The sequence below is a fragment of the Myiozetetes cayanensis genome, unplaced genomic scaffold (genome assembly GCF_022539395.1).
Source record: "Myiozetetes cayanensis isolate MyiCay16 unplaced genomic scaffold, myiCay2020 scf20-37, whole genome shotgun sequence".
Lineage (NCBI taxonomy): Eukaryota > Metazoa > Chordata > Aves > Passeriformes > Tyrannidae > Myiozetetes > Myiozetetes cayanensis.
In genome coordinates, this window is record NW_026087412.1 from 14934915 (window position 1) to 15183928 (window position 249014).

The 249014-nt window shown below is 53.8% G+C and overlaps 7 protein-coding genes across 21 annotated transcripts; 5 read left to right on the forward strand and 2 right to left on the reverse strand.

Annotated features, from left to right (window-relative positions):
* Positions 1 to 3439: 3439 nt before the first annotated feature.
* Positions 3440 to 41366, forward strand: SEC14L5 (SEC14 like lipid binding 5). Of its 4 annotated transcripts, none has more exons than XM_050317656.1 (17): positions 3440 to 3602; positions 7313 to 8138; positions 9274 to 9349; positions 23047 to 23196; positions 23324 to 23455; positions 25550 to 25678; positions 26313 to 26508; positions 27928 to 28040; positions 31758 to 31947; positions 32280 to 32368; positions 32771 to 32841; positions 33497 to 33668; positions 34336 to 34470; positions 34837 to 34974; positions 35711 to 35953; positions 36642 to 36820; positions 37880 to 41366. In XM_050317656.1, the coding sequence occupies exons 3-17, from the start codon at positions 9287 to 9289 to the stop codon at positions 37983 to 37985; spliced, it is 2106 nt and encodes a 701-aa protein (XP_050173613.1). In that variant the 5' UTR covers positions 3440 to 3602; positions 7313 to 8138; positions 9274 to 9286; the 3' UTR covers positions 37986 to 41366. The 4 variants fall into 4 exon arrangements, with proteins under 4 accessions (XP_050173613.1, XP_050173614.1, XP_050173617.1 ...); XM_050317657.1 differs by having other exon boundaries at positions 7313 to 7418; positions 7520 to 9349; XM_050317660.1 differs by having other exon boundaries at positions 7313 to 7418; positions 7999 to 9349.
* A 45-nt stretch (positions 41367 to 41411) lies between these two features.
* Positions 41412 to 53855, reverse strand: NAGPA (N-acetylglucosamine-1-phosphodiester alpha-N-acetylglucosaminidase). The gene is made up of 12 exons (XM_050317827.1): positions 53842 to 53855; positions 51834 to 52019; positions 51133 to 51624; positions 48410 to 48549; positions 47764 to 47872; positions 47396 to 47524; positions 46407 to 46615; positions 45584 to 45631; positions 45298 to 45426; positions 44255 to 44380; positions 44036 to 44096; positions 41412 to 43503 (listed from the first exon to the last, which is right to left on the reverse strand). Exons 1-12 carry the CDS (start codon positions 53853 to 53855, stop codon positions 43299 to 43301), a joined length of 1848 nt encoding a protein of 615 aa, XP_050173784.1. The 3' UTR covers positions 41412 to 43298.
* Positions 53856 to 56588: 2733 nt separating this feature from the next.
* Positions 56589 to 66042, forward strand: ALG1 (ALG1 chitobiosyldiphosphodolichol beta-mannosyltransferase). Its single transcript, XM_050317700.1, has 13 exons — positions 56589 to 56667; positions 56783 to 56860; positions 58084 to 58187; positions 58660 to 58808; positions 59394 to 59483; positions 60089 to 60199; positions 61077 to 61198; positions 62051 to 62089; positions 62648 to 62707; positions 63707 to 63817; positions 64601 to 64715; positions 65418 to 65493; positions 65822 to 66042. Exons 1-13 carry the CDS (start codon positions 56604 to 56606, stop codon positions 65954 to 65956), a joined length of 1254 nt encoding a protein of 417 aa, XP_050173657.1. The 5' UTR covers positions 56589 to 56603; the 3' UTR covers positions 65957 to 66042.
* A 1937-nt stretch (positions 66043 to 67979) lies between these two features.
* Positions 67980 to 73023, reverse strand: EEF2KMT (eukaryotic elongation factor 2 lysine methyltransferase). The gene is made up of 8 exons (XM_050317722.1): positions 72899 to 73023; positions 72758 to 72820; positions 72087 to 72167; positions 71817 to 71918; positions 71497 to 71630; positions 70230 to 70525; positions 69135 to 69284; positions 67980 to 68476 (listed from the first exon to the last, which is right to left on the reverse strand). The coding sequence occupies exons 1-8, from the start codon at positions 72980 to 72982 to the stop codon at positions 68376 to 68378; spliced, it is 1011 nt and encodes a 336-aa protein (XP_050173679.1). The 5' UTR covers positions 72983 to 73023; the 3' UTR covers positions 67980 to 68375.
* Positions 73024 to 73818: 795 nt separating this feature from the next.
* Positions 73819 to 76680, forward strand: NDUFB6 (NADH:ubiquinone oxidoreductase subunit B6). Of its 2 annotated transcripts, XM_050317769.1 has the most exons (5): positions 73819 to 73834; positions 73918 to 74110; positions 74185 to 74277; positions 75376 to 75420; positions 76530 to 76680. In XM_050317769.1, the coding sequence occupies exons 2-5, from the start codon at positions 73931 to 73933 to the stop codon at positions 76596 to 76598; spliced, it is 387 nt and encodes a 128-aa protein (XP_050173726.1). In that variant the 5' UTR covers positions 73819 to 73834; positions 73918 to 73930; the 3' UTR covers positions 76599 to 76680. The 2 variants fall into 2 exon arrangements, with proteins under 2 accessions (XP_050173726.1, XP_050173725.1); XM_050317768.1 differs by lacking the exon at positions 73819 to 73834 and having other exon boundaries at positions 73864 to 74110.
* Positions 76681 to 82306: 5626 nt separating this feature from the next.
* CAPN15 (calpain 15) lies at positions 82307 to 141261 on the forward strand. 10 transcript variants are annotated; one of them, XM_050317615.1, is made up of 17 exons: positions 82307 to 82347; positions 87675 to 88081; positions 88173 to 88352; positions 91059 to 91099; positions 92722 to 92867; positions 98470 to 98779; positions 126877 to 128365; positions 131783 to 131991; positions 132217 to 132400; positions 135249 to 135472; positions 136311 to 136436; positions 136971 to 137123; positions 137294 to 137455; positions 138100 to 138326; positions 138511 to 138671; positions 138920 to 139098; positions 139414 to 141261. In XM_050317615.1, the coding sequence occupies exons 6-17, from the start codon at positions 98604 to 98606 to the stop codon at positions 139589 to 139591; spliced, it is 3468 nt and encodes a 1155-aa protein (XP_050173572.1). In that variant the 5' UTR covers positions 82307 to 82347; positions 87675 to 88081; positions 88173 to 88352; positions 91059 to 91099; positions 92722 to 92867; positions 98470 to 98603; the 3' UTR covers positions 139592 to 141261. The 10 variants fall into 10 exon arrangements, with proteins under 10 accessions (XP_050173572.1, XP_050173570.1, XP_050173577.1 ...); XM_050317613.1 differs by lacking the exon at positions 82307 to 82347 and adding an exon at positions 91655 to 91707; XM_050317620.1 differs by lacking the exon at positions 82307 to 82347 and adding an exon at positions 93046 to 93762.
* Positions 141262 to 207021: 65760 nt separating this feature from the next.
* PIGQ (phosphatidylinositol glycan anchor biosynthesis class Q) lies at positions 207022 to 246923 on the forward strand. Of its 2 annotated transcripts, none has more exons than XM_050317673.1 (11): positions 207022 to 207039; positions 211262 to 211953; positions 217223 to 217354; positions 218879 to 218999; positions 225419 to 225545; positions 226649 to 226802; positions 229394 to 229505; positions 231294 to 231374; positions 232330 to 232444; positions 236714 to 236775; positions 241284 to 246923. In XM_050317673.1, the coding sequence occupies exons 2-11, from the start codon at positions 211289 to 211291 to the stop codon at positions 241434 to 241436; spliced, it is 1722 nt and encodes a 573-aa protein (XP_050173630.1). In that variant the 5' UTR covers positions 207022 to 207039; positions 211262 to 211288; the 3' UTR covers positions 241437 to 246923. The 2 variants fall into 2 exon arrangements, with proteins under 2 accessions (XP_050173630.1, XP_050173629.1); XM_050317672.1 differs by lacking the exon at positions 207022 to 207039 and adding an exon at positions 207380 to 208189.
* Positions 246924 to 249014: the final 2091 nt, after the last annotated feature.

Genomic DNA, 249014 nt, shown 5'->3' on the forward strand with positions numbered 1-249014 from the left:
TGACCTTGGGCAGCTCACTTCAGACCTGTTTTGCTCCAGAAAATAAATGGGACTGAGAGTATCAGGGGAAGACAAAGCCCCGGGGACCCATAGGATGTGAGGGGACAAGAGGCACAAGAGGATCTGTGAGTGGTGTGGGATCAGGTACTGCTGATCTGTGTTTTCGGAGAAGAACGTGAAGAAAGCCTCGATATTTCAACTTTTGCTGGCTCTCAAAACAACAGATCCAACTTGTGCTTGGCTTTGGCGAAACAGAGCAAGGTTAAAAGCGCTAAAGGTTCCTCTACAGAGGTGTGAAGGTGAAATCCATCCCTGAGCACTGCGGTGGAGTGGGCTGGGTGTGTACTCCCCACGCTGGAGCTCCAGAGTCTCCTCTTTCTCCCAGCTCCCCTCAGTGACACCTGGACTGCAGCCCAGGTTTAGAGAGTGGGAATCCACATCCACGCTGCTTTAAATATGGCTCTAAAAAGCAGGTGAACTTTGCTGCTGAATTTTTAAGGAGGCTCTTTAATGATTTAGTGGTGCTGATTTTCTCAGGGTTGTGGAAGGGGGCTGGGCAGCACCTCCTCAGGGTGATGATGCAGGAAGGGCCGGGCTGGTGGGGTGATACTGCCTTTCCTTCTCTGCTTTTCCTCAGGGGTTGGGGGGCTCTTTCTCCTGCTCAGGGCTGAGTCTGCCCCAGCACCTCCATGACAGGCCACACAGTTTTCTGGCCTCACTGACTGCAGTGTCACCACAAACCTCCATTGCAGCTTCTTCTGGGGTTTTCATAATAATGTAAATAAGAAATACGACGCCATGAACAATCCCTACAAGCTGTCTCTGCATGTGTTGCACCAACTCGCCTGAATTTCTGGGGAATTTTTTAAATTTATGCCAACACATGAGGTATAAATGCTAAGACAAAGAGAGTTTGCAGTGAAAAGTTCTTGGTAATGGGGGAAGTGGAGGCTGAATGGTATCTCCAGACCAGATGTCCTTCCTGGAAGACCTTCTCTTTTCTAACTGCAGGACTGGCAGCAGTTCCTGGGCTGGACTGCTGTGGGGTGAGAACTTCTTTCTGAGCAACTCCCATGAGAAATACTGAGGGTCAGTGCCAGCCCTTGAGGCAAGAACCCACTCCTGGCAGGGGGAAGGACAGCCAGAGACTTCAAGGCCCTTGGGAATGCTGTGGAAAGTTGGCTTTGCATCAGGGAAAAAGTTGACTGACACTGGAATATGCCAAGGTGACTGTTTGGCAGCGGGAGAAAATAAATGTTGGAAAATGGGAATTACAGGCAGGGCTGCCCAGCAGAGAAGAGGACAGAATGGGACTCACCAAAATCTCATCCAGTTTTTATGACTAGAACAAAAGGAAAACTACCACAAAGTGGTTATGGATTGGTGTAAGTTTTGGAGCAAGAGGATGGAAATAATGGGGAGGTTCCTCCTGTTTTTGCTGATAAAATTTACAGTGAATAAGGAACAGGAGAGAAATGTAATATCATTGGGAAAAAAAGCTCCATTCTGAATGGGAAATTAAAAATATTTATTTATCAATAAATATATTTATATATTCATAATATTTATGTATAAAGTAAATGTAGATGTTGCAGGTCTGGGGTAACTTTGTGGTTTTTAATGCGCAGCTGTTGTGCAAAGGCCTGTGGGAAAAGTGCTCTGACTTCACAGGCTGCAGCTTTGGGAGCTTTGACATTCGATGGTCTGTGAGTTCGTTGTTTTGAGAGCAGTGTCAGAGCCAGGCTCCTCAGTCTGAGATAGCAGAACATTTCAGGAAATACTGCTGATCAGAAATAGGACCACAGCTTCCTGAAATGCCCCCAGATAAGGGGATGCTCTACAGCTGGAAGTGATAAGGAGGCAGGAAAAGACAAAGCAGCAGTAAATGTCATTTACTGCAATAACATCAGGCAAAGTAGCATTTGGTTCCTGGGGAGATCCTGAAAGGAGGCTTTGAAGGTGCAAAACACACCCAAGCTGGTCTCCCTCTCCTTCACCACTCTTGGTGCCACATGCCCCTCCTGTGCCTGCCCAGCAGCTCTCTCTGCCACCCCAAACTTCTCCAACCTGGGCATCGTTTCCTCCAGAGAGCCACGTCCTCAAGGGCCATCCCTGGGTGGTGACAACTCTCTGACACAGCCTCTTTCCCCAGCACATGCCTTGACAAACAGGGCTCACTCACCGTGTGCCCCCAGGCACAGGGCAGGGACAGTGTCCCCAAGGCTCATGAGCCGATGTGCAGATTTGCAGAGGTGGTGGGAGAGGAGGAGGTTGAGAGGTGAGAATGCACCCCAGTGTCCTTCTCAGCATCCCTCCCTGTTGATCCTCGTTGGAGATTTCAGTTATGGGAATATTTGCTCGAAGTGTGAGTTTATAGTCACGTAATAAATCAAATAATACAATGCACTGATGGAATTAAAGGCTGAGGTGAGCAGCACCTCTGTTAATGATTGTGATGAGCGGGATTAGGTTGTGTTTGGGAGCTGTGGTTCTGCCTCCTCCAGCCCTGACCTGATCAGGTTCCTCCTCAAGGGCAGGTGCCAGTTTGGGAAGAACCACAGAATCATGGAATATGAGGAGTTGGAAGGGACTCACAAGGATCGTCGAGTCCAACGCCTGGGCCTGCCCAGGACACTCCAACAATCCCACCCTGTCCCTGAGAGCGTTGTCCAAACACTCCTTGAGCTCTGGCAGCCTTGGGGCCGTGACCGCTCTGCAGGATGGGGTGAACTCATCACACACCCCCCTTCGTTATTCTTCTCTGCCCTCACAAGATCCCACTTGGAGACATGTCCAGGTTGGAAGTTCTCATCATAGGAAGGACCTAGAGCTGCTGGAGAGAGTCCAGAGGAGACCACGGGGATGCTCCAAGGCTGGAGCCCCTCTGCTCTGGAGCCAGGCTGGGAGAGCTGGAGGGCTTCAGCTGGAGAAGAGAAGGCTCCAGGGAGACCTGAGAGCCCCTTGCAGGGCCTAAAGGGGCTCCAGGAGAGCTGGAGAGGCACTTTGGACAAGGGCCTGGAGGGACAGGCCAAGGGGGAATGGCTTCCCACTGCCAGAGGGCAGGGTCAGATGGGATATTGGGAAGGAATTCTGCCCCGGCACAGAATCCCCGCTCCCCCCTCACAGCGGGACCCGCCCGCGCCTCACGGCCACGGCGGGGTGGGGAGGGCGCGCACGTGCGCGGGCGGGGCTTCCCGCGCCCCCGCAGCACACTGGACAGCGCCCGGCGGGGGCGGGCTGGGGGCGGGCCTGCGGGGCGGGGGCGGGGCGGGCGGGGCCGAGGGAGCCGCGGGAGCGGGACCGGAGCGGCCGGGCTGGGGCGGCACCGCTCTGAGGGACCGGCACCGGCACCGCTGTGAGGGACCGGCACCGGCACCGGGATCGGACCGGCACCGCTGTGAGGGACCGGCACCGCTGTGAGGGACCGGCACCGCCGTGAGGGACCGGCACCGGCACCGGCACCGCCGTGAGGGACCGGCACCGGCACCGCCGTGAGGGACCGGCACCGCCGTGAGGCACCGGCACCGGCACCGGGATCGGGACTGCACCGGCCGGGCTGGGGCGGCACCGCCGGGAGGGAGCGGGACCGGGCGAGGAGGAGGGTATGGCATATGGGGCATGGATATGGGGTATGGTAGATGGGAATGGCTATGGGATATGAGGTGTGGGAAATGGAATATGAGATGTGGGGCATGGGTATGGGGTGTGGGATATGGGATATAGGGTGTGGGGTATTTGATATAGGGTGTTGGGTGTGGGATATGGGGTGTTGGGTGTGGGATATGGGATATGGGGTGTGGGGTATTGGATATAGGGTGTTGGGTGTGGGGTGTGGGATATAGGGTGTGGGATATGAAATATGAGATGTGGGGTACGGGTATGGGGTGTGGGATATAGGGTGTGAGGTATTGGATATGGGATATGGGGTGTGGGATATGGGGTGTTGGGTGTGGGGTATGGGGTGTGGGGTGTGGGAGGTGGCCCCGGTGGGCAGTGTCCTGTGGGGGTCCCCCGTGTCCGCCGTGTGGGGCCGGGCAGAGGGAGGGGTGGAGGGGGCTGAGCTCGTCCCACCCTGAGTGCCCGGGCCCCTCTGGGGCGCTGGGTGGGTGGGTGGGTGAGGGGGTGCCAGGAGCCGCTGTCCCTCAGATACGACAAACCGACAGGGACATTTTAGCCGTAATCCTTTGGGATCAGGGAGGGAGCCGGTGAAGAGCCGGGCGGTGGGCTCGGGCTGGTGGGAGATCTCTTTGGGTCTGCTGAAAAGATACCCCACTTTGAAAGTTGTCAGATTTGTGTCCTGCGTGGAGGGGGTTGGATGGGCGCTGGCTCAGGGTGGGCTGAGCCAGGGAGGGGCTGTGAGTGGGACCCGGCATCAGCTCTGGAGAGCCGGGAACGGCACCTGCTGAGCTCCCCACAGGGCTTGGGGCTTAAAAAACCTACCCAGAAACTAGCCCTGCAATATTTGTGAACTCGAAGGGTGACTCTGGTAAATGCCTTTAAATGCAGTGACAGATTTAACAGGTTGCCCAGAGAAGCTGTGGCTGCCCCTGGATCCCTGGAAGTGTCCAAGGCCAGGTTGGAGGGGGCTTGGAGCAACCTGGGCTGGTGGAAGGTGTCCCTGCCCATGGCAAGAAGTGGAACAAGATGAACTTTAAAGTCCCTTCCAAACTAGTCTGTGATTGTATGTTTTTAGCTCAGCTTCCAGGTAAACCAAATTGTTCCCTGGGTCATTTGGCTTAATTCCTCCAAGTAGTAAAATCGGCTTGTAGATTGTGAGAAGGGGTTTGCGTTGATGGCACCACTGATCAGGTTGGGATAATGAGAGCCTGTGTTCAGAGAAAGTACAACTGCGAACTTCACTCAAGGCAGGCTGAAACAATTTGATGCTGGTGCTTTGCTGCACTGTCAAGTGACCTCCTACCTGGATCTACTCCTGTTTTATGTGTTAAACAGAAGCACAGAGGGGGATCCTCAGCACAAGAAGGATGTGTTCCTGCTGGAGCGAGTCCAGAGGAGCCCATGGAGATGCTCCAAGGGCTGGAGCCCCTCTGCTCTGGAGCCAGGCTGGGAGAGCTGGGGGGGTTCACCTGGAGAAGAGAAGGCTCCAGGGATGCTTTCAGTGCCTAAAGGGGTTGGAGAGGGGCTTTGGACAAGGGATGGAGAGGCAGGACACAGGGAATGGCTTTCCACTGTGCAAGAGCAGGGTTAAATTGGATATTGGGAAGGAATTGTTGGCTGTGAGGGTGGGCAGGCCCTGGCACAGGTTGCCCAGAGAAGCTGTGGCTGCCCCAGGATCCCTGGAAGTGCCCAAGACCAGGTTGGGTGGTGCTTGGAGCAACCTGGGCTATTGTTGGGACTGGATGAGCTTTAATCTCCCTCCAACCCAACCCAGTGTGTGATTCTTTGTCTCCATTCTGAATTTGTATTTGAGTATTGAACTGTTTCCTACAGTGTGGATGGATAAAATGGTGTGGTGTGACTTCCTACAGAACAGTGAGGTGAGGAACAAGCGGCTCTCCTTCAGGAATTCTTATCTCCTGCTGAGGGCTGGCACATGTCAGGGATTTGGTGTGTTGCTGTGCATAAAAGTTGTGTGGTGATTCTTTGGTGAGAAAATTAACTTAGGAGATGAAGGTGAGGCAGTGTTAGGCGTGGAGCTTGTTTTGATACATCCATGGAAGAGAAACAGCTCTCCCAGGCTCTGAGGGCAGAGTGCTGGACACTGTTCTGGTTTCTTCTTCCCCTCAGCCAAAAAGACCTGATTGTGTGGTAAAGACTTGTGTGGATGTTGCTGTTTGAATGTTTGTGTTGCTGGCTGTTGATCATGACCCACAGCAGGACTCCAGGCACCTCTGCCAGGTGTACAGGGCAGTGCCCAGGCTTTACTGCTTCACCCCTGCACCACAGGTGTTTCTCAGGGGGCGAGATCAAGTCCTGCTTGAACAGATGTCTGCTTCTAAAAGATGGTAAAGGCTTATTCTGGCGCCCTTCCACCTTGAGGCTTCCTTGTGTCAAGCTTCAAACGACTCGTTCTTAAGTTCTGAGGTGAAAAAGCTCTAATAAATATCCTACCGCTTGGTACCATCTTATTATTATGAGTATAAAGCATTAATTTCTGACTCATCAGTCACTCAGTGAAAGGCATTTCAGGCAGAGGAAATGTCACACACCTTTCTCTCTCCCTTTCTCCAGAAGGGGGGGAGGAAGGACTAGAACCCTGTGGAGTGTCTCTTTTCTAAGTGGAAATATCAGCTTAGCTGGGTGCCACAGCTGGCTTTCACGTGTTTCTTTGAGGAAGTCTGGAATTCTGCTATTTTCAGCGGTTCTTTGTCAAAAGCAAAACAAAAAAACCCCTGCAAGAACGTGCTCAGTTGTTCTCCTGCAGCTGAAAAGCAGCCACCACAGGTGGGAGAAGTTGCTGAAGTCACTTGCTGCCCAGCTCCCCCGTCCAACAGGCAGCTCCACCGTGGAGTGAGCCCACCAAGTTCTGTGCCTGGATGAGAAGCAGGGGTGGAGGGCTTTGATTTGGGGCTTTATGTGTGTTTAATCTATAATATCTTGGTTGGTAGGGGGGTTACTGTGTGGGCTGTAGCAAAGGGGGCCGTGGGGAGCCGAGGCTGTTGGGTCTCTGCCGTTGGCACCGCTGTCAGCGTGGCACTGCTGTGTGACATGCAGGGCTGCTGTTTTCTGGGTTCAGGTGTGCAAGGATGGAAATGTTCTCGGTATCTGTTGGGATGGTTAAGGTTGTCATTGCTGGAATGGTTGTTATTAGCTAGATCTGTTGCTTCAATGTATCGACAACTCCAACCTCTCTGAATTTTTACCAACTGCTCCAGGCTGGGCCAGCTGGAATCCAGCTCTTCCCTGGTGTTACCCTATGGATGCTCCAGCTGTGGGTTGGGGTTTCTGAGTGCTCATGCTGCAGTTTAGTGGGTCACTGCTCATCACTTGAGCTGTGTTTCCTAATATTGTTTTTTAGCCAGCTGCAAATAGGAAGTCAAGCAGGAAGCCTGGGCCACTGCAGAGCTGGAGTTGGATGGATATTTAAGGAACAGACACACTCTGTGGTTGTGTCATTTCTTTCTGGTTTTCTTTACAAGACAGTTGAACATATCTGTTTATAATTGGAGTGGATGACTTTAGAAACACGTCTCTTTGGTGCAAAAGCCCTGGGAGGGTGCAAGTCTGGAGCTGCCCAGTGGTGACACCTGCGAGTCTTTGTCCTTATCAGTGCTGATCATCACCTGTAGCTTGGTGTGCAGAGTACCCACCTTTCACTTCCTCTTCTGATGGTTTTTTCCTTTTTTTCCAGGAATTATGGCAGGAGTCCCCTGTGCCTTGAGAAGCAGAATGACTGTCTTGCATCTCTGTTTTGAGGAGAGGGCATAGAAGCTCTGCTGCCACTGCACTCTCCCGAGGTACGAAAGGTTTCTAGGGCAGGTGAGAGTTCTCAGCTGTCTTGTTTCCACAGCTCCCTGTGGATATAATAGTCACTGGCTCCTTCTCAACCTTCCCTCAGCTGGAGAAGTAGAGGGCAATAAACCTGTGGCAGTCGGGTCCAGCTGCTGCTGAGGGAGCAGGGGTTCTGTCCAAGCAGCTCCATGAAGGCTGCTGAGCTACAGCTTGTGCCATCCTGTCGTTCTGTGACTTCGTTTCTGGGCTGTGGGTGATTCCACACCGACTGCTCTGTCCCCAGACTTCCTGCTGTGGAGGTCCCTGCCCCTCTCCTGCAGAGGTGCAGGAACTCCTGGCGGAACAGCGAGGTCAGAACAGGGAGCACGATCCCAGCTAAATACGTTCGTTCCCCAGCTCCTCGTGCTCTGCTCGCACTCGCTGGGAAGGTTCCTGCTGCCCTAATCATGTTACGGTGTTGCCCTCCAAGGTGCCCGGTGCCCCCTGGCTCGGGTGTCCGATACCTGATCACAGCCTGGGGTGTGCTGGGCCCTGCTTGGGGCTGGATGCTCTGCTCATGAGTTCTCTCTGCATTGACTGGCTCAGCACCACTGGACTGGCTTTTAGTACCAGCCAGGCTCAGAGATCCAGCGAGTCCTGGACTTTGCTCCTTGGATAGCGTGATCCTGTGCAGAGGAACTGTCTGATTGTGCCACCCTATTTCTACAGACATTCCCGCCTCTCAGGTACTCAAACTTTTTCAAGTCCTTTTCCCCCTCTCCCTTGCTTAGATTTCAGTGTGTAATGGCGTTTTGCAGCAGTCTTTGAGGGAGTATCTACTGCTGTTTGCATTTTTAATTCACGTTTCAGTTCAGGTTTTGGGCTTAAAATGTCAGGGCTAAGTTGTCTTGCTGCTGTGACTGTTGAGTTCAGGGCTACACTGCGTCATGTTGCCCAGGGCTGTGTCTGCTTAGCCGTGGAATTTGAGTGGGGTGGAATCAGCACAGTCTCCATCAGCCGACCAGCCTTTTGTGCTCCCGATGTTCACAGATGGTGTTAGAGGGAGCAGTACAAAGGAATTCCTAAAGGAATAGCAGAAAGCATCCTAATAACCTTTTTTTTTTTAATGGTTTATATGTGCTTCCTTGAGATGCTGGTTACTGATGCACATTTGAGGGTTAAAACCCTGGCAGGAGAGTGTGAGGGAGGAATCCTGATGAGAACAGTGAGAGGTGGCTGGGAGCAGCGAAATGCTGAGGACTGAATTGTTCCCCTTGCCTGCAGCTCTTGCCTCAGTTCAGCTGGAACAGTGGGCATCCAGGCAGTGGGATGTGATTGCCAGCTTAGCATCAGGCATGTTCTTTCAGCAGGCTGTTTCCTTTTCCTGCCTTTCAGTGGGCTAAAACAACTCAAGGCTACTTTGTGCACAGAAGCATTTTAACACTGAGATTTGGGAAGCTGTGGAAGCTTTTAACAGGGAGGACTTTGCCTAATGATTACAAATATAATGTGGGAAGGGGGGGTATGGGGAAGAATCACCATGTAAGCTTCCTAAGGCTCCTAAGTCAGGCTTCTTCTCCAGAAGTATGATTGATTCTGGCTTTACATCTCTGTTTTGTGCTTTAATTATTGCGAGTTGTTGGAGCTCTAAGTTGTTGGGAAGCTGCCCAGGGTGCTGCTGTGTGCTGGACACAGCCCTGGACTGGGACTGCAGAGACTTGTCTCTTCTGTCTCTGCCACCTACTAAACAAGATATTCTATCTAATATATCTCCTCTCCATTTGTAAAAAGAGTTAAGGCTTCCAGTAAGGTCTGTAAAAAATTGCTTAGAGTGTATTGCGCTGTTTGGATCTAAAATTTTCCAATTTCTGTCTGTTCCAGGTGCGTGGTGAAAATGGTGCAGAAATACCAGTCCCCAGTTCGAGTCTACAAATACCCCTTTGAGCTCGTCATGGCAGTGAGTAACACCCAGCATTTCTGCTGCTCCAGCTGCTCAGGGTGCAGCCTGGGGCCAGGGGGAGGTGGGGTGGCTTTGGCTGGATCTGTGTGACAGCCCTGGGGGTGCAGTGCAGGAGCAGAGGCTCAGCTCTCCTCCCATCTTCCATGAAAAATGAGAATTGATACGCCGGGATTTTAAGAGGGGCAGCTTAGTCGTTAGGAGGGGAAAAAATCCAACAAAACTTTCTGTAATTATTATTTGACAAGGAGGGAAAGAAAATTGTGACATTCAGTTGGTCAGGGTCAGTTTGTGGCCAGACACTGTGTCTGCCTTCTCACCGAATGCCCCTTGGTTCAGGATCTCTCCAGATGTGATCCCAATCAGCACTGTAGAATGGATATATCTAGAACTGGATTCTCAATGATAGTGAGCTTTTGGATTTGGTTAAAAGCTGGAAATCTTTTGAAAAAATTCTTCTTTATTTTACCTCCCTATCCACTCCATGACTGAACTGCTGGGAGATGTCTCTCTGAGTTTTGTGATTTCCCCAAGGGGCTTGAGAGCTGTCATTGAAGCTCATCCAGTGGTGATGCAGAAAGCTGTTGTGACCATGGCAGATGCCTTAAGTGATTTTCTGGACTTGGTCACAACCAGGTGTGAATCCAATACCCTTCTGAAAGGTTTGCTGTTTGCATTTCAAGGGCAGCCCTCAGCGTTTGGGCATTGCCCAGAGATGCTTATGGAGTCTTGCAAGGCTTTGTCCTGTAATCTGTTGGGCATTTCAGTCCCTGAGATTTGGTTTCTTTAGCCTATTAGAAGCCAAGAATGAAGATGGAAAACTACAGCCATTGCAGGCAGCTGAAATTCCCATGAATGGAAGGGAGAGCCTACATTGTGTTCCTCTTGACAATGTTTCCTCTTCCAGTTTCCTGGGAAATACAGGAATGTGTGAGAATAAGACACAGTCCTTGTGATGAAGGTACTTTAGAAGGTACATGATGCCTTAGCTCCATGCACACCTCTCCACATTCCTGTTGCCTCTATTAGCAGATAAACCTACCACCAGATGCTCCTCAGTTGATTGGCTGCTAATATAGGAGGGCTGCCTCGAGACAAATCCCCTGTAAGCTTGTTAGCACATGCCTGAAGGGCTTTAGGGGCTCGTGGGTTTAGTTTTCAAGTGGGTTAGTTTTACTTGCTTTCAGGTTTTCAACACAACAGGGTAAAATTCCCTGGGATTTCAGGGCTGGCTTTGTGAATGTCATCCTTCAGTCGTTCAGCAAAGCTTAGCTAAGTCGTTACTCCTCTTTCTCATGAAGAAGTTCCGTGTCCAGGCTCACCCAGAGGACTGTGCAGCGGAGTAGGGAGCTGAATGCAGACCCCTTAGTGCCACCCTGATGTCCTGTGGAAATCAAGTGTTCCCAGCAGGCTCTGGTGTTGGGAAGCAGCATCTCAGTGTAGTGGTGGTGTGTGCAGGCTGAGCTGGGTGCAGACTCTGCTCCCACAGTCGGCGTGTTCAGATGGAGCTCCCGCGCGTGTGGAGGCAGCGAGGATCTCGCGGAGCTGTCAGGTACCAGCTGTCAGTTGCTGGAAGTTTTGCAGGGAGAGTGGGCGTGTAGTGAAGCTGTTTTGCTCCTCAGCACGTGGCATTGCTGTTAACCTGCTTCCCCGTAAATCTGACAGCAGCTTCCTCAGCGCTGGGAACCTGCTATTCAGCTGCTTTCATCTTTCCCCCTCAACTGCTTTGTGGGAACCTTTGAAGTGCCGAGGTCTCAGGCTGTGGTGCTGAGGTCTCAGGCTGTGGTGGGAAAGCAGAGGTCACAAGGTGACCTCGAGACACCCCTAAGTTTTACAGATCTCTAGGAACCCTTCAGCCTGACACATTTGTGCTTAATTCCTCCTCTGTATAACGGGGAGGGTCACGCCTCGTGCCAGCCTGAACAGCCCACAGGAAGTGAGTTGGGAAAAGTATTTTTCCCTCAGAACTTCAAATGTTTGGACCATACCATAGAAAACAAGTGGGTGTGCTTTGCTCACATAGGAGTCTAAGAAATAGAGTTGTCCCAGACAAATGGGGCAAACAATTCCCTGCTCCCTGGCCTGGCTCACACACACAGGGTGTTTCTCGTGCCATTTGTTGCTCTGGAGTCAGGAACATGGTTTATCCTCCCTGGACTTGTGCAGAGGGGGGTGTGTGAGCTCATCCTCTGCACGCTCGGGGCTGTGCTGCACAGATGAGCCCCTGCCTTTAGCTTTGTTAGTGTGTGTCAGGGTAATTGTCTCTGGATTTACACTCTGCTCTTCACTAATGCTCCTGCAGCTTTGTTTGGGTGTTTGCAGGCAGGAGATCTGAGGTGAAATCCAAGTCCTTGAAAGGACATTCCCCTTCTTGCTGTCTTTGCCAGTCCTGTACATCTGAGGCAGTAAAGAGGAATCAGCTTAGCAGGTTTTTTCTGGTCACTTGGGAGTTCTGAATTTTTTTCTTTTTTCTTGTCCTCCCTTCCAAAAAGGATTTAAATAAAGAGTGGTTTTCCCACACCTGTCCAAGTTCACAGTAGTCCCTTTCACCTGCTTTGTTCCTAACTTGGATTCACATTAAAGGATCAAAAATACTATGCTCTTCAAATTATAACCAGTGCCTGACACCTTTATCCTTTGTACATGAAAAGAAACTTGACTTCTGTTATGTTTTGTTATCCTGTCATGTTCTTCCTTTCCATTTTATCTCCTTTTTTGTGTGTGTCTCCTTTTAAATGGAGCTGTTCCTTCCAGTGGATTGTCCATGCCTCTCTGGGCCTGCTCTTGTCATCCCTTCAGTTAGATCAGCAAGTTTGACATTGCACGTCTTCTGATTTTATCTTAGAGCCAAGAAAATCCCCAAGTACAAACTTACTTATAATTTTCTTTGTGTAGCAGCTGTAGTTAGAAACCTGAAAGGGTTTTTTATACTAAAACATTACAGTGAGGGGGAAAAATCCAGAAGTAGAGGTGGTACTGCCAGATAACTCATGAGTGAAAACTTCCTGTGATGTAAATGTTTGTGAGCCTTCTCTGATGTGTGGGGATGAGAATTTGGTTTGGGTGAGCGAGTCCTACATGCACAGTTGTGTAGGAAACAGAGCTGAGAGAGAGGTTGCATATTTAACGTTACTTACAGTGAATTATTAGGTTAGATGAGAGAGCTTTAGCTGGAGGGTTTTAGCTTTGAAAATATCAGGGAGTTGTGTTCCCGATATTTTTAGGAGTGCCTCAGCCCTTCAAGCTTACAGTTGACGTCTGCCATTTTCACACACTTTATAGGATTCACTGGAATTGCTTAGGGTGGTCACTGAAGCCACAGGTCTGGAATAACCCCCCAGGGACCTTACAGGGTCTTGTGTACATGGTGGGTAATTTGAATTGCTGCGCTGGTGGTGTCAATGAGAACTCCCTCGCAGCTTGGCAATGGTTTGCTCCTCTTGCCACGTTTACACTTCTGTGTTCAGCTCTAACCGCTGCCAGGAGCAGTTCATGGCTTGTGCTGCAAGAGAAGGGCCTTTCTGCACTGTTACCTAAAAGCATGCCGTGGTTTTGAGAAGCCCGAGCGCAGAGGAGGTGATGGGGAGTTTGCAGGAGCCGCAGCCCCCGCTGTGTGTGCAGTTGTGTGCGAGCTGCTGTGGAGCCCCCCGTGTGCCTGCTGTGAGTCAGTGCTGCTTTCTGCTTGACCTCCTTTCTTGGCTGCCCAGGGCGTGTGCTGACACAGATCTGAGCACTGGGAGCTGGCTCTCCTGAGCACACACATGGGCAGTGCTGGGGAGTGTTTCCTGTGCTGGGGGAGTGGTGCCCCTCAGGCCGGGGGGGTCCTGCTGCTGCAGCGTTGGTTGGGGTGGGGGTGGCTGTTCTGGGGGCTCTCAGACTCTCATACATCTGTGGCAGCCCACGATTTCCCTGCCTGGGTCTGCAAGTGAAAGTTTGGTCATCTGAGGTCCTGTCCTGCTGCCTGCACTTCCAAGCAGCTACATGACTCTTTTTTTCTGGTTTTAGTGGCAATTCAGTGTTCATAGAATCCCAGAATAGTCTGGGTTGGAAGGGACATTGGATACTATCCAGTCCCACCCCCTGCCATGGGCAGGAACACCTTCCACCAGCCCAGGTTGCTCCAAGCCCTGTCCAGCCTGGCCTTGGACACCTGCATGGATCCAGGGGCAGCCACAGCTTCTCTGGGCAACCTGTGCCAGGGCCTCCCCACCCTCACAGGCAGGAATTCCTTCCCAGTATCCCATCTAACCCTGCCCTCTGGCAGTGGGAAGCCATTCCCCCTTTGTCCTGTCCCTCCATCCCTTGTCCCAAGTCCCTCTCCAGCTCTCCTGTAAGCCTCCAGTGTTCTTTACATTTAGTTGATCTGGAGTTCTTTATTTCACAGGTAAGACAAAGCAGGAAATTAATGGTGTCTCCATGTGTTTTGGCTGAGTACAATTTGAGTGTTGGGGGTTCTAACAAGCTGAATGGCAAATTTAATTCAGGCCACAAACATTGTGGGTTTATTTAGAATCAGAAATTATTTCTCATGGAGAAAGCAGCAGAAATATTCCCTCTCCATCATCTTTACTCTCTCATCCTGCACACAGGCCCATAGCCCCTCCAAAAGCAAACATCCCTGGTCCTGATGTGAGATGTCTTTCTCTCGTGCCTGACCCTGCTGGAAGCAGTGCTGATGATTGGCACTGGAGCTGGCAGTGGACAAACTGGCTTTTGACTCCTGCCCCTGAATAATCAGCCTGGACTTCCCTGGCTGTTTGCACACTGGCAAAGCTGCTCTGCAGACACTGGAGTTTTGCTCCCTTCCAGCAGCTGAGGATCTGGCCCAGGGTTACCCACAGGAGTCAACCATCCAGTACAGATAAAATCAAAATGCATCCCTTATTTCTCAATCATCCCAACATGTCACCAGTGTTAGGAGGCTTGTAGATGCAGGCTAATTGAAAACAGCTCCTTGCTGCTTTAGCTGCAGGAGAAGAAACTCTGGATGCTGGAGTTCAGGTCCTGACAGCCAGAATTGCTTTCCACGGACTTTTTTTTTCAAAGATATTTTTATATTTGTGCCATTTCAGCATCAACATGCCTTGTGTTAAAGAGGTTAGATTTGAAGTAGCTTTGTTTAATGACTTCTTGCTGTTGCCTTTAGCAGATAGAGTGTATAAAGAGACTGCTTAAATCCTGATAAGTTGGACGTGCCCTCCTCTAACGCTGTGGTGTCTTACAGAGCTTGATGTTTCACTGGCTGATGTGGTGATGCTTTTGCAGCAGAACCAGTGAGCCCCCTTTGCTGTGTAACACCCCCCTGTGCCCAAAAAGCTCGCAGTACACACTGGTAACAGATAAGTGGGGTGTGAGAGCAGTGCAAGGTACAAACACACCCGTGTCTAGCAAGGATCAGTCAGCTCCGTGGGTTTGTTTGGAGTGGCAGTTCAATGTGTGTGTTCACAGCCCAGCCAGCTCTCCGAGGCTGCTCTGTCTGCATAAATTGTGTGTCTGGGTCAGCTGCAGTGCCCACAGCACAGATGCACCACTGGGATAACTGGGAGCTTCCCGAGTTGTAATTCCAGACTGGAATATCCCCATCTGGAGCTCCACGTTGTTGCCACTGTTCTGGTATCATCACAGGCTGGGTTTTAAGTAAAGCAAAGCAGAATGTTAGCTTCAAATATTTGATGCTGGCTCACAGCCTGTGCTGCCAAGTGTGAGCTCTGGAACCAGGAGAGCACTTGCTGCAGGGGAGTGGATGAGTTGCTGGCAGCTGGAATCCCTCCGAAGCAGCAGTGATGGCACAGAGGGCTGTGTGGAGCAGCCAAGGAGCTTGGAGTGGAGCTGTCAGTGCAGCAGCTGCAGGAGTGCCAGGGGAGGTGTTCCTGCAGTGTTCTCTGTGTCCCTGGGTAGCTGCAGGTGACACAGGGTGGTAGAGCTCTGCAGTGTGTATCCAGCGTGCCCAGTGCTTGGAAGCTCCTCTGGAGCTGCTGTGATGTGGACAATGGCTTTTAGATACTGTCTGCAGTGGTATTGCTGGGTGGCAGTGCCCTGGAGATTGGGAGAGAACCAATGTGCGGGGGGGGGAAATGCTTCAAAACAGCTATTCTTGGTGTTCTGTCTATGTCATGGATTAACCTGGCACATGGCAGTGCTGGGTTAACAGCACTCAGTGATTCTAGAGGTCTTTTCCAACCTTAAGGATTCTGCAGGACATGGAATGTCCTGACAACAATCTAAGCAGTAGTTCAGAAATAGATACTTCCCTGCCAAACAGGATCTGCTCTCTCTGTTACCAGTTGTTACAGATTTTAGATGTACAGGTTACAGATTTTGTTGTTGATGTTATGGACTGTCAGGTCTGTAGAACTTGCCTCCTGACGAGTCCTCTGTGGATGTGGATGGTCTGTCTGCAGCCATGGGCTGTGCCAGGCATTTTAAAGAAGGCAGCTTCCCTCTCCCTTCTTTTTGCCATGCTTGGAAGGTGAGTTTGCTGTGACTGTCAGAAGCTATTGGGTTAACATTTTATGCACTTGGAGAGAATCAAGTGTTGACTCAAGACACGATGCTCCAGCGTGACTTGATGGCTTGAAACCTCGCTGTCAAGATGCACTATAAATATCCCATCATCTCGCTGCTGAGAAGCCTCTGGCACCACAGCTCTTGAGAGGGCTGCTCTGTGTGTCAGCTGGGCTGGCTCTGCACAGCTGCTCTGTGTGTGCAGCCCTGGGCCTGCCACCACCTCCCCCTGGCACCCAGCACGTCCAGGGGGAGCCAGAGTCAGGCTGGGCAGAGCTGACAGCACCCCTGAGATTTTGGGGTGGGAAGTGTTTGGTGGGTGCTGTTGGTCACAGCTGCTGGGTGGTGTAAGAACTGCTGTCTGGAAGAAGCTGATGGAGGAACTGCTTATTCATTTGGAATTCTGGAGGACTGCTGGCAGCATCTGCACATCTGGCCTGTCTGTGGGGATCACACAAGGCTTTGTTTTGACACTGCTGAGACCCCATTTTCTGGGCAAGAGTGGTTTAGGAGAGGATGGTGCTGGCACCATGTGTGGATTGGAGGAGATTTACACTAATTCAAAGAGCCTGTGCAGGATAGTCCCTTCTCCAGCTAAAACCAGGCTTATTTCCATGAAGGGTGAGTTGTGTCTCAAGCTTAATCTGATCAGTAAAGGGATGGATGAGCTCTGACATGAACTCCAGTTCAGTGGCACAGCAGCCCAGCACGAGGAGACACAACACAGCTGGAGGTGTCACTATTATTTTGCCTTCCAACAGTGATTAAAAGACTCTTCTCTTGTCCACTGAATGTGTAGGTGCAGAAGACAAATAATAAACTCTTCAGCAGGGACTAAAAGCGGTGATAAAATTTAGAATCATCACCAGTTGTTACATCTCAGCCAGGATGGATTTGTTTTAACTACTAAGCCCGAGTCTGACCCTGAATCATGCCAGTGTGTATAAATTCTCGCAGCAGCTTCTGGCAATGACAGATTGTCCTTCCGAGGAGCCATTTGTCAGCTTTGTGAGCCCCTTTGTGATTCTGGAGTCACTTAGAGCAGTCAGTGTGTGCTGGGCACTTGGCTTGCTGTGTTTTGCTCTTTCAGGTGTTCCCCGAGGTGTGTGATTCCCTCCCTGCCTTCCCGTTTTGGTTCTTTCTCCACACTGGGCTGTGGCAAACGTGTCCACTCAGGAGCAGTGCTTCCAGGAGGTGTCACTTCCACAGCTTTTTGTGAAGGCTTTTTTGTTGTTCCTGCTCAGACAGGAGGGCAGGCACAGGGCTGGTTTCCTGGGCTAGCTTTGTGCAGCTGCAGGGCTGCTGTCAGGAGGCTTCTGTGGCCCTGACATGTGCCTGTGTTGTGATAGGCACTGCTGCTCCCTGAATTGTTTCTTTCACCAAAAGCTGAGAAAATGAGGCAAATCCTTGGCTGTAGTCCAGGCAGAGATAACAGTGGGTCAATGTTTGCAGCCTGGGTGCTGTTGTCCAGTGGACTTCTCGCTGGAAAATCATTTTCCTCTTGCCAGCAAAAGTTTCTTTTATTTTTTTCCCTCAGGCCCCAAGGAGTTTTACTGTGGATGCTCTGCAGCTCCTTAAAATGGAGTTCCCTTTTCCCTGACTCCAGGGCAGTTTCTGTACCCCAAGTATTGATTTGATCCCTCCCACACCGTTCCCTTTGTATTTTATTTTGCACTACTCTGGTCAGTGAGAATTTGGTCTCTGTTCTGTTCAAAGCACTGAATTGTTGTGTCTGGTGAATGTGGGTGCAGACTGGTTCCCTTCAGCACCAAGCAGTGGGAGGAACTGCAAGGTGAAATTACTTTTTCCTGGAAGGCCATCATCTGAAAACACCTCGATCTGCAGAGGAATATTTATGTGTCGTCAGAGCTGCTCAAAAGCTGATCCACATGCATCCACTTCCTCCTTAAAAGTGATGAGGGGCCTTTATCTTGCTTCTCATAACCCGTTTTCAAAGGAATGGGCAAAATGGTCCGGCCATCTTTAGCTCAAAACCTGATATCGGATCTCCTCCTTATTTCCCATTCCTCTGAGCTCAGAACTTCCTTTTTCCTGGCAATCTGCACATGGCTGTAACATGACCTCGAGGAATCTTGTTAAGTCACACAGATTTAAACTGTGGTTGACCATGCAAGTTTGAAGTGTTTTAACCACAAGGATGAAGCACTTATCCTTGTAACATATTCATGTAATACTGACTGCAAGTTTCTGTCTACGTCAGGTGCATCACAGTTTAGTTCCTTTGTGCTCTACACAATAGAATTTTCCCCCATTTGCACTCTTGAATGTCCCTCAAAGGTTGGTCTCACCATCAGTCCATAGTTTTCCCCTGTAGGATATTAAGGTATGAAATGAAATCCTCCAACAAAAGCTGCCCCTCGAAGCACGTGGAAACCACTCCAGGCCCAGCAGAGCCTGGGCTGGAAGAGGCTGCCCCGAGGTGTGCAGGGGTTTGGCTGGTGAGGTGTTTTGTTTCAGGCAGTTATTCAGTGGTTTCACACCCCTGTTGTTTTGGATTCCTGAGGCCTCTGTTGTGGAATTGCTCTCGAGGTCACTTGTGAGAACAGGACGGTGAAACCCATGGAGGAGAAACAGGAGGAGCTGTTGGAAAGGATCTGCCCACTGCTGTGTGCTGTGGGTCCTGTGGGAAGAGCAGGGACACAGCTGGTAAACAGGAGGGGCAGGAACACACTTGCACTGTCACCTTGGAACTGCAGGACTGGACAGGACCCTCTGCTCTGCAGGGGAAGGGGTTAGGCAGGTGAAGCAGGGGGTTGTAGAGGAGGCCAATTCCCCCTTTCTCTGTGGCTGTGAGGCTTTAGAGTGTTTCATTTTTTCATTTTGACCGTGTTTTTGTCTAATTTGCTCTGTTTGGTACCTGGCTGATCCTCAGGGCCATCTCCTCCCACAGCTGTGGGGTTGCTGTGTGTTTGGCCAGCACTTGGGGACACTTTCAAGCGTGGCTTCTTCTGTTGTTCTCCAACTCTCCTCTCCCAGCCTGATGTTCATCTCTCGGTGTTGGTCCCACAGTCTGCTCAGCACAGGTACAACCACTGGGACACATTTCCCAGGAGATCAGGGGGCAAAACCTTGGTCAGAGCACTCTACTGGTTTCACAGTCAGCCATCTCACTATTAATTAATTGTTGCTTGGTGTGACTAATCATTTGTCAGCCTCAGTGGCACTGAGGGGTCTTTGCTGGGATGCAGAGATCAATGTAAGTTGGAAATATTCTTGTCCTAGTTTGGGTTCCCTTCAGTGTGAAAGGAAGATCTGACACCACTGAGAGCTTGAGATCTTCAACTTCCCTTGTAATGTTTTTTTCATTTAATTTCTTCATAGTTGAATTTTTTTCCTTCCAACAGGCTGCCAGCTGCACTGAAATTATTGTTTTTTCTTTACATTTGGAGGCACCCAAAAATAAGTGGTTATAGTTCTAAACAAACTATCTTGAAGAATGCAAACAGATCCCAAATCCCTCTGAGTTCACTCAGCCCTCTTGTGAAATTTAATGTGTAACTTCAGTTTCAGGACTGCAAAGATTTAAATGACACTTTGGACTGGTGGTCGAGACAAAAGATTTTGATTTTTGCAACAATTCTTTTGTTTTTGAAATCTAGGGGGAACCAGGTTGATGTAGGGAAGGACACGAGTGGGGTCTGGGCCACCACCTCTTGTGAAATGGTTGGTTTGGGTATGAAGAGAGCACGTTAATCTGAACCTTTAAGAAAATAGTTGTTGTAAAGTGCACGAGTGTGAGCTGGGTCTGCCAGTCCATGTTAATCCTGGTGGGTTTAGAGGAAGAGAGGGAGTGGCTTCATGGAGCCATCCATTATATATATATATATATATATATTTGATCCTGTTGAAACTTTCAATCATCAAGGTGGTTGTCTGACCCACAGTATTGTTTAACACACAAGTAGTGGCACAATAACTGCTGTTATTCCTGCTGGGATGAGGGCAGAGAAGGCAGAGACAAATCATAGTTCCCATATGTTAGCCAGTTCCTATATATCAGCAGAGTTCCTGCAGCAGGGAGCTGAAAGAGCAAGTGCAGGCAGCCCAGGCATTAAAACAAGCTAACAGTAAACACTCTGTGGTTCACCTTGTGCTCTGCAGAATCACAGGCGAGGAGAAATCCCAGCTAGGCTGGCAAGGGTTGGCTAAAAAATGAAATATTTCTCTGGCTTTATAAGTTCCCTCAGTGTTGGAGCAGGAACAGGCTGTTGCATGTGGATGCTGATTTTGATAAGAGGCTGCAAAGAGGGGCTGCCCTCCCGCTCAGCTGTGCCTGCAGGGGTGGAAGGTCTGGGTGCTCAGGGAGCAGCTTTGTTGTGCCTGCAGCGTGGGGCCTCAGCTGTCCTTCATGTGAGCTCAGGCATCTTCCCTGCTGTATTTTTAGAGCTGTTGTGTGAAGAAGATTAGCAAAGGACTTAATATCGGTGTGGATATGGATTCTTTCTCAAATATGGCAGTGTTCCCCCTCGTTAGGTGATGGGTTTGGGTGCTGTCACAGCTGTATCACCGGGGCTGTGCACTGACGTGTGTCTCTCCCTGGCCTGTCCTGGTTCTCCAGGTGTGGTTCAGCTGTCTGAAATAGTGGCTGCACCCCCTTAGTCCTGGTCTTGGTTTTGCTGGATTTAATGACAGTTTGTTAGGGAGCCTGTCTGCAGCTGGGTCAAAGTGGGGAAAGAGGGAGTGGTGTGTTGAGATCCCGGGGCTTTATCTTCAGGTGGGAGCCAGAAGCAGCTGGATCCAGTGGTGGTGGAGGTGTTCACACTGGTCATTGTGTCCTTGCAGTGGTGAGAGGGCACTTAGAGCTCAGTGCTCCTGGTGAAGCTGTTCACTGAGGCCTTTGGAGGATCCTGGTCCCAGCAGAGCAGCTCTTGTTCCTCTGCAAACTCCCTCAAATGTTTCTGGCACAGCTGCACCCCTGAAAGAGTAGAATCACAGACTGGTTTGGGTTTGGAAGGGACATTAAAGCTCATCAAGTTCCACCCCCTGCCATGGGCAGGGACACCTTCCAATATCCCAGGATTGCTCCAAGCCCCGTCCAACCTGGCCTTGGACACTTCCAGGGATGGGGCAGCCACAGCTTCTCTGGGCAACCTGTGCCAGGGCCTGCCCACCCTCACAGGGAAGAATTTTTTCCCAATATCCCATTTAAATCTGTCTTCTTTTAAAGACCATTCCCCTCTGTCCTATCAAACTGTTCACCCTTGCTGAGGTGACGACTGGGGCAGCCTTCTCTCAGGGTAAGGTTTTCAGTGACACTTTTTGCAAGTGTGTTAAGGGCACAGGGAAGGAGTGACACGGGGCAAACAGCTGAAAAATGCTTGCTAAATGTTTTGTTATCCCAGTGGCCTACAAAGGTGCTCTCAGCTTTCACTGTCTGACTGCTGGGACTCCAGTAACTAAGAGTGGGTGGCCTGGAGGCACTTGCTGGCATGTACTAGAACAGGGAAGAGCAGCAAGGCAAAGGCTTTGGCCTCGGGATAGCACTGGATGGTAGTTGGAGTCTGGAGGGGTGCACCCCTGCAAGTGTCCTGTGACAATGCCTGATATCTGTGCATGAATTCCCATCACAACAAATTAGGCTTCTTAAAGCAGTGCATGTGCCTTTGCTGGCTGGTTTAGTTTTCCCTGTGATGAGAGTGAAAAGCATAGGTAGAAGTTCTCCCAGCAATGTGGCAGAGCAGGCAGGACACTGCTCATTGCCTTTGATTTAAAGTCCTGTGTGCTCTGTTATGGCCAGAATTCCAGCTGGCACTGCCTGCACTTCCCTCCTGATACTGAGCAACACGATAATCTGAAATAACTCCTTTCCCGTCCAGAGCTCCAGGAGCAGGAGACATGGAATGTGTCCTTAAGTGCCTGGGCTATTTTAGGAGCAGGGGCCACGAATCCATGCAGGGACAACCAGCCTTTGCACTGCTGTGGGAGCAGGGAATGTGGCTGCTGTGGGTGCACTGACAGCGCTGCTGAGCTCGGGAATTATCACATCAACCTTTCCTTGGCGGTGGACACTTCTCTCCTGAGGAGCTGTGTTTTTATGCACTAAACAAAATGATTGGGTCTTATGGAAGATGGGAAGAGGTTAGGGTTGGCCTTGGAATGGGGGCAGAAAAATCTTAAAGCCAAAATGTGGAGCTCCGAGAGTGCAATGGAAGGAGAGCTCAGATTCTCCTGGAACAGCTCTGGTGGAACTCTGGGCAGCTTGTGCAGCAGTCACATATCTACAACAGAATCACAACATGCAAGACACTTGTCAGAAATCCAAGGAACACATTCTGTCCTGCAAACATCTCAGAATATAGTAAGAGATGGAGAAGTGCATATAATAAGAGATGCTCTTCTTAGGGAAAGAGGAGCAACAGTAGGTTTATACAAGTTAACTTGCTACAAGTGCCATGGAAAACTGGATTTCTGTTGGAACTGATAAAGGGCTTTTCAGAGGGATGTGCTAATTAAAACAAGGAAGATTTCAGAACCAGGACAGAACTGTTTCAGAAATGGATAAAGCAAGGGAAAGCGAGTAGCCAGTAATTTATGGTCTTACCCTTGACAGTTTAGGGCCACTAGAACTGTTGGACACATCACATTTTAAGGTACAGAGGTGTTAAACATTTTTAGTAGCTTCTTCATACAGACAGTATTGACTTGACCCAGGGATAATGAAATTCAAGTCTTTAGCCAGCAGAAATCAGCAGAGCTGTGCTTGCTTTTACCATGAGATTCCTGATTATGAGTCCCTTCCTAGTACTCCTTAACAACAGGATTTTGTTTCTGCTTCATGTGTGAAAGAAAAATTATGTTAAGACATGTTTGGCTGATGACTGACTTGGTCCTGGCTCTGCTTGTAACTATTTAGCTTTAACTTCACCTCTGAGAGAAGTGGAGCCAACACAGGGGTTGAGGGGCCTCTGTTTTGTTGGAGTTTTACTGCAAGGGAGTTAATTGATCCAGAAAGAATCATAGAATCATAGAATTAACTGGGTTGGAAGAGACCTCCGAGATCATCAAGTCCAACCCTTGATCCAACCCCACTGTGATGACCAGGTCATGGCACTCAGTGCCACATCCAGCCTCATCTTAAAACCCTCCAGGGACGGTGAATCCACCACCTCTCTGGGCAGGAGAGTTAAAGCTGATCTTCCCAGAAGCTGAACTTGCTTTGTTTTCACTTCCAGGCGTACGAGAAGCGCTTCCCTACGTGCCCAGAGATCCCAGTGTTCCTGGGGAGTGAAATCCTGCACGAATCCAGGAGCGAGGATGGGGCTGTACACGTCATTGAGCGGAGCTGCAAACTGAACGTGGACGCTCCCAGGCTGCTGAAGAAGGCAGGTGGAACCCGGGGCACAGAGAGACCCGGGCTTTGTTGGCTCCTGGTAGAGGCTCCTGAAGTAACTCTTTCTTTCTCTGTCTTTCTTCCCCCCTCCCCTCCTTTTGGTTCTTCCCCCCCCTCAGATTGCAGGGGTGGAGCATGTCTTCTTCATCCAGAGGAACACTGTGAACTGGAGGGAGCGAACCCTCCGCATCGAGGCCCACAACGAGACCTTCGCCAACCGCGTCGTGGTGCGCGAGACCTGCAGCTACTCGGTGAGTGCTCTGCTTCCTGGGGCTGCCCAGGAAGCGATGGGAATGGGGCACTAATGGCAGGGTGGAGGTGCTGTGGAGGGATTTGGGCACTCCTGCAGCACTGGACAGCAGCGTTCTGTGATCAGATACAGTTCCTTTGCTTTGGAAAAGGGACTTTGGACAAGGGCCTGGAGGGCACAGGGAATGGCTTCCCACTGTCAGAGGGCAGGGTTAGGTGGGGTATTGGGAAGGAATTGTTCCCTGTGAGGGTGGGGAGGCCCTGGCACAGGTTGTGCCATCCCTGGAAGTGTCCAAGGCCAGGCTGGACGGGGCTTGGAGCACCCTGGTCTAGTGGAAGGTGTCCCTGCCCATGGCAGGGGTGGGTAGAATTAAACAGTCTTCAAGGTTCCTTCCAACCCAAACCATTCCATGATTCAACCCAAACTTCTTTGGGTTGATTGGGATTCTCTGATTAGAGTGAGAATAAAAAACAGAGATGGTGCTCCAGAGCTGCTGCTATTCCCTGAGTTTCTTTTTGGTTGAAATTCAAGTTAATAAAAGCATCTGGATCTTGAGAATGTATCTGGATGTTTAGAGTGGAACCCTTAATACTTGTTACAAAGAGAGCCTGAGGGAAGTCTGGCAATTAAGTTTGCCCACAACTAAGTCAAAGTTTTAGCACCATGTCATGATCTTTGTGCTCTAAAGATTTGGAGAAAGGTCTTGAGCCTTATTTGTGGCCTGGGCTGTCTCAGTTTGTGCTGCATCTTCAGCACAGGGTGCCACTTCACTGTAATTGTGCTCATAGGGCTCGGTCACCGGTAAATAGCTTCAGCTGTTTCTGGAAGCAATCAGATACTGCTTTTTGTCCCTCAAACAAAAGTCCAGATCCTGTTACTTACCTGCCCTTTTGGCAGCTGGACAACAGCTCAGCTTCTTGGGAGCCAGCAAGCTGTGAGCAGCTCCAAGCAAGCGGAGGAGCTGAAAAGCTGTCAACGTTTTGGATGGTTGAGGGGGTTCCTGAGCCAGAGATCACTTGGTGGCTCCATGGGGTTTCCTAAAAACCGCAGTAAATCAAACTTCCATCATTGTCAAAGGCGCTGATGGGTCTGAAACGCTCCCAGGTCACCTCTGGGATCTCTTCAGACATTGTTACACTTGCTGATTTTGGCCGTGTCCCGTGTCCTTCGGAAGGAAACGTCAGCTTCGAGGGGAACAGGGTGGGAGCTCCTGGCTGCATCCTCAAGATGGTTCCCTGCTCTATTTTTACCAGTTCCCTTTTCCCTGCCAGAGTGCACCGGAAGCAGGTTTATTCTCATCTTTCCTTTCCTGCAGGGTTCTCTGAGGCAACTTGGAGAAATGTGATCCTGCTGCTGCAGTTATTAACTGTGCCCCCGAGGAATCTGTCCTTTATCTGTCGCTGTGTGGGGGCTGGAACTGTTGTCCCTTCTTGTCAGTTTGTGAACAGCAGCACCTGCAGAGAGAAGGCAGAGCCTCCTCAGGAAAGGGTTAAGTTTAAAAGAGGAAAAGATTATATAGTTTTTACCATATATAGAGTTCACTGAGGGGAAATGACTAGAAAGGAAAGGTGTGTTTTGAACTGAGTAGGAAAATTCCCTGCTCTGCCACGTCTCCAGTGTTTTGGGGGGAAAGGCTGACATTAGTGGCTGAGTTCCCATCTAAAACTAGAAAAAAACACCCTGTTCTTCAGTTTTCTTCATTGCAGATGTAGAAATTTTAATTACACAGCCCACAAGGCCATCCCTTGTCCTTCCATAAGGAGCTCTTGACATCGTGGTTTCAAGTGGGCAGTTTCACTCCTATTTTAATGCAAGTTTTGCTACTATTGTTACCTCTCAGGTCTGCTGGGGCAGAGGTGCGGTTGAACCTTTGACTTCCCCGTGCATGTGAAGAATGTTGGGTTAAAAAGCATCCATATGCCCAGTTTGTGATGAGTTTCTGTTACTCTGGGAGAATTAACCTGTTAGGTACAGTCGGTGCTTCCTCTGCCCCCCTCACTCTGTAAGTCTGGAGATCAGCCAGCGTGGTGCCAGGGACGAGGGCCCTGCCATTCCACGAGGATGTGCCAAGCCCACGTGTCCTTTGGGGGGGTAGGTTCACCCTGAGAACGAGGAGTGGACGTGCTTCGAGCAGTCGGCGTCTCTCGACATCAAGTCCTTCTTTGGCTTCGAGAGCACAGTGGAGAAAATTGCCATGAAGCAGTACACCTCCAACATCAAACGGGTAAGAGGGGGGCCACAAGCCCAAATTCCACACCTGCTCTGCGTGCCTCCCTTTCTGGGTGTCGTTCTGTCCCCTTTGTTACGGCTCTGAAATCCCTCCGTTGGGCAAGGGGAGGGAGAAGCCGGTGTGCAATGAGCAGAGAACAATCTGCTGGCTGGAATGTGGCTGTTCAGGGATGGAGCAGGCCGTGCCAGAGGAGGGCTGCAGTGGATGCTGGGGGTGCCAGGCTCCTCGGACAGTGGGGACACTGTTCTCGTGCGGGAAGGGAAAGTTGGGGGTGAAAATCAGCACCCTGTCTCTCTTGGGCAGAGGCACTGCCTTTCAGTGGCCTGTTGGCCTGGGCTGCAGAGGAACAGGGCAGCTGACTGATGGTTTGGGGGCAGGAGAAGGAGAAAAGTGTTTTAAGGGCAGCTGCATCCGTAGCACTGGGAATTTGCCTGGGCAGTGTTAATTGTAATTCACCCTCGATACGGGCCTTTCCTACAGAAGGGTTCTCAACAGGGGGGTGCAGATGGAAGGAGACAACATCTCCCTTCTGTTTATCTCTGGCAGTGTCAGTGTTCTGCCCTGAGGAAAACCCTCCACCCTGCTGGGTCTGGAGGGTGCTTTTCCTAACGGGAGTTTCCCCCTGCAGGGCAAGGAGGTGATTGAGCACTACCTGAAGGAGCTGATCTCCCAGGGGATCACATTCATCCCGCGCTGGAGCCCTCCGGCCGGGAGCGGGCAGGATGAGCCAAGCCCGGCTCTGGAACATGAGGCTGGTGACATCCCACTGGATTCTGGGGCTCCTGGATCCCCCTGCCCTTCTGCAGAGGCTGCCAGCCCTGATGGTACGTAGTGCCCAGGCAGCAGCAGCAGCTGCTGACGAGGCTTGAGTAGCACTAAGGAGTTTATTTTTATTTCTTTTGGCTTCAGGTTTTTCTTCCGGATTGTGGGTGAGGAGGAAGGAAAGTTGTTTTCTCTTTTTTTTTTACCAAGAAAAACAAACAATGGGCTTTTTTTTTCTTTTTCCCCTCCCTAAAACTGAAAAGCTAAGAAAAGCTGCACAAGCAGTATGTTTTTGAGCTTAGAAAAGAAAATGATCTGCCCTTTAAGGTATTTTCTGCTTTAAAATGGAGAAGCTTAAAGGTGTCTTGAATATGCTAGAGTTGAATTTTAATGAAGTATTTTATCTGTTTCAAAATTCATATTCTTGAGGACCAGTTTGGTTGGCTTTTGCCCCTTTATCAGGCCAAGACAAACTTGCAAAATGTTGCCTCATGCATTTCTCCCAGAAAATACCTGAATGAGACCTTATCATGCCTTGTGTTGGTCTGATATCTTGTAGACTAAATAAAACACTTCTCTGACAAAAAAGAAACAGGAGGGACCTTTGAATTTAGAGTTGTGGTATTAGAAACAGTTGTTGTCATTCCTCAGAAGGAAAGATAGTGCTTGTTTTGCCGAGTGTAACCAGGGAAAAAGCTTGGAATTTGGAAATGTCTGTTCTCACCTGACCTTTTTTTCTGCCTGTATTCCCCAGCTCACGTGTAGCACTTCCAAATGTGTTTTCTGTGTTATCCTGCTTATCCTGTGGGTGTCCAGCCCTTGTCTGTAGGTCATGGCATCAGGTGCAACCCCTTGTGCCTGACGAAGAGCAGCTCTGAGGTTGTCCCCCAGCCCTGCCCCTCGTGTGCCCCGGCACAGCTGCTGCCCCGGTGCCCTGTTCCCCTCACTGGCACTGCACACCCCAGCCCTGGGTGGCACATCTGGCCCTCAGTGCTGGCAGTCACCAACCCCTTGTCCTTTGTCTCTGAGCTGCTGGTGTGCACAGGACTTCTCCCCCTGCTGAACCTCCCCCCTCCCTCTCCTTGCTGTCAGAAATGTGGTTTTATTCTCCCTTTCCCTCTGCTGTCCCTGAGCAGGGTAACAATCTGGTTTCCCAGTGAGTTGCTTTTTTAGCTTCTTGTTATTGGAATTGTGCATGAGGCTTGAGGACAACCTGGGGATTGAAGTGCCCAGGTCTTGGAGTGGTTAGTGAGCAGCTAGAGCTCGTGATTTATCTTTTAAAGCTCCTGCTGGAGCAGTTCAGGCTGAACAGAATATCAGTGTTCTAAGAGACAAGTGGAGTGATCAAGTTTGGACCCAGTCTGTGCTGTCTGTGGCCTCACACCCCCAACCACTGTGACACAAACCCTTCCCTCCCTCAGGCAGGGTGCAGCCAGGCCAGTTCTCCTCTGAACTGTTCCCTCATTTTTCTCCCTCCAAAGCTGACAAACTGGACGCCGATTACATCGAGCGCTACCTGGGCCAGCTGACGCCGCTGCAGGAGAGCTGCCTGATCCGCCTGCGCCAGTGGCTGCAGGAGACACACAAGGGCAAGGTGGGTAGGGGAAACCCTTGGTTCTGCACCTGGGCTGGGGCAACACACCCTGGGGAATGAGGGGCTGGAGAGCAGCACTGTGGAAAGGGATCTGGGGGTCCTGGTCGATGGCAAGTTGAACGTGAGTCAACAGTGCCCTGGCGGCCCAATGGGCCGCCAGGGCACTGTTGACTCACGTTCAACTTGAGTGAAAATAGGTCAAGAGTGTCCTGGGATAGGTGTCTGTGCTGTTTGTGGCTGAGAAAAGAAAAGATCTGGGGCAGCTTGAGTGCCTCGAGAGTGATCTGAGCCCAGATTTCCTGATGGAGAGAGACTGGAAAGGGAAGAGCGAAGGATGGCGACAGGGAGAGTGATTGGGTGGGATGAGTAGACAAATGGTGCTTAGGAAGAGGAGGAAACAGGAGGAAGATGGTTGGAACATCCCCCTGGAAAGCAGAGTCCATCTAGAGGCGTTTTACCAGTCCTTTGTGTGCGATGTGTTGTGTCTCTCTCAGAGCTGAGACTCTCTGTGTCTCATCTGAGTACAGGGAGTTTGAACATCATTTATAAAGCCCTGTTTCTTCTTGGAAGAATTAACATATATCACCCATGTAGAACTAAAGTGTAACAAAGACTTAGCTCCACAGTTCTGTTGCTGTTTAACTCATGAAGAAGTTCCCTTCTGTGAGAGTGTGCATGGAATGGTGGATGGAGAAACATCCACCTGAAAACCTCAGGGTGGAGAGAACTGCTGGGGCAGTGTGGGAGTCCCCCAGTGGCTGATAAGCTCCAGCCATCAACAACACTGTTGAATCTGTAAAAGCTGATAAATTCACAACAGAAAACATCTTCCAAAGCTCTCCAAGACCACTGGTGTCCAGGAACTTGTTGGATAACAGGGACCATGCCCAGGAGCATGACTACATACACATAGATATGTGTGTCTATAAATACACACACACCTGAGGGAGCAGAGGACCCCTTGAGGGGCTGTAACTCCTCCCTGCAGGCTGCTGTCATGTTAGTGTGATGCTCTGCCTGGGAGTAAACACAGTAACAGCTTAACTAATAAAAGGGCCTCTGCTAAATATTGGTTGTGATCTGTGCCCCCCGATTCAGCCTCTTGACAGATAAAAGGTGCTTGGCAAGTGGACACGAAACAAGGGGCAGGCAGGGATCAGTCCCTGGGTATAACTGTGCTCTGAAATACAGGACATGAGGCTTTTCAGGTCCATGGAGACCTGTCCAGTAAAACAGTGTGGGCTCTGGTGTGGTAGGAGATTATCTCACCTACTGGGAATCCACTGAAAACGAGCCCTAGGTGGGAGCAAGACAGGGAGGCTTTATCCATCCCTGTGATCTGCAAGGATCCTGCTTTCAGCTGGAACAGGCACCATCCAAACATTTGCCTGTTTTGTTCTCTGGGTTGTTTTTTTTCCCCTGTGTGTCAAAGGCTGGGGAATGGAAGCTGGAGCAGCAAAAAGTGAGGGCACGTGAGGCAAAAGGGGAAGAGCTGCCCCTGGGGGTGCTCGGAGCTCGGTGGGATGTGCTGGGCCAGGTAGAGCTGATTGCTGAGCTCTCCTACCCTTGGGTGGGCTCTGGGAGCTCAGTCCCCAGGGGAGCTTGAACACTGCAGGAAGGAAGGTGCTGGCTATTGGAAATTCATCCTGAACCCCCTCACACTGTTCCCATGTTTGCTTCCCCTGATTCCCTGTCAGAACAGTACAAAACCAGGAGCTGGGTTTCCAAGCCTTGGGGTTTTCCCTGGAGAGGCTGTTACCTTGCTGTGACAATCTGTTCCTTTCATTCTGAGCAGGGATGTCCTTATTCCTCTGTCAGAAAATATCAAAAAATAGATCTCCTGTTTCTTGGAAAATGGCCCTTCTTATTTTCGTCCTTTCTGTCCTATTTCACTATCCCTTCCCTGTCTCTTCCAAAGCAGGCATTGCCTTTAGAATCAGATTTATTGTTGCTTTCAAAATCTGAGGAGCTGAAGGAACAAACTGGAACGGTGTTAAAATTGCAACTACTTAAAGCTCCCAATCATGGCTTTGCACTGTGTAGAAGAGTGCACACAGCTTCACACCAGGCTGAAATTAAAACTTCATTTTCTTGCATGTGGGAGTTACTGCTTTGGTTGGACAAGGATAAAAGACTAATTCCACTGTGGAATAAGTCCCCTCGGAGCTTCCTGCCTTTGGTCCAAACAGAAGCCCTGGATTTGCCTCCTGCCTGAAGCTGTGAATGAGCAGAGGAGGTTTGAAACACGAAAAGTGATGAACCTTCCCCCAGCCATCCCCTCTCCTGGGTCCTGCAGGAGGTGCAGGGGCTGCTGTGGGTGTTGGGGCTGATGTCTGCTGAGTAACAGCTGCCTCTGAGCAGCAGGAGCACAGAGGTAAATCATCTGATGAAAACTCTGCTGTCTCTAATCTTGCTGTGATGCAGAGAAAATGTTGGGGGCATTCCTCTAAATACTCCTGAGGTCCTGTTTGGGAAGGCTGCCCTTCCCTTCCCATGCCAAACAGATGCAGTGTTGGAACCTGCTGAACAGTGTTCATCTCCTGCCTGCTCCTCAGGTGCTTTGGGTTTAGTTTGGGCTGCCTGAACTCTGCCCCATTCTTTAGGTGAGTCAGTTCTTAGCTTGTGAAACCGAGATTGCTCCTGCCTGATTCTTTCTGTCCTGATTTCTGTTTTCCTGAGTTTGGCAGTGGAGAAACAAAGGAGCTTTGACTCCTGAACACGCTGTTTTGTGTTACAGCAGGGCTTGGAGTGCTTGTGTTAAGCAGTGGGGATGCTCTGGAAGAGACAATCCCTGCTCCACAGAGCTTGAATTTTTAATGGAAGCTTTTAGGGGAGCTGGGTGAATGAATCCAGCAGCACGTGGAGCTCTAATCCAGTTGGGTTTGCAGCTGCCAGGCTGTTGGTGAGATCTGGTGCTGCTGTGGAATCTGTCAGAGTCACTGTATTTCCTGCTGCTTGGCTTTGCTGGCAAGTTTTCCTTGTGTTTTTTTTTTTTTCAGCTGAAGGGAACCTGGGAGATCTGGGAGGAGGCTGGAATAAGCCATTCTACAGGCTTGCTTTGGGAAAGCAATTTTGTGCCTGTGATGCCACAATTACTGATAGTGTTGGGATGAGGGATAAAGAGAGGGGGGTGTTGTAGCTTGGTTGATTTGGAGCAAGAGTTAGTGTGGTGGGGGGTGGGGCAGGGAAGCCTTTGGAAGCATTCAGCAGCTTTCCAGTTCAAACACCAGCAGCAGGAACTGCACAGGAACTGGAATTGGTGCTGGTGGGATCATTCAGACTGCACAGTCTGATCCCACTCCAAACAGCCCATGCTCCAAACACCTGGTTAAGGTGTTAGCTGGGACTGGTTTCCATCCTGTGCTGGTTTGCCCTGGGCAGGTAAACTTGCAGCTCCCTGACTTCCACGTGGTGTTGTGGTTGTCCTTGTGGATAAGCAGCCGAGGGAAACATCAGCCAGCCTGGGGTTTGCTGGGGCTTCTGGGACCTGGATCAGGGAAAGGCTTCCCCCAGGCAGGGAGCCGGGCCCTTCTGTTTGCTGCTGGCACCCTCTGCTGCTGCCGGCTGGGTTAGCTCAGGAGGGAGGAGGAATGGGGTGTCGTGTTTGGTTTAGTGCCTTGGTTTTAGGAGATTGAAAAGTGGTGTGCACTCTGCAGCCTCCTCTGCAGGGCACCTGGCACGTGCCAGGCCTGACCCCGGGCCTCTCTCCTCCCCCAGATCCCCAAGGACGAGCACATCCTGCGGTTCCTGCGCGCTCGTGACTTCAACATCGACAAGGCCCGCGAGATGCTGTGCCAGTCGCTGGCGTGGCGCAAGCAGTACCAGGTGGATTATATCCTGCAGTCCTGGAGGCCCCCTGCCCTCCTGCAGGAGTACTACACGGGGGGGTGGCACTACCAGGACAAAGGTGAGGAGCTGACGCTGATACTGCAGCCCAGTCTGGTGATGGGACCTCACCTGTGACCTGGGAGTTGGGAGGAAGTTGTATTGACACTTTCATAGTTACCAGAGCAGCTCGATGCCTGCAAACAGCCACTCTGGTTTGCTGTAATTTTATTCTCTCTGCTCAGTTCAGGCAGACTGGTCAGTGCAAAGCAGCATCTCTTTGATAAGGCTGCCTTGAACCTGATTTTTGTCCTTCTAAAACATTCAAAGGGGCTTTTGTAAAAGGTTCTAGGGTGATAGGTAGCCTGGAGACTGGGGTGCTTCCCTCTTGAAAGCCTCCTGTTTGTTTTGAAGATGGACGGCCCCTCTACATCCTCCGCCTCGGCCAGATGGACACCAAGGGTTTGGTGAAAGCTCTGGGAGAGGAGTCCCTGCTGCGACACGTGAGTTGTGCCTTCACATCTCACCTGAGGAGCTCTCTGTCCCTCGGGGTGTTTAGAGGGCCTGTCATAGCAGGAATGGTTTGGGTTGGAAGGGACATCAAAGCTCATCTCACTCCCACCCCCTGCCATGGGCAGGGACACCTCCCACCAGCCCAGGGTGCTCTCTCCGTCCAACCTGGCCTTGGACACTTCCAGGGATCCAGGGGCAGCCACAGCTTCTCTGGGCAACCTGTGCCAGGGCCTGCCCACCCTCACAGGGAGGAATTTCCTCCCAAATATCCCATCTAACCCTGCCCTCTGCTGTACTTCTGGGTTCTGTGTTTTTTAAAATAAGATCTCCGGGCTATCTTGGTTCCTCAGCCATCCTCAGGCTAATCCTGTCTGTGCTGTCCTTGATTCCAGGTTCTGTCCATTAACGAGGAAGGACAGAAGAGATGTGAGGAAAATACCAACATCTTTGGCCGCCCCATCACGTCAGTATTGATGGTTTTCCTGAACCCCTTACAGAGATTCACTGGCATGGTGAAGAATGTTGCTGTGGAGGTTTGGGATGACTGGGATGGTGTCCTTAGGGCTGAAGTGCAGACACACACAGTCAGTGTGTCTGTCACAGTCTGTTTGGGGAACAATATGTGTATATATATATGTATATATGACTGAAATGCAGACAAATTCTACAGTTTCATATGAAAGCAAGTATTAGTCCTTCCTTATATCTTTTTATATCCCATTTCAGATGAATTTAATCTTCCTGTCTTGGTGATTTTAATCCATATCTTTGTAATTACAGTGGTTTTTCTTTATAGGAACCTGCCTGCCATATTTCACATTCATTTAAAATGCATTTTTAAATTATTTTTAGCAATAAGCCTGCACACTTTCACCCCTTCTAGTGTGACATTATATTCTTGCACTTAAGTCTGGGTGTCTGTTGTACCTGAAGCTCACCTGGATTCGGGTGTCTCCTGCCTGAGTGGAGATCTGCTTTTAATTGGAACTCCTGCTCTCCCTTGTTGGCTCCCCTGGATGCTGCATGGGCTGTGGTGTTACTGGTGTGCTGTGGATCCTAAACTGGGCAGCCCCTGTTCACTGCAGTGCTGACAGGCCTTTCTCTGGGGGTTATTTTAGATCCTGGACGTGCCTGGTGGACTTGGAAGGGCTCAACATGCGTCACCTCTGGCGGCCTGGGGTGAAGGCCCTGCTCCGGATCATCGAGGTGGTGGAGGACAATTACCCCGAAACCCTGGGCAGGCTCCTCATCGTGAGAGCACCCCGGGTGTTCCCTGTGCTCTGGACCCTGGTGGGTGACAGCTGGGCTGCAGATCACAAACAGCTCTGTGCATGTACAAATAGCTAAACCAGCCAGAGTCAGGGAGGGAAAAGCTCCCAGGTAACTCCAGGCTGAACTCCTGAAGAGGCCACAGAGTTGCTGCAGAGCCCAGGCACGGTGTGCCTGGAGCTCACTTGATCCCAGTGATTGTCATCTGTCAGGACAGGGTGTCAGACCTAAATTGCAGCTCTTCATGCAGTAGGAGCTCAAACTCAGTGGGTTTTCATGTGGATGGGAAGATGGATGTTTTTTAACCTCATGCTGGAGGACACTGAGGAGTAATATGTAATAAATAATAAATATGGTTCTGCCTGGTGCCTGCTGTAATGTGAGAACATGGTCATTAAATTCCTTGTGAGGTTTGTGTGTGAGGCAGTGACAGCAAACTTCTTTTACATGGAGTAGAATATGCTGTGAGATGACAGCATACCCCAACATGCCGTGGTTAGAGTTCACTTTCCATTTGTGACCCCTTTCTTTGGGGAAGTACTGCAGCATTTCAAAGCTACTGCTGGACTGCATTCCCACTGCTGAGACCTTCCAGTCTAGAGCCTAAAGCATCCTTGTGAGGTGGTGCAAACGTTCTCTCTAACTTCCCTCAGTGACAGCGATGTCTTCTGTCCCCTTTTTCCTTCAGGTCAGTCCCTTTATCAATGAGAACACACGGCAGAAGTTCCTCATTTACAGTGGGAATAACTACCAGGGCTCAGGAGGGCTGGTGGACTATGTGGATAAAGAGGTGATCCCAGACTTCCTGGGAGGAGACTGCATGGTGAGTGTTCTTTGCTGTTGTGCAGGTGAAATCTGGAGTTGATTCCCTCTTCCTCACTGCCCTCTGGAAGGGTTAAACCTCTGTGCTGACTGGGACACCCCTGCTCTGGGCATGGGACAGGTAGTTTGGGCACAGGAGACCCCCTGAAGTGGTGGTGCTGCCCTGGAGAAGGGGATTAGAGGTCAACTCGAAATGGAGCTCAGATAAACCTTGATAGTTCCAGTAACCTCAGTCCCACTGTGCAGTCCTAGCCCAGCTGAGGGTGTTACTCTGTGTCTGACACACACCAAGTGTTCCTGGGACAGCTGACTTGTACTTCCCGGCTGGAATACCATGAACCCTCATGTCTGTGTGTCCTCTGCCCAGTGCACTGTCCCAGAAGGTGGCCTGGTCCCCAAGTCACTGTACCAAACCGAGGACGAGCCAGAGAACGCTGATCACATCCGGCTGTGGACAGAAACCATCTACCACTCTGCAAGTGTCCTCAGAGGAGCTCCACACGAGGTACAGACCCCTCCTCCCCGGGCTCAGGAGGGGCTGAGCTGGGACACTGGGGTGTTCCTCTTGTTTGGCTGAGTAGAGCAGCAAAGGGCTCCCCAGGGTGAGCAGGAGATGGCTGGGCAGCAGTGCTGCTCCTGGCAGGACGGTGTTAGGGGTGTTGGCTGGAAGTGTGGGAGTTAAGAACAGCACTTAGAGAAGCAGTGTCACTTGTCTCTGCTATGGCCTGATCTTCTGTAAGATACACTCTCTTCCTCCTTCTCCTGGGGGAATTAAAGGTTTCCCCTCTGGCAGTTCAGCTCTCAGCTGAAGTGATTGTTCAGTTCAGGCTGGGATGGCAGTGGGGGTGATGTAAGAAGGTGTGTGCTGGGAAGAGCCTGAGGAGAGTCAGCAGGAAACAGAATGTCCCAAAGAGGAGCACCTGAGTATCCAATCAGGCCTCTGTTCTCACTGATGGGGAGTGACTCTGATTTGGCTCTTGGCTGTGTCCTCTACCTCTTTTCCACAGAGGTTTTCCCAGAACTAGTGACTGATTTACAAGGAACTCTAATATGGGAGGAGACAGGGTGAAAACGCTTGAGCAGATGTCCTGTGGCAGGAGATGGAATGGGAATGGTCTCTATCCTCCTCAGGAATCAAGGCCATGAGCCAGCTGAAGGACTGGGTGTGCTCCACGGGGTGGGGAGGAGCACACTGGCTGCCACCTGACCCTGCAGTGGGCTTGTTCTGCTCCCTGCTTTAGATAGTCGTGGAGATTCTGGAGGGGGAATCCGTCATCACCTGGGACTTCGACATCCTGAAGGGGGACGTGGTGTTCAGCCTCTTCCACTCCAAACGAGCTCCCGAGCTGAGTCACAAGGAATCCACGCTACCAGGTCCCTGTGCTGGGGACAACGTGCAGCTCATCGACAGGACCTGGGTGCTGGGCGTGGATTTCAGCCGTGTGGAATCCCCGCTGGTCTGCCGGGAAGGGGAGAGCATCCAGGTCAGAGGGGTCTGGGGGAGCATCCAGCTCAGAGGGGTTGGCAGGAATCTCACAGTCCTGCAAACTCCAAAATGAGCTACTGGTGGGGAAGGAATTGATGACCTTAGAGCCACTTCCAGTGCCTAAAGGGGCTCCAGGAGAGCTGGAGAGGGACTTTGGACAAGGACCTGGAGGGACAGGACAAGGGGCAATGGCTTCCCACTGCCAGAGGGCAGGGTTAGATGGGATACTGGGAAGGAATTCTTGGCTGTGAAGCCCTGGCACAGGTTGCCCAGAGAAGCTGTGGCTGCCCCTGGATCCCTGGAAGTGTCCAAGGCCAGGTTGGATGGGGCTTGGAGCAACCTGGGCTGGTGGAAGGGGTCTCTGCCCATGGCAGGGGGTGGGACTGAATGAGCTTTAAGGTCCCTTCCAACCCAAACCATTCCATGATTCTGTGATCATTCTCTGGGTTCCCTGTGAAAGTGGCTGCTGTCCCAGTCCTGAGCCATTGGCAAGAGACTCCACGGTAAAAACCCGGTGGAAAAGAACCTTTTTTACTGGCACTGCAGGGGAGTGTCTCAGGCAGGTGAAAGAGGTGATACCTGTGCCCAGAGCCATCAGCTCCCTCGGGTTTTTTTTTGACTTCCCTGGGTCGTTCAGCCGTTTCCCAGGACTCCCAGTGGTCACTGGTGTCCCTCCCTGTCCCCAGGGGTCGCACGTGACGCGCTGGCCGGGGTTTTACATCCTGCAGTGGAAGATGCACGGCCCGCCCCCCTGCTCCGGCTCCAGCCTGCCCCGCGTGGACGATGTCCTGGCCTCCCTGCAGGGCTCCGGCCACAAGTGCAAGCTCATCTACTTCTACGAGGTGTTGGCCTCCAAGGACTTCAGGTGGGACGTTTAGGGGGGATTCACTACGTGATTTTGCCTTAGAGAAGCCAAATGAGAGGGCTGAGTGTGAGTTAAACGTTTGGGTACCAGCGACCCCCACTGGGTGTGTGTTTCACTGGTGATGTTTGGCACAAACTCAGTGTCATTTTGCACAAACAATCTCCTTTAGTGCTGGAGGTATTGAGGGCCCCCTTGGCTGGGTGTCCACCTGAGGAATTTGGGTTTCAGGTCTTGCTTGCAGCTACCAGAAGAGCAGGAGGTTTTTGACTCAGGAGATTTATCTTAGTGGGGATGATTTTGAGAAGTTACTTTTGGAATAACCCAAATATCAGCTGGGCTATTTCCCAGATGTTCTGTCTGGCAGACAAGGATGTCTGCAGTGACTTGGAGAGCACTTCTGAGCAGGTGAACAGTCAGCCTTTGGGAGGGTGTGCCTGGCCTCCTCCTTTAGTGCTGAAAGCACTTCCCAATCACCATTAAATCTGAATTCTTTGAGAGTCCTTGACCTTTCCCTAGAGATGAAGGAAGTGTTAGGCAGAACAGACTTGCAGGTGGTGACCTTGGGAGGTGACCTGGCCAGATCCTGCAGAGTCAGAGCAGCAGCAAACACCTCCCTCCAGTTGTGCAACGGTGTTCCTTGGTGCTCTTCCTGCTTTTAAGTGAGCCCAGCCTGCTTTTGGCAGCAGCTGGAGACGATGCCTGGGCACTCTGAAGTTGGGACTCTGTGCCAGTCCTTGGGCTCACAGTGCCTGCTGCATTTGGGATGCACTGGAGTTTTCCTTTCTGCTCAGGGGGCAGCAAAAACAGCCCTGCAGAGGCTCCAGCTCTTTCCCCTTCCCCAGAACAACAGCCAGAGATGAGGAATAATATCTGTAACTGGGGAAAAACATCTCTAATGAATTTTTCATGATGGCACAGAGATTCTTAGAGAGCAAGTGGGAAATGATGGGACAAAAAGCACTTGTGCAAGCACTACAGAGGGTAAGCTGATCTGTCAGGGGAATAGCTCTCCATTAATTGCTGCCTTCCTAACAGCACATCTGCTTTGTCCCATCCCAGGGGATCCATGTCCAGCCTGGAATCCTGCAACAGCGGCTTCTCCCAGCTGAGTGGAGTCACCACATCCTCCAGCCAGTCCCAGAGCAGCTCCCACCTTTCCAGATAGCAGAGCCAAGGCTGCAGGGAGAGACCACCTGGGGCTTCCCGGCCCCGGAGCTGCTCCGAGCCCCAACCAAAGAGCTCCAGGGCTGAGCCTGGGGCAGTTGTGTCGCAGCCATTGGGACACAGAGAGGCCTCTGGGAGCTGCTCAAACCACGAGACCTGAAATTCCATTGGCACATTTGGAGTCCTGCAGCAGCTGCCTGCTCCTCAAGAGTCCCTTTCACCACCTGTGGATTTTGGATGGGTGTCAGTTTGCAGGAATCTCTCCAAAGGGCTTTTCCCATCGGTCCTTTTCCCGTGTGAGGCAGAGGAGGATGATGTTGCCTTACCTGTTGGACCTTCAGATTATTCCTGGGTAGCAAAACTAATGGATTAAAAACCCAAAAACCCTGGGTGCCCCCAGGGTTCCACTGGACAGTCAAGTTGGGCATTCCAGGGGCAGGGCCTTGGAAGGACACCTTGGTACAGGTAGGACAGTTCAGAAATCACTTCCAGGTCAAACCAAAAACCTCTCCTGGTCTGGCAGGATGTTACTGGGAAACGTGGTGGATTTTTGTCACCCTGCTGAGACAAAGTCAAAACAGTTTTCTGCAAAAGTCCAGGCAGAGAATCTGCCTCCAGCAAGTGGCATCTTCCTAAAGGTAAACTACTGTTCCTTTCTCCTCAGGTTTACAGCAATAATGAGTAGGTCTGTCCCGTCCCTGAGTGGATGGGAACTGAATCTGATTCTAAAGGGCTAAGCAAAGCAATATTTAATTTCCTGAAGGCACAAGATTTTCTGGCAGTAACTTGCTTACAGTTCTTACAGAACTTGCTTCGTTAAACCATGAGCTCACTTGAAACCTTTCAAGAGGCCTGTGTGTATGTAAGCACTTACTGAAGCCTATTTATTCAATGCTAGCTTCTTTTAAATTAATTTTTAACTTATTTATAATGTCAGAAATGACTATTTATTAAATCCAGCCGCCTTTTTTAATGGGATGAACTTTGTTTTTTAGAAAGGAATAAGTGATTGTCTTCAATCCCAAGAAGTCTTTCTACTTAAATCCCAATCTTTGTGACCGCTGGATGTTCTTGCAAAAGGGCTGCACCGTACAGAGCATTGGGGTAAGGGCTGTGTCACCTTCCCTGCAAGGGAAAGGGAGAGTCCAGTGCTTTTTGGACTGTTTCTTAGGATTAAGAAGCCAGGATTGAGTTCAGGAGTTGTCATGAAGATTCACTGTCTTCCTGCACACCAAAAATCCCGTGTTTGTCCCTCACCTCCACTGGCAGATTGGGTGGTTGGGGAGTGACGTTATCGCTGTTCTTGTCCGCATGGCACCAGAATGAGAACGGGTGTCAGATACTCCCCAGGTTTTTATTCAGGCTGATGGAATCTGGGGAGTCATTCCTTCCCACCCTGCTCTTTTAATTCCTGGTTTGGAAGCACCAGGTGCTGCCAAAGGAGCCCAACTATTCCGAACAACGGGAGATGACAACTTGATGTGGTTTTGAGTTGTTTGGTGATTTATTTTTTTTTAAAGGATTGGAGTCAAGGGAATCACTCTCCCACCTTGTAGGGCTCAGGGAAGTTCTGATTTCCAAGGATTCTCTACTTGTTCCATGGACTTTTAGCATTTGTCCCAGACAAGTGAAACTTCTGCCTCGGGCATTTCAGCATCAATGGAGTCAGAGTGTGGGACAAGGATCGCCTTCCCTCTGGAAAATCAGGAGTTCTGACAGTAAAAGTGCATGTGTGTATCCTTCCTGGAAAACCCTTTATCCATAATTCATTCTGATGCTGGAATTAGAGTTTCAACCAATTCCCAAAGCCCCCAGGAGCAAACCCAGCCCGTCCTCCCTTGTGCTGGTTCAGGGTTTCATCTTTTTTGGGGCTCAGTTTTTAACGTGGTTGTTCACGTCCCACACTGGCATCGTTCCTGTTTCCTGTGGTTCCCCTGGTTTCCAAGGGTTAAGGATCTCGTCCTTTGCACTGGGATACTTTTAAAGTTTATTTTGAAATGTGGGATGTGCTGTTTTCTGCCCACACGAAAAGTTTTGGGTGTTTTAACTCTTGTCAGTGAGTGGAACTTGGCACCCCTGGCAGGTCTCCGAAGGAGCCAGGGAGGCCTGAAGGGCTGGTCCCACGGAGTGTTCCCGGCTCCAGGGACATCCCAATCCTAGTTTTATCCTCGTGTTCCTTGTCAGTGCTGCTTCTCTGCCCATGAGATCACGGCACAGGTGTGTTTGGGAAGCAGCCTGTGACCTCTCCCTTGGCAGAGCTGCCTGGGTTATCCCACCTACTCCTTTACTTTGAAACCAATTTGAATAATCCAGGATTTTTTCCCTATTTTTCCAGAAGGTTAACAGGAGAAAGGGAGCAACAGCCTGGATGTTGTGGCTGGTGCTGTGCTTTTTAAACCTGACCTTGTGAACTGCAGATACCAGAGACAGAATCCTTCTACATCACCTCTCTCCCCTCAAATGACATCAGTGTGCTTTAGGAAACAAAACCACGGTTTTGTTCAGAGCAGCACAGTGAGTCGAGGCTGGGAGGAGTCCTGGACCCTCTGGATCCTCTCCTAAGGCAAAACCTTGGGAAATGGCCTGTTCTGGGTGCTGACTGGTGATGCAGCAAGGCCCTCCCCAGCAGCGAAGCCAGTGAGCTTGGGCTGTGTTCAGGTGGTTAAAAATCAGCTCCCGGTAAATTGGGGCTTTCCTGTTGCAGCTGTTCCATATGCAAACACAACACCTACCTCAGAGCTGTCCTGCAGGGGGCTGGGCCGTAGTTTACAGTTAATTATGGCCAGAGGTGAAACCTTTTTACTCTCGGTGATTCCTCCAGGTTTGCCCCATTCCCTGGGGTCTGTCCCAGCAGGACTGGGAAAGGCAAACATGGAGCACGAGGATGGATGGTGGATCGTTCAGTCCTGGGCCCTTCTGGCTGAACATTCGCTGCCTCTCAGGTGTGAAAAGGGCTTTTTGCTGCTGCTGCAGCAGAGGAGGAGCCCCGGGAGCTCCAGCCCCGCTGCCGCAGCTGCCCGGGGCCAGGGGCCGGCTGTGCCCCGGCACTGAGCGCTCCCGCTCAGCACGGAGGCACCGCAGCACCTCTCAGCAGCTCCTCAGCTCCTGGACTCACTCACTTCTCCTTTGGGAAAGAGAATTCCCAGCTGTGCCCAGGTGAGGGAGCCCGGAGTGAGCGCTGGGAGCGTTTGCTGTCACCCAGTTGGGGTCTGTCGGATCCCTTTCAGGAACAGGGCAAAACCAACTTGGAATAAGAATTTCTAATCCCAGTTTGGTTTGAAAAAGCCATAATCCACTCGTCCCAAATCTGGACCGCTTCCTGAGCTCGGAATTCCTGGTGGGAAGTGCTGAGCCCAGCTGTCCACCCTGCTGGGGTGGGAAGTGCTGAGGGCCAGGCCAGCCGTGCTCCAGGCAGGGAATCCCTCCTTTCCAAAGGCACACACTGCTGTAATATCCCACATGTTTATACTGTGAGCAATTAATGCAAAGAGCAGCTATTAGACCATTAACTGACAGCAGTTCTCAAAGATTCCTGCATGGATTCAGCTTTTAATATTTCTCCAACACGCTTGTCACGATCCTCACACCTGATTATTTCTCTCTTGGAAGGCAAAATTGGAGTTGTGTCACATGCACAGGCTTTTAGTGACACCAACACCCACCTCCAGGTTCTTAGTTACATGCATCAGTTAAATGGGCATTAATTATTTTACTTACTCTCTCTCCCTCGCAGCTGGCTTTGGTTTTATTTACTGAAATTCTCATTTTTTCTCAGCCAAATCTCCTTTAAGAGCCCTCTGCAAACTGCAAGGCCCTGTAACGTGTTCCCTGACAACAAATGTACTTCAGTGCTTGTCTGTGGGTACCTTTGGGTATGTTGGAAATAAAACAGCATCTCTAAGAATATGTGGAATTGTTTGATGCAATTGTTCAGATCGTGGGAAGTTGGGAATTTCAGCCTGTGTGCTGCTCTTTCCCCTGGAAGCAGAGGTAAGGCTGGCTTGTGTTCACTTATTCCTGCTTTTGAATTAAAATGGCCATTTTTTTCCCTGCAGAACCAGCATTTTTGTTTATTTTCCTAGCACAGAGCAGGCTGGGACAGCACATCCTGCAGCGTGGCTGTTATTTCAAATAAAAGGGCCCCTGGGTTCCCATGGGGGGCTGAGGTGAACTGGGAGAGGATCACGGCTCCTTCTGCAGCTGGACAGCAGGACTCTTGAGTTTCAGGCAGGTAGCACTAATAGACTTTATTCAAGTTTCAAATAATCTTCTGTAAATCATAGAAAAATAGAGTCTTCTGGTTACAGGCTGACCTGATGGCACAGAAATTACACATCCTTTCCATGGGGAGGGAAGAAGGGAGTGAGTGAGTGCATAAACCTGTGAGTGCTGGGGCTCAGACAGGCTCCAACCCCTCTGCAGCATCCAAGGGGCAGGGTAAAGGCTGCCTTTCCCTCACTGGAAGCAAACTCAAACACTGGTTTACTTTAATTGTGCAAGGAGGGGGTTCTGAATTTCCAGACGAGGTGTTTGGGAGCTGGGAGGGTTTGAAGAACTTGCTGGTTGTGCTCTCTCTGAGGAGTCCAGCTGGGGCAGGGCAGCCCAGGCTGTGCCCTGCCAGCCATGCCAGGCTGTCCCTGTCTGTCCCCTTCCCTGGCTGGTGACAGTCCCTGAGCCTCCAGAGCCTACAGAGATGCACCAATGGAACTTGAGACCTGACAAGGCTTTTCCTGTCGCTGAGCTGCAAGAGCCTCCCCAAAATGCAGCGCTCATGACACGCTTGGGGGCTGAGGACTGGCTCAGGAAACACTGGGGGTGCCTGAAAGCCCCAACCCTGTGACCCCAGTCAGGAGGAGGGCTCTGGTTTCACTGGGGGCTGCACCTGCTGCAACATTTTAAAACGTTTTGTCACTTTTCTGATTAAAATCTGAGCTCCCCAGGGAAGGGCAGACATGGACTCTAACACCCTTAGGCACCAGCTCTGTGCTGGAGGCAGTTTACCTTGAGCCTCAAAACCACTCAGCACTGCCCAGGTGGGCAGGGACCCTCCTGAGGTGCCTGTGGCTGGCACTGCTCACCTGGTTCCCTCCAGATTCCGAAGGAACCAGCCCCTTTCCTTCCCTGCTGCCGCTGTGGAAGTCCCTTTCCCAGTGCCCTGCATCCCATCACGGGGCTGGAGCAGCAGCGAGGGAGCCAGGGCTGAGCGAGGGAGTTGCTGGGCTGAGGTACCTCAGGCACAGTGACTGTCCCGGCCAGCGCTGAGGGGCTGTGCAGGGGGCACAGTGAAAAACCTCCTCTCTTCCCATCGGGGACTCTAGAGTGAGTCCTGATTGTCCTCGGGCTCCCAGGCAGCGGCGCTGGGGGTGTGGGTGGCAGTGCCGTTGATGTCCCTCAGGGGGTGGTACCGATAGTCCCCGCCCTGCCGCTCCGACCGCGCCCTCAGCACCAGCCCCACGTTCCCCAGGGCACTGAGCACCAGCAGCAGGGCCAGCCCGCAGCTCAGGGACAGCCACGAGCTCCTGGGGGACAAGAAGAATCCACGTAAGCAACAGCTCGGCCTGTGTCGGGCGTTCCGGGGTGCAAATGATTTGTCAAGGGTTGTCCTCCTTTCTCTGCCTTCCCAAGTTTGTGGTCCTGCTCTCAGGCAGGAGGGAATCAGGGAATTCTTTAGGCTGGAAAAGCCCTCTAAGACAATCAAGTCCCCTGGTGCTGCCAAGGCCACCGCTAACTGATGTTCCCAAGTGTCACATCCACAGGCTTTTAAATCCCCCCAGGGTTGCTGACTGCCCTGGGAGCTGTGCCAGGGCCTGACCACCTTTTCCATGAAGAAATTTCCCCAATATCCAAACCTCCCCTGGCACAACTTGAGGCCCTTTCCTCTCGTCCTGTCCCTTGTTCCCTGGGAGCAGAGCCCAACCTCCCCAGCTCCCTCCTCCTGTAAGGGGGTTACAGAGTGAGAAGGTCCCCCCTGAGCCTCCTTTCCTCCAGGCTGAGCCCCACCCCATGCCCTGTGCCAGCCTCTGAGGTACGCAGTGTGTACCACCCACTTACTCTGACAGAGAGAATCTTCCTGTGCTCCTCTCCTTATTCTGGGAAGCCAAACACTGTCCAGCTGGAAAACAACGAGGGAAGAAAGGCAGTGTTGGGCAGGAGGGTGTAAAATTCCACCAAAAAAAGAGCAAGCTTAAGCAGAGCTGGTGACTAAACCACTGTTCTGCACTAAGGCTGCTCTTTCAATGGTTTTTTACAGCCCCCAGGCCCTGTAGGTACCTCTGTGCAGCTGCTCCTGCAGGTCGTGGGTGGTGTTGCAGCTGCCGCTCTGGCGGTCGCAGGGACACGAGTGCTCACACTCACACTGGCTCTGGCAGTTGGGCCCAAACCAGCCCAGGGGACACTCTGGGGAGTTGAGACAAAGAGGTTGGTCATTGCCAAAGCTCCACCCACGCTGGAACCACCCAGGCTGCAGCTCCCCCAGCTCAGCTGAGCCTGCAGCAGGCTGGGAGCACCACCCTGGGAGTTCTCTGCTGCTGTTTTGTGTGTCGGGGAAGTTTCAGGGATCACAGAATCCCAGCATGGTTTGGGCTGGAAGGGACCTTAAAGCTCATCCAGTCCCACCCCATGCCATGGGCAGGGACACCTTCCACCAGCCCAGGCTGCTCCAAGCCCTGTCCAGCCTGGCCTTGGACACTTCCATGGATGGGGCAGCCACAGCTTCTCTGGGCAACTCCTCTGGGCTGGAGCTGTCTGAGCATTCCCAGGCTGGAACACCATCACTAATGGAACCAGGCACACGTGGAATTTACACCCTGCTGTATTAACTTGTTCACTGGGATCCACAGGGCCCCAGGTGCCTCAGAGAAGCTGGAGTGGTGACACAGGGGAGAACAGCGCCAGCCCCATATGCACTGGCACAAGGACAGCCGGACTGGGAAGGTGGGATGGCACCACAGCCTCTGGAGCGCTCCACAGGCACCGACCTGGATCACCTGAAGCCCGGGCTACAGGCAGGGTCTGGTGCAACACCCTGGAAGAGTGGATGATCCTGTTCTACACTCAGGAGCTTTGGGGCTGAGACTAAACAGAAATTCACCATTTTCTGTTGATGAAGAAAACTCCTCCCTCCTCTCTGCTCCTTGCTGTCCTTTTTAGGACAGGAAGAGCCGAGGAGCCAGCAGGTGACACCCCAGCTGTGACATTCACGCCTGAGCCCACCTGGCAAAACCTTCCTCTTGCTTTGCCTACAAGAGGTGGCTCAGAGGTGACACAAAACCCTGACCCTCCCAGCCCAGGTGGCCCTTCAGAGCAGCCCTTACCGTGCTCACAGCTGGTGCCATAGAAGCCAGGGGGGCAGGCACAGGTTCCGTTCACGGGGTCACAGGAGCCACCATGCTGGCACTGGCATTTCTGGCTGCAAGATTCCCCATAGAGACCAGGAGCACAAGCTGCAGAGACAAGCAGGGAGGTCATCAGGGCCCTCACTGCACGGTGACACACCCCAGCACAGCCACAGCTGGGGGTGTTTGGCCTCTCCCTCTTGGGAAGTGGTGCCTGGTCCCCTCTCCCTGGCTGTGAGAAGCAGAGTGCAGTAGCAGTATTTACCTTCTGTGCAGTTGCTGCCAGTCCAGCCGGCATCACACAGGCACCCAGCTGTGCAAACACATGGAACAGCCATTAATGACAACAAAAAAACCGCTTGGAAACAGCAGGGATGCAAAATTAGGAGCCACTGCCTCTTGAGGTGCCCCCTCGCCCCTGCCAGGAACCCCCCGGAGGAGGAACCCTGCACTCACACACAGGGTGGGTTCCCCCACTGCAGCTGCCAAAGGCAGCAGAATCCCTGCTGAGGGGATTCCCTGGGATCAGCTCTGGGCCAGCTGCTGCACCCCTACACCCCCCACGCTCTGCTCAGTCACTGCACTGTGCACACCTGAATGAGAGGGGAACCAGAGCAAGGCAGGGAGAACAGGACTGAGCAGCACAGAGGGGCAGACGCTGGGGGTGGACATTCCAGCAGTCCCTGGCTTTGAAATGAGTTTATGAAGATGTGGCAATGGCACAGTCATAAAAATCCTGAAGTAGGAGAGGCAAGTAAAGCAGGAACAGTAAAGGGATGGGGCAGAACCAGCTGCTGCCACACACCGTAATACACTGCCCTGCCTCAAAAAAACCTGAAACAACCCTGGGGCAGGAAGCGAAACTGAGACCCAGAGCTTGACATCAAGGCTGATTCCAGGCCCAGTTCCCAGGCCTGAGCCCAGCTCTGCCCTGCTGGCTCCTGAAGTGTTCTGCTCATCCCCACTGCTGCTCCAGCTGCTGCAGGGCAGGGGCAGTGGGAGGGCAGCCCCAGCAGCCAGCCAGGCACAGGACATTCCCAGGGCCGCAGCGCCCGGGGCAGCACCCCCAGCCCCTCTCCCGGACTCACAGGCGGTGCAGAGGCCGTGCAGGCTGCAGTTGGCAGGGCCACAGTCCAGGCTGTCACAGGCAGGGCCTGTCCAGAAGGGCCCGGAGCAGCGGCAGAGGCCGGCCTGGCACAGCCCGTGCCCGCTGCAGTCGGGGGGGTCGCAGCCCGGCTCGTGCACGCACACCACGGTGGAGACGCGCCGGGGGCAGCGCCACGTGCTGTCAAAGGAGCTGGGGGGACACAGGAGGGGACACTTGAGCTGTGCAGGCACTGAGCTGCCCCAGCCCCACCCAGAACCATCCTCGTTCACACTGGCCAACAGCAATGTTAATAGTAGGAAAATATACACGGAAAGCAAGATTTGAGCCAGTGTTTTAACTAACCATTAAATCCCCACTGGATAGGAGGGATTTCAAACGTGGAATTACAGAAGCAATGCACAAAGTCTCCCTTTAAGCACTCTCAGCTTCCCCAGTTTTGGTATCCAACGTGCTTTTCCCTGAATGTTATTTGCTTTGATATAAATTATATTTTTGCAGTTAGGGGGACTGAGTGTTAAATCCCTCCATGTTTACAGTCAGATATGACTAAGAAGCTGAATTTAAAGTAAAATGTCCTTTAGGTTCCCCCCTGAGGCAGGGCAGGGTCTCCAAGGTAGTGGTTGTCTTCCATAAGCTGCTGCCAGATCTCTGCTAATTCCCATGAAAAGTGCAGCTCTGCATCTCCCAGTCTAAGAGCTGCTGCCTTATCCGATTCCCACATCAGGCCACTCAGTCACAGCTTTGCTGCCTGTCTGAAACCAGCTCAGCTTTAATCCTGGCTGACTGAGTGGAAAAAATATGGAGTCACTCAATTGCTTAAAACTTTAGAGCCTCTCTCTCTCCCCCAGATCCTGTCACCTGCCTCTGCTGTGCCCTCCTGGCTGAGCTGGGGGCAGGACTGGGCTCTGCATCCCAACAGGAGCTGCAGGGCCACCTGTGCGGCCCTGGGCACGAGCCACCAGCACCTACCAGTGCTCAGAGGGGTAGTTGGCAAGGGTCCCGTTTAAGACCAGCGTGGCAGAGCCTCCACCATCCAGGTTGATGGCATTGACGACTCCCTGCTGCTTCAGGAATTCTGCCATTTCCCACAGGTTGACCCTGCAAAGCAAGGGTGATTTGCTGATTTGACTTCAGTGAAGCTGCTGTGGTAGAAGTCTGTCACCCTCCTCGGTGGGAGGAGCAGCTCTCCCATCCCGGCCACCCTGACTCGCTGTCTGGGGGCTGCGGGAGCCTTCCCTGGCTCCCCTGAGCTCTGCGAGTCTCTACCTTAAAACACAGCCCTGGCAGCTGCAGGGTCGCTCCAGCTGAGGGATTTCAGGCCTTCCCCAAGCCCTTACCCCCTGGATTCCGTCTGTCCATCCACGTGGACCAGGACCAGCCGGCCCTGGCGATCGTGTCCCACCGCAGTCCTGGCCGAGATCACATCGATGAACTTGTCGAAGGTCCCTGTGCAGGAGAGGGAACAATTCACACCCCAGCTGGGCCAAGATGGGCTGTTCACACCCCTCTGTCTGCAAACCAGCTCCCAGCAAGGGCTCCCCTGAACTGAGCCAGTGAGAGCACAGCCTGGGCTCCTCCTGCTCGTCCAAGCCCCACAGAAGTGCTCCTGATTAAGTTTTTGTCTGGCAGAGACAAAGCAAGGGATCCACCAGCCCACAGTTCTAAACTCCTGTAAGAGGCAACTGCTCTGAGTTTCTCTTCACAGGTTAGATGGGATAGCAGGGAAAAACTGTTCCCTGTGAGGGGGTTGGGCAGGCCCTGGCACAGGTTGCCCAGAGAAGCTATGGCTGCCCCATCCCTGGAAGTGTCCAAGGCCAGGTTGGATGGGCCTTGGAGAATCCTGGGATATTGGAAGGGAGGTTGAAACAAGGTGGTCTCTAAGGTCTCTTCCAACCCAAACCATTCCATGATTCCATGGAAGTGCCCCTCCTTCCAAGATCCCCGTGGGAAGGACACTCCATGGCCAGGCTCCCCAGGGTTTACCTGTGGTTTGAGTGTCCCCACACTCGGCCATCCGGCTCTCATTGACGTAAACTTCTCCATCTCTGAGGAGCCAAACCACCCCACTCACAAGCTGCACAAAAGGGTTTGTTTGATCCAAGACATCCTCCTCAGACAGGTAACTAGGAGAGAGAGAGCAGGAGGGGTTACCCACGGTCACAGCAGTGTCAGGTAAGAGCCTCTCCTGCTGCCAGCAGGCTCCAGAAACAGGGAGAGGGGGATAGGTGTTGGAATAAAGGGGTCACATCCAAAAGCAGAGGCCAAGCAGTGTGAAACATCACTTCAGCAGCCAGAGTGGCCCCTGTGCTCTGCTCTTCTGCACAAACCCAATGTGGCCAGTGGACCTGAGCCAGGACAGCAGGGGCAGAAAGCATCTGGCAGAACACAAGGTAAGAGCCACTGCCAAAGGCTCAGGGATCTGTGGCAGCAGCTGTAACATCCTGCTGCCTGTCAGCTTCCACCCTCCACAGCTGTGACACCAACCAGCTTTGGAGAGGACTTGGAGCTGCAGCATCCAGCCCCCTGCAGCTGCACGGAGGGGGAGACTCTGCTGGATGCTCCATCTGGGAAGAGCTTCCTCTGCTCCCCCAGGCAGCAAACCCTGCCACTAAACAGCCAGGCAGTAAAAGCACTGTCCAGCTGCCACTTCCACGCTCGGGTGTTGTTTGTCACCACAGGGGGCTTCCCAAGGGACAGCCCTCCCTCAAGGATCAGGGTGATGAGCAACACCTGCCTCACCAGAGCCTGGTGCTGGGTGATGTTTGTAACAGGAGAGGCAGGAGCAGGGGCTGCAGCTGGACAGCTGAGCTCTGGCTGAGCTCTGCCTGTGCTTTTGGGTTTAAAACTGTCTCTTGTGGTATGCTGTGGGAACTGGATACTCAACTTTTAGTTGTTTAGTATCCATGACTGTGGGCAAACAAAGCCTTTTGCTTTGTAAGAAGGTGTAATTGCAAATACCTGAACGAAAAACATGGGAAAAGAAGTCCCTTTCCCCAAGGGAAGGGAACACAAAGACAACACGAACACGGCTGAGAATGGATCAAACCACACAACAGCTTGGGCATTTTAAAGCCTGAAATCCCCCGTTATCAGCCCAGAAAGGGGCAACAGCTCTGCAGGGTGGGGGTAACAGTGTGCCCTGTGCTCCATCCTGCTGGTCACGATGCAGTGAAAGACTGAAAGGTGAATTACTTTCCTCACTGCCCTGACAGCCCAAATTATTTACACCCAAACTATTTCTAGGTCATGGTTTGGAAGCCACAAAGCCACCGAGCACCCCTGACAGGGACACTCTGCCAGAGCAGGAGAGAGCAGGGCAGAGCTGAGATTAAGGACCTTGCAGTTGCTGTTGGTCCCCTCAAGAGAAGCCCCCTCACTAAAGACATGTCAGCACCTCAGGCAGTCCCTGTGCCACAGAAGTGAAGGCCTTGGTGCTCAGGGCTGTCAGAGAACACCTGCAGGATGAAGCCCTGGCTTGGCACAGCCAGTTTGGCTTTGCAGGGACCCTTGCTGAGGCCTGGGAGGGAGCTACCAGAAGGGTGGGGAATGCAGCCAGCAGCTGCAGCAGCTTCCAGGCTGCTGCTCCATCTTCTGAAACCATCAGAAGGACCCTGGGAGCCCTTCTGAGCCCTTTGGGGTTGCTGCAGCTCCTGAGGCCTTTCATTCCAGGGAGCACCACAGTCCCTCTGCCCAGCTATTCCTCACCTGAGGGTTCTGTCTGCAGCTGCCTGGGAGTGTCACACACCAAGGGGGACAATAAGGCCAGTGGACCAGCCAGTGTGGCTGGAGCAGCAGGCCCAGGGCAGTGCCCACCCCTGTGCTGGCACTGCTGGGGCACCTCCAGCCCTGGGGGCAGTTCTGGGCCCCTCGACAAGAGAGACACTGAGGGGCTGGAGCGTGTGCAGGGAAGGGAACAGAGATGGGAAGGGGCTGGAGCAGCAGGAGCAGCTGAGGGAGCTGGGGGGGCTCAGCCTGGAGAAAAGGAGGCTCAGGGGGGACCTTCTGGCTCTGCAACTCCCTGACAGGAGGAGGGAGCCAGGGGTGGGTCAGGCTCTGCTCCCAGGGAACAAGGGATGGTAAAGGGGAAATGGCCTAAAGTTGTGCCAGGTGAGGTTTAGATGGATATTGGGAAAACTTCCTCATGGAAAGGGTGGTCAGGCCCTGGCACAGCTGCCCGGGGCAGTGGTGGAGTCCCCATCCCTGAAGTGTTCAGAAAACAGGTTTGCCCAGAGAGAGTGTGGAGTCTCCATCCTCAGAGATGTTCAAAACCCAGCTGGACATGGCCTGAACAGCCTGCTCCAGCCAACCTGTGCTGGATGAGGCTCCTCCTGAGGTTCTTTCCAAGCCCAGCCTTTCTGTGCTGCAGCCAGAGCAGACTCAGAGTCCACTCTGTCTCTTCTCTTGGGGAGGTCAGAGCCCTCCCACCCTTCAACCACCATCAAGTGTCCCTGCTGCATGTTGGGAGAGGAGACACTGGAACCTAACCAGTTAGAGATCATCACAATAACTTATCCAGCTTCCTTTCATCCTAGGAGAGGTAGCTGCATGGGGTACAGGTAGAACATCCCTAACTTCAGCATTCAACGTGTGCTTCTCCTGCAGCTGGGAGAGGCCGAGGAGGCAGTGCCCGGGATGAGCTTCCTGCCCCAGTGATGCCCAAAAGCCTTCAGCGTGGAGAGTGCTCTCCACACGGCCCCAGCTCTTACCCGAACACCATGGTGCCATCCTTCCGGATGCCAAACTGAGCGTTCTGAATCCCTCCAGAGTTCAACACCAGCTTCCCATCGCTCACCACGTTGCCCAGGCACTCTCCGGTGTCCATGTTGAAGTACCCGCCGTTCTGGGCCACCAGACAGCTCCCGAGCCGGGCTGTCTCCTGCACGGTGGCTCTGCGGTGCTCCCGGCAGCCGCCGGCGCCGCCCGGCTCCAGCACCGACAGGGTCCGCAGGGGGTTCCTCACGAACGTGAAGTGCCCGTAGAGCACCTTGCGGTCGCTGCCCTCGGGGGGGAAGTACGAGACGAACGTCCTGGTGGCGGCCACCGGGCCGGCCGTGCTGGCGTCGCCGGGCCAGGTCTCGTGTGTGACATTGCCGTACCTGCGGGGCTGGCAGTCCCGGACGTGCCGGTGGCCGTGCCGGGGGCCGTGCGGGCCCGGCGAGTAGGGCTGGAGCGCGGGGCCGCCTGCAACGGGGGGGCTCCTGCAACGAGAACGCGCGGCTGCCAGGGCTGCGAGTGCGGGGACGGGAGCGGCTCGAGGCAGGGGGCACGGCCCCGCTGACACCCCGGCCCCGCTGCCCCCGTGTCCCCGGGGCTCGGGGGGTCTGCCCCGCTCAGCACAGAACCACCAGCCGGGCCTCGGGAGCCGGGGAAAGACCCGCCCCGGGGCAGGCGGTGCCCGGACACTCACCCGGCGCCGCGGGCCACCTGCAGCCAGCCGAGCACCGCCAGCGCCAGGACCGCACCGACCCCCGCCCGGCCCGGGCCTGGGCCAGCCCTGGCCCCCGCCGCTCGCCCGGGCCCCCGCCCGCGGCCCCCGCCGCCCCACACGGCGCCATCTTGGCGGGCGCTCGGCGGGCGGCACCGGCAGCGCCCCCTGGCGGGCGGCGGGAACGGGCGGGGGTCGGTGCGGAGTCAGGACAGAGACCCCTGAGGGACAGGGACAGGATAGATCCCTGAGGGACACGGAGCGGGACAGAGATCCCTGAGGGACACGGGCGGGACAGAGATCCCTGAGGGACACGGGCAGAGATCCCTGAGGGACACGGAGCGGGACAGAGATCCCTGAGGGGATGCTGCCATTTTGTGTGTCAAGGGGAAGTTTCAGAGAATCCCAGCATGGTTTGGGCTGGGAGAGACCTTAAAGCTCCTCTTGTCATGTCTTGCCATGGGCAGGAACACCTTCCACCAGCCCAGGTTGCTCCAAGCCCCGTCCAACCTGGCCTTGGACACTTCAGGGATGAGGAAGCCACAGCTTCTCTGGGCAACCTGTGCCAGGGCCTGCCCACCCTCACAGGAAAGAATTTTTTCCCAGTATTCCATCTAACCCTGCCCTCTGGCAGTGGGAAGCCATTCCCTGTTGTCCTGTCACCTCATCAAAATTCCCTCTCCAGCTCTCTTCAGGCATTTGATTCTGTAAATGTTGTGCTCCAAAGGCAGGTGCCCCTGTGCCTGGGGGAGCAGGGCAGTGGAGCCACAAGCCCAAGGCCATATTGCAGGTGGAAAAGCCGGTGTTTCCATGGTCAGTGCCAAGAGGTGGATAACGCCCAGCTCTCCCAGGGTAACTGCACCTGGTACAGGTAAGCTTGCTGCGGTCTCAGGTACCTTGTAGGTGGAAAAACGTACTTTTATTTCACAAATTAACCACAAAACTCCCACAGCACAAGCCACTGAATTGATTATCTTAGCAAATGGGTTACTGTGCCTCCACTTTCATTCAGCTGTGGAGAGCTGCAGGTGTCCTGCTTGTGCTTCCAGCTGCAAACAAGCTGCACCATGGAACTTCAGGGTGACTGCATGTGGTTTCCATGGTCTAAACTCAGCTCTGTGAAAAGCATGAGTAGAGGTCTGCAGGAGCTCACTCAGGATCGTGCTTGGTCTTTTGCTCAAACACCTTCCACTTTTCACAGGGAACTAAGGGTTCCAGCAGGAGGATTCCACCCCATTCCCAAGCTCACCCTGTCTTTTGTGCAGCTTTCAGGAGAGGCCAGGATCACAACTTGGGTTGTAGAATCCACGGACCGAAAGCTGCCTTTGGAATCCACAGGGAACGGAAACCTCTTGCAAAGTGGAGTGAAAACAAAGCAGTATTTGAAAACTCAATAGTCTTTCAACATAGTGAGTTTACTTTGCAGTTAATTTCCTCTCTAAAGCAGCCCCTTCCAGCTCACTAATATTGAATGTAAGTGGAATACAAATGACTTGTTTTTGCAGAGCTTTTCAAAGAGGGAAGGGTGGCATTGCCAGAATTTCAGTGTTTGTTTCAGGTGACACATAATTTCATCACTAATGGAAATAACTATCTGTTGTTAAAAATAACAAGTCTCCATTTCAAGCATGGCACAAACACATTCACCTCCCCAAAAAACAGAGTCTAAAGTCCAAGTATGTGCAGGTGCTGGGCAAACACCTTGTGACCACACTGGGCTGAAAGAATCTCAACAGCTGAGCTGTCCTGGGCTTTGGTATGAAAACACAGCCCTAAACCTGAGGTAGGTCATAGTCTAAGTCAGGCTTTAAAGCCATAATCTAATACTAATTCCACCTCTGTCTTGCACATGAATTTCAACCCAGCTCTAAAAATTAGGGAATGAACACAATTAACAAGTATTTGACCCTTTTCCTGTAATTTAAAAAATTTTAGTTGTGAAAAAATGTGTCTAATAATTCACTAATTTGAATTTGCCTGCAGAACTTACTGGGAATCAGCCATATACACTGGCTCTACTCTTTCTGAATAACTTATTTCCCTTCTTCCTCTTCTATGCCCTGAGTGGAAATAAAAAATGTGTTTCTGTAACCTACACCCGTATCTGATAAAAAGATGTCTAAGCCAATACAAACCAGTCAGGAGAAACTGGTTTGGGGAAGTTGTGTAAAAATTTCCTAGGGCACTTCTTTTACCTTCACCCTTTACTTAGGGATTTTTTTTGGGGTGGGAAGAAAATAAATAAAGCAAACAAAAAGCAGCTGGTGAGGTTAAAAAGAACATGATGATATAGCACAGCTTCTGTGCTCTGAACCCTGGTTGTGTTGGTGAGCACTGTGAGTCCATACTCTCACAGTGCAGGTGTGATTGGTGCAAATACTTATTACTGAGATATTCCATGTTAATCTTTTCAGTGCAAATTCAAAAAATGCAATTTTTAAAAAGGTTTGTACTACATATATTATGTGTCAATAGAAGTAGCAAAGGAGCATGGGGTTTTGTGAGGTTTGCTCAAGATATTTGAGTTGGAGATTCCTGGAATGAGTGAAGTTCCACCAGTCAGAGGGATTTTGGCTGCTCTGTCTCTGTTTATTGCAACTCACAGCAGTCCATCAAGTGGAGGAGGACTGGGAATGGAGCTTAAACAGACTATTTCTAGGGTAGACTGCAAAACTTTCTGAAATGTTACAGGGAAAAAAGACAGGAAAATTCTTTTGAAAAACACAACTGCTATTCAATAAATAGGAAACATTTTACAGGCAGAAATCATTTCTCTCTCAAAATGTCTTTCTCATAAGCGCATTCCTGTTTTCAGAGCCTCAGCCAGAAGAGATGACTGCACTCAAAATATTTATCTTTCTCCAGCTAAGTGCTCTGAAGATTAGGTAGGTCAAAAGGACTTTTATTGCACTCTACCTTCATAAACTCAAGTCACTGTATCCAGAAAGCTCATACATTTGTGATTTTAAGTAGTTTGATAACCTGACAGAAAACAGGGCTGTGTGGAATTGGGGCCTGACAGCCTGCAGGAATCCAGTCCCTCATTCCATCGCAGGACAGGATCTTTGCACTTTATTCAAGGAAGTAAAGGGAAAAGCAATTTGCATTTTGCATTAAAATGGTATTAAAATGTGAGACAGTGTGGGACAGTGAGGCTTTTTCACAGCCCCAAACCTGCCAGAGCTCAAGGAGCATTTGGACAATGCTCTCAGGGACGGGGTGGGATTGTTGGGGTGGGATTGTTGGGGTGTCTGTGCAGGGCCAGGAGTTGGACTGGATGATCCCTGTGGGTCCCTTCCATCTCAGGAGAGTCTATGATCCTATGCTTTCTCAGTTAGAAAAAGATGGATCCTCAAGCATATATTCCAGTCTTTATTATCTTGTGGAACCCGTCTGCCCAGCCTTGTGATTAGTTCTTGCTTTAAGAACAGTGGTTTCATTGTTACCACGTACTTGCTGGTCGGCAGTAAGGGGGAGTTACAGTGGAATGTAGCATCCATCAGCTGGTTTTGTCACAGGGGTCAAAGAGGCATGACTGGAGTAGCAGGAAACCTTTCAGATGGGTGGCCGTGAGGGAAGGCAGAGAGAGTCATAGAATCACAGAATATCTTGAGCTGGAAGGGACCCACAGGGATCATCAAATCCAACTCCTGGCCCTGCACAGACACCCCAACAATCCCACTCTGGCCTTCAGAGCGTTGTCCAAACCCTCCTGGAGCTCTGGCAGCCTTGGGGCTGTGCCCACTGCCCTGGGGAGCCTGTTCAGTGCCAACCACCCTCTGGGGGAAGAACCTTGTCCTGAGATCCAACCTGAGCCTGCCCTGGCACAGCTCCAGCCATTCCCTGGCTGCTGTCCCTGCTCACCAGCATCCTTCATTTGTGTCTTTAACCTTATTTGTAATGAAGAAATACCATTTGTCCTCTGCCTTGTCTGACACGTTGTATTGGATCCCTGGCCAGTCCAACTAATTTAGTTTTAAACTTATGCACAACTTAACAATTTTTCACCGTGGGGTTCAGTCACTTCTATGGGGCCTTGGCAAGATAACAGAGCAAATGTTTCTGTTGGGAGGCTTCTGTTCACTCTTGGCATCTGTATTTCCACCAGAAAACAGGGATCAGCAAACTGAAAACAGATGGAAAATACTTATTACCTACATGTATGAAAACCCCGTGGGATGCAGGGATTTAGTACTTGGTAGGTACTGGCACTACTTTACTGGTAGGATCAGGGCTTGAGACAACAAACTGAAGGAAGTAATTCAGATCCAGTGAAGATCTCTTTAGGATTTAGCTGAATTTGAGCTAAAAGAACCCAAACACATTGAATAGTAATGGAGCCGTGCTGGAATCACCCCTGGCTGCGGGATGATCTAAAATTTGCTGGGAACCCCCACATCGTGGAGGACTGTCCGGCAGTGCTGTAATTAATTACACTCGCCGTAACGAATTAACCCTGTCTCTAATTGATTGCCCCTCTCCGTAATTACCCTCCCCCGTGGTTCCCGCCGCCCCAGCGGGGTCCCCTCAGAGCGCGGCGCCTCCGCGCCGCCAGGGGGCGCCCTCCGCGCGGGTGGCGGTGCCCAAGATGGCGGCGCTGGGCCCGTGGCCGTGGCCGTGGGTGGCGGGCGCGGCGGTGGCGGCTCTGCTGCTGCTGCTGCCGCTGCTGCCGCTGCTGTGGCGGCGGCGGCGGCGGGCGGCGCGGGCCGGGTGTGCGTGGCGGTGCTGGGGGACGTGGGCCGCAGCCCGCGGATGCAGTACCACGCGCTGGCGCTGGCCCGGCACGGGCGCGAGGTCGCGCTGCTGGGCTACCTCCGTGAGTGGGGGGCGGCGGGGCCGGGCGGGCCTGGGGGGGCCGCGCCGCTGACCGCGCTGTCCCCCGCAGAGAGCCGGCCGGGGGTCGCGCCGCTGACCGCGCTGTCCCCCCGCAGAGAGCCGGCCGCACCGGGACGTGCTGCGGAGCGCCCACATCCGCCTGGTGCCCGTGGCCGAGCTGCGCGGGCTGCGAGGTGCGTGAGGGGCCGGGGGCGCGGGGGTAGCGAGGAATGAGCTTTGGGCGGAACAATAAACCCCCCGGAGCGGCCCGAGCGTGTGCGTGTCCAGCCCCTCTGCGATCAGAGCTGCGCACCCTGATCTCCCTCCTCTCCATCTACCTGCTTGGTAGCGGGGCACTTGCTGCCGTTCGGATGCAGAGCGAAACGTGGAACTGTTTTTTGTTTGCCCCTTTCCACTCCCAACTTGTGTGTTTGTCACTGTTGCCCAGAGAAGCTGTGGCTGTCCCATCCCTGGAAGTGTCCAAGGCCGGGTTGGATGGGGCTTGGACCAACCTGGGCTAGTGGAAGTTGTCCTTGTCCATGGCAAGGGGTAGCACTGGATGGGCTTTAAGGTCCCTCCGACCAAACCATGCTGGGATTCTATGACTTCTTTCTATACAAAATACAAATGGGAATTTATAGGGACCATGAGGTATTTACTTAGCTTTGTAATGATCATAGAACAGAATCAAAGAACCCTTTAGGTTGGAAAAACCCTCTAAGATCATCGAGTCCAACTGTTCCACCAGCACTCCCAAGCCACCACTAACTCATGTCCCCAGGTGCCACATCTACATGGCTTTTAAATCCCTCCAGGGCCAATGACTCTACCCCTGTCCTGGGCAGCTGGGCCAGGGCCTGACCACCCTTTCTGAGAAGAAATTTTATCAATATCTGATATAAATCTCCCCTGGCACAACTTGAGGCTGTTCCCTCTCCTCCTGTCCCTTGTTCCCTGGGAGCAGAGCCCAATCCCCCCCGGCTCCCCCCTCCTGTCAGGGAGTTGCAGAGCCAGAAGGTCCCCCCTGAGCCTCCTTTTCTCCAGGCTGAGCCCCCCCAGCTCCCTCAGCTGCTCCTGCTGCTCCAGCCCCTTCCCAGCTCCGTTCCCTTCCTTGCACACGCTCCAGCCCCTCAGTGTCTTTCCTCTCATGGTCCATCCTGCCCAGATCCCTCAGCAGAGCCTTCCAACCCTCAAGCAGATGAACACTCCCACTCAACTCGGTGCCATCTCCAAACTTGCTGAGGCTGTGCTCAGTCACTTATGCAGTTCGTGGATAAAGATATTAAACATGTTTCCATTTTTACAGGATACCTTTATTTTAACGCTCTCTCTGCAGAGCTGGCTGGCTCTGTGATGATGTGCACATTTCTGGGGGGAGAACTGTAATATTCTCACCAGTTTTCCTGTCATTTTGCAGTGGGTCCAAAGCTTTTCCAGTACGTGGTAAAGGTCCTTGTGCAGTCAGTGCAGTTGCTGTACACACTGCTGAGGATAGATCAGCCCTCCTATATTCTTCTTCAGGTATGTTTTGTGGGGGACTCATTTTAATAAAAACAAATACTGCTACTTCACAAGGCATTTTCAGAAGTCTTCAGACACTGTTCTAGTTATTTGAGAGCTGAACTGGCTTCATCAATGGTGTAAACCTGTATCAAAAGTATTTTTTTGCCTCCAAACTTTGGTTTTTCTGTTAGCAACTCAGGTTTGCTCTTCCTGTTGATTGTTGGGCTTTTAAACTTCATTGGCATGGGCAGTAGTAAAGAATAACTCTCACTAGAAATGCTGTTGTGTTTATTGGAGGGGGATTTTGATCCTGATCCGAGGTGAAATTTGAAGTGCCTACCAGTCTTCATAGGTGAATACAAATCGTCTCTGGTCATTAAGCTCCTTTAAAGCGATGTAATTTCAATAATTGGATGTTTTTTGCTGGTAGTTGCTTTGTGTTTGTCACTTGACCACACTCTTACGCTGTTTCTGGTTTATTTTGGAGCAGAATCCCCCAGGCTTACCCAGTATAGCTGTTGCCTGGGTGGCAGGTCTGTTCTGGAGGAGCAAACTGATCATTGATTGGCACAACTATGGATACACCATAATGAGTCTGAGTCACGGGAGGAACCACCCGCTAGTGCGGATTGCAAAATGGTTTGTACAGTCACTTCTGCTCCTCTAAATTACATAGCTGGGGAGGATTCAGAATGGAAGCCAGTGGGGAGAGTGTAATTGGCAAAGGGCTGTTTGTGAGAGGGATTTCTGGGGTTTGCTGTGCTTGGACTGGTTTCTCTTTCAGAAAACATGTTTTGAAATTGCCTTTGTTGGACACGTAGGGGGGTGGTTTGAAGTAGGCTGATTGCTTTTATGTGCATATGCAGACTTTGATCTTGGTATTAGAATTTCTCTATATGTACTGAGGTTTTTTATCCTCTAATGCTCCTTTACACTCCAGCTCTCCCTTAAAAAGCTGCTTCTTTGCTGAATCTAATTGGTTGTGTGCAGTTAAAGGCTTTCTAGCGTAGGTGTTGGAGTCCTGCTGTAGCCCCTCTCATAAACTGATATTGCTTCAGCACAAGGAGTCCATCAATAACTGGGAATAATTGGTAATTAAATCTCAGTTTGGGAGGCAGTTGGGTTTCTTTTGATTTTGTTTGGCTTTCACTTGTCATGGGCACTGGGGGCAGTTAAAACAATTGCCTGCCTGTGATTTCTAACTGACATTTAAATTTTTGTCAGGTATGAAAAGCTTTTTGGGCGCTTGTCTGACTATAACTTGTGTGTCACCGATGCAATGAAAGAAGATCTCTGGGTGAATTGCAACATAAAGTAAGTCTGTAAATTACTCTGTGTGTGCAAAGTAAAATGAAAGAACAGATCTCTGAGGATTCAGGATTCAGATCCTACAAAAGCAACACCACTGAAACTTATTAGCTCTGTTTTGTAATGAGCTCAGTGGAGTGTGGGCAATCGGGAGTCTTCATTACCCTTCCTAATTAACACCCAGTTGACTGGGAGGTGGCAGTTCAGGTGTCAGGGAGGTTTGCTGCTTGGCTGCCAGTAGAATGGGAATACTCACTGGGATTTTTAACAATTAGTCTGCCCTGACAGCTTTTCTTTTGCAGATCAAGGTTGCTCAGGGACAGTTAGAGTAAGTTTACAAATCAAGACAGTGATGTCTGCAGTTTGGACAGGTGCATTTCACCCCTAGAATGGGCACCATGAAAGGCCTCTTTGTTACAGGATTATTGTGTCCACCTTGGTGTATTCCAGCAAACTTCAGGCATACAGACAGATATAAGAGTCAAAGAACTAATTACTTTGCAGCATTGATTTACTTAATTACTTTCTGTATTAGAGTTCAGCCTGTCACTGACCAGGTGCATGTTGTTACATCTGTATCCTGTTTGAGCTAATCCCCTGTTTCCTCCCAGGGCAGTAACTCTGTATGACAAACCAGCTGCTTACTTCAAGGAAACACCCTTAGAGCTTCGGCACCGCCTGTACATGAAACTCGCCCGGGACTACGAGCCCTTCCGAGCAGGGTGGGTGTGAGTGCAGCACTGCCAGTCCCTCACGGAGCTCCACGGAGCTGTGGTTGCCACAGGTGCTCGTGTGGGGGCCCAGGCTCCGAGCCCCACAGGCACAGTGGGCCCAGTGCTTGGGGCAGCCGATGCTGTGCAAGTTGGCTCAACATCACGAGGAGAGGCCAGAAGTGAAATCACCCAACTGTGGTGGCGCAAGACTCGCTGTGTGAAGCAGAAGTGTTTTTGTTTTTAAAGAAGTTGGCACAGGCACTGAGGCAGTCTGTGACAGAGGATCTCTAGGGTGGAACTCAGCAGTTGTCTGGTTCCCATGGACCTAAATGTCAGTGCTTGGATGCTTCCTTAATAGCACCTCTTCCTTACTTACTGTGAGAGCCTTCGGGGTCTCGGTTTGAGTGTTGCATGTTCCCCTCTGTGTGCAGGATGTCACTTGTAGCAGATTGACTGGGGAGTTACTTTACCAAACTAATGCTTGAAAAAGTAGTGCAATCCATAGCATGGAGTGGATTTTTTTGAAGTGCCCACCCGAGAATGTGTAGGGTCTGAGTTTAATGCAATAAATGTGCTGTTGGCCTCCATGTTCTGTGCTGTGAGGCAGAGCTGGAAAGGGAGGCTGGCCGATTGCTCAGCTTGTTAAGGAAAACGCTCTGCTGGAAGATGGAATCGTGTCTGTAGCAGTAGCAGTAGGAAGCAGGAAAAATGGCCTGTCCTAGTCTGGTGTTTCTCCAGAGCTCTCTACTGGGATGCCTCTGTTTCTAGAGAAGTTGAGCAGCAAATGTGAAAACAAAATGTTTGGAAGTTCCTGCCTCTTAAGCAGTGTTTGCTGCTGTTGCTGGCTGTGTGTGCAGCCCATCCTCAGGAAGTTGTGTCTCTGTAGTGCAGAGCCTGTGGATTCCAGTGCTGAGAGATCTGCCTTCACAGAGAGGGATGGCAGGGATGGACCTGTGGTGCAGTCCAGGGGCCGGCCAGCTCTTCTCATCAGCAGCACCAGCTGGACAGGTGGGCAAACACTGCATTTTTCATCAAAAACTACAGCTGTTTGTCCTTCCTCGCACCTGAAGTTATGTTTTTCTGTCATTTGCCTGGGAAATATGGAAGACAAGGTGTATTATGGTACAACTAAATGTGGCATAACATATAGAATGCTAAAAATTAATGATTTTTTAAAGTTATATTTTAATTATAGAGCTACAGTCTAGAGGCTCAGCTTTAAGGATGGTTAAAAGAGACTTCCTACTTCTTTTTTCGCTTTCATTCTAGACATACTGTCTTGCATGGTGGTGTAAAATTGTTAAAGAATTTAAAATATTTACTCCTTATTGAGCAGCCTGGTCTAATGGAAGGTGTCCCTGCCCGTGGCTTGGGACAAGGTGAGATTTAAGATCCCTTCCAACCCAAAACAGCCTGTGATTCCATGATTTCTGATAATGTATCTTACATAATTATGTCCCTTTTTTCCCCTCTGTGTGAAGAAGAGAACAGAAAATGGAAACAAATCCATTGATAGTAACCATGAGCAGAATTCTCTTTATCTTTGAATTGTCAGGGCAGTTTTTACACTCAGTTCTTTAGTTTTAGAAACTAGAAAATTTGAACCTGATAGCTTTGAAGATGTGCAGCGTTTGTGAGTGGTTTGTCTGCTGTATTGCCAGCCAGGGAAGCAAATAAACTCTGTCTGTGGTTATAGACTTTTATTTATGAAAGCAAATTAGCAGATTTTAATTGGAAAAGCGTGGCCTCTACTAAATCATGTTGGTGAGGTGAGGAGGGTCTGATTGTTGTTATTTAAAGACAGTAATCCACCATAAATGATACCAATGTGGATGTCACTAATAAAGCCTTCTCTTTCAGAGGATGAAGACTTCTCTGTCCTTTTAAAAGCTTTAGAAGGTGGGTATGAAGGATTAATCTCATTTTTCCAAGGGTTGTTTTCTGGATACTTAAAAAGGGGTTTGCTAAACCTCATTCAGGTGAAAATGCAGCTGTATTTGATTAATTAGCTCTGGTTTAAGAGTAGTAATTGAAGTACAGAAGTGCAACATCTGGATTCAATTAGGGGAGTTGTCAGAATTCCATCTCTAACTAGCTTCTGAATTGCAGTTTTATTTTCTCAGCTATTACACATACTCTCCGTAGGCATCTGCTAATAGGGAGGAAGGGAATACTTGGTCTTACTGTGTAGGCTTTGCAGCTGCAGTTGTAAATTGATCTGTTGAAGCAGCTGATTATGGGGCAGTTGAGCAAATGCTTTCTGCATAAACAGAGCATGATTTATTTCTTTACAAGTTTGTAAATTTTACCATTGCTGAATTTACTACTGTTTTACTACGTACATACCTGTACAGAAATTACTTGCAGTAGGAAGCTAAATAATTAATACACTGTGACCACTGTTAAACCAACCATCTGTGTATTTGTGGCCTCCAAGCAGTGTTTTATCTTCTGCAGATTATGAGAGGTTCATTGAGGAGGGAGCCAAGCTTCCAGCTCTGGTGTGTGTGATCACAGGTAAGGGGCTGTTTGTGTTACAGTTCTTTCAGTGCTGATACAGACCATTCATTCTCACTTTTGTTCTGTGCTGACTCTTCTGATGGTGAGAAGAGACTGTTGTCTTTGTGTCAGGTTATAAGAATAGTAGTTTATAGTTGAACTCACACTATGTAATGATGGCACATTTTTAGAGGAGAAGCTCTTGACCTCCCTCTCTACTCCCTGTTCCCTCTACAGTTCTGCACTACTCCATGTTCAAAACAATTTAAACTCAACATTAAGATGATGCAGCAAAAAAAAATGTAAAATCTGATGTTTAGAGCGTTAAACAGGAAGATTTTTATTTAGTGCTGGAAAAGAGGCCCATCAAATGAGGCTTTGCCAAAAAGTTGTGTAGGCAGAATGAAGGAGCTGGGGGGGCTCAACCTGGAGAAAAGGAGGCTCAGGGGGGACCTTCTGGCTCTGCAACTCCCTGACAGGAGGAGGGAGCTGGGGAATGTCGGGCTCTGCTCCCAGGGAACAAGGGACAGGACGAGGGGAAATGGCCTCAAGTTGTGCCAGGGGAGGTTTAGGTTAGGTATTGGGGAAAATTTCTTCACAGAAAGGGTGGTCAGGCCCTGGCACACCAGGCCCAGGGCAGTGGTGGAGCCCCCATCCCTGGAGGGATTTAAAACCATGTGGATGTGGCACTTGGGGATGTGGATTATTGGTGGCCTTGGCAGTGCTGGGGATGGTTTGACTCGATGATCTTAAAGGGCTTTTCCAACCTTTACTATTCCATGATTCTGTATTGATGGCAAATTCTTTTAAGTACTGGATGAGACAAGTCCAGGTACACATCACTTTCCAGGGGACTTGGATTTTTATGAGTCTTTTGGAGGATCATGTGTGGTGTCCTTTTGGATGTACCTGATACAACAGCAGCTCGTCAGCTGCACAGTAAGATTCACAGACCACACTGTTTTCAGTCATCATGATGAAAGACTAATATATATTATTCTTTTCTGTTTTAAACAGGTAAAGGACCTCTAAAAGACTACTACAATGGACTGATACAGAAACTGCACTTGAAACATATCCAGATCTGTACACCATGGCTGGAAGCTGAGGATTACCCTCTTCTGCTTGGTAAATAGTGGGTGATGGAATAGGCTTGAGAATGTGTGCAAAACACCTTGGCATAGGGGCAGAGAGCTGATACAGACTGTGCACAGAACCTGGTAGAATATAGTAATGAGCAAAAATGTTGAATTTCTCTGGGTATTTGCTTCTCCCAAAAAGTTGGCTTAGTACCTGTTGCTGTTTTAGCCTATTCCTTGCACTCTTTGTTACTTCTGCCTGTGCTGAAACACAGCTGCCTGTGCACGTTCCAGCTTATTTTCAGGGTCTCTCCTGTAAATGAAATAAAAAGCTTTTCACTAAGCAACTGAAAGTAGCTGAAATTTTTAATTAACTTGTCATTGGAATGTTGTGCCCTCAGCATGTTCATTGTAACAGCATAAAGTGGGAGTAATAAAGTAGTAAAACACATGTTCAACTTGATCTCCATTCTGCAGGATATATGGCTGTAAAACACTGTGCTTATTTGGTCCTTCTCAAATAATGAACATAATGTCTATAAAACCACGCTATAAGTTCTCTATTTTGAGGTGACTTGAACTGAGAGAGGTCACCAGTGAGCCAAGCAGTGTATCCTGTCTGGTTTGTGATGGAGTTTTCCTTCACTCATCCATTCTTAGCAGATTAAGAGGCAGAAAGGCTGTTTTAAGATACATGAAACTTTAAAATCCCCTTTAATTTAATATGCACTCACCTATGATGTTTCTAAAACCTGCCTCCTTTTAGTCACACAATATATTGTGACAGAAGAGCTGCTCTCAGAGAATTCAGGCTGTTTTGTTTGCTTCTCAGGCTCAGCAGACCTGGGGGTGTGTCTCCATAAATCCTCCAGTGGGTTGGATTTACCCATGAAGGTGGTGGATATGTTTGGCTGCTGTTTACCTGTGTGTGCAATACATTTTGAATGGTAAGACCTTTTTCTGTTACAGATCAAGTGATTCATATAAAAAGTACTCCTACAAAGTTCAGCAGCTACTGCAGGAGTCTAGTGAGATTCCTGTATTAGGCCATTTTTGAAATTCAGTAAGTTAGAAATCAGGGTTTTTTAAATTTTTAAAAACGACACTGGTTTCTACAAAGTTCAGAGCGTTTCATGCAACCACTTACCTAAAAAAAAATCCCTGTTATCCTTTGTTTCTCCATATATATTTAATTTTAAAAAAGCCTCCTTCCCTTCAGTGAAGGAGTGAGTGTATGCATAGGCAGTCTTGGAATTCATGGTCCTTTGGGAAAACAGTAGCTTTATAAAGGAAGATAAACTCTCTGTGAGGGTTTCACGGTGGATCATGGAAAAATTCTCCTTGTGGGTTAGTTTTAAAGTAGATTATTGCCCCGATTTTTCATGTGTGTCCAGTTGAGTGGCACAGAGTGAGGGCCCTTTGGTACAGTTGTGGTAGATTAAGTCTGACAGAGAAAGGAGAAACAGTCTTGAAATGAGAAGATTTTCAGCTGCCTTCCCCATCCCCTGATGTCACGTGTGGGCTCCTATCAGTGATAATGTTACAGCTATCCAGGCATGGCCCCTTTGGGTGTCACTGAACAACATCTGAAATGTCCCACTTGCTGCTTTTTGTCTCATTTTCTCCCCTCTTACCTTCTTCTCTCACAGTTTACATGAGCTTGTGAAGCACAACGAAAATGGTCTGATATTCAGGGACTCGGGTGAACTCGCCCAGCAGCTGAAGGTAAAGGCTTTGACTCCTTTCTGCCCCCGCAGGTGTAACCCCAGAGGTGCCCCCACATGAGCAGCCCTTTCACAGCTCAGCATCTGTGCATTTTGCTTTCTCAGAAGGCACTGCTTGGCCTGGTGAACGTTATTGGCCTCACTTGTGTTTCAGTGTGAATGTGAAGCTGGCAAAAGCATTGAAAACATTGTCATTGCTCTGTTTCTGGGGCCAGACCCAGGAACGGTCTCACCGCAGCGTTGTAGTTGAGGGTTATTGCTGGGGAGGCTGCAATGAGCCTGAAGAGGAACGTGATGGGATTTTTGGGGGTTTGCTTTTTGTATTACAGATGCTTTTCTGGGAATTTCCTACCCTGGAAGGCAAACTGCACCGCTTCAGGCAGAACCTCAGGGCGTCCAAGGAGCCGCGCTGGGACGAGAGCTGGGACCAGACCGTGCTGCCCTTGCTGGGGCACAAGGAGTGACTGTGGGGAAGGAGGGTGGCAAAGCTGACACATTCCTGGACTGCAGACATTTGATAACAGTGAATAAACACTTTGTGTTGTCTACAGTTGTAGTTTTTAACTACTTCATCTTGGAAGATGTGTTTGCACACTCCTCTTCCTTTCCAATTCGAGCTTCCTGTGTAAGAGTAGAGCTGAAGGTGCAGTTGGAGCTCTTTGCTGCCTGTCCACCTGTGCTGCTCAAAGGTCACTTTTTGGTGAAGATACTTGAATACAGATAGAAACTATTACCACTTCTATCTACTGTACACTCAGCACCTTAGTAGGTGATTTGGGTATGTTTTTTTGGCAAGTGGGAAATGCCTTTTATTTGAATTGTTTTATATGTACTGGTCAAAGGTTGGACTTGATGATCTTGGTATTTTCCAATCAAAATGATTCTGAAATTTAACTGAGGATACGGTGGGGGTTTTGATTATTCAACCAGTTAATGTTGCCTAGAGACACACTGAGTATCCTCTTGTATGATTTTATTGAGACAGAACCATTTTGTCTCAAGGTTGTTTTCCTTTTTACAGTTGTGTGCAGGAATGTGGAAGTGCAGCTGCTGGGGTGTGACAGCTTTACTGGGTACTTGGAGGAAAACAGACCTTGCAGTGAGTGCTCCCCTTGCAGTCTGAAGTGAAATGTGCCCATTTAACCTTGAGAAAGAGCATAAAATTTATCTCTTTTTGAGCAGATGAATAGAACAGGGAAAAATAAACCCAAAATATACGTGTAACGTAATCAAAGGCACTTTGTGAGTGCTCACTCAGGTGCACCCTTCAACTTTTTATTGTTAAGGTCAGTATTTGCAGACCTAATGCTTCCAAATTTTTATCACCTTTTTGGTTATAAAATACATGTCAGTCATTTAAGGAATAGAAGTGCTTGGTTTTATCATGTGGTTATGCTCCTCAAAGCTCAGGGGTGGGAGGTGGTGACAGTGGGTTCTGCATCAGCATTTTTAAACCCTCTGACTGAGTAATCACTGAAAATCTGCTTTTTCCAGAAGGAAGAAGGTGAAAATAGAAGAGTCAGGTTGCTTTACTCCAGGAGTTTGGCAAAACCTTCAGCTTTTTGACTTGAGAATGGTTCATAAAGATTTATTTGCCAATATTTTAGTGAATCTTTCCTACTGTTTTCAGTCAAAATCCTGTCTGGGGGTTTCACCATTCCCCTTTAGCCATTCCTGTGGACATGGAGATAAAGTGGGCACTTCTCTAATTAAACAGTAATGCCAAAAGCTTCAGAGAGCTTTCATCTTCCTGTAATAAAAATTTCAGATATAAAATGAGCCATCTATACAGAACCCTTGAGTGACTTGAATTTTTGTGTAAGGGAGCTCCTGTCTGGGCTGAAATAACACCTTTGAGTTCTTCCTCTTTGGGGACAGGGAGTGAAAACCTGGGCTGGGGTGACTTCTGCTTAATCCCAGCAGTTGTGGCCTCTCTCAGCTTGAAGAACAAAGATGATCCTTCAGGTTTCAAGTTACCTGCCACCCATTTTCTCTCCACTGCTACGGAAGGAGGGGGCTGAAGTATTTGTTCATTTTCCTGTAAGTAACTTCTAAAACAATACAGAGAAAAAAGTCTGAAGAGGAGAATGAGCAGCATTTGATCTTCTGCTTCAGGACCAAGAGGAGAATGATGAATGGGCAGTTTCCGAGCAGGTGAGCTCAGTCCTTCCTCCTTGCAGGATCCCTGCAGCGTTACTGTGGTACTGTGTGATTCCTTTTTTATTTCCTGGCCAGCCTGACAGGAAGGTCCCAGCAGCCAGAAGTGAAAGTGGCAGCTCTTAAGTGAGAGGAATGTACCTCAGCTGTGATTTTTGTCATCAGTGCAGGGTCAAGATGCCCCTGATTTCCACCTGCTCCTACAGCCTGGGACAGCCCACAGCTCTGTAGGTATTAATCACTGCTCATTTAGTGGTTCATTTTTAAGATTGACCAGACTGCCAGTATATACAGACAAGTATAAAAAAACCCAGAATAGACAATTACAGCTGGTTTTAATATGTAAAAATATTTATTGCTCTGGACCATCGTTTTGCTCCCTTGTCCGTGGGAGATCCTCGTCCTGCCATCCTGCAGGTTTGCCTCCAGCATTAACAAGTCAAAACACACTTAAAAAAAGACTCTTGAAAATTCTGTTGTCTTCTACAGAATTAAAGTGCAGTGTGATTAGGGCTTCATTTTTTTTTTAATTGTTTGAAGTTTACTCATTTTTCAGGGGCAGCAGCTTGACAAGCTGGAAATTACAGAAGGAAACAACTCCCATTGACAACAGCCCCTGTGTACAGTCCAGCACCTCTGGTGTGTGCTTCCAGAATTCAGGATAATCTTGCTGCAAGGGTGACATAGCTCCTGTTGGCCTCAAAATTCTGATTCTATTTGCCAAGCCTATATAAATAGCTGGAGAATAGTTACATTTGGCTGCACATCATCGAGAAAATTACTGTTGCTGTGGGCTGGAATAATCTGCCACCTGATCCCGACTTTATCTGTGAAGAGAAACACTGGGAATCATATTTAGGCTTCATAAAATGAAGAGCACAAGTTGCACGACAAGTTCTGTAAGAAGAGATCCTTTACCACGCTGTGAAAGAAAAAGCTACAGGCAAATGCTCTGAGTGTTTTTTAAAAGATACCAGTAATGCCTCTCTCAGCATCAGTTTGTGAATTAATCAGTTGCTGAGCAGCTGACACACTGCAAAATACAGGCTTTAGAGGAGTATATGAAGAAAAAAAATCCCATTTTATTTAAGCCCTAGTTGGCTTTTAACCCTCAAAGAACAGGAAAGATAAGATGAAGGGTTTAGGCTGCATCTCTGTTATTTATCCCTGTGACAGAGCAGCACAGATGCTTTCCCTCCTTTAAGCTTAACCCTTTTTAGTTTCCTCCCTTTTTTTGAGTCCACCACACTTGGATTCATCCCTTCGAGATGGGAGTTGTGATGGCCAGGAGGTACCTAAAGGTAAGTTCCAATCTCCTGATCAAATCCACGAGGAAAAGCTCCTGCTCTTAAACCCAGCTCTGGGATAATGATCTGACAACTGAACAGTGCCCCTCGCCAACAAACACTGCTGTTCATCTCTACCCCAGGAAAAGGGATGGGGAAAGAGGCAGAACTGTTGAACAGTTGATGAAAGAGGCCCTACCCAGCTCAGCCTGGAACAGCTGATACGTGTCTGGGTTACGGATTGCGAAGGCAATGAAGACCTCGGGAGCTTTTCTGTCTGCTCTGGAGGAGGAGAGTTTCTGTAGCATCCCAATGAGGGCTAAAATGATCTCTGGATCATACACCACATCTGCAAAAAAAGAAGGGGGGGGGGAATACAATATTTATTGAGGATTGAGCAAAAAGCAGAATGAGAACTGCAAAACAGAAATATAAAATATTCACAGTGCAGGAGAATATGGTTTGTTTTTATTTTATTCAGGGGTTAAAAATTCCCAAGGAGAGAGCTTCAGAAATGCCTCTTGTTTTCTGTGCTATGCCCTCATCTCTACTACCACTCCAAAATCACTAAAAATCTGTGCTCCTTTTTTGTAAATGGATTGCCAGGTATTTTATTTAGGCCCATCCTAGCAGGGAGACTGGAACAGTGTTGGTGCTGTTACCAGTGCCCTTGGCAAAACAAACCTGCCTTGTGAAAAATGGGTGTTTGAGAGACTGATGGCCAAGGACTTGCAGCAGTTTGAATCCTGAGTCGTTTCCTGGAGAGCAGAAACAGTGATGGGAGGTGAGAGTGAGCACCAAGGGGTACAAAATACCGATGCTCAGAGGTGGTTGGTTTGTGCATGGAAGTGTTGAGGTGTCAGATGTAAATCTCCTTTAGTTTTTGTCTTCAGAGTCCAGCATGGGCTGGTTTGGGCACTGAACAGTGTTGGCACTGGGCACCATACAGTGGCTTCATCTTACAGAATTCACATCTTGTGATACCTTGGATGACAAAGTCATTTTCTCACCTGGATTCTCAGGTAATTTTGGTTTGCAAAGCTCCAAATCAGGGAGTAAAACCCTGTAGCTGCAGCTGAGACACTTCACTATCACTAGAATTTTCCACGATTAGATTTCCTGTAATCTCCCCTCAGATTTATATATGGGCAAGTCCAAAACAGGGCTGCAGTTGTGTTGTTTGTTTTTTTTTTTATGATGTCATCCCTCAGGAGCCTGCCAGGACTCCTGAATTCTGCCCCCGTCTCTCCAACCTGCTGTGTCCTGCAGGGTCCCACCGGCGAGGTGACGTTACCTGCTGCGATGACGACGTCAGCTTGGACGCCCCCCAGCTGTTCTTCTGTCACTGAGCCCCAGTCAAGTTCTGCAACAATCACTCTTGGGTTTTGGCAGTTCTTTGCTTCCACCTCCTGCCCTTGGGGCTCTGTTTGGATGCACCAGGTCGGTTCGAAGCCGTTGAGACGGATGTTCTGTCCCAGCTGGCTGAGAACACGAGGGTGGCAGTCACTAAATATGTATGTCTTGGGTTGGCAGGTCTTGCAGATGGCAATTCCAGTGAAGCCAACCCCACTTCCTAATTCCAAGACTGTCCTGAAGGGTAACAGAGTAAAGGAAGTACTATTAGGGCTCTACATTAAGTTGGAAATCAAAAATACTGCAAGTAAAATTAAAGGTAAAATGAGGTCCAGATAATGTCAATAATTTTTGAGTAAACCATTCACAACCTAACCTTTATTTCGAACAACTGGAGAGCTGGGAAATGCTGAGGGTGAGCATAAATTAATTACCTGAAATGCTGTTTTGCATATGGTACAAAGCATTCCCAGCGTGGGGATGAGAGGCATTCCCAGCTGGTTGTAGCCATCTGCATCTGCCTCCCCCTGAACTGGTTCTTTCCATAGTCAGGGCAGAGAAGCAGACTCTGAGCAGCACAGTTCCTTTGGGACTCAGTATTTGAAATTATCTTTTCCTCAAAAGTGCTTGTTCCTCTCAGCTGTTGATTTATAAAGTCCAGATGATGGGATCAGACCTGCCCGTGGCTCCTGTAACGCTGGTGAGATGGATCCCAGTAAGGAGTGAATTGGTTAAATTACTGCAAACTGAACAGCTGAATTTCAAAGCAAGTCAGGTGCACAGTGCCAGGGTTTTGATCTTAACCCCTGTGCTGACAGAACTACAAGGTCCTGTCCTGAGTCACAGCTTGACTTGCAGAACAGACAAGAGCAGCAGTTCCCCAGCACCCAAAGGGTGTGAGTTCACTTATTCTGGGTGTATATATTGCCTATTATTAAATATTACTATTATTGTCTGTTGTTAAACTACAGTTTTGTAGCTCACAGTAACAGAGGGCTGGGGTTGCCCAGAGAAGCTGTGGCTGCCCCTGGATCCCTGGAAGTGTCCAAGGCTGGGTTGGATGGGGCTTGGAGCAGCCTGGGCTGGTGGGAGGTGTCCCTGCCCGTGGCAGAAGAACTGAAGGAGATGATCTTTAAGCTCCTTCCCCCCCAAACCATGCCATGATTCTGTATGGATTTTCCCCCTTCCCACCCCTGCTGTGCCATTACCTGGCCCGGAACAGCTCGGGGTTCCCCCCTGCCCACCCAGCGAGGTGCAGAGCAGCGTCCCACGTGACGAGCCCTGTGGTCCCCCCAGAGATCAGGGCTGTGCTCTCAGAAAGGGTCACCCAGGCTCCTGTGGGCTGGAGGACACACGAGAAGGCAAAGATGGGTCAGCACAGACAACAGGGTTGCACTTCACAGTCAATATTGGCACCTGGGAAAAGGCAGGAAGCACTCCAGGCTTCTGGGGGGTTATTTTTAAAGCCAGTTATTGCTTAGTTCAGATTATTAAATGTGATTTACAACAGTGCAGTGTCAATGCTTACCAGTAAGTAGTTTTTGTAACATTGAGTAGATTCTTCTTCTTTTAAAACATCTGCCAGTGTGTCATACAGTTCATCCAGGGGTTCAGCTGCTGTGGATTCGTGCTGTGGGAAGAACAGGGCAGCTCTGGGGGTCACATTGTCATGAAAACAGAAAACATTTGCACATTAAGTCCTACTTAATACAATGTTGGCCCCAATATTTACACTGAGTGTTGTGTGTTGTTACAGGGGATATTTTCAAAGGAAAAAAGAGTGAAAAGCAAGCAGTACCTTTTTGATGAGCTCAGTCAGAAAGCACCTCCTGTACTTGGTTGAGGGGGGATATTTCACACACAGAGGGTGGAGAATGGTCTGAAAGAGGAACAGCCGTGGAAAACAGTTACCAGGGAGGGTTTAGGAAAGGCACTGAGGGACACAGGACCATTAATTGGCTCTGAGTGCCATGAAATGCATCAGGATTTAGTCTGTACAGGTGATGCTGAGCAAGAAATTGAAATGTGAAGATTTTTTTTTTTACAGATCTGTGACAGCAGATTTCACAGCTTTTGTGGCAGCAAAAATCTCCCTTTTCAAAGAGTAAAAGTGAGTGGGAATAGTCCAGTTTGCTCTCCTCCTTCTTTTGCTTTTTCTCTTCCCTCTTTCCCTTTCGGCTTGCTGCCTGATTTGCTCTTTTCCCCATCCCCAGGGACAGTTTAGGCACCAGCATTCCCTGTATCCCGCAGGATCCAGGACCAGCTGGGCAGACCCGCCTGTGCCATTCACCGCATCAGTGCTCGGGCAGGCGGGTCTCCATTTCGATCCACGAACAGCCAAATGAGAGGCGGGGAAGGAAAGCCGCAGTTCTGCAGGGCCCACCGGCGCGCTGCGACCCCGGACCGCTGCATCTGCGAGCGACTCCGCTGGCTCTGGGCACACGCGGGGGCAGCCGGGGGTGTCCCCACCTGGTGCAGGATGTCCTGGAGCAGGGACGAGTCCGGCGCAGCCCGCAGGTTTTGTTCCAGCTCCTAAAGCGGGATAAATAAATAAACAACCCAACAAAGCGGCGGGGCCGCGTCCCCCCCGCCCGCTCCTCCCCCCGGTACCGGCCAGGGCAGCGAGAGGAGCGGCCGCGCCGCCAGGAACCGCCGCTGGAAGCGGAGCAGCAACCCCGGCTCGGGCCCGGCCATGGCCGCGGCCCCGGCCGCGCAGAGCCGGGACAGGCCGCGCATCCCCGGGCTGGCGTGGAGGGAGCGCCCGGGGGAGGAGCCGCCGGAGGGAGGAGCGGAACGGCCCGAGAGGGGCCTCGAACCCGCGACCCTCCGGGCACAGCCCGGGCCGGCCCCGCTGAGCGGCCCCGGCCAGCAGGGGGCGCCACGGCCCCGCCGCCCCCGCACCGGGACCGACCCGGACAGGGGGACATTGTGGGGGATCGGGGGGGCAGTGGGATCAATGGGATTGATCAGTGGGATTGATCAGTGGGATCAGTGGGATCAGGGGATGGGTTGGACTGGAAAGACCTTAAAGACCATCTCCTTCCACCCCCTGCCATGGGCAGGGACACCTTCCCCTAGCCCAGGTTGCCCCAAGCCCCGTCCAACCTGGCCTTGGACACTTCCAGGGATCCAGGGGCAGCCACAGCTTCTCTGGGCAGCCCGTGTCAGGGCCTCCCCACCCTCGCAGGGAAGAATTTCTTCCTAATATCCAATCTAAGCCTATTCTCTTTCATTTTGGCCCCATTCCCCCTAGTCCTGTCACTACGTGCTCTTGCGCACAGTCCTGCCCCATCTTTCCCTCTCCCCTCCAGCAGGGAGGCGGCCCGTAGGTCACCCCAGAGCTCCTCTTTTCCAGCCTGCACAATCGCAGCTCTCCCATCCCTGGCCCACAGGAGCCCCCCCTCATCAATCCCGCCGATCCGCCCGGTGCCTCCCCCGGGCTCGTCATCGTTCCTGCGCCCGCCTCGTCACTGCGAGCGCCGAGCCCAAGGACGGGGCGCCCGCGGCCGGGCGGGAGCGAGCGAGGCCGGGGCTGAGCCGAGCCGGGCCGAGCGGGGCAGGGACGAGCGGGGCCGGGGCTGAGCCGAGCCGAGCGGGGCAGGGAGCGAGCGGGGCCGGGGCTGAGCCGAGCCGGGCCGGGCCATGAGCAGCCCCGCGGACGATGAGAAGCTGCGGCTGCAGCAGCTCCGCGCCCTGCGGCGCCGGTGGCTGCGGGACCAGGAGCTGAGCGAGCGGGAGCCCGTCCTGCCCCCGCGCAAGCTCGGCCCGGTGGCCGCGTTCTGGGAGGGCTTCCTGCGGCCCGGGGGGCTGTGGCGGCAGCAGGTGAGGGGGACGGGGGGTCCGCGGGGCCCGCCCGGGGCCCGCCGGCCCCGCCTGACCCGCCCCTGTCCCCGCAGGTGTACAAGGCCTACCAGACCAGCGGCTTCATCCTGGTGCGGGTGCTGATCCCCGCCTGGATCGTCACCTACTACGTGAAGTACCACCTCATGGTGCGCGGGGCAGCCCCGGTGAAACCCTGCGGGGGGTTGGTGTGAGGGCTGGTCCCACACGGGGGTGTGGACGGGCTGGTTGTGTTGGGCTGCAGGTTAAGGTGACCTCCCCTGGCCTGTCCCCCTCTCGCCTTTCCTTTCTTAGGTGGCACAAATATATATATTTTTTGTGATATTTTATCATAAAATAATTGCTCTGGTGAGACCCCCACCTGCAGTGCTGCCTGCAGGGCTGGGGTTCCTGGTACACAAAGGACGTGGAGCTGTTGGAGAGAGTCCAGAGGAGGTCACAGAGATGCTCCCAGGGCTGGAGCCCCTCTGCTCTGGAGCCAGGCTGGGAGAGCTGGAGGGTTCACCTGGAGAAGAGAAGGCTCCAGGGAGACCTGAGAGCCCCTGCCAGGGCCTAAAGAGGCTCCAGGAGAGCTGGAGAGAGACTGGGGACAAGGGATGGAGGGACAGGACAGTGGAGAATGGCTTCCCACTGCCAGAGGGCAGGGTTAGGTGGATATTAGGAAGGAATTCTTGTCTGTGAGGGTGGGGAGGCCCTGGCACAGGTTGCCCAGAGAAGCTGTGGCTGCCCCTGGATCTCTGGAAGCGTCCAAGGCCAGGCTGGACAGGGCTTGGAGCAACCTGGGCTGGTGGAAGGTGTCCCTGCCCATGGCAGGGGGTGGAAGGAGATGGGCTTTGAGGTCCCTTCCAACCCAAACCATTCCATGATTCTGTGATTTATGGCAGTGCCCAGCTTTGCCTGTGCTGCCTCCTGTGAGCTGGAAAGCTGTGTCGGAGTTGCTGCTTTCCTGGAGGAATGGTGACCATGGGAATAACCAGGGCAGCTGCTGGTGTGGGGAATGGGAAGGGCCAAGGCAGGGATGGGGGAACAGACCTTCCACGTCCACAGCCTTCCCTGGCAGGTGTTCCTGTATTAGCCTCATGTATTTCTTTCACTGGTGAACAGGACCTGGCTAGAGGAGCCTTGTGCTCAGCAGAGCTTGTGTTCTGGAAGGGTCTTGTTCCCCATTTTGGAAAACCTTTGTGCTCCCTCCGAGTAACACTCTTTTCTTTCCCCTTCCCCTCTCTCCCCCCTCCCCTCAATTCCAGAAAACGCCACAAGCAGTGGTCATGGCAAATCCACGGATATTCCCAGTAAGTCAGTTAACACTTGTTTTGTCTTCCAGCTTTGTCAGACGGATGGGAAGAAGTTTGTGCAGCAGCTGAGAAATTCCTAGTAGAGACTCTGGAGGGATGTGGTGGTTCTGGGGGCAGCCTGTCCTGGAGCAGCACAGGAACAGTGTTTTTGGGCAGTTCTCATCCTGTCCTCGGAGCAGACAGTCCCTGTTTCAGTGGGACCTCCTCTGTAGCTGCAGACTTTGGAGTACCTGGCTGACAGTACCTGGCTGACGTGGCCCATGGGGTGGAAAACACAAACATTCCCTTTGGGAATGGGTGTTTAAAGCCTCTGTGGTTATTAACACATGGAATGACAGCATTGTCAGCACTGGGATTGTTGGTTCTGGCTTGGTCCCAGGTGTCCCTGCAGCTCCCCCATGCTCAGGGGTCCCCACAGAGTTGTGTCACCTCAGTTTGGGGCGAGTTTTGTGAGGCAGAGAGGGTCACAATGCTTGGTCTGTTTTCAGGCTGCTCTGAGCTGTTCCTCACTGATCGGTGTAACAAGTCAGACAGCAAACACTCTCCTAGAAAATCTGCCCTGCCCTTTCTGACAGCTGCACACTTTTGGCAGTTCTAACAGGTTCCATCCCTAACAACCACGTAGCAACATTCTGAAGGTCAGGCCCTTGTCCTCTGTCTTCAGCCCAGTTTTTCAGTCAGCTTAGGTCAGCTCAGTGGGCCAGGACAGTGCCTGGAGCTGGGAGAGGCAGCACTGGGGCAGCAGGTTGGTTTGTGAGGGATTATGTGTCTGTCCGTGGTCTCCAGGCCCTGGGTTTGGGTTCCTGAACCCTGTGCTGTGCTGAAGGGGGTTATGCAGTGCTGTAAGTCCAATGTACATTTTTAAAACAAGACAGTCTCGAAGCTGTTTGGCTGCTGTTCCATGGTAAAGCAGGTGCAGGTTCAGGTGGTTTGGCTGGGATGTTATTCCTGTATCCTGGGAATGTTGGGTGAGTGAGAGTGTTCCCAGTGAGTTGCAGTAAGATTTTTGGCTGGGAGTGGGGAAGCTGCAGGTTCCCTGAAGGACTGGGCTGTGCAGGGAGGGGCTGGGTGCAGGAGGGAATGCTCACCACGCTCTCATCCCTCAGGGGGACAAGATTTTAGAGACCGGAGAAGTGATGCCACCCCTGAAAGAAGATCCCCACGAGCACCACTGATGGCTGGGAGCTGATTTCCTCCTTCAGCAAACACGGCAGGAGCTGCACCTGCTTTCTCTGTTCTATAAAAGTCTTTATTCTGCATCGCCTCAGCCTCTCTCATTTACTGTCTCCCCAGCCCACGTCAGGTGCTCCTCCTGTGGGAGTTCCTTTGGCCTTTGGTGAGTGTCACTGCTGGGTCCTGGTGATCTCCAGCCCCCTTCCCCACCTTTAGTCTGACGTGACAGACCTGCCAGCAGGACAGTGTGGCCTTGGAGGGACAGGAGAGGTGCTGTGGGTCCCAGGGATTTTGGAGCAGGCTGCCTTGAGGAGGGGTGTCACTGTGAGCTCCTCTCACACACACAGTTCTGCTCTCCCACCCTACCAGACTCTTTTCTACCAACCAGTTCTGACAGGTTTCTAGTGAAAATTAAGTTTTCATCTATGTCATCCCACTTCTCTGCCTAGGGAGGGTGGCAGAAGAGACACTGCCAAAATTCCTTTTTACCCCTCATTTCTCTGCCTTCAGCCCCTTTGGAGGGGGAATCTTCCAGCCCCCACTGGCCCCACGCACCTGGGGCACTTCATACTGGGAAGAGTGTCCTGTTGGGAGCAGGGAGCTGGGGTCAGTGATCCCTATGGATCCCTTCCACCCTAAGATATTCTGTGATTCAAAGTGTTTTAGCAGCTGCTTTGGGGATAGAAATGGTTAAACCAGCCCTGAGGTACGAAAGGGGAGGGTCTGGGACAGAACCCGTCCTGAGCCAGGTGAGAGCCGTACAGCCCGTGTTTGTGAGCTGGGGGGACAGGCCAGAGCCCCCCTGCTGTGTCTGGGGACAGCCAGACCCCTCAGAACTGCTCTGGGAGGGACTTGACCAACATGGCAAACACAGGGGGAAACTGTCCTCAGCCAGAGCAGATCAGGGAGGCACAAACCCCACGTCAGGCTCCTGGCCCAGCCCCCAGGCCCTGGCCAAACCCACAGCCATCCCTTTCCTCGGGTGCACATCAGCTCAGGGGAGACAGCGAGTGCAGAATGAAGTGGCAGGGCAGTCATGGGCTGTGAGGAACCAGCAGCATCCTGTGGGTCATCACTGGGAGGCCCTGGAGGGGCTACTGGGGCAGGCGGGGGTCACTGGGGGAGCTGGAGAGTCAGCAGGGCTTGGGGGATCACTGGGAAGGTAAAGAGTGAAGGGACTGGAGTTGATGGGGGCCCTTTAGGGTTATCAGTAGCAATGGGGGGCAGTAGGGTTGGTGGAGGGGGCTGAGACCTGTCCTTCCTTCCCATGGCCTTGGGGTCCTGGCCCTGTGACTGGGGGGTCCCTGTCACACCCCACCCAGAAGGCCCCAAAGTGCCATGGGCTGAAGTGCCCCTTCTGCACCAACTGCTGCTGCTCAGCCTGGCTGACCCTGCTGGCCCCGTGGACAGGGAGGTGGCCTCTGGCCCCCAGTGACACACCCAAGGATATCAGTGAGCCCACCCCCCCAGGTGAGTGACCCTGAGGGTGCCTCCCCTCCCTGGGGTGCCCTGACACCCCCACCCCACTGAGGACAGACTGGCTGGGCTGCCTCACAACTCCAAGGTCCCACAGGGATGTCTGATCCTCCCAGGGCTCCCAGATTCCCCCAAGGAAACCCTGATACTCTGAGAGCTCCAGATTCCTCCCAGGGAGCCCTGAGAACTCTCCTGCTCTAGTGAGAATTCCCTCAGAACTCCAGGGAATTCCTAGTACCCCCAGAGGCCCATGGACATCCCCACAGCTCCAGCACCCCAGAGCCACCCTGATCCCCCACTTCTCTGCAGGGTGGGGCCCAAGGGACCGTTCTAGGCCACAGACTCAGTCCCAAGGATCACTTTGGTGTTTTGGATCAGATAATCCTCCCTGAGGAGAGGGGATTGATGCCTCTCCCTTCAACAGGGAGGGGTTTGAGTGTCACAACCCCTCCATAAAGGAAACAGAGGACATGGAACATGTCCTGGCACCGTTACAGAATCATTCATGTCCATCACCTGACTGTCCCACTGAAGGTGACAGCCCCTGTCAGTCAGTGAGCAGGACCACCTGCCTGCTGTGAGACCCCACACTGCTGACAGCTGCTGGACCCCATGCAGTGCAAAACTATTGCTCTCAAATTCTGTGAGTCTTACTTTCCTTCTGCTAAATGTGGGTGATTCACTATCTTGACAGTGAGAGCAAAACTCCTCTGGGTTTGTGCAGTACTGTTCCCTCCAATGTCCTCTGTGTTGCACACAGGTACATGCAGTACATCTTCTGCTTAACTGCCTTTTGAGGTCCCTTCTGGCTAAAAAACATCACTGCTCAGTGCTGGATACACACATAGATAATTCCAGAGTCACAGACTGGTTTGGGTTGGAAGGGACCTAAAGCCCGTCCCATTCCACCCCCTGCCATGGTCAGGGACACCTTCCACCAGCCCAGGTTGCTCCAAGCCCCGTCCAGCCTGGCCTTGGACACTTCCAGGGATGGGGCAGCCACAGCTTCTCTGGGCACCCTGTGCCAGGGCCTGCCCACTCTTATGTAATACACATATACTATATATTTAGTCAATAGTTACCTTTCTTTGCACCTGCCTTGCTGCAAAAAGCCTTCCATTGCAACAGCTCAAGGACCCATGGAGGGAGCTTTCCTCCCAGATAAGTGATAGATAATATGACTTTCTGTGCTGCCCTTTGAGAGCCATCAGGACCTCCTCGTTCCTCAGGCTGAAAACAGGAGGGTTGAGGGCAGGGACCAGGAAGGAGGCACTTGCCAGTCCCGAGCCAGGGTGGAGGTGGAGCAGAGATGAGGATGAAGGGAAGCATTCATTCAAGTTTGATGACTTGGGAAATGAGGACTGGAAGGCCTTTGGGATGTGGAACACACCAACCTTTCCTCCCTCTCACCTGAGGTGCCTCAGGAGGAGCTGCTGGCTCCAGCACTGGCTGCCAGAACACAATGGGAAGTGTCCTTGTGCATCCTGCAGTCCCTGCCGACCCTGGGTGTGTGTCACTGTGCTTGGCCAGTGGGACCTGCTCCAGGTCACCTCCCAGCCCCTCCCACCCCACAGGGTGTCCCCATGGCACAGAGCTCACAGTCAGTGCCAGGCAAGCTCACGTATGGAGAGACACAGAGCTGAGTCTGCACTGCCATACAGTGCAATCCACGAGGATTTACATCCACAATCCATGAGGATCCACATGGCCTTACTTGCTGGGTCTTGGCTGTGCAAGCCTGAGGCACTGGAGAAGTGGCTGATGCTCTTCTCTACGGTGGAAAGTCGTGGTGGGTGGAGAATCTTCACAGCTGGAGGAACACAAAGTTTGGATCATCAAAAAAGGCTCAGGATGGCCCAGGCAGCCACAGGCCAGCTAGCTCCAGGAAAAAACATGGAAGGAGGCATGGCAGGGGGAGGAGGAACAGGGAAACACTCAGTGTGGAGTTACAGTGACTGAAAATGATTGTTTTCTGTGATGAGGTTTGCTCAGGCAGAGTAGGGAGCAGGGGATGACATTCCCCTCACCTTCAGCCAGGCTCTCCATTCTCCTACAGCACTCAGTCATTCCCAGGAATGGAATGACAGGCTGGGAGAGCTGGGGGGTTCAGTCTGGAGAAGAGAAGGCCCCAGGGAGACCTGAGAGCCCCTGCCAGGGCCTAAAGGAGCAGGAGAGCTGGAGAGGGACTGGAGACAAGGGCCTGGAGGGACAGGACACAGGGGAAGGGCTTCCCACTGCCAGAGGGCAGGGTTAGATGGGATATTGGGAAAAAAGTCTTTCCTGTGAGGGTGGAGAGGCCCTGGCACAGGTTGCTCAGAGATGCTGTGGCTTCCTCATCCCTGGAAGTGTCCAAGGCCAGGTTGGACAGGGCTTGGAGCAACCTGGGCTGGTGGAAGGTGTCCCTGCCCATGGCATGACAGGCTTTAAGGTCCCTTCCAACCCAAACCATTCCATGACTGTGATTCCTAACAGAACACACTGACATCATCCACTGTGTCAAATCACTCCCTAACTGGGCATAGTTAACTTTTTTGCATTTATTCTCCAGATATGGAGGGCCACGCTGGGGATGTAATTCCAGCCAGGAGCTCCCCCATCCTGCCAGCAGAGCTGGGTGTCAGCAGCTGTTTGTGTCATGCCCTGTAGATGTGATGTCAAAGCCCACACAAGCTGCAGTGACTCCCCTCCTCCTCCTCCTCCTTTCCCTTAGGGCTGTGCAGTCCCACTGCTCACACTCATCAGTAATCCTGTGCATGACAGAAGGGGCTGAACTCACTGCCCACACACGGGTGTGCAGAGGCGTTTCGGGTGCTCTGAGGATCCAGGTGCTGCTCAGTGAGGCTGAAGAGCTCAGGGATGAAGACACCCAGCAGGTCTCGTGTGGCTGAGCTGTGTGGCCACCCTGGGGTACCTCAGTGGCACCAGAGTGCAGGGACACTGCGGTGTCCAGAGGTGTCACCGAGTGCCCACACTAACGCTCCACGGTTTGGCTGCTGACAGGTCCTACTCAAACACCCACCGTGGTGGAGCCAGCAGATCCTGTTAAGCCCAACTTCCCCCTTTTTCCCAGGGGATCCCAACAGATTTTACACCATGATGGGCAGAGGAGCCCCATGGTGGGATGGTTGGGGTGTCCTGTGCAGGAGTCGGACTTCTGGTCCTTGTGAGTCCCTTCCAGCTCGGGATACTCCATGATTCTGGGGTGCTGACCTGCCCGTGCAGGGCTGGGATACCTGTCCTGTGCTTCCCTCAGGCACAGGCTGGGCACTGGGGGAGCATCAAGCCCCCAGCTGCCCCAGTGCAGGAATCCCCCCTGTGAGCAAGGGTAGTGTGGGGCTGGGCTGGGATGCCTGTGAGGGATGGATGTAGCTCAGCGATGTGCATGGGAGTAGCCCGAGAGCTGCGGCTCACGGTGGGGAAGATTTTGGGAGTGCCGGGATGCTCCGAGCCGCTCCCAGCCCCGCTGTCGGCTCCCGCCGTCCCTCGCCGAGCCTCGGCCGCCCATGGCCCGCAGCGCCGGCAGCTCCCGCCGGCTCCCGGCTCGCTTGATGTGCCGCCAGGTCATTAGCGCTGTAATTACCGGGCGGGCGCGGCGGCTCCTGCCGGGTTCGCTCAGCCCCGGGCTCCGCTCTCCGCATCCCGGGATCCTCCCTCCCCTCACGGCGGCGCCTCCCGGGACAGCGCTCGGGGACCCTGCGGGGCGCTCGGACCCTCAGTGTGCGCAGGGTCGGGGCCTTCCCGATCCGAGGGACACCCCGGGACCCCCCCGAACCTCCCGGGCCCCCTGAACACCCCGTGCCCCCGGCCCGTCCCACCGCCCCTCAGGGCAGCGCCGCCTGCGCTGCGACCCCCGCGCCGGGGGGCGGCGCTCTCCCCCCGCGCCCGCGGAGCACTCTGGGAGTTGTAGTCCTCGCCCGCTCCCCGGCTCCCGCCGCCCTCCTGCCCCCTCTCTCCGCCGTCCCCGCCCGCCCGGGACCCCTCCGGGCCGCCCTGGCCTCCCCCGGGCCGCCCCTGCCCCGACCCGCCGCTCCCGGGGCCCTCTGGGCACCCGCCTTCCGCTTCCTGCGCGCGGCGCCCTCGGGGCTCGTAGTCCCGCCGCGCTATTCACGGCGGTCCCTGCGCTGTGTCCGCGCCGCTCGCCCGCGGCCGGGCCGGGGCGCTGCGCCACGGCGGCGGCGTAGGGAGGGAGGGCGGGCGGGGGCCGGGCCAGGCCGTGCGGCTGCTCCGCCTGGGAACGCGCGGGGCCGGGGCGCGGAGCGGCCCCTCCATCCCCAGGTGAGCGGCGGTGCGGGGGAGCGGGGCCGGGCCGCCCGCCCGGGGCCTCCCGGCGCAGCCCCGCGGGCCGCGGCTCTGCCCGCGCCGGGGGCCCCCGGGGCTCACCCGGCCGGGGGTCGGCAGGGCCCGGCCGCCCCGCCACACCTGTTGCCGGTGGGCCCGAGCCGGGGCTGGAGGCCGGGGCGGCCCGGGGAGGGAGGGCGCGGTCGGGGTCCCTTCGGCGAGGGTTTGGGGTGACCTGGGGGCTGCGGGGCCCCCCTCGCGCCCCAGCGCGGCCGCACACCCGGAGGGGCATTGCGGGGCTTGAGGGTCCCGCAGCGGCCGCGGGGGCACGGGGGAGGCTTCGTGATTCCCCGCGTTAGGCTGCGATGCCCGACCTGCCCTCGCCCTGCGCTCGGGGCAGGGAGAGCTGAGCTCCCGGTTCTACCCTGGGGCAGGGGAGCCCGGCCTGGGGCTCTGCTGGGCAGGGAGCCCGGCCTGGGGCTCTGCTGGGCAGGGGAGCCCGGCCTGGGGCTCTGCTGGGCAGGGGAGCCCGGCCTGGGGCTCTGCTGGGCACGGGAGCTGGCTTGAGGCTCTGCTGGGCAGGGGAGCCCGGCCTGGGGCTCTGCTGGGCAGGGGAGCTGGCAGGGCACTGCTGAGTGCCTGCTCCGGGCAGGACCACAGCAGAGCCCCCGGTACCCAGGGCTGCCTGTCCTTCGGGTCTGCACTCTCACCTCTCCGGTTAGACCTCCCTGCTGGGGGCTGACCAGGGTTTTGTGCAGTTTCTTTTGCGAGTTTGCCCTTTAGAATCAGTTGGCTGCTCTTATACTTGGGTCTTGAACATCCTGAGGCTGTTGGGGTCCTGGTGCCTCATCCAGACCCCTGGATTTTGGTGCACATCAGCTCAGCTGCAGGTGAAGCATGTCAGCCTCCAGGTCCTGAGTGTAGAAGTCTTACAGGGGATGGAAAAGGCTCTGTGCTGACCCACCTCCCCATTTGCCAAGCTTCTCTCTTCCCTCCTTGCTCCTGCATCTTGGGGTGCATCCCCCCCCAGGCATCAGGAAACAGCTGAGGTGGTCATCTGGTGAGGGGGGATAGAATAATGTGTGTGTTGTGTTTGAAATGTCATCCTGTTTCCTCCAAGCTTGTCTTCAGATGGGAATCTCAGTGCTCGCCGCTCCACAGGCCCGGGATACGGCTGGGTGGGTTCTCACGGTCGGATAGAAGGTTATCTGGGAAGTGCTCACTGCCTGTGGCCTGGGGTGAGGGGTGGGATGTACTGCACTGCCCTGGGTGGGTCAGGAGCTGGTGGAGACCAGGAATGCGTTTGGAAGGAGCTGAGGTGCGGAGGAAGGGGTGCACATCCCAGACTGTGACCCCCGTGCCTCTCAACACAGAGATCTCGCCACACTTTGCACGTTGTCACCCAGGACTCACAGGGACTTTGCTTCAGGGCTGTGCTCCTCCCTGAACTGGAGCAGACCCACGGTGATATCTCAGCCTCCTGTGACACCCTGAGCCTCCTGGTGGCTTTTGTGTGGCTATTTTTTGAGACCCACTGCCTAACAGCCTGGCTTGTGCCCCTGGCTGGGCCAGAGCAGGACTGAGCTCTGCCTGAGAACGTGTCAGAGGCAGGATTCAAATTACCCCAATTTGATGTACATGGGGACATTAACTTGCTTAGAGTTGCATCAGCTTCTGTTTGTGTCCAGGGCTTTAACAATTCAAGGCAGAATGCAAGACCCAACAGTGTTCCCTTCCTCGGGAGGGGCTGGAGGGCTGCAGAGGTGTTTGAAGGTTGGATGTGGCTTTGCTAAGCCCTGTTGCTTTGGTAGGAGGGAGAGCAGCCTCCTGCAGCCTGGAGACTTGGCGTGTGAGGGAACTCAAGGTGTGAGCCAGGCAGTGTCTCCTGAATTGGAATAAATCCTGAAAAACAAACCAAAACTGCTAAAGTTGTACATAAAAAGGGTCGGGTGTCACGCCCAGGCTTGGAGCTGCCTCGGAGGAGCGGAAGGGCTGGGTGACCCCGTGGAGGAGCCTGGATGCCCCCAGGAGGCTGATTGCCCTCTGCTCCCCTGGGCTGTCCACGGGACACCCTTATCTCTGCTCGGAATACTGCTGGCTTTGCAGAGGGAAGTGGCCAAAGCTGAGTGCTGTTGGCTTTATCTCATGGAAAACATGCTCTCCTCTGTCCCAGAGGTTTTGTGGGAGCTTTCCAAATTTGCAGTGGTTGCACGTGAGATGTAGAGAGAGACCCAACCTCTGCCCTCCCTGCGTGCAGCTGTGCTTGTGCTGATCTCCTCTGGTGGGAACATCATCTGCTCCCAGGTGAGATGCAAGTGGGAGAAATGCTTTTTAACTCTTCCCACCTCACCTAAATCCAGGCTTGTTTGTTTCTGGCTTTGTTCTGACCCTTCCTGTGAGCAGAGGGGTCTGGGAAGGACCAGACCCGGTGGCATTTCTCTGAGTGAGGGTCTTTATGAAGCAGGGGGAGGCTGGAGTGAGGGGCAGTGGCTGCCTGTGGTCAGAGCTGTGGGCAGGGGGAGAGGAGATGGATTTGTGAAGTGTGTGCCAGCCCAGTGTCCTGCTGCAGTGGCTCTCTCCAAGTGCCCAGAGCTGGAAGGAACCTTGTGAGCAGCCCATTTGGAATGTGGGGGCTCTGAGCAAGGTCAGGCACAGTGCAGCCCTCCTTGGGAAAGCTGCTTACGAGGGTGGGACAGGTGAGTCAGTGGCTTCCTCCTCATATTCCGTCATAATCCCACTCCTGGGAGCGAGGTGGGCTGCCTGCCTGCTCCCTGGGAGCCTCCTGGATCTGCCTGCGTTTGCCTCAACCATGGAGGTTGCTGTTGGACCCTTCCTGAGTGCACAGCCCTCTCCAGGCTGCTGTCCCCGAGCTGGGCAGGGAGGAACCGGCTACTCCGAATTTCTGTCACATGTGCTGCTTGGAGTGCTGACACATTTAGCCATGGCAGCTGAGGAAGCCAAGAGAGGCAGAAGGGCTGCTCGCTGCCTGCTCAGGAGAAACATTTAACCCTTGCCCTCACAGCTCGCTTCCCTGTGTCAGGATGGCTGATAGGAAGTGCCCGTGGTGTTCCCAAAATCTGCTCACTTCAAAGATGAGGAGGATTTTTTGTGTGCCGTTTCCTCCTGCTCTGGAAAAAAAAATACTGCTGCCCTGGTGCTTGGGCAGGAGGGGGAAGGGGGAGCCCTGGCAAGGAAATAAGATCCAGAGAAACGTGTCACCAGCAGAAAGAGCAATTGTTTTCCTGCATTTCCATGGCAGAGCGTTGTCCTGTTCAGGCAGCCCATGTTTGACAGCCAAGATAATACATTTATATTGATGTAATTAGCGGGACGTGGAGTTTGCTGAATGGCTCGGGGGCAGCCTGCTTTTCACTCTAACTCCAGCAAATAGATCAGGGAGGGTTGGAAAGCTGCCGTGGGTTGCTGGAATTGGCCCGTTGGGTTTCTGGAGGTTGAATACATAACTGCTGATATTTCCTATTGTGCTGTACCCTGCCTGTTTGAAAAGAAAATAACTCGAGGGAACATGGGGCTATTTTTGCCAGCTTGAGATGATCAAGTTTGATTTCTAAAAACTGAAGCCGAGTCTTTAGGCTTGCACATTAAAACTGGTGTTGGAACCACATCTCTGTTCCCCCACAAAGTCGTGCCTCCGTGCTCTGCCAACGGTGGGAGCTCGAATGCGTGCTCATAAAAAAAGAAAGAGCCTCTCTGTTCCTGCAGTGCAGCCCCATTTGTAGCACGGAGGGTGCTGAGGAAACGCTGTGGGGGCTGAGCAGCCTCGGCACCAGGGGAGGGTGACAGTGGCACCATGTCGGGGTACCAAGCTGGTGCCCTGCCCCAGCCCTGGCATTGACAGCCCTTGCCAAAGCTGCAGGGTTATCAATGCACACCCACTCTGGTAAAATAGAGACTGAGACCTTACAGCTGTTGTCCCCTCTGTGATGCCACCCAGCTGCATTTCTAACGTGGTGCTTCCTATGGCACCAGAGTTTCCTCTTCAGCATCTTGTTCCCCGTCGCAGCCCAGGTGATTTTGGTTTACTGAGGATATCATGGGCAGCTTCCCAGCTTGGGTTGTGTCCTCCTGCTCCTGCAATAAAAAGGTTTGCAGAGAAGGTAACTCTGGACAGCTTTGTTGGGGTAGCAAGTGAACTCCCCTGTGTTTGTGCTGGTCCTTGGAAGTAGGAGCACGGCATGAGGGTCCTCGTGTGCAGGGCTGTGTGTTCCCCTGTGGCAGCCCTGCTCTCCACAGAGCACTGATGTGGTCAAGGGCTTGCTCTCCAGCTTACCTCTCTCAGTTCTCCTGCCTGCAGACTCAGGCAGCAGGCAGAGCTGGGGCAGTCCTTGGAATTCCAGCACAGCCCAGAGGGTTTGTGTTAAGCTGTTGGGTGCTCAGAGCTTTCCCTTCCTGCTCCATTCCTATGTGAACATGTGCCCTGCAAGGAAAATGACGTGGTGCCACATCACACTGTCCTCTGGTGTTGGTCTCACTCCCTCATTAGCTCTAAGCCTTCAGCCTTTCCACTTGGAGATGCTGTGGGCTGGAATTCTCTTTGTAGCCAGCGCTGCACAGAACCTTGGGTTAAAAGGTCCTTTTGAACCTGAATCGGTCCCTTATTTACTTTTTACTGGTCCCTGAGAGGCATCTCTTGCCCGCTCTGTATCCACCTCTCTGTCCTGGTCTGGTTTCATTAGCAGCTCATATCCAGGTGTTCACCACAGGACATCTCCCCACTGCCTGGAATTCTCAGTGGTGGGGAGTGCTGGAAGAGAAAAGCTCCTTGTGAGTTCACTGTGACCTCCCCCAGGGACATCGTGCTGCACCTGATGGTGTGGCTGTGGGGACGGTGGGCAAGGTGAGGGAGCAGAACAGGGTCTGTTGCTCTTGGTGCTTCTGCTGTGCTCCCAAAGAGACCCAGTGATTGCACTGTTCTGGCTGAATCCTTATTTTTGTGCTCCCTCCCCAGCCTCAAACAGAGGAAGTGAGAGTGTGCTGGTGAGCCAGACACTTACGGACAAGGGTTCTTGTTGCCTCCATCTGCTAAAAGCCCATCCCAAAGGAGACAACTCTTTCCTAAAGCATGGATTTCACTAGAACAGGTTGTGTTAAGAGCAGAGAATGTGAAGGAGGAAGGGGAAATATCTCGGAGGAGGGAGGTTTGCCGAGGCAACTACTTGAACGTCATGGCTTCTGGGGGTGGGATGGGCACGTTTGGCATAATCAGAGAAATTTGTACTGTAGAATTTCCAGTAGATGTAACTGCTAATGATGTCCTGGCTATGCAGAGTAATTAACATCTGTTTCTGTATTTGAACATTCAGGCAGCGTGCCCCGCCAGACACCGCTGTGCTCACATCCGGCCCCTCGGGAGCTCCTGCCCTGTTGCTAATTGTGGAGAGCTGTCCAGAGTCCTTGTCCACGCGATCCTGCCGTGCTCCCTCCTGCCCTGCTCCCTCCTGCCCTGCTCCCGGGGTGCTGTTCCTGCTCTGATGCCAGCTCACAGCACAGCGCTGAGCAGCAGCCACCGTCAGAGAGAGTGAGGCCAATGCTGGGCACAGAATTATAAAGTCACAGCCAAAGGCTCTGAAACCGCAAGTGAAGAATCTGAGCTAACCCAAAAGCAGACCCGTCGTGTCTCCAGACAGGACCAAGCTCCAGCCGGATGCCTGGGAAGCACAGAGCCTTCTGCCAGCTGGAGTTGGAGTGGATGCTGATGGAGTGACGCGAGGTTGGTTGTGTTTGCTGGGGTGATGCTGATCAGCCCAGAGTCTCAGCAGCCATTTATTCTTACGTGCCTTTCTCCCCTCTCTGTCCTCCAGCTCGGCACAGCAGCTGCTCCTGCCAGGCCTGGTGTGCTCCCAGTGCTCCTGCAGACACCTCCTAGCATGGTCCCTGTGCCAGGCTGCTCCGCGGGTGCCAGCTGTGCCCGCCCGGCTCCAGGGACACCAGGCTGACCCCACACCCCTGGCACCGCACCCACCGAGCAGGAACCGTCTGGGGTGAGAGGCTTTTCTGACTCAGCTCTGGGCTGGGCCGGGAGGGGCTGAAAGGAAGACCTTCTCTGGTTTGTAAGCACAGTTACCCCGCTTTGTGTCTGCCAAGCACCTCGTTCTTGTTGTTCTTCCTTGTTTTGATTCCTCCTTCGAGCGTTTCCCTCTCCGTGCTGTCTGCGTGAAGGCCACGTGCTCGTGTGGGTAGTGAGACTGGTGTCCCCTGGTTTGCTTCTGCTGAAGAGGAAACTGTAATAGTGGAAGAGAAATTGTGGGGTCTGCCAGGATCTCGCAGTCTTAAGCAATGGACTGTCCCAGGGCGTATTTGAGGCAGTGCAAGGGCAGGGGAATAAGTCGGTCTTAGAAACTCTGCATTGCTTTGCCTGCAGTAAGCACTGTGGCAGTTCCCAGGCCAGGACTGGGACAGAGAGGTGGCTGTGTTGTACCTTACATGCCTGGGCTGTGGAGACAGGACGAGGTGGTGGGAAGCCAGTCTGAGCTTGGACCTTCAGGGTACTCTTGCAGTGTGTGATGGTGTTGTCCTTGAGTTCTAATGATCCAGGCTGGTGTGGCCTCATCCAGGTTGGGGTTTTGGATTGATCAAATGGGCACCAGCGTACTGTGTGTTGGCCCATCTGGTCAGCCTGGGTGCCTATGGATTAGCTGGAGCCTCCCTGTGACTTTGGTGTCCAGCCACAGCAGAAGGTCTGTAGGACTCTCTTAGGGTTGGTGGTCAGGGAAGCCAGACTGTGGACACTCTGGCCTTTGAGCACTGGCTGTCTCCAGGGAGGTGTTGGTCAGGTCTGTACCGTGGCTAATTCTCACTGGTGAGAGGGATGAAGTGACGTTCCTGCTCATGGGTCAGTTTTGATTCAACCTTGAAATGTCTTACAAATAAATGCCACTGCCATTGTTCCTGTTGCCTGACCTTGCACGTTTTAGGAAGCAGAGGCTGGTGGAGGGAAGGCTGGGGCTCTGTAGCACCACAGGCTCAGGCAGCTGGATTTGTCTTGTAAGGCATTTGAGAGTGACTCCAGTAGTGTGAGCTCCTCTCCATCTGCCTGTTTGGGCATTGTGGGTTCAGGATGCAGCCACTGCCCTTGGTGGAGAGCACAGTTCCCTCCCTGTGCTGGAGGAACCTCCGATGGCCTGGTCGGGCTGGCTTTGCTCTAACAAAGGCAGCTTTTCCCTCAAACTGTTTGCATTATGTCTCAGCCCTCTCAGCCTTTTCCTCATTGTGCCCTCATTCCTCAGTGTGACCACTGTGTTTGTTCTAATGACTGTTCTCCTGGGGAAATACGGTTTAAGGTGTTGTGTGATTGAACACATCCTACACTTCCAGCTCTACTGGTGTGGCTGAAGAGGAGCCACTTGTGATGGAGTGAGCCAGTAAAGCCACTCTGGTGAGGAGAGGGGAGGATCGTGGTGGTGTCAGGCTCTGCTTTGTCTGTAGCACTTCATTGTCCCAGGTGTTACTCCACACCTATAATTTCAATTACAGTATAATCTCACAGAAGCAATGGTGTGGCTGCCACATCAGTGTGCAGAAGGATTCACGTGGTTTTTGGGATGGCCCAGCACAGAGTACAGGTGCAATGTGGAGCTGGAAGGGGGGAAGCAGTAATGTGATGCTTCTCCATTAAATTATCACTCTGGGCTGTCCTTCCCTGCTGCCAGGAGAAGCTGGGGCTGCCCCTGGATCCCTGGAAGTGTCCAAGGCCAGGTTGGACTGGGCTTGGAGCAACCTGGGACAGTGGGAGGCGTCACTGCCCGTGGCAGGGGGTGGAACAGGATGGACTTTAAGGTCCCTTCCCACCCAAACCATTGTGTGATTCTGTGATTCCAGAAGAGGAACTATTTTCCTCTCCAGCCCCCAAGTCTGTCCCACCTCCCTGGTCTCTCCTGGTTCCCTGTGCTCTTGGGGAAGGCAGGAGCCTCTTGTGCATTTCTTGGTGATTCCAATGCTTTTCTCTGCCCAGTTTTTGTGATGGAAATGCCAAATGCCACCGTTGTCTCTCAGGCTTATCCTACCTCTGCACTTGCCTGAGGCACAGCCAGAGATGCAGTGGTTTAAATCTAGGCCATTTGACTGGAAACTGGAACGTGGTGCCAGATTAAAGCCAGGGAAGGCCAAACTGCATAAAAATGGCAGGAGGAGACACCCAGGTGCTGCTGCCTGTTGGCTCTGGGCAGGGCAGTGCAGTGAGGGCTGGGAGCTGTCTCTAGGAAGGGATGCAGCTGGATGAGGCTTGGGCAAATTACATATTTACTGCCTGTCTAACCTGTGTTGGAATTAAAGCTGTGATTGGGGTGTCTGGGGACAGTGTGCTCAGGGGACATCTCCTCCACCTCCTGTCTCTGAGACTTTGTTTTCCATGTCCATGTCCTGGATTTTCACTGGATGTGAGACTTTGTTTTTTTGCTGCAACTCTCTTCCCCTCCCTTCTGCAGTGGCCAGCTCTTCATCTGCTTATCTGTCAGCTTAGCATGATCTGGAGATACAATCCCTGCTGTCCTTTTGGGAATGACCTCGTGTTTGTGCTGTGTTTGGGCACCTCTGGCCCACTATGAATGCGGGTTGCTGAGTGACTGGGAGGAAGGAACTCCTTGGGTCATCAAGCCCAGTTCCCTACTGCTGAAGACAAGTCTTCTTGTGCAGGTCATGAACTCATCCAGGAACAATCACTGGAACTAACTCTGTGCTTCTTTCCCCAGTGCTTCTGGAGCAGCTGGTCGATAGATCTGCTCTTTGAAAGGTCAGAAACCCTCCTCTGCCTCCCAGTGTCCAGCCTTCCCGGGCTGGTTGACTGTACCTGTGCCATTGCAGAGTGTCAGCTTGCAGATGAGAGATGACTTGCACTTTTTGTTCCTTCCCTGGCTCTCTGTAACCTTCGTGTCCCTGCAGCAGTGGTGGCTCTCGGTGGAGGTTTGTCCTGAGAAGTGTGTTGAAGGCTGCTTTGTTTCTCCATTTGGGCAGGTTGGGTTGGCTGGGCTCGTTTGTTTCCGTGTTGTGCTTTTGAGTGTTCCAAGTGCAGGTGGAGCTGTGAGCTGCACAGTTTGTGAGTGTCAGCAAGTACAGAAGAGCACTTTTTGTGCTGCTGTCACTTCTGTCGTCTTTTTTAGTGTTTGTCCTTGCTGCTTGTGCCATCTTGCCCCTTCAGGAGGGAGAAGTGTTGTCAGAAACAGTTGAATCAAGGTGAACCTGATAAAGCAGTGCATTGAAGAACCAGTGCCTGGCTCTTCCTCGTGGCTCTTATTCATGTTTATCTCTAGCTATGAATGTGCAATAACAACAGTTCTGTTCTGCACAGGCTGGCACAGCCTCAGACAGGACGATCTGCTGTTTACCAAGCAACACTCTGCTGTAAGTGAGAAAGGGGGGGAAAAAAGCGGTTTATTGCTGCTGGGTAGCTCAGAGTGTAGTTAAACCTTTCTGAGAAAGGAGGAAACTAAGAGCACATGTGTTACTCAAGACGCGTTTTTCCTGGCAAGAGTCCCGTGTGTGTGTGCTTCCTGTAAAGCATCCCCGTGTCTGCTCCTTCCCATTCAATCTGTAGCATATTGGGAGCAGGAGAGTAAGAGCTTCCTGTTTTTATAATGCAACTGGTCTCAGCAGGCAATCTGTCAGGGTGATTTTTCAGCCTGACATCTCTTGGAGCTGGGGCAAGCCTGTGAGCTGAGTAGGATGACAGAACTCTGCTACAAGGATTATAAATACAGGGAGGAAGAGATCTGGAAATGAGATCTGCTGCTTAAAGCTTCCCAAGATTGGATGCTGGGGTTTGTGTTGTTTTGTTCCTTGCCCCCTGTGTGTCTCTCTGTGGCATCACCTCTCTGCTGCTAATGAGAGGGAGGGCCTGTGCCAGCCCACACAGGCTGAGTTAACACTGAGCTCCAGAGGCACCCACAATTGGCTGGGAAACTGCAGGATACACGTGGCTCGCTGCACTTCACTGGAGCAGTGTTAATTGACTTAATAGAGCACTGGGGTTGTAGGGATTGGCTCGTGTGGGTTTTTTTTAAACATTCAGACACTTCCTCAGCAGTGCCAGTGTTGCCATTTTCGTGCTCGTTCAGAAACTGCTCTTCAGTTGTCAACGGAGATGGGGTTTGAAGTTAACCCTTATTTTGAAAAAAACCTTCCTGCTTCTCCCTCTTTTTCTCCCTCCAGCTTGTGATTAAGATGTTGATTGCCCTTTCAAATCTGTATAATCCCCTCTCTCAAAGTGACCGTGGTAGATTTCCAGTAGCTCCCCGGATTATCTGTCACTGGTTTACAGTTGTCCAGTGCAAGGGAGAAGAGGAAACTTCACTCAGACTTTGCTGCTCATTGCTCTGTGGCTATAAATGTACTTTTCCTATTAATCTTTCACTTCAGGCTTTGGACACCTCTTCCTCTGCCTGCATGCTTACGAAGAGTCAGTGCTGGGCTTTAAATGCAGCTCAGCCCAACTCAGCTGCTGTATATGAGTTTCCTCTGTGTTAAAGTTGGGCCAGAACCAGTTTCAAGGCAGCTGAAAGAAGGTAAAGACCCTGGAGCTTGCCCTTGCATGTTAATTCCACAGCCAGAGACATGTGCTGCTGTTCTGGCCTTTGCTAAAGCGTCGCATGAAACATGAGGTCCTGTTCTGTGCTGGTCTGGGGCTCCAGGTTAAATTATCTTGTTACCTCATTAATAGCCCATCTGGAAATGTGCTTCCAGACAGCTCACTTCAGCTGATGATACCTCTGCAAGCAGTGTACCAGTCTTTTTCCTCACAGAGATCTGGAAAACAGCTCACTTGGAGCTTCCACTCCCCTCCGTTTCCTCAAAGGCCAGAATCTCTGGTCTCCTCTCTTCTTCTAGCCCTCTGCCCCATAACAAACATTTGGATGGGTGAGTGTCACCCTGCTCTCCCTTTTCCACGTCCTGCCACTTGTGCTGCTCACACACTGCCTGTCGTCCTTGTGCCTTGTGCACCTGAAGACTTCTTGGCCCTGGCAGGTCTGACAGAGCTTCCTGAGTCACAGGACCATGGCCCAGATCACAGGGGGAGCTCTGTGGTAGAGCACAGGGACTGCAGGAGCCTCCCAACATCCCAGCTGAGTGTGCCAACCACTGGCCCATCCTTCCCGTTGTACCTGTGCCTCAGTCTGTCCTTGGAGGTGCCTTCCTGCCCCTCCCTGCCAGAACCTTTGCAAGGAATTGGAACTTGCTGACACCTTCATTTCCTTCCAAGACTGCAGCACTTGGCTGCCTTGGCAGGTGAGGGCAGGGAGAAAGAGCAGCACAACTTTATTTCTTGTCCCCAGCTGTGTGCACAACATCTGCTCAGCACAGAGTGTTCGGTTCACTTGCTCTTGCTGCACTTGAGCCCTAGAGCTCTCGTGGGGTCGGTGTTGGCATCTTGGATTTCAGCCTGTGCTGCGTCTGTCTGAGGTGGGTGTCTTGTTGCTTGTCTGCTCTTCCCCCACTGCCTTGTGGAAGGAGAGGGGTTGTTTACCCTTCCTCTCTTGGGGTTACTTCTTTTAGCAGGGTCATCTCAGCCATGCTCTGCTCTGGGACCCGGTTTTGCACGTTCTGCCCCCCTGCCTGGGGCTGGGAGCTGGATCTGTCACTTGCTGGGCACACAAATGCTTGAGGTTCTTTCCTTTGCTTGGCTGGCATGACACACCATCAGACACTGCACTCTGCATCCTTAGTTATCCCATGCCTGCCGTGCTCTGTGACTTCATTCCCTCCTGACGCTGCCCTGTCTCGTCCTGCACACCATTCCCTGCCTCCCCTGGCCCAGTGAGCGTGTGCCTCCTGCCGTGGGGAGCAGGAGATCTGCTGTGCATGGAGGCAGGACTGGCCAGGGGCTGACCATGCCTTCATGATGGCTGAAGTGGTCTCCTCCAGCTCCATGCCCCAGTCAGCCCCAGCTCCTGAAGCTGCACCCGCTGGCCCCTGAGCTGATTTGTGTTTCAGGGTGTGAATCGCATCCCAACCGTCCCTGCAGAGGAGGCTGCTCCTGCCAGGGCTGTGTGTGGGCACTGGACATTCAGAGCTCTCCAGGATTTCCCCTGATTTCCCCCTGTCAGCAGCAGGTTGCGTGTGAGTGAGGGCACAGAGCTCCTCCTTTGCTGCTGAGGGTGGTACCGGCTCCCAGCACAGCTGGCTCCCCAGGGCAGTGGTCACGGCCCCAAGCCTGACAGACCTCAAGGAGTTTTTGGACAAAGCTCTGAGGCACAGGGTGGGATTGTTGGGGTATCCTGTGCAGGGCCAGGAGTTGGGCTCTGTGGGTCCCTTCCAGCTCAGGACATTCTATGGATCTATGATCTTAGCCAGCCCCCAGGCAGGGGAGCTTACACAGCAGAGGAGGAGAAGGGCTGGTTCTTGCAGCTTCAATTCTAGGAGGAAGTGTCCATTGTCTCGGCCCAGCTTTGAGGGACTGTACCTCCCCCAGGTACATGGTGTGCCTTCTCCTGGGCCAGCTGCTCGCCCACCACCTCAGAGCTGTCTGGAGTTGAGGGTGGCTGTGCTTTCATTCCTGGACCTTCCCTGGAGCAAGGGAGTAGCTCAGAGTTAACTTTATTTATAGGTTGAGGGAGTGGAAATATTAATGAAGTGACAAAGTTCTTGTCCCTGAGTCTGGGAGGCTGAGAACCAAGTGAGGCTGGAAAACTCAGCACTTGAGCTGCCATGTGGATCATAAATTACTGGGAAAAGGTGTCTGGGGTATCCCATCAGAAGGAGGAGTTTCTGCATGTGGAACCAGCTGGGGTGAGTCTTCCTCACCGCTTTCCTCAGTGGCTGCAGCAGCTCCAGGGACCTCTGTCTCCTTCCTGCTGTGTGCCAAAGGGAAGAGCTTGGGGTTGATCCTAGGAAAAGTTGATCCTGCAGCTTCCTAGATGCATTGAACCACATGGGCTAGTTCCCTTTGCTTCCTCTTTTGCTCTCTTCAGAGCCAAAGCCTACTTTGAAGCTGGAGGGAAGGAAAGGGGGTTGGGCAGACCCAGATCTCCACCCTTCCTGCCTGCTCCACTGTGACAGGAGAGCTGGGGCCCGAAGGGTCAGCACTGCTCGCTGCTGTGGAGGAATAGGGTTATCTGGAAGCACCCAGGTGACTGCTCTGCTGTCCCAGCAGCAGGAAGAACCTCCATGGCAAGGCTTTGCTGTCCTGAACTTGTCGTAGGTGCCTGCTGCTCACGGTGAATTTGAGAAAGGCTCTGCATCACGATCAGGGTAAGCTGGTGTGAGTGGCTTGGGAGAGGAGACATCGAATCTGGTTTTATTTTGGAAGCAGTATTTTGGGAGCAGCTAAACAGCATCTGTTGAAACCTGGTAATTATTGCAGCTGCAAGGGGCAGAAAACCAAAATCCAAACTCAGCATCTTGCTAAGGTGCTTAACTGTTAATTTCCATGAGTGAGATCCACCCTTCTCAAGACACTTCAATCTGTTCGCATTGTTGCTTCCTCTCCAGATTAGATAGGTGGAAGCAGTGCTTTATTAATTAGAAGGAAAATCCTGCTCCCTCCTGCCAAGGCAGAGGAACTGTTGGCAGTTTGTTCCCTCTCTGTGGCTGAAGCTTCCCATGTTCAGCACGGGCCACGTGCCTGCAGGTCATCCTGGGGCATCTCCCTGGCCAGCGGGAGAAGTTCCTCAAAAACAAGGCTGAGTGCTTCCAGAGAGGCTTCCTTCTTCTTTAATTGTCCCCTTCCCTTGCTGGAGTGCAGTTTCCATTCTCACCTTTCCTTCTTGGAGGCTCCTCATTTGCCTGGTGTTGGCCAAAGGCGTTTTGGGTCTCAGCTCGGGGAGCGGCGTACGTGCTTTGCATTGAGCTGTGACGCTGCTGCCACGCCTGTTCTCAAACTGGTTCACCCTCTCCCCACCTTGGGTCAACCCTGAGATGTTGTTCATTGGCTGCTCTCACCTAGCATGAGGGTGACCCCGAAGAGAAGGATTTACTGCTTTGCCTGGAGAAATCCGATTTCACACAGCGCTCACAGGCGAGCAGCCCAGTTAGACCAGACAGTCTCGGAGATCACTCCGACTTAGCCAGGTTATCCTCCACCTATTTATAGCTCCCTTCCTCTCCCAGCTCCACCCACCGTGGGGTTTTACCACAGGTTTTAAAGCAGAACTCCCAGCCTCTCCTCCCCCTGTGGTGGAGTTGAGCTGCCTGCTCTGACTCCCTGGAGGAGGAGGACAGAGCAGGACACTGGAGCCGGTGTGATGTGGGCAGCAGGCATGTCTCTGGCCTCTTCTGGTGAGCTAAAACTGGTGTTCCCATGGGGAGGAGGAAGCAGAGTTCTGCTTTTCCAGCTTGACAGTCAGCTGAGGAAGTGGTCCTGAACCAGCCTGTGGAATTGCTTTGTTTGGCAGTTTAACCCTACTTGAGGTGGGAAAAGGCTGTTGACTGCCTGGGCACCCTCCTGTGTCGCTCAACCTGCTGAGCTGGGCAGGGCTGTTTCGACCCATCTTTATTTACTTTATCGTGATAGAACTCGAGTCTTGAGGTAGAAGAGAGAGTTTGTTCTTCTGTCAGGTCCCAGAGTTGCACCCTGTGCCGGTGCTGCCGCAGACACCGCAGGTGTGGGGTGGCTGATGTCTCCAGTCGGGCTCGAGTTGATGATGCTTGGAAATGCTCTTCCCCTTCACATCTCGTGGCTTTCATTTAGCCAGAAAATCAGATTTGTTACAAATTAACTGCTTGAATAGCAGGAAATGAGAGGGGAAGCGCCAGGGATCCACTTTGGCTGGGTCTGTGAAATCAGTGAAACCTTGCTGTGGGGTGGGAGGAAGCCAAGTGTGGGCATGGGGGGCTGATGCCCAGCAGCGAAGCAGACCAATTGAAAAAAAAGGAGGTGGTAGGGAAAGTCATGTTCCTGGGCTTCTTTTGTCACATTTCTTTAGTTAGTCCAGGCTTTGTAGAATACAGAGGAGAGACTGTGACAGAGCAGTTAACATTCTCTAGCTAATGACCTAATGCAGGCACGTTCTGGTATTCAGCTTGTAGCAAAATTGCACCTGCTCCTTGAGTTGCTGCTTTTCAGAGTGTGTTATCTATCGAGGCCTTTCTTGATCCTTTAGATCAATCCTGGGATTGAAAAACTGTATTTTAGGACTCTTCATTTCAGCCTTTTTGTGGCACAAAGTAGTTCCTTCGCAAAGGTCTTTCTGCGGTTCATTCATCTCCCTAAATCCTGGTGGGTAATTGAATAAGCTCAGCTGTGCTAATTTTTTTGTCTTCCTCGTTTCTTCTTTTTTGCTCTGTTAAATGTTCCCTTGATCCTCTGCTCCTGATATACATGCAGATTGCTGTGCATTTTCCCTCTAAGTAGACACGTGTATGTGTGTGTGTTTAAACTTCTTCAAATACCAGAGGACGTGAAATGTTTCTGTAGTTTAACTGTGATGATGCTCGAAGAATAAATTCCAAAAGGTAGCAAAGAGAGGGGGAGAAAAGGAGGAGCAGTCAAAGTCCCTGACCTGCTTTTGTGGGTAGGGGCATGCTTGGTGTCAGCTAAAAATTGGATTGAGCTGAAAGTAAATAGCCATAGAAATACTTTTTCAGATTGCCAGTTTGTCCAGTTCCAGCCTTGCTGTAGCATTAGTGGGGAACAGCAGAAGAGGAGTGTTTTATTTTACGTACAAGCACACAAGCCATCCAGTCCTTGTAGCTGAAGGTAGCTAAACATCTGATGTGCCAGTCAGAGCCCAAGAGCTTTCAGACTGACCTGGGGTTTGTGGTCCCCAAGGATTGCTGGTTTGGGCTCCAGGTGGGACTGGCTTGTACCGTTTGCTGCTTCTTTCCCCTGGTGTGAAAGGCTTTGTGCTGGGCTCTGCTCTGCTTCCCTCCCCTAGTCGAGCTCCTTCCCTGTGCCTGGAAACTCCTGGTGCTTAACTTGGGGGAGCCTCTTCTCCAGCCCCTGCACTCCTCATCTCCAGCAGCAAAAGCTGGATTCAGTGAAACAGCCCTTCCCATCCCAGTGAGCACTGGCATGGGGATCCTGCTCAGAGCATGCATTAATAGGCTTTGAAACTGGAGGGTTGTTGCTGAAATCATACCTTATCTTTCTCTCTTTTTCTTTCCTTTTTTCCCCCCCTTTCTCTTTGTTTGTTTGTTGTTTTGTTTTGTTTTTCCCCCTCCTCTGATCAGAACCGACCTCCCTTCCTCCAGCGTGTCGGGATCTTTCCAGCAGCCCATGCCGCAGCATCCCCCCCGAGCTGCCCATGCCACTGGCCTGGACCTAACCTAGGCTCAGTGTCGGCGTGGGCCGGGCAGGGGGCACCATGGGCAGCTCTGCCTCATCGCTGGCCGCGGAGACGGAGTCGGACCATGGCTTCGGTAGCACCCCCTACCCGGGGCACCCGGCCGTGGGCTGGTATAGGAGCAGCCACGGCAGCCCCGTGTGGGAGAGTGCCCTTATAACGCGGCAGCAGCAGCACCTCCAGCACCGGGTGCGAAGGTAAGGAGGAGGGGAACGACCTGCTCGCTGCTCACCCGCTCGCTGCTCGCCCCCCAGCCCGAGTCCGCCCGCTGCCTTCGGCAGGCGAGTCGCTTTGCATCCTTTTTGTTGTCGTGTCCCTTCGCTCAGAGGCTCAGTTCAGTTCCTCAGGAAGCTACAGCCAAATTTCCACCCGTTTGAGTGATGCCAAGCCCTGTCCTTTACATGGGGTGGCTGAAGTCTCCTGCAGAATGGACTGCAGGACTCAGCCCAGCTCTTCCTCACTCACTTAAATTGTGAAGGTGGCTGCCAGGGAATGGGATCTCAGTTCCTTGTTTGCCATGTTGTCGTGGCTCCTCTTCTTTCTGACCTCCCAACCACACTGTAGTGTCACAGGGGGAGGGTTGTGACTCCAGGTTGGGAGGTGATAAGCCTCAAGGGTTTCTGAACTCACAAGAGCTGCAGAAGCTGTTTTCATGCAAAAGCAGTGAAATGCTTTTGAATACCAGATCCAAAGGAATGAAACACACCAGACCAGAATCACTTTGAAAACGAGCTCAGTGTTTCCAACCCTCAATTCCGGTTCCTCCTTGATGAAATCAGCACCTCAAATGTGTCTCTGAGCCATTGCCTCTGCCCCTTCCCCACCAGCCACTGGAAGTGAGGAGTTTCTCTTCATGTCGGGGCATGTGTCCTGCATTCAGTCTCTGACAGGTATGTCGAAACATCTAAAACCCCTCTGCCTGGGGGCTTGGCTACAGAGGCTGCTGTGTTTTGTGCTAATAACCTTTGAGCCTTTGCCTAATGCCTGCTCGGTGTAGATTCCAGCCTGGTGGGGTGTTCGTACCTGCTTGAGCCTGTTTGGAGCTGCTGGTCATTTAGGAATAGCTGCTTTGCTTCCCAGTGTCCTGGCTTTCTACTGTAGACGTTTGCTGTGATGATCAGTAGATCTGTGGTTGGGGTCCTTGTTTTCTTGCCTTCCTGCTGCTGTGAGGCCTGGAATGTGCTGCACGGGGTCTGGTACATAACTCCAGGAGCCTCTGAGGCAGCAGCGTCACCTTTGCTCCTTTCTAGCCCTGTCTTGGGTCTTCTTGTTGAGCTGGGACAGTGTGGAACCAATTATCTGTTGTCTTTGCTCTCAAACACGGCCTTGAGTTCCCAGCAGTGCCCGAGAGAGCTTTTAAAAGAGTATTTTGTGCAGTTCCTAAAATCTATGTGTTGCTGTGTGTGTCAACCAGCCACGGTTCTGGTTGGTGATCTGTCCTGTCGGGGCTTGTCCCCTCTAGTTTAGAGGGGTCCTGTGAACAGAGCTGGTCCTTCCTTCAGGATTATCCCTTCTGGGCTGGTGGTTTTCCCTCTGTTGCCATGAGGAGTGTCTTGGCTCACAGATGAGCACCCCAGTGTGCACAGCCAGCACTGGAATTAAGGAACTTCCAATGCACAGCTGGCCCTGGGCACTAAAAAGGTGATGTCTCTGCAGCCTCGTGTGTGCCAGTTCATGGCTCAAAGTCTGTAGCTTGGAGGAGGTTGAGAAACGAAGTGAAATCTTGACATGTGGAAATAAATTTCCTGAACAACCAGCCTTGGTGGTGGAAGGGATGTTGGGGCAAGAACAGGAACTGCCGGTCTGGGCGCAGATAACGCTAGTGTCCTGTTAGGACAGGAGTGGCTTTTCCGATAATTATGTATTTCCCCTGCTGAAGGCAGAACAGAACTCATCCCAGTGCAGGGCTGCGTGGTTCCTGGAGACAGGAAAATCGCTGGCCGTGACTCAGTGAGCAGTGAGTTGCGTGGGAAGAACTCGCTCCAGGCAGTGATTATGGAAGTTGGGTTCAAAAGACCTGCTGGGATCAGCCAGGCATCAAAGCAGCGCCGTTCCCAGGGAGGGACGGGGGCACAGGGGGGTGAAGGAGCAGAGGATGGTTGGTTTCCAGGGAGGAATAGATAAATATATTCCTTTAAAGAATTAAGTAAGTCAATAGAACGAGGCAGGGTAGGTCGCCTGCCTCTGCGTGCCCTCGTCCCTGGAGTCGTGGAGCGGAGGAAGGAAGTGGAGTACTAGGGAGTCAATCTGAGGCTGGGCAGGAGTTCTGGGATGGACTCTGCTTTTCCTGCTGCTTTTCTGTCCCTACCTGTGGCCACCTTTGGAGCTGGTAATGCTTTGGCTGCTGTGGAGCAGCACAAAGCCAAGCTGCTCTGGGCTGTCTCAGGGATGAACACAAGCCTTCCTTGGCAGGAAAACAGGGACACAAGTACTTAACGGGTGACTTTGGTCTGTACTTGATGGGGGAATTAGGGGAGGCTTTCCTCGTGGTGGGGTGGGAACAGGGAGAGAAATCAGTGCTGTTTGGCTTTCAAGATTTTGGAAGCTGAGAGGAGGCTGCGCTGTCTCCCGTTGCCTGGGTGAGGCTGGTGGTGTGGAGTTCCCTGTCTGCTGAAGACAGGGAGACAGGAGGGAGTAGAAAAAGGGCATTAGTGGTAAAAGCAGCAGGCTTGTGACATCCACATTTGAGCCCCTGATGTCTTCTGGACCAGGCTGCACAGTCTTTGTGTGCCACCTTCTACACAGGAGCTTGTCCCTGCCTTCCCCAGCGTGCCAGGAGGACACAGCTGCCTAAAGACTAGAGGTACCAGTGTTACATGCATGCTGGTTAGAGGGACCTCATTGCACAAATCTCTGCTTAGGGCAAGGATGTTGGTTTTAAACCCATCCCTGGTAGCTGTGTGAAGCCAGACAAATTCTGGCTCAGTTAGAAGTCCCCTTGGGCTCCATCTTGCTCATGCGCTTGAAGGTGCTGGCCTGGGCTCCTGCTGGGTGGGAGTGCTCAGCTGGGTCTGTGGATCCACCACAGCCAAGCTTCCCAATGTGCCAAGCCCTTCGTGGGGCTGAGAGCAGGCAGGTGAGTGCCCAGGTCAGTGCAGGCAGCGGGACACTGCTCTGGTGCTGCAGTTGGCTGGTTTGGGAGCTGTGGGATTGGGGTGGCTTCTCCTGCTGCCGCTGCAAGTGGTGGTGGCACCTCTCCAGTGAGCATCCTTCCACATCTGTGAGGGGTTAGGAGGGAATCTGGGCAGTGAACTGTTTCCTGAGGAGATTTAAGGGAATGTTTCTGTTCACCAGGTCATCATTCCCAAGGATTCATAAAGAGGGTGCTGTTGAGTACTAGGAACTGCTGGATTTTGCTCCATTCAGGAAAGGCTTTTTGGGAAAAGTATTGCAAGATCTGTGCCCACTACTTGGTTTGGCTGAAGCTCTCTGGCCTCCTTCTCTTCCAGAGAACACTCATTTTCTGGGGTTTCCTGTGGCATTCTGCAAAGGTTTTGTATTTCTCTATAAAAGCCTTTGCAGAGTGAAATACCTCTGGGTCACAATGACTGTGGAAGGAGGAACACACTCTTTTAGTATTATTTTTTAAGTGCTAAAAATATATAAAATGCTTTTGTTGTTGGCAGCTGCTGGGAGGGCACTTGCTGTGCCACCCCCTGCTCCCCAGGGGCACCACTTGTTTCTGAAGGGAAACTCGAGGCAAACCATCCTTACCCTTGGTGTTTGGGAGCCCTGTGGCTTAAATGCATGAACAGCAGCAAGTCAGAACTGCTGGGCAGCATCACACAGTCCTGTTTGGGAGCTCTGAGTTGTCCTGAGGCTGGTGGAGATGTTAATAATGGGATTGTGGCAAATGGAGGGGTGGCAGGGCCATGTAGGGAGGGGGGATGTGACTCTGTGCAGCTCCTTCCCACCCTCCTGTGTTGGGGCACTTCAGCTCCAAGTGCAGCACGAGCAGAACTGGTGTCTGCAGGAGGGTTTAGTCTGTAGAAAAGGAGGCTCAGGGGGGACCTTCTGGCTCTCTGCAACTCCCTGACAGCAGAGGGGAACCAGGGTGGAGATGGGGTCGGGCTCTGCTCCCAGGGAACAAGGGGCAGGACGAGAGGAAACAGCCCAAGTTGTGCCAGGGAAATTTCTTCATGGAAAGAGTTGGTCAGGCCCTGGCACAGCTGCCCAGGGCAGGGGTGGAGTCCCCATGCCTGGAACTGTTTAAAAAAGGTGTAGCTGTGGCACCTGGGGACGTGGGGCTGTGATGGCCTGGGGGAATGGTTGCTGGGGGAGTGATCTTAGGGGGCTTTCCCAACCTTAATGAATCTGTCATTCTATCATTCTGTGTGTTCCTTGTTGGGGAAGCCCATGCCCAGAGGAGAAGTGGGAAGAAAAGCTCCTGGTAAAGGATCAGGTGACTCTGCAGGGTTTCCCTGCTTCTGTTTTCTGTCACTGGATCTCAGGCAGGTCTGGCAGCCTCAGTGGGTAGGGTCTGTGCTCTTTGGGGTGCAGGTACCTGACAGAGCTGGGGTGGGACAGGCACAGTTCCATTTTTTATCAGCAGTGTGCATGGATTTGCCTGTGCTCAGGGAGTTGACTTTACACCTTGCAGGAATCACAGGACTGGTGGAGGTTGGAAGGGACCTCTGGGATTCAGCTGGTCCAGCTCTCTTCCCAAGCTCTGCCAAGAGCAGGGACATGTGTGGCTCTGGAGCAGAGGGATAACCAAAATGTGCTCTGACTGTGTATCCACAGAGGGGGGAAAAGGGATTACTCTTCCAAACCACGAGGGTACTTATATCAGCTCACCTATTCAGGACATGCTGCTCATCCCACTGGAGTGGAGCTTGTGCTCCCCAGGTGCTGCCATGAAGTGGATGCATCCCTGTGGCTCATGCTCCTTCTGGAAGTTGTGGCATCCAAGTTCAGCTGGGATTTGGTAGAGTAGTGGTGTTCAGGTTGTTGTGCATACCTGCTTGCTGGGAATACTGAGCTTGTAACTGTTTGCTCTCCAGTTCTCCCCAAAGCCCACTGGAATTGTCTTGCTCCAGAAGGTGTTGCAGTGCCAAGGAGTTGGCAGCATGGAATGCTGTTTCATCTGCCTGAGGCTTCCAGCCCTGCCCATCCACTTTCCATGCCGGCTGCTCCAGAAGGCCATTCAGTCACAAAGCCTATTAGTTGTTTAAATTGGGGCTATTTATAGCTCTGGAACCAGGAATAACTGGAGGGTGGTGCAGAGCAGCAGGGACCAAAGTTCTCAATAGATAAAGAAACTCTCCCTTTGCTCCCTGTGTGACCCCAGCCTTCCCCATCTCCACTTCCCACACGAGCCATCCTGCCTGCTCATCCTCTCCAAAGGGAGGGCAGAAGCAAGGGTAGAGGCAGCTGGAGAATGTCCTTGTCTTTGGCAGGGGGTTTGGCTAAAACCTGACCAGAAACATCTGAACCCTCTGCCTGGATGTTGGAGGACACAGCAGAGCTGTCCCTGCGACAGCACCAGCCTGAAGGAGGGAAAAAGCAGCACTTTAACCTGGTTTTTGGATGCTCCTGCTCCAGGGAAGTAGGTTCAGGTCCTTCTCCAAGTGCAGGTGTTGGGGAATTTTCCTTTGGGTGCTGCACTGCACAAAGAAGGTTGGCATCCAGCTGTGGCTGTGCACAGATCTATGGACCCATCCTCTTCCTGCTTTTTGGGAAGAGGTCCTGGAATTTTGCTGTGAGGGAAGCTGGTCTCCTGTACTCTGTGCTGCAGGAATGTGTGGTCAGAGGGTCTGGTGGAGCCCTTTGGAACTTGGTTTGGAGCAGATGTGTTTCCAGGTGCTGGTGTGTTGGGGTAGGGTGGGAGAAGGATTGGTAAGGGTTGAATTTTCGGATGTTTTTATTTTGCAAGAGCAGGGAATAGTAAGAGGAGCCAGAGCAGGGATATTTTTGCAGAGTAACCCTCCTGCATTGCTCCCTTAGCCATTTTCAGCTGCAGAGGCAGGAGTGTGGTCTTGTGTTTCATGGCAAATCACTGTCCCTTTGAGAGGTGTCACAAGTGTATCCTGGAGCTGTGAAATGGTCTCAGTCCTCCAGAAGGAGCTGATGGATGGACATGATGACAGCAGGAAGCTCAGAAGCCTGGCTGAGCTGCTGCAGGTAAGGAGAAAACATAGGCAAGTGTGTGTTTGAGGTTTTTTTTCTTCTTCTTCTCCTGGGGCCAGGATGGGAAGCACAAACACAACAGTGTGCAGCACCTGTCCTGGAGGGAGATGAGCCCGCATTAACCTGGGATTGTGGGCTTGTGAAAAGAGGGGTAAAGGCAAGAACATCCTCCTGCTCTCTGGGTGGGCAGGGATTTCCCTTCCTTCTCTGTGAGCTGTTCAGTGCTGCTGAGTGCCCAGTGTTCCCTGGGTTCATTCCAGAGCTCGCTGCTTTCCTCCAAAATCACCAGGTGTTGGTTGCTGGGAAAGGCACCAGCTGGATTTCTCTGACCAGTAACTTAATCTAGTTTAACACTGGTGGCTCTGGGCCCAGGTCTCTGACCAGTGTGACTCAGAAATGGCCAGGGGAGGACACAGGGAGCTGCATCCATCTCCCTCCACCCTCCTCCCCCTCCACGAGTGCCTGGCCCCGAGCTGGCCGTGTCCCTGAAAGGCTGCCTTGATCCCAGCACGGCTGGAGCCTGGTGCTGTGCTGAATGAACCCTCTGCAGGCCTTTGTTCCCTGGGCTGAAACAGCCCCATAGAAGGGCAGTTGTTCAGAGACACAGAGAGGAAAGGTGAGGGCTGATTGGGTGCTGTTTGCATTTGCCAGGCTGGGCTGCACCTCTCTACTCCTGCCCAGGGATCCACAACCCACCCAGGTAGCTGTGCCTTATCACCTGAGCTCTCCTCCACAAACTGCCCTGGGCTTTGATTTGGCTTGGGCCCCTTCCCGTGGCTGTCACCCTGCCAGCCCTCCTGCTGTGCCTGGCAAGGCAGCAGGATCAGAGCTGGCAGCCCGTGCCAGCCGGTGCTGCCTCCCGTGCCCACGGGCACTGCCGAGCCCCCGTGAGGAGCAGGTGCTGAAGGTCACTGTGAGGAGGTGTGAAGAACCGAGCTGAGGAGGAGGAAGCTGCTCCTGTGTTACAGATGGCATTTCTGAGGCTGCAGCAGGACATCCAGACCAGAAGGAAGCTGGAAGTGGAGTGTGAAGGCAGCCTGGAGCCCTTCTGGACGGCGGCAGCACCGGCAGCAGGAGAGCCAGGGCGGTGTGGGGGTGAGGAGGAGAGTTTGGGCTGCAGGTGCTTAAAGGCTGCCAAGTCAGCAGCTTGCTGGGAGCTGGAGGGGCCTTGCTTGCCCTTGCCCAGAGCTCAGCCTGGTCTCCAGACACAGGTTCCAGGCCTGCTGCTCCCAGTGTTCCCAGAACTGGGGCTTGGAGTTACACAGAGCTGGGCCCCAGCATTTGGAGCGTGGCAGATTGACAACAGCAAAAGGGGATGTTGGGAGGCTGGATTTTGCCTGGATCTTTTGTGGGGAGAGGGCCAGGGTGTCCATACTCCTTGGCATTCAGTAACATTCCCCAGCTGTGGCGTGGGGAGAATGTGGACACAGGCAGGATCCTTTGTCTCCCTGAGAAGTTGATTTTAAGCTGGATACCTTGGGAAAGTGAAGCAGTAGGTAGGTAGATGGATAGATGTGTGTGTGTGTATATCTCTCCATGAGTTTTTTTCCCACTGATTCCTTGGGACACCAAAGAGGATACATCTTTCTGTCAGTGCCCTGGTGTTGACTGGCATGTGCCCCATGCAGCACCGGGACATCCCACCTCACCTGTGCCACCAACTGTACCTTCTCTGCCCAGGAGCTGAGGCTTCTCCTGCTGCCTTACCCAGAGCTGCTGTGTCTGTCTGTGGGGAGGCACAAATGTGGAGACACTTGGTGCTTCTGAAATGGAGAAAGGCTTGTCTTTCTGCAGGAGCTGCAGGGCTGCATCCCTTGGCACAGGGTGGACTGATCAGTGATGCTGCTGCTGTCTTGCCCAGCAGTGACCGTGCACTGGGCACATCATCGCTTTACACACACCCTAGAGAACCTCTAGCAAAGCTTGACCTGATGACCCATTTTCCTTGGGTTATGTTCTCCTACAGCAAATGTTTCGATGCTCTGTGTCTTCTGGGCACGCTGGTGTGGGCCCTGCAGCCCTGGCTTGCTCGGGGAACGCTGGTGGGGAGGGCACAGCAGCTGACAGGGCCCATCTGTCCTGGGCAGTCCTTCAGCTGTGTGAGTGTTTCAGTGCCCAGGGCATGTGCTCTCCTCCCTCCTCTCTGTCCCATGTCTGGAGGTTGACAGTGATGTCCTTCAGGTCATCCTTGCTGAGCTTAGCCAGGAGCTGTTTGTGAGGTGTGTGTGACTTGAAGAGGTTCAGGAGCTTTAACCAAGAGCAGGAGCTGCCCTCCCTGGCAGGAAGCTCTGTGTCCTGCTGCAGGGAAGGGATGCTGAGCTGTTAGAGCAGCATCAGCATGGCCTCTGCAGGGTTGCTGTGGTGTCAGGATGTTTCCCTCTGGCACATGGATTTGTGAGGGTTAATTGCATGTGCTCAAGCCAGGAGCATCCTCCAGAGTCCAGCTGTCAAAGCACTAACTTAAGTATGTGTCATCTTTACGAGGCAGCAAACAGTGCTACGGTCTGAATTACCCAGTCTGGGGGCCTCCAGGGTACAGTATAACTTGTAGGGGCTTCCCTGGTAATTCCAGCCTCCCTGACTGCTTCAGGAGTCAGCCAGATGTGTATTAGGGTGGCAGTATCTCTAGAGCTTGGGGCATGAGCAGAAGGAGCAGGTTGGGGTGCTGGGGGGTTGTGTGGCTCAGCCTGCCTCAGCACAGCATTGTTCTGCTCTGTTCTGCTCTGCTCCTGGCCCTTCCAGCTCCACATAACTCACCCAGTCCTTCTCCCTGTTTGGGCTGGTGGGGATCACAGCGTGCTGAGGGAGCCCATGTGCTGCAGAGGGCACAGGTCAGGGCCCACTCTGCTCAACAGGGGGGCCTTATTGTGCCCACCAGCCTGAAGGTTGACCCAGGACTGTCCTAGAAACCATCAGGAAATAAAAATGCCACGTGGGCTGCGCAAGATGAAGCATTCCCAGTCAAACCACAGTAAGGCCTGTGTGTTTTAGCCCTTCTTGGGAACTGTTGTTCATTGTCCCCTCTAAAGTTCCAGCCCATGAGGGAGAGAAGTGACCTTTATAGGTCAGGAGCACACATAACAGTCAGATCCATTGCTCTTGGTGGAACTCAGCCTGTGCTCAGGATCCCATCTTCTCCCATTTCCCTTGCAAAAATGGGTGGGAGATGCTTTCTGGAACTGCCTGAAAGGGGGTTGTGGCGAGGTGTGGGTCAGCCTCTTCTCCCAGGTAACAAGCAGTAGGACAAGGGGAACAGCCTCAAGTTGTTCAGGTTGGATATTAGGAAAACTTTCTCCATAGGAAGAGTGGTTTAGCATTGGAACAGCCAGTCCAGGGCAGTGCTGGAGTCACCACCTGTGGTAGTGTTCAAAAAATACGTGGAGGTGGCATTTGGCGATATGGTTTAGTGCACATGGGGATATTTGGTTAAAGATTGGACTCGATGATCTTGGAGGTCTTTTCCAACCTTAATGATTCTGTGATTCTAAGGAACTGGACTGAGTTGGTGGCTGGATGTTGCTACTGAAGTACCACAAGGAGGTAGTTCAGTAGCAGGGTTTGAGAGCTCCCCAGTGCCTGGGTGGTTCAGTGTTGGATCGAGAGTTTGGCCTCATTAAACCGAAATCCCCAGGCCTGTGGTGGTTTCTGTCACGAGGAATGAATCCTCGAGCCTACACTGGCTGAGCTCCTCATTTACAGAAGTAAAGAGCAGGGATGCTGAGGTGCTGAAAGGCCCAGTTCTCCTTGGCTGTAGTTGTGAATCTCTGTGTTTGGGGCAGTAAGGACAGAGGGCTGGCTCAGGGCGGGAGATTTCCTTGATGTCAGGAGGAAGCTGTTCTGTTGGCAGTCACTAAAGAGTGTTTTGCTTTTTTCTGAAAGCCATGTGTCAGCACCAGTCCTGCTGAGCAGAGCCAGGATTCCATGAGAGCTGCAGGGTGCTCTGACCCTGCCTTGGCTGCTCCTCAGAGGAGGGGTCAGGGGAGTCTCCAGGGGAATCCTCTGGCTCTTTGCACATGCAGGGATATCGATCCAGGGCTTGGCAGCCTCTTTCCTGCAGATGCAGTGTGCAGAGCTGGCAAACCTGGAGGTACAGGGGATAATTTAGCTCACCTGTGACCTCAGCAGGTAGGAATAGTGTTTAACCAGTGCCAGAATGAGAGGACAGTGGGTGACATTTGGGATGGGGGTGTCCCTTCTCCTGTCCTTAGTGGCTGCAATGTGGAAGTCCTGTGAGCAGCCACCAGCCTGTGGATGCCCTGGCTCATTGTGCCATTCTCTGCCAACTCTGCTTAAAATGAGCCTGCCACTTCAGCTGCTGCAGGGATGGACTGATCTCTATTACCTGTACCCTGCCTGTGCCCCCCTGTGAAGTGAGCCCAGGTGTTGGCACTGCAGGATCTGAGGGCTGGAGCACAGCAGCTGGAAGTGCAGAGTGATTGATCCAGTGGGGCTGTGAGGGATGGGAGCAGACAGCTTTGGAGCTGTGCTGTTGCTCCTGATCCATTTCCCCTCCCTTCTCTTTTGTTCCCTCTTTCTCTTTCCCCACCACTCTTCCAATTCTATTTTAACAGCACTACAGATTGCAGCACAGATCTTTAGCTGAGCAGCAATTTGGGTTGGCAGTCACCAGTAAATCTCCTCTTCCAGCCTCTCCACGAGAGGGAAGTTGCAGTGGGAGTAAGGGGATAGAGGTGGGTCCTGAGTTTATGGACCCATGGGGTTTTCCTGGCTCTTGCCAGCTACGGGCCCATAGCAAGTTTAGCCTTAGTCCCACAGCTCTCTGATCCCAGGAAACAGGAAAATTCTTCTCTCACCCCACAGCTGGTGCATGGGAAAGTGATGTGAAACAGCCTCAAACAAGGGATAGGAGGGATACCAGCATAAGTTCTAGATCTTGTTTTTCAGGTGTGTGACATCTAAAGTTGTTCCCTGTTCTTCAAGGCAGAAGGTGGTTTTCATCTGGGCAAATGGACTGTACTTCCAAACTACCCTTCATATGCAGGTGCTTTTGTTTGCTGATGCACAGTGTGTGTGTCTTCTACGGGCTGTGCTGGGGGGAATGATGGAAAATAGCCCTGAATGGTGTGTGAAAGGCAGAACTTTTGCCATTTAGTGCATACAAGGGTGTATCTGCACAGTCCCACACCAGGAGCAGTTTGTCCCAGCAAACACATTTCCCAGCCGCCGGTCCTGTCTCCTTGGGTGAGTGTTCTGCCTGTGTCATAGCCCCCTTCCACTGTGCTTGAGCTTGACCACCCTGTCAGGGTGGGGAGGCACAGGTTGCCCAGAGAAGCTATGATCTGCCCCTGGATCCCTGGAAATGTCCAAGGCCAGGTTGGATGGGGCTTGGAGCAACCTGGGCTGGTGGAAGGTGTCCCTGCCCACGGCAGGGGGTGGAAGGAGATGAGGTCTGGTGCCCCTTCGAACCCAAACCAGTCTGGGACTCTGTGACTATGAGACCAGAATAAAAGTACAGACCATGTCTTCGCCTTGGCAGCTTGTCTGGCTGTGAAGCTTCAAAGGTGTTTTCCACACTGGGTTCTTCAAACACTGGGCAAGTGTTGAAAGACACAAGGGTAACTCTGCCTGATGTCAACAGGACTTGCTTTTTGTGTGATGTACTGGTGAGGAAGGCAAGGTGCCAAGGGGAAAGGCACCTGCTGCAGAAGTGATAGAGAACAGAGAGATTCTGGGGTTTTGGAGCAAGGGGATTTTTGCAGAGAAGCACAGGGCCAGCAGTCCCTGCAGTGCTGGCTCCACATGACCACCTCACCCTGCTCTGTTCTCCAGGGAGCACAGGCTCTTTGAGGCAGAACACAGACCCTCACCTAAAAAGAAATCCCTTAATTGGCTTAAAGACAGAGAAACAGAAACAACAAGTAGAGGTTCCTCTTCATCCAGCTCTCTTTCCTCAGGGGTTGCTTTTGAAGTGGTTGTTCAAACACACCTCAGGTGAGGGTAGCTAAATGGATGGAAACAAGTGTCCTTTGGTCCCACGAGTCCACCATCCTTGCTGAAGCTGTCCCAGCTCCTCAGATGAGAGAGCAGGTTAATGCCTTGAGCTTCCTACTCCTTTCCTTGCTTCTCCCTTCCCTGCTGAGAGCAGGTAAAGCCTGCACTGTAAAACACAGCTGTTGAAATCAGCCCCATCGGTACCTTCTTTCCTTCCCACTTTCTCAGCTGAAGGGCCTCCATGCTTAGATCCTGCATCCTGAATCTCTGTGCCTCCACTTAGATCCTGCATCCTGGATCTCTGTGACTCCATCCTTAGATCCTCCTTCAGAGAGAAGCCTGTGCTCTTCTTCTCCAGGGGCTGTTTCAAAGGGGACCTGGAGAGAATCGATCCAAACTTCCTTGGAGGATCTCAGTGCCCAGATCCCTGAGCTCCTCCAGTGGTACCATGGCTGCAGGTGGGGTGAGGGACACAGCAGCAGGTTTCTGGGGCAGCTTTCCCTGTCGGGATCCTTTCCTCTCCCAAGACAAGCTGGGCTCCTGTGTTGTGGGATATCTTTTTTCAGCTGCACTAGCCCAACTCATGCACAGAGCCTGTGTTAGTGAGACTGGGGTAATGGAGATCCTCTCTATAAGCTCCTGGTTAGCTCCTGGCACTGGGCTTGTCCTGGAGATCAGACCTTTGTCCTGTTCAGGGGTGGCAGCTGTCTTAGAAAGGGAACAGCATTCCTGACACTCTCCTCACCAGCACTGAAGGACCTGGGGTCATGCAGATGAACTAGAAACTCTTTTCCAACCCTTGGTGAGGTGTTTGCAGGCAGAGGTGGCCCTGCTCCTCTGTGGCCAGGCACCAGTGTGTGGGTGCTCAGAAGTCCCAGGAGCCTTCTGAATCCCAGGGTCAGGTGCATGTTTTATTCTCTTTAACGTTTCCCCCACATACATGCACAAACCATTTCATAGCTGTAGTAAACCATATGCCCCTGTTATTTAAATAGAATAAATAAAGGTGGAAAAGCTTGTGGAACATCAGCACCTGTGGCAAATCAGCAGCTCGAGGAGCTGTGTGTGTAGTGGAGAGCAGGAGAAGGGCCCATCGAGGCAGTGTCAGCGGAAAAAGAGGAGTGTCTGCAAGTCTTTCATCTTCCCGTTGCAGTGCTCGGATGTGACTCCAGCTGCTTTCTATTCTGGGATGCAGGGAAGTGTGTGCTCCCACACGTGGCTCCTGCAGCTTGGAAAGAGCAGCTCTGGATTGACCCAGAGGTTCGGAAATCGTTCTGTTGCTGAGTAAGAGGAGCTTAGAGGATGGTGAAGGAGCGTTGCCAGGACTTGAGAAATTCACGTTTAGTTTCTGGTCTGTCAGTGCCTTGGCTGCTGTCTGGGCAGATGGAAGGAGGATCCAAGGCTCTCCAAAACACCACCATCTCCTGCAGGCACAGGGCTGCACAGATATATGTATAGAAGTGTGTGCAGGTGTTGATGGTGATTCATAGGTTGTAGTGGGAAAATCAGTCCCAGTTCTGTCTGGAACCTCAGCAGATACTGTGTGGAAAAAGGGAATGTGGCAGCCAGGCAGGTGTTGCAAGCTAAGGAGGACACACTTTGTCTGTGTATTCACTGGAGACCAAATGGACACTGGAATTATGTTCCTTCAGGAGGGGCCTTCTGTGCTGCTGCCTGTTCTCTCCTGCCTAATCCAGACATTTGGCGTCCCAGATCCTTCTTGTTACAGGGCCCTTAAAAGTTAAGAATTTCTATTTCCTGCTTTCCTGGACTGTGAACTCCCCACAGCCAACATGAACTTCACTTATGAACCCAAGAGGCAAATATTAACATCCCACCTGTGCCACACTGCTGGATGCTCCCTAATCCTGTGTGTCATCCCAGAGGCACTTGTGCCCAAAAATTCAACCCTTTTCAGGCTGAAGGGTCAAGACACGACCCCTGTGGAGAGGGGGATGCTGAGAGGTGCCGTGGTGTGTCCGAGGGCCGTGTTGAGCCCCTGCTGCTCCCTGGCAGCCCTGGGAGTGGAGGACAAGCAGCAGGGATCTCTTGCAGCCCGATTTTCTGAGTTGCTGATGGTTTTCCCCCCGGGAGTGATGCATATACCACTTGACTGGCAGACCCTCCCCTCTGGGCTGCAGCCTCGGTGTGGTTCACCAGCTCTGACAGGGAGGGCCAACCCCGCTGCAGGCTCTCTCCAATTGTCACAATAAATTGCTTCTTCCTCCCGCTTCGTGGGGGAGATGCTGGTTTGTTTGCCCTGAGTCTGAACAGCACCTGAGGCGGCTTCTCCCCCCCTCGCTGTTCCTCCCCCCAAGCCTGCGAGGAGAGCAGAGCCTGCTGCAGTTGGCAACAGGCTCCCCAAAGCACGCCTGATGCAGCAACAAATTGTGTGTTCTCTTGCATTCATCTGCTTGACCTGACGTAACCTGGGAAGGGGAACAGAGCTGGAGGAGCTGCGGATGATCCGGGAGCAGGGAAGGCTGGAGCCATCTGTGAGGCTGGTGGGGTTTGCTCTGTTCCAAGCTCAGCAATCCACGCTGGCTGGGCCCTCGGCCCCGCTTCGCCCAGGTCAGTACAGCACAGCAGCTGCCCCAGGCCTGTGTGTGTGTCCCAGCACCTGGCAGGGAGCGTGAGGGCACTTGGAAGTTGTGTGTGGAGCCAAGGACTCGGTGGGCAGTGAGTGTGTGCGTGTGTGTGCAGACTGCAGTACCCAGTTCCTCTGGGACATTGCCCTGGGCTCTGCTCTGCATCAGGATCCTCCTCTGGGGTTCTCTGGAGGGGATGCAGATGTGGTTCCTCATGTAGGAGAGGGGACTTTCAGGTTTGCCCTCTGCCTTCTGACCTCCTGTCGCTGAAGGAGCTGCTCAGGCGTGTCAGGAGATGGCAGGGCTTGCTGGTTGGTGGTGCAGGCTCCGGGAGGAACCTCCGTGCTCTCCTTTCCCCTCGCTCCCGGTGACGTGTGTGGTGTAGCTGTGGTGGCTCGGCTGCCGTGCCCTGATCTGACCACAGACTGAACTCTGGGGATGCCGGGAGTTGCCAGAGTTCCTCTCTCTCTTCCTCTGTCCCTTGGCAATCTTTCTTTCTTTCTGCAGATCAGTGCAAAGCTTGTTGGCTGAGATATTAAGCATGAGCTGCTTTCCTGAGGCACAGGGCTGGCTTAGCTCCTCATTAAGGCCCGTTAATCATCCTGAGGAGAGCTTGACAGCCCCTGGCGATGGACCACAGTGCCCTGCTGCCTTCCAGCTCCCCAGGATGCAGGAGGTCCTGCCCAGGGTGCCCTGAGTGTGGCTGGCAGCTGTGGGAAGGGCCCTGCCTGCTCTGGTGTGGGACAGTGCCGGGGCTGAGAACTGTCCTCCTGTGCAGGAAGAGTTCCCAGCAGCAGCTCTGCCAGGATCTGGGAATGTGGCCAAGTTAAAGCCCCAGGAGAGGAGGAGGAGGAGGCTGGGGGCTCTGCTTCCCCCCTGCCAGGCTGCAGCCCCCTCTCCTCAGTCTCAAAACCATGAGTCTTTCTGTCTCCCTCCGTCCCAAACGGTACCAAGCTCTGATTCCTGTTGTTTTTTTTTCTTAATTGCACCTTGGAGCTATGCCTTGATTTATTTTATTGGGATAATTAAGGGAAAAAGATGGTTGTTTCTCAAGCAAATAGCAGCCTGCCCCATGCAGCTGGTGATGGGCAGGGCTGGGAAAGGGGGGGGACAAAAGCAGAGAGGGGCTCTGCAGTGTTCTCCTCCCTCCTTCCCTGTGCCTGTGCTGCAATAGCTCCCACTGCCCCACAGCCCCTGCAGGGCCATGTGAGGGGGCAGACAACCCTCTCCACACTTGCATGGCATCCCCAACAGCAGTATTTTGCCTTTCAGGCCTCAAAGGCAGCAACTAGCTTTGAATTTCCATCTCGTGCTGGGTTGAAGGAATTTAATTTACTCTCTGAAAGTACAGGGTGTTGTTTTGGAGCTGAGCTGGGGGTGCTGGTGGTGAGTGTCAGGTGGGGATGTCTTGCAGAGCATCACCTGCAGCTCCTCAAACCTGTCCCATGCCTTGCTCTCCAGACAGGAGATGCCCTAAGAGATGTCCTCTAGTCCATTCCCTCCCAAATTTCACCTGAAATCCTCTTACTCTGAGCTCTTCTGGCCATCCCTGTCACTTTTCCTGACCCAAGCATCGTGGATTCTGTTGGGTTTTTAAATTAAAAGCTGCCATGATTTGAAATGAATTAGTGCAGCTGTGGTATTAAAGAGCATCATCCTCCCAGCTGTTCCTGCCCAGCGTCTCGCCAGTCCTAGAGCTGGTACATTGCTCGTAAATCCTCTCCCTGTTTTTCTTGCTATTCCCTGATTTCTGTACATCCTGTGAAAGCCTAACTTTGGAGGAGGCTTGGAGATCAGGAGTAGTACCTGTGTGACTTGTCCTGCCCACAGGCTCAGTTGGTCCAGTCCACCTGGGAGCCCTCGTGAGTGTGAGAGGAGAAGCTGCATCCAGGCTCTGCTTTGGCTTCATGTGCTCCAGGTGTGTTTGTTCTGGGGCTCCTGGGAACTCCCACCCTCTTCTGGCACACCTTGGGGTTTAAAGGGCATCACTCCATGGAGGGTTGTGCTACAGCTCATCCCAGAGGATGAGCTTGCTGGTCCCTGCTGGGAGCGTGGTGGGTTCCATGCTATTCCATCAGTCCTTGGTGTCCTGGTGTCAGGGCTGTCTTTGCTCTGTAAATATATTCAGAGGGCCAGAGTTTTGTGGGCTGAGAGCTGAGGCTGAACACTGGCCCAGGTGAGCAGCATCTCTGCTCTCTGCCAGATCTCACCTGTTTGGCCTGGCTGGGTCCCTGCAGCTGATCCCCCCTCACCCTGAGCCACCCTTTCAGTTCATCTGTGTTACCAACCAGGAAGGTGCTTCCAGGATTGACCCTTCAGAGGCTCTTGAGGAGTTTCCCAAGCTGCCTCGAGACAGGGAAGTATTTATGGGCTAGTCAGGGAATGATTAAATAACTTTTTGGAGCCCCTGCCCTTCCTTCAAAGCCTTCCTTCCTCCCCAGTGGGATCTCTTCAGAGTTTGAAATTTGTCGTTCTTTTCCTCAGAAGTGTTCAGGCTTCTCCACGTGTGAATAATTCCGAGCTCCCTCCCTGCTGGGGCTGCTGAAGTGAAACCACAGTGCACATTTGTACTGAGCCTGTTCCCAGCATCAGTGAGGGGCCGATGGGGCTCTGGGGCACCTGCTGACGTGTGTGCACAGCGAGGAGCACCCCGGTGTGGTGTTTGAGTCGTGTTCCAGCTGCCAGGGTGTGGCATCAGCCCCCTTCCATGGTGGCTCATGGTGAGATTTTATCATCTCAGCATGGGGAATCAAGCATCCAGGAGGTTGGATTGGTGTCCGTGACTCTGCCACACTGGATGCTGGAGATCCCTCCGCAGCTTCAGCCTCAAGGCAATTAAATTCCCAAATTCCCTTCTGCTACGTCCAGAGAAACTTTCCCTGGCTTCACTTAAAAGATGAGTCTGAAGGTCCAAAGGCTGTAACAGCAGCTCCCACAATCCTTATGTGTGCACAACACATTGGCAAGGCCCTGTTTGGGTCCTGGATCACGGGGGCTTTCAGTTTTTCTGTGTGCAGGCCTTGCTTTGACGGCTAGGAGTGAAAATTTGGGAGGGGTTGAGCCTTTCTATCCAAACCATCTTTTTTTATTTTATTTTAGTTGTTTTATTCAGCAGCAGATCTGTAAGATGTATCCTCCTGGTCTGTGGGATTATTTCCATGGAATTTGACTCTTTCTCCACTTTAGGTGTTCATGAGTTTTACTGGACAACTTTATTTTGTGTGGGAAACATTCTGCTCAGACCAAAGATGGAGTGTAATTATAAAAACCACACAAAGTAGCTGAACCAATTTATACCAGGCTTTCTGAACAACAAAACCACTGCTCTCAAAGTGTTTTATTGCTACAAGTGTACAAGAAGCTGAAGCAACAAGTGTCCAATGAAACTTGGGCCCATCAGTCTTCCAGGTCTGGTCTGTTGTTTTACTAACGAAAAAAGATTAAATTCTTGAATTCTTGTGTTGCATTTGCTGGAGAACCGTGGACCTTTTGCCCCCTGAAAGAGCAGCTTTGGTGGGAGCTGCAGGCACCCAAGCACTCCAGAATGTTCTAGCAGAACCAGAGATCCTTTGTGCTTTCCACACCCAGGTTACACCAAGTTTGTACCACTGTGACAAACCCCTATAAAACTGCTGTACTTCCTTTGTGTATTTGCTCTTCAGTGGGTTCAAATATCCACTATTTGTGGATTTTAGTCAAAGTCAGCCTCGTGTAGTCAAAGCAAGGCAAGATATGGATGGAGGCCATTCAGTTCATCACCTCCTCGAGCCAAATCGAACCTGTTTAAACATATCCATAGTAAATACAGGCCTGAGTTAAGGACACAAATTTCCCTCTCCTACTATAATATTTAGGTGCAATTGGAGCTTGATGTTTTTTGTTTTTAATTTCCCCAGGTACTCAGGACTGGGAAAATTAGGTACAGAGAAGGTAAATAAAGTCATTGAGCACAGGAATGATGGCAGCATTAGTGCTGTGCTAAATTGGCTTCTTTGATGTGAAGTGTGATTGCAGCTGCAGAAATTTCCCCTGCTTGCATGCAGGGAGGCAAGGCAAGGTTATTAATTATAGCAACAGGCTGGAATTGATCTTAATGAGAAATAGTGCAGCATGAGAGGAGCTGGGCTGTGCTGGTGGCTGTCCCCAAGGCTGGGGCTCCACGGGGACCTTCCCAGGCTGTTCCCTGCCAGCTGTGGGGCTGCAGAGCCTGTCCCATGGTGATCCCATGCTGCTGAGAGCCTCCATCCTGGGTTTGGAAGAGGCCACATGGCTTTTGTCTGGGCCCTGCATCCCAAGGAACCTCGGGCAGGTGCAGGAGGTGAGACACCCAGTCCCTCGTCAGAAGCTCACGAATGCAGAGCTTGCAAAACTTTTGACTTTGCTGACCTCTGAATTGCTCTGCTTCTGCCTCTGCCTTTCATATCCCCAGGGATGGTTCTTGTTGCCCTGGCAGAGATTTGGGAAACCTGCTCATTAGCTGAGGAGCCTTTGGGAATGGTCTTGTCCCAGCGTGCCCGTGCTCTGCCAGCCAAACTGGTTTGCTTCTGAGAGCTCCTTTCTTACAACACTGGAGCAGTTAAAGTGTATTAAAGGCTAATGATGCACAGCCTGTTTTTCTCACAAGACAAGCCTTCCAGAGTCTGATTCTGCTTTGCTGATTCCATATGAAGACCAGTGTCTCCTGTGCCTCAGTTTGGGATAACGCTCCCTGTGTGTCCCTGGCCTTGGAGGGGAACCAGAGTGAGCCATGTTCCCTCCAGGTGTGTGTCCTTGGTGTCCTGCAGCAGCACTGGCTCTGCAACCCCAGTAACTTCACCATCCCTGGAGGTGTTTAAGGTGACACTGGATGTGGTATCAGTGCCATGGTCTGGGAACCATGGCAGGATTGGACTTGATCTCAGAGGTCTTTTCCAACCCGCTTGATTCTGCGATTCTATGAACTCCAGATGAGCAGACCCTTCAAAGACTCTGCTCCTTCCCTCCTTTTTCCAGAGCCAAACCCAGGGATTTTGGCCATGAAGAGGACTCTCCAAGCAGTGACTGTCTCCTCAACTTCCTTCCTCCATCAAAGCCAGACTTTGTGTGTGTTACAGGAGCTTTCTGTACCTCTGCCCTCCTCCTGTTTCCCACCACCCTCTTGACACATTCCTTGGGAGTCTCTTCCTGGCTGGCAGGGTAGAGGAGTGTGTTCTCTGTCCCATTTGCATCCTTTCCAAGCACTTACATTTACTGAGCATTACCTTGGAATTGCCCAGTGCTCTCAGGCACGTGGTGGGATGGTTGGGGTGTTGTGTGCAGGGCCACGAGTTGGACTCCGTGATCTTTGTGTGTCCCTTTCAACTCAGGGTATTCTGGGATGCTGTGAAATCCTTTCCTGCCTATCCCACAGCAAGATGTCCCCTCTCACCCCTAACATCTGTCCTCAGACAGGCCAGCCCTGTCTTTGGGGAGGTGATGACAGGGAAAGCTGCAGTTCGAGAGCACGTTCTGTGGTTTTGTTGGCTGCCAGAAAACTCCACTGCTGAGTGCCCTTCATACACACAGGGCCAGTGTTGTTTCTCTCAGAATTCTCATTAGCAGAGTTCAGTTTTCCCCTGGGAACTTCTCATTAAAACTCCCAGCCTCTTCCCTCCCTGGCTGCTGGAGCACATCTGAGCTGCCCGAGCTGTGTCCGGTGTAGGAAGAGAAGCAGCTAAACAGAAACTGTGCAAGAACCCTCTGAGGTTTGGTGAAAGGGGAGCAAGAAATTCCCAGGAACTGGAGTGCATCATCAGCTTGGGAAACTCGTAGTGTCTGTCTGAGCCTCTTGGCACCTTTTGGGGAGAGTTGTGTAGTGTTGATGGGTCTTAAATGCCCCCTTCATCATCAAGTGTTCACCCTTGCATGGTCTGCTGCTGCAGAATTAGACCTTTTTTTCCCCTCCCTTCTGCTTTGATGAGGGATTTTTGTCTGTTTGCTTTATTAAACAGAATGAAGCCTGTTATCCTGCTTCAAATTGTTGCAATTATTACCAGTGGGAAATGCCATTTTCTGGGTAACTGTGATTGTCCTGCCCCAGTGAATGTTCAGGAGCTCTGATACCAGCCTGGGAGGAGGTAAAGAAGAGGTGTCCTGGCAGGTAGGAGAGTTTGTCATGGAAGGGGAATTGGCTGGTCCCTCAACTGTTTCACCCTCCCTGATCTGAGCTGTGTTTTTGGGAACTTGCTGGCAGTTTGTCCTGGATTGACACCAAAGAGTGAGAGCAGATATAAATATATGATAAAGCTCTGGAGCACTCGAATATTAATATTTCAGGATCAAGAAGTCTTTATTTCCTCAAGTGCTTCAACAAAAGGAGGAATTTGTGTAGTTGTAGTTGTTGTGGTTCCCTTCCACCAGATGAAGGAACCAAGGGAGCTTAGACGAGGCCCCAGCTCCAGTCCTGGCTGAAGGAGCTGCCTGGTGTCAGAGGCTGCATGAAGAAGGTGGTGGCCTCTTTGGAGTTGTTTTTTTCATTCCTCCTCTGACCTCAGTGTGATGATTAGATCCTAGTGCTGCCTCACACGGGGGGCTGCACGTCCTGGATGTTACAGAACTGCTGGGGGGCCAGTGCTGCTCCCTGTCCTGGGCTGTGCAGCTGGTTGTGGTGGTGGTGCCTGGAACAACATGAGGTGTCAGACGTGAGGATAAAGCCAAACTGTTCTAGCAGGAGTTTCTTAGAACAGTTTTGTCTCTGTAGTCACCAGAAGGCTGATCTGCTGGTGCTTTTGCAGTTGGCAGGGTCCTGCTTGGATGAAGCTGTGCCCTGGAGCAGCTTTACATCCAGAGCTGCCTCAGCACTTTGGCAGGTGCCCTGGGGAAGGTGTGAGCCCCCAGCCCCATTCTGGAGGGCTGCTCAGTCCCATGAGGTACCAAAGCCTTCCCCAGTGCCCTGTGAGGGGAGCAGGAGTGTCATTCAGAGAGTTGTAGTGTGAGACTGCTCCCAGTAGTAGTGGAAGGGCTCTGGGATGGTCAGGGGGCTGGAGGAGAGGATGAAGGAGCTGAGCTCATTCAAGAACTCAGCACAAGGAGGACACTGAGCTGCTGGAGTGAGTCCAGAGGAGGCCACTGAGTTGATCACTTAGAGCTGGAGCCCCTCTGCTCTGGAGCCAGGCTGGGAGAGCTGGGGGGGTTCACCTGAAGAAGAGAAGGCTCCAGGGAGACCTGAGAGCCCCTGCCAGGGCCTAAAGGGGCTCCAGGAGAGCTGGAGAGGGACTGGGGACAAGGGATGGAGGGACAGGACACAGGGAATGGCTTCCCACTGCCAGAGGGCAGGGTTAGATGGGATATTGGGAAGGAATTGTTGATGTGAGGGTGGGCAGGCCCTGGCACAGGTTGGGCAGAGAAGCTGTGGCTGCCCCTGGATCCCTGGAAGTGTCCAAGGCCAGGTTGGAGGGGACTTGGAGTAACCTGGTTTAGTGGAAGGTGTCCCTGCCCATGGCAGGGGACAGAAAGAGATGGGCTTTAAGGCCCCTTCCAACCCAAACCATTCTGTGATTCATTGGGGCTGGAGCAGAGAAGGCTTTGGAGCAGTTCCACCAATACCTACAGGGACATCATCCAGAAGGCAGAGCCAGACTCTTCACAGCAGCGTGGGGTGGGAGGACAGGAAGCAGCAAACACAGGATGAAGCAGGAGGGGACCAGACTGGCTCTAAGGAGAAGCATTTTTGCCCAAGGTCAGTCAGTCAGTTGAGGTCACTGCCCAGAGAGGTTGTTTAGTCTCTGTGCTTGGAGGTCTCCAAGACCACCCTGTGTAAACCTGACCAACCTGCTGTGGTCTCTTTAAGAGATGCAGCTTGGAGCAAGAGTTTGGGCTGGAGACCCCCTGGGGTTTCTTCTGTCCTGAGTTACCCTGGGATCCTCCACTCTTGCTCCAGTGGAAGTGGGATGCTGCTTTTGCCCACAGGGGGAGAGGTGCAGCCCCTGTTTTTTGGGACATTTGTGCTGTTGCAGTGGGTCCATCTGGCACTGCCTGACTTGGTCCCTTTGAGATGGTGCTCTAGGAGAGCATGGGTGAGTGTAGGGGGGGTTCTCTTTGCTGTCTCTCCTCATGCTCAGCAGATCTGGGAAAAGAGGGCAAAGGGACAGGGCCCTTCTGGTGCTTTATGTTTGTCTGTGTCTCTCCAGCATAGAATATCCTGAGTTGGAAGGAACCCACAAGCATCCTGAAAGAATGGGGTGAAGGTCACTGGTGTTCAAGGCTGTTTTATTTTCTTGCTTCACTTTGGAGGCAGGATTTGGAAGTCCTTATGCAACCTGCCCTGTCTGGATGGTGCCAGCGTGGAGCTGGCGACACTCACTTCATAGCCCTGGGGGTTCCAAAGTGTGAATCAGAGACTGTTTTTCTCCACTGATGCTCCTCCAGAAACTTGTAGCGAGTGGAAAGTCCCAGTTCCTGGTGTTTCTGTGTTGCTCTGCCAGTAGATCTGCTGCAACCTTCCTGGTCCAGCCTCCCAGCCCTTGCCTGGCTCTGCAAGAGTGAGTCAGCTCAGCCAACAGCATCTCCTTGCCCGGCTTCGCGAGCCCAGCCCACGTGTCCTCCTAACAGTCCAACTGGCAGAGCGATGCCGGGTGCTTCCTGACCTCCTGCACCCCTCCCTGAGCGGGCACGGGGGCTCTGCTGCTCTGCAGATGTGGTAGGTCCGGGCGGGAGAAGGCTCAGCACTCCTCTCTTAGGTCAGGGTTTGCAGTGCTGTTGAAAGAAAATTAAATTGAGATATGAATGATCAGCTGGATGGGGAGGAGGGGAAGGGATTCAACTGGGGGCAGGATTTTGTTTAGGGGTTTTTTTTGGTGATTTTTCTTTTCCTTCACAAAGTTGTAGTGCTTTTTCCTGCGTTTGTCAGGCGAGGATTTTGCTGGGATGTGTTCTGTGTCAGAGAGCTCAGGGTCGCGGTTGCTGACTGGAACAATCGATCTTTTATTTATTTGTTTATTTATTGCCGGGGACAACTGAAGCAGTAAGTTTTAAGGCTTTAGCTGTTCTGGAGGAGTTTTATTTAGAGAAACAGCCTGATTTCTGTCGCTGTGTGATTGACACAGGCTCCTGTAATCCTGTTGCCATGTGGGCTCTGCAGCAGAGCCCTGGGATCTCTCGCTCCGGTGCCCAGGTCACCTCGAGCCGTTCTCTGGCACTTCCAAGGTGCTTCTGCCCAGGGCTGGTTGCCATCTCCTGCCCTGGAGCTCGGCTGCACATCACACAGCCTTGGCACACCCCCAGCTCCTCGCCAGCAGGAAAGACGCAAACTGCAGCTTTTTGGGCACTTCCTGCTTTCCTTCCCTACCCTGTTCCTTCCTGTTCTGTCCCGCTTCAGAAAGGTCTTTGGTCCCAGGTGGCACCCAAAGGTGGTGGGCTCCCCTGGCCAGTTTGATGGCTGGGTAGGAGCCAGGGCTCTGTAGCAACAGGGCACTCAGGCTCAGCAGACTCATCCCTCAGCAGAGCCCTGGGAGGGGGATATCACTGTCCTGAGGTGGGTTTGGAAGGTGACCAGCTGGAGCCTTCTTAATCCCTGGAGCAGTGAGGTTCCCTGGGACCTGCTCAGTGTGCTGAAAGCTGCCTTCTGGATTGAGTGCCTTCTGTATTATTTTTTAAGCATGATAATTACACTGCTGTGATTGCCAAGGTAGGGGCACTCCTGCCAACGTGGTGCTGCCTCCTGCCAGCTGATGTCTCCTGTCTTGGGATGGGGAGAGCTGCTGCAGTGAACAGCACAGCCACGTGGATCCAGCCCCATCCATGCTGCTCTAGGGGTGGATCCAGCCCCATCCATGCTGCTGGAGAGGTGGATCCAGCCCCATCCACGCTGCTGGAGGGGTGCATCCAACCCCATCCATGCTGCTCTAGGGGTGGAGATCCAGCCCCATCCACGCTGCTGGAGGGTGGATCCAGCCCCATCCACGCTGCTGGAGAGGTGGAGATCCAGCCCCATCCACACTGCTGGAGGGGTGCATCCAACCCCATCCACGCTGCTGGAGCTGTGGGGTTGTACCAGTGTTGCCCTTTCCTTGCTGTTTGCCCCCCAAAAGAGCCTCCAGCAGGTCCCTGCTGCCAGGCTGTGGAGACCTCGTGTCGTCGTGCTCCCAGTGAAGTGTCCTCCAGGAAAGCCCTGCCGTGGGTGGGTGACTGCAGGGCTGGTTTTGGAGGAGCTGCTCTCCTGCAGGCACCGGGAAGGTGGCAGGCTCTGTTTATCTCAGTTGTGTTTGCTGGGGCTGGAGAGCAAGTGTGTGTTAGCACACAGCAGATGGGCCTGGGGAATAGGTGCTGCAGACAACCCTGTTTCCTCACTTGCCTGCCGGGAAAGGAGCCAACCAGGCTTTTTAGGGAGAAGTACAGAGCGTGGGCAGGCTGTGGTCGGGTTTCTCCTGCTGGTTGAGTTTGTGAGGAAGGTGTTGCTGGGGGGCAGAGGCTGCTGCCACGATCCACCACGTGGTGATATGAGTTGGGCCATGGGAAGACAGGTTCCAACCTGGTCCCTCTGGGATCTTTGGACCTTTAACTTAAGCCTGGTGATCCAGGCAGGGACTGGAACTGTCCATGAGCCCTCGCAGGAGTCTGGGGGCAGCAGGCTGTGGGCTGGTCGCCAAGTCTGGGGGACTCGTGTCTTGTGGGGGACATCTGAAGATCCATGTCCAGTGTGATCTCCCATTTCTGTGCCTTTCCTGGTAGTTTTCAGGGAAGACTGTGGCTGCTGGGCAACACGACATGGTGCAACAGCAGGCAGGGAAGTCTCCTGCCAAAGCTTGTCACACCGGTGGCCTGGCCACTGCAGGACCTTCAATGGCCTTTCTGGAAGGTTTGTTTTCCTGGGAAAGTCAAGTAGGTGCAAATCCTAGCAGCAGTTGGGCAGTGTTAGGAGCTGACTCCTGTGGCATGGGGAGAGAGGAGGGGACCAGGAGGGGGACAGGGTAGCCCAGGAGTGTCACAGCTTAGAGGAGAGCACTGCAGTGTCCTGGCTCCTGCCTCCCTTCCTGCTGCTGAGCCTGAATCTCCTGCCTGGCCAAGTGAAACGATGCTGCCTTTCCTGAGCCTGCAGCTCATCCCTGTCACCACATCAAACAAGTCTGGTGATGCAGCTCATCCCACTGTCCCCTCGTGTGGTACTTCTGGCTTTTAGGTTATCCTGGGTTTTCCCTTCTCTGTGGGAAGGGACAAGGTGATTCTTTCCATGGTCCTGTGGTGGCTTTGCCTGCTGGGTAGGACCACGTGTGTGGAAGGGCTGTGTGCAGCAGGAGGGTTGGTGGCTGGATGTGCAGACCCTCTGGAAGCACTGTGGCATCTGCGTTTAGGGGTGGGTTTTTTGGAGGCAGGGAACAGCATGGAATGCTGCAGAAGGATGGCCGTGGATGGCACAGATTGCTGACAGGCTTCACTTGCCTTTTGCTGATGCCTGTGGTTTGATGGACCTCACCCAGTAAGACAAATGGATGTGACAGGATCACAGTGCCCTTCGTGGCTCCATTTGCTGCCGGAGCCGGGCACGGAGCTCCTTCTCCTTCTCTACTTGAGGAATGATCTCCCTTTCAGACATTGTGCTGCCACATGGGAGAGGGATGTGCAGTGGTTCTCAGCTGTAGGACTTGAGGCAGAAAAATCAATGTTTATATTTCTCTTAGCTGGGAATAACTCCAGTAAATAAATACCTTACAAAGTTCAAACGATGCAGGCACGGTATATGAACCAGAATGAATTTTCAAGCTCTCTCTTGCAATAAAATGGATTTCTTGATTTCAGGCTTTATTTAGAGAAGTGTTTGATTTAAGAAGGGAGTTGAAGGTTATATCTGATCTCTGTGAGGCAGAGCTGCTCTTCCAGTGGCTGTGGAGTGTGGTCTGAAAATGTGGTTGGATTGCTGCTGCTGCTGCTGGAGTGTTCCCAGGAGAGTTTATCATCTACCAGCCAAAGGGAGAGTCACCATCCTCCTCCCCATGGGGGCTCTGGCTGCATCCTCTGTCCCCTGAAGACCCTGCTGCTGCATTGCAGTCTGCTCAGTGCCTTGGGAAGCTGGGTATGCAGGTGCTGCTGCTGGGGATTCTGGAGACCAGCCAGGACCCAGGTCCTTCCACGGGCGTCTCGGAGCTTTCTGCACCTGCCCTCTGTGGCATGAAATGTTCTCCTTCCCTTCTTTGTTCCAGCCAGTGTGGTGGTTGAACTGGGTTGTTGAAGGGGTGCTAGAGAGGGAGCCCATGAGGTGCAGCTCCCGTGGTTTAGGCTGCTCTTTCCTTGGTCTGTGAAGGCCTGAATTTGCTGCTCCCAGGAAGAGCTGAGGGCATGGGGTGGACTTGGTGGCTTCTCCTGCAGACTTGGCCCTGCCCACGACCTCAGGCAAGCAGAGCAGGGTGGAAGGGGTTGGAAGGGGAGCTGCTCTGCTGGAGAGAGGCACAGCTGGCCTGGAGGTTGGGTTCAAGGCTGAGTTCAACCTCGTTATCTGGGAGCAGGAGTGCCTGGAGGAAGGGCTCTGGCTCGTTCTGCACGTTTACCTGAGGGAGAGCTGGGTTGTCCTTATGTGAAGGAGGAGGAAGCAGAAAGCTCTGCTTCAGCCCCACCTTTGCTCCAAGCTCCAGGAAATGACCCCAAGCAAGGGACAAAGGGCACCAGGCAGGCTGGGATTCCTTCTGCAGCTCTCAGAGTGTGCACACGTGGCATCCCCTTCCTGACAACACCAGGAGGGCTGTGGGCAGGGAGGGCTGCTCCCTGCAGCCCAGAGGTTGCTGTGGGCCCTGGAGTTGGTGCTGCTGCTGTGCTTTCTGAAAACTGAACCTGCCCAGAAAACGAAATTGTGACTCCCTGCCCTGGGAAGGGGTGACTCGTGCGCATGTTGGACCTGTTCTCCCATCTGGGTTTCTGGCATTCCCAGGCAGCACTGGAGGTTGAAACTGAGGGCTGGTGTTGACTGCAGGGCTCTGTGGCCTCTGTGCTTCCCAGGTAAGAGGGGAGGCAGCTGGAGCTGGGACACAGTACCCCTCTTTGCTGAGCTGGGAAGCTGCTGGTGAGCTGTCCTGGCCACCAGTGCACCACGACCAGCTTTAGCTGCTGCTCCTGGGCTGGCTGGGCCAGGCTTCTGGCCCTGAAACGTGTAAGCCAGGTAGAAGCACCTCTGTCCACCTCAGCCTGCCTTTCTTGGCTCGGTGGTGTCTGGTGTGGGATAACATGGTTATTCCAGTGTGGATGAGTGGTGTGCCTGTGGTGGGGAGCTGAAAGGACAGGAGGGAGGTAGGAACAGAAAGTGAGACAGAGTTGGGCTGGAGTAGAGAAGGAGGAAAGAACTGATGGTGGGAACAGCAAAAAGGCAGAGCAGGGTGTCACTCTAACTCCAGAGTTACAGATGACCTGCAGACACACAAAGTTGCCGAGGCTGAGTACAGAGATGGCGTTTGCTCACTGGGGCACATCCCCACCATGAGAGCAGGGTCGGTGGGGTGCTGGGGCTGTTTCCTGTGCCCTTCCTGAAGTGTTCTGGGTGAAAGCCAGTGCATTGCCATGCACTTGGAGAATTTGTCAGTGCCAGAGGAACAAGTGCCTGGAGAGCAGTGACTGCACTGCTGGTTGTTCTCTCCCTGGAAGCAAGGGAGAGCCTTGGCCTCACACTGTCATCTTCTTCCTTGCAGCCACTCCCACTCTCCCGGCTCCATGGCTGCCGTCCGTGAGTGGTCCTGCACCCGCTGCACCTTCCTGAACCCCGTGGGCCAGCGGCAGTGCTCCATCTGCGAAGCCCCTCGGCAGAAACCCGACCTCAACCACATCCTGCGGCTCAGCGTGGAGGAACAGAAATGGGCCTGTGCCCGCTGCACCTTCAGGAACTTTCTGGGCAAGGAGACGTGCGAGGTGTGTGGCTTCACCCCGGAGCCAGGGCCCAGCGGCTCCCCCTTGCCCGTCATCAACGGCATCCTGCCCAAGCCCACTGTGCTCGTGGAGCCCAAGGGCACGTCCAAGGAGGAGGCTGCCAAGGCGGAAAGCAGCAGCGAGGACTCAGAGGGGAAGAGCCCCGACGAAGCGGAGCTGGAGAGCGGCTGGGCCTGCCAGCGCTGCACGCTGCACAACACGCCCGTGGCCAACTCCTGCTCCGCCTGTGGGGGCCCACGCAAGCTCTCCCTGCCCAAGATCCCCCCAGAGGCGCTGGTCGTCCCTGAAGTCATCACCCCGGCCGGGTTTCACATGGCCCCCTCCACCCCACAGCCTTCGGTCTCTGCAGAGGTCTCTGATGGTGACGCTGCAGCCACCCAGGGCCCCGTGGCTATGGAGCAGGAGGCCCAGAAGGTACCAGCCTTCAGCCCCTTCTCCCCGGGGCTCCAGAACAACCCTGTGCCCCGAAGCCGGCGGGAGGTGCCCCCCCAGCTGCAGATGCCGGGCCCCGAAGCCCCCCAGCCTGCGGCCCCGAGCGCCGCAGGGCAGAAGGGCTCTCCCCAGGGCCAGGCCAGGGCCGCCCCCGCCACCCGCTTCCCAGAGCTGCTGTCCAACAAGCGGCTGAGCGTGCTGGAGGAGGAGATGGAGGTCAGCCCGTCCCACTGGAAGTGCAGCTCCTGCTCCCTGCTCAACTCCGCCGGGGCCGGCAAGTGCGAGGTTTGCAGCACCCAAAAAGGCAGCGACACCATCAACGTGGTGGGCGACTCGGTGAGGTTCACCCCGTGCAGCCCCTCCAGCCCCGACTTCACCACCTGGTCCTGCTCCAAGTGCACCCTCAAGAACCCCACCCAGGCCCAGAAGTGCAAGGTGTGCGGCTCCTCCAAGCTGCACGGCTTCCAGGAGCACGGCCCGCCGGGCGAGCCGGCCCCGCGCTGCCCCGACTGCGGCGACAGGGGCGGCTGCTCCTGCGGCTCCAAGGCCCCGTCCGCACGCAAGGTCGCCCGGCTCTTCCCGGCCCCGCTGCCCGGCGGGCAGGACAGGCCGGGCCAGTGGGCCTGTCCCGCCTGCACCCTGCTCAACGAGGGCAAGGCCAAGCACTGTGGGGCCTGCCACACCCCCCAGCAGTACATCACCCAGCGCAAGGGCCTCAAGCCCCTCAAGAGGAGGGAGAGCATGCACGTGGAGAAGAGGCGCCAGACGGACGAGGGGGAGGCCAAAGCCCTGTGGGAAAACATCGTGACCTTCTGCCGGGAGGTGAGTCCTGGCTGGGCGAGCCTCGCTCCTGCTCTCTCTCGGTGGGGGGACCCCTTTCTGCCTCCGCCATGGGGCTGGGGCACTGCCTGGCACAGGGCTCCATGGAGTTCCAGAGGAGATATTCACTGGCAGCAGCTGGGTGCTGGCTGTTAACACTGAAATGTCGTATTTCATGTTGGTGCAGAATAATCTCGGGGGTGAAGACAACCCATACAGTCCATTCCTGCTCCAAGGGTGAGGAAGTCTAAAACCTGGTGCTAAACCTGTTGACTCTGAAACCTCAGCATATTTTAAATCAGTGAGGGAGAACATCTGGGATGAAGGGCTCACCCTGATGTGGTCATACAGTTCCTTCCCTGTCCCAGGGTGGGGAAGGCTGGGGAAGAAGAGTGTGCCCAGGTCTGCAGGTGGCACCACTGTCTGTGGGCAGCAGCTGTCACCTGTGGATGCAAGAAGTCTGGAATGCAGCAGGCAGGAGCTCAGGGCACAGGCAGAGGTGCAGGCACTGCCAGCAACTGCAGGTGTTTAAGAGCCTTGAGCTGGGCCTTGGCATTCCTGATTTGGGTGCTGTCAATGCACAGGTGCAGCACAAGTGGCTCCCCCCTGTTCTGGGCAGGCCAGCTGAGGTTTGGCTGTAGGCTGGCTCCAGTTCAAGGGTCTCAGGAGCATGTGCCAGCACCTCCCCTCCCACTTTGAAGTGTCTGGCTCAATCAGTTAGGTTTCAGCCTCAAACACAGCTCTGATGGCCCCATTTTTTCCCTGAGTGGCATGAGATGCTCCTGTGAATGCTACTTTCTCTGGCCTCCTTCTGGGGGAAGCCTCCAGCTCTTCTGGACCAGATGGAAAGGGAGTTGCAGTCCCATTTGGACGTGCAGACAGGGATTTGTCTGCCTGGTCTGAGAAGCATGTCCATGACTGTGTCTCCACTGCACAGTCCAGGGACAGGAAGATACTTGGCTTGGGGGGAAGCTCTGAGAATGATCCTGTTTTGGGGTTCTGGGCTTTTAAAATTGCTCCACGTCCATGCTAACAGGCGTGGGTGTCTTTACAGCAGAGAGACCCAGATTCTGCTTATCCCCTTCTTTTAAGCAAGTGAATAGCCTCTTTTGTAGGCAGAGAACATCTGTTACTTCAGGAATCAGGCCTGAAGGATGAATCATGCTGATGGCCAGGCTGAATTAGCAGCTTGGCACTGCCAGGAAGGGGAGCCTGCCTTGACCCATCCTGCTCGGTCAGAGCCTTGGCTGAGCCCCTTGTGCTGTTAGATCAGTGCGGGCTATCACCCCAAAATCCCCCTCAAACTGAACCTCTGCTCTACTCTGACACTGTTTAGAGGAGTCTCTGCAGTCCAAGGGAGGCCTGGCAGCAGTGGGGGGGCAGTGCTGCTCCCACCCTCGTGCCTGCTCTGCTCCCAGTGTCCCTGCAGCCTCCCACCAATGCTCCTGTTGAGGCTGGTGTGTGGGGCAGCCTCCAAGCTTCCTTCTGTCCCAGTAGTTCCCAGGCTGTTCATCCTTCCCCTGGAGGAGTGTCAGGCTGGCCAAGTTCTCCTCTGCCTGTTGTCCCCCTGCCAGGGGGACATGTCCTGTGGAGCAGCCCATGCTGTTGCTCCCTGTCAGGATTTCTGGTGGAGCTCCTGCAGTGAGCTGTCCCTCCTCCATTATTCCAGGGGTGCCTGTTCCAGCTCTTCTCAGTGTATGGTCCCCTAATTAGCTTTACCCTTTCTCTTCAGTCTTGGGACAGAGCAGAGCTGACCTCTTCCACCAGAATCACAGAATGGTTTGGGTTTGAAGGGACCTTAAAGCCCATCTTGTTGCACCCCTGCCATGGGCAGGGACACCTTCCACTAGACCAGGTTGCTCCAAGCCCCATCCAACCTGGCCTTGGACACTTCCAGGGATCCAGGGGCAGCCACAGCTTCTCTGGCCAGCCTGTGCCAGGGCCTGCCCACCCTCACAGGGAAGAATCTTCTCCTAATAGCTAACCTAAATCTCTCCTCTTTTAGTTTAAAACTGTTCTCCCTTGTCCTATCACTACCTTCCCTCTTATTTATAAGCACCCTTCAAGTACTGGAAGGGGCTCTCAGGTCTCCCTGGAGCCTTCTCTTCTCCAGGTGAGCCCCCCCAGCTCTCCCAGCCTGGCTCCAGAGCAGAGGGGCTCCAGCCCTCGGAGCATCTTTGTAGTCTCATCTGGACCTGCTCCAGCAGCTCCACATCTTTCTTGTGCTGAGTCCTGGAGAGCTGGACACAGTATGAGGTGGGGTCTCAGGAGAGCAGAGTAGAGGGGAAAATCTCCTCCCCGTGTCCCTGTGGCCCTGCCCAGCAGGTTCCTGAGGAGCCCAGAGGTCCATGTAGGAGCCCAGAGGGCCGTGTGTGAGGCCAGGATGTGACGAGGTGAGGCTGCTGGCAGAGGTGGTTTCTCCTCAGCTGCAGAGAGCAGATGTTCCCCCGAGAGAGCAGCGCACCCTGGGACATGACAGCTACGAGCTGAAAAACACCCCTCTGCAAGAGAGAAGCTGGAGGTGCTAATTGAGGCCCCACAAAGGAAGCATTCACACAGCATTGCCACAAAAGAGGAGGACAGCTATTAGTTTGGTGTGCATAAAGCTAATTTAAATGAGAGCCAGCTTTTGCTGAAAGAATTTAATTTAATTTAATTAACAATAACAAAGAAACACCTGTTCTTATTTCACCCCTTGTTAGACGGTCTGAAAAAGCTGCCCTTCTGCAGTTGGTGTTCTGTGTTACCATCCACGTGGGTGATGCCTCTGGGATCACCTACCCTTCCATCCATCCTATTTATTTGTTGCACAGCAGCTATTGCAGGAGGGCTCCGACCTGGGATACCCTCCCTCTGGAATTGCTTGTCTGGCTGAATCCAGTTGCGAAAGCTGCCCCTCACATCCCCCATGGATGTGCCTGGGGGTTTGGCACGGGACTGCCAAGCCCAGCGTGTCCCCTCTGGAGCAGGGACAGGGCTCTGGCTGAGGAGTGTTTGCTGTGCCAGGTGGCTCCTTGCAGGGTTGCTGTTTGCAGGCTTTGCCACTTCTAGAGGCAGCCAAGACCCCCCACAGCCCAGCTTTTAGCACCAGCACAAGGTGTGAGACAATCCCTGCCCGGGGAGGCTCCTGTGAAACAGAAAAAGGCAGATTGGAGTCCCGTTCTGGAGCTTGGGGCTGGAGAGGTGAGCTGGCCCTGGCAGGGCTGAGCGCTGGACCTGAAGCACAAAAGCCATCTCTACTGCTGCCAGCAGACACCTGTCCCAGCCCTGCTGCCCTGCAGTGCTGGGGAGGGGCTGTCTGGGCTGGGTGGGAGGGCTGGGAGTTCTGCTCTCGCTCTTGGGGGGCAATGGGGAGCTCCCTGTGCCCAGCCAGTCCCGAGAGGCCCCAGCTGACGCTCTCCTTGCCTTTTGCTCCCACAGAACAAGGTGAATTTTGTCGATGACAGTTTCCCCCCTGGGCCCAAGTCCGTGGGGTTCCCGGAAGGTGACAGCGTGCAGCAGCGGGTCAAGCAGTGGCTGCGGCCCCACGAAATCAACTGTAGCATCTTCAAGGACCGGTCGGTGAAGTGGTCGGTGTTCCGGACGCCCAGGCCCTCGGACATCCTGCAGGGCCTGCTGGGAAACTGCTGGTAAGGGGGAGCGAGCCGGGCTGACACCCCCTGCCCCTTCCTCCTTCCCCTCCCCTTCTTCCAGCTCCAGCTCGGCCCCCCCAGCCCTACTCAAACCCATTTATGCCCCCAGGCTGTAGCCCATGCTCTGCCTCACCCCTTGCCGCGCGCTGCATGGCCGGGCGGCTGTGCCCGCTGCCCGCCCGTGCCCCGCTGAGGCCGCCCCGCGTCCCGTCCCGCCGGCAGGTTCCTGAGCGCCCTGGCCGTGCTGGCCGAGCGGCCCGAGCTGGTGGAGAGGGTGATGATCACCAGGACTCTGTGCTCCGAGGGCGCCTACCAGGTGCGGCTGTGCAAGGACGGCACCTGGACCACGGTGCTGGTGGATGACATGCTGCCCTGCGACGAGTGCGGATACCTGCTCTTCTCCCAGGTCCGTGGCACCCGGGGGGAACGAATGGGGTGCTGGGAGGGGGTGGGAGGCTCATCCCAGGCTCTCCCAGGAGAGGACGGATGGAGGTGCTGCTGGGGTTCGTGTGGAGGCCCCTGCTCTGTGCTGTGTGGGGTGTTTGGAGTCAGGGAATCTTTAAGGTTGGAAAAGGCCTCCAAGAGCATCAGGTCGAATCCTCCCATGCCCACTAAGCCGTATCACAGAGTGCCACACTGACTCATTTTTTGAACACTTCCAGGGATGGTGACTCCACCACTGCCCTGGGGAACTGTGCCAGGCCCTGACCACTCTTTCTGTGAAGAGATTTTGCCAGTATCCATCTAAACCACCCCTGGCACAACTTGAGGCCATTTTCCCTTGTCCTATGGCTGGTTTTCTGTGAGAAGGCACCAACCCCCACCTGGCTCCCCCCTCCTTTCAGGGAATTGCAGAGAGCCAGAAGGACCCCCTGAGCCTCCTTTTCTCCAGGCTGAGCCCCCCCAGCTCCCTCAGCTGCTCCTGCTGCTCCAGCCCCTTCCCAGCTCCGTTCCCTTCCCTGCACACGCTCCAGCCCCTCAGTGTCTCTCTTGTCGAGGGGCCCAGAACTGCCCCCAGGGCTGGAGGTGCCCCAGCAGTGCCAGCACAGGGGTGGGCACTGCCCTGGGCCTGTGGCCACACCACAGCTGGGACAGTCCAGAGACCTTTGTCCTCCTTGCCCACCTGGGCACACCTGGCTCATGCTCAGCCACTGCTGACCAGCACCCCCAGGTTCTTTCCTGCTGGGCACTTTCCAGCTGCTCTGCCCCAAACCTGGAGCTGTCTGGGACTGGTGTGACCCAAATGCAGGACCCAGTACTGAGCCTGGTTGCACCCTATTTGCAGCTCAGGACCCCGCTCTTTGCTGTGCTCTTAAGACAGCTGAACTATTTGAGGCCGTATTCACATCTATTTAAATCCCTTCTGGCATTTTCCAGGCTGCAGTGGAGAAGTTTCATTCACAGTTGCTTTTCCCTCACTCCTCTCTCCACCGCAGCCACTTCCACTTGCAGGGAAATCTGTCCTTATTCTTCACAGCAAAGGAAAACGTTTTTACCCTGTGTTTTGCACTGCGAGGGGCTGAGGGAAAGCTGTTTCTTTGCTCTGCGGGGACGTCTGGCAGCTTGGCTTTGCCAGGGAGGGACCATGGAGAGGGAGGGGACGGCACATGGAGCAGCCTGTTCCGACCCAGTGCCCGCTTGCTCTGGGCACACCGGGGTGGGATCTGCTCGGGTGAACGGAGCTCCCTCAGCCCCTTCAGGACGTCACCACGAGCTGTGCCCACCCTGCCTGCCAGGCCCAGGGGCTCTTGCTGGGATCACGTCCATGAAGGAGACTGAGAACGTCTTTATTGAAGCTCAGGCGGCAAAATCTGCCAAAGAAAACAAAGTGCCACTGTCAGGAGGAGCCGGGGACTGCTGGGTTGGATTTCGTTCTGCAAATCCCAGTCCTCTGGTTTTGGACACACAGCCCCAAACAGTGTCATGTGTAGATTGTGTCAGGACAGGACTCTGTAACTTTGGAGAAGGGAAGAAGGAGGCTATGTCTACATTCTGCCTCTCCCAGACAGAGAGGATCCAGATGCATTTCTTTACTTGAGCATAAGATTTACCTGTCTTGGGTTCTTTTGTTTTCCATCCATCTTTCCTCTCTTATGAATTTCAAGTTTGCTTTGGGGTTTTTTTTAAAGATTGAAGGTTTTCACGTGGGCTGGGCTTGCCTTACCTCTGTTTCCAGGGGCATCTGAATCGTGTCGAGATTTTCTGCTGAGTGTTCAGCTGTGTGAGCTGGACATGGGGGCTAAAAAAGGAAAAGCAGGGTTTTAAAAATAAAAGAAAATCAGGCTCTTATCTGAGCTCCCTGGCTGCGGCTCAGGCAGAAATAAACAAAATGGATTTTGTTGAGTGAGGGACCCAAAAACCAGCAAAAAGCACTTGTAAGCTCTCTTTATCCATCGGAAAGAAATCTTCACTGCCCTCCTTTCCTCTGCCAGCTCTTGGCTGCCACCTGTGAGTCACACACAGTCACAATGTCCCAGTGATTTTCCCTGCTGACCTCCAAGCACCGGATACCAAACCCCATTTGTTGGGAAAAAACTTGCATCTTGTAATTAGGGCTTGTAATTACTCCCTGTGCTGGAGAGGAGAGCTTTGCTACTCCAAGTTTTTAGAGCTTGTCCTTGAAGCAGTGTCTGTTCCATGGGTGAAGTCTAATCAGTCCCACAGCCATGTGTGCTCTGGGCCATCTCCTTTGACAAAGGGGTGTTGGTTTTGGTTTACAGCAGAGTTCTAGCTGTTCCAAATGTGCTCCATATCACAGAATCATAGAATCTCCTGAGCTGCAAGGGACCCACAAATATGAGTCCAACTCCTGGCCCTGCACAGGCCACCCCAGCAGTCCCACCATGTGCCTGAGAGCGTTGTCCAAGCACTCCTGAAGCTCTGGCAGCCTTGGTGTCCTTTTCCATTATTAAACTGTTTTAAATCCAGGTTGAAGGCAGACGGAAGGGCCTGTACCGTGGGCACCCACCCTGCCAGCCTGACTGCTGGGCCCCCCTGGGTGCAGCTCTTTCAGCATCTGGACCTCTTGGATGTGCACTCCAGAACTTATTGCCAAGGGGAATTAAACTGTGCAAACAAAACACCGAGCAGAGAGTGAACAGTCTCAGTGTTGGCCAAGGGTCAAGCTCCTGGTGGCTTGGCCTTGCTGCTCCTGCCTCTCTGTCTCCTGTGGCAGCGGGAGGGCTGGCAGGGTGGGTGAGAGGGGCTTTCCCAGGTCATGGCCGGGGTGTGATGTGTCCCTGCCTCTCTCACAGGCCCAGAGGAAGCAGCTGTGGGTCGCTCTCATCGAGAAGGCGCTGGCCAAGCTGCACGGTTCGTACTTCGCCCTCCAGGCCGGGCGTGCCATCGAGGGCCTGGCCACGCTCACGGGGGCCCCCTGCGAGAGCCTGATGCTGCAGGTCAGCTCCACCAACCCTCGTGAGGAGCCCATTGACACTGACCTCATCTGGGCCAAAATGCTGAGTTCTAAGGAGGCTGGGTAAGACGAGGCAGGAGGGCGCTGTGGCAGGAGCAGGGGGGTGAGGGGGGCTGCTCTTGTCTGAGGGGTCTCAGAGGAGAGGGGCTACTGCATTACCTGGGGTGGAGCCCACCACTCCTCTGGAGCATTGGTGGAGCTTCCCCTTGAAGCTCTCCTGTGAGTAATTCTCATATGAAATGAAGATCCTGGGAACTTCCCCATGCACTGCTCTCCTGCAGGAGTCTGGAAATGGCACTGAGCCTGCTTGCTTTGCTTTGAGTGTTTTTGTGTTGTGAGGTGCGTGACCCTGCATGTGTTTCCCACCCATCTTTGCTGGACACACCTGGGCATGGCTAGAGCCAGCCTAGAGGGGACAGAGCCAAAGCAGAGAGCTCCTGCTCATCACTCTGGCAGGAGGGCAGTTGGGTTGGTTCAAGGCCGAGGTACAGGGCTAAATGGGAGGTGGGTAACTCCCAGCATGTGGTGTCCCCCCAAAACCTGACTGGTGCAGACCTCCTGCCCCAGACAGTCTGTCCTTACCCCTGCCCAGATAGACCACCTGCCTTTCTCTGTGGCTTTCTGCCAGGCAAGACCCTGGGGCCTGGCAGAGATGTGGTGAGGTTTGGGCAAAGCTCCACAGAGAGCTCAGCACACACAGCCTGGGCTCAGTGTGCACAGGGCAGGTGGAGGGAGCTCTGCCCAGGGCTGGGCACTGCCTGGGGAGTTCACAGTGTAATTGTGAAGAGTGAGCATCCAGGAGCTTCCAGGGGGGAAGCTTTCCTGTGCCTGGAGCGGTAAGGACGAGCTTCCCCCCGTGCCAGGCCCGGCAGGACACCGAGGGTTTGCTGTCCCTGTGCAGGTTCCTCATGGGCGCGTCCTGTGGAGGAGGGAACATGAAGGTGGATGACGTGGCCTACGAGAGCATGGGGCTGCGGCCTCGGCACGCCTACTCCATCCTGGACGTGAGGGACGTCCAGGGCTTCAGGTGAGCACAGGTGCCCCTGCCACAACCCCAGTAGAAACCCTGGGCACTGAGGGCACGCTGGGCAAGACCTTGGAGACTCTTCAGTGTCCCATCCCGGGGTGTCACAAGATTCTGTTGTCACATGAGTTGTCCTTGTGTGGTGCTGGCTCCACATCCCGGTGTAGAATGGTTCACAAGAGACAGAGGGTTGAGTGGAACGCTCAGCTCAGCGAGGTGGTCAGAGCATCCCTCCCTTTGGAGGGAGCAGGGATAGAAACAGGAGCTGCCCCCACAGCCAGGGTGCTGTAGGAAGCCGCATTTTCAGCCATGTCACTCAGCAGAACCCCATCCCCACAGCACCTGGCAGGACAGGGAAGGACAGAGGGAGCAGCAGGACAGGGACATCTGGGGCAACAATGTGGGTGACAAATTAGGTCTGGGTTGCTGTGAGGGGTTTGGGAGGCAGGGGCAGAAGGGGTGGGCTGCCCTCTGCGTGGGGCTGGCTGTGTCTCCCATTCCTCCTGGGCGTCTAACCCCATTTACCCCTTTCCCCAGGTTACTGCGGCTCCGGAATCCCTGGGGCCGCTTCTCCTGGAACGGCAGCTGGTCCGACGAGTGGCCGCACTGGCCGGCGCCCCTGCGCCACGACCTGATGCCCCACGGCAGCAGCGAGGGCGTGTTCTGGATGGAGTACAGCGACTTCATCAAGTAGGCACAGGCTGTGGGGAGGGAAGCTGGGCAGGGACTGAAAATGGGACAGAGGGCCAGTTGGGTCAGGCGGGAATGGGAATTCCCAAGGGATGCGGTGGACCTGCAGCGTGCTGGGGTGTGGGGACAGAGCCATGTACCCCCCTGGGGCTGAACCAAGCTTCCCACAGGTATTTTGACTCCGTGGATATCTGCAAGCTCCATTCAGACTGGCATGAGGTGCGTGTGCAGGGCATGTTCCCCAACAAGGCCAGCGGGCCGGTGACAGTGACGTCGCTGACAGTGTTGGAACGTGCAGCCCTGGAGTTTGCCCTCTTCCAGGAGGGCAGCAGGTGAGCTGGGGGGGTTCAGCCTGGAGAAAAGGAGGGCTCAGGGGGGACCTTTTCACTCTCTGCAACTCCCTGACAGGAAGGGGAGCCAGGGGGAGGTTGGGCTCTGCTCCCAGGGAACAAGGGACAGGAGGAGAGGAAACGACCTCAAGTTGTGCCAGGGAAGGTTTAGATGGATATTGGGAAAATTTCTTCGCAGAAGCAGTGGTCAGGCATTGACACAGGTGGCCCGGGGCAGTGGTGGAGTCCCCATCCTTGGAGGGATTTAAAAGCCATGTGTATGTGGCACTTGGGGACATGGGTTAGTGGTGGCCTTGACACTGCCAGGGGAATGGTTGGACTCGATGGCCTCAGAGGGCTTTCCCAGCCTTAATGATTCCATGATTCTCTGGGCCCTGGGGTAACCCCAAACACATCACCTTCTTGCCACACGGCCCCTGCAGGGTCACAGAGCCCAGGGATGGGCTTCCATCACCATGCACTTCATCCAGCTCTTTGGAACTGCTCATATTTTAGCTGGAACCCGATCCCTGAACCTGAGCTGGTTCCTGGGGCTGGATTTTTGGGGCAGTGGGATGATGGGTCTTCCTTTGGACCTGCCATCCTCCTGTGGCCTGGGTGACATGTGACCCTTCCCTCCATTGCAGGCGGTCAGACACGGTGGACAGCCACCTGCTGGATCTGTGCATCATGGTTTTCCGGGCCACCTTCACCAGCGGGAACAAGCTGAGCCTGGGCCGGCTCATGGCCCACAGCAAACGAGCGGTCAAGAAGTTCGTCAACTGCGACGTGATGCTGGAGCCGGGCGAGTACGCCGTGGTGTGCTGTGCCTTCAACCACTGGAGCGCTGCCCTGGCCGGCCCTGCCACCCAGGGTGAGGGGCTGGAGGGCACCTGGGGGAGGCAGAGGGGCCAAAGCCCTTGATCCTCATCGTGAGGACTTTGCTGGAGGTGGAGGTTGCATGCGCGTGCAGCGACCCAGCAGCACACCCTGCTCGCGGGGACTGTGGGCTTGGTGACAGCCTCCCTGATTGCCCCTTCCTCCGGGTGTCTCCACAGCTTCCAGTCCCACCAGCAGCCGACCGGCCACCGATTATTCCAGCTACATCCTGGCCATCTACAGCTCCCGCCTGGTGATGGTGGAGCAGGTGGAGGCACAGCCCACCACGCTGGCAGATGCCATCATCCTGCTGACTGAGAACAAGGGCGAGCGCCACGAGGTGGGTGGGAGGCACAGGGTGGGGACTGGGCCCCTGTGGCTGCAGTGGGGAGGGGGGTGATGCTGCCAGTGGGAGCCTGCACCCTGCTCTGCAGTGTCCTCAGTGTGGCAGAGTTGTGCCAGTTCTGGTTGCCACCCCAGGGGTGCCCACCCCCTTTGCCCCCTGGGGCAGCCCAGCAGATGGGCAGCCGTGTGCTGGGGACAGGGGTGCCTGGAGGCTTCATCGCCTTCCCCTGCTGTCCTCCCCAGGGCCGTGAAGGGATGACCTGCTACTACCTGACACATGGCTGGGCAGGGCTCATCGTGGTGGTGGAGAACCGGCACCCCAAGTCCTACCTGCACGTCCAGTGCGACTGCACCGACAGCTTCAACGTGGTGTCCACACGCGGCAGCCTCAAGACACAGGACAGCGTCCCCCCCCTGCACAGGTCCGGGGTAGGCAGGGGCGGGTCAGGGGGCTGCCCTGGGGGCTGGCAGGGGGCTGGCAGTGAGGCAGAGCCTGGGAGGGAGGTGTGGGCAGCAGTGGGATTGCCAGGGCAGCGGTGAGATTGGTGGGGCAGGGATGGGATTGGTGGGACAGGGAGGGGATTGCTGGGTCAGGGGTGGGATTGCCAGAGCAGAGACCACTGCCCTGAGCCCATCGCTCAGGGAAGGGATTGGTGGGACAGGGAAGGGATTGCTGGGTCAGGGGTGGGATTGCCAGAGCAGAGACCACTGCCCTGAGCCCATCGCTCTCTCCACAGGCAGGTGCTGGTGATCCTGTCCCAGCTGGAGGGTAACGCCGGGTTCTCCATCACGCACCGCCTGGCACACCGCAAAGCCACCCAGGCCTTCCTCAATGACTGGATGCTGACCAAGGGCACCCACAACCCGCACCTCACGCCCGAGGTGGCGGGGCTGCACGGACCCCGGCCCCTATGACGAAGCGCCTCCCCCTCCCCACCCGGCTCCCCCATCACTGTCCCCGAGCCCCTGGCCCGGGTGCCCCCCCGAGCCGGCAGTGCTGAGCCAGGGGTAGAGCTGGGGGGTCCCTCCCAGCACTTTGTCCCCCGAGCTCTCAGCGCCAGGACCAGCCCTGCCCGCTGCCCCCGCCCGGCCCCGCCGGCCCCCGCGCGCTTCAGGAGGAGCGCTGGGGGCACGGGGCCATCTCAGGATCCCCCTGCCCCGAACTTGCGCTGGGCCCGGTGCCCTCTGCCCACCCCGGGGGGCAGTGGGAGAGGGTGGGGCTGGAGGTTGCCGTCAAAGCCCTTCCCAGGCACCACGCTCAGGACTCTGCCCCTTCCTGCGGCGCCAGGGCGCTGGTGCTGCAAAAAGAAGAATATACCTCTGATGTCTGTCCGTCTGTGTGACCCTCCGTGTGTCCCCGGGCCCTCCCGCTGTCTCGTTCCCCCATGTCCCCTCCCAGGACCAACGTGGCACCAAGGATGGGCCGGGGGGTGCCGGGGTCACCCTGCCGTGGTGCTGCCCATGCCAGGGACCCACTGTGGTGCCCGGACTCCCCGTCCACCCCCACCTGTCCCGGCTGCCAGGCTTGGGAGGAAAGGGCACAGGGATGTTCTAGAAAGCTACTCTGAGGGGTTTCACTGTAATTGGGGTGAAACTCAGAGGGGCCCCCTCCGCTGTGGCTTTGGGTGGGAAGGGGTGATGCTCATGGGGGCTGTGGCAGCAGGGACCCTCCTGTACTGTCACACAAGTGTTACTATGCAAAGGCGGCCGGTGGAAGCAGTGCCTGGAGAGAAGCCATGGCCCGAGCTGGGCTCAGCCCCCTGGGCACTGCCCTGCAGGGGCAGCAGGTACAGACCTGGGGGCGAGGAGCAGGCCCCTGGTGTTGCCGTGTGCTGGGGAGGGGGGTGATTCTGGGGGGGAAGTGGAGAGCCCCCTCCTTCAGAGGCCGAGTGAGCACAAGGTGAAGGCTGCGAGGGCCTCGGGGTGCTGCTGGTCCTGTGAGTGCTCCGGGCTGGGGGCTGATCCTGGTGGGAGCTGCTCCCGTGCTTTCAGGGCACTGTGGCTCTCTGACTTGGCACGTGTGTGTGTGTGTGTGTGTGTGTGTGTGTGTGTGTGTTTTGGGGGTCCCCTGTGTACCCTCTCCTTCCCGAGCTGTGTGGACCTGCAGCTGGGGGGGGGGTGGGCAATGCTGGACCCTCTTCTGGCAGGGACTGTGCTGGGGGGCACCCTGCACCCCAAACCCTGCACCAGCAGCTGGGCTGGGCAGGGATGTGTGTGGGGCCCTGCCCAGCCTGTCCCTCTGTGTCCCCCACGGGGTGGGCTGCCCTGGCACCCTCCTGGCCCCCCCAAGCTGGGACTGCTGAGCCAAGCTCTGTCTGTATTTTTGTTTGTCGATCTGTTTTCTCTCTTTCCAGCTCCTTTCTCCTCGGGATGATTTGTCCTTCACTTTTTTTTCTCCTCTCTCTTTCTGTCTTTCTGAGCTGTGAATATTTTTAACCCTGTAAATACTGTCCAGCTCTTCAGAATCATAGGATATTTTATCAATTGTAAATCAGATCAGTAATCCCTGTATGATACGAATTATCCATGGGTGGTTTTCAAACTCAGGTTCTGACGGACCAAATAAAGTTTTGTTTTTTACTGAAGCTGCCTGGTTTTGTTGTGGAACAGACAGCAGAGATGAGGGGGGAGGTTTTAGGGTCAAAACAAAGGATCTTGAAGGCATTTCCATGAAACATCTGGCAGTGTGCTGGAGGGAGAGCTGAGCACCAAAAAAAGTGGGAATTTGAGTTTTGAGGATTTTTTTTTAGCTGCCCTTCGGGACGGGGGGCCAAGAAAGGCTGTGCGGAGACACGGGAAGGGACGAAAATAAAGCAAACTCCAGAAATTCCCGGTAAACCGAGTGGCAGGGCCGAGCAGGGCTGTGCTGTGGCCGGGAGAGGGCACCCACCCACCGCCCGCCTGGCCGGGCTCCCCCTCCCCGCCCTCCTGCCTCAGTTTCCCCACCCGCACCGCGACGCGGCCGAGGGCTGGCGATGGTGCCGCGGCCGTGACCGCTGCCTCGGCGGCACCGGGGCCGGGCTGGGGCAGAAGGAGCAGCTCTCCCTCCTCCCCGGCACCGGGGCAGCACCCGGCTCCCTCCCGAGCCGTTTGTCCGGCGGCGAGCCCGGCTGGCGCGGGCAGAGCTTTCCGGCTGAGCGGAGGCGGCCGGCTGTGTGCCAGCCCGCGCTCGCCCCGGGTGGGCACCTTGAGACCAGTAGGGAGAGACAGAAGGAGAGGATTTCGGTCTTTCTTACAGCGACTTGTAATAGATTTTTCCGGGCGAAACATCTTTGCATTCAGGAGGCCCTGTCACAAGCCATCAGCCTCAGCCGGGGAGAAACAGATGGAGAGTTAATTTTGGCGGGGAGGGCACTGCCACGCTCCCTCCTCTCCCTCAGTCTGTTCGGGGAGAGGAGCCGGGTTTAACCCTCGCGGCCGCCGTGGGAAGCTGCTGCCTGGGCCCTGCTCCCTCCCGGCTATCCCGGTGGGTCGTGTGGCCGCCACGGGGTGACCCCACGTGTGACCGTGGTCCCCCCATCCCGCTCTGAGCCTGCTCAGAGCCAAGGACAGGCCGGGAAAATCTCAGCCCCGTGACCTCGTGGTGGCGCTTGTCGTGATGACCAGCCCGTGGTGGGTGACCGAGAGCCGTGTCCCGGTGAGCCCTGTGCCACCCAACACACCGGGGGCAAATCCTGCTGTGCCGGAGCTTGGCACGGCAGTGCCCGGTGCAGCCGGGGACACTCGTGTGAGCTGGTGCGTGGAGGGGACACGTCCCAGGAGCAGGTGCGTGGGTGGCAGTGGATGGCAATGATGCTGCCTGGGACACTGGGACACTGTGGGGAGCCCTGAGCACACGGGGCTGAGAGCTGCAGTGTGGCCGTGGAAGGGGTGGAGGTGAAATCCAACCCTAATTGGGCCCGATTCCCAAGGGCAGAGGCAGCATTAACAGCTTTATAATTACATATAATTGTGTGGCAACAGAGAAAATTGTGTTTGACACATCAGCTCCAGAGCAGGGTGTCATTTAATCGGGAAATTTGTCATCCCTTGGCTCTGTCAGTCTGGAGTCTGAGCTCGGAAGGGGGAGGTGGGGATGGGCAGTGGGAACCAGTGGGGATGGACAGTGGGTCAAGGGAAGGATGGATGGAAGGGAATGCTGGAGCAGGACATGGGGGGAGGTGGAAGCCGAGGAGTGCTGTGGTACTGAGCCATGTGCAGAGCAGTGAGACACAGGAGTGACAGCAGTCAAAGAGCAGGCAGGGGCTGTCCCACCACCCTGGCACGGCTGTGACACCTCCCTTAGGGGGCTGTGGCTGCAAAAAGCCAAGTGACAGCACAAGTCACGCTGGGGTTGTCCACACACCAGCCCGTGTGTGGTGGGACAGGGCAGCCAGGACAGGCACGTGAGCCCACCCCACTGCTGCTACCACCATCCTGGTCCCCCCCACTCACGGGGCTGGTGCTGCTCCTCCCTGGGCACCCAGGAGGGTGTTCAGGCAGGTGAAGGTGAAGGGTGATGAGGCCTTGGCACGGGCAGCCAGACACTGCCCATGCTCCATCCGTGGAAGTGTTTAAGGCCTGATTAGTTGGAGGTGTCCCTGCCCATGGCAGGGGGTGGGACAAGATGGTCCCTTCCAACTCAAACCATTCCATGATTCTGTAAGTTGCCATCCCATCAGTGCAGTCACCAGCCCTCGACCCGCCGATCCCGAGGGATGTCTCTGAGGGATGGAGGTGGGAATGGGGGTCCTTGCCGCGAGATTTGGGTCGGCACTGGCTGCTCCTCGGGCCCCGTCACCGGCACGGCCGGGGCCCCGCGGCTTTGCCGGGGCTGCACGGGGAGGGGGCACGTCGGGAGCGAGGGCTGGAGCGCTCCCTGTGATTCACTCTGACTATAATGGGAGCTGCTGGTGAATATTTTATGGCTCCCACAGGGCAGATAGAACATATTGTGCATTTTACGCCACAAATCTCCGCCGAGAGGCAGAGGGAGGCTTAAAAAAGAGCAGCACCAGCGCTGCGCCGGGCTGGAGGGGGGCAGAGCCGCAGCACCGGTGCCAGCGCGGGGTTCACAAGGGCACCGCTGCCCGCCCGTGCCACCCTCCCCGGGGTGCTCCGAGGGGAGCCCCGAGCCCGGCACCATCCCCAGCGCGGGCGATGCTCTGAACCGCACGGCCCGGCTGCGGTGGCGGCTGCGGCCGCTGCCCCGGGCCAGGCCCGGCAGCTCTGCGGCTCTGCGGCGCAGGCGAAGTGCTTTGCCCGGGGCTGAGCCCTGCAGGAGGGTCCCTGCCTGCGCCCCGGCCTGCCTTCCCCCTCGTCAATAATGCAGCCCCTGCCCCGGGCGCCCGCCAGCGCTGCCCGCAATAATGGATCGGGATGAGAGCGGGCCCCTCCTCACCCTGCGCTGGATCCTGCTCTCTGCCACGAGCTGGAGAGAGACCGGGGAACCTTCACCTCCACAGGCAGCAGCCGCTGTTGCTGCCCAACCTGCAGGGACAAGGAGGGGAGTTTGGGCGTCGTCTGCAAGGAAGCCCCATCCCCATACCGGGGGACATGGAGGGAGGGGGTGCTGCTGGGGCCGGGGCTCCTGGCTGGTCCCCCTCAGGAAGGACACGTGGAGTGGCCATCACAGTCACCGTGTGCCAGGAGGGTGGCTCAGGCTGGGACCCCCAGCCCTGCTGCAGGGCAGTGTGTCCGTGGGTGAGCTCTGGGTGCTGGGGTGCTTATCCTGCTCCCCTTGAGCACATTCCAGTGCCAGGCAGGCAGGGAAACCTTATGGATTGTGCCAGTAGCTGCCTGCACCAGCCCGTGCTGTGCTGGAGCTGGGGGAGGCACGTCAGACCCTCGCAGTAGCGGGAAGAGGAGGAAGGGGAGGAAGAGAAGGAGGAGGAGGAAGAGAAAGAGGAGGAAGAGGAGGAGGCAGGCACAGGCATCAGTGGGTCAGGGCCAGCCCACAGGTACCACAATGGTTGCTGAGCAGCCCTTTGCCCCCCCACCAGGAGATCCCCAGCTCCCCCCAGAGCCACCACTCAGCAGGGAGAGGACCTGATGTTTGGGGAGCAGTTGGCCCTTCAGACGGGGGAGAAACCTGCCAAGGTCTGGGCCAGACTTGCCTCTGAAGCCGTTCCCAGCCCCCAAACACGGCCATGCAGGCTGGGGAGACACAGGCAGCCACGAGAGAGGGCCAGACCGTGTCCCAGTGGCATCAGAGACACCCTCCCTCAACCTGCCCAGCTCTGATGGGGGAGTCGAGTCCTCCAACATCCCCACCCATTCCAAAGGGGGATATGGCAGAGCTGCACCCTGAGAGGGGGAGGTCCTGCGTGTCACAGGGTCACATGCCCGGGTGGCTTCACAACAGGGCTGCAAGGGCATCCCAGGGGACCCACGCTGTCCCCCAGCTGGGTCTCCCCAGGGACGAGGCTTAGGGGATGACGCAAACACTCACCCCCGTGGGACCATGAGCGTGGAGAAGACTCTGCCGGGATGAAGAGGAAAGTCCCATCCCAGGGCGGCTTCTCTTCTCCTCCTTCTCCCCCTCCTTGTCCTCCTCCTCCTCCTCCTCCTCCCGGGCTCTCCATCCGAGGGGCTGCGCGGGGTCCGGGCCGGCACAGCTGGAGCCGCCGCGGCCGCGCTGTCACGGGCTGGGCTATCGAATCTGAAAGCAATTAAAGCCATCACCAGCGCTCGCTCGGGGCTGGCTCCAGGCTGCAGGGAACCTGCCACAACAGATCATGTGCTCGGTGCTGCTGGCCCGAGGACCTGCTCCCACCCGCGCCCCGACACGCACCGGAGCGGCCGGGGGAGGCCGGGGCAGGGCAGGGCGTGAGGCTCCTGCTGCCCCTCGGACGGGGGGGTCCTGCTGCCCCGGGGCTCGCCAGGGGGGCTCGGTCACCAGCTTTGGCCACCGCCGCTTGTGGTGGCAGGGAGGTGGCAGTGCCGGGGTGGCTCGGGGGGCTTCGCACCCTGGTGATCTCCCGTGGGGCACAGAGGGGCTGCTTGGGCACAGCTGGGAGCTCCTGCACCGGCCGAGCTTCCTGGCAGGGTGGCCACAGACCACGACTGTGGTCCCACATGGTGACAAATGGGGACAGCCCCTGGTGGTCGCATCCTGGGGTGGGGACAAGAAGGAGCAGCCCCCCATCTGGGAAGCTGCTGGAAGCAGGGTGGGTGATCGAGGGGTGCTGTGAAGGGACAGCACCCATCTATCCTGGGGCGAGGAGGGGGCTGTCACCAAGACCCTTCCACCCCAACAGTCCCTTTCCCTTTACCTGATGGGGAGCAGTGTCAGGACCCACCGCCTCCCCCTTCCCATTTTGAGGAGTCCGTGGCTGCCAGCCCCTCTCCCCCAGCTCAGGGCCTGATCCAGCCGTCCAGGAGCATCTCCAGGGGCCAAACCCACCGCGGAGCTCCCGGGGGGCGCGGCAGGGAGGGGGTCCCCCCTCCTCGGGCACCGCACAGTTAAGCAGAAGTTTGCTGGTACGGAAGTTGCACATTGTCTTGAGGCACATTTTCTGTTTTTTCACTTGTGAAATATTTCTGTCAGAACCAGTTAATGTACAAATTAGCAGCGGTGGTCTCTCTTACGTCTTCTGACTCACTAATTTGACAGGGGGTGTTTCGGTGGCGGAGCTCGCTCTTGACAGGCAAACGGGAGGTCAGGGACCCGCAGGGGGAGGAGGCACCGAGCCGCGGCTTCCCGGGGGTCTTCTCCTTCCCAGCCCACCCCACCACTCCGGTTCACTCAACCCTGGATGAAGGAGTTGAGCCTGGGTTTGGTGCTTTTCCCCCGCAGTTTCAGTTTTCCCCCCAAAAGGGTTCCCGTGCTAAGTCCGGAGCCCGGGTTGGGGGGTTGTGCTTTTTGGGTCCTGCAGCCAAACCCAAGGCATCCAGTACGAAGAGGAGACATGGGTGTGGTTCTCCACACCGCAGCCACGTTCTTCACCTCCTCCAACCTAGGAATTCAGCTCTGCATTTCAGGATGCCCCCTCACCCTCTCAAGAGCCCCCATCCTCCTCCTGCCATTAGAGAGAAACTAATTGATGCTCTCGTTCTCTGTGCACATCATCCCTCCACCTCAGGTTATCGATGGAGCCAAAGGGCTGCACAGCCCCCTTTTATTTCTCCATCTGTGTAACTGGGATATTAATCAGATGGGGAGGGGGGCACACCGCTGCCGGGGGGGGCTGGGGGCACCGGCTGGGCATCACGGCCACGGAGGGGAGAATCCAGAGCGGGCTGTGCCCGGAGGACACGGCCCCAGCGTTGAGCAATGCTCAGGACCATGGCGTGCAAGCTGTCCCCGGGCTAGAGGCTCCCCCGACAGATGGACCTTGCGCCGTGCCCGGGAGGTCAGCGGCTCTTCGGGTCGTGCAGGGATGGCTGTGTGCTCACAACCACCAGCCTCTGCCTGTGCCACCCTCCTCTGGCATGCAGGGGCCGCAGCGAGTTGGCCCAGGATGGAGCCGGATGAAGCCGGGCACGTTCAGGAGCGGGAGAAGGAGCTCGGTCAGTGGCTGCTCTCCCCAGCCCCGCTGTCCTGGCTGTGCACGGGGCTGCAAATGAGCCCAGCAAGGTCATCCCTACCCCCGTGGGAAGGGCAGTTCCAGGGTACACTGTTCCAGCCCCCCGTTCTCCTCATGTTCCCCTTTCTCCTGATGTTTGCTGAGGGTTGTGAGCTGTCCTGGTCATCGACTTTACTCCTAAAGAAATAACTTCCCCCTGGGTGCTGTGGTTGCATCCTGTGACCAGCAGCCACCTGGATGTACCAGACCCCTGGAAAATCCTCCCTTTTTGGGTCAGGCAGGGTGCCTGGGTGACCAGATCTTGTATTTCACACTGGGGCAGCACCCTGAAGAGTTCTGAGCTGAGATGTTTCTAACCAGCCTGACTGAATGGTCCTTATCTCCCCTGAGGTTCAGTTCCATGTTCAAACATTCTGTTCCCAAACTGGACTCCTGAGATGTTGCTCTGTACCAGTGACACAACAGCAATAGTGAGAAAACCAGTTTTGTATCCCACTGCATGAAAACAGTGGCTTGCTCCAGTCTCTTCCTTGGCAGCAGCAGTGAGTCTGGGAAGGAACTGGGAACTCCCTTGTCCCCTTTCTCAATGAAAAATGGAAGTTTGCTTTCCAGAGATGTATCCGTGCCCAGTTGGCAGATGCAACCAGTCTGTGGTGATGCCCAGGCAGTGCCCACACAGCCCCACACCACGGCATGGAGGGGATCACGACCCTTGAAGGAGCTCAGCTCCAGGATCAGCCCCTGCTCATTGTGACATGGTCAATGTCAGCAGGATCCCACCCATCCCAAGGCCTGTAGCCACCTTCAGGGAGATATCCCACTTTCCCCATACCTGAGAAGTCCTCACTGGCCATGAGTTGGCACAAAACCCCTGTGATTCCAACTGCCTGCTGCATCTACCATTTCCTAGTCTGCTTTTGGCAAGAGGATTTGGACAGAGGACTGGGAGAGAGCCCTGGAGTGAGGTGGCAGCTTTCCCTCTTGGCCACATCTCGGCCTCCTTGAGGCCACCTGAGATGCCACATCATGGCAGGGCATCAGTGCCATGGAGAGACCCTGAGGGCAGGGTTAGATGGGATGTTAGGGAAGAATTCTTCCCTTTGAGGGTAGTGAGACCCTGGCACAGGGTGCCCAGAGAAGCTGTGGCTGCCCCATCCCTGGAAGTGTCCATGGCCAGGCTGGACGGGGCTTGGAGCAACCTGGGCTGGTTGAAGGTGTCCCTGCCCATGGCAAGGGGTGGAATGAGATGATCTTTGAGGACCTTTCCCACCCAAAACATTCTGTGAATCTATGAATGGCTGCCCGTGGCACAGGCAGTGGCTCAGGAAGGGCTCTGTGTAGGACTTGCGGTGGCTTTTAGGGGCTGGCTGGGAACTCCAGTGGGGAATAACCCACTGCAGGAGAGCCTGGTGTGGCTGGAAAGCAGAGACAGCTCAGAGCTGACTGACACCCCAGGGCTGCGGGAGAGACCTCCCCAAACCCAGCCTTCTGCCAGGGTGGGTGCCCTGCTCTGTCCCCACCGGGACAGGGAGCGGGGCCGTGTCTGTCACACCCCGCGGAGCTGCCGAGCGGCGTCCCCGGCACCAGGGGCTGCGGGAGCAGCGAGAGCCGAGAAGCAGCCCCGCCGCTGCCTGCGAGGGAGCTGCCGGATGCAGAGGCGGCCGGGGCGAAACAGCTCAGGCAGCACAAATCGACTGTGACAGCCCCAGAAAGGCTGAGCCCGGGGGTGCGGAAAAATACAAGTTAGTTTCCTTTTCCTTACCATATGCTCCCCTTCAGCTGTGGGCGCACGATAATTACTGCCATCCACCATGCTGGTCTGGCTTGTCACACAGCCTGCCGCGCTCCGCGGGGAGGGCTCGGCACGGCGCGGGGGCCACGCCACGGCTGCCCCGGCCACGCGGGTGGGGACAGAGCCATCCGGGGGCCTGGTCCCCAGGCCGGGTCCCTCCCGGCACAGGGGGCACCAGCCTGAAGGCAGCAGAGGTGGGGGAGAGATGCAGCCCCTCTTCTCTCGGTAGTGTCTCCTGGGAGGCACATGTCACCTTGCTGCTGATTTAGGTGTTAGTGCCTCTTCAGCAATCGTCCCCAGTTTCTTGCAGCCAGGTGTGAACACCTCTGTGCCTCCTCACGGGATGCTGCCGGGGACATCCCGTGCTGTCCCACTCTCGGCTGCCAAGAGAACCTCTGGGCTCAGCTACTGCTTGGGCACAGCAGGGGACGAGCTCTGCAGGGCACCCCAAAGGTCTGGGAGCAGCCCCTCCCTGAGCAGGCTCTGAGCAAGCTGCTGGACCAGAACATCTCCAGAGGTTCTTCCAGTCCCAGGTGTGCTGGGGCTCTGCAGGGATGCAGCTGGTGCTGTGCAGGAGGGAGCATCATGCTCTGAAGAATTGTGTGCTGTCACCCTGGCATGTGCAAGGCACGAGTCGGGACACCCTTCTCTGAGACACAATCCCTGTACAGAGCACCCACCCTTCCCCAGGACACCCTTCTGCAAGGCAGGAGCAGGCTGGGGTCTGGTAGGGGGGTAGCTCTGTGCTTGGACAGCCTCAGGGCCACAAGATTCAAACAAAATGGGATGGAGCTCTGCTCCACCCAACTCTACAGTCCATTCCAAAACACACCACTGAGTCTTCAAGCCTCCTGGTGCCACCCTAGTGATGTCCCTGTCCAGGCACCCATGGCAGTGTTCTCCAGGACCTTGTAGTCCAGAAATCTTGAAGCATGACTTGTTCTTGTCACCCCCAGAGATGTCCCACTGGGACCCTCCCTGGGCATGGACGGATCTTCGTTTCCCTGGCATGAGCACAGGCTGCTTCAGTCCCTTCATTGAGGGAGGGAAGGATGATCCCAATGGCCATGTTGCCTCAGTGACTCTTTATACCAGAGCTGATGGTGGTAAAGGTGTGGGTTTGCCACCAGATCAGCCCTCCTTTCCCCAGTCTTCACCAGCCAAGCCTTGTAGGTGGGAGACTTGTTCGTGAGAGAAGGTGGGAGAAGGGCCTTGTCACACACTCCACATCTTCCATTACTTTCTCCTCTCCATGGACCACAGGAGTGGGATGGTGACACAGAGCCACAAACTGGTGTTGTCCTCCCAGACTGTCACAGCAGCATATGCCAGCCACAGGCTGTGTTTCCCCTTGCTGCAGCACTTCCTTCTGTGGCTCCTCTGGTGCAAACAGTATCCCAACAGTCCCAAACCCCACCCACCATGACTTTGGACAGCACGTGAGCTCAGGCATCTGGCCCTGCCTCAGTTTCCCTGTTACATCAGATCCCTTTCCCTGTCTGCAGCAACACCCCACAGGAGCAGGATGACTGCAGTTGCACCGAGGCTGACAGAGTTCAAGAAGCATTTGGATTATACTCTCGGGCACAGGGTGTGACACTCTGGGATGGTTCTGTGCAGGGCTGAGGGTTGGACTCGATGATCCTTGTTGGTCCCTTCCCACTCGGCACATTCTGTGATTCTGAGAAACACTGGGAGATGCAACAGCTGAAAAAAACAATCCAGACTCTGGCAACTTCCCCGGGATTCCCTCGGAGGCTGTGGTGGAGAGCGGAATGGATCTGGCCCCTGGCTGAGTCGTCCTTTCCCAGTGCCCCGAGGGCTCGGCTTTGCAGGGAATACACGCGGTGAAGCAAAAGTTCGGAGATCGGAGGTGCCGCAGGCTCTGCACCACCTCGGTAGGTTACGGGGAAGACGAACTTTCCCACACACCGAGCAGGGATCTCGTTTCCCTTCCGCGTTTGAAAAGGAAACAACCCAAACCTCGTCTCCCTCCCTCCCTCCCTCCGCCCCATCCCTGGGAGGTCCCCGTGCCCGGCGGTGCCCGGCCACCCCTGGCTCTGCCCAGCCGCTTGAATGAATCGCTGACTCTTTAACCGGTTCTGCGGCGAAGGACCTTAATCGAGTCACCGCGCCGGGGCTGGGAGCTGATGCGATGTGACAGCCCCCGCACACCTCCCGAGCGCGGCCCCGCAGGCCACGGCCAGCGCCGAGCGTGGGGCCGGGACTTTGGGCAGCCCCGGCGTGGGGGACACCCACCCGGGCAGGGCTGGGGGACTCGGGGCCGAGGGGGGCCGGGCAATCCTTTGCCATCACCCAAGAGCCCCTTGACGTCACTGGAAGGCTGTTTAATATCCATCAATCGCACGGAAAATCGCATGTTTGGCCCCAGAGCCCTCCTCTCCACGTCCCCCCCCCAGCCGCCTGTCCTATTTTGAAGGGCTCATTTTCGCAGCGCTAATGAAAGCGACAGCCGTGCAGGGCTGGTATTTGGGGCTATCAGTGAGAATATTAATGGCTGCTGCTCGGCGTTAACTCTTTGAGAGGCCGGAGCGGCGCTGCCTCCGCAGCCGAGCCCGGGCACAGCGGGGCCGGCACTCCCCAGGCCGTGTCCGGGGCTGCAGATGGGAACCCCATTTCCATCAGGCTTTAAAGGGTTTAATAATTTTTCAGCCCCGGGGGGAGGGTACTGACCGAGCTGCCTTCTGCTGAGGAGTCTGGGAGAGCTGAGGAGGTTGCAGGGATGTTGGTGGGTGGTGGTACCTGGAGCAGCAGAGAGGGAACAGCTTGGGGCAGGAGGGGAGGGTTGGGATGCCAAGGGAACCTCCCAGAGAGCTGGGGGAAAGGCAGGTGCCAGAGGTGACCTGTCATAGCCAGGACGTGGGCAGGGAGAAGGGCTGAACTCACCTTGTTCAGGAGGGCTCTGGCAGTCTGAGAGTGTTCGTGTTTGGCTGGAGATGTTCATGGTTGGCTGGAACACAGAGTTCCCCATGAGGCCTTTGGAAACAGCTGTGTGCAGATGTTGAAGAACAAACACATCTCAGAAAACATCCTATAGCACTCATGGTATGCAGACAAGCTTTTTAGCAGGGCCTGTTGTGGTAGGACGAGGGGTGATGGTTTTCAACTCAAAGAGGGGAGATTTAGATCAGAAATAAGTAAGTTTTTTTACAGTGAGGGTAGTCAACACTGGCACAGGTTGCCAGTGAAGAGAAGCTGTGGCTGTTCCATCCCTGGAAGTGTCCAAGGCCAGGTTGGACAGGGCTTGGAGCAACCTGGGTCGGTGGAAGGTGTCCCTGCTCTTGGCAGGGGGTGGAACTGGATGGGCTTTAAAGGTCCCTTCCCACCCAAACCACTCTGTGGTTCTGTGATTCACATCCATCACTTCATTGACATCTCCTTTGGTTTCAAGACAACTTAGGTCACTTCCATATGAAGACACCAAGCCACCAGTTCTCAGTGGGACCTCGGGGTGTCTTCTGGTCATGGATGCTGTTGGGCACGGGCTCGTGGGTGTGGTGTGAGGAGGTGCTTGTGGTGGCATCTCTCAGTGCACAGCCCACAGAGGACACTCATGTGTCCATGAAGGATATGAATGTGCCTCCTTAGGCCTCCTAAGGAGCCATCCTTGGGAATAAAGTATCTCCTCGGGCTGCATCTCAGCAACAGATTGTCACAGATTCCTACAATAGCCTGAGCTGGGAGGCAACAACTCAGGACAAGGATCATCAAGTCCAACTCCTTGACTGGGGTCATAAGGAAACCAGATGAGAACTGACACATCAGCCTGTCATCACACAGGATGACCTGACAGCGAAGGAGGGAGGGGAGAGTCGTCCTGTGCCCGAAGACATCGGGCAGCAGCTCCTCTGGAGATCCAGCACTGCTGTAAACTGGAGAAAACATGGACTGATTTTATGCCAGCACCTACCCAAGCTTTGAGCACACCAGGATTTGCTGTCTTGGCTCTGCCATCAGCTGTGCTGGTGTAAAACCAGGCGCGGTGCCGTGAATGCCACCAGAGCCCTGACAGTGACACTCCTGCCGAGGGGACCTGGTGTTTGCCAGGGGGAGAACAAGTCACTACCGGTCTCCAGTGAGGACATGAGGTTTTATGGCAGCCCCCATGCTCAGGAGCTGCCTGCCTGTCTCTGAAGCCCCCTCTAATTGGCTGCATTTAAAGATGCCTCCTGAGCTGTCTGTGTCTCCTGCAGGACACACATCCCTAAAATGACACCAGCTAATTAAGGCCATGGAAGCCCAAGAACTCTTCCGTGCCTTGTTTGTTATCCAGGAGCCTGAGGCAACGCTGAGGCCAGTAGGACCCTGACAGGCAGCTGGGGAAACCTGGTAATGACAGGGCCACCAAACCAGTCAGGGAGAAGGAGGCAGAGGATGCAGCAATCAGCGTCGACAACAACAACCGGCCACGGGAACGGTGCCGAGGCGCCTCCTGTGCCTGGGAGAGATGGGATCAACGAACCAGAGAGCTCCCTCCCTGCTCCTCACCTTTCTCCAGGCACCTCCAGGCCAAATGGGATGGAAGGTGGGGTGGCAGTGGAAGGGCACTGGGGATGTATTCAGCTGCGTGCAGGTCAAGAGATGAGCCTTTTATCAGGCTGTTTTCATGATTTCTGGGAAGGCATAGCTGCACCTCTCTGGTTTGGCTGGAGAACTGTCCCACTCATCATCTGCCCAGCATTCTAACCTGGCAACTTTTGTTGGCCTTAGGAACCAGAAGCTGGGGTAAAAGGCCTGTGTTTAACATGCACGTGTGAAAGGCTGGGCCTGGGGGAGGCGTTCACGAGTGGACATCACCGTCCTCCCCTCCCCTGAGTATCTCCTCCTGCTGTTCTCCACCACCTGCTTCTGTCTCAACCCCTCCTGCAGCACCCCTGAGCCCATTCCTACTCCCTCACCCTGCACTGCCTGCAGGTCATCCCAATCTGCCTGTGGTGCAGTGTGGGGAGGACACACCAGTGCAAGGGGTGGGATCAGCTGCTCTTCACAAAACACCAGCACAGCTGCCCAGGGCAGTGGTGGAGTCACCACCCCTGGAGGGATTTAAAAGCCTTGTGAATGTGGCACTTGGGGACATGGGTCAGTGGTGGCCTTGGCAGTGCTGGGGGAATGGTTGGACTCGATGATCTCAGAGGGTTTTCCAACCTAGATGATTCTGTGATTCTATGAGATGTCCTTTACAGGGGGTGTGTGTCCACTTCATTATTCCTTTTTCACATCAAACAGAAAAACAGATGGTTCCTGTGTCTGCTGCCATTGCTGCACCACCTGAGCAAACACCAGCAGTGCAGCAGCACATCAGGGCTGCCATGGCCTGCTGTCCCTTTGGCCATGTGCAGGTCACAGAGGAGATGCTGGGTGGTTTCCAGATTTTGTTTTGAATTGTTCTGAAAAAAAAAAAAAGCCAAGGAGAGGTGTCCAGAGAGGGCTTTCAGCCTTTCTAAGCAGGTTTCCCCAGCAGCATCTCGTGGTCAAGAGAAGCTGGTCCTGAATCCCACATGATTCCATGATTCTGTGTTAGTCCTTCATCCATCACTCGAGCTCCACATCTCAGGTCTCCTCTGTGCAGGTGTTGGATGTGATGGTTGATGGGATGGTGACCTGGCTGGAGCAAAGGTACATGATGACAAGAGAGCTTCAGAGCAAGTGCAGCATTCATTCTACCCAATTTCAGATGCTTGGAGGACACTCTTGGTCACATGGCTTAGTTTTAGGTTCTCCTGTGAGGAGCAGGGAGTTGGACTTGATGATCCTTACAGGACCTTTCCAGCTGGAGATGTTCTGTGACTCAGTAGGTGGGAGGGGTGCAGAGTGCTGTCTGTGGCCAGGGCAAGGAACTCCCCTGAGCTGTCAAGAACTGCTCCCAGTGATGGTTGTTGGTCCCAGTTTCAGTGGTGTGAATTATTTGTGTCCATAGAGGGACCTCCAAACCCAGCACTGACCAGAACACCCAGATGGCACCCGAGTGGGGTGACCTTGAAATAAAGAAGGCAGACAAGGGTGGCACAGGGGCAAACAGGGCTTCCACCACCATGGACAGGCCTTTTCCCATCATGTCCTCACTCTCCCAGCAGAGACCTCAAGCTGCTCAGTGCCACCCCACTGTACCTTGCTTGGTGAAGGCATCAACAGCACCCACGCAGAGGGATCCTTTGGCATGTCCTTCCCCAACCCAGCTCACAGGTACTTGGGGCTGGCTCAGTCCCTTAGGGAGTTTCATTTTGTTACATTTCATTTAATTTCATTTAATTTCATTTTGTCTCATTTCAAGAAATTTCAAAAAATTTGATTTTATTTCGTTGCATTACATTACATTTCATGATATTTAATTTTGAGAAATTTGATTTTATTTTCTTGCACTTCGTGACATTTGATTTCAGTTAATTTGGAAAAATTTCATTTCATACCAAGAAATCTGATTTTACTTAATTTAATTTCAATTATTTTGTAAAATTCCATTTCATTTTATTTCATGACAAGAACTGTCACTTCATGAGACAAAATAAATTTTTCAGGTTTTATTTCATTGTGATACAATTCATTTCATTTTAAGAAATTTGGTTTTATTTCATTTCATTCCAGTTCTGTTTCAATTCAAGAAATCTCCGTATTTTGTTTAATTCCATTAAATTTCATTTCATTTCAAGAAACTGGATTTCATTCTATTTTGTTTCGTTAAATTTACAGTGGACTCATCCTGGCCAGCTTATCATGCTGTTCACTCAGTGGAAAAGGGATCAGCACCCAGTGCTGGGTGTGATCCTGGGCTCTGTGACCAGAGCAGACCAAAGAACAGCAAGGACCAGACCTGTTTTGCCATGAAATCCATCCATTAGTCAGAATTAAAAAAAAATAAATCCAATTTCGGTGTGTTTTTTCCCTGGAAATGAGTGAGTGGGAGGAGATGGATGTGCCCAGGGGAAGGAGGGTCAGTGCTCAGAGGGTGGTTGTCTCAGCTCTGCCTGCGAGTGCCGGGTCCCTGCAGATGCTCTTGGGAGCTGCAGCTCTCCAGGGGACCCTGTTCCATTTCACCTTCCTTCTTCCACTCACTTCTGGTTCTCTGAACATCCAAAGCCTGGAGTTCACATTACAAGACAGAACGAAAACGTCCTGTGGGCAAGGGCCTGGGGGACCACACAAATAGCAGTTTACCAATTTCCTGCTGCCCACAGAAGTCCTGAAGGCCTGGGGGTCTGGGGATGGGATGTGGAGCTTTTCTCTTCTGGGGTAATTAGTTTCAGTGCAGCCTTTCTAATGACTGAAGGTTCTGGCTCGCCTGAAGGCGCTTCAGAGGCCTGCAGGAAAAGGGTCAGGGGCTCTGTGTCCCTCAGGTCTCTGAATCTCAAACCCATCTCTACAGGCTGGGCTCTCATGGGCCAGCTCAATGAGGTTTCATCCTTTACACTTGTGAAAAGATGCAGCAAGTAGACAAAGGTGTGGAGAAGCCTCAGCTTTCCACATTTCCACGGAAATTGTGGTCTCAAGTGAGATTGCACAGGCTGCTCATGGCTTAGCTACAGGGTGTCTACAAATAATTTTTATCCAGGCTTGGCCAGACACAGCCAGAACCCACCAGAGCCCATGCCATGACCACAGTGACAGTGATTCACCCAAAATACAGGAGGGTGTTTCTGATCCCAGCTGGGGTCTCCAGCCTGCTGAGCTGCCCCAGCAGGAGCCTCAGAGCTCAAGCCTCATGGAGCAGGACCTTGTTGCTTCCCTGGATTTTGCTGAGGAAAGCAAGCAGCAGGAGTCAGCCAGGTGTTTGTTTTGTTCTTCCTGAGGTGACACTCATGGGACACCATCTGGAGTCTGCATTTTGTCCAGTGCCAGTGATGAGTGATTGTTTGTCTGAGTAAAGACACAGTAGAGATTTTTGGGAGGTTGTCTGGCATGGGTGTAACCTGGGAATTTTGACCAGAGAATCTTTCTTACGTGAAACTGAGAGAAGACCCTTGGGAGAGGCAGTTGGAAGGGGTAAACAGATTTTGGTAGGAACTAGGTGATCGTCGAGGTTCCATGCAACACAGACCATTCTGTCATTCTTTTATTGAGAAGAGCTGGGGTGGGATAGGTGAACCTTCTCTCCCACTGCCTCAACACCTTCCTGAGCTCTTGCTCCTCACCACAAAACTCCCAGCAGAAAAGGCCATTTTCTGGGGATCATTTCAAGGCACGTGAATGAGAGCAGAACCCCAACACAGGATTTTCCCCTGGGGAGCAGGAGTGGCCACATTCCTGCAGCAGAGTTGCAGGGCACTCCCACAGCCCACCGCTGGCTCCCAGCTCCGTGTGTTGGTTCTGCTGGTTATTTTTCCTGCGGCCTTTGCAGGGGGACCAGGATGCTGCAGGGATGATCTGAGCAGCCCAGCTCAGCTCCAGTTGCAGCAAACCAGCTCCAGCTCCAGCCCCCAGCTGCAGAGCCGTCCCCATCTGTTGCTCTCCCCAGATGCTACACCGGCTATCAGAACACACCCCCGCGCTGTCACTGCTCCGCCACCCAGCTCAGGGCAGGAAGGAGGATGTCACCCACCGAGATGGTGTTTTAATTCTTTTTTTTCCCCGCTTGCGTTGCCAGGAGGCTGAGCCACGCCTTTGGTGACTTTGCTGACCGGTACGCTTGGCTTTTACAGCTGGAAGCATCTCCTCTCCTGGAGCATTTACCCCCGACAAAGCAGGTTGGTCGAACGAGAAGAAGAGTGAAATGGTGTGTTTGTGCCTCAGCGCAGCGGGACACCGGGAGGGGTTCCATCCAGACTTCAAGGAGTCCAGCTGTCCACGAGAGAGCCGGGGTGCGTGTTCCCGTGGTTGGCAGCAGGAGGGAACATCCATCCAGGCAAGGCTCTGTGGAGATCCCCACGGACACAGAGGGGCTGGGCAGACCCTTCTGGCTTTGCCTCACCTCCTCCTTCCAGAGCCACCCTTGTTCTACCTCATGTGAGCTTCACCCATCCAAGAGGAGCCTCCTGTGTGAAACACAAACCCGGGGTGTGTCCCCTGCCCTCAGGGACCCTGTCTCGCCCCCACGCGTGACGAGGGGCCGCGACCATCCCCTGCAGCCCTCCTCCCACGCCACGCGGTGCCTCCGTCCCGCTCCCCCCGTGCCCGTCAGCTCTGGGGCCGCTGATGGGCCCTGACAGCGCTGCTCTTTTTCTCACGCCCCGCCGGCTGCCTGCGAGGGGGCCCGGCCCGCGTGGCTGCGATGCCACCCCCACGGCCCCCGCGGGAGGTTGCGTTGCACTGAGCAGCTGTTCCACATCACATCGCGTCGTGCCGCCCGCGCCGATGGCCCCGCGCTCGCACCGCCCGTGCCTGGCCGGGAGCCGCGGAGCCCCGGGATGGGGATGCTCCCTGGAAGCACGGGCAGGGCGGAGATGGATCCGTCTGGCTCCTGCAGACCTGGGGCTGAGCGTGGGGCGTGGGCGGGCAGGGCTCCAGCCTCACCCTCACCGTGCTGACCCAGCACAGGTCCCGCCTGCCCGCGCTCCCTCAGCCGTGCCCTGCAAAACTCTCCTCCTTCCTCTTCAGCCGCCGCCTCCAAAGCTGCATCCAAGCACGGTGCACCTTTCCTTTGCTGTTCCTGGCTCGTCCAACCTGCTGCCAGTCCTGGTCTGAAGCATCTTGCTGCTGAAGGCAGAGGGTGCCCAGTGTTCCTCCACTTTGCATCCAAGCCCGCTCCATTTCCCTGCAGGGAAAAGCTGTGGTGGTGGGTTCACCCTGGATGCAGCAGCCCCTCAAGAGGTGTGTGACATGAGCCCAGTGTCAGGAGCTACTCCAGCTCCTCAGAAGGAGCCTGGAAGATGATTTCCCTTTCAATCCAGCTCCTCAGCTGGAGTAAACCATGGCCAGGGGCGCAGTGCAGGTCCTGCAGCCCCTCGTGGGCTGCTCAGCAGTGATGTGCTCTCTGCTTCCCCAAGCACAGGCTCATCCTCCTGGCCTTCCTTGGGCAGCAGAGCTTCCCAGCCCTGGTGCTTGCAGGAGTTCTGCAGCCTCGCTGCACAGCTTATCCATTTTTAACAAGCACACCTCATAAATACTTTGTAAAGCACCTTCTAGCCAAAGTGCTTTTTTTGATTATTTTTTCTTCCCTGGCTGCTTGGAAGAGCTGCTCACCCTCCCATTTTCTCTGGTCTGTGGCTCTTGCACACATCTGCTGCCCTGAAGTTACAGAGCTCTGTCTGCAACACCCAAAATGAATCCAATGAGGTGCACGTTGCTGTCCCCTGGAGTGGGTCACAGTGAAGGATGGCACTGCTCCCCTTGCTCCCTGTGCCCTTCTAAGCACCCTGCAGACACTTTTGTGCCTCCTCGACCCCACTGAGTGCTGAGAGCAGCACAGGTGAGCTCCTCCAGACCCTCACCCAGACCTTCCTCACCCTGCCCCTCCCACAGGACTTCCTTCCCTGCTGCCCACCTTGGGCACTGGACAGTACTGGGAGAAAAGGACCTGCCCTCTTCCCTCTCTGTGGCTCCCACATCTTCCCAGTCACCTGCAGCTCTGCCATTTTCCAGAAAATTTCCATGTTCAGTTTATAAAGCAAGCGGAGTGGGAGAAAATGACGACCCAAACACGACTTGCCTGAGCTGTGTCCCTGCCTGGGAGATGTTCCCAAACCAGGGTTTGGCTTGTTCAGTGTGTAGCAGATTATTTTTACCTCTTCCTCTTTTCTGAATCACTGCATTGCATGTAGCAGAGCAGGCATGTCCAAAGCAGCTGGTCACAGAGCTGTCCTATCACTGGCCAAGCTTCATCCTCTCCAAAAACGTGTCACAGGAGCTGAAGGAAGCCAGTGTGTGTCAGCTGGCATGGACTCCTCTCCAATTCCTTGTTATATGGCTCCAGCAACCACTGACTTCTGCAGGTGCTGATGTCTGACAGCTACCTGGCAGCTCCTGCCAGTTCATCTCTGATCCCTGCCCCTGGCTCCTGCTTATCCTGGTCCCTCTTCCAGTTTCAGTGCCCGGGTTTTAGCTTGTTGCCATAAAGCTGGCTGTCCCTCCAACTTCCCAAAGTTTTTGGTCCCCACTTCAGCCAAATTAGACAAAATAGTCAAAATCTGAAAAGTAGAGAGAGGTTTCATGAAGCTTCTTGGGCTTAGTCTGACAGAAAGACCCAAAGTGCTGCCCCATATTTCCCAAGGAATGCTGCCATATGAAGTCATCAGGATATTCTAGAACCACCACCAGGCCACCCAACCAGCACCAGAGTCTCAGGAGCTGCTGCCTCAGGTCCCAGGAGCAGAGGGTATGACAGGTGACAGGGATGGGAAGGTCTCACCGAGGGCTGGAGAAGTGGAATGAATGAATTGTGCCCCAGGGGAGAGATTCCAGGGAGTGAAAGAGGAAGAGGTTGGGATGTGAACCTGGGAAAGCAGCTGCTCACACCATGGCTTTTCCCACACTTTATAACCACTTTTGCTGGGCTCTGAGCCTGGTTTCCTCTTGCCTGGGTGGTAAAACCATCCCAGGAAGGTTGAAGGGCCTTTTGTCGTTTTCCCGCTTCTGAATTTTTAATTTTGCTTTTATTTCTCACGTGTGAGAGTCTCACTCCTGTCCAGCACCTGCCCTCTGCAGGCCTCGGCACCCCCAGCCCAGGGAGGACTGTTCCAGGCACAGAAGGAGATGTTTCAGAGCCTTTTTTAGCTCTTCTCTCCCTGCCACGGTGTTAATGGCTCGTGAAGGCAGCCTGGCCCCATCAGGCAGCGCGGGGTGACCTGTGCATCGAGTGGACACCGTGCCCCGGGGCAGGACCTGCCTGCGCAGGGTCAGCGCTGCTGCTGTCACTGCCACAACCATCCCCCTGTCCCAGGCTGTCCCTGGCAGCAGGTGAGCTGGAGGATGGGCCCGTGGTGGGGGCACAGTGCTCAGAGATGTGCTTCTGCCTTGCTCTGGCCGGGGACCCATCAGCTGTGCCTGCAGTTGGGTGGTGGAGTTCTGGCTGGAGATCCTGCTGGACACCCCCAGAAAACTGGGATGGGGAAGAACACAGGAGCAAAGGGCACACACCTGAGCCTGCACCTGACAGAAGTCACAGAGCTTCCTGGGTAGGTTGGATGGAAGGGGTTACAGAAGTGTAAACCCTCATTTTGCCTCTCTTGTGGCTTTGGGATGGACAAGGAGACCCCTGGCAGGGGCTGGAATTGAGCACACGAAACAGGTCTCTGCTGGGTGACTTTGGGATCCAGCTGGGGATGGCCCCCTGCACAGACACCTCTTTGCAAGGAAGGGAGGTGAGACCCCAGCCTGGCCCTTCATCAGGAAACAACACTGTGAGATCCACACAGTCAGAGAGGGAAGGCAGGGGGAAGGAGGTGAGTTTTGAGAGGAGTCTGGATATTTACTGAGCTGGTAAAAAGCACCTTCCCAAAGAGCAAGTGTGGCAAGGTCTGAGGTAGGAGCTCTCCCATGAAACTGTGCCTCGAAGTGAGGTGTGGGAGCATCCCAGCAGGCAGAGAGCGGGATCAGCTCTGTCTGCAGCCACAGTCCTGCTGGCTCCAGAGAATCATGGAATAGTTTGGGTTGGAAGGGACCTTAAAGCCCATCTCATCCCACTCCCTGACATGGGCAGGGACACCTTCCACCAAGCCCTGTCCAACCTGGCCTTGGACACTTCCAGGGCTGGGGCAGCCACAGCTTCTCTGGGCAACCTGTGCCAGGGCCTGCCCACCCTCACAGGGAAGAATTTCTTCCAAATAACTAATCTTAAACCTGCCCTCTGTCTGTTTAAATCTCTCCCAGGTGCCAAAAAAATGGCCAGGCCACCAAATACAGACCACAGCTCAGTCATGGGAGAGTTTTGAGGAGAAAGGAAGAGCAAGGAGTTAAAAGACCTGCCAAGGGGAGCGTTATTACATGCAAGTCACATGGCCCTGTGAAATGCTGCCAACCAAAGTCCTGTGGCAACCAGGACATCTGTGACAACATTTAACATCAGATTAGATGGGTAAAAATGCTTCAGATCTCAGACCTCTCTGTTCAGCCCCGTCTCTTGGAAGACACAGTACAAGTGATGGTGCCCCAGGTGAGCTGGATTGGGAAGGTGCAGACAGGGATCCTGTGCAGAGCCTCTCACAGCTCCTGCACCCCTGGAGGGCTTTGGGCACCAACCCCTGAATAGAAAAGCAAAGTCAGTCCCTCTCTCTGAGTCACTGAGCAATTTTTACCAACACTGTTATTGTATTTACTGGGCAGGTGCATTTTCCCCAGTAGTTCTGGTTGCTCAGATTTTGTGACAAAATACCTCTGGGCACAAGTTTGGTATAGACAGCAGATTGAGCAGCTTCACACTAATGGAATCAACACTTCAGCGTTCCATTTTGTCTTACTCAGATCAGTGTTCAGGCCACCTTCACTCAATTTGGTGTCCCAGTGACCCTTGACTGGTTGGATTTGATGGTCTTGGAGGTCTCTTCCAACCTCAATGATTCTATGATTCAATGATCAGAGCAGTTCTTGCTTTATTGAATCACTCTGCTGTTTTGGAAATCCATCAAGATCTAAATATTTATTCTTTGAAACACCTCTAGGAGCTGTTTGAAGAGTGACAGCATCCTGCTGATCCCACCCAGCCTGGCTCTCCTGGGTTTTGTCCTTAGTATGATCTTTGTTCAAAACACAGGCTGGGGATGAAGGACTCCCAAATGTCAGCAAGGCAATCAGAGAAGCTGCAATTTTAATGATATGAGGAAGTCACTTGTTTAGAGCCTGATTTGTCATTCTCTATTGCCCATGACAGCTTATGCTGGGACTATATTTGCTTCTGCTCTCACCTTCCCACATTTCTGGGGATGATTTTTATTCCATGACTTGTTTTAACTCATCCACTCTCATTCCCAGCTGTCCTTAGCTGGCTAAGAAATATGGAATTAGCCCTTCTATAAATTGTTTCACTTTTTCAATGCTTTTGTGCCCCCGTCCAGAAAAGGAGTCTCACCTCTGCCTGACCAACATGGCTTTTGGTGTCTCAGTCACTGAACTTCCTGATTTATCTTGATGTGCAACTCTCCCTCCAAGCACCCCGGGTGTTGGAAACCACCTGGGAATTACCTGTATGTCTTCTCCTGCTTCTGAATTTTTTATTGTTTTAATTTCTCATATTTTCCCTATGAAAACAGCTTTCACTGGCTTGCTTGGTTGTCAGGTTCTTGTCTCTCAGGGCAGGTTATAAGCTACAGGTGCTAAGTGATTTATAAGTAAGCACTGCTAGAGGGACTGGTTCCAATCCAATGGGAGGAGTGATGTGTTGCTTATCCTGGGATTTAAAACTGTAATTAGCTCTGATTGCACTGAGTTTTTAGCATCTCACGTGACTGTGGTAAATAGTGGAGATCACTGATCCTCATCACCACACTTCCCAGCTGCTGGGATGCTCTCCTGGCTGCCCCACTGGATTCGCTCCTGGGAGCATCCCTGGCCCCTGCACGGGGCTGCCAGCGTGGAAATGTCACTGCCTGTGCTTTGGGAGCTCCCTCAGCAGAATTGTAGTGATGAGGGCAATGTCCAGCTTGTCCCAACTGCTGCCAGGCATTTCATGCCTCCTTTGTTGGGAAGTTTTCCTGGAAACTCGAGTGAGTTCAGAGGAAAACAGAGCTTTGTCTTGCTGTAATTCCCAGCTCCATATGTTAAATTTTTGAAAGGACTGTAGTTGGACTAGAGGGTCATTGTTGGTCTCTTCCAACAGAACTGTTCTGTTCTATCCCATCCCATCCCATCCCATCCCACCCCATTCTATTCCATGGAATGGAAGGAGGTGTGATGGGACGGGATAGGATGGAGAATGGATAAAGTGCTTCATAGTCGTTGGGACAACACTCAGAGTCAGGAAATGCCCCCAGGTCTGAGGAGATGCCCAGCCCAAGTCCTGGACCTGGGGTGGGCAACTGGTGTTTTTATCATTACTCAACCCACACACTGGGGCTGGCCAAGTTTCCTCCCTGCAGGATGTGTGTGTGTCCTGCTGGAAAACTTAAGGCTGGAGACTAAATTGTTCCTGTGATCCCATCCATGGCCAGAAACAACCCAGTTACCATTGCCTGCTGGGATTTGGAGTCCACAGCTGAGACCATAATGTAGAGACCCATAGCCTGATCTCTTAAGCACCTTCTTCTGATTCTGTCCTCCAACTCCACTGGAACAAAAGTCTCTCCCCCTTCCAAAATACCCTGAAGGTGCCTGCACACTGTTTTTGCCCAAGAATGAAGGCTGGACTTCCAACTACTGAAAGACTCAGGTTGTTGTCGACTCTCAAGGTTGAGCTGGTGATGAGATGTCTCTGTTGGGGTATCCAGGGCTGGTGGCCTGGAGCTACCAGCTCCTTCGTTTGTAGGAATACATCTCCAAGCAGATTTCCATTGGAAAAACTCCAGTTCATGCATAATTTGCTAGGGAGCTCCCCAAAGCTGGTACAACAACCCCAAGGTTGTTTCCTGCCCATGGTAAATTTGTGGTAGAGGATCTCAATTGGTATTACTAAAAAAGCATCAAAACACACATCAGGTGAGGTGACTGAACTTTCTTGGTATCATCATCTAAAAAGGGAGTGAGTGGCCTGTAAGTACTGAGTTCTTCCAGCCCCAAAAAATCACCTCTTCAAGCACAATTGAATGGGAAGTGGAGAAAGTCAAGGGAAGCGGTGACTTCTCTCTGGTAACCATACAGTACCTGCTTCAGAAGAAGGCTAAAACAACAGCAGCTCCAGTGGCTGTGATGTCCCATCAGAACCAAATTCACCCAGGATGAAGAATTCAGTGTGACAGAATGGAAAAGAGGGGAGAGGAGAAAAGGGGGAGATGACACCCATCAGAGGAGAAATGGGAACTGCTCCACTGTCCCACCACGTCTTCAGTGCCCGACCCACTCCTTGGGCCTGAGCAGGTGGTGTGGTGTTGGGACTGTGGCATCCCCTTCCCAGGCTGCTGCAGCTCCAGCTGTGACCTTGGACAAGCCCCTCTCTCCTCCCTTCACCACCGTGGTGCCATTACCAACAACGACACCTTTAAGGCATCATTAATCTTTATGGAGAGCTTTGAGGTTCTTGGGTTGGGACAGCAAAACCCTTTTCTTTGGTGGGCACCTCCAGTGCCACCGCACAACAGCCCTTTGTTGTCCCTTCCAAGCCCATGTGGGAGCCTTGGCTTCGCTGGGGTAACGTGTTGCTGGTCCTCGCCCCTGTTGCTGCTGCTTTTCCCCCCTCTCTGTTGCTCTCACTCCCCCTTCCCCTCTCCTCCTCCTCCTCCTCCTCCTCTCCCGGCTCCGTAGCAGTTTCCTCAGGAGTGTTCAGCTAGCTGACACATTTGCCACAGATGGATGGTGCACACGGAGACAGCTGTCACTCCCGATTTGTGGCCCGCTGCGTGACAGCAGGACTGATGCCTCCTGAAAGGCCGTCTCGCGGAGCACATGCACTCTGACATTCTTCGAGATGAGCCCTACAGACACCTCTCAGTGGACCTCGGGAGGAGCTGGCAAGCGAACCCTTCGCGCTCCCCCTCCCCGGAGCAGCCTGCAGGCTGGAAGAAAGCAGCCACTCTGGTGTGCACACAAACACAGGCACGGCCAACCTCCTTGGGTAGTTGTTGTGTGCCACTCCTGGCCCTCCAGGTCCCAGCCCGGCTGTTTGCTCCCGATGCTGGTGTATGAAGCCAGGCGGGTGGAGATTTGCGAGAGGGAAAGGTCACCGGCAAAGCTGCTCTTTTCCCCTTTTCCGCCTTTTTAATTGCAGGAGGGAGGGATGTGGGCTCCATTCATTCTGTCAGAGCAGCTGCCTCCAGCCTCTCGAGTTCCTCTGTCACAGCAAAAAGCTGATCGACTTTGCAGCCACAGCCCCTTCAGGCCCCTCTGTCTCCCCCATCACTGGTGGTGGCCTCCATCACTTGTGCTGCTCTCCACCACCTACGGCCCACACAGCAACATGGAAATATTGACAGGAGTTTCCCCCCAGCCTCCCACCCCAGCAGTGCCCACGGCAGTGGGGCAGGATGTCCTGACAGCTCCTGGGGAGGTTCGTCTCACCAGCTGGAGGCCACTTGCAGAGGTAAAGCTGGCTTAGGCCAGGCTGGTTCCTTGGAGAACAAAGCTCTCCATCCTCTACCAGGCTCAGGCTCACAGTTTCAGGTCCCAACCACCCACACCCATCCTCAGTACTGACATGTAGACACCTGAGTATTCAGCTCTGAGACCTTCAGCAAAACCCTTTGGTGGGACTTTCAGAGGGACAGAAAAAGCAAATCAGAGGAAACAGGATTTAGTTCTGGATAGAAGAACAAAACCCTCCAGATGCCAGACACCATGAGAATGGGAACTGGCCCCTCCTTTGACCTTCAGGGAACAAAATTTCCTTTCAGAAAACATAAATGCACAGCTCTTAGTTCTCCATCTGACTTGGAGAAGGTTGTGATCAACAGAATAGGTCTTCCCAAAAGGGAAAATTTGAACTAGATCTTGAGAATATCATTTAGGGCCCTCTGGAACTGACCTGGGATTTCCCCACCTTCTTCATGTCTGAGTCCTACCCCATGGGATGCAAGAACTTGGTGGTTGCACAAAGTCATGAAAAAAGTCCTTCTAGAAAGGTCTCTGGGTGGTGCTCCCCTGGTGGAAAGCCAGGGGAGAGGACACAGGCAGGACAAACATACCTGAGACTCCTCTTGGGTGCTCTCCAAGCTTTCAGCCAGTCATAGCTGAGGGACTTCAGCAACCAGCTGGGATTTCTCTGTATTGAGTAACTCCCAGTGGAGTTCCCACCACAGCAGTGCCTGGGTGAGGTCTGTTCACCCACCCCCTTCCAAAGGCTTTATGAGCCATTTAAACACCCAGGAAGATTTACAGAATGCAAGGCCATCAGTTCTCCTGGTTGCTTTGACCCCTTAACTCCTGTTCCCAACCCCTCAGAGCAGGCTGAGTCTGTTGAGCAGAACCCTGCTCAGCAGGACATGGAGAAGCTGTGACTGGGCCAGGATTCAGCTTTCCTAGGTCCTTCAGCAGCAAAAATAGAGTCTCCCACCAGGGCCTGAGCTGCAAGGGTGTTGCCTTTGAGCTTTCTGGCTGAATCCAGCTCTGTTATCCAGGCAAGGACACCTCCAGCCTGGTGGGAGGTCGTGCCAAGGCGGCAGCAGCATGAGAGGAAGGTGTTCAGGTGGGATGGGGATCCTGGCAGGGGACATGGGGCACTTCCCCAGAGCCAAAGCTGGGAAGGCATCTCTTGTGTGGCAAAATGTTAAGAGAAGTGTGGATCCAGCAGGGAATTCCACCATCAGAACTGCAAGTTCAAGATTGCTGAAAATCACTGAAAACCTTAAGAAGAGGCTGAAATGGACCCAAGTGCAGGTGAAACTAAAGAGAAAGGAGCAGTGCCATTCCCTCTTGAGGAGAGCACCCCAGAAAGGAAAAGCAAGACTGCTCTGTCACTGGAACCCATCCTTTCCCATAGACCATGTCTAAGCAGGACTGTCTGATCCCAGAAGGTGGAACTGCTCAGGTCAGAAGGTCCCAGCAGTGGTTGGGAGAGGGGACTGTGCTCCTCATCTGGAGAGAAGGAACTATGGGCTCTTGCAAAGTCTCAGGAGGTTCTGGTTGGACACACAGCAGCTTGTCCTGGAGATGTCCAGGGCCACAGCCTTTGCTCTGACACAGCTATTTGAACCGAGCTTGGGAAGACCAGGCATTCTGGCATTGCCATGGGCCCCTCTACAGCGGCATCACAGGGCTCCAGAACACTCAGGGACATCAGAAGCAATCATGTGGTGAGAATGTGGCACTCTGGGGGTGTTCTGGTCCATCTGGACAAAGCATGGTCAGACCAGGCACTGGCCTTTCCAGGATTTTCATTTTGAGATCCTCAGAGTGATGAGGACTGGTGAGGCTGAGCTTTAGCAGGATGGACCTTTGAGCTCCAGGGTAGGAGATCTCAACTCAGCCCAGCTCTGGTGAACCAAAGGCAGGAGACACAACCCCAAAGCCCTCGGGGCAGCTTTGGGTGCCACAGTATAAAGGAGATCTGAATCTGTTAGGGAGTGCCCAAAGGAGGGACATGAGGATGGTGAAGGGTCTGGAGGGGAACAGAGCTGTGTGAGGAGCAGTTGAGGTCACTTGGCTTCTTCAGCCTGGAAAAGAGGAGACTGAGGTCAGACCTCATCATGATCTGCAGCTTTCTCACGAGGAGCAGTGAAGGGGCAGCTCCAACCTCTGCTCTCTGTGACCAGAGACAGCCCCCAGGGAATGGCTGGAGCTGTGTCAGGGCAGGCTCAGGTTGGATCTCAGGGAAAGGTTCTTCCCCCAGAGGGTGGTTGGCACTGAACAGGCTCCCCAGGGCAGTGGGCACAGCCCCAAGGCTGCCAGAGCTCCAGGAGGGTTTGGATGATCCTCTCAGGGAAAGCGTGGGATTGTTGGGCTGTCTGTGCAGGGCCAGGAGTTGGACTGCATGGTCCTTGTGGGTGCCTCCAGCTCAGGATATTCCATGATTCCATGACCCTGTGGTTCCAGATGCCTCTGCCCAGACAGACCCTTCAGTGCAGACCCACCACCAGCTTGACCCTCAGCCCTTCAACTCCCAAGGTGTTACAAGGAAATCTTTGCTCACAACCTCAGGGGGCTCAGCACCAGATGCCATGTATTTAGATGGTCCTGTCAGATGCCACCTCAAAGTCAAATTCCCCCTCTTTGTGCCGGCTGGAGATGGGGGATCCCTCACCCATGTCCAGCTGTGAATGTGCCCAAGGTTCCAGAATTGTTTCTGTTGAGTGATGTAGCACAGAGCTATTTTTTCCCAAAATATTTTTGAGGGAGGTAGAAATGCAGGTCAGAAGAAGATTCAGGTTTGCAGGCAGAATCTGGGACCTTGGAAGCACATTGTCAGTCCAGCCAGGTTTGGGATTTTTGGGAAAGGAGAAAACAAAATTTTTTATGAAAAATTCTTAGGTTTTGAACTTAAACAAAAAAGAAATAAAAACAGTTGAAAAAGGGCAAAACAATATTCATAAGAAAAGCAGGAACCCATCATTATGGATAGAAAAATGGTCCATTTGTGCTGCATGTGACCAAATCCACCAGAAGACATCAGGCTCCATCAGACATCCCTCTGGTCTGGGAGGGATGTCATTACCTGGTGCCCCCTTTCTGAGGACAGGCTTGCTTGGCAGGGAGGCCAAGGCTTTCCCAGAGGAGCTCCAGCCAGGAATGCCCTACCCAAAGCAGGAGCACGACTTGCCTTTCTTGACACCCAGCCAAGAGATCAGGAGGTGCGTGGAGAAGCAGGACCAGCACTTTGCTGTGGGGAGCTGGTGGGATGGTGGCAGTGGCACCAAGGGCTGATGAGCCACCAGGTAATATTTGGTGGAGGAGGTCATGAAACGGGGATTTCTGCAGCCCCTGCTTTGCACAAGTGGCTGTGCAGCCTGGCTCATGAGGAGGATGAGGTGGGGAAAAAGGGAAGAAACTCCAGCTTCTGTTGGAAAATGTCCTCAAAATATCAGGACATCTGGCAGGACAGGAGGTGCAGCAGCCTCCTGCCTGTCCTTGCTGTCCCCACCGTGGTGGTGGCCGGGACACTCACACGTGCCTGACTCTGTGCTGGCACCTCCCCATCGTCCCCTTTCCCTTGGCTGGGTGAAGGGGGTAGCCCCAAGCACAACATGGAGCTTTTCCCGGCCAGCCCCCCACTCCAGGACATGCCATCTCAGCAGCTTTGCACCTGTGTGGTGGCCCTGGTGCCCCAGGAACTGATCTCTGGGTGTGGTTGGGGGAGGATGGTCGGGCAGCCCTGGGAGTGCCCCTGCCTGGCAGCACTGGGGGCATTAGTGGGGAGGGGTAAATATTTCGTGCTGGAGAGCTGCAGATGGACTGAGGCATTTGGCAGTGAAGCCTCAGCCCCTCATCTGCTGGAGGTGAAGCAGGAGTGGGATCAAGGTGAAAGTGCCTTCACATCTCATCAGCCTTGAAGAGCAGATGAAAGGGGGCACTGGGAGCCAGAGATAACAAAAGGAGAACGGGAAAAGTTCAGGTCAGGCAGGGATTTCTGGCTGGTGGGTTTTCCACTGAGAAATTCTCTCTGTCTCTTTCATGGTGATGAAGATCCTTTTAATTTTTTTTTTTCTTCCCCCTTTCTCCTCTCCTTCTCCTTTCCCTCTTTTGCCAGGCTGATAGCTGGGAGCTGCGGAGCATGTGATGCATCTTCCATATAGGGGCAGGAGCAAAGCAAGACCAACTGATGGACGCCCTAGGGCCAGACTTGCAGACAATATATAACCTACTGCATGATCTAAAACGCTTCCCACTTCCACAGAGCGAACATCAGGCAGAGCGAAGCCGCAGCGAGGGCAGAGGAGTCCTGCGTGCAGGTAAGTCCTCCTCGTCTCCTGCTCCAGGAGGGGGTCCGAGGGAGGGGGAAGGTGCGAGGGACCTGCTCTGTGCCCAGCTGCTGTGCTGGCAGGAGGGATGGGGCAGTTACTGCTGTTATTAGTGGGGATTTTTAAAAACCTTTTTGGTGCCAGCGGAGTTCAGGCTGGTGGTGGAGAGAGCGGGAGATAGAACCTGGCAGAGCCCAGACTCAGCCCCTGTCCCTGCAAACACCGGTGCCGTGAGCTGGAGAGCATCCTGGGCCAGCCGACGTTCCTTTACTCTCATTAAGTGCTGTTGAGGTTTGCCTGGGCTGCGGGAAGATCACGGCTCCTGCCCTCCTGCTCTCCGGCATCTCCCGCCCATCACCGTCCCATCCCTCCCGACCGCGTTGGGGGGCCCCTTTGCCTTTGATAAAGCAGCCAAAAGAATTACCAAACAACTTTAAAAAGCACTTTTGCACATCCCTCCTCTCGCTGCCTCCAGCGCCTGCCTGGTTGCCTTCACCTTCCCGCTCCGGAATTCCCTTTTCGAGGAAAACTGTTCCCAGGCGGGACTGAAGGGGGGAGAGGGCTGGAGGGAGGGGGGTGGCAAACCCGAAGTGTGCGGGGTCTGCGTGTGCGGGTGGGTATGGGGGGGTCTGTACAGCCCAACTGCTGCCGTGTCCCTGTACTGTATTATCCGGCCCCACGGAGGGGACCAGGCTTTGTGCTGGAGGTACTTTGTGTCCTGCTGAATGGAAACCCGTCCTAGCAACAGCTCCGCGCTCCGCGGGGCCTCGCCGAGTTGATGGCAGGGTGGCCTTTGTTTGCTTTGGGATATCGACTGTGCCTGGTGGAGGTGTGGGGATTGAAGAATCCTGGCTGTGTTTGGGGCTGGGGAATCCCCGTGAACTCCCAGATTCTTGGGCAAGAGCTGGCTGTCCCAGGCGAAAGGGTCGCTGTAACTTGAATCGCGATAAAGAGGGACAAAAATATTTAAATGAATGTTGTAGGACATTTGGGCTTATACATCCCCAGTGAAAGCACAGGTGATAAAGCTCTCTGTGTGAGGCCAGGCTGAGGATGTTCCCTCGCTCTGTGCCTCTGTTTTCCCCCCCCGTGCCGTTCCCCTTGGCCGGTGCTGCCCGACAGGGGCAGATTTGCCGCGGTGCCCCCGCGCACGTCCGAGGGGTCAGCCCGGGGGAGCGGCAGAGTCCAGGCACCCACCCGAACCCAGGCTGTGCTTACACGAGGGCACTCAGCGAGCCTGCAGCACGAAGGCAGAGGCACCTCTGCGAGCAGAGCCAGCTCTGCAGGGTGACACGGGCGGGAGGGGGACAGCTGTGTCCCCTCTGCTCTGAACCTGGGCGGGGTTCACCCCGAAAGCACCCTGCACCCTGTCTGTGAGCACCAAAGCTCCGGGCATGGCTGCAGCTGCCCGTCCTCCAGGCAATCGTGTGTGGCCCCAGGGTCTGATGCCCCCATGACACGCAGAGCCAGGGTGTTCACAGGGAGTCGAGGGTCTGTGCTGGATGTCCTGCCACGCCGTCCGTGATTTGGGCCAAACTCTCTCTGCTGCCAGGAGTTTTTCCTGGGCAAGGAGGGTAAATCTGGTGGTTCTCATAGCTCAGCATCACCGAGATCAAGCAGAGCAGGAAGAGCTGGCAGGGAGTGCCCTGCCCTTGGCTTGGAGCACAGAAAGTAGAGGAGAGGACACGGACGCCTCACCCCTCAGTTTCAGGAAAGGGACAGCTGATGGACCTTTGAAAACCCTTCCTGGTGGCAAATGCTCTCAGATTTGTGCCACTGAAATGAGGACAGTGCAACCCCTCTCCAGGTTTTTGAGCCCACTTGGTAGTGCTCAGCCCTCAGAATCCCGTTTGTGAGCAGGGCACTGAGCCGCTCCTCACGGAGCACTTGATGCAGGAACCCGGCAAAATCTCAGCCAAATCAGGCAAAGGAATGTCCAAGAGGATACCTCTGGGTGCCCCCATCCCAGTGCCACTGGTAAGGCAGGAGGTCCCCAATGCTGTACATTAGTGCCCAGCCAGAGGGAGAAGCAAAGATGTCAGAGATTTTTTTCTCCCTCATGGGATCAGATCATCCCTGTCTTCCCCCGCTTTTCTTCTCAGTGCTTTTCCCCTCTCCCATCCTTCTCAAATTTCGAACCTGGGACGAATTTCAGGGCAAGCTTAAAATCAGCGCTTTCTGCTCTCCCAGACCCTGAACTGATTTCAGTCAGCAGTGCTGGTTTTGGTGTGGGGGGGCACATCAATAATGTGAAGCATCCACTCCAGCGCCATCCCTTGATGTTCCCACCTCAGTGAGCATCATCTGCAGAGAGTTTTACCCCTGCAGTGCCTTATTCTCCAGGGTTTCTCGGTGACACCTACAGCCCCCACACAGTGTGAGGACACTGCCTGTAAGGGGCCACCAGCCCTGCTGGGACCAGACCAAGCACAGCTCCAGAGCTGAGAGCAGAACCCATGCTCCTGCTCTCCTGCCAGAACCAGCTCTTTTTGGACCTGGAGATGCTTCAACATGCTCTTTTTGGTTTGAGAGGTGGATTGGGTTGCCTACTTTAGCGTTTGGTTGCTCGTCTTGGTCTTGGCAGCTCATCCTGGTTACTTGGGCTGTGTCTGTGTTTGCATCAGGCTTGGGATCACTATTATTTGCAATTATCATTTTTTCTTATCAGAGCTGTGAGACCATTGTGCGGGTTGATGGGCAGAGAGGGTAGAGCCGTTGGTGTTCCACTGATCCTCCTTATGGTCCTGCAGAGCTTGGGAGGAGCATCCTTCTGATGTGGGGAGAAAAGGGACCGACCCCATTTCTGAAGTGCCGCAAGGAGCAAGTGAAGCCTGGGTGGAGGGAGCCGCGGACAGGGCAGGGATTGCGGACAGGGCAGCAATCGCTCCGTGGCACAGGGTGATTTCCTGGGTACAACATCAGCCGCCCCATCCCAAAGCCGGGGCAGGCACCGAGCCCGTCAGCGGGAGTGCCGGGCAGGGCTGGCAGAGGCAGCGGGGCTGGCACAGCTGTGTGGCTTTCAGAGATGCTTGATCGATAGCTCCTTCCTCCCGCTCCCCCCGCTCCCCCCGCTCCCCCAATCCCCACATGCATTTTTCATGCGAACCCCTCCTGGGCAAAGGCTGTCTGCGCAGGAAAAGAGCCTGAAAAAACCGCAAAACACAACAAACCGCAACCAAAATCTACTTTTGTTTCTCTGCTCCCCGGAGATCGTTGTAGTTTAAGGGCCAATCTATAGATACAAGGCTGGGAATATCTTTACCCCACGAACAAAGAGGGATGAAAAGGCTCCCCGGGGCTTTTCTTAACCCTCTTCAGGTTGGCCCAGAGGAGGAAAAGGCTCTATGCAGCGAGGGGTCTAATGGTGCAGCACTGTCTGGGCAAACTGGGCAGGCTGGAAAGGGGAGCTGGGCTCCTCTGCTGCTCTCCCAGGGCTCGCAACCCTTCCAGGATATGTTGGGATGCTGTGGGCAGCAATGTCGGTCCCTCCCCGGAGTGCAAAGGGTCTCCAGGGTTCCTCATATGGCTGCAAGTCAACCCATGCATGTGGAGCTGAGTCCGGGGTGATCCGAGGCCAGAGTGGCTGGGAAAGCTGGTGGATCCCTGGGCAGGTCCTGCCTGGTCCCCCACGGAGAGCTCAGGTGAAGCTTTGGTATTTCCCAGAACGAGGGAAAAATCTACAGGGTTTGGGCAAAGGGCAGTTTTCAGGGTGAATCCCTTTTTTTCTCTCTCTTGTTGTCTGTGAGGGGTGTTCCCTTTTTGCTCCTTATGTTTGGGTGGCACCAGTAATACCGAGCAGCATCTCACAGCCCCTGCGTGCCAGTGCTCCTGTGACTCTCCCTTTCACCGGTGCCAGTGCCGCCTGTGCAGGGATGCTGAGAGCACCGGGAGTGTGTATGCTGAGGCACCGATCCCAGGTGAGGGCTCAGCGCTTCCCGGGATCCCTCCAGACCCACACTTCCCCACTGCATCCCTGGCATCTCACTCCGGGCACTGCTTCAGCCCCGTTACCTCGGGAGCCCGTCTGTGCCCGTCACGCCCGACGCCAAACCCACGTCCTGCGGGTTTTGCCGCAAGATTTCCGTAGCGTCCCCGAATTGCCCCTATTTCCCTGGGAAGTCGATGGCTCCCAGGGCCCCGCAGCAGCTTCTCTGGTTCGTGAGGAGCCCGGGCGGTGCGGGCAGGGTGCGGGCAGGCACAGAGCATCCCCCGCAGCCCTCCCACCTCCCCGGGCCGAGGCGCACCGAGACAGCGTGTCCGGGGTCCAGCGGACGGGAGCGCTCCCCCGCTCCGCCGATGAAAGGGCACGGGCCAGAAATAGAAGGGGGAGGAGGACGCCGTGACCTTTCCAGCAGCCGGTGACGAATAAAACTTTCCGGCTACCTGTAGGAAGGCGCAGGGCAGGCTCCGTTATCGGCTCATCAAAGGACGACGTCCCCTGCGAGTAGGACAGGCAGAGCCGCGGCGCCCGTGGGGGTTCCTGGAATGAACCTGCCGGTGCCTGGATCCGGCGGGTGTGCGGCTCCACACACGGGGAGGCTCCAGCCGCGGCCGGGAGCTCTCGGGGTGCTCCCGGAGCTGAGCAGGGAGGGAGGGGAGGATAGCAGTTACCACCAGCACGGGCAGGAGGGCAGAGAGAGTCACTTCTCTGCTAACAAGGTTCCCGGCGGGGATTTGGGCTGCTCCCCTTGGGACAGGGCAGGATGGGATGGGACCCACTGTGCACAGCGCAAGGGTGGTGGTGGTGGTGGTGGGGGTGTCGGACCCAAGACACCGACAAAGATCCACCTCGGTCGGGGTCCACCTGTGCCCCCGTGCACCCTGGGACACCCAGAGGCACCAGGGAGTGGGATGCTGCAGCCATCCGGGGGTACCAGGGTACAGACTGTCCCCACTGGGCTCAGAAAACTGCCCCCGAGCCCCATGGCAGCAGACCCCAGGAGAAATCTGCGTGGAGGATGTCCCCATCCCCTCCTCTTCCTCCCTCCGGAATGCGGTGGCATCCACTGGGATGGAATGAGGCAGCCGTGCTCCCTCCTCCCCGGTTTACCCGGGCCGGGGGGCGCTGGCAGCAGCTTTCCCCCGGCTCCCCCCTCGCAGATGGCGTGGGCAGCCAGCACAGGTGGCCCTGCGCCACGGCAGATTGGGGCCGGCTGCCTGCGGAGTGCCCGGGCAGCGCTGCGCCCCTGCCACGGCTCGGGGACAGCAGCAGAGCCAGGGCCCCCCCGTGGCGCAGGGGGTGCAGAGCCAAGGGGGTCCCCGTGCTGCCGTGGCCGGTGCTGGATCCGGCTCTTCAGCACTGGCACCAGAGCCCTGGAAAATAATAAACCAGGGGCAGGTGACAGGGAGCTGGTGGCTCAACACGAGGAGGGGGTCACGGGGTCCCCTCACTTGGCCCCAAAGTGATGAGCTGAGCCAGAGCATCAGGCGGTTTGGGGAGGGTCCCATTTTAAGGAACTGCATTAAACAATGCCATAGAGGGTTAGTACGATGCAGATGTCTGGGCTGGTCCAGCACGATGAGAGGAGATTCTCAGGATACAGTTCCCCCCGGTCCTTCCAACCAGGCACTCCAACTGGGTGGTGTGGGGCTCGTTTCTAGGAGAAAAGGACCTACAAGGGGACAGGAGGGTCTCTCTCCACCGTGATGGTGCTCAGCCCTACGCGGGGATTCCAGAGCACAGGCTCCAGGGTGGACACTGTATCAGGATGATGGCATCAGCTCCAGGATGGGCACAGAGCGGGGATGACAGTGGGACGGTCCCAGCTCGAGGGGACCCGTCCTATAACACAAAAGGGGATCTTGAGCTGGAGATGTGGCACAGAAGCTGTCAGGGAAAGGGTGGTGGCCGGAGCAGGTAAATCATTAATGCCGGAGAAAACCAGGCTGGCATCCTGCCCATCACTCGTCGACAGGAAAAGTTGAAGCTGGAAGGAGAATTTTCTCTTCTAACCTTCCCCTCCCTTCTCTGCCTCCCCCCGCAGGGACAGAGGGCTGGAGCAGGGAGCCAGCCCGGAGCCACGCACGCACCCAGCCCCAAACCAGCCTCTCGCCGAGCACGTTCTCTTCCAGCCCAGCTGGTTTTGCTCCCAGCCTGCTCCGTCTGTGCACATTAAAGCTTTTTCTAGGTCTGAACTGCTTTTGGCAAGCCAGGCTCCTGTTGGTCCCCACCACCCTCCCCATGGCTGCTCCCCCCGATCCTTTCCCCGTCTGGCTCCCGCTCCCCCTCCCCGGTCGAAGCCCTGCCAGGGACATGGCAAATCAGCGCGAAGCCTGCGGGGCAAATCGGTACAAATGAGACCAAGCAAGAGGGTGGGGAGGGACGGCGAAGGGGGGGGGATGACTCTTGGGTTGGCGCTTCTGTTGCCGAGTTTGATGTTTCCTGCAAACAACCCTGTAAATGCTCAGGAGCGGCTTCGGACATCACCTGGCCCCCGCCTCGGCGGGGTTTGGGGACACGGGGTGCCAGACGGGGGGACAGCCCTCACCCCACTCCCACAGCCTCCCCGCAGCCTCCCGGCCCTGAGCAGGGACCCAGCCGGGACGGAAAAGGGGCCGAGCTGTAAGTCCTGACATTTCAATCTGTTCTGGGGAGGGATGGGGTGTTTGGAGGGCGGAAGGTGCTGGAGGCAGCACCAGAGTCCCACTGCGGATCTGGGCGGGAAACAAAACCCACCAAGGACCTGGAAGGTAAAACATTCCCCCTGTTAGAAGCTGCCTTCTTCTGTCAGTTTTGCACTCTCCCAAATAAATTCCCAGGCATCTGGGTAGTGCCAGGGAAGCCCAGCGCCACACCGAGCTCGGCCAGGAGCGGGAGCCGGTACCCGGACAGGGGATGTGCGAACCCGCTGGGTGCGGGGAGGTGGCTGTTCCCAAGGGATGCTCTTTGATCCCGCTCTCGCTCTCTTTGCGAGCCGCGTAACTCCTGCTTATTAAAGGCACTCGGCACCGGGGAGGTCAGATGGGGCCTTTCTGCTTGGGTTGCTCTCCTCATGACATGTCCGACTGCCTTCGCCGGGGTTTGCTTGCCCCAGTCCCAGACCGTAGAAAGTCTGAGGAGGATTTTGGATGCTTTCCCCACGGCCGTGTGGTAGGTGGCACAGGTCTGACCCTTCTTCCCCCTGAAAAATGAAACGATACATGGGGAAAAGGGAACCAGCCTGGGAGGACACAGAGGGCAGGTTCATTTAAACAGGTTTACCTCTTCTTGTTTGTAATCAGCAAGAACAGTGGTTTTCTGCAGGTTTGGAGATGTGATGAGAGTTTGTAATTGGGAAAAAGAAATACAAGCCAGGTGAAGTTTGAAATTTAGCAATAGCACAGTATTATCCGTGTTATCCATATTTTTTTCTTCCTCTAAATCCTTCTTAATGGAAGTGAAAACTAAACTGAGCATTTGAATTGTCAGAGTAGGTGAGTTCTTGAAATGCTTAGTGGTGTCAGCTAGGAATATACTTCCTCATGCCAAAGGATGCGTGTTTGTAGGAATTTTGGTAATTAAATCTAAAGGTCACATAACAAGGAACAGTTCACAGCAGTCAGAGGCTTCTTAAAAAAGTAGGCAAGAAAATCAGGCCAGTAAGGCCCAGCTGTGTATCCAGGTGGTGGCAAACCCTGGGACTGGGATGGGACAGGTTTTGGGCACCCTCTGGATGCTGCCTGCATGGTTTTATGGGGGTGCCCTGTTCTCACCCCTCCTCCAAGGGGAAGATTTGGGTTCCCCTCTGTGAAAATCCCCGATGGGATGTTGTGAATGTGTCACCCCACGCTGGTCTTCTCACCCTTTCCTGGAGTCTCCAAGGAATTTCAGAATCCTGCCCATCCCAGAGGCAATGAGGTGGGGCCCTCGGTTTGAGGGGGGATGCAGAACCTCCCCCCCTTCCCGCACCGGCATCTCGGGGACTGTCACAGCATCTCCTCCCGGCTCCTCCGGCGCTGCCGGCGCTCGGAGCCGACACCCGGGAATTGCAGGGATGTGACAATTCCACACGGTCCTGCGGCACAGCACAGGTTAACGAGCTGCATTGCCGCTTCACGCTCCAGCTAATAACATCCCTGCCTCGTCCCAGTGGCTTTGCCTCGGGCCGTTGTTACTCCTCCTGGTCATCCCTTGGCCAGTACAGACCTCGCTGGGCGCTTTGGTGGCCAAGTGCTACCTGCCCGCTCGGCACCTCTGCCTCGGGCGTCAGCGACATCCCTCGGCTCCCGTTCCGTGCTGCAGCACAGGCACTGCCTTTTTTTGGGGGTGCTGAGGAGCTGGAAGCACAGGGAGGACACCACCAGGCAGCATCACCCTCGATCTGCGCTAAAAACCCCACCAAACACCATTCCTGAGGAGCAGGCAGAGAGGTGCCCGCTGCCCACAGCGTCACAAACGCTCCTGCCCAAGACTAAATATGCATTTGGAGACTAAACATGTGTTTTGGAGAGAAATCTGCCTGCAAAGCGGCTGCAAAGAGACACGATGTGCTGCCTGGTGTGCTCAGGGTCCCCACAGAGCAGCCTCCTCCCAGGGCCATGTCCCTCCTGATTCCCTCCTCTCTGCTGGGAGTGTGGCATCCCCCAGGAACAATCTCAGTTTCTCTCCTGAAGGGTTTAGGGTGTCCCTGCCTGCTGGCACCAAGCCAGAGTATCCCATCCCTGCGAGAAGGCTTCTGCCTGGCCCAGCTCCTCCACCTTCCCTGGAGTCCTTCCCAACCAGCTCTTCTGCTCTGCAATTTCCCTGCTGTTCCCCAGCTCTCCCAGCCAGAGCTGAACCATTTCCCCTTTAGTTTTTATTTAGTGTGTGGAGTTGCTTGTGGTCACCCAAGGATGGGGAGGGAGAAGCAGGGACCATTCCTAACTGGGAGCATTTTGAAATGGATTTTACAATGGGCTGGATTTCATGGATGTGGTCACCAAACTTGTGCCAGACTGGCACATTAAGCCCCTCTGTTTATTTTGTTGGCTTTTACTTTAAACATACTTAGTCCTTGGCAGGTGGCAGTTCTTTGGTGGCTGGTTAGACCTTGTCATGATTTAAATGTCTCCCTTGTGGCTCCATCCTAAAATTGCAGGCTGGATTCAGAGCTGGGAGCTGGCAGGCAGGAGCAAGGATAAGCTCATGTCCTCCTTGGTGAGGGCACAGCATTGCCCCCTTTTCTCTGGGGGTGGTTGAAATCACAGCTCCATCTTAGCCATGTTTCGGCTAAGAAGATACCTGACCTCCAACAGGAGAGGGTGGGGGGGGTCTTTAGGGATTACCCTGAGAGTCAGAATCCCACCCAAGAAAAAGAAAGGATGTACTGTGTGTGCATCAAGCTCTGTTCCCTGTGATCTGTGGTCCCCTTTCCTGCCCCTCCCTGCCCACCTGGGCTGGCAGGAGGGTCCAAAAGGACAGAGGGAGTAAATGAGTGCATCTGCAAGCGGGGCCATGGCCCAGGGAGGCACCAAGGGAGGGTCTTTGGCTGAATGGGGCAATGCCAAATGAGGGCTGCGTGGCTGCAACCAGCAATGCTCTGCTTGGGAAGCCCTTGGAGACATTGAGCAGCTCAGAAAGTCCCAAACTGTGTCTCAGCTGTGGGACAACCAAGGGACAATCCCTGGGCACTGCTGGCTCCAGCCTAGGCTCTGCTGAGATGTGCAGAGGTCCCTGCAGGGACACAACAGCTCCTGGTTTGAGGTGTGCCATGGCACATGTGGCTCAGACACACTAGGGAACACCCAGAATGGGCCACACATATCTCTGGGACAGCTGTGAGTCCTCCTCAAAGTCCTTTCCATCTTCAGGAATGGTGAGAAGGTGCCAGGGTGAATTTACCGGGGTAAATGATGTCAGAGCAGCCTGACTGCTGTGAGGACATGACTCACTGGCTGGGCAGGAGGGGACAGAGGGACCTCAGCAGGGCCCTGGACAAGGCCTCCTGCAGTATCCTCATGGCCAAACTGGAAATGCAAAGACAAGGCAGGTCAAAATCTGGCTGGACTGCCAAGGCTCAGTGGGCTCTGCTGAGCCAGGGAAGGTGCAGATCCCAACTGCAGAAAGGGGCTGGCAGGAACCTGCCAGACCTCAATGAAGGAAATGGAAAAGTCCTGCATCTGGGATGGAGTAAACCCCTGCAGCAGGGCATGTGCTGGGCCAACAGGCTAAAAAACAGCTTTGCAGGAGAGGAGCCACATCCATGACACGAGCAGAGACAGAACATTGCCAAGAACTGCACCAAGAGAAGAGAGGGAAAGGCCCTGAAGATAGTGGGAAGCACTGAATGAGGACATGGAGACAGGGAAGGGTGAAGGGAAATGCTTGTGATGTCCTTGTGTGCAGCTCCTCTCCTGTAGCAAGGGATAAGCGAGGACAAAGCCATGGGCACGAACAGGAGCAGGAGAGGGCTGGGCTGCAGGGCAGGAGGTGGGCAGGCAGGGGAGAGAAAACTCTCTGCTCCTGTCCCCAGAGGACACCAGGTGGATTTGAACTGAGAGAAGGTGCATTTTCTGATTGCGAGGTGGAGACTGATTTGGTGGTGAAGGACAGCCGGGTAGCAAGGACAAGCACAGCAGGCACACTGTGGGAGAGAGCTCAGGATGTGAGAAAGGTTGTACCAAGATGGGAACTTTTGGCCACCTTTGGTGTGTCTTAGGAGATGTGAAAAGACCTGGACTCTGCTAGGCCAGCAAAAGCAAAGCAGAGATCTCCTCCCTTTCTTAACATTCCCATCCCCAGAGCGTTTAAGGAGTGTGAACTGTCCAAGGACAAATGGAAAGCAAAAAGGAGGAGAAGATTTCTAATTACTGGTGCTGCAGAGGTTTGGGAAGATCATGGAGCTGATGAGACAGAGGGTGACAAAAAGCACCTTGCTGTGTGACAGAGCTCATTGTGTGGCAGGGGAGGTGGCAGAGGAGGTTGGTCACACCCAGCCTGGGGATCTGTGCTCCTGATGGGGCAGAGAGATGATCTAACATCTGTGTCCACACTGAGGACACTCACAGATGTACCACCATCCCCAAAGTCTGCCAGGTGGAAAACTGAGAGGGAATGTCCCAGGACAGGCAGTGGGATCCACCCTGGGCTATCACACCAGCAAGAGGAGAAACCACTTAAGTGGGGAAAAGAAATTCAGAGGTCATAGGAATTGGAAGAATTTATGGAAAACTTTTCTGGAAACCAGAAAAGCAATGTTTTGGGCCTTCAGTAGCCCTGTATATCACAGGGATGACACAGTCTTTAGCACAAAGGACAGCTGGACCATACATTCCTATTCCATCTTCACAGACCTCTTAAGCCCCATCCAGTTCTGTTCAGTTGTCCATCCTTTCCCCTGCTGACCATGCCAGCCTGGATACCACCTCCTCTTCATACCTCTTGGTGTTGATCCTCCTGAGTTTCACACAACTAACTTCTCCCCTATCCAGCTGCCCATCTTCATTTGGAGATTGATGCTGTCTTCACAGATTTGGAGGTCAGTTTGCCATCGAGTCACTGAGGAGCCTGTGGTCTCCAGGGGCTCCATTAGCAGGTACAGTGGAGGTGGAGGAAGATGTAGGAAGCTCCCATCGTGGGGTCTGGGCACAAGCTTGTGGGGGTGGTTGATGTAATGTGGAGAGACAGTCTTACATCTCCTCAGCAGGACCTGCCTCTTCCCCGAAGGGCTCGCGGCAGGAAAGGCTGTGGGAGGAAGGCCGCTCGTGGTGGAGGACCCTGGTGTCTCTGGAGAGTAGCCTGGAGGCTGTGACGGTGTGATCTCATCTCTCAGGGAGCTGTGAGTTGTGCTGTGAGTGTCACAGGCAGAGGCAGTGACTCCAGCCCATTGCCACTTGGTTGAACGCTTTTCACGGGGTGCTGGGGTTGCCCCAGGGAGCCTTCGGGCTCAGTGAGATTTAGGGACAGACAGAGGCTTGTCGGGGATAGAGGCTAGAGGAGAGCATCTTGGGACAGGTTAGAGACATAGCAACACTTCTTGAACAAGTGCACAGAAGGGAGAAGATTTTGACTCAAAATTAGGGAGGACTTGTGCCACTGAATGTGCTGTGGCTCTGGAACACGGCAGGGAGTAAATTCATCATCAGGCTGAAGGACACCCCAAGGCTTGGCAGGAGATGCCAGACAGCCTGCACTTTCAAAGGCAGCAATGTTCACACAAATGGAGCCACCTCATGTCTGGGCTGGGCTTTGACTCTGCAGGTGGCCCTGACCAAAAGCCACCTGAGAACTGAGCTTTGCCAATCAGAAACTCCAGATCCACCCATAGGCTAGAAATCTATGGATTGGGAACCCAAATGTTATCAGATTTGTAGGCCATGACTCTGACTTGGGCTTGCCCCTGGGATGTGAAGCACGTGGTTTGGTGACCCCTCACATGGAGACACAGAACAGCTAATGAGGAACCCTCTGAGCAGCAGAGCCACCCTGAGCTTTGGGAAGTGGGTCAGAGCCTCTGGCCTCGCGTGGGAGGACGTGCAGGGTGGGCAGACATGGGAAGGTTGGTCTGTTTGGAGCAGATGGGAAACCCCAGGCCTTTCTGAAGATATTATGTGGTTTTGGGAAGAGATTTTGGTGCAACAGTGGGGATCCAGCCCGAGGAAGGCACCCCTCGAGGTGGGAATCATTTTAAAGTCGCTGCTGTAGGGACCCCCGAGGGAAATGGCAGGACGGCCTGCCACAGTCACTGCCAAAGAGGCTGGGGAGGTGCAGAGCTCCCAGCCCCACCAGCCAGGCTTCCCTCGTCTTGCAGAGTGCCTGCTGCTTTGCCATGGCCAATTGCCTCCATCCCAGCCTCCGATAAACGCTTAAAAGCTCAAATCACACAACCCCCGGCTATGAAAACAAAAAGGGACCCGATAACCGCTAATAGCCGAGCAGCCCCTGCGGCAACAGCGAGTAGTGGAGGGAAAGTGTTTTGCATTGATCAGTGGGCTCCCCACCGCCTCCCGCCCCGCTCGCTGCCCCGCTCCCTGCACGGCTGCTCCAGCCACAGCGCTGGCAAAAACGGGATCAAACCCCTCGGGAGCTGCCGAGTAATGGCAGCAGCGTGTTGTTTGTAGGGCTGGTGTGAGATCCTATTAAAGTGCCATCCTTCTGCTCCCCCCTGTCCTGTCCCGGCGCGGTCACCAGGGCAGCCCGTCCCTGGGATGCCGACGGCTGCGGACAGACAGCAGTGCTGCGATCACCGACTGGAGAGAGGTTGAGTCTCCGGGGCATGAGGGACCGGGACAGCCCAGAAGGAACCAGCTGAGGGATGTAGGAGCAGGGAAGAGTTGTCCTTTTGGTTGGTGCTGGGAGTGCAGGACACCACCAGTGAATTCCCACCCAGGGTAGGACCAGCTCATGAGAGACCACAGGAGCGCTCGGCTGCAGGACGAAGTGAAGGCAGGTAGTTCATCACAACACTGACTGGAGAAGAACTTCTGTGCCTTCTTGAGCCCCTTCCTCCATGCCATGTCCTACAGCCCTCTGGGAAAGGCTGAGGGCAGCCGATTTCCATGGGAGCATTGTAGCTCCCTGGCAGCCTCCCACGTCAGCCTCCCAGGTCAGTGGCAAAGGGAGGACATCAGTTTGAGAGATGGGGTCTTTGTTCCAGCCAAAATAGCTCTTGGGAGACTGTAAAAGCAGATCAGGACATGCCCACCTATGGATGGAGTGGATGGCAGGAATTGTCTGTGTTGGTACAGGACACACTGGACTGAGCCCCTTCCTGCAAGTGGCTGTCCCAGACCAGGAGGAGGCTCAGGGAAGGCATGACGTCTGGAAGGGTTTGGCCCCATGTCCAGCTTCTTCCTGGACAGGAGGTGGTGAAGCAGAGGTGTGATGATGAGGTGTGGCTGGAGGGAGGACAGGCACCATGGTTGTTGCTTTCACCAGTAAAAGAATTGGGGGACATCAAATGAAACTTTTGGGGACAACAGGCTCGGAAAGCCAGAGGATGAAGCTCTGGGCAGTGTGCCAAGAACTCCCTGCTGCAGGATGCTCTGGGGGCTGAACATTTCCACAGCTTCAAGAGAAGCTCCTGGAGATTCAGATCGGGGAGGGCCACTGCCATATGCTGCATCCAGTGGCACCCGGTCTGCTGGGATGGCCGAGGGGTTAGGAAAGTTGGAGTGGTACTATAGATACTTCTCCTACATCTTGGGAACCTACTCTGACTGTTAGTAGGGACATGATGGCCAGCTGAGGTGATACAGTTCATCTACCCCAACGGCTGTATGCCTTTCCCTGCATCCCTGTGGTTGGAGACCAGGCTGGGATATTCAACACTGGATCACCGGGGACTGCAGATCCCTTTGCTGGGCATCTCTCCCTTCCTCTTTCCCTTTGTCTCTCCCTCTCTTTCTTCTCCCGGTGCCGCTCGGCTCCCTCCGCCCGGCGCGTTGCCCTGCCCTGGGCGGTCCCGGGGCGGAGAGCTGGGATGCTGCAATTCCCAGGCACAGGTGCGCGGTCCCTGCCTCGCTCTGCCCCCGGGCACGGCCCCCCCGCCGCGGCTGACAGCCCACTGGAAATAATGTGTTGTGGCAGAGGGAGACTCAGCAGACCACGAAGATCTGCTGGTGCGGGAACTGCTCAGCAACCAGGAGCCACAACGCCTGTCCCCCGGCTCCGCGGGGCCTGAGCCGGCTCTGGGGATGCCTCCGCTCCTACGGAGCCTGCCCGGCTCACACGCAGGGCACCTTCCCACTCGCTCTCACTCTTTTCCTTTGCTCTTTCCCCTTCTCCTCCCTTGCTCTTCCTCTCTGCTGCGTTAAGGAGGTGGAAGCAGCCAAGCTGCCTGTCCCTACACGGGACATCTCCCTGCCATCCCCCGCACCAGCAGGCACAGGAGGGGAACCAAGGGCTTTTGCAGCAGCCTTGGAGGAGGAGGATCAGGTGTGCAGGAATGGAACAACCAGTTCCAGTCTTCCAGCAAAGATTTAATCTGCCTCTGGCGTATAAACAGCAAATGTTTGTTCAACTGACCTGCAAACAGGCGACGTGCATCGCAGCAGGGCCGAGGCACCGGCTCCCTGCACTTGGTTCCTTGCCCTACAGCAGGGTGACACGGGGCAGGGAACCGGGGACAACCAGGTCCGGGATGCTCGAGGCACCCCAGGCTCGGTGCCTGGAGCCAGGGAGCGATGCTGGGAGGGACCTCATCCCACCCAGCTGCTGCTGCTGCATCCCTTCTGCTCCCCCGAGCGTGTGCTGAGCTCTCCCGGCTGGCGGGTGTGACGCACACACGCGGTGTCTGAGGGCCGAAGGACAAGTGTGTCCCTGCAGGCTGTCCCTCTCTGCCCTCAACCTGCAGGCAGGAGGCCCCAAGCTCTGCCTGCACATCCTACTGAGATGGGAGAAATCAGCCTTGGCTGCTGCAGGTCAGCTCTGCACCCCCGGGGCTCCCCTTGGCACCCCAGGGGACACGGGTTCGTTACAAGGGGACGTTTTTGCCTATTTTCTGCATGACCAGGTCTTAACAGCAGGGTCGGCTTCCGGCTCAGCCCCCACGTGGGTGTGCACAGGGCTGTCCCCAAGCCCTGCCTGCAGCTCAGCCTCGCCCAGGGAAAGCCACAGCACGCAGGTGGGAAGTATTTTCTGCTGTTTATGATGACCCTCAAGAAGAAATTTGAAAGGGTCCTACTTAGGACCCTCTTCCATCATGCAAGCACTCTCACCATGCTCCCGGGTGAAGGTCATGTCCTTAGGTGCCTGTGGTGGGGCTGGCAGGAACCTGCCAGATCTTAGTGAAGGAAATGGCTCAGCCTGGCACAGCCATCACCTGGGCATGGGGCTGGTGGGACTGTCCCCAGGATCACCAGTATTCCTCTTTCAGGGACTGTCCGGTCCTTGAGCCACTGCCTGGACCTGCCTGCGGGAAACTCCTTGTCCCAGCTGCCCAAAGCTGCAGACACACATGCTCTTTCCCTTCCCATCCTCCAAATCTTGTCTCCTTCTTTCCAAAAGCCAAGGAGCAGAATATTTCCCTCAGTGGCTCCAGCTGCCACATTGTGATAATCTGGAGCTGCTCCTGGCCTCTTCCTTCCCAGGTTCTTCATCCCCACACCAGCCTGACTGCAGGGTCTCCCGGGGCAGAGCTCTGCCCTGGGACCTGCTGTGTGGGGGAAGGATTTGGCTCTTGAGAAATGAGCCCTAGATACACAGAATGAGTCCTCAAACCCTCTGTCCTCCTCAGGGGAAATGCAGGGTTTTTTTCTGAGAAACTGGCAAGTCCCTCCAGGGCAAAGCTGTGTCTGGAGGGGTGACACAGACCTGCATCACTGTCAGGTGCCCCGTGACCGTTTTGCCATCTGTGGAGGAGCCCAGTTTCATGGTCATGGAGCCTGTGCTGCTCTGGCTCCTCTGGGGGATGAGCAGTCAGAAGGCTGTGCCCCTTGGCCCACTCCCAGAGCTGGTGGAGGGACCTTGGAGGGATGGGCTGGGGGGCAGGTGTGACCCTGCTGTCCCCAGGGAGGTGCTGGTGCGTAGCACAGAGCGGGCAGTGCAGCATCAGGGGCTGCTGGGGATGTTGCCTGGACATCCCAATCTTGGGGAAGACCCCTGGAAGTGGGTAGGTGTTTAGCCTGGATTGGTTTGTCAGGCTGGATTACCCCTGTCGTGGCACAGCACGGTGTTGGTCCCACGCAGCCAGGCAGGCAGGTCTGCATTTCCAGCCCTGACACCCAGTTCCAGGCAGTCAGTCCACAGCCTCTGCCATCCAACCTGTCCATCCAACTGCCCTCTTTGCACCTGGATCACACCTTCATGAGCAGGGTCACAAGTCTCTGCATTTAGCCCAGTTCTGCACCAGCTTTGGTGCCAGAGCTTTGGAACTTCCCGTTCAGCTCCAGCACTGGGGGAGCCTGGGAGAGGGCAAAGCCAAATTCACACAGGTCTGTGCCCAGCACAGGGTTTAGATTTCCACTCTTTTCTCTTTCATTCCCTGCCTTCAGCAGGGAAATGGTCTCTGGGCTGGGCTGGGGCTGCCCCAGGGAGGCTGCAGCTGGGTGCCTCAATGTCAGCTCGAGGTGGTTTAGCTCCAATGCCTTTAATAGTGTTTGTTTTCCTTTTCCTCTGGGGTGGTTTGAGAGAAGAGGGTCAATAATGGGATCAGCACGTAAAGGAGCACCTGTAGGGTTTGGGCAGAAATTCCATCACTGGGCTGGGTTTCAATCCCAAACATGGGAGCTCCAGACTGAGGTCCCAGAAGCTCTGGCCTCTGGGGCCAGGAGGTGCCCACAGAGCAGAGTCACCTCCCTGGGGAGTGCAGGCACAGCTCACCACCTCCGTGCTGTCCTTCTTCCAGGGCACACAGCGCTTCCCAGAGAGGTGTGGGAAGATCCACACACCCTGCCCCTCTGTTCCCACAAGGAACCATCTCCAGGCACCCACCACCATGTCCAAGGACGACGTGGGCTGCAAGCTGACCTCGGTCTACAAGCACAAGGAGAGGAAGCCGAAGAAGCCTCACTACATCCCAAGGCCGTGGGGCAAACCCTACAACTACAAATGCTTCCAGTGCCCCTTCACCTGCATGGAGAAGTCCCACCTCTACAACCACATGAAGTACAGCCTGTGCAAGAACTCCCTGTCCCTCCTCATCGAGTCCGACTGGCCCTACAAGAAGGGGAATCTGCTGCACCCGGAGCTGCGGCTCCTGCACACGGAGCCCTCCCGGCTGCGCGGGCGGAGGGACGAGCAGGACACCTGCGACTCCTCGGCCACCTCGGCGGGGTCGGGCCGGGCCAAGCAGACCCCTGGCAGGGATGGCCACGAGGACAAGTCAGGGGTGGAGATCCTGCCTGCCGAAGGAGCCGGTGAAGAGGGCGGCCAGTTCCAGGAGGAGGAGGAGGACGTTGCAGGCCTGCTGAGGGAGATGGATGCGGGGGAGAAGAAAGAGAAAAGTGAAGAGGCAGGTTGCCAGGGTGACCCAGCTGAACCAGAAGTGAATGCTTTGGTCTTCGGCTTCAAGAACAAGAGGGACAACAAGCCTTGCAAGGAGGTGGAGCCCGACTTCATCATCACGGATGTCTTCTCCCTCAAGAACCACGTCATGAAGAGCAGGGAAATGGCCTCCCCTGACCTAGATGCCAAGCCAAAGCATTGCAAAGTGCCAAAGAAATGCCTGGCCAGCGGTGGCATCCTCATGGAGCAGTGGAAGCTGGTGGCAAACGGGCAAAGGAGGAATACACCTGAGGTCTCCCCACCTTGCACTGACAGCAACATCATCCCGTGCTATCCACCTCCAGCCTACAGTGACTACCACGAACCTCAGGGCCTGAACCTCTCGCTGCTGGGTATCAACTACCCCTTAAACCCCAGTCTCTTCTCCTACCTGAGCCCCACCGTGGCCAACAGCACAGCAACACACCCACACCTGGCTCAGCTGCCCTTCCTGGCCTCCACGGCCCAGCTGATGCACCCACACGCCTCCCACTTCCAACCCCTGCAGACCCCCGAGCGCTCAGCCTTCCTCCCCCGCTTCTACTACCCCTTGCTCTTCGAGCACACCTTCGGCTCCACCGAAAGCAAGATGCCCTCCAGCAAGCCAGACACCCAGCAGCTGGTGGGCTCAGTCATGCCCACAGCACCCCAGGCCAAACCTCCCAGTGAGCCAACCAAACCCGGGCTGCTGAAGGTACCCCTCCTGAAGACAGGTTTCCCTTGGTCCAAAGGTGTCCGGGAGGAGCCCGGCTCCGAGCTCGGCCACCCTGCCATGCTGGGGCAGGAAGAAGAAGAGAAATGGCTGTCCCAGGAGAAGGAGGGCAACCCAGCTTTGGGCCTCAACAGCCTCCGTAAAAAGCCAGCCACTGACATCTACCAAACCCTGGTGGGGGTGAAGGAGGGCGCTTTCACCCCTGGCGGCGTCCGGAAGACAGAGCTGGGAGTGGTGACCTGTCTGGAGACCAGCAGCCCTCCAGGAAACCCACTGAAGAGGAAGTTCCCAGCCAGTGGACTGGATTTGGTAGGACCTGAGAGGATGATGCCTGGAAAACTCAGCTACCAGGGCAGGTAAGGTGCCTGTGATCTCTCAGCTTCTTCCTGACATCTGATTGACCTTAAACATCACCTCCACACCCTGTTGTACTACTGATCCCCCCCAATCTGTGAGATGAGCCCCTCAGGGCTGAGCATCCCCTAGGCTGGTGGTCCACACCAGTGCCCACTCAGAGCAGGACTCTCTGCCCTCCAGGTGTGTCCAAGGACCTGGACTATGTCACACTTGCTGCCCCTTGCTTTCCCCTATTGTATGTAGAGCCAGAGGTGTGGACCTGTACTCCTCAGGCTCTAGGAAAGCTCCTCTTGTGTCCCCAGATATCCCGGGTTTGCTGGAACAATCATTGCCTATTTTTAAACACACCCATTTGCATTCCTTTGATTCACCTTCTGGTTTCAAAGCCCAAAAGGAGGGTCACATTCCCAAACATTTCCTTTTACCTGGGGCTAGAAATGTGCACAGCTCCCTCAAACAGAGTTTCAGTTCCTCCCCTGGTTGTGCAAGTCCAGCTGTGGCTCCAAGAAAAATGTCACAGTAAACCCAGCCCTTTGACACCTGGAGGAACTTTCTCTGGAGAAGCTCTCGGTGGTTTTCTGGCTCCACTTGCCCTTTCCCTGCTCTCAGGCAGGTTGAAGAGATCCCCTCCAGCTGGGCCTTCAGAACTGTGGGATGGTCATTCCCATCAACATTCTCAGTTCTCCAAGAAGGGGGAGAATCCAGGTTTGGCCAGTTGAGGTGGGATCAGCACCATCTCCCCAGGGTCATCTCTCCCTTTGTTGGTGGCTGTCACGAAACAGCGTGTGCCAGGGCCCATCCTCCTCCTGGGAGAACAATGCCAGGAGCAGGTCCAGCCAGGGCTCTTCACGCCTTGACCAAAATCCTTGCTGGAAGGGTCCCACACTGGCAGCACACTGGCTGAATCTGGCCCTGGACCTATGCCCATGAATTTTCTTGTCTTTTTCCCTACTGACTGTGTCCCCTTCTTCTCTGCAGTGGTCCAAGGGCCAACCCTGGACACATCCCCAAGGCCCTCGACCACTGGCACACGGAGGTCCTCGCAGGGCAGCCTGAGGAACCAGAGAGGGGCAATGACACCGAAGTCCTTCCCTCTGGGGGTGCTGCCCTGGACCACGGTCTCTGCAAGCAGAGCAAACCCCAAGAGACATCTGCCACCGTGACAGACTCTGTGGCCACAACCGTGCTCATCGGGGACCTGTCCAAAACCTTGGAGGAGTACCAGGAGGTGGAGAAGAAACTGTCTGATCTGGCAAAGGAGGACACCCCTGGGCAAAAAGAGCTGAGGGACCAGCTGGTCAAAATCCGAAGGGAGCTCTACCACATCCACCAGGCACTGGAGAAAGCCACCAAACCCCACGAGGGGCCGCTGGACCTGTCGGTGAAGAGATCCTCGGAAGGTCTGGAGAAGGTCCAGCAGGCCAAGAAGGAGCCCTGCAACGTGAGCCTGGGAAGCGAGAAGCTCCACGGCAAAGACCAAGGGCCCCTCAGCAAATGTCCGGCCACGGGGGAGCCTGGAGATGGGGAGGGGCTGCCCAGCTGCCTCCTCGAGGCCGAGAACAAAACCATCGACCTGCTGATCAAGATGAGCCGCTCCGAGAGCCTCCGGGCGGCCTCCTCCGAGGGCCCCCTGGGCGCTGTGATCAAGGCCGAGGTGCTGCCACTGTCGGTGCCGCTGGAGCTGCGGCACGTCATGGAGCCCTACTACAGCCGCACCACCAAGTGCGAGGCCGACTCCAGCGTCCTGCTCTGCTCCGACGGCAGGGCCGGTGCCGCCCAGGGCCCTCAGCTCCCGGCCCCCGCCGAGGACGGGCCCCTGGGCTGCCGGGCCATGCAGCGCTCCCTGTCCCACGGCCTTCCCGGCGACACCGACGCCGTGTGTGTCCACAGCCCCCTGCATGCAGACCCCTAAAGACACCTCGCTCGAGAGCTCCTGGATCTCACTGACCACCTCATGCTTCACCTCCCCCGTGTCCCACCTCTCCACTCCTCCTCCTCCCCACGGATGAAAGCACAGCAGCTGCCTGGCTGGAGCCGCATTGCTGTGGGTCCAGCCAGCTCCCCTGGATGACTCCACAAGGTGTAAAAATCCAGTCCCTGTCCTCCCCCCGTGTCACAGACAGCGCTGCTGGGCTCTCCATGCTCCACGGCCTCAGCACCCTGCTCCTGGAGCTCCCTTCCAAAGGGAGGTCATCATCAGCAACAACAGACAATTGCTAAAGGCACCAGGCTCTCGGCAAAAGGCTCACCCAGCCCTCTCATCAGGGACACTCAGGGACATTTGTAACCCAGCTCCCATAGCCTGTGGACAGGGGAGGGTCTACAGAGAGCCAAGCCTTGGTCCAGGCTGTGCTCAAACAGACCGTGGCTGTCACCTTGTGCAGAGCAAAGACACGGTGGCTTCGTCCCATGGAGGCTGGAGGGTCACAGCAGGGAATCGGATGCACAGCTGGACTGACCCAGAGGCCAATTGTTTTCCACACTGTGGAGACAAGAACATCCTCCCAGTCACAGTGACAAGGGGACATGGGAGCCACCTTTCCAGCTCCACATCTGGTCCTGAGCTCTCCTCCAGGGGCGTTTGCCACGTGTGGGGAATGCTGGGCCGTGGGGACTTGCTCCTGTCCATGGACCATCCAGGGTCTGGTTCCTCCTTTTGCCCTCCCACAGAAAGGACCTTCCCTCCCTCTGCCCCTTGGCCCCTGCCCATGCAGACATGATGCACATTCCTCACCTGGTTCTCCAGAGTTCAGCTCCCAGGTGCTCCTGCCCACCAGTCCTAATCCCCAAATGATGGCACATGGGACAGCAAAACGGGTGAGATGATGCTGCCATGAACCACACAGCTCAAGGGACAAAGACCCCAAAAACAACTGAAGGGACAAACTTGGCCTGTCTCAAGCCGGAACAGGGCTGAGCAGCCACTCCTGAGCCAGAGGGACCCACCCACACAGTCAGGTGCCTGATGCTTGTGGGATCAGCATCAGCCCTCCCAAAAGGCCACCTTTTCCCCATGTTCCTGCCTCTTTTGGGCAGACTGGGACCCACCAGAGAGCAGTCACACCACCCTGTCCCCTGCCACCCTGCTGAGCAGCATCTGGCTCTGGCTCTGGCTCAGATGTCACCATGCTTGGGGGACAGGAATTCTTGGAGTCCCTCCCTCCAGTGCTCCTCCTGGAAAAGCCAGGCACCCTTTCTGTCCCACCCACACTCCCTGCTCAGGACATGGTGGGTGTCCTGGTAGCACCCAGGGCCTTCAGTACCTTGACCTGGTGGCTTGTTCTTTGCAATGAGAAAAACACTGGGATGGGGGGGGAGGAGGGCAGGACAAAGGGGACAGAGGCAAAGCCACAAATAAGGGACCTGCCCAGTACATCCAAGGAGCTTTAGACACTCTGGGCACAAAGTGGGTATTCTCACTGCTGTGGCTTAAGAAGGCAACCCTGCACATGAGACCTGGGGTTCACAAGTTCTTTGATGGACCCAGACAACAGGAAGAGTTGACTCTTCTCACTGCTTTGCTCTCTGGACAAAGCTTCCACATCATCCAAGGGGCTTATTTCTCACTGTAAGGCTTTTCTTAAGGCACAGGGGCCTGTGGGGTTGTTGGTCTCTTCCCTCTGGAAGGAAGGAAAGATGATCAGCTCAGCTCAGCAGCTCTCAAGCCAGCTCCAGATAGTCCTGATGAACCATGTCCTGCTGCTTCCCAGCATGGTCCTGGCCCCTCAGGGTCCAAGGGAAGGTCAGGAGACTCCACCAGAGCAGACCCCAGAGCCTGGGTGCAGGACCCTTGATCCCAGAGACCAGAGGACCTGATATTGGGCCTCTCTTTCTGGGTGTGAATGGTGCTGTCATCTCTGGATGCCAGAGTACCATCAGCACAGCAGCCCCCTCCACACCAAGCACCTTGCTCACATCACCCACTCCCACCAGCCTCCCGATCTCTCTTCAGCCTCTTCTGCCACTCTGTGCCCCTTTGTCACCCTGTGCCCCTCTGTCACCCCCTCTCCCCAGCTCCCTCTCTCAGACAGCCCTGGCAGCCACTGTCCCCATGCCAGCACCTCCCTGTTCCCATATCTCAGGGCTCCCTAATTCCCCCCCACCTTCTCTGTGCACCCTTCATGCCTGGACCCTCACCCAGAGCACAGCAGGGCCCCCACAGGCACAGCCAGGAAGAGGGAGTCCCTTTTTCCCGTGCTATTCTTCCCTGCCCACCCAGCCTTCACCTCCTCTGAGGAACAACAAGACGTGTAGGTCCCTCTGCCCCCCTGGCAGCCCCATCTCCTCCCAGCCTTGTGCTTTCAGCAGATCCCCATCTGAACCTTTAGAGGTCCAGGACACCAGAGGGGGAGCTGAGCTCTGGGACCAGCAGCCCTGGCCTCCAGGCAATGCTGCTTTCCCCCTGGTTTAGCTGAGATATTGCCTGCACACAGTCACCTGTCCCTCCCCAGCCCCTGACTCCATCCCGTGCCCCGAGCTGGGATGCTGCCCTGCTCTGTGGTGCCCGTGCTGTGAGCTGGGCACCTCTCCCACCACCAGAGCCGGTGCCCACAGCCCTCACCACGTCACCCACCATCTCCCTCCCCTCCACAGGAAGCTGGGGGCAGGTGGGAGCTGGGGGCCGATCACACAGTATTTATTGTTCACAGTTTGACGAATGTACAAAACAAAAAACCAAACCATTAAAGGGAAAACCTCCGAGTGGGAGTTGCTGTTGTCTGCTTCGTTGTCCTTTCCATGGGGCTCTGTCTGCTCCAGCCAGATCCTGCAGCAGTCCTGGGCCAGGGTTCTCCAACATTCACCCTGTGTTTTCAAGGTGCTGGGTGAGGCACCAGACGTGGCCAGATGTTGGCTCTGGCTGCATGTGGTCAGTATTTACCTGGGTGGATTTTGACTGTTTCATTTTGCTGGATCAACACTGGGATCCCATTAGCTTGTCCCATGCTGGGAAGAGGGCAAGCCCATTATGTCTGACAGCAGATGTCAGGGGAGGAAATGTCCTCGCAGGAGCCATGAGGGCCCTAATTCATAGAATCATAGAAGTCCAAAACAGTTTTGATTGGAAGAGACCTTAATGCTCATTCCAACCCCCTGTCATGGGCAGGGACACCTCCCACCAGCCCAGGTTGCCCAATCCCCATTAACCTGGCCATGGACACTTCCAGGGCTGGGGCAGCCACAGCTTCTCTGGGCAACCTGTGCCAGGGCCTCACCACCCTCACAGGACAGAATTCCTTCCTAACAAGTACTAAACCTACTTTCTCTCAGTCTGAAGCCATTCTCCCTTGTCCCATCACTACACTTCCTCCTGCAGAAGTCCCTGCACACACACACAACCTCTTCCTTCCATCTCCATTGACAATCTGCCATGGCTGGGCCTTGGGACTGCAGCATCAACCCCTGAGTCTTGGTGCAGGGAAGAGCAGAGAAGGGGCTGTGGGGTCACATCCCACATCCCAGTGCCACCACGTGGCTCAGCCTTTGCACCTTGTCCCCAGGGTGCTGGTGGCACCCTCACAGAAGGGATGGCTCCCCTCCATGCACTGGTATGGCTCCCCAAGCCAGGGACTGCTGCTTGCAGAGCACCAGGTGGGACTTTCCGGAGGTGGCCAAGCTGGTGGAACCATTCCAACTGAAAAGATGAAAGCATTTACCTTTACATTTAAATAATGGATGGGAGTTGAACTACTGGAGTGGCTTATCCAGCCTGTAATCTGCACCCCCAGGGCCCTCAGCCCACTCCAGCATAGGGCCCATTACACGGCTATTTGGTCACCCTAAAGGCATCTGATAGGGAGCCATTACCTGCCCTTTACTGCAGGCCCACTGATAGTCATCTTTCCTGGTCAGGGTTGACCAAACTCCCCCTACTTGTGTGTCCCCCCCATTTTCCTGCCGAGGCAAGAGCAGTCCCAGCCAACAACTGGAGGACCCAGACAAATCCCTCCCCCTCCCTGATGAATCCAACAGCCCCCCTGCTCCTGGGGCTGGGGGGACGTGGGGTCACAGCAGGTCCCTGGGAGCCCAGCAGCTCCTGGTCAATGGAGCTGCACAACTGTTATGGGTTTCTAACCCCAGGTGGGTACAGCTGCTCAAGTATTCCTTCTCCTCCGGGTTCAAGAGCAAAGGAGAGCTCAGGGATTGGGAGGGAGGGAAGTTTCCTAATAAACAAACCCTGAGGGAAGGCTTATCTCGGGCAAGGCGGTGGAAGGAACCAGATTTCAAGGTTCCTTGTAAAAGGGGAGGTTGTTAAGCTCCCCATCCCATTGGCACGAGGACGTGGCCCCAGGGAAGCTGAGAGTGGAGGTGGGTTTGCTGCATCCCCAACCAGTTTTCCAGCTGCACTGGTGTGACTGTGAGCTCTGGCTGGATGCCCTGCCAGGGTCAACAGCAAGGAGAGACAGTGCAGGGGCAACCCAGGCACCCTGGGGCGCAGGGATGGGGTCAGAGTTTGTGGGAAAGGGTGACAGGTCATGTCTTGCTGCTCTAGTGAGCATGAGGTGGGAACACCCCACAAACCCCATGAAAATGCTGTGTCCCCAGATTTCCCCGGCAAAGGGCCAGTGGTAAATTTTGGGGATGAATCCCATGCTGGAAGAGGACTTTCACTGCAGAGGTACAGTCCCAGGGCTTCGTGGGGGATGGCAGGGGCTGTGGTGGGCATCACCTCCTCCCATTGCACCTCAGTCTGGTGGGGGAAACCACAACCCAAGGGACGGAGCAGAAAACTCCCTTGGGATTTCTGGGCACTCACTCGTGACAGTGGAACCAGCTGGGGAGGAGAAGTGGTTCCTGCCCAGCACAACCAGTTCTCTCTTACCCCAACGTGGGCAGACCAGAGCTCAGAGCAGTGGAAAGTTACCAAACGTGGACTCAAGAAGGGCCAAGGTCGGGCAGGAGATTTCTGTGAAGCTGCAAAGACAATCCCGAGCAGGATCGCTCCGTCTCGGGCAGGAGGGGGGCAGTGACCTGGCTCTGCAGCAGGGACAGGGCAACTTCAACAGCCAGCTGAGGGCAGGCAGAGACCTCAGGCTGGAGGACTGTGGAGCTGGGAAGACAAATCAGGCATTGTCCCAGAAGGCTTCCCATCGCTCCTGGGGGCCTCTCCTGGCCCACCTTGCATTTCCCACCTGGGGAAAGGCTGGCAAGGCTTCCTTTCTGCCAAATGACTGCACACTGGGGGACAGTTTCCCCATGACCTTATGTAAGGACTGGTGGTGCTCTCAGGAGCTCCAAGCAAAGTGTCCTGGAAGGCAACTGGAGAACACCATTCCCTCTGTCTCTTCCTCAGGCCTCTCCTCAGCCTTGTCCCTCCCTTTGCTTGGGAGCATTTGCACACTAGGAGCAAGCAGGGGAGGATGTGGCTCCCCTCGAGGCAGAAATGTCACCCCCAGGGCTGGTGGCACAGCAGGGAAGCAGCACAGATGTGCTGAGAGCTGGCAGGGGCTGATCTGCGAGGGCAGTGAGATCGGACAGACAGCCCAGCCACCAGCTCTCACCCAAACTGCAGCTCCTGTGCAGGAACCACAAGTCCTGTTCCTCCTGGGAGCCTCTCTGTGGGAGGAACAGGAGCAGAGACAGCCAGAAGGCATCACTCCACACGTTGCCTGTGGCTCACCCTGCATCCTCTGCTCCCAGCTGTTTGTGGAAGCAGCACTGCTGCTCCTCACCGCTCTCACCTCTGTGGTGGCATCACCCCCTCCAGCATCACATGCCCTGCTGACTGTCCCCTGGCTCTGATAGGAACACTGCTGGAGTGTTTTGAGTCCAACGTGAACTCTTCAACCCCCCCTGGCCACGAACACTGAGCTGCAGAGCAGTTCCTGGGACCGCGGTTCCAGAGCTGCTCCGGCAGCCCCTGTGTTCTCCATCCCCCCATGGCATGCAGCCAGTGTGGAGGAGCAGCTATCCCAACTCCTCAGCTTTAAATGAGGAAAAACAGTACAAAAAGCTACAAAATCTCCCTGCTGCGTTTTCCCATCTGTTATTGCAATTGGAGGTTTCCTTTCTCTGCTCCTGGATGCCTCCGAATGGATCGTTTCCCTGGGTATTTGCCCAGGGCAGAACCTTTCTGGCTTTGGAGCTGGATCAAAGGCCCACGGAGGGAAGCACTGAGGTTTAAGTACTTAAAAGAGTTGGGGCGGGGAGAGCAGTGCTCTGGCTCTCACAGGACCAGCGCTCCCGGAGGCAGCCAAGCCGAGTGGGGAAAGAGTTTCCCTCAGGCTTTGCAGGCTAAGACAGGGTGAGATCCCAGCTGATGATGATGGTTCATCAGCTCCTGCCTTCCTGCCCACTTCCCTGCCTGGAAGGGACCTGCACCTGCTGGGATTGAGGCAACGTGGGAGATGCCAAGCGGTGCCAAGGCACCAGGGCTGGGTGCTCCCCACGGCTGCCTGGGGGTGCAGGGGAAGATGCTCAGGGTCAAAGGGCTGAGAGAGGAGGAGGAAACAATCCTGCAAAGTAAAAGCTGCCTGAAGACCCAGGAGCACCTGCATGGCCAGGTACAGTGCCTGGGAAGCCCGGGCTCCCCCATCCCAGGCAGCAGCTGCTGCAAAGCCCAAACACCCCCATCATTTTCCCAGACCTGGGACTCGGGGAGTCAAACCACCCAACCACTGTTATTTCCTCCCTAAGTTTAGGTGTGAGGTACCCAAGGATGTCAACAGTTTGTGGTCTGGGTGGGAAGGGGGAGCAGAAAATGCAGGTGCAGGTGCTTCCTTGCCCACCAGTAGCTGGTGCCCACCAGCAATGCCAGCTTGCACACTTCCCTGCCAGAGGAAAGGCTGGAGCAATGCTTCCTGGAAGACCAAATGGTCCAGTACCAGCCATAAGAGGATGTCTCTGGCAAGCAGCTTTGCTCCAATAACTCCCCTGCCCCTGGAGTTCTGCAGAGCTCCTGGACCTCCAGAGCCCTCCCCAGCAGGCTCTGCATGGAGCTGTGTTTGCAGAAAGTTTCTGGTCATTTCCTGCTTCCCACATGGCCTTGGGATGCCATTCCCTGCCAGGACAGGAGGATGCTCCACTTTCCTCCCACTGCCCTCCTGGACCAGTGTGGAGAGGCTGCAGGAGCCAGGTGAGGTTGGGATGGAGGGAGCCAGTCTGGTGGAATCACTGCCCAGCTCCCATGGCCTTGGTGACAAGCTGGTGCCCAGGGTGGGTGGGGAAGGGGGTGGCAATGGGGATAGTGGCCCCCAGAACAGGCTGGGACTTATCCAGGGGGCTGTTCCTGGCAGGAAAGGGGTTTTGTGGCAGTGCCCCACTGCGCTTCACAGATTTTGGGCCTTTCTGTCAGGCTCAACAGGGAGCTTCATGTTTAAAGAGGATTAACTCCCTAATCCTCTTGTGAGCCTTGTGAGAGCGGGAGGCTGCGGAGGAGGAGGGAGAAAGGGAGTAGCTGAGGCATCAGCTCAGCCCTTGTCAGACCCTGGAGAATCTTCTCCATGGGTGTGGTAACCAGCAGTGGGATTCCAGGGTGTTCATGCCAGCCAGAGGGCAGGGCCAAGGCAGTTTTAGGGACCAGAGTAGTTACAACTTTCCTTTCTGGAGGGATTTCTGTGAGGCCTGAAGAGGAACTGAATTCCTGCTCTCAGCTTCATGGAACCAGGTTCAAGAAGTGCCAGCCCCAGTCCCAGCCTGTGTGGGGGATCAGCCTCCAAGAGCACTGTCCCCAGTGTCCCCCAAGCCCATGTGTGTCTCCACTGGACACTGCAGGTGTTTCATGGACAGTGGGGGAGTGTAGCTGGGACGGGGCTGTGCTCGGGTTGGGGATTATGTTTGCTGTCTGGCTGGGCAGGAGATGCTCTGGCTTCCCACTGACAGCTCTTGGGCAGTCCTGGGACACCACTTCCCATTGCACCCACCCAAACACAGACCCACAGACACACACAGACAGACACTCGCGGTGCATTCCAGCCTTTTGATAGTCAGTGCCAATCACCGCGGTTGTTGGACAGACGGAGCCGCCTGGTGTCTGTGCAGAGCAATGACCAGCCCGTGTCCAGCCGGATGCCGCTGCCATCCCACCTCGGCCCCACATCGCCCCTTGGGTCCCGGCAGACCATCCCAGCCCTCGGCTGACAGAGGTCCGGAGCAGGCTGGGGATTGCGGGGGCCCTCCGGGATGGAGTGCTTGGCACTCAGCGTGGACCTGGGGGTCCTGGTGGGTGCCAGTTGGCCGTGAGTCAGCAGTGCCCTGGCAGCCAGGACGAACATCCCTGTCCTGGGGGCATCAGGCCCAGCATCACCAGCCGGGGCAGGGAGGGGATTGTCCGGCTCTGCTCTGCCCTGGGGTGGCCTCACCTCAACATTGGGGCAGTTTGGAGGGACACAGTGGAAGGGACAGATTGAGCCATCAGAGAGCGTCCAAAGGAGGGCAATGAAGATGGGGAAGGGCCTTGATTTGAGGCTGTGAGGACACTGAGGGCACTTGGTGTGTTCAGCTGGAGAAGAGGACACTGAGGGGAGACCTCCCTGCAGTTCCAACTGCCTGGGCAGGGGCAGAGGAGGGACAGGACTGAGCTCTGTTCTGGGGGGACCAGGGACAGCCCCCAGGGAATGGCTGGAGCTGTGTCAGGGCAAGCTCAGGTTGGATCTCAGGGAAAGGTTCTTCCCCCAGAGGGTGGCTGGCACTGAACAGGCTCCCCAGGGCAGTGGGCACAGCCCCAAGGCTGCCAGAGCTCCAGGAGGGTTTGGATGATCCTCTGGGGCACAGGGGGTGACTCTGGGCCTGTGCAGGGCCAGGAGTTGGAGTTGATGATCCTTGTGGGTCCCTTCCAACTCATCATGTTATTCTGTGACCTGAGCAGGCTGGGGACTGCTGGAGTGCTTCAGTGTCCAGCACAGACCTGAGCCACAGGAGGGTTTCACTGCACCATGACAATTCACACTGCACTGACACTGTGACCATCTATGTCCCCCCCCGTCCTCTCCCCGGCCAAAGAGCTGTGCTCTAGATGGGGAAATATTCCCAGTGGTTTCGTTTTTCCCCCCAAGTCTGTGACTTGGTAGCAATGACATTAGCTGCTCCCTGGGATCTCCCACTGGCTTCCCACACACGTGCACAGTGCCAGGCGGGCACCAAGCATCCCTGGGCACAGAGACTGGCAGAGACCCAGAGCTTGTGTGTTCCCTGTGCACGCTCAACCAAGAGCTGCTGTCCCTGGGCCAGGGTGGGAAAAGCTGCAAGGGGAGAAGTTCATCACTCATACCTGCAAGGAATGTGCTCCAGGAAAGCCTGAACTCAACCTAAACTCTCTTCCCCTTGGTCCCTCTCCAGAACCAGCGGGCTGACCATGCCCTTATCCTTGAACCCTGTGCTGGCGTGGGCATGGCTGTGCCAGGCTCTGCCATGACACAGGCATCTCCAGGGGTCCAGGCATGGCTTCTGAACAGGTTGTGACAGAGCCACGGTCCTGGAAAGGTGAACGGGAGCCCCAGGGCCAGGCTGTGTTTGTTTATCCTGGTGATGGAGCTCACAACAGCGAAACAAAAGGTCAGACCCTGTTGCCCTGGGAGATGGTTTTTGAAGATGCCTCCCGTCCTGCTGGGGCTCGGATGGAGCGGCCGTGGTGCTTGTCATGTCAAGTTATTTTTGTAATTTTGGCTGGTAATAGGTCTGAAGCAGCTTCCCAGGCACTGTGAGCTTTGGGATCTGATACAGGACCAGAAGGGCCCTAAACACGTGGAAAGAGGAGCACCCAGTCCTGGGGCTTTGGAGGAAGATCCCCATCCCACAGCTCCTGCAGTGCCATCCCAACCTGCTTCCTGAGCCCTAAGGGCCAGGCACTTGCAGCCCCTCCAAACATCCCAAAGGTGGCTGAGTCTGATCCAAACTTCACTTACCTTTGGCCCATCTGAGTAATGGACAGACACAAACTTCCTCACACCTTGGCCAGGTTTAAGGTGGGTGGTTTGAGCTCACTGTCGACAAAGCACGGGATGGAGCACAGACAGGAAGCAGTGCTAGGGAGGGACCTAGAGCAGCCCCTTGCTCCTGGCTAACTCTGCTTTTAGTCCTGCCCCTCTTTGTTGGAGCTGAACTGATAGACGCGACCATCAACTCCACATGGATTTTCCCAGCTGGGGGTGCCTGGTTTGAGCAGCATGGAGATGGAGAGGGGGGCTGTGCCAGGAGTCCTGGCTGACCTGCCTCTTCCTAGAGCTCCTCCAGCACTGCACCTCAAAGCCTGACGTGGCAAAATTCCCCAGTCTCCTTTTTGCAAGTGGGGAGACAGAGGCACAGACCCACACAGTGCCCAGGCTGGGGGCACACGGGGAGGCAGCGGTGCAGCCATGAGACCAGGCAGGAGCCCTGATTCACAGTGAGGGCATCCCTGTCCCACTCTAGAAGCTGCCAAGGGTGAGGTGCAGCAAATCAGCCCCTTTGCCTCTCCTTTAAAGCCCCCAATCACCCCTGCAGCTGGGCACCTCGGAGCACAGACCCATCCTGCGGGAAAGGCACCTTGTCTCTGGCAGGACACCAGCAGGGAATAAAAAAACTGCGCGGATCAGCCCTTGTCTCACTGCTTCTGGTTGTCAGCACAGGCAGTTCTTGTGTTTACCCAGACCTGAGGGCAGTCGCCCGTCACTAACAACACAATATCCTCGAGTGCCGCTCCCTGAGCCCAGCAGGACGGCTCCTGCTCCGGAGGGAGCAGGACGGAGCCCGTGGGAGGGAGCAGGACGGAGCCCGTGGGAGGGCAGCACTGCCAGGGAAGGACAGGCAGCCCCCCTGACAGCAGGACTGAGGTACAAGGTCTGTTGAGCTGGGCTCGTGGTCATTGCCCTGAGTTGTGCGGGGGACAGGTCAGAGACCTCTTCCTGGGCTTGGCACCCTGAATGAGCAGCTCAGGCTTGGCTCAGGACACACCATCCAGGGTCTGAGGGCAGCTTTGGGTGCCCAGCACCCGGGAAGGGAGGTGGATGCTGCTGGTGAGGGGGGTGTGGTATCTGGCATAGCAGCTCCCTGGTGGTGGTTCAGTTTCCCCATCGGTACAATCCAGTGGTTTGGATTTTGGACTCTGTCCAGCTCTGAAGGAGGATCCCGATATGCAGTTCTAGGTGGGGGTGGGGGGCTCCTTTCCACCAAGCAGGGCTCTGCTGCTGGAGACAAAGCAGAACCGCTTTGGGGAGGAAACAGCTGTTCCCAGGCCCCAAACCCAGCAGAAACTGGATTCCATCTGTATTCACACTCATCCCCACCATCATGCACTTGTGTTCGGTAGCTCTGCAAGTATTCAGGGGATGGGGTTTAGATAACTGTGGGATTTGCACATGGAAAGGATTATTTGGCAGAGTATGCCTTAGCTTCCTTCAGCTGAGGTTTGGGGCAGCACAGAGCACATGATCCAGGCAATCATGGGACATGGGGCAATAAAAGTGGAGTGATGGCTTGCAAACAACTCAAAATAGCCAAGTGTGCCCATTATAATACTAATTATAATCACATTTAAAGCAAAGTGAACTTCTGCTTCCCCAGAAGCTTTAATGAGGCCACATTTCCCTTGCCAGCTGCTGGCTGTGTGCTACAAGCTGTGCTCCAGCCAGGCCCTGGGAACACAAAACACAGCTGGGCTCCCACCCCTGCTTAGTGTGTATGTGCAGGGCCAGGAGATGGATTTGATGATCCATGTGAGTCCCTTCCAACTCAGAATATTCTGTGATTCTATGAATCTATTTGGATGAGGAGAGAGTGCCCTTAGCAAAGAGATGTGCTGGCCACATGTAACATCTGACCCACGTGGGAGTCAAGAAATACTCATCCTCAGTATCCCGAGAGTTATCACAGACTGAGCATGGTTTGGAGAGAGGAGGCTCACAGAAAATAGGGTTAAGAGGTGTTAAAGGCCTGAGAGAAGCCACTAATCTGAGGAACCACAGAGGTGGAGATGCCATTCAGTGTGCTCACAGGTGGCTCACCTTTACACAGAACTCCTCAGGCCATATCTGACACCAGGTGAGCTGTCGTTGGAGCCAGTGGACCTTTCTGGCTGTTCCTCCAGCTGCAGATCCAGCTTGGTGACTCTTTCATTTTCATGCCAATGTCCTTGTTTGCCTTTATGTCCTGAGCACATATTTAGGTGGCACTACAGTGTTGTGGTCTCCCTAGCACTGAAGTTAATCCAGACCAGTGCCTACACCTTGACCCTGGGTAGGCAGCGAACACCTTAGTGTATCCCCAGGGATGGCAGCAGGCAGGGACAGTCATGGTCCTACTGCTTCCCCCAAACAGGGACGAGAGATTTGTCATGGACTACACACTGGAGACCAGCCAGCTGAAGGAGAAGCTGCTGAAAACCATCTACAGCCTCCAGCTGAAGTCATTTGCCACTCTCCAGACAGCCAGCCCACTGCTGAGCAGCCAGCCCGGGGTGGGCATGGTGACACAGCACCAAGTCCACCAGCTGGCAGATAAGGCCAAAAGTCTGTGTGGAGATCTGGACAACATCAAGAACCTCCTCCACTATTGCCAGGACAACCTGATCCGGCAAATCTCCAACCCCACCGGCAGCCACTATGGGGGTGTCCGTGGAATCCACTGCTCCCTGGATGGTTCCATCTACCTGACAGCCGAGAATGCTCCCTGGGTCCACGTCCTCTCCAGCACAGGCCACACGCTGCAGGCCCTGCCCTGCCAGCAAAAGGAGAAGGGCACTTTCTTGCCAGAAGATGTGACTGTGACTCGGACGGGAATGGTGGCTGTGGCCGACATGGTAAATGAAGCCATCTGGGCCTTCAACCCTCACACCAGCCTCTCCAAGAGGGAATGGATAAGGATCAGAAAGGTTGGCTCCCCCAGGGGCATTGGAGTCGACTCCATGGGCAGGATCTTGGTGGCAGACTATGCCCAAGGCCAAGTGCACAGCTTTGCTCTGGACCACACCTTCAAGACACTCAACGTCCACTCAGTCCCTGAGCTGCAGGGGCCACGTTACATCAGCCCAGCGCCCAACGGGGGCTTTGTGGTGAGCGAGGAGTGTGGGGACGTCAAGGTCTTCACGAGCAGCCACAAGCTGCTCTGCTCCCTCAGCAGCAAATACGGACACCAGTTTGGCAACCCCGCTGGGGTGTGTGTGGATAGGGATGGCAGCATCCTGGTGGCAGACGAGCAGCGCCGGACAGTCCACCTGTTCCCACAGCACGGGGCTCCCGTGTGCCTGGTGTCCACGGGGCTGTGGAGGCCTGCTGGCTTGGCTTGCTCCTCCTTCGGGCACCTCTTGGTGGCAGACGCAGGGGAGAACTGTGTCAAAGTCTTTAAGTACTGTGTGAGACCCCCTTACAACCCCACCAGCCCTGGGGCACCGTGTGGTCACCCCAACCGAACAGCAGGCAGGGGAGGGAGGATGGCTCCACTGCAGCCCCGCTGAGCTGTGGGTCTGCTGACAGCTGTGAGCTCCATCTCATTTACACAGAATCATATCATGGAATCGTGGAATGTTTTGGGTTGGAAGGGATCTTAAAGCTCATCTCGTTCCAATCTCTCTGACATGGGCAGGGATACCTTCCACTAGACCAGGTTACTCCAAGTTCCATCCAACCTGGTCTTGAACGCCTCCAAGGATGCAGGGCATTGCCCCAGAACTGACCTTCTGATGTCCCCAACTTCTCCAGATGGCAGAAGCAAGGACTAGACCAACTCTGGAGTAACTAAACCAATACCAGAATAGCCAAAGGATGACTAAGCTACTCAGAACTGGCCACGAGTTAGTGCCTTGGCAAATTTATCACCACACCCTTGAATCCTTGTGTGTTTTTGCAAAGCTAATATGAATATTTTTCTTCCCCACGCACTGTTTTGGTGTGCCATGGTTCCACCTTCCTGATGCCAGAGTATGACCAGGGTGGCAAGGCCAGAGCTGGCAGCCATGGCCTATCAGAGAAACATGGAATGGTTTGATTTGGGAGATATCTTAAAGCCCATCTCATTCCAGCCCCTGCCATGGGCAGGGACACCTTCCACTAGACCAGGTTTCTCTAAGCCCCATCCAGCCTGGCATGGCTGAGACAACTTCTCTGTACTAACTCACCCCCGGGATATTAGGAAAAGTTTTGGAATCACAGAATGGCATGCTGGATCTGTAGCAGGCTTCAGGAGAATGGTAGGATGAAGGGAACTCCTTCTGTGCTGCATTCCTGACCTCTACAGGGAAGCAACAACCACTGCACAGAGTAAATTCCACATGGGAAAGTGGAACTGCTCACACTGCCCCTGTCCCGGGGCTGGGCTGCCTGTTATCCCCTGGGGAGGAGGGCTCGGAGCCACTGCCCTTATCGGCAGAGGCCAGGGAGAGGCAGGCAGGGTGTGGTGGCACAGGGGAAGGTGGGCAGGGTGTGGTGGCACAGGGAAGGGCGTTTTCCTCTCCCCTCTGCAGCCCTCAGTGTGGGCATGGTGCTGAACAGCTCCTTGGCCTCTACTGATGTCCAAGAGCTGAGTCCAGTCACCACCTCTCACCCCAAACGATCCCTAGAGAGGGCTTTGCTCCTTCCTGGCCTTGGAACAAGCACTGAAGATGATGGATACCGCGTGATGCCCTCCCAGACCCCTCTCCCTGTAGAACGAGGCAGCCCCAGAGCTAACCCAGCGATAGGGAAGGGGCCTGTCTGTGTGGTCTGCAGGTACAAGGATGAGCCTGTCCCTCCCCAGGGAGCTGAGCTCCCGGAAAACCAAAGTTTCCCCACCTTATTTCCAATTCTGTGACGCTTAACAACAAAAATAACCCCCCAAAACCTCTTCTCTAGCTCACCCCCACCTCCACACCTGCTCCATGTGGGACCCCCTCACAGTGCCCAGAGTCTTCCCAAGCTTGCTGGCCCCAACCCACCAGGGGACACAGGAGGGAAGCTCCTGGGCACCCATCTGCACCCATGGGCCTCTGGCAGGCCAGGGGGCTGTGGAGGTGGGAGGGATGGGGGTCAAGAGGTCCTGTCAGGACAGGTGAGCCCCTGGCTTGTGGGAGCGGGGGATAATAGGGTCCCATAGGGATGGACAAGTCCCTGGCCTTTGGGATGAGGGACAACAGGGTTCTTGAGGAAAGGTGAGTCCTTGGACTTTGGGGATGAGGGTGAATGGGGTCCCGCTTGGCAAGGCAAGTCCCTGGTCCTTAGAGATGGAAGACAAGGGGGTCCCATGAGGACAGACAAACCTCTGGCCTCTGGGGACTTGGGACAGCACAGTCCTGTGCAGACAGGCGAGTCCCTGGACTCTGGGGATGGTGGACATCAGGGTCCACATTAGAAAGGCAAGTCCTTCGCCTGTGGGATGGGAACAACAAGATCCCATGAGGACAGGAGATCCCTGTGGGATGGGGGGCAGTGGGGTCTTGTGAGGACAGGTGAGTCCCTGGACTTTTGGAACAGAGGACAAACGGGTCCTGGTGAGGACAGGTAAGTCCCTTGGCCTTGGGATGGTGGGGAATGGGGTCCCATGGGGACACGCGAGCCCCTGGCCCCGCTCCAGGGTAGCACGGGCACACGGACTGCCCTTATCGCCCGTCCCAGGCGGCCCCGCCGCTCCCCGGCCGGGCAAAGGCGCCGTGAGGAGCGCGGGGAGCGGCGGGACCGGGCCGGGCCCTCCCAGCGGGCACAGGGAGAGGAGCCGGCACAGCCGAGCCCTCACAGCCCTCACGGGGAGCGGGCACAGCCGGGCCCCGAGCGCCTCGGAACGCGGGCTGCGGGCGGCGGCGGCGGCCGGGCCCTCCCGGCGCGGCTCCCGCGTCTCCGGGCAACGCGGGCGGAAGCGGCGGCGCCGGCGGGCGGTAGGAGCGGAGCGGAGCGAGGCAGGCCCGGCCGGGCCGGGGGCTGTGCGGGGAACGGGGGAGCCGCGGGCGGGGGGCGCTGCTGGGCCCGCACGCCAGCACAGACACTGAGGGGCTGGAGCGTGTGCAGGGAAGGGAACGGAGCTGGGAAGGGGCTGGAGCAGCAGGAGCAGCTGAGGGAGCTGGGGGGCTCAGCCTGGAGAAAAGGAGGCTCAGGGGGACCTTCTGGCTCTGCAACTCCCTGACAGGAGGGGGGAGCCGGGGGGGGGGCGGGTCGGGCTCTTCTCCCAGGGAACAAGGGATAGGAGGAGAGGGAACAGCCTCAAGTTGTGCCAGGAGATGTTTATAATGGGTATTGGGGAAATTTCTTCATGGAAAGGGCTGTCCAGCCCCGGCACAGCTGCCCAGGGCAGAGGTGGAGTCCCCATCCCTGGAGGGGTTTAAAAGCCTTGTGGATGTGGCACTTGGGTCAGTGGTGGCCTTGGCATTGCCAGGGGGATGGTTGAACTCGATGATCTTGGGGGGCTTTTCCAGCCTTTATATGATTCTGTATCTCCTGGCCTGCTGTCTCTCACCCCCCTGCAAGGACCTTGGAGTGCTCAGGTGTGGGTTTGACCCAGGGTCAGACCCCTTGGCTCTGCTGGTGGCCACAGGACAGCTCATGTGGTTGCATCTGGGCCACATCCCACTGTTCACCTTTGCTGTTCTGACAAAAGTTGTGAAATTAGTTCGTCCTGGGTCCCTGCCTTCATTTTTCGGTCCCCTTACACATTTTAAGTGACGTCCATTTTTGCTGATGCTCTGTGGCATCTCAGGGAAAGGCTGAGGGTTTCCAGCAGGAATGGGTGGATCTGGAAGATTTTAGGCGTTTTATGAACGGGGACTAAGCACATTGTAGGATTTTTCTGCTAAAATGAGCAGCAGTGAAAACAAAATTGACTGTGATGACACTTAAGAGTTAAACTTTATATTTCAGTCTGTTAAAATGAATGAGGTGGGATACACAGCCAGTCGTGGATTTGGGAATACAAGCCCCGCTAACATAAGAATAGTTGCTCAGTTGGTCTTCAGCTATCAAGATATTTTGTACAGCCTTAAAATCATATCAGAATCTTCCCTGCAGCAGCCAAAGGGCAGATGATGTTCTTAGGTATGATTTGACCTGAGCTATAGCCAGAGTAGTTGGGTGCATAAAATGGTATTAATTTAAAAAGTTGGGGAAGGTGTAAGAGGAAAAACTCCCAAAATAGAGAAGATAAGTGTTTCTGCTCCATGAGAAGTTTTCCCAGATGACTGTGGCTATCTTTAAAAAAAAAAATCTCAGTGAAAAGTAAATGTTTGTATTGAGAGTCAGTTGACAATTCCTCTTCCAAATGTCCGATGGATGGACAAAGCCTTAAGGTCAGCTGTGCAGAGGCACTGGGAGTCTCTCATAGGGATACACTCAAACATCTCTGACATCTCTTGAGGGAAAAGAACAATTAAAAAATCAACTTTAAAAATGTACCTGTCCAATATTACTGATATAAGTACTGAAAATCCCCTTCAAGTACTTCTTTTATTTTTTTTTCTATTTTTTCTTTCAAAAATGGAGCTCAATTTCAGGTTTTAGAGTATTCAGCTATTGGCAACTTCACTTACAAGGTTTTGGTACTGTGATATAACTAGAATGTTATCACTAGCTAAATTTATATTATTTTAAATAATGTCTGAGCATATGTGTGTATGTATGTTCCTGACACATTCAATCTGTTGTTTTGCCTTTCAGACCCCCTGTATTTACATAATTTATTTCCTTTTTCCTGGGAATATGTCTGTGGGTCTTAGGGGAAAAGAATTAACATCCTTTTCCAAATCTAAAGCAAAACCTCATCTCACCTGACAGTGTTTCCTTAACAGCCTGAGTTAAGCAAGGAGGCACGAGAGGTGGTGAAGGGAGCACTGTTTTGGCCAATATTCCTGGACAAACGAGGGATACTGAAGGGAAGGGAGGCGAAATATAGGGGACAGGTTTTATTTCAAACTATTTTAAGGATTAATCTAATTAACTGTGCCTGTTTCATCACTTCTGGATAGGACATGTGTCCTTTGATGTCCTCCAGAAAAATAACACCCAAAAATACCTGACTCTTTCCGTAGAAGACATTCCCTATATTTCCAGAGGAGTGAAAACTAAGCTTGGAAGTCTTGTTTTTCAGTCCCTTTGGGTGTGGCAGTGGTGAGGCTGTGGTGAAAGATGCCATTTTTCAGTTGTGCTGCAGGTCTCTGTGCTGCCCACGCCTGGTGAGCTGCACCCCGACAGCCTCGGGGCGTCACAGCTGCCACTTCTGCCCTCCCTTACAGAGCTCTCTGCTTCCCTCCCCTTCTGCTGGAGGCTTGAAATCCTTTGAGAAAATGCACAGTAGTTGAGGTTCTGTCATTTGCCCAGAGAAGCTGTGGTTGCTCCATCCCTGGAAGTGTCCAAGGCCGGGTTGGACGGGGCTTGGAGCAACCTGGGATAGAGTGGAAGGTGTCCCTGCCCATGGCAGGGGTGGAACGAGATGGGCTTTAAATTCCCTTCCAACTCAAACCATTCCATGATTCTATGATTCTTCTGAGATCCTGCTTCCTCACAGACTCCAGGTCTCCCAAGGTTATCCCTCTTTGGCCCCCGCTCTCACCAGGGGCTGGAGGGTCTGTGGGACAGCAAGGGACAGTGCTGGGTGCCCTCAGCACCTGCCAACACTGTGCTTCCAGCACCACACTCCAACAAAATCCCTCAGGAGCACCCCTATGTCTGCTTGAGGGAAGTTTTGTGGGTGCTTTGCAGTTTTGCAGTAAAAGGGAACATTCAGTCCAAGGAAGAACAGCATTACTCCTTGCAAAGGCAGCAGCTGTGGTGCTTTCCCTGTCAGAGGACTGTGCTCTGCACCAAGGGAACCTCACCTTGTTGCTCAAGGAGCTGAGAACTCCCACATTTCCAATTGGTGTACTGGGGCTGTGGGACCAGAGAAGTCCTAGAATCCCAGAACAGCAAATTTGGAAGGGATCTTAAAGCCCATCTCATTCCACCCCTGCCATGGGCAGGAACACCTTCCAGTAGCCCAGGTTGCCCCAAGCCTTGTCCAACCTGGCCTTGGACACTTCCAGGGATTAACCTGCTCTGAGTTTTAACTCCAGAGGTTGATCACTCTCCTTTGGTGCTCCCCATCCCTCCACACCCAAGTAGCAAATTCCCAGGTGCTGAGATGTACTGGCTCAGTTGTCCTGCATTAACACAGAGGAAAACAAAGCCATCGGGGCCTTCCCTGCGCATCCTCTGTCCGTGTTATAAATACCCTCTGTGTTCCCTTTCCGACTGACTGGGTCCCTGCAGAGGAGGCAGCCTCGGGGCCCTGCAGAGTTTTCACATCCCTAACAAAGCACTGAAGGACGGGAAAGGACAACGGGTGCCGGGTGCGACTGTTCTGCGCCAGCGCCCCCCTTACTGCAATTACAGCTCTGTTAGAAACCTCCACCTTATTTAAAGAGACACTGTCAACTGCCTCAAAGCTCCCTTTGGGAAGAGTCTCCCAAAGCCACTGAGATGTGTTCTTAATGATGGGGAGAAAAACGCTGGAGATAAAGAGCACTGATAAAGCAGGGATGCTCTCCCTTTTTTAGGCTCTTGTATCTAACGAATTTAAACTGCTGCACAAACTTCAATTAATCACTGGAGTCCCTTTTGATGAAATTATTGTCTCAGTTTCCAGATGAGAGGAGCTGAGTGATCCAAAGTTGCTCAGTGATTTTGTTGCAGAGCACAGCTCTGGGTTCTGAGGTGATGCAGGAGAGTCTGAAATTATCTGGCTTTATGGCATGGATCAATACTTGATTGTTGGCAATAGCAGGAAATACTCCCGAGAGGCACCATGGGGCACTCTAGAAGTGCTCCAGCACAGCCAGTGTGGGATCCAAGATCCAAGGCTGGGTGAATTCCTGATCTTGTCTGGTCCAATGTGCTGTGCTTATCAGTGAAAGACCTCTCCAGGGCTCAGAAAAGGCGACTCCAGACTCACCTCTCCTCACTTCAAAGACTGCAGATCATCAGGAACCTCCTGAACACGTGTGTGTCTGTCCTTACACAAGTGGCTGGGCTCGTTGTTTTCAAACCTGCTTGCCTCTCATCCCTGGTGACTTCGGCCAGCTCAGATTTCCTTGCGTTTACCCGCCGTTCTCAGCTTTTATTTCGTGTCTGTCGCAGGTGTCCCGTCCCTCCAGGGTCCCTGCCATGGTGCTCAAGGTGTTCTTCCCGTCGTGCTGCTCCTCGGCAGACAGCGGCATCCTGGTGGGCCGCTGGCTGGCACAGCAGAGCTCTGCAGTGGTCCTGGCCGTGGTGCACTTCCCCTTCATCCCCGTGCAGGTCAAGCAGTACCTTGGGGAAGTCCAGCGCGTGACCAGAGTCAGCCTCTCTGTGCTCGGCTCCTGGAGCAACAGCAAGCAGGAGAAGGAGGAGGGTCTGAGTGAGTTCTTGGAAGACCTTGGGACCATATTCTCCCATGAGCCTTGGATTCAGATAAGCAAAGAGGGAGACAGCAAGTTCTGGAGCTGCTCTGCCCTTCAGAAACGCTCCAGCAGCCCTAAGGAGGAAGAAGTCATCTTGGTGTACTATGACCAGCGCAAGGTCATGCTCTCCCATCTGCACCCCCCTCTGGACACAGCTGATGGGAGGGCAGAGGATGCCTCCAAGCTCTCTGCCATCTTCGACACCGTGGCCAGGAGCAGGGTGCTGTTCATGACAGACAGGTACGACGAGGGGCCCATCAAGCTGACCCACTGGCAGTCGGAGGGGGTCGAGGCCAGTATCATCGTGGAGCTGCTCAAACAGGCCTCTGTGCCTGCCTGCATGCTCCTCACATTCCTGCTCTCACTGGTCTCTGGGATCTGCAGGAGCAGGTGAGTGATGTGATATCAGCCAGCTTGTTTTGTGTGGAAGTGTAATTTAGGCATTTACGGGGTTCCTGCTCAAGCCCAGTGAGATATACAGTTGATACAAGAGGTTCTGTTGGAAGGAGGCTGCTGTTGGAGTTTGGGGAGCCCCACGGAAAACACAAGGCCAAAAACCCCCACAAGGCCAAAGGCTCCCTCGGATAGGGCTCTTCATGGAGCTGGGAGGGTTTCTGGGGAAGCATTTGCAGCAGCCCCACTTCACTTTCATCACAGCTGGACCAGTGGATTTCCAGCTATTCCATGGCTGACTGGGAGCCTCTCCTTAATGGCTTCACAGCTGGGACTCCCTCCTCCCTGTTTGCTGTGAGTCCTTCCCCAGCTGCCAAACATCAGCAAACAGTGTTTCTAAATCCATTGTCCTCCAAGAGACTGTGGTGCTGCAGCCTTGGCACCTTATAGCAGGTCACAGGGATTGCTGCTCTGCATGAATCCTTGGGGAAATCCTCACAACTGGGAGACTGAATAGGATGATCCATGTAATGTGTGGCAAGTGCTTGCACTAATGAGGAATTCCGACCAGATTCGAAGGGGAGAAGTTTAGAATCATGGAATCATTTAGGTTGGAAAGATCATGGAGTCCAACCATTAATCCAGCACTGCCAAGGCCACCACTAACCCATGTCCCCAAGGGCCACATCTACATGCTTTTTGAACACTTCCAGGGATGGTGATTCCATCACTGCCCTGGTCAGCCTGCCTGGAGAGGTTGTGCCAGGGAGGGGAGTGGAGTTCTGGTTCCCAGCTGCAAGGAGACAATTTAATTGATGAAATTTGGGTAACAGCTACTACTGTATTCATGGATAAATCTTCTCAAGTGCAGCCTAAGGGCAGGAGGGAGGGAGGCTTTTAACAGTTTCCAATTGTGTGATACTGTTGTGAAAGAATTACAGTGAAACTCTTCCCATGCAAAGACTTTCTGAACAGTTGGGTTACATATTTTGGTGCATAAAGGGGAAACTGGCCAGTTTTGGACTATTCTATTGGAAAAGATTTAGGATCAGGCCCAAACCTGATATAATCAAGGACCTCTGGTTCCTGAGGCTGCTCTGTAGATGCTGACTGTGTGTTAGTGGCTGTCAGTGGTGACTAAGTCACACCTTTGTGATTGGGCAGAAGGTCAGAAGAGAGTCAGCTCAGAAGGTCCTTTTTCTGGCTCTGCCACCACCAACAAACAGGACGATCCTTTTCTTTGTCCTAAAAGGCCCTGATTTGATCAGTCAGGTTTTGAGTCAGGTTAAGCCAAGCCTCACACAGTCTAAGTCAGGAACTCAAGCTCAGTCTGGTTGGGCCTGGATAGCTGCTACCCAGCTTCTCAGGAACTCTGACTTCAGCTTTTCCGAAGCCCAGGATGGATGTTTGGAGGCACAGCAGCAGCCAGCTGTACCTGCCAGCTGGCAGAACGTGAGGCTGGCTGTGCACAAACCTGGGCTGAACGTGTTCTTAGGCTTGGGAGACAGATACAGCTTGTTCTCTGCTCTGTTCTATTCACCCATAAGATCAGCATTACACTCACTTATCTTACAAAGCATCAGTCTCGGAGAACAGAGATTGGTACCTGGCTTTATAACAAACCTCCTGCTTGATTTTCTAAGTCATTTAAGCGAGTTTGGTTCCACTCAGCACGTGGTGTGTGTGCTCCAACCTCCCTTGTGCCAACGTCCTCAAGGCAGGGAGGGTTCCAAGTGTCACGGGCAGGTGTCCTCCCAGTCCTCAACTGCCCATGCTGGGACAGGACGTCCCATAAAATAAGATCTACCAGGTTTTTGCTCCTTTGGGTCACAGGACTTCTTTCCTTCCCTGTTTTTTGTGCTGTCAGCTTTGAAAAGCTGAAGAAAGGGATGAGCAATGTCCTCTGGGGCTGCAGCCCTGTTGGATATGCCCCGTTGTGTGTTTGCTCTGGAGAAGGGTGGCAGCAGCTGGAAATCTGGGGAGGTGAGTTGCTGACACCCATCCAAGCCCACCCAGTGCTCTCTTATCTCGAGTTAAGGCATTTCTTCAGCACCACCGTGTGCTGAGGGGTGGCCATTGCAGTTCTGCTTCTGAGGGACTTGGGGGCAGGATTCCCATTGTCCCTGAAGGTCTCTGTGCTCTTGGGGACATCAGGATGATTTGGTCTTGGGGCAATAAGTTTTGTGTGCTCCTTGTAAAAAAAAGTCTGTTTATAAACACCACGAGCTCTGATCCCTCATCCAAAGGGAGGCACTGTTCCTGCAGGTTCCAGCAAGGAGCAAAAAAGAGTTGGGAGTTCTGGTTAATGGAGCTTAGTGTTTGCATGTGATTCCAGATTTGGAAAGATTGCTTTTCATCTGTTATCTGAAAAATCCCCTCTCGCTCCTGGGAAAAAACTGAATTGGAAAATCAAGACTTACTCATGGAGGCTGTGCTAATTTATTGCTAAAATTCCTTATATTTGGAAATACCCCAAAGATCTCCTGCTGCTTAAATAATGCAATGACACAACGTCACTGGATTTCTGTTGGGTTTTTTAATCTGGTTGATTTTCCATTGAAGTTCTGAAAATCATTCTGTCTAGTGGGTGGTAAACAAGTGGGAGCATTTCTGGCAATGTGCAAAGGGGTAGGAGACCACGCAGGGAATATTTCTGGCTTTCTTCCTCAGCCCTCCTAGAGATGAGAGTTCCCGTAGCACATCTTGCAGCTGCTCTGCTGAGCTTTTTGCAGCATGTTTGTGTTTGTGTTTCAATAACGATGTGTATTTCCTTTCCGAAGAAGGTGTGTGAGTGGAGAAGAGGTTGTCCTTGTGGTGTTGGGTGAAAAGAAAAGAGAGTCAGTTGTAGCAGACAGGCACATCCCTCTGATGTGTTTGTTGCTTGAGGAGCAGCCCTGGATGGTGAGAGACACCCAGTGCTGGGGGAGGACGTGGGACTGTCACCCTGAGTGTGTGGCACAGGGCCCTGGATCTGCTGCTTTCTGCCTCAGCTGAGAGGGTCTGGCAGCTGGGGTTTGACTGGTAATTGCTCACCTTCAGCCATCTGGACATAATCCCACAGGTAGAGCGTTTCTCCTTCCCCCTCCTTTGCATTTCAAGTGCGATTCTCTGCTCTAGTCAAGTTTTGCAACAGCAGAATTTGTAACCACTGGGCTGGGGCATAATTGGAAGAGAAAACTCGTCTGCCTTTGTGTCTCAGTGAATCTGCGAGCCCAGGTCTTTGCATCAGTGACCCCCCCTGTCCCTCCCCTGCACGGAGCTCTTTCCTCAGTGCCTCCCCCGACAAGGCAGCTGAGGAGCAGTGCTCTCATTTGTCTCCAAGGTGGGAGGCTGGAGCGCAGAGCTGAGTAACTTGGAGACCTCAAATTAAGAATGATTCACAGAACACTGCGTGTGTTTCAAGCCCAATGTGTCTGAAATCTGAATGGGGAGGGAGGGAGGGGGAAGGGGGCACTTCAGCACTTGGGTTTTTCAAGCTGACAAGCCCTGCAGGAAGGGTGGGTGGAAGGGCTCAGGAGGATGTGGGGAGGAGGGGGCAGCAGCCGTAGGGAGCTCAGTGGGGTTTGGAGAGGCCATACCCTTGTGATTTGTGTGAAATGCATAAATAGTCCATCCCTGAGTGTCCATGCATAAATAGTCCATCCCTGAGTGTCCTGTGGGCACTCTGCTGCTGGGAGTGGGCTGATGTCCTCTGATGAAATCCATGGAAGGCACACACACACTTTACAGGGACACAGATCTGCAGGTCGTGCTCAGTAGTGATCCGAGCAGCTCTACAATTTCAAAAGCAAAGCAGGATACAAGGAATAGTGCTGGTGTGTGGAGTGATGTGAACTGCAGGACCGTGCCAAAGCAGTCCAGGAGAGTAGGTGGAGTGACTAAAAGTGAATGTAGATCCCTGGACCCTAAACAAAAAGCAGTGAAGCACTGTGAAAATGGTGCAACAACAACTGTGTACAGGAGGGAAGTGAGTCAAATGATGTCCACACCAGAGTTTAGCCTCCAGAGCAAACCTGGTGCTCTGTGTTGCTGTGGGTTCTGCACCCAGTGCTGTGTCATTTTAACCTACACAAAGCACCATCAGTCCTTGCTTTGTAGGTTGTGTGGAAATAAAAGTAACTCCCCAAAATAATTGAGCATCATTTAGTACTTTTCTTCTGAGTCATAAGAAAAGAACCGTGTGACTGTTTCCTCCCCTACAAGCCTCATGTGAATGTTAACTTTGAAACCTAATTAAGTTCTAAATGTCATGTTATCTACATAATGCTGGTCACTGCAAGGCTGTGGAGAGCAGGTAGAAAGGAAGACCCTGAGAAAGGAATTGGGGAGTAATAAAGAAAAAAAAAGAAAGAAGGATCAATTGGAAGGAAAAAGAAAAGAGGAGGGGAAGGGACAGAAACTGCACAGAGAACACTGCTCTTTGTTATACCAAGCTCACACAAAAGAGAGACTGGTGATCCCCTCTCCTGTGAGGAACAGCTGGGACAGTTGGGGTTGTTCAGCCTACAGAAGGGAAGGCTCCAGGGAGACCTGAGAGCCCCTGCCAGGGCCTAAAGGGGCTCCAGGAGAGCTGGAGAGGGACTGGGGACAAGGGATGGAGGGACAGGACAAGGGGCAATGGCTTTCCACTGTCAGAGGGCAGGGAGAGATGGGATATTGGGAAGGAATTGTTGGCTGTGAGGGTGGGCAGGCCCTGGCACAGGTTGCCCAGAGAAGCTGTGGCTGCCCCAGCCCTGGAAGTGTCCAAGGCCAGGTTGGATGGGGCTTGGAGCAACCTGGGCTGGTGGAAGGTGTCCCTGCCCATGGCAGGGGGTTAAGATGAGATGACCTTTGAGGTCCCTTCCAGCCCAAAGCATTCAGTGATTCTGTGATTGGTACCACTGGGAGCTGTGCAGCAGTTACACCACGTTGTGTTGTTGCACTGCACACAGAACTGCCTTGGCTCCTCTCTGCTGGAGGCTCAGGGCGTTGTGCAAGCCCAGTGATGTATCCCAAAGCACAGGCTGGAGTCAGGATTGCCTTGTGGCTTCCTTGGAAGAGCAAGGCACGTGGTTTGACAGAGTGGAAATGAGAGGTTGGGTTGTCTACTTTAGATGTCTTGGTCTGGCAAGGCTCCTTAATTCTGTTAACCTTTCAGAGAGTCCTTAACATCTAATCACCATCTCTGGTTGCACACTGTACACTGAGTGTTTTGCATGGATTTGGGATGCTGGTCTGCCTGCTGCCTGGCAAAGGCAAAAGGGGACATTCCCATGTGTTTCTGCAGGGTGCTGAAGTTTTGGCCCTTGTCTTTCTTATGGAGCAAACTCTCAACTTGTGAGCAGCTGGGACATCGCCTGCAGCATCTCCAGGTCATCAGCAGCGACAAGAAGGCTCAAACCCAGACTCAGCTGATGAGGTATGGGGTACATGGAAGGCCATGTGTGTCTTTGCTCTACTCCTGTCTCCCTTGGGGAACCCAAACCATGGATCCCATGCACACACAGCACTATGGGGTCATCACCCCTTGCTCCACTCCCTGCCACTTTGCTCATCTTTGCTCTGCACTCAATTTGTATGCATATATGTTTATAACTTTATATGCTAATTATGCCTTTTGCCAGATATCTGCCTTTTTTCCCAAGCCTGAGAAAGGCAACTGGGATGTTGCCCCCCAAAAGCTTGTCCTGCACCCGTGTGTGAGTGCTTTGCTCTCACTACTCCCACAAACTCGTGCTTTCCTGTGTGCTGCTGTTAACCAAAAGCTGCCATCAGTGTTCAGTGGCATTTTCCATAAGAGCAGAAAGGTTTAAATGCTCCTTTCTTTCACCCATTCTCTTGGGGAACCTTTTCTTGCAGAAACTTCAGACCAGAGACTCTGACAGCACTAACAAAGTCAGTGTAAGAGAAAAAGCAAACATGCAGCACAGTGAGTGGAACAGAGCAGAGATCTGAGACAGAGATTGAATGCCCTGCAGCCCTTCCACAGCCAGTCTGGTTCTGTGTGCTTCTCTGATCCTGCAGTAATAGACTCCCAGGGAACACTTAAAATAGATTAGCAGATTTGAAGACCAAAAGTAACTGTGGTTGTTTAATCTGATTTCCTGAATAACTCACGGCATGGAATTTCATTCAGAAACTCCAGCAGGGAAGGGGCAGCTCAGCAGTCCTTCTGGGTTTGGGTATGAACCCAGAAACAATATTTATTGCCTTGAGTTGGGAAGCATCTGATCTCAACGTGGATGCTCCAAGTGCTGGTGCCCTCAGTGCTGGTAATTGGTAAATCCCCCTGAGTGCGTCTCTACCTTTCAGTCTAACATTCCTCTTTGTAGCTTCAGTCCAGCCTTTGCTCCCTACTAAAAAAGGTTTTGTGGTGTGGCAGACTCTGAGTGGCTCCATGTTTAGAATCACAGACTCTCCTGAGCTGGAATGGGCCCCCAGGGATCATCCATCCAACTCCTGGCCCTGCACAGACACCCCAGCAATCCCACCCTGTCCCTCAGAGCGTTGTCCTGGAGCTCTGGCAGCCTTGGGGCTGTGCCCACTGCCCTGGGGAGCCTGTTCAGTGCCAACCACCCTCTGGGGGAAGAACCTTTTGCTGAGATCCAACCTGAGCCTGCCCTGACACAGCTCCAGCCATTCCCTGGGGGCTGTCCCTGGTCCCCCAGAGCAGAGATGGGAGCTGCCCCTCCACTGCCCCTCAGGAAGAAGTTGTGACTGCAGGGAGGTCTCCCCTCAGTCTTCTCTTCTCCAGGCTGAGCACAGAAGGAACAGCACAGCAGGGAAGGTCAAAAGATCCCTATGCTGTTCCTCTTCACTGGGTTGTCCTGTTGTCCCTGGGACATGAAAGGTGCGACGTAAGCAAAGCCAGCAGTTGTCACTGAAACATTAAACACCATCCTTCCTTTTCCTCTAACCCTGTTTCTCTTTCTCCTTCATGCAGGAAAGCCAACATCTTTGTCTCTCTGCTGATTGATGTGGCTCTGGGGATCCTGCTGATGTCCTGGCTCTACAGGAAGAACCGAATTGGTCACCTTGCTGACACTCTCATCCCCGTGGCTGACGTAAGTCTGGCTAAGGCTGTTCCTCCTTCAGCTGCTCTGGGTGCTGACCAGCTCTCCATGCCTGGGGTAGTTGGAAGGAGGCAGTGCCTCCCACATAAGGGTTTCAGAGAGTCCTGTCTGAAGTCATGCAAATTAAGTCTCCTCAAGAGCAGTGAAATCTTCAATCGAGCCTGTTGGGGCTGCTCAAAAAGAACACAGCTCTGCTTTGCATGTGCTGTGCATGGTAATTAGATGTTTACTGGAGGGCTGCTCCAACTCCTGAAGGAACAATTATGGCTTGGACAGAGCTCTGCAGCTGCAGGTTGAGTGGTTATGGAGCCACAGTACTTTTATTTTGTTCTAGAGTCAACAGAAAGTGTCCTCAGATTGTCTGGGGGGAAACAAAGCTGTAACCTGGGCTGAATCTGATAAACTGCTGAAAAGTCAAACTTGATAAGCAGTGCAGCTGTGCTTGTGAAAGGAGTTTCGTGGGGAAGTCCAAAGGCTTTGGCTGCTCAGGGTACAAACACCTGAAATCCTGCCTGAGAGCTTTGGGACACAGAGGCTAAACTAGGAAAACTTGCTGTGTCTTGTGATTCTGTCAAACATAACTCCTCTTGCCCACGAAGATTTCTCAGCATCAGCAGAATTTCACGAAGAGCAAGTCTGACTCACACCATCCTGCTCTTCTAGTGGCTCATTTTAGGTGCAGAGCTCCAGTATATCTGTTTAGTGGCACTAAGGAACATATAATGTACTTCAGAAGTTGGAGACCAGACCACTAATCTGAGGTCAGCTCTGTCTTAAGAGCTTCTGTGCCTTCTGGGGCAGCCAGTTTTGAGCCCTGCCTTGCAGCTGCACGGCCTAATCCTTTCTCTACCCACTTTTCTTTCATTTCTGAGTGGATCTTTCCATTGGTTTCTTTCTAGCAGCTGGAGAACGTCTTCTTTCTGCTCTTTCTCCAGCTTCTTGATTCTGATTAGAAAATTCCAGCAGTGTTTATTTTTCCCACTGATGCTGCATTTCCTGAGGAGGGCTCCTGGTTCCCTTGATGATGATCTGCTTGGTCTGTGTCTACCCCTGTAATTGTTGCAAGCCATCAGTCTCTTATCATTCTTGGACGTGCTGTGCTTTCAGGAAGTGTGTATGGAGTGCCCAGCATAGCTGTGGATCATGATTATTGATGTTTTTCTTATCTTCCATAGTCACACTTTCGAGGATAGCAGGTTTTAAGGATTGCTGCAGTCCCTGCCCACTAGCAGTGGTGGGTAGGAAGGACCACATTCCCTGCAGGAGCTATACACTACAAACACTTCTCTAAGCAGCTCTTTTCCCTTACAACTGGAGAAGTTTAAGTTCCCTAGAGCTCTCCCTATGGGATTATTGTAAGTGCCCAGCTCTCAGAAATCTGAGTTCTTAACAAGTCTGCAGGGAAGTGGCTTTGGCTGCGTTCCTGGTGGCACAGGTGGCTCTGGGAGGGATTCCATCTGCCCAGTGTCTTTGGCAGATGGACACTCTCTGTGCTCAAGGTGTGTCCAGCCCCAGCACCTGTCCTGGACAGGCTGGCCTGTGAGGTTGCTTGTTTGTTCCTCTCTCAGTAATTTAGCTCACCTGTCACTCAGCTCATGCATCAGTGTCAGTTATCTCCACATGCCTCCTACGTGTGTGGACTTGGTTACCTGGCTATCACCAGGAGCTGTTTGCTTTCCTTCCTGGAAGTGCTGACTCCTCCATGTGTGGGGGGCCCTGATAGCCAGTCAGTGCCTTTCTTCCCTGTTTATCCAGGCTTATCATTTCAGGCCACTCACAGCTCTCCTTACTTCCAGCCTTACTTTCTTCTTTCAGGCATATTAGATTGTGGACATCATAAAATCATTTGGAGTCCTTTTACTGCCTTTGCTGGGCATTGATTTATATGCATATTGTGCAGGCCTTAAAAATGCAGATCTGAGTGATCCCAAAATATACCAATGACTTCAGCATGTGCTGAGCAAGCCAGCTCCACTTCTTTTCCAGTATGACAGCAAAATCTCCCCTTAGCCATTCAGCAGTAGGTTTCCTCTGTGCTGCTGAGTGTCCATCTGGAATGCATTATTCCCATCACTGGGGCTTTCTCAAGTGCTTGTGTGTTGCCAAGTTCAGTAACAGAGCTCCTGTTCCTTCCCTGAAGCTCCTTCTCTTCTGCTTTTGAGCTGTGCCCCAGATCTACTGATGGCATTGGCCTTACACCTCCGTGCTAGTAAATAGAATATTGGATATTTCATTTGCCCCAGAGGGTGGTTGGCACTGAACAGGCTCCCCAGGGCGGTGGGCACAGCCCCAAGGCTGCCAGAGCTCCAGGAGTGTTTGGACAACGCTCTCAGGCACAGGGTGGGATTGTTGGGGTGTCCTGGGCAGGGCCAAGATCCTTGTTGGTCCCTTCCTGCTCAGGGTATTCCCTGATTCTATTATAATAAGCTTATTATATACTCTAATATATTATAAATTGTACATAACCTTATTTTAACCTCATTGATTTTCATATTGACAAACTAACCTTATATAACACATAACCTTATTGGTTTGATTGATTGATTTTAATATTCACAAATACAGCCGTGTGCAGCCTGGATAAACTGCTCAATTTTTTTGCCTAGCAGGCGTCTCTCTGGAAGGAGGCAGGTCCAGGTGGGGTATTTTGACTCTCAGCACAGGTCATAGGCTCAGCTGCTGCCAGGAGGCTCAGTCCCTGTTCCCTGGCCATCATTCCTCATCCCCTGATGAAATGGTTCTCAAATCCGCACTTAGCTGGCAATTGTTGGTGCTGCACAAGGCGTCCCACTCTCACAGCTTGAGGAGCTGTGCTGTGCTGGCTGTAATAACAAGTTGCTTTTGTCAGGCAGATGTGATTCACAGACACCCAGGGAGCCACTGGCAAGGAGCTGTGTGCAGTACCAAGGACTGATTTGAGGAGCAGGCTTTCAAATCCAAGAATGGAAAATGGGAATAATCTCTCTGTAGGTGCCCACACAACTCGTACCTTCCTCCGTCCCCTTGATCCCACCAGGCTTGCCAGTGGTTGTCCTTTTTCCACAAGACAGCCTTCTTTCAAAAATACCTGCCTCAAAACACTACACTGGCTTATAAACTATCTTCTTTTTCTTTCCCTCCTTCATCTCTTTCATCCTCACTGCTGTCTCTGTTTCTAAAGCTGTAATCTCTTTGAAACAGTTAAATATTTATCACAGATCGGGCCTCCAAAAGCCTTACTGGGGCTTGGAGATAATTGGATGTACATTCCTACTCAGCCTTGTTCTGCTGATGCATAAACAAAGCAAGCAGAGGGAACACTTCCTGGAAAATATTTATGGGTGGTAATTTGTGAAATGGTGTGTCTCAGAGCCCCAAACACCTGCAGCACACACGGGCAGGTGTGTGTGGCAGGGAGAGCTTTGGCTCTGTGTGCTCCAGCCTGCACCACATAGAACCATTAAGGCTGGAAAAGAGCTTCGAGGTCATCAAGTCCCACAGTCAGGCAGCACCACCTCTGTGTTCACCACTAGAGTGTGTCCCCAAGCACCACATCCACGTGCTTATGAACACTTCCAGGGATGGGGACTCCACCACTGTCCTGGGCAGCTGTGCCAGGCCCTGACCACCCTTTCCATGAAGAAATTTTCCCAATATCCAACCTAGACCTCCCCTGGCACAGCTTGAGGCTGTCCCTGTTCCCTGGGAGCAGAGCCTGACCCCCCCTGGCTCCTCCCTCCTGTCAGGGAGTTGCAGAGCCAGAAGGTCCCCCCTGAGCCTCCTTTTCTCCAGGCTGAGCCCCCCCAGCTCCCTCAGCTGCTCCTGCTGCTCCAGCCCCTTCCCAGCTCTGTTCCCTTCCCTGATGCATCAGTGGGTTTCCTGGTGCCCTGTGTGTCCTTATCCATGTCACATCACCATCAGTCCCTCTGCATATGGGAACTAGGAAGAGCATGACAGTAAAGGGAATGTTTCCACAGTGAGCTCATCTAACCCTCCTTAGCTTCAACCTCTCTCCAGTTTGGTCGTGTCCCTGCACCCTGTTATGAAACACTTCAACCTGCTGGGTGTGATTTATTAATCCTGCCCACATTCAGTATTCATGGCTGCAGGAGGAGAACCGGCCTCCCAGTCACCTTTTCTGATTCTCCTGGCTATCGATCAGTCCTCAAATATCTGCTTGGAAAACAATCTCCAAGGTTATGCCTCGGGACTGTGCTTTGGGAAACCTTGCCCAGCTAAATAACAGCAAGATAGGGCACCTTCCCAGGGCTACGTGCCCCTGTCAGGGTTCAGCAGCACCTCTGGGACTGGCAGCCTCCAGAAATACTCCCTGCTAAAAAACCAGCCTTGCTCAAGGACTGCTTTCAAGCATTTAAATATTTCATTAAAATCCCCAAATGCTTTTTCTAAGTTACCAATCCAACACTTTAAATATTAAACCCGGTCTATTTATAAAGCAGCAAACGCTTCTCAGCCACAGAGGTGAGCTCCATGGGATCCAATCAGTCCTGACTTGCAGTGAGACAGAGGAAAAATGGAGGGAACAGCAAGACAAGCCTTTTGGAGAAGTTAGAGATGGAGCCATTAATTTTGCCACTGCACTAAAAGTAAATATTTACAAACTCATTTTGCTAGGATCTCGTTGGTTAATAAAGAAAATGGAATCGTTCCTTGGAAACAATTTCCTTGTAGGGAAATTATCCATGTGAATGATGGGGAAAGAAGGCTGCAGTGCTTTAGGGAGTGTGGTTTGGTGGTTCTACTTGTGGGCAGTTTTCAGTGCCCTTCACTTGCATGGACTTAACTGTCAGTGGGATTTTTGGAGGTAGAAGGCTTTTCCTCACAATCTGTTCATGTGGGACAGTGTGAGAGATCCCTTCTTCCAGGTATGTTCCCCAACTCTTTGCTGAAGGTTACCACTCTCAGCTACCTCAGTTCACAGCCTGTAAATGGAATTCTCCTCTGGTTTCAGCTCAGGGCAGTAGGGCAGGTGTGAAGCACCAAGCAGCAGAGCCCCTGCAAGGGGAGTGTAGAGTAATGGGGTGGAGAGAGAAAATCAATAAATAACATCAGCCTGGGATGAAATCACCAGAAATTGTGAGTCAAAGCCCCCAGTGAAGGGTCTGGAGCACAAATTTGAGGTAAGGAATAACAATCCCAGAGCTGGGTTTTGGTTTGTTCTGCTGCATTGAAGTGACAGCACACAGGGCAGGTGGGAATGTGTTCTGGAGCTCAGCACCAGAGTCCCTTGGGAGCTGCCCCTGCAGTCCTGGGGACAGTGTTGGTCCCTCATAACAAGAAAGCCATGGAGGGGCTGGAGTGTGTACAGGGAAGGGAACGGAGCTGGGAAGGGGCTGGAGCAGCAGGAGCAGCTGAGGGAGCTGGGGGGGCTCAGCCTGGAGAAAAGGAGGCTCAGGGGGGACCTTCTGGCTCTGCAACTCCCTGACAGGAGGGGGGAGCTGTGGGGGGGGTCGGGCTCTGCTCCCAGGGAACATGATAAGAGGAAACGGCCTCAAGCTGTGCCAGGGGAGATTAATTTAAAATATTGGGAAAACTTTTTCATGGAAAGGGTGGTCAGGCCCTGGCCCAGCTGCCCAGGGCAGAGGTGGAGTCACCATCCCTGGAGGGACTTAAAAGATGTGGATGTGGCACTTGGGGACATGGGTTAGTGGTGGCCTTGGCCATATTAGGTTAATGGTTGGACTTGATGATCTTAGAGGTCTTTTCCAGCTATAATGGTCTCTGATTCTGTGATTTGGGGACAAGCTGCATTAGTGTTTTTCATCAGTGATTCAGAGGCTGCTTTGTTTCAGGAATGCCATAGGTAGGTACCTCTCCATGGAGCCTGCAGAGAGGCACATCAGTGATAGGCAAGAGCCTGAAAGGCAAGGGCTATAAGCAGGGTTACTTTTGCCTAGCACAGCACAGAGTATCAAGAAATTTTGTGTATGAAATACATGTATATAATTGTATTTTCTACCCTGCTCTAAACACATACATTTGTAAAAATTCACTGCACTGCCATACTCCCCCTTTTTACAGTCCTGGCAGCCTTCCCTGAGCTCAGCTCTGACTTTTCAGTTGCCTGTCTCCAGAAGTCCATTTGTGCACCAGCATTTGCCATCGGTCTCCAGGACTCTCATTTCTCACTGTGCAAGTCTACCAGAGGTGACACAGTTTCACCTTCCCAGCACTGAGACCATGGAAGCAGTTCAGGTTCCTCTCAGCTGCTGTGTTTGGGTCAGTAAGGAGTCAGTGCAGGTGCATTTCTGATTTGACTGGTCGGCTGTAAAGTAGCTGTTTGGATTTTTTTCCGTGGGTATGAAGGCTGTGGTAAGAATCCTTTGAGGGGGCAGCACTAACAGAGCACAGTTCCTGTTTGGTGTGGGAGCACTGTTTTATCTCCATTCCCCACTTCCCTGTGTTTGCAGAGCGTAGCTGAGGAGCTCCAGGACCTGCTCCAGTGGCTGATGGGAGCCCCAGCTGGACTGAAAATGAACCGAGCTCTGGATCAGGTTCTGGGCCGCTTCTTCCTCTACCACATCCATCTCTGGATTAGTAAGTGCAGTTGTTTAACTTCCCAGCCTCCCTTTTCATCTCTTCCCTCTGAGTGTTTAATGTTTGCCTAGAGGTGAGTAATGAATCAAAATGCTTTTCTGCAAGTACAGACTTGTCTTTGAGTCTTCCTGCTGTGGGAACTGAAGCTAAAGTTGGATTCCCACACAAGGAAATCATGCATATTAAGCAAAGTGCTGGTGTTGATGCTCTGCAAGAAATGCAGATCACCATGGAGCTTTCTTGGTGTCACTGGTGGTGGGTCCAAGGGAAGGCACCTCTACAAGGTCTTACCCAGGGTTTACATGGCCTTTACCATGTGGAAGGCAGCTGATGGGGTAGGGATGAGGAATGTGCAGGGATGCAAACACCAGCCCTGTTCTATCCCCAACTTCAGCCTAGTGCAGCTTCATTATTTCAGGTTCCCCCTTGAATTAATACTCCCCTTCTATCCTTGATGTACAGTCACGATGGACATGAACCCCACAGTTATTATACTGCTTTGCTTTGCTCACCAATCAAGTGTGGTCTTGTTTGTGTGACTTTGCCCCACTTTAGTGATGAAAGAGACTGTTTCTCCACACTGTTTTTTTATAAAAGCCATATGGGGTGGCTTTTGTGGGAAGGGCAGGAAAATAGGAATGGTTGCAGTAAATGTTGATGTGTGCAGTTAAAAATGTACTTGAGAACCCGGACACAGGTGTAGAAAATCAAATGTTCTATCCCTGGAAGTGTTCAAGGCCAGGTTGGACAGGGCTTGGAGCAGCCTGGGCTAGTGTAAAATGTCCCTGCCCATGGCAGAGGGTGGAACAAGATGGGCTTTAAGGTGCCTTCCAACCCAAACCATTCCATGATTCTGTGAATCACATGTGGAGCAAAGTGGCTTCTCTGTTCAAGGTAAGTGTGTCCTCCCCTTCCTCACAGAGCTGCCACACCTGAACAGAAACCTGGGCTCCTAAAAAGGAGGTAACATCTAAAGGAGTTTTCCAGCTTTGCTCCCACGTTTTCATGGCTCTGATTTCCAGAGCCGTGTTCTAGAGTAGGGGGAATCAGACCTTTGAGAGTGCCAGGAGGAGGTGACACCGACCCTCTGCCATGTCCCCCAGGCTACATCCACCTGATGTCTCCCTTCATCGAGATGATCCTGTGGTACGTGGGGCTGTCCGCCTGCCTGGGCCTCACTGTGGCTCTGTGCATCCTCTCCGACATCATCGCGCTCCTCACCTTCCACATCTACTGCTTCTACGTCTACGGGGCCAGGTGAGTCCTTCCCCCCTGGCTTTGGGTGGGGACAAGGGCCACAGAGCCCTCAGGCCACACCTTCAGTTGGTGGAGCATTCGGTCCTGGTGGAGTGCTTTTCAATTAATTTATTTATTAATTCTTTTATGCTGGTAGAAATGGTGGCCACAGTAGTGCAAGCAACCTGTCTTTCAGTTCTCCCGTGTTTAAATATTTATTTATCGTGGTATTGACCTGGAAAAATAAAACTACATGACAGGCAGAGGACAGGAAAGCTGCTCTGCCATCCCTTTGATTCAGCCTCATAGTGCTCTCCTCAGTTGCACCCTGCCCAGTGGTTTGGAGGGGAATGGGAGGAGGGGAGGAGGAGGAGAGGGGAACTCTTGTAGCTCTGGAGAATCTCCAGAGTCCCTGTTCTTTCCCTGCTTCAGAGGTTCTTGTGGAGCACAGTTGCCAGGTTTGGGGTCCCAGCATGGCTGTGACACCATCCTGGTGTCATTGTCTGGACCTCCTGGAGAGCCCTGTGGCCTGAGGGCTGGGGCATGTGGGGAGTGCAGGGGGCTTTGGGGCACATCTGGGGCATGTTGTGGTTCCTGTGCAAGGAGTGCCCATCCCTGGGCTCTGCTCCTGTCTCCTGTAACATGTGCTGCACCAAGGAGTCACACAGGCCATGGGACAACAGCTGAGCCTGATAGGATACAATAAGTAAAGGACCTTTGGGTTTATAAGGTACAGAATGGTCATTGTCCCTCCCCAGGCTTCACACTGCAAACAATAGGAGAAATAGCAAGTCTTTAGACATGAGTAGTTTAGGGAATGGTTGGAAATATTGAGACATGATTTATGAGTCAGGTCTGTTGTGAGTGCAGGGCTTACACCCAAAATCAGTGTCAGTGATTGGGGGGGTCTCTTCCCAGCACCTCTAACTACTGGAATCTCTGTGCTGGTCTATGAGGAGTGGCCTTGCTTCTCCTCACTGTGCAGAGAGTGGAAGTAGGAAAAGCATTTTCTCAGCTGATTGCTCTTCCCTCGAGCTGCAGGGAGCCAGCCAACCCACCTCGTGTTTGTTGGGAGTACAGGGAGCTCTTTGTTACCTTGGCACTGGCACTGAGCTGCCCTGCTGAGCCAGGTGCCCCCATGGAGAGCCAGGAAGGGACAGCAGTCACCCACAGCCACCACAGCCCCACAGTTGGTGGAAGAATTTGCTGGTTCAGGTGCTGGTGAAGCCCAAGATCCCCTTGTGAAGCAAACCACAGAGTGACAGGAGGGCAGGCAGTGTGTGCAGGCAGCCAGGGCAGATGGTGCAGGGGCCACCACAGCAACACCCGCTTGGTGTCACGTCAGGGTGTGCAGGGAGTGCGTGGCCTCAGTCAGAGCCATGTCTGGTGTGTCCCAGAACCTGGAGGAGCCTTCCTGGGCACCCTCCTGCCCGGGGATCAGTGCACTGAGCTGTGCCTGCAGCCTGGGGGCACCCTGCCAGTTCCTGGAAGCAGCTGGTGTTCCTCAATCCTAGAGATTACTCTCTGGGATAAGGCTCCTTGCCTCTGCTTTCACAAAGCTGATGTGAAGTCTGAGCAGCCTCCACGCCTTAGCTGGCCTGGTTTACCAGGCTGGCTTTTGGAGCTCAGGCTTTCTCAGGCTCAGTTTTGCCCCACAGGTTGGCTGTGTCCCCTTTCTTTCTATCCCTGTATGTTGGCACTTCTGCCCAGGCCTCTTTGTGCCTCTTCTCCATCCTGGGAGTCCTTTATTCCTTGATGTTATTCCATAGAAGGGTGTCTGTTTCACATCCCTTGTCATCCCAAGTTTCCCTCATCATTGCCATTTTTCTGGGAGGGAAGTAGCTCCAAGTGTCCTAGCACCAAGTCTGTGAATCCTAAGGAAGGGATGCAGTAGGGGCCATTTCCTTGGTCTCTTCCCCTCCTGAGGACGTTTGGAGCTGTGAGTTACTGGGGAAGGCACAGGGGATCCAGTCCTCTCTCTTGTCTCTGTGCTGCAGAGGCAAAGTTGCATTGCATGGACTCGAGGAGGGGGGTCAGACCTTGGCCAGCCTTGCCGTGGGAGGGTGTGAAGCAGTGAGGGGAAGGGACAGATCTGAGCTGGGGACACACAGGTGAGCCTGGGGGAGTGAGCTTGCTGCTGCTTTTCATAGAATCATGGACTGGTTTGGGTTGGGAGGGACCTTGAAGATCATCCATTCCACCCCCTGCCATGGGCAGGGACACCTTCCACTATCCCAGGTTGCTCCAAGCCCCGTCCAACCTGGCCTTGGACACTTCAGGGATGGGACAGCCACAGCTTCTCTGGGCAACTCCAGGGCCTCACCACCGTTTGCTGCCAGGAAGGTGGTGCCATGGGGCTGGCAATTGCTGCAGCCCCAGGACGTGGCCTGGCCTTTGCCCTCCAGTGGCCCAGAGCTGGCTGCAGGAGCCCCAGTGCCAGGGCCAGCCCAAATGCACTGGCTGAGCCATTTCTCTGTGCCTGTTCTCAGCTGATCTCTTTTGCCACCCCCTGTTCTGCAGCACTGGTGGCTGGGTGGGCTGGCTGTGAGGCTGGCTGGGGCTGGGGCTCAGGAGCTCCCAGCTCTGATGCCCACAGTGTTCTCTCTGCTCAGGCTCTACTGCCTCAAGATCTACGGGCTGTCGTCCCTGTGGCGCCTGTTCCGGGGGAAGAAGTGGAACGTGCTCCGCCAGCGGGTGGACTCCTGCTCCTATGACCTGGACCAGGTAGTGCTGCAGCCCTGGGCTCACTACAGGACCCTGTGACGGGCCCTGTGACCCTGTCCTGCTCCAGCCAGCACGGAGACAGAAGCCATGGGAGGCTTTGTGGTGCCTGGAACAAGGACATGCCCCAACACTGCATCCATGGCTCCTCTGCTGTCCTGCAGCTCCCCTTCCCTTCCCCAGCCTTCCCAAACCTTCCCTTCATTCTCAGAGGGCTGAATCCCCCCGAGCTCCTGTCCCGGGCTGTGGTGGGCGCTGCAGCTCCTGCAGTCCGGGAGCCTGGAGCGGGAATGGGGGAGGGCTGGAGGCTGTTCCCGGTGCGGTGCCCGGCAGTGTTGCCACAGTAACAGCCGTGGCAGCGTTTCTATTAAAAGGCCCGGTTTCATTCACGTTGTGCTGGAGCGGGGCCCACTCGCTCTCACTCAGGCAGAGGCAGCTTTTTGTCAAGCACTGGAAGCTCTTTTTAATTCTGAAACGCCACACAAACGTCCAGCAGAGCCTGAACTGCTCCTTCTCTGGTGGCTGCAACATCACTGAAATCAGACAGTAATTTTGGGACTCCCACGGTCGGTGCTTCCCCCCTTTACAGCAGATAACCCTGAGCTTCCTGCACCACTGCTGGGCTGGTTTTGTTTCTCTGGAGATTAAAAACCTCCGTGCCAGGCTTGCATCAGGGCTCAGTCCCTGTGTGCTTTGAGGAGAATTGGGTTGGCACTCCAGGCTTCATCCTGCTGCTCTGGAGACCAGTGGGAATTGTGTCGTTGGCTGGGGAGGCAGAGACATTCAAAGCAGACCTTAAAAGACTTTTGGAGGTTTAAGCAACTGCAGTGGAGTGACAGAGGAGGGGAGAAACAACTGCTGTGAGGAGAATGGGTTGGGTTGTGATCTATTCCTGGTTATGAGCCTAAAGCTGGGATGCTGATCCACCTCTGTGACGTGGCTGGGGGGTTCTTTTCTTTCATATCCCTTTTTGCAGAAGTGGCAGTGCCCTGTGTTCCTGGGGCTTCTCTCTTCTGGAAGTGGTGACTGAAACTTGAAGAGTCAGGTCCCTATTTGTCATGAATGTGCATTTCTCCCAGGTGGAATTAGTTAGACTTGGGCTGACCCAGAATAAAAATAACTTTTCGTGTGGGCAGTGGAGCCAATGACACCTGCTTTCCATGGATTTTTTCCTTCTTCATCCACTGAATATTGCTCCCCCACCCCAGTAACTCCAGCTTCTTCCTCTCCCAGTTTCCCACTGAGCAAGAGGTAGAATTCCCGTGGCTGGTGCCTCAGGGAATGTTTATCAGCCAAATTCTGACAGCTTTTAACCAGGTGCCTGTTCTGCTAAACAAGGAGGAACAAAAGTACTTCTCAGTTCTCTACAAAATTTCCATCCAAATTTCCTCTTCTTTGTTCCTTTCCACAGTTTTCTGCTGAAAACTGATCCACCAAACTTTTGTGGATGTGGTGGGAACAAATGGCAAGATCATGTCAGTCTTGTTTCCTAAGGAAGCTGGGCTGAAATAGGAAATCTTGAGTGTTGTCTATAAAGGAAAATGCTGTCAGGATCCAGCTTTTATTTATCTTCCCAAACATACTCCTACAATAGAGAGCCTTCTAAGAAGGCCCAGTGAGAGGAGAAATGCTGAAAATATCCCAGGTAGCATCATTATTCACATAGGCAGTAAAAAACCACATTCAGGAGTCCTGCAAACTTCTGCTGCCTCACAGTCTCCTGTTTTTTATTTGTAATGTGTTTTATTTTGCCATTGCTCTGCTCATGATTGTGTTTCCTTTTTCCCCTAGTTATTTATTGGCACTTTGCTGTTCACCATCCTGCTGTTCCTCCTGCCTACAACTGCACTGTATTATTTGGTGTTTACCCTGGTAAGATTTAACCCTTGAAACAAGTCATATACTCTCTTCTGAGATAGTAAAAAAATGGTTTCCTAGACATTTATTGTCATCCATAAAGAAAATATAAATTTTGGGTGTCCTAGGAAGGATTCTCACACAGCTCAAGTGGAATTCAGGATGCATGTTTGTGTTTCTCTGAAGGGAATTCCCAGCAAATCCAAGCCAGCAGGGCAAACTGTTTCTCTCAGAAGCTGTTTTTCTATCTTTCCATCCCATGTCCGAGGTGACAGCCCCTGTGGTTTGATCCAGAACTTTTTTCCAGGGAATTGCTGTGTTAAATGCCCTCAGCCAGGCTTTGCTCAGACGCTGGGACTTCTTTTCTTCCCCCAACATGACCAGTCTCTCCCCAGAGCCAGACTTTCCACAGACAGTGACAATCACATGCTTTCAGCATCTTTTTTGAGCCTTCTCTTTTCAGATGAGCTTGGCAGCAAAAAATAACTGCAGTGTGACAAAAGGAGGTGCTTTAATCAGGGACAGAAAACATGGAGCAGGGAGCTCATTCCTGACTGCTCTGCTCTTGCTTAGACTCTGTATGGGGCAGAAATAAGCTACTTCAGCTCCCTGTTGGAGAGGGAAAAGTTGACATTGAGTGGTACACAGTGCTGGAGTTGACTAGAAATGGGAGAATTTGGGCTTCCTTTTCAGCTGTGGCTGTTGGAAGTGGAACAGGTCCCGTTCCTTGCAGGACTCCAGCCACAGGAGCTTCATTCCAGTTACACCCTTAAGCTCAGATTGCCGAGGATCCTCACCCAGGGTTTGGATGCTCAGCCCTTCTGGACATCAAACCCACTTTGGGAGGCTTTAGCTTAGCCCACAGGACTTTGGCTTAGCCCACAGCAACGTCAGATCCCAGCTCAGCTCATGAATTTCCAGGTGTTTCATCTCCTGTTTGCTGAGGTTCTCTGTTACGCTGTGTTTGTAGCTCCGATTACTGGTGGTGATTGTGCAAGGCCTCATCCACTTGCTGGTTGACCTGATTGACTCTCTGCCCCTTTATTCCCTGCTCCTTCGGCTCTGCAGATCCTACAGGCTCGCAGGTAAGTCCCTCAGCTCTGCCCCTAAAGCAGCTCAAGGATTTTGCATTTTACATCTAATTTTGATGCCCCTGGGTCACTCCTGAATAGAAAGATGCAGTGGGGGCAGGAAAGAACATGAGGCTTGAGTCATGCAGGTGTCCCTGCTGTTAACCAATTCCTGCAAGGAGCAGGGTGAGGATGTCAATGGAAAGAAATCTGATGCTGAAGCAGAATCACGAGCACCTTTCCTCAGTCCAATCCTGTGGCACCCAAAAGTGACATCCAAGCAAGCACCATATAAAGGAGTTCATCTTTTGTTCCAGTTCTAGAGCACCAGGTCAGGTAAACTTCAGAGAGTTAAGCATGTCATGAAGCTGTGCCAGGGGAGGTTTAGGTTGGATATCAGGAAAAGGTTTTTCCCTCAGAGGGTGGTGGGGCAATGGCACCCCAAGGCTGCCAGAGCTCCAGGAGTGTTTGGACAATGCTCTCGGGAAAGGGTGGGATTGTTGGGGTGTCTGTGCAGGGCCAGGGGTTGGATTTGGTGATCTCTGTGTGTCCCTTCCCACTCAGGATATTCCATGATTCTATGAAACAATGCCAATAACCCTGGCGGTTTGGGCTCTGCATTAAGCCAGATCACAAAAATACTTGGAATATTGGCTGTTCCAAAGGGCTGGATCTACAGTGGCTGCGAATCAGTGGAGCTGTTTCAGCTCTGTGCTGACCTGACCAAGTGAAACCCTGTGCTGAGGAGTTTGGATTAAGTTCAAAGCTCTGGGCAGAGTTCAGATCATCATTGTCTTTTTGAGACTAATCTGTCACCATTTTGAACTAGTCATTGTTTTCCACTTTGGGTAACCAAAAACCATGGCTGGCACCAGAGTAAGGCTCATTTTGGAATGAATTTGGCTGTCAACAACTGTGGTTGATCTGGTTATGGTCAAGCACATCTAAATTATTATCTCCTATCCATTTAAAGAGCAAGCAGCAGGAATTTAACACGGGAGAAAGAGTTTGCTCATCACTAAACCAAGGCTAGTCATCAAAGGCAGGGGAGCTTGAGGCAACCTCAGCTTGAGGCAACCTCGGCAGTCTGTTGGAGCTGTGCCATGCTCAGTTTTGGGAAGGTAGAGCTGAGCCATGTTACCAGCTCTGCCTTCAGCAGGTTCCTATGAATTTCCTGGCAGAAACCTCTTACCCCTTCAGGGCTATCTTTGGGGAGATGCTGCTGAAGAAAACAGAGCCAGTAAACAGCAGGTCACGGGGCAGAGGGAAATCTCATTGCCACTGAGAGATGTATCCCTGATTTATCCCTAGAAGTGTTCAAGAAACAACTGGATGTGGCACTCAGGGCTATGGTTTAGCTGACGTGGTGATGTTCAGTAAAAGGTTGATCTTGATGATCTTGGAGGTCTTTTCCAACCTCTCTGATTCTGTTTAAGACCACATATTCCCCTCAATCTTGGAATGCTTCTCATTCTTGCTCAGCCAGGTCCCTACTGCAGGGTAAGAAGCCTCCACCCAGGCACGGGGTTGTCCTCCCAGCTGAGTTTTTTAACTGATCCTGCAATGCCATGGTGTCTGTGAGATGAAGAGGCAGCTCTGAGCATTTCTGCAGCCTGTGCTCCTGCCCCAGCACAAAAACATGGCATTGCAGTGGGAACAGATGGAGCAGTTGAATCCAGTTCAAAGGACTTCAGAGAGCACACATCTCCTGGTGTCCTCACTGCTTGGGTTCTGCCTCCCTTTTCGGACCCAGAACTTGGATAAGAGACCCCCTGGCACGTGTTACAGCAGCTGATTTTACAGGCACCATCAAGATGGTTCTACCAACATGAATGGGCAGTTTTTGCTGGCAGGAAAGGTTTACTGTCATGTTTAAGTTGAGCTCAGTTCACTCATGGCATTTGGCCTCCAAGCTCCTTCACTCAGGGGGGCCTGCAAAGAAGGCTGGAGAGGCTCTTTTTGCAAGGGCAAGCAGTGACACAACGATGGGGAATGGCCTTAAGCTGAAAGAGGGGACATTTAGATGGGATATTGGGAAGGAATTGTTTCCTGTGAGGGTGGTCAGGCCCTGGCACAGGTTGCCCAGAGAAGCTGTGGCTGCCCCATCCCTGGAAGTGTCCAAGATGGGGCTTGGAGCAACCTGGGCTGGTGGAAGGTGTCCCTGCCCATGGCAGGGGTGGGAAACTGGATGATCTTCAAGGTCCCTTCCAACCCAAACCACTCCATGATTCAGAGACTCAGTGACTTGGCAAAATACCCCATTGATGAAGCCTGGGCCAGAGTAGGTGAATGACCCATATTTGGCCATATTTGCTTTCCACAGATCCAAAGTGAAATATTTGTGACCTTAAAAAGCCTTTTGTGCATCCATCAGCTGATGTCCTCTGTACAAGAGTTGTGTCCACCCAGTGTCAGCTCAAGGGGTGCCACCTTGGTTGGGATGTGGATGCATAGGGTGAAGTAAGGCATAACAGTGAGTTTGGGGGGGCTCAAGAGCTCTGCCCACACACAGGTTACCAATATGCTGTTTGATTGTGAACAGGCCAGTTCATTTTCTCTGTGTTTCTCTGTCCCAGTATTGCCATCCTGAAGGTTGGGACAGGTTTTGTCGTGGTTCTATAGGACCTGTCATGCTACTGTCTCTCTGATCAGTGGGATACAAACAGGCAGTGAGCTCACTTTAGTGTGCTGTCCTGTGAAACAAAGCAAAGGAGTTCATGTCCTGGTCTCTCTTTGTGCCACTGATGGTGCCTTTGTGCAGAAGAAGCAGAACCCTGAGTTCTGGAGTTGCCTGGAAATCATGGAATAGTTCAGGGTTCTTCTCTGCTGGAGTGACCTGCAGGAGACTGAGCCTTCCTGCTCCTCCTGAGAAGTGCTCAGACTTCTGAGCACTGTGGGAATCTGTAGGTCATTCTAAAATAAATTTATGGCCTTTTTCTGCATCTATTTTCTTAGAAGTTTCGGACTCTTGAGCAATTAAATAACCTAATTAAGAGATGGTTGCTTGCAGCTGTGGAAGGGAGGTGTGTGGCCATGACCTACAGAACCAGCTTTTGCTGCCCTGGTGGACTGTTGTAGGATAAGGCACCAGAGTGCTTGGCCCTGTACCTGAACCTTCACTGCCTGTTGTTTCTGACTCTCTCTGACAAATTCTGCCTGAAAATAGTTCCTGGAATGGCTCAGACACTTCTTCTTAGCCTCAGCTCTGAGATCACACTGAACACTTTGTCATCCAGCACATTTGCTTGTTGAGGCCCAGGGTACTCAAACATCTGTTTGAAGCCACTGGAGGAGCCCATGTTTCAATATAATCCAGCAAAATGTATATAAACCCCTCCTGTCCCGGCCAAAAAGGTTTTATGGTTTGGGCAGAGGGTTTAAACCAGAGCTCTGTGCTACAGAAGAGAGTTCTTTCCCAGGAGTGAACTATATAATTTTAATTAATTCAAAGCTTGAGGAAAAAGAGGAAACATTTTGGTTTTTAAATGTTCAGGAGTCACAGAGATACTGCAGTGATGGGGTTTACACAGGTGTTATTTCTGTTTGTGCTCCTGAGGCAGTGTTTGATCTGTGGCAGATCACTTTTGTTAATCTTGTCTCACCTGCAGAAAGGAATAACAGGGACACACTTGGATGGGACAGGTTTATCCAAGAGGAAATAGAAAAGTGGCAGGTTTGATGGGGTTAGGAGCCTGTTAAAAACATCAGGATGCTGAGATTAATGGGCAAGGATTGCTCTGAAATGTTTTCATGCCTCTAGTCAGCCACTTTCCTCCCTCAGTCTGAAAGAGGGAGAGATTTGCACATGTGCTGGATCCACATGAGCACAAGTTAAAGGTGAGCCCTCTGCCTGCTCTGAACGTGGAGTTCCCGTTCTGATGGAAGTTTGGGGAAAGAGAAAGGTTTTCCCAGTCCCTTTGTCCTCATCAGGTCTGGCTGGCTGATTTCTGGGCTTTGTGCTTGCTTTAGGGCAGTGTTCTCAAGCTGGAAGTCAGAGGAGCTTCTTTTAATGGAGCTGAGGGAAACACATCATTTGGAATTAGCCTTAAACCACTGTGAGAGGATCCTGTTGAAAAAGTGAGGAGGTTCCCAAATCCAGGAAGGTTTAAGACAGTTTGTAAGGAATCAGTGCTCAGACAACAGCACTGGGTAACAAATGGCATGGAACCAGAGAATATCCTGAGTGGGAAAGGATCCACAGGGATCATCAAGCTCAGCTCCTGGCCCTGCACAGAACAGTCCCAAGAATCCCACCATGGATTTCCTTGTTTTGTGTCTTTGCAGCTGGAGTGAAGTTCAGAGTCCTGGAGCAGCAGGATGGGAAACCTCTGCGGCTCCTCATGCAGGTAAGGCCCTGGTGCCCTCTGTGACAATTGTGCCACTGCCCTCAGAGTGACCTCAGGCACACAGTGGGGAGGGGCCTGTGCAGGGCCAGGAGTTGGACTCGATGATCCTGGTGGGGCCCTTCCAGCTCAGCATGTTCTGTGAATCTGTGACCCCACAGACCTTCCCTGTCCTGTAGCTGCTCCCACTGAAAGGCTCCACTTAAAAGATATCAATCAGCTGTAAAACACTGGAACAGGGGAAATGATTTTCCATTGCCATGGCTGGCTGTGCTCTCTCTGCTTTTTGATGCCCTGCTGGAGTCCTCTGGAGAAAATGTAGTGCCCTGCATGGTGTGAAGTGAAATGCAGGAGAAGAAGGGGAGGCAGGAGAAACATGGAGCTGTGATACTTCTGGCATTGAGACCTGATGTCCTTGTCCCCTCCTGGCTCTGGCAGCTTCCCCTTGGCAGTTGCTAAACACTGAAAGGAGCAACAGGAAGCAGTTGAACCATCCAGAATGAAGCACCAGGAAAGGTCCTCCCCTCCAGCTGTGGTGAAAAGCCTTGGCTGCTCCACGGTGCCAACAGGATGAGAACCTGAGCCTGGAGAAAGGGAAGGGCCTCCTGCTTTTCTCCTGAGTTGCTCTGGGAAGGTGCATGGGCATAGCTCACCTGTGCTTTTGTAACCCTGCATTTCCACCCTCTGACATCAGAGACACTGAAGGAAATTATTTTCTGAAAAGAAAAGAGGTGGTGGTAGCAGGGAAGTTCTTATGCTTTCAGGAGCGAATTTTCCATTCCCTGACCCAGCAGGAATACAGCCATATCCCAGGGTGGCTTTTCTTGCTCTCTGCATCCTAAGAGGAGAGGCTGCAAGTAGCAAAGCACTTATAAAACACTTGGACACTGGGGCAGTGTGTGGGAAGGAATTAACTGCAGCTTCCCAGTTCCTTTGCTTTTTCCATCTTGGGTCCAGCCCCGTTTCTAAAGGTCAGGCCAGCAGGGAACAGCACAGCAGCTAGCAGCAATTCCAGAGGGAATCCCTTCAACAGATGTCTTCCAGGGCAAATCTAGCATTCCCTGAGCGTGCAGTATTCCCAGTTCCTGTCTTTCAGTAGGATAGTGGTGTAAGAACCAAAATCCATCGTCCTCCATGGCCAGAGAACTCCCTAAAAAGGAACCCAGACAGCAGAGATGAGGCACAGGAGCTTTGGCATCAGAGTGTGTGTGGATGAGCTGGATGGGCTCTCCAGAGGGAAAAGATCCCCACTTAAAGAGCAGAGGCAGTGAGTCATATGACTGTGATGAATTTTCCTTGGACCACTGCAGGAAGATCCATTTGCTATCTGGAATGTAGCACAAGTCATCATCTGGAGAGGTGGAAGTGCTGCAGTGGGTGTCTGTCCCAGCCTTCTGTTCAAATAATAATGAGCAGAGAGTCAGGAAAGGCACTTTTTTCACTCTCTTTGTGCTGGTGGAAGTGAAAAATGGGCTGGTGTTAGAAATCCTGCTGAATACCCCACTTTCTGATAGGCCTTTGGAGAGGACTATCTAAAAAGCTTGTTTTTAAGAGACATGCTAAAATTCTTATTTACTCTACAAGGTGATGTGCCTTTCTAGAATTTTCACAGTGGCTTTGCCCCCTCTCCATGTAACTCTCCTGGAGCTCTGCTTGATGGAAATGAGGCTGTTTGCATGGAGCTGGGCTCAAAATAATTGAAGCTGTAGGTGACTGATACGTTCAGAGCTGCCCTTTGGGACACTGCTAATGGATTAGGAATCAATAATCCTGGGTCTGAGCATTCCCATCCAGCTCATGCTTCAGCCAAGTGATTATTTTTGATTTTTAAGATAGTACCATTGGAATGCAAAGTCCAGACACAGGGGGGATGGAGGGCAGGGAATGATATTTCCATTCCAAATGCTACTTAATATTCTCCAGGAAGTCTTACATAGGTCAGTGTTTTCGTTAGTGCTTAAAATCATTTCTTTTGATGCATAAGAAGAAATAATTCTGGCAGTGTGGCTCAACTGAACTGAGAGCCCAGGGAAAGACTGGCCTTAAACTGAAGGAGGGCAGGTTTGGATGGGATATTGGGAAGAAACTCTTCCCTGTGAGGGTGGGCAGGCCCTGGCACAGGTTGCCCAGAGAAGCTGTGGCTGCCCCAACCCTGGAAGTGTCCAAGGCCAGGTTGGACAGGACTTGGAGCAACCTGGGCTGGTTGAAGGTGTCCCTGCCCATGGCAGGGGGTTGGAATTGGATGAGTGTTAAGGTCCCTTCCCACCCAAACCAGTCTGGGATTCTCTGATTTTATGATTCCGGGACATGAGGAGTTTGATCCATCCTGCTGCTGGAAGTGTCACCTTTCCCAGCAATTGCTTTGAGAAGGGTTAAGCAGGAGAGGAAGGGAAAGGGAACAGCTCCATTATGAGAGGAGGATGGATATTCCAGCAGGGAATATCACAGCTTTGATCTGCAGGACTTGCATAAGGGGAACTTGTGTTGGCACCTCACTTACAGATGGGCTTTGCCTGATGTTTCCATTTTTACCAGGAGAGAAGGGAATGTGTTGCTCTGGGTGCAGCCCCATCCCTGGAGATGTTTTAGTGGAGAAGTGTTGGTATCCACACTCTGCCTGGAGATGCTTCTTAACAAGAACTGTTGTGTCCAAACCTTCCAGCCCACGGAGCCAATAGTCAAAGGAACACACACTGTGTGTCTCTTGCAGAGCAGCAGTTCCTGTCCTCCCCCAGCATGTTTGCACTTCAACAGACTGCTTTGCCTACAGTGAGGGAATGGGCAGAAACAGTTACTCAGGTTTTACTGCTGTTTGTTCTGGGAGCAGCTTTCTTTGGCTTTCTTTTCTTTTTTTTCCTTTTTTTTTTAATTTTTTTTTTTAAATTTTTTTCCCTGCAAGCTGCAGCCCTGGCCTTTTTCCAGAAATTCCTAGGGATGCTTCAGTGTACTGGCATTTTCCCCTTCTGCCTCAGCAATGTTGTGCTTTGAAACTAATTTGACAAAGGTCTCCAGGATGAATTCTAATGAGCCTTTTGCTCAACCATCCTTTCCCAGAGCTCCATCCTTGTAGTTCACCCCCTTGCTCTGTGAGCACCAGAAAGTTGAAGCAAGCTGGTGGTACAGGCACACTCCTAGAAAACTGGATACATTTCAGTGGAAACATTCACCTTTTGACCAAGTGGTGTCTTTCTGCATGGTTTTTGCTGTCTCTCTTTGCTTTTTGTGGCTGGATTTTCTGCTGTGAATTGGAGTCTTCTTTCATGGAGCTGCTTGGTTGGTTCCAGCAGAGCTGGACCCTTTCACTTGAGGATGTCCTTCCATTCTCCCCAGTGTCCAAGCGTCCTCTAGCTCTGTAAGTCCCTTTCCTTGGCATCTCTCATGGTCTGTTTTCTGAGCCCCACCATTTCTGGGCAACCTTTTTGCTCTTTTGGAGACTCTCTATTGCTGTGCAGCCTTTAGATGTGTCAGATCTTGGCCCCATTGGATCCATCCCGTGGACTTCCCTTGTCTCCTGCCCTGAAAGCACTGGGATGAGCTTTTCCAGGGTCTGATGTACTTCTGTCACCCCTCATCCAACCAAAGCCTCTGTCTGCCCCCCATCTCCAAAAGGTCAATAAAGCAACTTGGGACCCTAAGCAGAGCTTTTGTAGGCACAGGTTAGGATGGTGATTGAAATCAAATTTTAAAAGATGAACTCAGCCAAGGAGATTTAATTGAAAATGGTGATTTCCAATAGGTAAAACTGGGGAAAATGAGGAAAATAATAGTGGTAATTATTTTGGAGTGTGATCCTGTCCTGGACTCAGTTCCACTGGGTGGTGGCATGAGGTGATACCAGGTCTAACTTAAAGCACAGCTGTGGGCTGAGGGCTCATATAAGTCATGGCTTCACTGGCCCATTCCAGAAGAGTCCCAGTGCATCCCCCATCCATGGGGGGTATTATTAGATATAAGTTCAGATCAGATATTAAGGAAAATTTCTTCTCTAAAAGGGTGGTCAGGCCCTGGCCCAGCTGCCCAGGGCAGTGGTGGAGTCCCCATCCCTGGAGCTGTGTGGATGTGGCACCTAGGGACATGGGTTAGTGGTGGCCTTGGCAGTGCTGGCTTAAGGGTTGGACTCAATGATCTTAAAGGTCTTTTCCAACCTAAACAATTCCATGGCTCTGGGATTCTCTCACTGTCTCTGCAGCCACTGCCACGCCCTCACACAGGAGGGGACAGTGAGTGACGTGTGTCACTGTGTCACTGTCATTGCACCAGCACCTCTGCTGCCTCTGCTTGGAGATGATCTCAACAACATCCCTTGCCAAGCTCCACTTGTTCCCGTTTGGGGATGTTGTAGAAGGACCAACAGCCTTACCAAGGCAGGGAGACATTCTGGTGCTTTGTGAGCAGCAGGACTGATGTTTTAGCAGAGGCTGGTGCTGGGCAGAAGCTGCACTCGCCCTCCCCAGCTGCCTGGGCCTCTCACCACACGTTTTCCTTGCTGCTGCCCCTCTTTTCTCCCACAGATCAACCCTCTCTCCTATGGTGCTGTTGTACAGACATACAGGCTGCCCACCTACAGCTGTTATCCCAAGGACTCCTGGGCATCTCTCTGCAAGAAGCTGTTCCTTGGAGAGCTGATCTACCCTTGGAAACACAAAGGAGAGAAGCAGGACTAAAGACAGTGAAGGAGCTGGAGAACTTGGCCAGAAAAACACACTGAATCCTGATGCTTTAGGACCAAAGGCTTCTTGGAGCCAGCAGCTGCTGTTAGCCCTTTAAATAGATTTTGGTAACGTGAGAGGGGCTGAATTTTTAAAGGCAAGTATTTTTAATCGTTATTTTTCAACTGTCCTCTTCCCTTACACTGTGTTTGTGTAATATGCTAATGATTATTTTGGAAGGAAAAGGTTAACCCCGTCAGTGCCTCAGGAAACCAGCCCTCAGTGTCACAAAGGTTTGGGGGTGAATGTCTCCTGCCATGCTGGCTCACAGGGCCATCCCCTGGGGAGGTTCAGAGCCACAGTGCTGAGGTGCATTTGGCTAAAGGGTGTTTTGGACATTTTATGCCTCAGCCTTCCAGCTGGTCAAACACAGGGTGGAGGATTGTCTTGTGAAGTCACACACTGAACAGCAGCTTGTGTGGGTTCAGAGAATATGTATTCTCTTCCCTTTGGGAGGGTTTGGATTCAGCCCCGCTGCAGCACCAGAGGTGTTCAGCACAGACACAGGGTGCTTGTGTGGTCTCACCTGCATTGTTTTCCAAAGCAAACAGTGCTGGGGGGAGAGCTGAGCCCTGGGCTGACACGAGCTGAGCACAGAGCCCAGAGCCTCAGACTGAGCCTGAGATGAGCTCAGTTGGTTAAACCTTGGTGCTAATAAAGCCAAGGTCACAGGTTCAGTCCCCTGTGTGGGCCATTCCGTGATGCTCGTGGGTCCCTTCCAGCTCAGAGCATTCTGTGGTTCTGGGGCTGCCCAGGTGTGTGCCCTGAGCCCTGGCACAGAGAGCTGGGGGCTCTGCCAAGGTTCAGGGCTCTCCAGTCCCAGTGGAGGCTCACAGCTCTGCTGGGGGGCTCAGCCCAGCTCCTTGCCCAGCTCAGCCAGCTCAGGGCAGCCTGGGCTGCACCCCCAGTTTCCAGGGCCCTGGTGAGACCCTCATCAAGGACTCCCTCATTTTGCACTTCCTGACAGTCAAGGAGCTTTTAAAATCTTGGGTGTGAGGCATTTAAAGCCACTCTTTTCCCTGAAACTATAGGTCTAGTGGAAGCTGTCCCTGCCCATGGCAGGGGGTGGAACGAGATGAGCTTTAAGGTCCCTTCCAACCCAAACCGTTCTGTGATTCCATGATTTCTCTAAGGGGAGATTTCCTGCTTTGAATCCACCTCCACAGTACAGCAGTGCTCTGTTTCTCGTGTCCTGGTCTCATTTTGACGTGTCTCCTGTTCTCTGTCTTGGAAGGAGTGGCTCTGTGCACAGGAGGGTTGTGTCCCTCTGGATACTCTGTAGTTGTGTAGGCATTTACACGCAGTCCTTACCCAGAATATCCTTCCTCCAGCTCTGCTGGCTGCTGTGGCCCAGCTCAAACAAGGGTGCAGTGTCCCTGGACCCTGCTTTGCACACCCAAGGTGGCTCTGTTAACTGGCAGATGAGGGGTGTGCTGGTCCTGCCCCCTTTTCTTCTGGCTGTCCAAGGAACCAAGGATGGAGGACGAGGAGGAGGAGGATGTGCTGTGGCTCAGCCCTTCTCTGGAGGGCTGCCTGTGTATCCCAGCGGGAATTATGGAGGCAAGGCAAGTGCCCTGGGCTTCGGGAGCCTTCACTCAGCACTTGCAGGGGCAGGATAAGAGTTTGCTGCCCCGTGTGCTGGAGGCTGTCACAGGAGAGGCAGGTTACGACCCCACTGCCTTAAGACAACCCTGGCCAGATATATTTGGGTTGTCTGGAGCTGCTAAAAGCCTGTCATGGTGCATCCACTGCCTGTCCAGTCACAGCCTGATCAGGAGGAAAGGAAGCTCTGCAGGCTGGTGCTTGGTCCAGACATTCCTTAGCGGGCAAATCTCCAAGGCCTTCCAGGTTTCTTGGGGACATCATGAAGAGAGGAAGGGCTGTGTGGCCCCTGCTCCCAAAGGATGTCCTGTTACCCCATCCAGGGCACCTCACTGAAGAAAGCCAGCATGGCAAAACCCCCCATCAGCATCTGCCACTGCAGGCTCTGGGTGGGACATCCCTGCCTGCAGAAACTGGAGGGATCTGGTTCCTCCCTGATGATCCCTGCTGAAAACTCCTGTACAAATGCAGCATCTTCTTCTCTTGGAATACCAACTGCCCAGGTATTTCTCACTCCAGGGGGGAATAACTCCAGGCAGTGATGCCTTTAGTGGATGAATGGTCTGAGTAATGTTTCTCACTTCAGCTGAAGTCAGTGCTGGAGTCCCATCCTCACCTGGCTCTCAGCAGAGCAGGTTTACATGTTACTTCCCTCTCATCTTTCCACTGGAGCTACTAAATGATATCCCTGGTTCCTCCCAGGCCTGCACAGTTCAGCTCACCGACTGCTGTGAGAAACTTGGTTATTTTTGGTCTTGTGGAAACAACGTTCCTGGCTTTTAAAATCTTCCTGTGAGACCAGACAGTTCATGATGGTCTTAGTTGGGATTGTCCTTTGGGATCAAGTGACCTGAAAGCCCCGGAGACAGCACAGAGCCATGAAAAGCAGCAAATGTGACCTTCCTTTTGGGAACCTGCCAGATGTGTTTGATGTTCCAGTGTTGGGTTTGTTTACTAAAGGCTGATGCTGCCTCTGGGGATGGGGAAATACCAAACTGAGAGAAAGCTCCTCCTCAGACCTGAGATCCTGAATCTTCTGAGACACAGAGAGCCCTGAGCACCCAGCTGGGCAGTGGCAGCTCCTTGGGGGTGCAGTTCTCCTGTGTCACCCAGAACTGCTGCCCTAGCTGTCCCACTGCTGCCCCCCTGGGTGCACTCCTCTCCTGTGGTGGTATCTGAGCATCTGAGTTCCTTGGGCTGGATCTTTGCCACGTCTCTCCTCTTCCTTTCCAATCCCTGCTGTGGAACAAGTCTTCCCCCACCCTTTTCCGACTCTGTGCACAGACATTACAACAGCTCAGCAGACATCCTGCTCAGGAACACTTGACCTTATGTCATCCCCCTAATTAGAAGTTGGGATCAGCATCATCTTCCACAGCAGCACAGACTGGCCCAGTGCTGGCATTTCCTCAGGGAAGAGGCTGCTGGTGAGGTTCTGGCTCTGATTTCTCCTCAGATCCGTGTTTTCCATGTCAGCCCTTGGATGAGAAGTAGTTAAAGGTTTTCAGATCTCCCATTCCTACCAAACCCCCTTAGAGCAGGCACAAGGAGGCTTTGCCAACCATCAGTCAGACTCTGATCTTGCAGAGTTTTTTTAATACTGCATTTTCTAGCTATTATTTCTCCCACCCTGTGGTTCCCAGTGCTGGCACAAACCCCCTCTGTACTTAGGCAGGCGGTTTGTGAGGGAAAACGTGATTCATTGTGTGCAAAACTCCATCCTAGATAGAAATTCTGCCTTGGAGAAATCCTTTCCTTTCCTCACCAGCACAGCATGTGACGATGCTGAAAGGAAACCTCAGTAATTGCACTGCACTGAAGGCTCTGGTTGTGGGTTTGGGAGTTTTCCCTGATCCTGCAGCTGGACTGGGCCCCATTCAGACCCACACAAAGGGGGTTCCACACGTGTATAACCCGTAGGTTGACTTTCAGGAGCATAAGGCAGGGAAATCTCCTGTGTTGTCATCCTGCAGACCACCAGCTGCTTTCCTTCTGGCCTGTGCTGCCTCATCCTGCTGTCCCAACACCAACTTCTTGCTTAACTCGAGCCCTCAGGGATTTACTGTCTGTCCTTAGACCTGCTGGTTGCAGCAGCCACTGGTGGGGTTGGGAGGGACCTCAGGGTCCCCTGGTCCAGCCCCGCTGCTCACGCAGGGCCACCCAAAGCTGTTGCCCAGGACTGTGCCCACATGCCCTTGGGATATCTCCAAGGGTGGCAACTCCACCCCCTCCCTGGACAACCTGTGCAGTGCTTGGTCACCCTCAGAGTGAGAAGCTCTTCAGCCAGGGTTTGATGTGTTCCAGTTCGTGCCCATCGCCTTTTGTCCTGTTGTGCCAAGCGTGGAGACCCCATAACCCAGATCTCTGCAGTGACTGAGAACATCTGCAGTCCTGTTCCACCTCTGTTCCTGCCCCCCCCTATTCAGGGACTGTCCAGCAGCCCCTTTGCCTCTTGGGGGGGTGTCCAAGCCCTCTGGTTTAGGGTGCCCATGCACTGACTCAGGTACCTGACCTGCTCCTCGCCTGCTGCTCTGCACTTGCTGAGAGCACTTGCAGTGCAGCCCCACTGCTGCTGTGCTGAGCACAGAGGGCTGGGCACACACCCCCAGCCTGGCAGTGCCCACGGGTCGGGAGCAGCTCTGTGTGGAGCCCTGAGGCTCTGCAGGGTGAGTGTGCTGTGAACACAGATGGGATGGGTCTGGATCCCCCACGTGACAGGAGGCCATGGGGCTTTCCAGCTGCATCAGGAGCTTTTGGGGGCAGGATAAAAATGTTCAGAGCAATCCAAACCTCACGTGGGCAGCTGATTTGTGTTCCTGGATGAGAACAGTGTGCCCATCACCTTTGCATCTGGCTCAGCATTTTCCATGAGCAGTTGCTCAAGAGTCTGTTGCCTTTGACTCCCAGCTGGCACCTCCAGTCCTTACCCACGCCAAGGCCTCAAACCAGGAATGCTCTAACTCCCCATTTACTGCCTCAGCAAGCCAAATACAAGGAGGATCCCTGTGCTGCTGGATGCTGGAGGTGACAGAACATACTCCCTGCATTCCCAGAGGCAGGGGAGGTGCTGGCTGTGCTGCTTGAGGGGAGCAGCAGAGCTGGGGCCCCGCTCTGTGCTCGCTCAGGGCAGGGAGAGGCAGCAGCACCTCTCCCATCCACAGTGTTATTCAACCTCTGGCACTGGGGAAATTCGTGAGAACTTCACAACTCTTGGAATCCATCCTCCTGCTTCCAGTGTTTCCTGGTTTAAAGTGTCATGAAAGAGCACTGAATCACTGACAGTTGCACTGAAACTGTGTGTTTGTGAGTGAAGTTTGAGAGGAAGTTTGATCACTGCTTAAAAACCACTGGTACATTTTCTCCTCCTCTCACATGAACCTTCAGCAGGAGCGAAGTGTGACACAGTTTGCTTTAAATGTCACCACTAACCCCAGCTAAGGTGACTTCCTTCCCACCCTGGTGCTGATGTGAAACGCAGCCTGGTGATGTGAAACACAGACTGGGCCAGTGCACCAGGCCAGGAACAAGCCCTGCCTGAGGAATCAGACTGGCTTCAGTGCTCATGGCAGCTCTGTTTGTGCAGGCAGAAGTGCTGGGCAGAGCAATGGCAATGCCAGCAGGGCAGTGACAGGGGCAGCAGTGCCAGTGGCAGCCGGTCCCTGCACAGCTGGGACCAGGGATGCTCTGCACATACCACTCACAGGTGCTTCTGTGGGAGAGTTTAGGGATGGAGAGCTCTGTTCTGCTGACAGGTGTGGGGTTTTTTGGTTAGTTAAACCTTTTAATCAGAACTTAAATGGATTTTGATTACACTCTAATAAAGATGTTGGGAGAGAAAAATTGAACTCCTCCCTCTTGTTTAACAAGCTCTGTGTGGCTGCCACAGCTTATCCAGGCAGGCAGCTCATCTCCATCCTGAGGCCTGGCTGGGCAGTTCCTCATCCTCTGCTCTCACACACAGAGGGATTTCACCACTGGTCCAGCTCTAATTGTCCTGCCAAGGCTGTGAAGTCCATGGAAGGAGGAGCCCTGACCCAGCTGATCCCACCTCAGGCCTGGGACAGGGTTGAGGTGATGCTCCTCCAGCCCTGGGATTTCCTGCAGTTCAGTGAGGGGTTCCTTGAGCCTGTTGCTGTGGGGTGGTGCTGTTTGGTGTGAGGGGCAGGATGGGAGGACAAACCTCTGCAGCACTGCCCAATCCGAGCAGGAACCCAAACTGGGCTGGGAATGGGGGGGCCTTGTGACCACTCCTCTCCTCCTCACCCCAGAGCACTCCCTCCCTCCAATTCCATTCCCTTCCCCTTTCATCCAGCTGAGTGCACAGCCGTGGCAAAGTCCCCACACTGCACCAAGCCCCTGCCAAGATCCCCCCTCTGCCAGGATCACCCTCTAGCTCTGCCTCACCCCCTCTTGCCATGATTCCCACTGCTCTGGGCTCCAGCTGGGTTTCCACCATCCCAGCGAGGTGAGAAATCCCTTGACTGAGCCGTGAATGGGGTCCTGTGGAGTGGCAGGACTGAGAGCCAGGGGCTGAAACAAGAGAAATAAAATGGAGGAGGTTCCTGCCCGTCCCCCTCCTCTCCACTTCCACTGCTTTGGAGCCAATGGGCTGATGGACAGAAATGAGAGGAGTGGCTCTGCATCCCCCCTCACCCTGTGAGCACTGGAGCCAGTCCAGAGGAGCCCATGGAGATGCTCCCAGGGCTGGAGCCAGGCTGGGAGAGCTGGGGGGGTTCACTTGGAGAAGAGAAGGCTCCAGGGAGACCTGAGAGCCCCTGCCAGGGCCTAAAGGGGCTCCAGCAGAGCTGGAGAGGGACTGGGGACAAGGGATGGAGGGACAGGACAAGGGACAATGGCTTCCCACTGCCAGAGGGCAAGGTTAGATGGGATATTGGGAAGGAATTCCTGGCTGTGAGGGTGGGGAGGCCCTGGCACAGGTTGCCCAGAGAAGCTGCAGCTGCCCCATCCCTGGAAGTGTCCAAGGCCAGGTTGGACGGGGTTTGCAGCAACCTGGGCTGGTGGAAGGTGTCCCTGCCCATGGCAGGAGGTGGGATTAAGATGGGTTTAAGGTCCTTTCCAACCAAAATATGCCTGCGATTCCATGACCTGCCCTCCCCAGACTGGGTGGGTTTAGAGCCCCTGAGGGGCAGGGATGGGGCACAGGAGGGCCCTTGTCCCCAGAGCTGTGGGGCACCGGGGTCCTGCCACGTTGGGGGTGCTCAGATGGGTATCCTGGTGCCCAGAGCTGTGTCTCAGCCAGCTGAGGACTGGTGGATTCACCACTGCCCAGGCCCTGGCACTGCACTGCCTGCTCTCAGCCCACCCCACTCTAGCCCCTTTTACAGATCCCCCTTTGCCAGCCCCACTTTTGGGGGATCTTTGCCAGAGGAGTCACACCACCACTGGCACCACTGGCACTGCTGTCCTGGCCCTGCCTGTGAGGGGACAGGGAGTCAGCCCCGCTGGGAAGGACAGGCTTGGGCAGCAATTAATGTTTTATAAAAGCAAGAAGTCTCAGTGCTGCTGCTGCTGCAACGTGAGGAGCACAAGCCAGGGCACAGAGCAGGAGGAGGAGGAGGAGGAGGAGGAGCTGACTCACCAGAGGGAAGGAGCCGGGGGGAGCCTCAGCCTCCCTGCAGGCTGAGGGGCATCCCTGCTGCTCCCTGGGCTGGGGGACACAGGGCATTTTAGATGGGATTCATTGGGAACATCCCCAGTGGGATGTGCAGCTCTGAAAAGAGGAGCAGGATGCTGTGCTGGGCACAGGGACTTGTCCTCCACACCTTCCACCTTCCCATTGGGAATCCCCTGGGACTGGCCCTGGGAGTGGCTCCTCACGGATGCCGGACCAGTGCCAAGGGATTCCGATGGAGTGGTTATTGGTGTCACAGCCCTTCCTGGGGACAGGCCCAGCCTGGTAGCCCATGGCTG

Coding starts and splice junctions, on each gene's coding strand:
- NAGPA (XM_050317827.1), bottom strand. Junction 47,525..47,763: donor GGACAGACGGAATCCAGGGG/GTAAGGGCTTGG, acceptor CTTGCTTTGCAG/GGTCAACCTGTGGGAAATGG. Junction 44,381..45,297: donor TGGCACCAGCTGTGAGCACG/GTAAGGGCTGCT, acceptor TCAACTCCCCAG/AGTGTCCCCTGGGCTGGTTT.
- EEF2KMT (XM_050317722.1), bottom strand. CDS start 72,982: ATGGCCGGGCCCGAGCCGGGGTTGCTGCTCCGCTTCCAGCGGCGGTTC. Junction 71,919..72,086: donor TGACTGAGCTCATCAAAAAG/GTACTGCTTGCT, acceptor TTCTTCCCACAG/CACGAATCCACAGCAGCTGA. Junction 70,526..71,496: donor CCCGAGCTGTTCCGGGCCAG/GTAATGGCACAG, acceptor GTTACCCTTCAG/GACAGTCTTGGAATTAGGAA.
- PIGQ (XM_050317673.1), top strand. CDS start 211,289: ATGGTGCTCAAGGTGTTCTTCCCGTCGTGCTGCTCCTCGGCAGACAGC. Junction 225,546..226,648: donor CCACATCCATCTCTGGATTA/GTAAGTGCAGTT, acceptor CATGTCCCCCAG/GCTACATCCACCTGATGTCT. Junction 232,445..236,713: donor CAGATCCTACAGGCTCGCAG/GTAAGTCCCTCA, acceptor GTGTCTTTGCAG/CTGGAGTGAAGTTCAGAGTC.
- SEC14L5 (XM_050317656.1), top strand. CDS start 9,287: ATGGTGCAGAAATACCAGTCCCCAGTTCGAGTCTACAAATACCCCTTT. Junction 26,509..27,927: donor AGAGGCTGCCAGCCCTGATG/GTACGTAGTGCC, acceptor CTCCCTCCAAAG/CTGACAAACTGGACGCCGAT. Junction 34,975..35,710: donor TCAGAGGAGCTCCACACGAG/GTACAGACCCCT, acceptor TCCCTGCTTTAG/ATAGTCGTGGAGATTCTGGA.
- ALG1 (XM_050317700.1), top strand. CDS start 56,604: ATGCAGTACCACGCGCTGGCGCTGGCCCGGCACGGGCGCGAGGTCGCG. Junction 56,861..58,083: donor CGAGCTGCGCGGGCTGCGAG/GTGCGTGAGGGG, acceptor GTCATTTTGCAG/TGGGTCCAAAGCTTTTCCAG. Junction 65,494..65,821: donor AACTCGCCCAGCAGCTGAAG/GTAAAGGCTTTG, acceptor TTTGTATTACAG/ATGCTTTTCTGGGAATTTCC.
- NDUFB6 (XM_050317769.1), top strand. CDS start 73,931: ATGAGCAGCCCCGCGGACGATGAGAAGCTGCGGCTGCAGCAGCTCCGC. Junction 74,278..75,375: donor ACGTGAAGTACCACCTCATG/GTGCGCGGGGCA, acceptor CCTCAATTCCAG/AAAACGCCACAAGCAGTGGT. Junction 75,421..76,529: donor CAAATCCACGGATATTCCCA/GTAAGTCAGTTA, acceptor CTCATCCCTCAG/GGGGACAAGATTTTAGAGAC.
- CAPN15 (XM_050317615.1), top strand. CDS start 98,604: ATGGGCAGCTCTGCCTCATCGCTGGCCGCGGAGACGGAGTCGGACCAT. Junction 131,992..132,216: donor GGCCTGCTGGGAAACTGCTG/GTAAGGGGGAGC, acceptor TCCCGCCGGCAG/GTTCCTGAGCGCCCTGGCCG. Junction 137,456..138,099: donor CTCTTCCAGGAGGGCAGCAG/GTGAGCTGGGGG, acceptor CCTCCATTGCAG/GCGGTCAGACACGGTGGACA.